The sequence below is a fragment of the Sorghum bicolor genome, chromosome 4 (assembly GCF_000003195.3).
Source record: "Sorghum bicolor cultivar BTx623 chromosome 4, Sorghum_bicolor_NCBIv3, whole genome shotgun sequence".
Taxonomy (NCBI): Eukaryota; Viridiplantae; Streptophyta; class Magnoliopsida; order Poales; family Poaceae; genus Sorghum; species Sorghum bicolor.
Genome location: NC_012873.2, coordinates 3,885,142 through 4,163,413, shown reverse-complemented (window position 1 = coordinate 4,163,413; position 278,272 = coordinate 3,885,142). Strand labels below are relative to the sequence as shown.

General features: G+C 43.4%; 33 protein-coding genes and 2 long non-coding RNA genes across 44 annotated transcripts in view; 15 read left to right on the top strand and 20 right to left on the bottom strand.

Moving 5' to 3' along the window:
* LOC8074684 overlaps positions 1–445 on the bottom strand; it is a 2,822-nt gene extending 2,377 nt beyond the window's left edge. Inside the window, exon 1 of the long non-coding RNA XR_002452094.1 lies at positions 1–445. This exon is cut by the window's left edge and continues 528 nt beyond it. This is a non-coding gene — a long non-coding RNA (uncharacterized LOC8074684).
* Positions 725–2,339, bottom strand: LOC110434572 (pentatricopeptide repeat-containing protein At4g21065-like). Its single transcript, XM_021458851.1, has one exon. It carries the CDS (start codon positions 2,308–2,310, stop codon positions 856–858), a length of 1,455 nt encoding a protein of 484 aa, XP_021314526.1. The 5' UTR covers positions 2,311–2,339; the 3' UTR covers positions 725–855.
* On the bottom strand, positions 4,792–5,441 carry LOC110435014. The gene has a single exon (XM_021460280.1). It carries the CDS (start codon positions 5,316–5,318, stop codon positions 4,998–5,000), a length of 321 nt encoding a protein of 106 aa, XP_021315955.1. The 5' UTR covers positions 5,319–5,441; the 3' UTR covers positions 4,792–4,997.
* On the bottom strand, positions 6,069–9,684 carry LOC8076104 (probable beta-1,3-galactosyltransferase 2). Its single transcript, XM_002451549.2, has 11 exons — positions 9,305–9,684; positions 8,616–8,712; positions 8,353–8,414; positions 8,037–8,248; positions 7,879–7,942; positions 7,694–7,766; positions 7,459–7,579; positions 7,168–7,255; positions 6,955–7,080; positions 6,757–6,866; positions 6,069–6,574 (listed from the first exon to the last, which is right to left on the bottom strand). Exons 1-11 carry the CDS (start codon positions 9,409–9,411, stop codon positions 6,426–6,428), a joined length of 1,209 nt encoding a protein of 402 aa, XP_002451594.1. The 5' UTR covers positions 9,412–9,684; the 3' UTR covers positions 6,069–6,425.
* Positions 15,351–40,900, top strand: LOC8076103 (BEACH domain-containing protein B). Of its 3 annotated transcripts, XM_021459303.1 has the most exons (40): positions 15,355–15,754; positions 16,406–16,469; positions 16,957–17,161; positions 17,782–17,955; positions 18,157–18,474; positions 20,061–20,280; positions 21,488–21,541; positions 22,144–22,584; positions 23,084–23,381; positions 23,495–23,941; positions 24,026–24,184; positions 24,311–24,460; positions 25,321–25,476; positions 25,611–25,652; positions 25,747–26,091; positions 26,242–26,415; positions 28,194–28,354; positions 28,807–29,122; positions 29,208–29,613; positions 29,697–30,018; positions 30,217–30,405; positions 30,762–31,026; positions 31,117–31,305; positions 31,375–31,596; positions 31,681–31,857; positions 31,945–32,042; positions 33,496–33,951; positions 34,031–34,241; positions 34,479–34,700; positions 34,795–35,265; positions 35,355–35,657; positions 35,758–36,210; positions 36,292–36,338; positions 36,445–36,538; positions 36,741–36,947; positions 37,636–37,761; positions 37,864–38,232; positions 38,315–38,546; positions 39,085–39,836; positions 40,393–40,900. In XM_021459303.1, the coding sequence occupies exons 1-39, from the start codon at positions 15,594–15,596 to the stop codon at positions 39,780–39,782; spliced, it is 9,642 nt and encodes a 3,213-aa protein (XP_021314978.1). In that variant the 5' UTR covers positions 15,355–15,593; the 3' UTR covers positions 39,783–39,836; positions 40,393–40,900. The 3 variants fall into 3 exon arrangements, with proteins under 3 accessions (XP_021314979.1, XP_021314978.1, XP_021314980.1); XM_021459304.1 differs by lacking the exon at positions 36,445–36,538 and having other exon boundaries at positions 15,351–15,754; XM_021459305.1 differs by lacking the exons at positions 15,355–15,754; positions 16,406–16,469; positions 16,957–17,161; ... (5 more) ...; positions 23,084–23,381; positions 23,495–23,941 and having other exon boundaries at positions 24,100–24,224.
* On the top strand, positions 45,092–48,067 carry LOC110434556. 3 transcript variants are annotated; one of them, XM_021458812.1, is made up of 2 exons: positions 45,092–45,528; positions 45,664–48,067. In XM_021458812.1, the coding sequence occupies exon 2, from the start codon at positions 47,163–47,165 to the stop codon at positions 47,589–47,591; it is 429 nt and encodes a 142-aa protein (XP_021314487.1). In that variant the 5' UTR covers positions 45,092–45,528; positions 45,664–47,162; the 3' UTR covers positions 47,592–48,067. The 3 variants fall into 3 exon arrangements, with proteins under 3 accessions (XP_021314487.1, XP_021314486.1, XP_021314488.1); XM_021458811.1 differs by having other exon boundaries at positions 45,093–45,497; XM_021458813.1 differs by having other exon boundaries at positions 45,114–45,497; positions 45,664–46,792.
* Positions 54,171–54,907, bottom strand: LOC8076102. Its single transcript, XM_002451548.2, has one exon. The coding sequence runs from the start codon at positions 54,800–54,802 to the stop codon at positions 54,455–54,457; it is 348 nt and encodes a 115-aa protein (XP_002451593.1). The 5' UTR covers positions 54,803–54,907; the 3' UTR covers positions 54,171–54,454.
* On the top strand, positions 64,729–65,954 carry LOC8076101 (mavicyanin). Its single transcript, XM_002453307.2, has 2 exons — positions 64,729–65,213; positions 65,351–65,954. Exons 1-2 carry the CDS (start codon positions 65,036–65,038, stop codon positions 65,809–65,811), a joined length of 639 nt encoding a protein of 212 aa, XP_002453352.1. The 5' UTR covers positions 64,729–65,035; the 3' UTR covers positions 65,812–65,954.
* Positions 71,025–73,375, top strand: LOC8076100. Its single transcript, XM_021460433.1, has 3 exons — positions 71,025–72,292; positions 72,383–72,553; positions 72,926–73,375. The coding sequence occupies exons 1-3, from the start codon at positions 71,177–71,179 to the stop codon at positions 73,220–73,222; spliced, it is 1,584 nt and encodes a 527-aa protein (XP_021316108.1). The 5' UTR covers positions 71,025–71,176; the 3' UTR covers positions 73,223–73,375.
* LOC8074680 lies at positions 76,072–78,771 on the top strand. The gene is made up of 3 exons (XM_021458929.1): positions 76,072–78,170; positions 78,262–78,358; positions 78,469–78,771. The coding sequence occupies exons 1-2, from the start codon at positions 76,161–76,163 to the stop codon at positions 78,355–78,357; spliced, it is 2,106 nt and encodes a 701-aa protein (XP_021314604.1). The 5' UTR covers positions 76,072–76,160; the 3' UTR covers position 78,358; positions 78,469–78,771.
* On the bottom strand, positions 87,116–88,755 carry LOC8074678 (early nodulin-like protein 2). The gene is made up of 2 exons (XM_002451546.2): positions 88,027–88,755; positions 87,116–87,941 (listed from the first exon to the last, which is right to left on the bottom strand). Exons 1-2 carry the CDS (start codon positions 88,202–88,204, stop codon positions 87,283–87,285), a joined length of 837 nt encoding a protein of 278 aa, XP_002451591.1. The 5' UTR covers positions 88,205–88,755; the 3' UTR covers positions 87,116–87,282.
* LOC8074677 (CRIB domain-containing protein RIC10) lies at positions 89,359–91,120 on the bottom strand. The gene is made up of 5 exons (XM_002451545.2): positions 90,958–91,120; positions 90,622–90,711; positions 90,358–90,452; positions 90,164–90,251; positions 89,359–89,760 (listed from the first exon to the last, which is right to left on the bottom strand). Exons 2-5 carry the CDS (start codon positions 90,677–90,679, stop codon positions 89,531–89,533), a joined length of 471 nt encoding a protein of 156 aa, XP_002451590.1. The 5' UTR covers positions 90,680–90,711; positions 90,958–91,120; the 3' UTR covers positions 89,359–89,530.
* LOC8076098 lies at positions 100,637–103,244 on the bottom strand. 2 transcript variants are annotated; one of them, XM_021460578.1, is made up of 4 exons: positions 103,088–103,244; positions 102,413–102,464; positions 101,154–101,293; positions 100,637–101,066 (listed from the first exon to the last, which is right to left on the bottom strand). In XM_021460578.1, coding segments are annotated over exons 1-4 (402 nt in total). In that variant the 5' UTR covers positions 103,090–103,244; the 3' UTR covers positions 100,637–100,858. The 2 variants fall into 2 exon arrangements, with proteins under 2 accessions (XP_021316253.1, XP_021316254.1); XM_021460579.1 differs by having other exon boundaries at positions 101,154–101,290.
* Positions 103,357–108,866, top strand: LOC8074674 (pyridine nucleotide-disulfide oxidoreductase domain-containing protein 2). The gene is made up of 16 exons (XM_002453303.2): positions 103,357–103,755; positions 103,960–104,121; positions 104,248–104,430; positions 104,518–104,575; positions 104,729–104,779; positions 104,859–104,941; positions 105,217–105,304; positions 105,528–105,569; positions 105,639–105,713; positions 105,821–105,889; positions 106,384–106,499; positions 107,042–107,154; positions 107,384–107,463; positions 107,639–107,759; positions 107,874–107,940; positions 108,056–108,866. The coding sequence occupies exons 1-16, from the start codon at positions 103,436–103,438 to the stop codon at positions 108,186–108,188; spliced, it is 1,761 nt and encodes a 586-aa protein (XP_002453348.1). The 5' UTR covers positions 103,357–103,435; the 3' UTR covers positions 108,189–108,866.
* Positions 110,203–111,750, bottom strand: LOC8076097 (dihydroflavonol 4-reductase). The gene has a single exon (XM_002451541.2). It carries the CDS (start codon positions 111,566–111,568, stop codon positions 110,480–110,482), a length of 1,089 nt encoding a protein of 362 aa, XP_002451586.1. The 5' UTR covers positions 111,569–111,750; the 3' UTR covers positions 110,203–110,479.
* LOC8076096 (polyubiquitin) lies at positions 117,630–133,141 on the top strand. 2 transcript variants are annotated; one of them, XM_021459912.1, is made up of 4 exons: positions 117,630–117,786; positions 118,825–120,012; positions 125,930–126,841; positions 131,803–133,141. In XM_021459912.1, exons 2-4 carry the CDS (start codon positions 118,825–118,827, stop codon positions 132,898–132,900), a joined length of 3,198 nt encoding a protein of 1,065 aa, XP_021315587.1. In that variant the 5' UTR covers positions 117,630–117,786; the 3' UTR covers positions 132,901–133,141. The 2 variants fall into 2 exon arrangements, with proteins under 2 accessions (XP_021315587.1, XP_021315586.1); XM_021459911.1 differs by lacking the exons at positions 117,630–117,786; positions 118,825–120,012; positions 125,930–126,841 and adding an exon at positions 130,439–130,686 and having other exon boundaries at positions 131,755–133,141.
* Positions 133,281–138,748, top strand: LOC8074673 (peroxidase 39). The gene is made up of 4 exons (XM_002453300.2): positions 133,281–136,479; positions 136,608–136,799; positions 136,910–137,072; positions 138,057–138,748. Exons 1-4 carry the CDS (start codon positions 136,216–136,218, stop codon positions 138,494–138,496), a joined length of 1,059 nt encoding a protein of 352 aa, XP_002453345.1. The 5' UTR covers positions 133,281–136,215; the 3' UTR covers positions 138,497–138,748.
* On the bottom strand, positions 141,699–147,705 carry LOC8074672 (zinc finger CCCH domain-containing protein 13). Of its 4 annotated transcripts, none has more exons than XM_021459357.1 (12): positions 147,394–147,501; positions 146,104–146,682; positions 145,716–145,853; positions 145,573–145,606; positions 144,550–144,685; positions 144,407–144,463; positions 143,601–143,698; positions 143,429–143,500; positions 143,102–143,289; positions 142,812–143,002; positions 142,237–142,434; positions 141,699–142,054 (listed from the first exon to the last, which is right to left on the bottom strand). In XM_021459357.1, exons 2-12 carry the CDS (start codon positions 146,105–146,107, stop codon positions 142,019–142,021), a joined length of 1,152 nt encoding a protein of 383 aa, XP_021315032.1. In that variant the 5' UTR covers positions 146,108–146,682; positions 147,394–147,501; the 3' UTR covers positions 141,699–142,018. The 4 variants fall into 4 exon arrangements, with proteins under 4 accessions (XP_021315032.1, XP_021315033.1, XP_002451585.2 ...); XM_021459358.1 differs by having other exon boundaries at positions 146,104–146,645; positions 147,394–147,461; XM_002451540.2 differs by lacking the exon at positions 146,104–146,682 and having other exon boundaries at positions 147,394–147,705.
* LOC8076094 (formin-like protein 10) lies at positions 149,662–154,219 on the bottom strand. The gene is made up of 6 exons (XM_002451538.2): positions 153,748–154,219; positions 152,681–153,365; positions 152,135–152,594; positions 151,858–152,057; positions 150,654–150,889; positions 149,662–150,568 (listed from the first exon to the last, which is right to left on the bottom strand). Exons 1-6 carry the CDS (start codon positions 153,904–153,906, stop codon positions 149,744–149,746), a joined length of 2,565 nt encoding a protein of 854 aa, XP_002451583.1. The 5' UTR covers positions 153,907–154,219; the 3' UTR covers positions 149,662–149,743.
* Positions 155,098–156,081, bottom strand: LOC110434952. Its single transcript, XM_021460036.1, has 2 exons — positions 155,570–156,081; positions 155,098–155,230 (listed from the first exon to the last, which is right to left on the bottom strand). The coding sequence occupies exons 1-2, from the start codon at positions 156,048–156,050 to the stop codon at positions 155,118–155,120; spliced, it is 594 nt and encodes a 197-aa protein (XP_021315711.1). The 5' UTR covers positions 156,051–156,081; the 3' UTR covers positions 155,098–155,117.
* On the top strand, positions 156,064–159,050 carry LOC8076093 (CBL-interacting protein kinase 26). The gene is made up of 2 exons (XM_002453299.2): positions 156,064–156,287; positions 156,871–159,050. The coding sequence occupies exon 2, from the start codon at positions 157,195–157,197 to the stop codon at positions 158,578–158,580; it is 1,386 nt and encodes a 461-aa protein (XP_002453344.1). The 5' UTR covers positions 156,064–156,287; positions 156,871–157,194; the 3' UTR covers positions 158,581–159,050.
* Positions 164,013–164,952, bottom strand: LOC110434417. Its single transcript, XM_021458414.1, has one exon. It carries the CDS (start codon positions 164,744–164,746, stop codon positions 164,489–164,491), a length of 258 nt encoding a protein of 85 aa, XP_021314089.1. The 5' UTR covers positions 164,747–164,952; the 3' UTR covers positions 164,013–164,488.
* On the top strand, positions 175,542–176,294 carry LOC8074670. Its single transcript, XM_002453298.2, has one exon. The coding sequence runs from the start codon at positions 175,710–175,712 to the stop codon at positions 175,980–175,982; it is 273 nt and encodes a 90-aa protein (XP_002453343.1). The 5' UTR covers positions 175,542–175,709; the 3' UTR covers positions 175,983–176,294.
* Positions 180,593–183,657, bottom strand: LOC8074669 (sugar carrier protein C). The gene is made up of 4 exons (XM_002451537.2): positions 182,730–183,657; positions 182,257–182,579; positions 181,544–182,176; positions 180,593–181,453 (listed from the first exon to the last, which is right to left on the bottom strand). Exons 1-4 carry the CDS (start codon positions 182,863–182,865, stop codon positions 180,980–180,982), a joined length of 1,566 nt encoding a protein of 521 aa, XP_002451582.1. The 5' UTR covers positions 182,866–183,657; the 3' UTR covers positions 180,593–180,979.
* Positions 183,924–194,751, bottom strand: LOC8074668 (DNA polymerase delta catalytic subunit). The gene is made up of 30 exons (XM_002451536.2): positions 194,387–194,751; positions 193,210–193,320; positions 193,008–193,114; positions 192,749–192,908; positions 192,325–192,520; positions 192,105–192,240; positions 191,866–192,003; positions 191,414–191,491; positions 191,232–191,323; positions 190,421–190,487; positions 190,250–190,321; positions 189,809–189,895; positions 189,219–189,338; positions 189,046–189,144; positions 188,497–188,604; positions 188,278–188,373; positions 188,133–188,198; positions 187,769–187,825; positions 187,586–187,673; positions 187,412–187,491; positions 186,769–186,882; positions 185,985–186,099; positions 185,677–185,849; positions 185,530–185,601; positions 185,356–185,430; positions 185,181–185,270; positions 184,930–185,090; positions 184,765–184,838; positions 184,579–184,666; positions 183,924–184,484 (listed from the first exon to the last, which is right to left on the bottom strand). Exons 1-30 carry the CDS (start codon positions 194,682–194,684, stop codon positions 184,397–184,399), a joined length of 3,306 nt encoding a protein of 1,101 aa, XP_002451581.1. The 5' UTR covers positions 194,685–194,751; the 3' UTR covers positions 183,924–184,396.
* On the bottom strand, positions 203,604–205,877 carry LOC8074667 (putative F-box/FBD/LRR-repeat protein At2g05300). Its single transcript, XM_002451535.2, has 3 exons — positions 204,543–205,877; positions 204,296–204,454; positions 203,604–204,189 (listed from the first exon to the last, which is right to left on the bottom strand). The coding sequence occupies exons 1-3, from the start codon at positions 205,521–205,523 to the stop codon at positions 203,824–203,826; spliced, it is 1,506 nt and encodes a 501-aa protein (XP_002451580.1). The 5' UTR covers positions 205,524–205,877; the 3' UTR covers positions 203,604–203,823.
* LOC8074666 (putative calcium-binding protein CML23) lies at positions 210,908–211,228 on the bottom strand. The gene has a single exon (XM_021458984.1). The coding sequence runs from the start codon at positions 211,226–211,228 to the stop codon at positions 210,908–210,910; it is 321 nt and encodes a 106-aa protein (XP_021314659.1).
* On the bottom strand, positions 211,511–212,951 carry LOC8076092 (myosin-2). The gene is made up of 3 exons (XM_021460590.1): positions 212,385–212,951; positions 212,033–212,254; positions 211,511–211,936 (listed from the first exon to the last, which is right to left on the bottom strand). Exons 1-3 carry the CDS (start codon positions 212,685–212,687, stop codon positions 211,556–211,558), a joined length of 906 nt encoding a protein of 301 aa, XP_021316265.1. The 5' UTR covers positions 212,688–212,951; the 3' UTR covers positions 211,511–211,555.
* Positions 215,780–228,384, top strand: LOC8076091 (DExH-box ATP-dependent RNA helicase DExH11). Its single transcript, XM_021458954.1, has 22 exons — positions 215,780–215,963; positions 216,060–216,593; positions 216,686–216,766; positions 216,862–216,979; positions 217,159–217,361; positions 217,532–217,639; positions 218,186–218,287; positions 218,907–219,107; positions 219,225–219,335; positions 220,198–220,265; positions 221,102–221,468; positions 221,725–221,880; positions 221,984–222,094; positions 222,483–222,536; positions 222,962–223,219; positions 224,297–224,406; positions 225,131–225,284; positions 225,965–226,424; positions 226,733–226,947; positions 227,436–227,674; positions 227,804–227,930; positions 228,019–228,384. Exons 1-22 carry the CDS (start codon positions 215,838–215,840, stop codon positions 228,229–228,231), a joined length of 4,116 nt encoding a protein of 1,371 aa, XP_021314629.1. The 5' UTR covers positions 215,780–215,837; the 3' UTR covers positions 228,232–228,384.
* LOC8074665 (protein SCO1 homolog 1, mitochondrial) lies at positions 229,292–233,467 on the top strand. Its single transcript, XM_002453296.2, has 6 exons — positions 229,292–230,193; positions 230,393–230,483; positions 231,833–232,045; positions 232,251–232,340; positions 232,475–232,607; positions 233,074–233,467. The coding sequence occupies exons 1-6, from the start codon at positions 229,843–229,845 to the stop codon at positions 233,183–233,185; spliced, it is 990 nt and encodes a 329-aa protein (XP_002453341.1). The 5' UTR covers positions 229,292–229,842; the 3' UTR covers positions 233,186–233,467.
* On the top strand, positions 239,741–240,468 carry LOC110434512. Its single transcript, XM_021458656.1, has 3 exons — positions 239,741–239,824; positions 239,973–240,056; positions 240,188–240,468. Exons 1-3 carry the CDS (start codon positions 239,755–239,757, stop codon positions 240,379–240,381), a joined length of 348 nt encoding a protein of 115 aa, XP_021314331.1. The 5' UTR covers positions 239,741–239,754; the 3' UTR covers positions 240,382–240,468.
* Positions 243,443–244,064, top strand: LOC110434390. The gene is made up of 2 exons (XR_002451882.1): positions 243,443–243,554; positions 243,688–244,064. It is a non-coding gene; the product is annotated as an uncharacterized LOC110434390 (long non-coding RNA).
* Positions 252,114–253,792, top strand: LOC8074664 (opioid growth factor receptor). Its single transcript, XM_002453295.2, has 7 exons — positions 252,114–252,252; positions 252,356–252,466; positions 252,595–252,702; positions 252,831–252,941; positions 253,071–253,181; positions 253,311–253,421; positions 253,545–253,792. Exons 1-7 carry the CDS (start codon positions 252,189–252,191, stop codon positions 253,709–253,711), a joined length of 783 nt encoding a protein of 260 aa, XP_002453340.2. The 5' UTR covers positions 252,114–252,188; the 3' UTR covers positions 253,712–253,792.
* Positions 256,681–259,115, bottom strand: LOC8074663 (probable leucine-rich repeat receptor-like protein kinase At1g35710). Its single transcript, XM_002451531.2, has one exon. It carries the CDS (start codon positions 259,113–259,115, stop codon positions 256,758–256,760), a length of 2,358 nt encoding a protein of 785 aa, XP_002451576.1. The 3' UTR covers positions 256,681–256,757.
* On the bottom strand, positions 273,343–277,553 carry LOC8074661. The gene is made up of 6 exons (XM_002451529.2): positions 277,238–277,553; positions 276,624–276,756; positions 276,318–276,421; positions 275,556–275,700; positions 275,334–275,474; positions 273,343–275,217 (listed from the first exon to the last, which is right to left on the bottom strand). Exons 1-6 carry the CDS (start codon positions 277,276–277,278, stop codon positions 273,730–273,732), a joined length of 2,052 nt encoding a protein of 683 aa, XP_002451574.1. The 5' UTR covers positions 277,279–277,553; the 3' UTR covers positions 273,343–273,729.

Here is a 278,272-nt window from a genome sequence, read left to right as displayed (position 1 = left end):
TCCCGACCCTGTTGAAGCCTGTTCATCTTGTCCTTGAGGGATGGCTGCTTTTGTGAAGGGTTACCGAGCCCTGTAGGAGTCATGAGGGTCGGATCGCCGGTACTGCTGATCATCCCGTCAATAGTGGGAAAAGACCTCAAATAGTGGTGCTGATTAACCTCCCCCATTCCCTTTCTACTGTGAGGCAGTACGCCACAGTGAAAGAAGTAAGGGCACACAGTGAAAGAGGTGAGGCTGCAGTGCCCAGGGTGGTTGGAACAGTTGCCACCCTGCCCTGCTGCGGTATGGGGGTCATCGCGCTTGTCACGTCGTGGGTACGGGCGCCGTGTGGTCAAAGTCTTGCTGTCCTGGTGGATAGGAATCCGGCGCCCGAGCCCAGAAGGATCGGGCGAGACAGAACTTGCGTCCGAGGCCCTGAGGGATCGGGCGAGACGGAACTTGCGTCCGAGGCCCTGAGGGATCGGGCGAGACGGAACTTGCGTCCGAGGCCCTGACGGGTCGGGCGAGTCGGAACTTGCGTCCGAGGCCCTGAGGGGCAGATGGGCTGGGGCTCGTGCCCTGGTGATTATGGTTAACATGCTCTGTTTTTTGCGTTTTTTGTTGCTCTGATTTGGGTATCCTTTTTTATGGTACCCAACAAAGAGCTTGAGAGATTGAGGGGGTATTTTGGGATAACTAGGCCTTATGCTTTGCCAAGAGCTTGAGAGATTGAGGGAGACTAGAATTATTTCTTCATAATTTATTGCTTGATTATATCAATAGAGTCTACAAATATTTATGTCCCTTCTACTTCACCTCTTTTGCTAAATAACCTATTTAGGACTAAATAAATTGCAAATACAAAGATAACTAAACTTATAAAGATAACTGGGCCGAACTATCAGCCCGTCGGCCCAGGCAGCCCGTTGGCTGCCCATGACACAAACTGTGACCAGGTGGCTTCCTGACAATTGCTTCAGTCCTTATCTTCCTTCTAAGGGTATCCACTTCATGCCACAGATTTTGGTTAGCATATATATTTGACAGAAGCACACTAGCACCTCCTCTGTAGGAGCAGATGGACTCAATCTTATTGAGCACGAGCTCCCCAATCTCCAGTTCATTATTGATACTGCATGCACTCAGCAGTGCCCCAAGAATCTCCAAGTTCGGTTCAAAAGGCATCATGCTAATGAATTCATAAGCACGGTGAACAAGCCCTGCTCTGCTGAAAAGATCCACCATGCAACCATAGTGCTTGATGTCCCTGGGGACATTGTGCTCACTCTCCATGAAATTGAAGATACGTATCCCCTCTTCTACCAGTCCAGCATGGCTACAGGCAGAAAGAACCACAATGAAAGTAGTTGAATCTGGTAATACTCCTTCCTCCCGCATGCTGAAGAACAATTCAACTGCTTCTTCACCATGTCCATGACAAGAGAGCCCTGAAATCATTGCTGTCCATGAATGCAAGTCCTTCTCACGCATCAAACAAAACAATCTTCGTGCAGATTCAATGCTACCACACTTCCCATACATGTCAACCAATGCATTCCTGACAATTAACTCGCCCTCTAATCCAGTCTTCTCCACATATGAATGCAGACCCTTTGCATGCTCCATCGAGCCCAGACCGGCACAGGCAGAGGCAAGCGACACCACCGTGGCCTCATTAGGCCACACAAGATCATCAGCACCTCTCATCTCGTTAAACACCTCAACAGCTTCCAAGTACATCCTGGAGTCTACATAACCAGACACCATGCTGGTCCACGCAACCACGTCCTTCACCGGCATTTCCTCGAACACCCTGCGAGCAGTGACCACCGACCCGCACGCGAGGTAAGCATTCATCAGCGCCGTCTGGGTGAAGAGGTGGCAGTTGTAGCCAAGACGGAAGCCCTGCCCATGCAGAGACTGGCACAGTGTAGGACTGCTGCGGGAACAGGCGCTGATCAAGAGCGGCAAGGTGTAGGGGTCCGTGGGGACGCCTCGGCTGCGCATTTGGTCAAACAGGCGGACCGCGAGGCGCGGCGGGGATGCGCGGATGAGCGAGTTGAAGGAGAACGGAGAGAGCGAGGAGGCCGGGAGATAGGCGAGGAGGGCGAGGGAGAAAGGGAGGGAGAGGCTGGAGGATGCGAGGAGCAGGCGGGACGCCACGAAGGGGTTGCGGGCAAGGCCCGAGACGAGGCAGTGGGACAGAACGGGGAGGTGGTCGCGGAGGGAGGTGGCGGGGAGGAGGAGTGGACGCAGGCAGCGGTGGCGGCGGAAGAGGGAGTTGGCCGCCGCCCACGCCGGGATGGGAGGGGAAGGCCGTGGCGGTGACATGCAGATCAGATCACAATGGCATCTGTGTCTTCGTCGTTTCAAATTTGGGTTTCCAAAAATATGCAAACTGAACGTGCTAGGCATTTCAAATTTAGGGTTTGGTCGTTTCAAACTTTGTAATCAACAATCAAGATAAATTCAGCATAACTCATCAATCAAAGCATGCTCTTAAGTCCATTATTATCTGAACCAAGATATGCTTCTCGTTCATTCATTATTGTAATATGTATATACAAATTTGAATTTAACCCCAACTTAAACTCATTGATCATGTCGACCTAAGGCATAACGACATTATTATTCACCATTAAGTGAACACGTAAAAAAAGTACTAGTGGTAATTACGCAAAGCTACCCAAAGAAGTTGCACGTTGCCGTTGGCCCGAAGTAGCATCCTTCCGTTTCATAAGCAGCGCCGCCCTGGCCGCCGCCATCTCCAAGGTCGTAGGCATAGCCTTCATAGCCTGTGACATGGTTGTGGTCAGTACCGTAGTTGAAACTCAGCGGCACCCGCGCTGCTGCCGCCGGCGGCTGGAGATCAGGAGGAGGCAGCATCATCATCGTCGGAGCGTGAGCGGCGGCATGGGTGACGACGTTGCCGCCCATCAGAAGAGCCATCGTCTGCGCGTCCATGGCCGCCTGCTGATGATGATGGCTGCCGCTGCTGGCGCCACCATATTCATCAGCCGTGAACGTGCCATCGCTGCCGAGGTCGTAGTAGCAGACGTCGCAGGCGCCAGCAGCCGCCGCCGCGCACTGATGCTGCCTCATGGCATGGTCGGCGTCGTCCTTGACGCGCTCGAGCGCGGCGAGCATGGCGACGAGCTCGGGCATCTCGGCTTGGCGCACGACGTCGTCGGTCCACACCCCGGCCGCGCGCGCCGCCGCGTCGAGCGCGTCCTTCCGCCGCGCCTCCGCCGCGATGGCCTCGCACAGCCGGTCGCGCTGCCCGTCGAACTCGTACATCGTCGTCGTCGGCGCCTCGGAGACGTCGTTGGCGGCGGAGCCGGGTAGGTCGGGGTCGAGGTACCGATCGACGACGGCGCTGACGGAAGGGTGGCCGAACGAGTAAGGCTTCCCCGCGGGGGAGAACACGATGAGCGCCACCTTGGCGCCGGTCAGCGCGCAGAGCTCGCTGGCCTTCTTGTAGAGCCCGTCGCGGCGCTTGGAGAAGCACACGTGCCTCGCCTCCATGCACTTGATGGGCTTGATCTCGATCTTCCGCCGCCCCAGCGTCTTCTTCCTCTTGCGCTCCCCGCCGCCGCCGCCGCCGGCCTCGCCAAGTACCATCTCCGCCTCCGAAGCCATCGACGCCGACGCCGACGACGCCGCCACCTGCATCTCGTCGCCCTCTCGCGGGATGATCTCGGAATGGCGAGAGCTGGCTAGCGTGCGCGACGACGAGGAGAGAGGTTCTCTGGACGTGCCACGTCGGGAGGTGGGTATATAAGGGAGGAGAAGAGATGCATGCAAGGAAACCGAGGGCCCCCATATCGGACAGATTTCGTGACTGTCGATTGATTGATTGAGAATTTCGTTACGGCAGGGTTTCCATGTTTGAGAATTGAAGAAGACGCGAAATCGAACTCTGTTCCAACGTTCGAATGGGGGGGGGTCTCTCTTGCTAGGTCACCGTCGTCGACGCGGCGCGAGACAGCCCAGTAATTCGTGCTGTACACCGTAGATCGTAGAATGGTATGTGTGCACAGAAATTGTTGACACCATGCATGGTGCATTGGTGTCGACACATACACGATACACGTACTGTACTTGTTTTATGCATTATGCATATGATGATCAGATTTTACCGATGTATAAAGTCCGGATCCATCTTCATGGCCCAGCTTTATTTGTGCATTGGTGAGCAGTTGCTCGATCAAAGCATTCAAGCGGTAGGAGGCCTGTGACTATGAGCCATGACAATCAGACAACGCCCATCCGATTTTTTTTTTAATGAAATACACCCATCCGATTGGCTCAGGGTTTTGCCCCCACTTCATGGCCCAATGCCCCAATTGCAAGCAGAATTGCAGAAATAAGGGTGAAAGCGGCGCAGAAAATTCTATACAGACCGATACCGTTTTTGTTTTTACCGAAACATAAATTTGTCATTTTGTGATTTCAGCACATCCCTTTGTTTTTAGTTATTTTTCGATATAAAAAAGAGGTGCCGATCGCGGGAGGAGGCACGCCTTCAGATTAGCTGCAAAATGCGCCTTCGGATTTTGTTCCTAATAATCAGATCAAGTACAAACAAGCTTTCTGAATTCAGGACAAACTACAAGGTGTGCCTGTGCATCCAGTTCTGCGTCAAAGCAGCGCCACCATCTAAACATGAAAAACGTCCAAATCCATCTTCCTGTTGCACTTCCCTATGAAATCCAACCAAAACGGATAACGCAATCTCGTCTCACATGGTCATATGTCAGCAATTGCATCCGAATCGCAGCTTGCAAGCGAGGTCAAGATTACTCAGTCGAATCATGAACAAAATTCCGGAGTGATTATTCCTTCTCAAATCCAAATTTTTTTAAGTAGACCAAGAAACTGCAAAACATCTGCACAGTTGATACTGAACTAAACACAAATCTAGAGTTCTAGACACAACTTCTCAACTAATCGCGGCGCCAAGAAACGAGATCCGGCGCCGGCGCATGCTCCGCCGACAACAACGCCTCCGTGTGAGGCTACGGCGACGGCGGAGGCAAGAACGACACGCCCCTGGCGGCGACGACCCTCCTGCGGAGCGGGTACCGCCCATAGCCGCTCGTCGTCCCCAGGAAGCGCGGCGCAGCGGGCTGCTCGTCCCCGGCGAGGACCGGCGGCCTCGCGGGGGACGGAGAGGCGGACCGCGGGGGGAGCAGGAGGCACGCCGACGAACGGACGGAGCGGGCCACGATCCTCGAGTCCCGGAGCCGCGCGAGCGCGCCGGGCCGGAGGAACCGCTGATGCTGGTAGTGGTGGTGGCGCTCGGAGGCGCGCGGCAGGGCTCGGAGGCGGCGGTCCATGGCAGGCGGTTGGGCGAAGGATGGATGGCGGCGGCGCAGCCGAGGCGAGCAGCTGAGATGTGTGGATTGCGTGGGGTGATTGGCGGGGGACGAGTAGGAGATTTTAAGGAGGCGGGCCGGGGGAGGGAGGAGTGAGCAGTGGAGGGAAACGATGGCGGGAACGGAAAGCGTGCGCGGGCAAATTGCCAAAGGAGGGGAGAGACGATGACGAAGTCTATTTACTGGCACTGGTCCAGCGCGTTGGTATACGCGGATGGGCACCATGTCACTGACCTGTGGACCTCGTTTGCCAGATTTGGCGCGTGCATCTGAAGGGTACCAAGTTTCAGACGTGTACTAGCTCACAATTGGCACATGATAGTGGTTGCTTCAGAGTGAATCTACTAGTAAAGCTAAGTTAGGCCTTGTTTACTTCCGAGAAAATTTTGCAAAATTTTTCACATTCCCCGTCACATCGAATCTTTAGACGCATATATGGAGTATTAAATATAGACGAAAATAAAAACCAATTGCACAGTTTGGTCGAAATTGACGAGACGAATCTTTTAAGCCTAGTTAATGCATAATTGGACAATATTTGTCAAATACAAACGAAAATGCTACAGTGCCTGTTTTGCAAAAAATTTTGAAACTAAACAAGGCCTTACTTCTTTTATGGCATAAAGTGGATACTAATTAATAAATTTACTACTACTTTTATGGCATAAAGTCTAGTTTCAACAGATTTTTATAAGAAACATTTGAAAATCATTGAGATAAGGCGCCAGGCAGGCATGAAAGTTTTATTGTTTTTGGTCTCACATATCGGCAGCCATACATACGGTACAGGAGATCGGTACAAAATGACCACCTTAGACATTTTACCGCACAAAAAAATGCATCACCACTCACATCATATCCTTCATCTTCTTCTTCACTGACACCGGCTGACAGACGCTACCTAAAATTGTGGTCCGCTTTCGTCGGTGTTAGCTCGCTTGTTACAAAATCACAGCTACCTACAACGAATTACATACACACAAAACCGTGGGGCAATGTACAAACAACAGTCAAAATGGTTTGATCTATTATATAGCAGCTTCTGTTGCTGTTCCTTTTTTTTCTGTGCTAGAAAGTGGCGTTCCACAGCGCCTTCTCGCCTTCGGCGCACTTGTTGTGGACTTCCCAGATCCTCCCCTCGGAGTTGCATATGCCGCTGCATCTCCAATCGAATGACGCGGCGCAAATGTTCCCCGCCTGAGCTTTCCATTCGCAATCTGTGATTAATTGGGGTATGAGAACGAGACTCCATGACAATATTTCACTTTTTTTTTCAGTCTATGTAATAGTTCCAAACTTCTAAAAGTTATGTTTCCGAAGAGCAATTCAAATGATCAGGCCTCATGAATGATGAACAAACAAGCTTAAGTTTGTCAGACACGAAGTAACAAAAACTCACCAGGCGGAGTACCACAACAAAGTCTCCGATCATCAATATGCTCAACATCTAACCCAATGAACCAAGATCCTAATGAAACATCCTCATTTATATACTTGTGCAGGATATGCCTGCATAGTTGGATTAATAGCAACTAAGTCAGTGAAAGGTTCTAACATGAACTGTATTTTGAGAAAATTCAAGCACATGTTAACTCACTTGTTTATAGATATGTAGGTTGCCAAATCTTTTGAAATAGCATATAATTGACCAGTAGCATGCCGAAAATACTTGTTTCCTGATTCCCCAAATTTCCAGTGCTCAGGTTCATAATATCTCACGCCCCTGGAGGAAAGCACAAACATGTCTCAATATCTTTCAGTAAATTGCTATCCTCAAGACAATTGGATTCTGTCCATAAGATATTCTTACTTTTCAGATAGGACAGGTCCAGATTTCATGCATCCAATATATACCCTCGGCTTCAATGCTTGTTTTGACAAAATCTGTCCAAGTGTTGCTGCAAGTGCAAAACTTCGGCATTAGATGCTATGCCAGAGCTTATCATATGCTATTTTTGAAACATATTTACACACCAGCTAGTGCATCTAGTTTTAAGTGTACAAAAAAGGAAATGGCTGATGATTTTTGAAAAGTAAACAGGAGTTCCTAAATCCTAACTGAAGATCAACAAAGAGCGTAAAGTTGTCACAAGGAGATTACCTATGTTCACATGCACATCATCGTCAACCTTAACATAAAAGTCAGCATCCCATAGTGAAACAGCTGTAGCAAAGTAGGTCTTGGTTTTGCCTGACAATGCAAGATATCCTTCAACATGATCCTGAATAAAATTGTAACCACAGTGAATATGGAGGAAAACCAGCAATCCGAGCAAAACTCAGAATAAAATTCACGTGTATCGCTCCCGTGCGAAAATAATGGGGAATTAACTTACTATCCTCATGAAATCCCCATGTTTCCTGTCCTCTGCTTCAATTGCTCTATCAACAATTCCACCTGATATAGCACTGCAAGGCAAGTGCAGCTTAAGAAAAGTTACTTTCACGGTTGAAATAAGTAAACCCAGAACTTCTTGTAAACGTCAACTACAGATAGCCACAAAGTCTGTTTCCATCACACCTGTGGCCAATGACGAACCGAATAATGATCCCCTTCTCTTCTTCAAGCTTTTTCCTCTTTTCACCTAATTTTAAGTACTATATTATTAGTTATTCAGAAAATCGTAACGAGAAACATTCCAAACCAATGACATGTACATTATATTTTAATATTAGAACCTTGGGGCATCCAGGTGTAACGTATGGAATCTCTCCTCTTGCGACTGCTAAACGCGGTATTGATCCCTATCACCATAAGATACTTTCGCCTCCCAATTGATTCGGAAACTTTAAACTCTTCAGCAACAGGGGAGCCGTTCAGCAGGGATTCTTGCAGTGATCTTGCAGCTGAGAGCTCTGTCTCTAAGCTTGCTATCGTCTTATCTAGTGTTCTACATCCAAGTATACGTAAACACCGATCAGAAATCCAATAATAAAATCTATAATCTCAAACATGGGACAGACATTAGGTCAAGAAAGAAAGGTCAATACATACTGTACATCATGATGGCTATCTTGGACTTGTAAAATATCTCTGTAATCTTGCTTTTCTTGGACCTGGTACCAAATGATAACAAAATAAAGCAACATCAATGATTCCAATCGTGGCATTGTATTAACCGTAAAGTACTGAATTTTATAACGAGACTTGTTGTGTCAGCTGTTCTAATAACAATAGAAAGGCATGAATAAAACTGCGAGTCTCTGCTTTTGTAATTCTTGGACGAATTAGAGGGGTGGAAAGAAGCAGCCACATACCTTTTTAGAACCACACTCCCCAGCAACTGGCACGTTGCCTTCCTCTACATTTGCATTTGGCCTAGCAATCTCACTTGCCTCAGGCAGTGTCCACATTCTGAAACAGAGGATCATGTCAATGTAAGGAAGGATAGATCATTGGGTCTCGCATAGCACCAGCACCACATGATGCTTGTTGAAATTGATCAAAGGGAACCCCAGACATCCGTACATTCGTTGTACTGTTACAGTGTTACAATCGGAAGCCAACAGAGAGTACAAAGCTACAAGTGCATTCTGGATTCTGAGTAGGACGGTCCATAAAAGGACCACCCCAATTGGCAAAGGGAAATGGCCCCGTGTTGCAATTGCAATCCACTGAATCCGCGCCTCATGGTCTCAAAGAACTTCAAAATCCCAGCTCAATAGCAATTGCAGAGAAAACCAGCAACACGGCCATAGAATTGAATCCAGAAACATGTAAGGGAAACAAAACAGCACCCCCCAAAATCCAGCGAACGCGAATTCACGGCGACACAGGAACCCATCCCCCGATGCGGCAGCGCCCAGATGCAGACTGCAGAGCGATAATCAGACGCCAGGATCTCGAGCGGGGCCAGCTCGAAGAAGCGAGCAGCTCTAACAAGCTAGGATTCTCGAAATTGGAGGCGCGGGAAGGAATCTGGAGCCGGAGCAGCGGCCGGGTCTACCTGTTGGTGAAGAGCAGGCCGAGGCAGAAGCTGCCGACGCAGAGCAGGACGGCCCACCTCCTCGACACCCCTCCTCCATCACCTCCTCCGCCTCGTCTCCAGCTCATGCCTGCCGCCACCGCCGCCGCTGCCGCTGCCGCTACGCGCTATGAGCTATCCCTCCCCCAAGCAGCTCGTCCTCCCGTCCCGGCCTCAGCTCCTCGCCTCCCAGATCGAATCCATGGGAGAGGGACGGAGCTTGACGTCGAGGAAAGGAAGGAGCGCTTGGCTCGTTGGGCTTTCTCAGTCTGCCCCGTCGCAGCAGCTGCAGCTCACCTCCTCCTCGCTTTCCATGTGGGTGAGGGGTCGGTAGATGCGACGCGAAGCCGAGCAACCGACGGTCGGTCGGTCATGCCAGTGCCAGTCCACCGGCACACGCCACTTGCCCCCGCCCCGCCGCAATTAAACTTAACCACTGCACCAACCCCTCAGTTTACCGCCAACCAGCAGCAGTAATAACTGCGCAGCAATGGCCGCCGTAGACGAGAGACGACGAGCGCGGGCAATCCGAATCACCGCGGCAGGCGGCGGCTCGGGAGGGGAGTCCCCGTCCATCCAGACCCGCACGCTGAACAGTGAACAACAGCTACTCCTCCGCTGTTTTTTAATGGCTTCGGCTCGTCCGTTTCCGCGCTCGTCCTGGCGCGCCTCACATGGGCGGCCCCAGGCTCTGCGATCGCTCGCACGCACGCACGTGGTTCCACCCGCTCCCGCCGCGCGTCGACGCGACCCGACCGGACCCGACCCCAACCGCCGCTGGCCGACGCGCAAGTGCGATGCTGGTGCGGCGTCGCTTTCGTCCGGCGTGGTCCTCGGCCCCCCGGCGCCTGCGGGGTCGTCGGTGCTTGCGGGCGGTGGCACTGGCTAGCCAGTGGACACGGCAGGTAGAGAGGGGCACGGGGCGGGTGCCGTGGGCGCTGCCTGAGCGGATAACGTCGCGAACTCGCTCTTGTCAAAAAAAAAAAAAAAAAAAAACGTCGCGTACTCGCGTCTGGTCGTGAGCTACCACGCAGGTTGCAGCTGCCGCCGCATGCGGGTGATTATGACTTTATGAGAGAGATCACCCGATCTGTATCTGGGTTATTAGTGTGGTAATGGCAGTGTCTGGCGTGAGCAGGGAAGGTTCGTGTCATCGTGTGTTTGATGATGTGACAGGCAAACTGCTTGGGTAACCTCCGTTTCCAAATACCACAGAACGTGCTTGACACCGAACTTTTAATAATACGTCTTAAGTTAGACTCTCTCTTATCGTTGGTCGCTGGTCTAACTCGTATAAAAGAAATGTTACAAAAAAAACTCGTATAAAAAATTGAAAATGATCAGAAGTAGCACCATGACGAGGAAACTTACGTTCTAATATTAGCGAAATGAAAGTGAAAAAATAGGTCTTTGGTAAGTTCTCCTTGATTATTCTCGGGCTCGTTTGGTAGGTCTACAAAAATAGGCTTTTGGAGGCGGTTGTCTTAAGGCGTCCGTCTCCGTAAATCTATTTTACAAGGCAGGCAAATGTATCTGCTTCAGTAAATAAAAATGACAATGTGTGTTAATAGGCCAGCATTTTAGGAGGCGGTCCAACTGATTCGTGATTAAAAAAACACTCTAGCTACCCCGACCGAGGAGCCAAAGTTACTTCAAACAAGCATCACTAGTTTATAATTAAGGCACTTATTAATTAATTGGCTTTTTCATGATTAAATCTAGAACATAAATCATGGTAATCACACATACTAATATGCATAGGCCTAACATACATACTAGTTGTACAGAACAATATGAACATGATTAAAGCAAATGACAACATGTTTTGTTTGTAGACTGAGATGTTGTGGTTGGTGGTGGTACAAAATCATCTTCCAGCGGTGGAGAAGGAGCTCGAAGCAGTTGGAGCCCTAACATGACTTACCGTGGAGGTTGGAAGCAGTCGTGTGAAAAGCGCTTCTCAAAAACCATATTCGTCTTCATGATCATAAAGTGGATTTCGAATCGAAACATCATTTCATGCAAGTGTTGTGTGCCCCATGACACAAGTAAACGTCAACGTGTGGGTTTCATGCTTCCTCTCTTCCACACTGCACAGATCAAAGCTTACATGTAAAATTTGCATGATAGAAACTTAGAAAGGAAGCACTCATATTTGTTCTCTGTTTGAAGGTGTATTTGCGTCAATGACTCAATTGTATTAGTCATTTTTATGTTTGATCATTAGATACTCAAATGTATTGTATTGTTTGATGATATGGCACAACTTATCAACATGGTGTAGCCAATCTGCCCAGAAACAATACCTGAGGGCAGCTCCATTAAAAGGGTGAGAACAATATTTTGTTAAGGAGTTATCAACATGGTGTAATATATTTTTTTTGCCTTATCTTGTGTTTTGGTGTTGTCAATAAAAAATGAATGAGACGGAGGAACAAGTGCCTACTTTCGGATCATTTGCGCCAAATAAACCAAGAATATCATATTGTAACATGGTTCCTTCTATGTAATTTCCTCCTTGATTTAATAAAATTAGATATAGTTATGTATTGTGCTACTCTAAAAGGGGAGATGCCATAGTTGCCTCTTCATATTTAGGTCATCAAAGCACATTCAGATTTCATCTTGGCTTCCTTCCCATCACTCTTCGACCTTATACAAACCCTATCTTGTCTCGTTGCTCACTCCTACTCCGTGGGTCATCTTGGTGGTGAACTCTTTACTGCATCCAAACTTCATATAAGAGTTACTTGCAGGGACGAAGGCATAAACAAATTTAGGAGGGGCTGAATAAAAAGTGCTACATCAACTTTAATCTACTATAACCTCTCCTAATAGAAAAAATAAAAAAAATTGAGGTATTCTTATATTGAAAATATCGATCAACGATAAAATTCATAAAATACATCTAAAAATAAATGTCTCAGCCCACCCTACCATATAAATATATGTCTACAATTAGAAAGAGAGTACCAAGCGCTCTACTGACCCACCAATGGTAGGGGGGCTGGAGCCCCCTAGCCCTATCGCTTGCTTCGTCCCTAGTTACTTCCTTGTGTTGTAGATATTATTCATTATCTTAGACCCACACATAAAGAATGAACTTAAAAAGTTTTTCTGTTTGAGAAAGACCAAAATAAAGTAAATTCTTTACCATATAAACATCATATGTTCATTGGGATGGGTTGCATTTCATCTTAGGCCTTGTTTAGTTCCAAAAAAAATTTGCAAAAAATTCACATTCTCCATTACATCGAATCTTGTGGCATATGTGTGGAGTATTAAATATAGATAAAAGAAATAACTAATTACACAGTTTAATTGTAATTTGCGAGACGAATCTTTTGACCCTACTTAGTCTATAATTAAATAATATTTGTTAAATACAAATGAAAGTGCTATAACACCTATTTTATAATTTTTTTGGACCTAAACAAGACCTACTGATATCCTGTTGGAGGCAGGCGAATTTCCTTTTGTAAGTCAGGCACGCAGCCATCTTAAACGCTCTTACCGCTCTTATCTCTATCTGTCATACTCTATAACGATCTATTGTATTCCCATTGATATCAGTAAAAAGGGGGGTCGTCTTCGCTTAAAAATAAACAAACAAAAACATTATATATCTATCTCTATTACTAAATTGTGAAAAATTCAGTCTGCCAATTTTTTTTCTGCCGCTCGGTCCCCAAGTCGGCCTCGACCCGCTGCTCGTCTTCATAGACATCTACGATGATGCACCCGCAAAGGTACGGAATCATCCAGTCCACCAGAGGATGCTGCGACACGGGCCTTCTCGAGGCCGGTGTCTGTCCTCCGCCGTTTGTCAGGACGTCGGCGACTACCTCTTCTGGGACAACTACCACCCCACGGAGAAGGTGTACAAGGTCCTGGCCGACTTCATCTTCGACAACTATGTCAAGCTCATCCTCGTCTAGCTCATCATCAGCATCGTTCATTTGATTATTTGATTGATGAATCTAGATCTCCGGCCTCTGGATCGGATATACTTTGCATTAATTGCATGTTTACTGCTAGCTGCTGTATTTAATTACATTTGCTTTCTTCTTCTTCTAGACTGGATCTCTCTATATTTATTTACAATTTATTGTTACTCTCGATCGATTGTCATACTTCGTAAAAGAAAAACAATTTCTAGAGTTATTCTAAGTCAAACTTTTTAAACTTTGACCAAATTTTTAGAAAAAAAATGCTAAGATTTATGGTATCAAATTAATGTCATTAAATTCATCATAGAATATATTTTTATATGATGCACATTTTATGTCATAGATGTTGTTTTAAAAATTTGACTATACAGATTCTAAGAATTGATTCTTTCGTGGACAGAGGAAGATCTTGTTCAGTTAGCAAAATTTTGGGATTTCGGGTACTATAGCACTTTGTTTTGTATTTGACAAATATTGTCCAATTTATAAAAAGCCAAAATTTGAGTCTACCCTATATTTTCTTCCGTCTGCTCCTGTTCACGTTCGATTTGCCTAATCCGTCGCCTCCTTCGTCCAACGTTTGTAGAAGGGCAAAAACAAAATAAAAAACATTCTAGGTTCCCACTTTTCCGATAGCCTCTGCTATCTGTCGGCGCAGACAGCCCATCCGGAATCGGTAGAAAGAGAGAAAAAAAATAAACATTTTTCTAGGGTTCCCAAAATCTTCAATTTACTTTTTTTTTATTTTTTAAATCGGCTGAAAATTGATAAATGCATATTAATTCATAGAAAAATCTAAAAATTATAAAACAAATTTTGTTCAGCTCTACATACGTAGATCTATGCAGTAAATAAAAAATATCATAAATTTTAGTACACTTTTTTTTGTTGGAAATGCTTGCCTATGCTTTTTAGTGTAAAATTAAAATTGTAGTTATCTTGCTCCAAATTCATAGAAAAATCTAAAAATTATAAAACAAATTTTTTTCAGCTCCACATATGTAGATCCATGCAGTAAACAAAAAATATCACAAATTTTAGTACACTTTTTTTGTTGGAAATGCTTGCCTATGCTTTTTAGTGTAAAATTAAAATTGTAGTTATCTTGCTCCAATTATTATAAAAATTTTATGGTAGCCTATTTAATGTGATGCTTGATTCATATTTCATAGCAATCCTATTCTAAATAAAAAATAATGCTAGCATCAAACTTCTCATGTTTTAATATAATACTGAGGTATATTAAGAGGTAATATTAGAGTGAGATAAGGTTTAACTATTTTCTATTTTTATTATTAAATAAATATGTCTTCAAGCTATATATATATTATAAATATTAACTATCTAATACCATAGATGTTATGGTTATCAATAAAATAAATTATGGACTTTAAATTTTATAAAAATGATAAATATAAATAGATATGTAACATTATGTCATCACTTTCTAAGGTCATTTGATGTTTTTCTTCCGTTGCAAAGCACGGGTATATTTGCTAGTATATATATATAACTAAAAACAGAGGATCAACAATTCATCGGAAATAAATATATATACACATGGATTTAACACGTGGGCCATTTGGCAAGGTGAAAAGATGAAAATGGGTCATCCATAGGCTCACGTTTGGGCGAAAGGGGACCCCAACTTTAAGTTGGGATGTTTGGTTTCCCTGATTAAGTTTTAACTAGCTAAATTTTAATTATTTTAGTAGTTAAAATTTTAACTATATTAAAAAAACTAAAATAGTTTAGTTTTATTAATTATTTATATAAAAGTAACTAAAATAATTTTAGCCGGTTAAAATTTAGAAGACAAACCAAAGAGCACCACAGTTGATCAGTGACACCCGCCCGCAACGGCCGGGTCAACTCTCATTCCGACAAAGAAATTATTGGGAGGTTTTCAGCACCAAAGAGCAAAGAGGAAAAGAAGTCTGCCGGCCCAGCCCATCGTAACGGGATTTTGTCACAAAAGCCCCTATAAACAGTATAGTTATTTTGCAATTTTCTCCCTAAACTTCTCTCCAGATCCCTCCTCTCCCCTCGCACTCCTCGATCTGACTGTTAATTAAAAAAAAAAACCTCGCTCGCTGGAAGAAGAAAACCGACCGGAACATTTTATCCTGTTGCAATTCCCCTCACGCGATCTCGCCGTCTCCACTTCTGTCACTACCTGGGGATCGGGCTGGGCTGGATTGGATTCGAACCGAATCCTGCGGGCTGTCGCGTCGCCGTCGCCGTCGCCGTCGTCTTCGCCGCGGCGGTGATGCGCTGTTGCCACTGCCGCCGCCGCTGCTGCTAGCGCCGGATCGGGGGCGATGAACATCGTCAAGGGCGTCGCCGATCTCCTCCGCAAGTCGGCGCCCGCCTCGCCGGGGGCCGGCGCCGGCGGGGGCGGCGGAGGCGGAGACCGAGGAGGCGTCGGGTCCCCCTCCCCGGACAGGGTCGCCGCCCCGCCGTCCCCAAGGGTCCGCTTCAGGTAACCCACGCGTGCCTCGTTTGCCGTGAGCAATGCGACTTGCTTGCTTGTTTCAAACCCTGGTGTTGCGGGCCGCCATTTGTTAGCGCGTGAACCAGTGAGTTCGAGACTTCGAGCTTGCTGTTGCATTTTGTACTTCGCTTCTGTGCTTGGCACCACCTTTTAGCTGACGTTGGTGATTGGTGAAGCATCGTGATGTTAACTCGTGCTGATGGATAGCTGCAATGGTCGATGAATACGTTGAACGTTAACTGGTTAAGCTGTAGCTAGATAATGTAGTGAGACAATGTTGTTGTGTTGTCTAGTTAACTTGTCACACTTTACTATGCCAGTGTGCATGACAGTTAAATGGATGATGAAGGGTAAAAATATCCTTTCTAGCATGTTATGGAGGGTGCTGAATCAGGCGATCCTATGGCCGATTGAGTTACTCTGGCTGGCTATGCCTATGCACACCAATTACAAGCTTCTATTATGGAGATTTTAGATTAGATACAAATAACTAAGTTCTGTCGATACATTTTGTGTCCATGTTTCCCCCCCTAAGGTTGCATCATGGTGAACTGCACTTTCAGTGCTCCTTGTATTGTTATGACGCAATCTAATATGCTTATGTCCCTTCTCTCTTAATCATGTATTTTGTGATTCCAGTGACAGTGGTGAGGAAGGAGTCCTTAATGCACTTTGGCAGAAGTATGAGAGTGGCATTGACAAGGTACCTGGCTGACAATGTTGGTTCGCCTTCGCAGACCTTTCCTTGGATTATATCAGATGTAATCGAAGAATCGTTTGACTAACCAGTAGTACTTATTGCATCGCATGCATCCTAGTAGCATTAAAACTTTCAGAAGACATGTCCTGATTTAAGTGTAACACTTATTATGACAATCAGTCAATGTATTCTGTCCTATCTTTCAACAATTCCCATAACATAACTTGGTTGAGTGAGTAATTTGACTAGCTTCCTCGCTTGGTATCCTGTATGAGGACAGGAGGAAAAAGAACCCAAGACCATGAATGGTATTAATTTGTATTTTAGACCATATAGCTTAGTTTAAGGATGGAACTATAAGCATTTTTCACTTTTAGCATAAACATAGATACACTTGCAGTTACTAAGCTTCTGTGGCATTTTTATGGGAAGTACTTCTTTTGAAAGTGAGCTCATGTTTTCTCATTTCATTGTTAACAATTTCATATAGGCTGAAAAGAAGAAGTACCTGCAAACATTTGTCATGCATTTTATAAAAGCATTTAAAGATTGGGAGCCAGGCCATATTGAGCAATCAGTCGATCATGAATCATTATCAGATGATACAGTTTTAGGATGCTTTACTGGTCATCCTTCTGAGGTCATCCTTATTCTCATTCAAGAGATTTCTCAAATAACTTCATCTATCACTGAAAGTAAGTGGATGTATCGAACAAAAAGCAACATTTCTTATATCATATCATACAACTTTTGAGGTCTGTACTTGACACTACAGCTGTACCTTTTCAAGCTGCCATTCATAAGTCTGTCAGGATCTCTTTTCATATTGTTCTAAGAAAGGCGCATAACATTTCCCCCCAAACTTTAGATATCATTAATTTAGGCAGCAATTTTATCCAGTAACTACATCAGTGTTATATACTCATACATTTAGAAATTAGATGTGTGCTTTTGGTGATGTTTGTGAATTCCCTCAAGCTCGCAGAACTTATATGAAGGGCTCTGTAAATCAGATAAATTCTGGCTTGTTTTTGCCGAATATAGCACAGCCCTGTAATTTTCTGGAACCTTGGTTTTTGTATGTCTAATTACCATCCTGGCTGTTGATGTAGTCTAAATTTCTAAAGGCACTAACATGCCAGTAAATAAACTTATCAAACTCAGGACTTTTTTTTTGGTTGTTGTTGTTGTTGATGATGATGAATCTGTTCGCAATACACGATTGTAATATGTGACAATTGTTTATTATTCAGTGGTTTATTAGGCTTGGCAACTAAAATGATAAATTTGGATCTTGTTTTTCCTGCATTGTTAGGCAGCAGCTGTCCAGAATCCTCCGCTAACATTTCAGAGTTATTGGGTGACCTGGGATTAAACACAGAAGGTTTGACAATTTTGGAGTGCTTGACAATTCTTACGCGCTCAGTGCATAACTGTAAAGTATTTAGTTATTATGGAGGCGTGCAGAAGGTCACTGCTCTTTTGAAAGGTACACTCTCTTTACATGGCTATAAGTATTACTACTTCTAGATTTATTTCATTTCCTAATACTTCTAGATTCATTTCATTTCCTTTTTATTTTCTTTCTTTGATAACAATTTCACTTTGTAGCAGAAGACTATGGTAACTGATATATGTTTACTTTTTGCTGTGGATACTGTCCTAATTGATTTCTCTCTCGTATATTCAGCCGCAGTTGTAAAGCTGAAGACCTTGACCAGCTTGCTTGCCGCAGATGAAGAACTGTCAAATAAAACTGTAGAGAACATGAGAACGATGCAAAAGGTTCTTGTGTACATTGTTACAATAATTTCAAACTTCATGGATCTGGAACCAAGTACAACAAGGATTTCACAGTTTATACTAAACAGCTCCAGGCATACCCTGTCAAGCAACTATTTGGCCACAGTTGCTCCAAATACTTCCAAAAACATGGTTTCTGATAGAAATTGGCAGAAAAAGGCCATTGTTTCAGTTATGGAAGCTGGTGGTGTCAATTGGTTAGTAGGTAAAGTTATCTTCTCAGTGTTGGTATATGATACTATCATTGTAACACTTACTCGTTATTGTTGAGTAACTCTTAAAGCATGGTATGAGTCTAGTTTGCTCAGTTGTCTGGTGATAGCTTCAAGTGCATTACATAATTTCTAGAAACATACTCCCTCCGGTTCTTTTATTAGGTGTATTAGGATTTGTAGGTCATTAAAGGTGTACTTTGACTACAAATTTCTTCAATAATAATGTATTATCAACTGCTAAAAAAACAATCTCGTTTGTCATGTTGCAATATCATTGTCACGTACTCACATCTGTGGGGGAGTAACCTGATGGGGTAGCTGTGGGAGGTCGCAGGCCGTTCTGCCGCTGGTTTCCTACCTGTGGTGGTTGGTGTCAAGGTAAGCAGCAGGGAGATGAGGAAACAGAGAATGGAGATGACAATGGGAATTGGCTGTAATTGCTTGTTTATTCCTTGATCACCACTTATTATTAAGGATTTACAAGCATAATCCTCTCCTAAATTCTTGTTTGCCTGAATTACGCCTTCCTGATTGATCCCTGGGACCACCTAATTAGCCGTTGTTACGGCGCCTCTAACTATTCCTGACCATAAGAATCATGTTGATGCAATTTTTGTATGGTACCCATGCATACAATTTGATTAACCGTTAGTCAAATTCGGTGAAGTTTAACTTCTCCAAATTCAGTATGCCCTATAAAAAGAAACAGGAGTTTTAGGAATGAAATATCATAGGAAAGATGATGATTACATGTAGTTCCACTATGAAGCTAAGAGCGTCATAGAAAGTACTACACGGGATGCATGGTGCCAAGACTCTTGAATATAAACTGGGATCAAATAGTCTTAATGAGCCACTTGAGTGCCAACCCTGAATGTCGATGACTAATCTGAAAAAACTAGGACCCTTTCTACAATATATTTATTTTCTGCGCAGGAGGGTGAATCTGAATCACCTCTGTTTCATTTCCCAATCGGCTCAAAACCTGTACTCCATCATTTGTGTTCCTTTTACATTTGCCTAGCTACTAAAAGTTGGTTTGTTAATAAAACTTGTCAGGAGTAGATTTGTTTGTTCAGAGGTATTTCCCTCTATTTTTGCATCATATATTTTTTTAGGTCAGATAGAGTAAAATGAGGAGAGAGTAAGATGTACATTGCCATCACCAGCAGCACTGGGTCTTCTCTTTGTTTATTTAATCTTATGCATTTATAGATATCTAAGTTGTATTGAAGACGTTGGTATATGTAATAAAAGCAATACTGTTTCTGATAACAAACACAATATATCTGTGAAACCGCTAATAAACGTGTGAGTATGTCTTATCGAACTTCTTAATTCTTAATGAAACGACACACAGCTCCCTGCGTAGTTCAGAATAAAAACCTCTTAATTAAATGTTGTAGTAAATAGATTCAGAGTAGTTTTCCATACTAAGGTATAGCATGTTTTTTCTATATGCTTCAGTTGGCAGAGCATTCAAGGAAATTGTTCCAATGAATTGTCCTCTTGTTATATCATTTAACCACATTTTTACATCATCATTATCTTACACATCTGTTTTTTCTTCTTGCAGAACTCCTAAGGGTTATTCGAAGATTGAATTTGAAAGAGCAGTGGACTGACTTGTCACTCCACTTTATAACTTTGTACTCTCTGAGATCAACTATATCTGAAAATACTCGTGCACAAAATCATTTCAGAAGTATAGGGGGACTGGAGGTTCTATTAGATGGACTGGGACTGCCGTCAAGCAAAATTTCAGTCTCGAAACAGTCTTTTGTTCCCAATGAAAGGTATGTGTTTCATTAGTGGCAAAACCAGACCTTTGATGTAGTAGGTCCTGAAGTTTGGAACAGAGAGCTGTAATTACATCTGAAGAAAAAAACTAAATAAGATATACTTCTCTAAATGAATGTATCTATCTCAAGGATTATAATGTCATCCCTCAAGTTGGTGGAAGATTGCCTCCTTAGGAGAAAGGTTTTAGGAACTTTTATGATCTAGTTTAGTTTGTCCTAAAGCTTAAGGGTTTGGATCCCAAATTCCCCTTTCTAAACAGTGCCCTAGGAGGTATTTTAGTTCTGTCCCTTTGTTCACTGCATTCACATTGTTCTGGTTACAGTTTCATTCTTCCATTTTCATTCATTTTGCTGTTCTGCCAGACATCATGATTAATTCTCTATGATTGATACATAATTACACATTCCATCGCGCCTCTAGAACAGCTACTGCTGTCATTGACTGCTACTTCATCAATCAGGACTGAGGACAGGATGACATTTTGTAATCTACGAGATTGCCAAAATGCACTTTGACCACTAACTTAGTTTACCATGTGTATATACTTAGCAGTCCCTCCATTCCAAGTTATAAGATGTTTTGGCTTTTCTAGATACATTGCTTTATGTATCTAGACCAGTGGCGGAGCTAGAACAAATTCAAGGGGGGTGCACTTACCTTGTGGGTGCAAGACTTCATAATTTATGGGTGAAAATATGGTGAGAATTTGACATTTATCACTGTTTTTTATTTTTTCCATGGGTGCGGCTGCACCCACTGGTACATGTAGCTCCGCCCATGATCTAGACATAGTGTATATCTAAGTGCATAGCAAAATCTATGTATCTAGAAAAGCCAAAGCATCTTATAATTTGGAATGGAGGGAGTACTTATTTGGGAAAATATGCAGATATCATTTCACATATCCAATCTGAATATCAATAAGAAAAACAGCACTATTGAGTATTGACCACACATTCCATATTATTACTTGTTTTTATTGAAGGGAGTATCTTAGAGTAAAACACCTCCATTTCTTCTTTGATTGAATGACTATAACTTGACAATGATAATGATGAGTTGATGACAGTGTCTGGCAAGCTAACTGTTGCAGGTGTTCAATAGGAGAGCACTGTAAAAAGATTCTGTCATAACCAGCTAAATATACCAGATCCTATCTGTTTTGATCTTTGATCATATATAGCATCGTTTTGCTTGCAGGAGTGGCATTCTCCAGCTCCAGATACTATCTTTGGAAATTCTGAGGGAAGCAGTGTATCCTTTTCTATCATTTTTAAGTGCTGAAATGAGTGCAGTTGGTTATAGTAGTTTGTTATTTTTTTATTCTGGCATTTTGGAGCTATGATAGATGATCTACTCTGACATCCTGCATGACAAAAGAGCTTCATTGGATCATGGGTTAGAGAGTTTTTCTCTTGTAAAAAAGTTGGTTGCATTGGCTGATTAGTCATCGACAAGTAGGTAAACAGTCACGTGTGAGGTAGCGCCTTGAAATATTACACTACATGACGGTTAATCATCTGTGTTACTACTATTAGGCAGCATCCTTCTGATTAATCTTCTGTCTTGTCTGGTTTACACTTTAATATAATAGTCTATAATGCTGCTGAATGAACGCTCATATGCACTTTTTGTTTCATATAGAAACTATATAATGAAAGGTTTGATTGATGATGAATTTTATATCTTTCTACAATAGTGATTAGTAAGTGTTCATGACTATATGATCGTGTAACTTTCAATTAAATATGATTAGTTGGCCACATAACAATTAAATATTTGCCAATACCATCCTGTCTGATATGTGTATACTGTTTCATGATTTGTCTTTCTTGTGTCCTTGACTGTTGATTCAGCTTTGGTAATGTCAATAATCTGCAATTCTTGTGTGAAAACGGGCGGATACATAAATTTGCAAACAGCATCTGTTGGCCTGCATTTATGCTTCAGGAGTTTCATCAGCAAAAATTTCTTAATGCTCAGGCCAGCCTGAAAGCTGATAAAGAAAGCACTGGCCCTTCACCAACATTGGAATCTTTCTCAAATCCTGTAGATATTCTTGATACATCAGAATGGAATGAGTATTCTGTAAAATTAAGCACAGCACTTTGTTCATTTCTTCTTCCTCCCAAGGAGATCAAATACTGCCCTGCTCCAACCGATGTTACCCAAATTTCACTCTCCATCTCATTGGCATACTGGGAACAATGTGCAAGGTGGATTATAAAGGTTCTTTCAACAGTTTTCCCGTGCATCAAAGCTTGTGCTAGTGAAACTGAATTGCCTAACCATATAAGGTCAATTCTTTCTCCTTTTGCTTGATATGTCACTTTGTTGACTTGATGCATCTCTAACGTACCCTAACAACTTGCTTTATTGATAAGCTATCGTTCTTTACACTCATTATGTCTAATCTATCAAGATGGTGTTTATTGGGTTTAATATAAGATATTTTCCAAGCTTATATGCATTGGTCAAACATCAAATCAAGGAAAATGTTCGAATGCTCAACGAGTGTCAATTTAGTATTCTTCTAGATAATTTCCACCATTTGAGCTATCTTTCAAATAGTTTCTGGTTTTTTATTATCTGCTTTCTAATCCTTTTCACGTTTCCTACTTGTTCACTGTTCTGGCTATCATGTTCTTTTTTTTGGGACAAGGTAACATCAGTCTCTATATGAAATATTCTTTTTAGGTCTTTGCAACGCAAGCTGAACATGTAGTATTTTAATGGGACCATTTTGTTACTAAATTTCTTTCGCTTATATTTTCTTTTTGTTGACTAATGCTCCAGGATTTTAGCAAATACCATGCAGCATTACATGCTTTGCACGTTTAGGAAGGTTCTCATTTCAGCACCAGCTCTACTTAAATCATTTCGAGAGGAGGGTCTATGGGATCTGATATTTTCAGAGAAATTTTTCTACTTTGGATCATCTTTGGACTACATTCAACAGAATGATCAACTTATTGATGCTCCCAAATCAATCGATTCCAGAAGCTTCAGTGAAACTGATGTCAACGTTCTTCAAGCAGAAGCTATTTCCTTCTTGGAGTTTGCTGCAACACTCAATGAAAACTCAAATAACTTGGTATCCCAATTTTCCCAGCTTTAGCTAAGATATTACTCCTACTATGATAATTTGACCAGTGCCATTCTTTTTGTTTGCACCTTCTCTCTAAAATTGACTTGTTTTATTTGTAGCCAGAATGCTTAGCATTGGTAGGTGCACTTGAACATTGTACCTATGATCCTGGATTGGCCGGTGCTATTGTTAAGAGCTTTCATGTGATCCTACAACTTGCAACCGAACAAACTCTAGCTTCTTTCAAGTCAATCGATGTGCTCACTAGAGTCCTGAAGGTTGCATGCCTTCAAGCACAAGAAATAAGGAAGCTGTCCCAAGATGACTTAAATCAAAATGGTCTCCAATCCAGAAATGCTCAGATGACTTATTCAGATGAGAGAATTAAGAACACTTGTACATTTGTGAAACTGGCTTTCAACCTTTTCAAGGAATATGCCACAATATCTGACATCGGAAGGATAGCAATTTTACACAATGCTAATTGCATCGAGTGTTTATTTGATTTGTTCCAAGAAGAATACCTCAGGAAACACATATTGGAGCAAGTACTTGCCTTATTTAGGGTAAGTGGTATTCACCCTCTTTCCTATATTGTTCTTTATACTAATGTCTGGGTCTTAAACCTATCCTTTCTTTCTTACAATCAGTTACCTTCGTCATCAGCAAAAGACCACGCAGCAAAGATGCAACTATGCTCCAAATATCTCGAGACTTTCGCTCGCGCAAAAGAAAAGGAAAAGGGGTTTGCAGAACTGTCGATTGATCTATTAGTCAATATGAGAGAGGTCATAATGATAGATCGTGTGGTATGTTTTTTGTTCGCTTGTAAAGATGGATTTGCACATGGTACTTACATATTTTGGTATTTCTCTTCTCATCATAATTTACATTGTCCCTAACAGTTTTTTTTTTCACTATTATACTTTTGGCAGTATTATCAAAATCTGTTTCGCAATGGTGAGTGCTTCTTGCATATAGTCTCTTTGCTGAATGGAACTTTTGATGAAGCTGTTGGGGAGCAATTGGTCCTTAATGTCCTTCAGACACTGACTGCTTTACTTGCTGAAAATAATGAGTTAAAGGTAACAAAATATTTGGCTATAGTTCATGCACGTGTTACATAAACTGTACTAAGCAAGTGCTTTGAAGGCTGCTGCTACCATTTTGGTTGTTCCTGGATAAGCATCTGTATCTTGTTTTTGGATGCCCTCCTTGGGTTACCATTGGCAATTTAATCCCTTCAGTGTTGCATACCAGCAGCATTAGGTGCTGCACCACTGCACCAGCACCGTTCGCACATTGGTGCTATTCACTTGGTACTTAAGCTGGCACGGACACTTGGTAAAGTTCATAGGCCTACACACGGCACAACACTAGGTGGAAATTGGACTATTGGATAGGTCTAGTTATGGTCTTATGGGTGTGCACACAGCCCACCCAACCCACCTGTTCCATCCAACCAAAATCATGAAACAAACTGATGCATGGATTGGATCAAAAAGGGTTGGAAACTAATTAAACCCATGGGCCACCTCACTGCGCTGCCATCCATGCATTTGTTGGCCTCTGTGATGCTTCTCTTCTTTCCTCCTTGCGACACAGTTCGCAGCTCCTATTCCCAGTGGGCAGATGCGTACATAGGAAGGATGGCTGAAACTGAACTGGGTCAGTGTTCACTCCTTGACAACCAAGGAACACTGCTGTAGCTGTAGCTGTGGCTGCTGCTGCAGCAGCACAAGGAACACTGCTGTGCAGGTGTTTATTTACAGCCGCAGCGGTAAGTAGTAGAAGCGAACAGGCCAGCACAACATACAAGCGAGCACCCCCCTGAGCTGGATTTTTTTACAAGGGGGTAGTTAATCTAAATATTGGTCTCTCCAGCTCTTTACTCGTGCTGTTATTTGCTTGATGTGATTTTAAAATTCTGGTTTGCCTTATCCAGGCTGCCTTCAGATTGCTGGTCGGCGCAGGTTATCAAACACTGCAAAGCTTGCTATTGGACTTTTGTAAGTGGATTCCTAGTCCTAAACTCCTGGATGCCCTACTTGACATGCTGGTTGATGGGACATTTGACATAAATGAAAAAACTACAATAAAGGTGAGGAATGCCATGTTTTTGGAAGCAACGGCATCCTTGTATATATACTTGATTTGCTTCACTAAATTGTACTCCCTTCTATTACATTCTGCTACCTGATATTTGTTACCTGATTCTGCTATCCTTTTCATCAGAATGAAGATGTGATTATGCTATTACTAAATGTTCTGCAAAAGGTCTGTCTGCCCCTCCCTCTGTGTTTGCGTCCGCGCATGCACTGTGTTGATACTTTTATGTGTACATGTAACATTAGTGATTTTCAATTGGCAGAGCAGCACTTCACTCCAGCATTATGGGCTTATGGTCTTGCAACAGTTGCTCAAGGGGTCCATTACAAATAGAACTTCTTGTTTCAGAGCAGGGTTGCTTAGTTTTCTTCTTGATTGGTTTAAAGTTGAGGAAGAGGATGATATTGTAATAAAAATCGCAGAAATAATTCAGATAATTGGTGGACACAGTATTTGTGGAAAGGATATTCGAAAATTTTTTGCCCTCCTTCGTGACGAGGAGATTATTGCAAAGCAGAAGCACAGTTCATTGCTTTTGACAAGTGTTAGTCACATGCTCAAGGAAAAGGGACCTGAGGCTTTCTTTGAGTTTAGTGGTCATGACTCTGTGAGTATGTTGATCTTAATGTACTATAAGCCGTTTTGGTAGTATTTTCTTTCTGCTAATTTTAGAAGGATCATTTTTTCATCATATCCTTGTGTCTTATTTTGCTTTCCTTTGTATGATTCCTGAATCCTGATACTTTATCCCTAACAGGGCATTGAAATTAAGTCACCAGTTCAATGGCCTTACAATAAAGGTTTATCTTTCTGTTGCTGGCTAAGGGTGGAAAGTTTCCCTGAGAAGGGTCTGATGGGCCTTTTCTCTTTCTTCACTGAAAATGGAAAAGGATGTTTAGCTATGCTTGGGAAAAATACTCTAATCTATGAGGTAACTCCTGCTTACGTTCACTTTTTATTACATTTTGCCAGTGCTCCTTTTCTTTCATCAACTAAACTTATCCTCATATAAAAAGTTCCTTGGTAAGTGAAACAAATTTTGATGCAAGCAGCTAGAGGATTAATTTGATAGCCAGCTGGCAAGTGGCAATGAAATTCAGTGAAATTAAACACAATGCCTCGCTTATATTCTCATGACAGTCCTGTAAAAATGTATGCTGGTTGCACCTGAGATTAATAAATTTCTGACACAAACATGACTATGTTAGTGCTTCTGTTAGATGCTATGCTGCCTATTGAGTAATCCTAGTTATTTAGCTGTGTTACCAATATGAGCTTCAGATTTTCAGCTCACAAGGACCTTTCTTTACCATGGTTGCCATAGTTATCTAGGCTGACGGAGAGGTCGCCCTGGACGAAGGTACGGAAGCTCGCGTTGAGCCGCGGAGCCTGGGCTTCTGCGTTGCCTAGGAGTTGGCCCTCGAGCGCCAGCCAGGCTCCGCGAGCGCTCGGAGTGTTGCGGATGAGGTTGTGGAGGTCTAGGGAGTTCGTCCCCAGAATCCAGGAGAGAACGATGCTGTTGAGGCGCAGCCACGAGGGGGTCGGGACCGCGCCCGCGGTGTCGAGGAGGACGTGGTCGTCGAGGGCGTAGCGGCGGAGGGTGAGGACCAGGTCCCGCCAGCGGGCGTAGGTAGGTTCTGGACACCACCGGGACGAGGAGGCGGATGTTCTGGACACCCCCGGCCTGGTAGTGGAGCTGCGCCACGAGTGGATCGGCCGGATCGTGCCAAGTGACCGCTATGTGAGTCACGCTGGGACCGGCCGATCCCGAGGACGTGGCCCCGACGTCGAGCGAGGCAGGGAGGCTGAGGAACTGCTCCGCTTTGGCGATCTGGCGGGCCAGGGCATCGGCCGCATCTCGCTCGTGCTCCCAAGCGAGGGCGGCCTCACGCACGCGGGCTCGGCCCTCCGCAGCCGCAGCACGAGCAGTGACGAGAGCGGCGACGAGGGCGGAGTCAGGACGATGAGACGCGGGCGGCGGAGGCGGGGCGGGGAAGGGGGCCGCAGCCGGGAGCCTGAGCAGCCGCACCCGTGCATGCGGCCAGACCTGGGGCCGGCCCCCTGGGCAGAGCCCTCGCGCCCGCGGCCAGCGCCCCTGGCAAGGCAGCCGCGTCCAGAGGCATGCCGAGGCCAGCCGCGACGGCGGCGGTAGCACCCCTGGCGTAGGTGGCGGCAGCGGCGGAATCGGGTGCGCCCAGGACGTCCTCTGCTCCCGCACCGAGTACAGCCGCCGGCGCATCCGCGTCCGCACCCGCGACCCGATCGTGCACGTGCCGCAACCTCGGCAGCGCCCGCCGGTCTCGCGCGCGCGTCCAGAACGGCAGCGGCGCCGGCAGCCAGGGCGGCAGCAGCGCCGGTAGAGCTTGAGGTGGCGACGGCGGGTCTGGGCTGCGGAGTACGCGCGATTTGCGCCCAAGTTGAGGTGGGGAGGGAAGGGAAAGAGTTGAAATGGGAGGGAGGAGGAGGCCGGCCGGCCATGGCTGCGGTGGCAGCGCGCCAGCCAGTGGTGGCGGCGGCTGGGTTAGGCAGGGAAGAAACCCTAGGCTCTTGATACCATGTTATCTTCTGATTCTCATTACTTAGCTAACCCTAAGTGGGTAGCAATATAATATGGCATACATGGGCCTCATGGGCCTAGCCTCATGGGCCAATACTCACTCATATACTCCAACATTAACATATGTCAAATTACCTCCACATGCTTTGCAGTCTGTCAGTCCAAAGCATCAGTGTGTTTCGTTATCTCTAAGCCTCCCTACAAAGCAGTGGAAATTCCTTTGTGTTACTCATACAATTGGGAGAACCTTCTCTGGAGGGAGTCAACTGAGATGCTATGTAGACGGCGATCTAGTATCAAGTGAAAAGTGCAGGTATGTCAAATCCTCACTTCTTTGCTGCATGATTTTCATTTTGTGAGTCAATTTTATTCAATCATCAGATCTAAGTACTTACAATAACCTTCAAATACTTTCTTATTCACTAATCACAATAGCTGTTGTGTTTCTTAGTACATGGGGGTGTTTGGTATCTCTTGGAGGAAGATTAGACATTAACAACTTGGACTAATAACAGTAATTTGCTCAAAACACCACATTTGAGATAGTATTCTGCCACTAGCAGTGTCAAGATTGTAATCTCTATTAGGTCTTGCATGGTCGTACAAGAATGGTATTACTGCTAAGTTGCTCAAACATTCAACGAAAAGACTAAAAAGTGCAGGCTTAATTGCATAAAAATTACCTGTTGCCTATCTTATATACTCATTTGGCTTTTATGACATCTATTTTTCAATAGTATCTTATCTTTCTCTTGCTACTTGCAGGTATGCAAAAGTAAATGAAATAATGACTCGCTGTAGTGTTGGTACAGAATTGATGCCCATCGGTGAAGAACCTTCTTCTCTTGGTTTTGAGAGCACTTTTGCTTTTACTGGTCAAATGGGCCCTGTTTACGCATTTTCCGATGCGCTCTCCCCTGACCAAATAAGGGGCATTTATAACCTAGGACCAAGTTACATGTACTCTTTCCTTGGTGATCAGAATTTGCTTACAAATGATGACTATGACTCACGGTACAAGGGGATACTTGATGCAAAGGATGGCATTTCATCGAAAATGATTTTTGGCTTAAATGCACAGGTTTGAGCCAGCCTACAAGCATGATATTCTATCTTTTTTCAAGACAATGCTGGAATTATATAATTGAATACTTATCCTTTTCCAGGCTAGTAACAATCGGACTTTGTTTAATGTATCATCTGCACTGGATGGTCTTGACAAGAGTAAGTTTGAGGCAACCACCATGGGTGGAACAAAGTTATGCTCCCGGCGCCTGCTGCAAGAAATAATCTATTGTGTTGGTGGCGTATCTGTATTTTTCCCTCTTTTGATCCACTTTGATGATGCTGTGGTTCAGAATGGAGAGTCTGCCGCCAGAGATCAATTGGCTGGTCAAGTTATTGAGCTTGTTGCATCTGTTCTAGACGAAAATATAGCAAATCAGCAACAGATGCATCTTCTTTCTGGATTCTCTATTTTAGGGTTCCTGTTCCAATCTGTTTCATCGCAGCTGCTAAATTCCAAGACTCTTTCAGCATCGAAATACATGTTTACTGTTTTGAAGACCTCTAGTGAGCTTTCTCTCTCCCTCTCCCTCTCTCATCTTCCTACTTGTTTGGAAGAGGTTATATCAGTAGCTTATCTGTTTTTTCAGGCATGTCAGAGATTCTATTGAGAGATGCTCTTTCACAGTTTTACTTGAATCCACATATCTGGGCATATGCAACCTATCAAGTACAGAGAGAACTTTATTTGTTTCTGATACAATATTTTGAAGCTGATGGGAGATTTTTACCAGTATTATGTGCACTCCCTAGGATCATTGATGTTGTAAGACAGTTCTACTCAGAAAAGCCAGATCCAAGGTCTTCTAAGCCTTTGCTGGTAAGCAAAAAGGTGTCTGGGGAGAGACCCAGCATGGAAGAAATTCGCAAGATCCGACTTCTCCTGTTGAGTCTGGCAGAAATGAGCTTAAAGTAAATTACTTGCAACTGTTCGTCAAAGATTATCTTATGTGTTTTCTCTCCATAAGCAGTCCCAAATTTCTGTCCTTTTCATTTTCGTTGTTGCCCTGTTTGTCAAAAATTCTGAATCTTTTTTCCTTGATTTGCATATGCTAATATTTTCATTCATATTATTTTGGACTTAATTGGTGATGTAATTATCTGTTTCAGGCTAAAGGTTTCTCAACATGATATCAGAGCTCTTGTTTCCTTTCTTGAAAGAAGTCAAGACGTTGCATGTATTGAGGATATACTTCATATGATTATCCGTGCCCTTTCACACAACTCACTTCTACCATCTTTCTTGGAGCAAGTAAATTCACTTGGTGGTTGTTACATTTTCATAAATCTTCTTAAGAGGTAATTTTCTTTGATTTACTTACAGATTACTATTAGATAAAAACAAGCAAAGCTTTCGCACTGTATAATGTGAAATTAATCTACATTAATTCTCATGTTGACAGGGAGCTTTTGCTATCGTCATTACTCATTAGGATTTATTAAATTGCAGCTCTCCTGGACTTCTTTTTTTATATATATATATAAAATAAAACTGAACAGTCTCCAACTGGTCAACAATATTTTTCCTTTACTTCATGTCACACCATTCATGGCAATAGATGCAAATGCAGTTTTTTTTATGTCTGTTTTCTTTCTGTATCGTACTTTTCAGTTTATATATGAAGATGCGAATATTTACATCATTTGTTTGCCAGGGAATTTGAGCCAATCCGCCTATTGGGTCTTCAGCTTCTTGGAAAGCTTTTGGTTGGAGTTCCATCTGAGAAAAGAGGACCAAAAATTTTTGGCCTCCCTGTAGGACGACCTAGATCCATTGCTGAAGATACAAGGAAAGGGACAACCGCAGCATCTCAACTGTTTTTCTTCTCAATATCTGATAGACTTTTCAAATTTCCACTTTCAGATCATTTATGTGCTAGTCTTTTTGATGTTCTTCTTGGTGGAGCCAGTCCTAAGCAGGTAATCATCAAATTTCATATTAAGTGTAATACTATGATATTTATCCTCTTATCTCTGACTAAGCAACTAATGCTTATATTTTCTGTCTAGGTTTTACAGAAACGTTTACAATCTGATGCTTTAAAAGATAGGAGCTTGGCTCCTTTCTTTGTCCCTCAGATTCTGGTTTGCATTTTTAAATATATTCAATCTTGTCAAGATGCTTCAGCACGTACAAAGATTTTAAGTGATCTTCTTGATTTGCTGGATTCAAACCCTGCGAATGTTGAATCCCTTATGGTACTTCTCTAATACTATTTCAGTGATTAGAAATCAGTTTTATATTGCTCATAAAAATGATCCTATCAGGAGTATGGTTGGAGCTCTTGGCTTGAAACATCTGTGAAGCTTGATGTACTTAGGAACTACAAATCGAATTCTGTAGCCAAGGCTGATGGTTTGGAGACCAATGAGCTGATTCTTGTGAGGAACATGTATTCATTGGTCCTCTCCTATTGCATATTCTCTGTGAAAGGTGGCTGGCATCAGCTGGAAGATACAACAAATTTCCTTCTACTGAAAATTGAGCAGGTTGAGATTCTGTCATTGCAATTTCGTAACTTTTTCAATTTATTGACACTTCAGATTGCTTAATTGATAATGCCTAATTAACAGGGTCAGTTGCCGAATTCCTCCCTGCTACGAGACATTTTTGAAGATCTCATTGGAAGCCTTCTTGAGACATCTTCTGAAGAAAGTGTTTTCAATTCTCAGCCATGCCGTGATAATATCTTGTATCTTTTGAATCTTAGTCATGAACTCTTTGTTGACCAAATTGGAATTAAACTCTTGGTATGTCTGAGTGATACTTTGTGCCAAACTGATTTTTTTTTTCCAGCTGTGGTCCTCATTCACTCATCCTACCCTTCTCTTTTGCAGTTTCCTTCACCTGACATGTCTGCACAATTGTCATCTGATGACATCAACTCGGCAGTTCTAGAAATTATGAATACTGAGGGCAATGGCCTACTTACAAGGTAATATAACGGTTCTGTAACCACACACAGATTGCTACTTCTGATCAAAACATCTAGGTTTTCCCTAAGTCAACCTTTTTTGAACTTTGACCACTAGTATCTAAAATTTTATATGGATTGTATTTTTTTCTTGAACATGCAAGAGAGCTTCGGATCTTTATGAATTAGAGAGAAAAAAAAGGGTGAGACTCCCATACAAAGCAATCTCTCCACCTCACTTAGGAGATAAGAGCAGGTTGCAAGATGAAACAAAAGAGGGATCACCCTAAAAACAAATAAGAAATGACCAAAAGATGGATTAACATACTTTTTTTTCTCAAACTACACAGGATGGCTGCGCGTCATTTCATTAAGGTAGAAAAAAGAGTACACGAGTCCATAAGGACCCAAACCCGAGTACAGGAACAGCACACACATCAACACCCCAGGAATTAGATTACAGACGCCCCACAGGCGAAAAGAAAAACGACCAGCGATCTCAGTTAGTCTTGAACATATTTCTAACAGTTATTGTCTGTATGCTTGAATTCTTCTAACAAAGGCATTAAAATATCAAATTGCTTGAATTCATGTGCCAAAAACATGTACTAGTTGTCCACATTATTGCTTTTTACTTTTTGAGAAAATCCTGTTTGTGCCCCTGAATGACTCCCACTTATCTGCTACTGCATTGTTCGTGTGCTATGCCATCAATTTGCATAATGAATCCCTTTCATACCTTCAGAGTCAGTTTAACCATCAAGTAGAGGTTTGAAAGGCCATTTTGCTCCTCTTCATGTTCCCAGGAATAAGATATTGAAATATCGCTGTGGTGGGGCCTTGATTTATCTTTAGTATAATTAGTAGAAGGTTAGTTGGAAGGCAACCAATAAGTGGAGATCATGGAATTTCTCAGATAAAAATTATGAATGTTTGGCATGAACACATGATGGCCATTTTACACTACAATTTTTAAATTGATGGGATGGCATGGAGTGAATTGGTTTGGTAAAACGACTCGTTAGAGCAAGTTCTGCAGTGGCATTGAGAAACAAAATCCTTTTTTTTTGCGGTCGGTTGCATCATGTATTAAACATTGCAGTAAACGACTTGGTTGCATCATGTACGTAGCATAGTGATTTCTGCTGCAATACCTGTAAAATTGTCTTCCTACTGGATTCAGAGTAGTTCAGTGTAGATGAATGACACCAAACTTCTTGCACTTTCTGAAGTTAACCCACTGATTTTCTTTTTATTTGAGGTTAGCTGTGTTAGTTTAATTAGTTTGATATTACCTTGCTGGCCTGTTAACTCATTGTTATATTGTTTTGATTAGTTTGATATTACCTTGCTGGCCTGTTAACTCATTGTTATATTGTTTTCACTGACTTGGTTTGTGGGCCATATATAGTAGTACTTATGAGCATTTTGTATTTATACCAGTAGTGAATATTCTAATTTGCATTTTTTGCAGTCTTCCTTGGAGTAATGCATTATTTAATGATGGAGAAAAGTTGAGCGATGATTGGTGGAGCTTTTTTGACAAGATATGGACGCTTCTGTGCTATTTGAATGGCAAAGGACAAACCAGATTAACACCAAAGGGTTCAAATACAGCTGGCCCATCTATCGGGCAAAGGGCCCGCGGATTGGTAGAATCTCTTAATATTCCGGCTGCAGAAATGGCTGCTGTAGTTGTAACGGGAGGCATCAGTAGCGCATTAGGTGGAAAGACTAACAAAATTGCTGACAAAGCTATGATGCTAAGAGGGGAGAGATTTCCAAGAATTATCTTCCACCTCATCATTATGTATCTCTGCAAAGCTGGCTTAGAAAACTCATCCAAGTGTGTTCAGCAATTTATATCACTGCTCCCTAATCTTATCTCTGAAGATGATCTGTGCAAAAACAGACTACATTTTTTGATTTGGTAGGATTTATACTCTTAGTTATATATAATCATTCACTTGATGATGGTTAATTGACAGTTTAGTAACTTATTGCTGCAGGTCCTTACTAAGGGTAAGATCCCAGTATGGGCAACTTGATGATGGTGCGCGTTTCCATGTTATGTCCCACTTGATTCTTGAAACTGTGATATATGGAAAGTCTATGCTTGCAACTAGTATGGTAGGCAGAGATGATTCTACTGAAGCAAACAGCAACAAGGAGGCTGGGTTCATTCTTAATCTTGTACAGAAGGACCGGGTTCTCGCTGCGGTTTGTCCCTGTCTTCACATTTAGTTCTATGCAGAAACTATTTTGGGTTTCTCAGAAATTTCTGAAGCATCTAACATATTTAATAGCATGCATTGTTGCTTTGCTCTCAGCTGTGCTGTGTTTTTTTAGCTGGAGGGAGAATTTTCAGTGGGCCCCTGAAGTCTACTTTTTCTGTTCAGTTTGCAGTTGATTCTTAAACAAAGCTTGTTCTGACATGATCACTTTTCTGCTACACAGGCTACTGATGAGATAAAGTACATGAAGGATGCAATGGTTGATCGCATGAAGCTGCTCCAGGAACTCCATTCTAAACTTGATGAACACTCAATTCAAGACGTTGAACAACTGCAGAGTTTTGAGGATGATATACAGTTTGCCAAGACTGCTGCTATAGCTGCGGACGACAGTAGAAAAGCAGCTTTCCAGTTAGCATTTGACGAGGATCAGCAAATTGTTGCAGTAAGTCGTGACTAGCCTCACTTTTATGGTTTTACCAAATATAATGTTTAGTAATTTAATATTCCATATATAAACTGATTTATGTTTCATACAGGACAAGTGGATTCATATTCTCCGTGCTCTGAGTGATGAGAGGGGGCCATGGTCTGCTGCTCCTTTTCCAAATAATATTATGACATACTGGAAACTTGACAAAACCGAAGATAAATGGCGGCGCCGACTGAAGCTCAAGCGGAACTATAAGTTTGATGAGTGCCTTTGTCAGCCACCATCCATCAAATCTAGTAACGAGAATGCTGCCCCAACTGTTGACCCATCTGCTAATGCCAAGATAACAGAAAAAATGAAGCACTTACTTTTGAAAGGAGTGCGCGGAATTACAGGGGACATAGGTTCTGAATCATGTGAGGATAGCAGCGACATGAGTGATCCTCCCCAGAATGTCCCGCCCGAGAACCACCCTGTTAGTGATACTACTGATTCAGCAGATTCCTCAGATTATCCTGCTATTGTTCAAAATAGAAAAGAAAGTTCATCAACCAGTAGTGATAATGATTATAACGAGGTAAGCAGGTTCATTGTGTAGTTGCAGAATGTCTGGGTGGGTATTTGTCTTTCTTCCCTCAATTTCTTTATTTCTTTCTCATTTCCCAGGTGCTATCATCAGTTCACTGTGTTCTTGTAACCCCCAAAAGAAAATTAGCTGGGCAATTGACTATCACACGAAATGCCCTTCATTTTTCTTTTGAATTTCTAGTTGAAGGGACTGGAGGATCATCTGTTTTTGACAGATTTCAAGATAAAAAAGATTCAGACTCCAAGAATGAGATGGGAGGTTTGGAAAAACTGAAGGGCAATCTCGATGGAGGACGAGGCAATGCTGCCGAATCTTGTGACACTCAAATTAAAAAACAATCTGGTAAAATCAAACACCACAGAAGGTGGAAAATAACTAGGGTATGTCTGCTTTTTCTATCTCAGAGTTTGTGCGATCTTGTGTTGATTGTATGTGCTAGTCACAAATTTGAGTATTTGACTATTTTGTCCTTGTTGACAGATAAAGGCAGTTCATTGGACACGTTACCTGCTACAATATACTGCCACAGAGATATTCTTTGATGATGCAAATGCACCAGTATTTCTTAATTTTTCCTCCCAAAATGATGCTAAAAGTGTTGGGTCTCTCTTAGTTTCCCTGAGGAATGATGCTTTGTTCCCCAAAGGAGCAACCAGAGACAAGAATAGTTTAATTTCCTTTGTTGACAGAAAGGTTGCCCTTGAAATGGCTGAGAGTGCTAGGGAAAGTTGGAGAAGAAGAGAAATGAGCAACTTTGAGTATCTTATGATTCTCAACACTCTTGCTGGACGATCTTACAACGATTTAACTCAATATCCTATATTTCCTTGGATATTGGCTGACTACTCTTCAGAAAAGCTTGATTTCAACAAATCATCTACATTCAGGGACCTGTCAAAACCAGTAGGTGCCTTGGATGCAAAGCGCTTTAAGGTAGGATCAATTCTTATGGAGCTCTCACTTCTGGTTAATCCGCTTTCTGACAATTTTGAATAAACTATATGTAATATGCAGGCTTTTGAAGATAGATATCTTAATTTTGTTGATCCGGATATACCAAGGTTTGATCTTTCTTTCGTTGTATTCCTTCAAACATTTCTCATGTGCACCATCTTACCCTAGATACCCATTAAGCAATTCTTTCTGTTTTTCCTTTTTTTCTGGCAGTTTTTACTATGGATCCCACTACTCTAGCATGGGAATTGTTCTTTATTACCTTCTAAGGCTTGAACCTTTTACTGCTCTGCACCGCAATCTTCAGGTTCTTTCATTATTCATGTCTCCCTGTCCTGTCTTCATGTGTTCTTTTTGCTGTTGTTCTTAAAGCTTTGCTAGCTTATTTTTTTCTTATAAAACTGAAAGTTTGACATTTGTTTTTTTTACTACGATGGCATGTTTTTTATCATCAGAGTTCCGAAAACACCAACTAATAACTAATATGTTGTTTTACATGTTGCTTACAGGGTGGTAAGTTTGACCATGCAGATCGTTTATTTCAGAGCATTGAAAGCACATACAGGAACTGCCTATCAAATACAAGTGACGTCAAAGAGCTTATACCCGAATTCTTTTACATGCCTGAGTTTCTTGAGAATTCAAATTCCTATCACCTTGGCATAAAGCAGGATGGTGAACCATTAGGTGATGTTGGTCTCCCTCCATGGGCAAAGGTAATCCATTATTTTGTTTTTGTTAGTATTAATATTTTGCTGAATAATACTGATAATATTCAATTAGCTCTAATTCATGGAACAATCCAGTACTGAACAGTGTTATAGCTTTATTCATATTCTGCTAATGCAAAAATTATTCAGTTTTTTTTTTGTTCCTGATAGTTCTTTAGTGATGGTCTTCATATAGCTACATCACCACATTCAGCTGTAAGAACTCTATTTCAAAAAGAATTTTAAGTAACGAACTTTTCTTAGCGTGCAATGATTTTGCATGATATTTCAGGTGGAATATGAATGTAGAAAATCTTATTCTGCATCAAATCAGATAGCATTATGCATGTGTTACTGTCCTTCATTTTAGCAAAATGTTAAATAATGATCGATAGTAACATTGCATCTTATGCCTTCTATCTTATCCATTTAATAAATTTTTGTAATGTTTGCATTGGATACGTTAAACTTAAACGTGGTGCAATCTCGGTATTCAATAACCACCAGGGTGCTAATATTTTATCACAATATTATATAATTGTAAAAGTTGTAGAAATACATGATTGGGAAATTATTCAAGATGCTATCATCGAAGATACAAAAGTTTGGCCTTGCACTTACCATGGCCAGCAGCCCATCTATCATCTGAAGGAAACATGTCTAATTGTTTATTTTTTATGTGCGACACATTTAGGGTTCCCCAGAAGAATTTATTCATATCAGCCGAGAAGCCCTTGAAAGTGAATATGTAAGCTCTAATTTACATCATTGGATTGATCTCATATTTGGTTACAAGCAGCGTGGCAAGCCTGCAGTTGAGGTACGTATATCTTATTTTGTTAAAAACTCATCACCCATGGGTCGATGGTTTCTCAGTGCTCAAACTTAACCTTGCTAAATCTGTATCTATTATTTGGAGCAGGCAGCAAACATATTTTATTATTTGACATATGAGGGTGCAGTTGATTTGGAGAACATGGATGATATGTTACAAAAGTCCGCTATTGAGGACCAAATTGCAAATTTTGGACAGACACCAATTCAAATTTTTCGGAAGAAACACCCAAGGAGAGGTCCTCCTATACCAATTGTGCATCCACTATATTTTGCACCACAATCAATAACAATGACTTCTGTTGTTGCGACCACAATCACCCCTTCATCTGTATTATTCATTGGTTTGTTGGACTCAAACATTGTTTTGATGAATGAGGGGCTCATCCTCTCCGTAAAGCTTTGGCTAACAACACAGTTGCAGTCTGGTGGAAACTTCACATTTTCTGGATCACTGGTATCTTTCTAATTACAAATATCTCTAAGGTACATTGTTTTGTTTCATTTACTTCCTTTCACTTTTTATTCTTTTCTTGCAGGAACCTTTCTTCGGAATTGGTTCTGATGTTATTTCTCCGAGGAAAATTGGCACTTCTTTGGCTGAAAATGTTGAGTTTGGAAGACAATGCTTAGCAACTGTTCAAATTCATGGTGACAATTACTTAATTTTGTGCGGTAATTGGGAGAATAGTTTCCAAATCATTTCTCTAAGTGATGGAAAAATTGTGCAGAGCATCCGGCAGCATAAAGATGTAGTTAGTTGTGTGGCAGGTAACATTTCTTCATTAAACCCCTAGTCCTAGAAGCTCCAGATTTAAGCAGTTGTTAACATAGTACTATTTTGTGCTAAGAGTTAGCAATGTTTCAATGGGAGTATTATGTAGGGATGCAAGTGTTTCTAATTACTTTGGGTTGATGAGTCGACCCAAAACTTTCTCAAATGAACTAGAATGGCACTTCACGTAATTTGAGTGAGGGCAGAAATGAACTAGAATGGCATTTGACCATAATTAGTTAGCTGACCCCAAAAAAACACCATTGGGTACCCACTTGCATCCTTAGTAGTATGGGGATACATTACAAATATGGCTTGCAAACCTGTTGATTTATCTTATTCAATGTTTCTCACTTTTTTCACTGTTAGGAAACCAAGTATATTGAACATAACTTCTAAACTTGTGAAATAAATCATACTTGCATCTAGCACTAGAGTGCTCTACAATCACTATAGCCTCTTAGCCAATATTGCTTAGATATTATAATGTTGCTTAGTCAATATTACTATATCTGGCAACATAATTTTGTGCAGTTTCGTCTGATGGAAGTGTGATTGCAACTGGAAGCTATGACACAACTGTTATGATCTGGTATGCATTCCGAGGGAGATCAAATGACAAAAGATCTAGAAATGCAAATTATGACCTATCAACTAAGGATCATGTCATCATCGAAAGCCCTTCCCATATCTTATGTGGCCATGATGATATTATCACATGCTTATTTGTCAGCACAGAATTAGACATTGTTATCAGTGGGTCAAAGGACGGGACTTGTATGTTCCATACACTGCGTGAGGGGACATATGTTCGATCCATTCGACATCCGTCAGGTGCTGGTTTGTCAAAACTGGTAACATCACAGCATGGTAGGTTAGTGATATACTCTGATAGTGACCTTTCCTTGCATATGTATTCCATAAATGGAAAGCATATTGCTTCTTCGGAATCCAATAGCCGTCTCAATTGCATGGAGCTAAGTTGCTGTGGACAGTTTATGGTATGTGCTGGTGATCATGGACAAATTGTTCTGCGCTCTATGCATTCTCTTGATGTTGTTTGGAGGTATGAGGGAGCTGGGAAAACAATAACTTCCTTAGTTGTAACTCCTGAGGAGTGCTTCTTGGCGGGAACAAAGGATGGTAGCTTGATTGTTTTTTCAATAGAAAACCCTTTGCTTCGTAAAAACGCCATGCAACGGCACAAGGCAAAACCTTCCATTGGTGGTTAGTGGTATATAGATGAAAACAGTACCAGAACTGCTTGCTGCATGTTTCAAATAGAGGTGAGTCATGTTCTCATCTATGTACCTTTTACTACGATCGCTTTGTTTCCTCCATTTGTTTTGTAGCTCTCCGATTTTGTATAGTGTTCATCGCGCATTTTTAGTTCTTCAAGAACCCTAAGGTATCCATCTTTTCTGGACATTAACTTGAATGCTTGGTTGTCTATATGTTTGGTTTTTGTGCTTATGAGTACTTGTAGTAAGACTATGCTTAGCTAGTTGAAACTAGTACAGTTTTTATTGGAGAGATACAATTACTGTAGGTGAGTCATCATTTTCCCTAAATGTAGGTATCATATATAAACAATGCACTGTTCTGACCTTTGACTATATTCAAATCCAGTGACTTGTGAAATGCTTAACTACCAGATATGACATACAAGTTTGGTTTCTGCAATGTTTACCAATTTCGCTATGTGTATTGCTATCATACCATCTAATGCATTGATGTTTGTGACCAAGAGATTTGTTGTGGTGTGCATCGATGTCTGTGACTGGTTCAACTCTTTTTTTTTTTTGGCTAGGAATATTGATGAATCTTTATAAAATTCTGCAGGTTATCTATCGGCAATAATTGTAAAAGAGAAGATTCTATAACTCATGTATAAATGTACATATGGCATCAGATTGAGTTTAGCATTCTGAAGAAGGCATGTGCCGATCACAATCAAGAGGATAAATCTTCTAACTGCAAAACACATATACTATGGAAATTAAAGTAGATTTATGTTTCATGTTCAAGACGGAGCAAGGGGATAGGACCTTCATATGATACTCGAGATTTGTAGGGTGGTAGCTAGTTGGTAACGGGGGCGCATTTGGGTGTAATATAACCTTTTTTTGTGGGGGCATTCTTGCTAGATAAGAGCGAGGCACAGTTTTCCCAGATAGAATTTTTAGGTACATAGGTTGTCGCTGACGTGTAACTAATAATCTGAACATTGTAAATGGAACTGATGGGGTTTATAATAGGAGGCGTGCAGCTTTGGAAAAGATATAATCGTAAATCTTATGGACCGTCTGAATTTGTCACTGAAAAGCTACTATTGTGTTGTATAACTGCACAACTTGATGTTGATTTATCGTTCAAACATGGTAGGGTCAATTTCACAAGCGTGCCAATATTTTGAAAGAACAGTTACAAACCTTTTTTTTTGCAACTTTCCCAATCTTTGAATCTATTTTTTTAACAAATTTATTTGGAGATATAAATGTTATATGTATTTTCTACAAAGTTAAATTTCCGACATAAAAAATCTAAAACAACAATTATTTTAGGACGAAAGGAGTAGGCATGATGACTAGTCAGGCTAACATGCCAAATTTGAAATTTGATTAATTTTCACTGGCACGTGGGTCTGGATTGTACTGAAGGTGTAATAGCCAAGTACTCCCGCGTTCCAAAAAAAAAACAATTACCCGTTTAAGATTAGTTAAACTTTTCTAAGTTTGACCGTGTTCATGGAAACAATTATTAACATTTATATCTCTAATTAAGTTTAATATAAAAATATAATCCATAATTAATCTGTTGATACTTCTGTTCCTGTTCTTTTATATAGTTTTGAGTAAACATAAAATTGGTTGGCTCCTTGAAAAGTAAGGGTTATAATTTTTTAAAACTGGAATTACATATATATATTTTTTTGGAAAAAAGGGAAATAGTCGTTTTATGAGAAGGTGGCTTAAAATAGTGGTGAATTGTTAATTGAGCACAAAGTATGTAGGCTTGTGAAGTTGTGACGATTATTGGTCTAAAATACTGGCATGTCTGTGAAATTTACTCACCATGGTATTGTTTATCACCAGATTCCCATGGATTACAATAAAAACGGTTTACCGATTAGTGGATTGATCGTTTCACTCTTACGTGTTAGCTGGAGTTTTGCATTCTCCTTTTGGACCGATTAGTGGAACGATCAAGGATGTGCCGAGGACGCTCCGCCACTGCATATAACGATCTAGATTTCCGTCCTTACGTTTCCTACCGACTTGACCACAAGGTCGGTCACGCCGCGTGCATCCGAGACTGGAACTGCTGCTGTATCTTTGGCGTGCCTGACCTGTGATGGGGGCACATGGGCGTGAGTCGTGGCACATGCATGCCTTCGCCCGCCTGCCTTTGCCTAACGCCTTGTTTAATTCTAAATTTTGTAAAATTTTTTAGATTCTTCGTCACATCAAATCTTACGGCACATGTATAGAGTATCAAATATAGATAAAAAAATAACTAATTATACAGTTTGTCTATAATTTACGAGACGAATCTTTTAAGCCTAATTAGTCTATGATTAGACAATACTTATTAAATACAAACGAAAGTACTACCGTGTCCATTAAAAAAAATTGTAACTAAACAAAGCCTAAATATATAGCGAGATATATACTCAGATAAGACGCTGCTGCATGCATTGATGATGCATTATATTGGATTGAATGTACAGTATAGCATTAGCATGGCAACCCTACGTTTGGAATCTTCGATGGTTGGCCCGACGGCGGACGCTATAGGAGTGTTTGGTTGATATCATGGCCTTGTTTAGTTCCCAAAAAAATTTACAAAATTTTTCAGATTTCTCGTCACATCGAATCTTTAGACGCATGCATAGAGTATTAAATATAGATGAAAATAAAACTAATTGCACAGTTTGGTCGAAATTGACGAGACGAATCTTTTGAGCCTAGTTAGTCCATGGTTGGATAATTTTTGTCAAATACAAACGAAAGTGCTACATTGTCGATTTTGGAAAATATTTTGGAACTAAACAAGGCCTATAAGCCTGGCTAGTAAAATCAAGATAGGTCAACTTTAGCCAGTTTTAGTCAATGCAAGCAGCACATGTTTGGTTACCTGTATTAGCTAAGTCTAGCTACGAATCAGTGTATTAGCTAAGTCTAGCTACGAATCAGTGTGTTTGGTTGTCTGTTCTAGTTTGCATACAATTACCTCTTCCTTTAAGTGGTAAGTTTACCCCTTTGAGGACCTTGATCGAACAGATGGTGGGCATGCTCGGCGAGTGGTTGGAACCTGGACCGATGCTGAGCTCGAAGATGACGATAACGGTGAGGATTGCACGGTGGAGCTCCCATGGCCGCCCATGGTTGTGCTGCTCCTAGCCTTTGACATGGTCGTGACTGCAGCACCTCCGGCCACGAACACAGACGGTGGATCCAGAGAGGGGGAGATGGAGCCAGGGCCAGGGGACTTGGGCAAGTTGTGTGGCCTTCAAGCCAGATGAGGCCCTGATGGCGTGGGGGAGCGGCGTGCCCTCCTGGCAGCGTTGCCCACCCCAGCATAGGGATGTCAACGGGGAATTCCCCGTCGGAGGTTACTGCCCCAAACCCGTCCCCGCGGGGGCAAATTCTCCCCCATCCCCGTCCCCGTGAAGGGTCACGGGGAGAACTTCTGCCCCATCCCCGTCCCCGCTCGGGGATTAAATCCCCGCGGGGATCCCTGTCTCCGCGTCAATTATATAAACAACAACAAATCACTTACATAAACAGCAGCAAATATCCAATAATTCACATGCAAATAACAGCCATTTGTCCATAATTGCCTACTGCATAGTTCATAACAACACAGAAACAATCACATTGTTCATACATTCACCACAAGTGATTCATCAATTAGAAATAGCAACTAAGAATCCAAACATCGAGCATATGTTTATTATTATCGGGTCTCCATGGGGAACGGGGACGGGGGGAGGCACACCAGACCCACCCCCGCGAAACTCGACGGGGATAGATTTTGCCCCATTTAGCTCCCCGTGGGGAGAGATTTTGCCCCAAACCCATCACCAAATAGGGGAATTCCCCGCGGGGAATCGGGGATCGGTTCCCCATTGACATTTTGACCCCAGCAGCAGCGGGGAGCGGTAGCAACGTGAGCTCGCCCCGGCGATAGCCGGGAGGGTGAGGCCTGGGAGCTCCTGGAGCTCCACCCGTAGTTGAGGAAGTAGGGCCACACACCTCCTAGGAGCTCCTCGCCGTCGAGGAAGATGCGCCGGGAGGAGGAGGTGAGAGGCCCACGGAGAGGGACCGGAAGAACGTCCTCGGGCACGGCGGCGCAGACGCGGACGAGGCCTCGTGCTGGCGTGCGGAGGTGGTGGATGGGGTGCGGCCGTTGCCCGGGATGACGCATGTGAAGACGACTCCGATCTTGGCGAGGGAGAAGTACCATAACGTGGCCGACAGCGGCGGTAATCCCCCCAGCGAGCGCGTTCCTCGCGAGGTCGACGTGGAACAGCCCGGAGCTCGCGAACCCGTCGGAAATCTCCCCGGAGATCCCGCCGTTGTTGGCAAGGATGAGCACCTTGAGGCTAGGCGAGTCGGGTAGGAGCAGCCTAGGCGGTACGTTGCCGTCGAGGCGGTTACCCCGAGGTCGAGCGTGTGGAGGTTGGGTAGCCCCGCGAGGGAGGGCGGCACAGCGCCCGTCAGCTGGTTCTCCGCCAACGAGGAGGCGGAGGAGATCCGCGCCGAGGCCTGATGGGATGGGACCCAGCACGCGGCCTGGGTATAGGACCAGGTACGTCAGCACGGCGAGCGTGGAGAGAGCGGCGGGATGCGGGTGGCTCCGACGAGCTTGGGCGACGGGATGGAGACGTTGAGCTCGAGCGGCGGGATGCGATGGAGGCGTGGTGGCCGGTGGGGTACGGAGAAGGTGAGAGAACTCATCCACATCGCGAGCATAAGCCAGGCTTCGAGAGAATGGTCGAATCGGCCGTTTTCAGGATGCCACCCAAATCCCCCCAATCTGGCTTGCAGTAGCGTGGCTAACAGGCCAAGCAGATATCCAAACAAGCCCAACTTATATTATATAAGTCTGGGCGTCTGGCTAGGTCTAGTATAGGAACCAAACACACTCTATAACTACCAAAGATCACGTGCGTGGGGAAAGCCGGCCGATAATCGAGCTGTGTGCAGGCCTTCTTCATCACGCACACGCACACGCACACGCGGTCACACGGACGGATCATGCACGCATGCATCCGAGAAAAAACAGCACATGTAAAATGGGAGCTACTAGCTGATGACAGGCGCGCGGCGCGGCGCGACTCCGGCGGCCGGCCAACTCATCTCCACACGTAGGATATATGGCTGCTAATACATGAGTTCCTCGTGCCTCTGGCCCACACACCTCGGACTCGATCGAAGAGGTTATTATTAATCTCTCAATCAAATCACCCAGCCAAATAAAAGTCCTTGTACCGTGTTAATCGAGCAATTTTGCCAGGTGTCACGGCGTGTGGTGTGTGGTGTGTGTGGGGGCGTGAAACCGTGTGCAACCAACTGGACACCCGTCCGGCCCCAAAAAAGCGCACACGTACAGGACAGGATCCACCGCTGCGTGCGTGCGATGCGTGGCCCCCCACACACGCCGATGACCTCCGCCGGCCGGCGCTATATATTCAGCGGCGGGCTTTCTCCATCATATCATCGACATCATCCATCTCCGGCCGGCCGCTAGCTCTGCGTCCAACCTCCTCCAGCTAGAGCTTGGGATAGCGACAGGCCTAGTCGTTGCCTTGTCGAGTGTCGACCATGCCGCGCTCCGACACGGAGCTGAGCCTCGGACGCCCCGCGCCGCCGCCACCCCGGTGGTGCCGCGCGACGGGCGAGCTGAAGCAGGGTGGCACCGCCACGGAACTCCAGCTCCAGGTGCGTAACTGCGTACGTACCCCAATTTTCGGTACGCACCCTCGCCATGGTTGGTGTGTTTGCTTAATTGCTTTGCCGACCGTCGTGTGATCAGTACGTAGTTCAATCAAGCACTTGTGTCATCAGTTTACCTGACCACAAGTTATTATATATATAATGTCCGCAGGGGATGGCGATCCTGCGCGTGGCGAGGCGAGCGACGGCGGAGGAGGAGGACGAGGGGGCGTCCGGCGACGGCGCGGCGGCGGGCCTGTCGATGAGGAGGTCGATGGAGTGGTTCCTGCAGCGGCGGCGGCGGCGGCGGGAGGGGAGGCGCCAGCGCGGGGTCGTCGCCGCCGTCTCGCCTTCGTCGTCATCCTTGTCCTGCTTGACTGACAGTGATAGTAGCCGAATCTAGCTAGCAAATTCGATTCCGTTTTCATCAGCATGCAGCGTAGTGGTTCAATATAACGTAGCGTTCGTTCGTTTTTAGAAGAAGCAGCCAAAACCATTTTTCGGAAGAACATGAACTGAACAGCTAGCTCATATGTGCGTCGACGGTGGAGCGAACGCGCGCTAAACCAAACCTGTGGCCTGGCGATGACTGTAAAATTTGGGGGTTTGCCCTTGCCAGCGCCCGCGCGCTACCAAGGGCCATGGCCGCCCTGATATATCAAACTAATCTTATCGATGCTGTACTGGGCGTGTTTGTCTCCTTACTAAATTTTAGCCAACTAAACTTTAGTTATTTTAGAAGCTAAAGTTCCAAACACATTGGCTAAAAAGAGCTACAATAGTTTAGTCCTACTAGTCACTCAAGAGTAGCTAAAATAATTTTAGCTGGCTACAATTTAGCAAGAGGAACCAAACAGGACCTTAGTGTAGCCGCAGAATACACTTGTTTTTTCCCCCAAAAATTGATAGATAGATACATAGAGGAGAGAAAAGAGGCAAAGTTCAAGCAGAGCGTAAAAACAATAAAGGCCGAGCAAAAGAGGCAAATGGCCAGCCTAAACCAAAGGCAAAATTTCTGTTAGTCACTTGGCTCCCGTACTACAACATAGTCTTAGCCTCTTCGTTGATCTTTGCAATCAACGTCGCCGATGATTTATATGTTGATGCTCGAAAATCTGTGTATTCCGCTCTCTCCAAAGCTCCTAAGTGATAATAAGCATCAACGATCTTACTGCTTTACATGGAACACACCGTGTGCCACCATTTTAGCACCGAGTCTATGTCGTGCATGTCTTCAGCGTATTGCTTCTCATCTCTGTTTTGTATATCTACAGCAGGCGAAAAGATGGATGATTGATTCACCTGTGGCTCCACAAAGGGGGACAATATTGTTTGTTAGGCCAAACGCGAGCTGCTAGTCGATCAACCGTCCAAAGTCAATTTCGTATCGCTAGCCATGCAAAGAACTAGCAAGTTGGAAGTGTCCAACTTCTCTAAATTAACTTGTCAAAATCTGAGTACGGCACCTATAAATTGTGTCAGGTATGCCGAGCAAGCTGTGTACCATAAGATGGCCAGCCGGGCCGCACTGTACGGCACTGGCACGGGCACGGCCAAGCACGGTACGACGGGGCACAGCGGCACTGCCGTGCCGTGCTTGATAGTGCCGCCGTGCCAAGACCTCGGCCTAGGCACGGCCCTATGGCCGGTTAGGCGTGCCGTGCCGTGCCGATGAGCACGGCAGCCCACCGTGCCATCCCGTGCTCGCTGGCCGCGCGCCTCGCCGTCGAACAGCAGTCGCACGCCGTCGGCGCGTGCAACAGAGCACCGGCGGGGAGCAGTAGAACGCGCCGCCACAACGCGCAGTGGAGCACCACCGTCGTGCACCGTTGCAGCGCCGCCGTGGAGGAGCTGCAGCACGCCGCCGAGGAGGAGCTGCAACGTGCCGCCATCGTGGAGCAACAGCAGTCGTGGAGCAGCAGCACGAGAGGACTGGGCGAGCTAGGAGGAGGCGATGGCGGCCTGCCCCGGCGACTAGACCTTCAGCGGGGAAGAGAGGGGCGGCGGCCTGCTGAGGGAAGCGACATGAGGCTGCTGGCTGCCTTACGGGAGGGAGCAGGGGAGGAAGAAAGAGTCTCGCGGCTGGGAGAGGGAAAATGAGAGGGACTTGCTTTTATAGCTATGTTATAGGTGATGCAAGCCAATCCAATGGTCAGAAATAATACAAATTGATCCAACGATTCAGAATAATCGGGCCACTATCATGCCAGCCCATTAACCGTGCTGGCACTACGGGCCGAACATGCGGCCCAGGCACGGCCCGGGATCGTGCCCGTGGCGGCACTGACACTATAAGTCCCGTGCCCGTGTCGTGCCAGTGCCGTGCTTTTTCGGGCCAGGCCCGTGCCGGCCCATCGTGTTAGTGCCAAATGGAAAACCATACTGTGTATACTCCCCAGATGCAGTGAGCTTCTATGTAATTTTGTCCTTGAGTTTCTGGACTTAATTCCACCTCATGTAGTCCTTGCCAAAGCCGAGTAAATTGAGTGAAGTGGTGTATGGTATCAAGTGTTAAGAGATTAATGTCCCTCACCCAATTATTTCCAAATAAAGCTTGTTGCACGGTTTTGTTCTTCCTCTTGCTGATTTCAAAAATCAAGGGTGCCATGTCATTTTGGCATTCACCATTCAATCAGGCCGGCGGCCAAAAGGATGCTTTTGCTCCATTGCCAATTGTAATCTTTGTGGCATCATTAAAAAGGCGATGATCTAACTTTGTACATGGTACCTCCATCGTCCCAGACCAAGGTTTGTTGTTAGAAGTCTAATCTAACCAGCCATCTAATTCTGAGTTCTCTAGAAAAACATTCAAGGTCTAGTATTCCTAGCTCACCAAGCTTGGTGGGGCGATGAGCTCGCTTCCATGAAACTACTTGTATGAAAAACCATTGTTGTTGTTCGCTGATTTGTTGTTAGAGAAAAACACGGTTGAATAACTGTTAGATTTGGCAGATAAGCTCAAACAAGCATATGTTAGTTTTGTATTTTCCTCCTTGTGATGCATGTGATTCCCGTACATAAGAAATACACTCTACGAGAGTCTAGCTCAGTGATGATGCCTTTAGATGGCATGAGCGAACTGAGAAAATAAATTGGTTACAAAGAAAGAATCGATTTAATGAGAGTGTTTCGCCCAATTTAGGTGAGCATCCACCGCCAATATGCAAGGCTAGAAATAACTTCCACTGTCAATTTTCCTAAATCGAACTATGGTGAGTGGCAAGCCGAGATATCCGAAGGTGAAGCCGTGAAGGTCTCGCTAGAGTTACCGGAAGCCTGCCAAGTGCCAACACCTGTTGTAATCACGATCGTGACCCTAGCCAACTGCGCATGCATGCAAATAGTACAGGACCCATGAGAGCAACTCCGAGGACCTCTATTTGAGCTTCATAGTTAAATATAGGTGTTCAGTCTAAAAACAATACTCCAGCAGGACCCCTACTAACCCCCAATTTGAGGTGGGCACCCAAATCTTCCCAGCAGACTCTATTTCTATTGGCCCAACAGCCCAACCCCGATTCTTTATGGTGTGACCATTACATCCTCACACAGCGCCGATCTCCATTACCGCGCTCCCTCCCTCCACCCCCGACCTCCACGCTGGGCAGATTTCCCGGTGCGCAACTCCGGCGCGGCGCGGCCTCTTCCCTGCCACGCAGGCGCTGCCTTGATGCGCCGAGAGCTCTCATCCCCTTTGTGTCCTGGTCTTTGTGTGGAGGATGTGAAGAAGAAAGATTTGACCCAATGACGTGTGGGTCCTATATGTCATTGTTTGCCAATTTGGATTTGGGAACCTTCATTTAGGGGTGCTGTTGGAGTGAAATCAAAAATTTTGAACATCCAAAAATAGAGGGAGCAACCAAATAAAAAATAGAAGCCCCTGTTTTTAGGACTACTGCTGGCCCTTTCCCGTATAAGTTAATAAGTTTAAATTAAGTACAAATTTATGTGGACATGATTTCCTATATTATAATAAATATTTCTGTAATTGTTATTTTCATAAGTTATGGGAATTAAATGCTAAATTTTCCATAGATAGATATACAGATTTGACTGAAAATGTTCATGAAAACTTTTTTGGTGCATCTTTCAAATATAGGACATCGGGTCCTATATTAATTACCCCCATGGCCCCATACCATAGCCTTTTCTTATCATATTTATTATTGAAAACTAATAAACAAATAAATTCGTTCAAAATTAAAGTATATTAGTCATGATAGTTCTAGCATACTCAGCTCCCGACATCCGCAATGGTGACTTATAAGCTAGCTCTAAGTTTTTTTTTATTTTAATAAAAGAGAGAAAAGTTAGCTAGTCTTATACACACATTTCAAAATCATGTAAGAGCGTTACGTGAGAGTCATCCATAGTATGAGCTACTTCCTCGGTTACATATTATAAGTTTGATTTTTTTATTCATCTATTTTGCTATGTATATATAATATACGACTTATAGTTTGGAACGGTATATATTAAAAGTTAGCAATATTGAGAAGTCGGTTTTTAAGCTAGTAACTAGTAGCTTATACGCTATAAGATCAGTCTCAGTGGAGAGTTTTATAGCATTGTTTTCAAGGTTGCCATGTCATGTGAAATGAAATAAAGCTTGGATGAAACACCCACTCTTAATGGAGAGTTTTATTTCATGGTTTCATAGGCATTTAATTTTAAAACTTATAGAGAGTTGGTAATCGTGCCCAGAGAATTTCATCTAGATGAAACTCATTTCTTTTCTCTTCTTAAATACATTGTCATGTCATCTAAAATACCTATGTGACAGCCTATTTAATATGAATGAAACTCAAATAAAACTCTCACTGAAACTAGCTTAAGGTCTTAATATTTTTGTATATGTAAGGGTAGATAATAGCTTCGTGGTCGACTGACACTTGTCTCTAAGCGTCGTGATTAATATTATTCCACAGGTGCTTTTACCCCAAAATTATATCGATCCACGGAATGCTATATTTAGAGCGAAGCACTCAAAAAGTTTAAGCGTACACACCATCCACGAAAAGAAAACCGCATATCTAAAATGGTAGGCCGGCACACAAACACTGAACGCACGCTAGGACGTACCATTCCGAGTTCCGACGGCCAACTTCGGTAGCATCACGCCACACACGCCGCCGGCACACGTGTTCGGTGTTCCATTCCATTTTCTCACGCGCGGCCCCGCCCAAACTTGTGTTGGTTTCATTTCACCCTAACCACCACGCACGATGAGTTGCCAGGATTAGCCAGTGGTGTCTCCTGGTCGGCCCAAGGTAACGGCGACATGCATGCATGCAGCACACGGCGGCGCACGCGCACCTGGAAAACGCAACGGAACGTCCGGCCGGCCCAGCGGAACGTCCGTGCTCTGCTCCGGCCAAAAGAGCACACGGAAAATACTTTCCGCGCGCGCGCCGCCTATGGGGCACAGCACCGTATATAAACGCGAGCAAAGATGATTTCTCTCCGCCATCTCCTCTTCCTCCTGTAGTTTTCAAGCCCAGCCGCCGGCCGTCAGAACCGATCAAGATTCAGATTCACGCGCGTGTTCTTCATCAGGAGCTCTCTGAGTCAGTCCATCCATCCATGGAGACGATGATGGCGCCATCGTCGTCCAAGAACAAGAGGCGGTGCTGCGACACGGAGCTGCGCCTCGGCGGCGGCTGCGCTGACGACGTGGCGCCGGCTCTGTGCGCGAGAGGGGAGAAGAAGAAGGCAGCGACGACGACGACGACCGGCGGTGCGCACTGCTACGCGTACGACGGCGATCGACTGCTGACGTTGGCACAGCAACTGGTGGTGGTGCCTGTCGCCGCCGCCGCCGCCGGCAGCGGCGGCGACGACGACGTGATGATGGGCACCGAGGTCCAGGCGAGCGCCATCATTCGCATGGCGAGGGCGGCGGCGGGAGCGCAGGACTCGGACCGTGGCGCGTCGAGGAGGCGGAGGTCGCTGGGCAGGTTCTTGCAGCGGCGGCGGGAGGTCAGGAGGGTGCGCACCGGCGGCGGAGCCTCCAATAATCCTCACCTCCGTGTCTCCGTGCACCAAACTCACACCGAAATCTAGAAATGCAGCTACCTGCTGTGGCACATAGAATCGATTTCATTTTTGTGTCTCGTGTCAGGGGCCACAGGCCACCGTATTAGTAGTGAAATAATGTATGTTGATGTATTTCAGTATATACGAATGTCTGATCTTCTCACTGAAGTGTACATACATATATATAGTACAACATATTTTTAGATAAGGGATCCCTTTAGATAATGCATAAAATTTGGCTTCACACCTCTTTAAAGAAGAGGGATACGTCGACTCTACAGCTCTTTGTCCGCATGTCTCGAACCACCTACTCATCGTCGCCTCTACCAATCAAGGCACCTCTACCAAGATCGCCACTATATAGGTCACCCTCGGCATTGCCCTCATGTCTCATCTCACTCTTGGCTCTAGCTATTGGTCTCATCTCTCTACTACGAGTCCTCGACCCAATGCAGCACCAAGTCCACCCTTGACATCACCATCATCATCTCTGACCTCGCACGCAATCAGTCTAATCCACTGAGAGCGCACAACCAACTTCGCCTCATTGGGCAATTGGTGTGATCAACCGTTTATGTACATGTGCCTTCGTAGCGTCCTGTGAAGTTTGTCCTCAACTATTGCCCATCTCCTCTTCAATCAGTTGAGTTGTTGCATTGTATTGTTATGTCGTAGCATAATCTCGTGTGGTATTCTCCAATGTTGCATCTTCAATACCGCAGACTATATATGTTCTCTACTTCGATCGCACCCGACACACATAGTCTTTGTGGCTCATTGGTCTTGTTTAGATAATCTAGACTTCTGTTCCTCCTTGCTTCGTCTAGCACAACCTCATCGTTAACATTGATGTCTCTTTCTCTCCTACTTAGTCTGCTCCGACAATCACGCGTTACATCAACACCTATTACTCCTGTCATTATGCACTAGAATTGGCATCAGTGCCCTCTTTGTTGATCATGATCCTTTATACACTAACAAAATAGTTGGGGCCCTCTACCTAGTACGTCTAGTATTTGCAACACTAGTACATGCCTTCATCTTCGAAGCATTCTCGGGCTTGGCAACCCTAATGCACATTTTGTCCATAACAGACTGACTACGTCCTTGACATCGACCTTCTCCCTCAACGACTAGCCTTGACACACAATCATCTTCATCTATGGGTCTTCTCCTATGTGCCACCATCCTTATGGCACCTCCTCATGTGCCCATGGCTTCGTGTGTGGCTAGTGGCTACATCCACTTCCACGACAACGAAAGCTATCAACCCATGCACAACATCCTTAATTATAGCTACTTGATCTTGCTTGGATACCTCAACAACAACACAAAAGGGCTATGGGCTTGCTTGAGCAATCTTGTTGGCTTCTACTCCAATCACAAAATTTGTGACACATGGACTCCTATATAATTGAATCAGTGGCTCAACGCTATATCGACTATTCCACCAATTATAGTCTCATATACCAACGCTGGTGTAATATAATATCTCTCGGATGCCATCCATGTATTCTAATCTTGTGCTGGTCCTTATGCAGCACTGCAGCCCTTGGTCATTGGGCCTCCCCATGCTGCACACGCACGCAATGATTTACACCAAAGCTTGCATTCAAATAATAAAGAAATTTTCCTCTATATAGTTGGCCTTAGCGCTGGGCATGCAAGACGAGAAAAAAAATCGGCAGGGACGTTCCCATGGAGAGTAACCATGGTATCCATTCGCGATATATATATGTCCATCCATGTGCATGTAAGAGTTATAACTTTTTTTTTCTTTTCTAACTAATTCTTTCTAAATTTAAGCAACAAATTCATACATTTGATGCATGCATATGGATACGTGTCGTGAATCTACTTTGAGTATCCATGATTGCTCTAAAGGGACCATCCCCACGGAATTTCTGACACACCAAGCCATGGCACAAGTCAACAAATCTATCACCCATGAGCATGCGCCCGACTAGGCCTTCCCACCCAAAATTTTTTCATCCATCCCATCGAATCTTTGGACACATGTATAGAATATTAAATGTACATAAAAAAATAAACTAATTACACAATTTGGTTGAAAATCGCGAGACGAATCTTTTAAGCCTAGTTACTCCATGATTAGCCTTAAGTGCTACAGTAACCCACATGTGCTAATGATAGATTAATTATGCTTAATAGATTTGTCTTGTAGTTTCCTGACGAGCTATGTAATTTGTTTTTTATTAGTTTTTAAAAAACCCTCCCAACATCCTTACGACATATCCGATGTAACACCCAAAAATTTTTGGGCTTAATAGGATTGATGGACCCATTAGTAGGAATGGGACCGTGAGGGACTAAATCAAACACGTTGAAAAATGGTTTCAGCTTATTCAAATTATAAGTTCATTTAGCTGGGTTCTCGAAGGCTCCGGCTCCGTTGCTCAGTTGTTGCGACTTGCTTCACCGTATTGGGAGTTTGGCTCCTCTTCAATAGCATCTAACAGGGAGCCGTCGAAGCCAACAATTTGCGCTCCACTGGTCCCTCCATAATACCGCTACAGTTATGAGGAGCTGGACGAAGCCCCTCCAAACAAGGTCGAACAAGCAGATTGTTGTATCTTTCCAAACATTTTTCTTCATAGCTAACTTTGCCAGATGGCTCCCATAAAATTTTAAAGTTGTATTTACCTTTATTTTACCTAGAGTTTATTTTTAAACACAATACACAAACACAAATTCTTACATATGCACGGATGCACAGCCAACCATGCATATCAATATGTGCATCACTAGTACATGAATAATAAGGAGGTGCATAGAGAATCGTTGAGGTGCGCACTTTGCTAAATTATCGTGCATGAACGCACGTGTGGAAGTGGTATAAACTAAAAATATACTTCTCCCAAACAAGCTTGGCTCATTATATTGCTACTATGCTCCCCCTCTTGTCTTCAAGCTCCGACCTTGTGCAACTCCTGCGCATGCACGTCTCGCCGGCGGCTGACCAGCTGCTGGCTGCCATGGGCGTCGGAGAAGTACTTGCCCACAAACCCGGCCGCGCGCTCCCGCGGCTGCGCATGCGCATGCGGTGGTGGCATCCTCTTGAGCGACCACGCCGCCGCGAAGCCGTAGTCCGTCGACGATGGTGACCCGCACGCCACCAGCTGCTCGGCGATGGTGTCCTCGGCGATGGTGTCCAGGCACCACGGCGCCTGCTTCCTCCGCCGCATGACCGACACCACCGGCGGCGGCGCCACCTCCGTCATGAACCTCGCCGCCGCCACCTGCGCCTTCGCCATGACCGTCGTCGTCGAGATGACAGCAAACACACACAACAACAAGCCGGTACTATCTCTACTCGCTCCAGTGTTCGTTGTCTTTGTGTGTGTACGTCTTGTGTGAATTGCACGATGTGTTTGTGAGCAGCTTGGCTATTTATAGTGAGCACCACAGCAGCTAGCACTCAGCACCCTGCAAACGCTACGGCGCGCGACGCCATGGGGCCATACGGTGGCGAGACGTGGACAGCGCCGTCGCCTCTCGGAGGCGCATCGCACAGCTGTGCGAACCCAGTTTGCTTGCACGTCAAGGACGCACACGCTAGCTCTGCCTGCCCTGCAAATCCCAAGCGAGCGAACGCCATACTGGCCCGTCGTCGCCGGCCGGCCGCCGTGCGCGCGCGGGCAAGGATCTATATCTGGCGGCACGCATGCGGCATGCCTGTGCCTCGATCGCTCTCGGCGTTCGGAGGCAAGCGTGCCTCCATGCGCAACGCGGCGCGCGGTGACTGCGAGAGCGGCGTCTAATTGGGCGGGTGTCGCGGCGCGGGCGCGTCGGCGTCCGTCGCTGCCGCCGGGGCGAATGGCGCCTTTTCGGCTTAACGAGCGACGCCGACGGCCGCGGCGCGACGTGGCGGGGGGCGCCGTGTGGTGCGGGGCTCCCGTGCGGTCCGCGTGTGGCCATGGTCGTCCGCGCAGCGCAGGGGACGCTTGGCCTATCGACGGTTGGCGATCTCGGAGAGCGCACCGCGGGCGCCGCCGCCGAGCGGGTCGTTCTCCGTTCATGCGGGCCATGTGGGCGCGCGCACGGCCGGCGTTATCCGCGTGCGGAAGCGTGTGACATGTGCATGGCACACTGCGATGCCGTGCACTGTAGGGCACGCGAACCGGGACGCAACAATTTTTTTTCCTGGACAGTGGCACCGGACCACGGTGATGGTGACCATCGAATGAGAGATTATATCACTGAGAGTAGAAGGTTGCCGTGCCGCAATTACGAACCGTCATGCCTAGCGGGCCATGCTTTTTACGGGCTTCGTGTCTGGCCTTCGGCCCAAGGCACAACCCACGGGCCGGTTTTCGTGTCGTGCCGGTCCACGGCCCATCAAGCCAACAACAACTTGTTTTCATCAATATTTTCACCAAATCCGAAACATTTCATCGTTTTTACCAATAATTCATCATTTTCACTAGTATAATAATTAACAACACATATATACAAGTCACAACTACACTAATAATTAATTTTATTGGGCTGCTACTGGGTTGACGGTTGGAACGGGCCGTGCCCGTGCCGTGCCGCGTGCCTAGGTGGTGGCCCAAGCACGGCCTGGTCCCTCGGGGCGAGCCATGCTCGGGCCGGACCAAAGCGTTGGGCCATGAGCCGGGCCACGGGGCTGCATCGCCATGTATAGTTGTAAGGAGGACATTGTGTACTAAAGGGTCTGTTTGGATCGCATGACTAAAATTAGACAACCTTGTGAAAACATGATGTAATTATGGGTTAATAAGGACCAATGGACTCTAAACACAAATATAATTAGTCCTCATTAGCTCTTATTATCTTAGAGTTAGCTATTTAGGGTGGTATCCAAAAATATAGGCTTATATTAACTCTCTATTCCAAACATCCTCTAAATGTACCAGATACAATGACACAAATGAATAAGGTAGAGAAAATGGTTAATGATTTTATTGTTGTACAAGCTCAGTGTGCGAAACCACACACACTCATAACTTCGTGAGAAGCCTCATAGAATACAATCCTTTAGAATGATTTATGTCTTAGAATGCTCTGTTGGTGTGAAGTAGCCTCGGTAACCTAGGATTACCGTGGGCGCCCTTGGTTGAAACAAAACTTTTTTCTAGCATAATTGTGAAAAAAAAAAAGAAGAAAGACTTTCACAAATGGTCGTTTCCAACTTACAAAGCACATGAAGCCCACCAATGATCTGCATACCTCATATTTCATTGAGACATCTAGATATTCTTACCCTCCAATTAATCCAACGATGTTAGATACGTGCATGCATAATTGATCCCTAATTTTATTAGGCTGTTTCTCCTACCTTTACTGCATACAACTGATAACGGCTTCGCTAAAATAAAGAGAGATGTCAGCTAGGACAGAACGTGTGGATTCGATTGCGCTCTCATCCTGGCACGCTAGCAGTGCTCAGTGCTCTCTCGTCCTAGCGGAATGAGATCATCTAACTTCACTCCAAACCGACTGCAGGACGCACTCGCGAAATCTGTGCCATTGTTGAGGATCGGACGCATGTGCACGTTGGCCACTGTGGGGGCCTATATCCTCATGGGCCTATATGGGCCGCACCATCAGAGGTGGCTCGGCCCACAAGATGAAGACGTGCGGCGCACGACTGGTCGGCGTGCACCGCAAGGCTACAAGATTTTGTACCAAATAGGATACTTTGCTTGTAACTCTGTCCCTTCAGGATATATAAGGAGGGGCAGGGGTCCCCTAGAGGACACATCACATCATATTCTCCCAACACAAATCAATACAACCAGACGCAGGACGTAGGTATTACGCCAACTCGGCGGCCGAACCTGGATAAAAAGCTTGTCCGTGTCTTGCGTCACCATCGAGTTCGTAGTTTGCGCACCGTCTACCGATAAACTACTACCGTGGGTATACCCCAAGGTAGACTGCCGACTAGCTTTCGTCGACAGCGGCGCGCCAGGTAGGGGGTGTGCGTACAGCTCTCCCGACGAACAAGATGGCCATCATCCCCGACTTCGCGGCCATGGCGGGCGACTTCACGTTCACCGTCAGCTTCAACAACTTCACCGCCATGACCACGGAGGAGGTGTAGATCCGATCTGCGCCAACCACTTCTTCATCGACGTCGGCGGCGGCTTCAACCACGCTGGCTACGACTCCGACTACTCCAGCAACGTCTCCGACCACGCAGACAACGCGTCACCCGCTTCCCTGCTACAAAGAGAGGCAGATCGACAACACCGACCTGCTCGGACCATCGACCAAATTGTTTAGCCTACTTGCTCTGACCACCAGTCGCAATAATAATCGCCGCGAAGAACGACGCTCCGACAACAGCGACCACCGTCATGACAAGTCGAAAAGCTCGAGGGCCGGACAATTTTGTCGTCACCGACTAGACTTTCATCCAAAGATAAGTACACTTCTAATATCTTATTTATTTTTTGCATAATATTTTTTATTATCCTTCAAAACAACTTTTTGGTTAGCCGACTAGTTTTTTCTCCTACACGAGTTTTCCAGAGCCGGTACTGTCTCCGACTCCTCTCTACACGTGCACGAGATCCGCCCTCTGCGTTCCGGGTGGTCGGCAGTAGCTCCCTGGCGAGGCTGGCAATCCCACGCGTGTCTAGGTTCCGCACCTCATGCTGATTGTTGGCTAGACCAGAGCTGGTACAAGCTCTAGGATGAATTAACTACTTGTGCTAATTTTATAACAAAAAATCTAAAACTTATCTCAGTACTGATTTTTATCTAAAGTTTATTTATACATCATGTACTACCTATTCTTTATATTTATTTTTCAGGGGTTTGGCTCAGTCGACAAGCTACGCTCGGGGACTCGTCGACTATTCCCTACGCTGTGCCCAGGGACTGCTCCGACCACCGAGCACGTTTACGTTCCCAACCACGCTCGGGGACTTGTCGACTACTCTCTATGCTGTGCTCGAAGACTGTGCCGACCACCGAGCACGTTTACGTTCCCAACCACGCTCGGGGACTTGTCCACCGGTCCCTACGCCGTGCTCGGGGACTGTGCCGACCACCGAGCACTATACGCTCGGGGACTGGTCGACCAGCTCACCAATTTAAGAACTTGGGGACTGCACCGACCACCGAGCACTATACGCTCGGGGACTGGTCGACCAGCCCACCAATTTGAGAATTCGGGGACTGTACCGACCACCGAGCGTTATATGCTCGGAGACTGGTCGATTAGTCTATTCAATTGCAGACGAGCATGATATGCTCGGGGACTGGTAAATTCAATTTTTTAGACCTTGCTACAAGGCTCATACTTCGCCTCCCAGCAAGCTCGGGGACTACATCGGTACGATGCATCTGGCGATGCATCTCAGTTTCAGAATTTCTTTGAGGACTTTTCTTTTGACCCTGGCACCACGTGCCTACGTCACCTACTACCAGGCTCGGGGACTAAGTGGGCACACTTCACCTTGCGGTGAATATGCTTGCTTTTTTGAGGTCTATACTTTTTAGAAAAGTAAAGTGGGCACACCTCACCAGGAAAAAATCTTTTTTAGAGCACCATGCATTCTTCGAACAACTCGCTTCTTCGATGTCGATGTTGATCAACTGTCTTTCGAGTTGGTCAAAGAACCGTTGCAACTGTTTGGGCGGTTTTTCCACTTATTGAAGACGTCAAGCCTCACTGATCGAAGAAGCTCAAGACGGCGTGTTACATCATAATACATGGTGCTCGGGGACTAGCTGTGGGGGTATAAACCCCTATACCCTCATGGGCCTATATGGGCCGCACCATCAGAGGTGGCTCGGCCCACAAGATGAAGACGTGCGGCGCACGACTGGTCGGCGTGCACCGCAAGGCTACAAGATTTTGTACCAAATAGGATACTTTGCTTGTAACTCTGTCCCTTCAGGATATATAAGGAGGGGCAGGGGTCCCCTAGAGGACACATCACATCATATTCTCCCAACACAAATCAATACAACCAGACGCAGGACGTAGGTATTACGCCAACTCGGCGGCCGAACCTGGATAAAAAGCTTGTCCGTGTCTTGCGTCACCATCGAGTTCGTAGTTTGCGCACCGTCTACCGATAAACTACTACCGTGGGTATACCCCAAGGTAGACTGCCGACTAGCTTTCGTCGACAGCGGCGCGCCAGGTAGGGGGTGTGCGTACAGCTCTCCCGACGAACAAGATGGCCATCATCCCCGACTTCGCGGCCATGGCGGGCGACTTCACGTTCACCGTCAGCTTCAACAACTTCACCGCCATGACCACGGAGGAGGTGTAGATCCGATCTGCGCCAACCACTTCTTCATCGACGTCGGCGGCGGCTTCAACCACGCTGGCTACGACTCCGACTACTCCAGCAACGTCTCCGACCACGCAGACAACGCGTCACCCGCTTCCCTGCTACAAAGAGAGGCAGATCGACAACACCGACCTGCTCGGACCATCGACCAAATTGTTTAGCCTACTTGCTCTGACCACCAGTCGCAATAATAATCGCCGCGAAGAACGACGCTCCGACAACAGCGACCACCGTCATGACAAGTCGAAAAGCTCGAGGGCCGGACAATTTTGTCGTCACCGACTAGACTTTCATCCAAAGATAAGTACACTTCTAATATCTTATTTATTTTTTGCATAATATTTTTTATTATCCTTCAAAACAACTTTTTGGTTAGCCGACTAGTTTTTTCTCCTACACGAGTTTTCCAGAGCCGGTACTGTCTCCGACTCCTCTCTACACGTGCACGAGATCCGCCCTCTGCGTTCCGGGTGGTCGGCAGTAGCTCCCTGGCGAGGCTGGCAATCCCACGCGTGTCTAGGTTCCGCACCTCATGCTGATTGTTGGCTAGACCAGAGCTGGTACAAGCTCTAGGATGAATTAACTACTTGTGCTAATTTTATAACAAAAAATCTAAAACTTATCTCAGTACTGATTTTTATCTAAAGTTTATTTATACATCATGTACTACCTATTCTTTATATTTATTTTTCAGGGGTTTGGCTCAGTCGACAAGCTACGCTCGGGGACTCGTCGACTATTCCCTACGCTGTGCCCGGGGACTGCTCCGACCACCGAGCACGTTTACGTTCCCAACCACGCTCGGGGACTTGTCGACTACTCTCTATGCTGTGCTCGAAGACTGTGCCGACCACCGAGCACGTTTACGTTCCCAACCACGCTCGGGGACTTGTCCACCGGTCCCTACGCCGTGCTCGGGGACTGTGCCGACCACCGAGCACTATACGCTCGGGGACTGGTCGACCAGCTCACCAATTTAAGAACTTGGGGACTGCACCGACCACCGAGCACTATACGCTCGGGGACTGGTCGACCAGCCCACCAATTTGAGAATTCGGGGACTGTACCGACCACCGAGCGTTATATGCTCGGAGACTGGTCGATTAGTCTATTCAATTGCAGACGAGCATGATATGCTCGGGGACTGGTAAATTCAATTTTTTAGACCTTGCTACAAGGCTCATACTTCGCCTCCCAGCAAGCTCGGGGACTACATCGGTACGATGCATCTGGCGATGCATCTCAGTTTCAGAATTTCTTTGAGGACTTTTCTTTTGACCCTGGCACCACGTGCCTACGTCACCTACTACCAGGCTCGGGGACTAAGTGGGCACACTTCACCTTGCGGTGAATATGCTTGCTTTTTTGAGGTCTATACTTTTTAGAAAAGTAAAGTGGGCACACCTCACCAGGAAAAAATCTTTTTTAGAGCACCATGCATTCTTCGAACAACTCGCTTCTTCGATGTCGATGTTGATCAACTGTCTTTCGAGTTGGTCAAAGAACCGTTGCAACTGTTTGGGCGGTTTTTCCACTTATTGAAGACGTCAAGCCTCACTGATCGAAGAAGCTCAAGACGGCGTGTTACATCATAATACATGGTGCTCGGGGACTAGCTGTGGGGGTATAAACCCCTATACCCTCATGGGCCTATATGGGCCGCACCATCAGAGGTGGCTCGGCCCACAAGATGAAGACGTGCGGCGCACGACTGGTCGGCGTGCACCGCAAGGCTACAAGATTTTGTACCAAATAGGATACTTTGCTTGTAACTCTGTCCCTTCAGGATATATAAGGAGGGACAGGGGTCCCCTAGAGGACACATCACATCATATTCTCCCAACACAAATCAATACAACCAGACGCAGGACGTAGGTATTACGCCAACTCGGCGGCCGAACCTGGATAAAAAGCTTGTCCGTGTCTTGCGTCACCATCGAGTTCGTAGTTTGCGCACCGTCTACCGATAAACTACTACCGTGGGTATACCCCAAGGTAGACTGCCGACTAGCTTTCGTCGACAGCCACCGGTCTAGCTGCCACGCTCGTTTGCTATCCCAAAACCAACTCTGTCGCTCCCTGTTGTGGCATCAATGTTACTAGGCGGCGACGGTAAAGCACCGACGATCGGCCCATGCTTGCTTGTGTTGGTCGCCAGGCCCAGGAACTCGCAGGTCTTCACTCCGTCTCTTCATGTGTGTTTAGATTGTAGCCAGACCAGAAAGTGGGCGAGGTGGAAACGCTGCCGGTCGGGCGACGGCTCGGTGCACGGCAAGGATATATGGCCGCTCGGTGAGGACGGCAACGGACTGGTGCTCAGCGATGACGGTGTCGCCTCGGCGAGGACGGCGATGGCGCAGCAGTTGATGCACTGACGGAAGACGGTGGCGGCGATTTATCTATCCACGGTAGCTCTCGGCATCGGCAGGACCTGTATGTATGGGCTACATGGGCCTTGCCATTTGTGTAGCCTATTCCCACTTTGGTGTAGTCATCGTCGGATTAGCAGCTTACGGCACAGATTTCGCGACTGTGATGTGCACTCGTTTGATGTGAAGTTAAGAGGATCTCGTTCTGTCCTAGCACGCTAGCACTGTAGATAGATGTAATAAAACTTTGTTTTCTATATGCACAAAAGAAAATAAATAAAACTTTATTTCTAATTCTATGCGATGCCGCCATTGCCCGACACGCGTCCCGCTCAGCCCACGTCGTTCGTCGTTCCGTGGCGGCTCCCGCGTTCGAGTCCAAGCCGTCCGCTCCGGCTCCAGTACGAGTCGGCTCCATGTCATGTATATATGTTTGTCGAAGCCGTGGACTCTGTGGGCTGCCTGTGAGGCAAAGGAACAGTTTATTAGTTTGCTGGGCAGATTGACAATCGTTTGGTCACTTTTCGTTTTTGTTTTGTCGGTTGAAAACGAAGACGACAGAGCCTAAGGGCCTGGGCTTGTTTACTTCCACCCAATAACCCAAAATTTGTCAAGATTCTCCGTTACATTGAATCTTTAGACGCATGTATAGAGTATTAAACATAGACGAAAATAAAAAAACCAATTGCACAGTTTGGTCGAAATTTACGAGACGAATCTTTTGAGCCTAGTTAGTCCATAGTTGGATAATAATTACCATAAACAAACAAAAGTACTATAGTGTTGCGAATTTTTTTTTCTTCGCGAACTAAACACGACCTAAGGAGACTGTCACTCTTGAACACACTTAGAGCAAGTACAACAGATTATAGCCAAGCTAGTCAGTATTTTTGCTGATGTAGAGTAGAGATAAAATAGCTTGGCTCTTATTCTAGCACCAAACTGGACACGGAAGTATAGACATTTTGTGTTCAAATAATAGTGTACGTAAGGAGAAGCAGGAAAGAGAAATTTAAGACATGGTATCATATAATAATAAAAACTTATTTATAGACAAATAGGACAACCATTGTATGACGTGGCTCTTGTAACTTGTCTTGTAAGAGTAACTCTAGCAGAGCCCTTACTTAAGCCCCAATAGTTAAATATGGTGCTCAGGGGGGGTCAAAAATTCAACTCCAGCAAGGCTTCTACGATGGACCGTAAATTTGTTGGACCAATAAAATTCTCCCACCAGCCCCAATTCCTGTTGGTCGCCCCCCGGGCCTCATCCTACTCGCGCGTACGGAAGTTTGGTCCTCCCATGCTTGCGACGCGCCCTTCTCCTCCGACAAGCGTAGCCACCTCCTCCTACACAAGCACGAGCACGGCTGCCCGAATCCACCTCCAGCGCGCTCTCTCTATCCCTTTGCCCGAATCCTGGTGGCTCGATCTCCTCCCTGGCGGCTCGATCTGTAGCACAACTGCTCGATCTCCTCCTTGTTCGCTTGATCCACTCCTCCGACCATGCTCGGTGCACTTCCTCCACGCCACCCCCGCCAGAGCAGCCTCGACATGCTCACCGTTGTCGTTGGGAGGAGCGGCCCCGAGCTGCTCACCGCCGCTACCAGGAGGAGTGTTCTCGTCCTACTCTGGCCACCGGGAGAAGCGGCCCAACCAGTTCGCCGCCGTGAGGAGCATTCCCAGCCTGCTCTAGCCACTGGGAGGAGCGAGCCCTGCCTGCTCGTCGCCGCTACCAGGAGGAGCGTTCTCGTCCTGCTCTGGCCATCGGGAGAAGCGGTCCAACCAGCTCGCCGCCGGGAGGAGCATCCCCAGCCTGCTCTAGCCACTGGGAGGAGTGAGCCTGGCCTCCTCGTCGTCAAAGGAGCAGCCATGGCCTTCTCTGACCGATCCGCTCATCCCCTGCCCTATGTGTAGAGATTGGATGAGGGGAAGAAGGGTTGAGTAAATGATGTATGGGTCCCCTTGTTATTGTCTGTTGATATAGACTTTGGGGGCTCTATTTGGGAGCTGCCGTTGGAGTAAAAGAAATTTGTTGACGTAATAAAAATAGGGATGCGCACTCAAATCCAAATAAGGAGTCTGATTTGGATGCCCCTGCTGGAGTTGCTCTTAACCAAGACCTTGTTTAGATCTATTTTTTTTATTTTGACACTGTAGCACTTTCGTTTTTATTTGACAAACATTGTCCAATCATGGAGTAACTAGGTTTAAAAGATTCGTCTCGCGATTTACAGGCTGTGCAATTAGTTTTTATTTTCAATTATATTTAATGCTTTATGTATGTGCCGCAAGATTCGATGTGACAGAGAATTTTAAAAAGTTTTTGGTTTTTGAGGTGAACTAAACAAGGCCCAACTAATTTAGCAAGGGTAACACAGTCCTATGACAAACGGGCTGCCGAAACAAGCCACCTCCATGGCCGTTTGTGGGGATGGAATGGGATGGGATGGGATGGGCGGGATGGGACGGGAAGCATCAATTCCTCGTCGTCCCAAAGGCAAAGGCAACGCCAACGCCAACTTGCAATACTCCATGGGTTACCACACGATGACACACGCACGCACGCAGCAAAAGGTGAAGCTGCAGCACGTGCTCTGCAGCCCTCGAGGTGGCGACCTGACCGACCACCCAAAGCAAGGTACGGGTACCCCACAGCCTGCAAAGCCTCGATCTTGGGGCAGGTCAGAGAGCGCGGTTTGCCTACAAATATCCGTTGCGTTCATCCTCTTGCCCCAAGACTTGGCATCACATATCCGTTGCAGTTGCAGGCATAGATAGGGACAGCAGTACAGCACAACCGTTAGCGCTTATTGATCTGTGGTTTGCCGCTGTAGCCATGGCGAGCTCATCATCTTGCGGTCTGGGGCTGGCCTGCTTCGTGCTCCTGGCGGCATCCGTCGGCGCCACGCAGTACAAGGTCGGCGGCGACAATGGCTGGGCCGTGCCGGACGCCACCGCCGAGTCCTTCAACACCTGGGCGGAGAAGACCAGCTTCCAGATCGGCGACAGCCTCTGTGAGTCACCTTTGCATCACACACATGTGCTTTACATACACACTGCGCACCGTCTCACTCTTCCCCAGAGTTTCAAGCTCCCAGTTCCGTCCTGACATTCTTTGCGTTGTTCTTGCCCTTGCGATTGCGACCTGCAGTGTTCGTGTACCCCAAGGACAAGGACTCGGTGCTGCTGGTGGAGCCGGCGGACTACAACACCTGCAACACCTCCTCCTACGACAAGCAGTTCACCGACGGCAGCACGTCCGTCACGCTCGACCGCGCCGGCGCCTTCTTCTTCATCAGCGGCGTCGAGGCCAACTGCCGCGCCAGCGAGAAGCTCATCGTCATGGTCGGCAGCGGCGGCGCCAGCGCGCCAGCCCCGGCCGCCCAGCAGGGCTCCGGCTCTCCCTCGCCGTCGACGTCCGCGCCTGCTCCCTCCAACGGCGCTCCGGTGCCGCCGGCCTCGCCCAAGGCCCCCGCCGCCAAGAACTCCACGGCCAAGGGCGCCCCTCCGGCCGCCGGCAGCAATAGCAACGGCGCTGGTGCTGGGCTCGCCGTGGCAGGCTTCGTCGCCTCGGTTGCAGGCTGCGTTGCCTACGCCACGCTTGCCTTCTGAGTTCTGAAACTGAAAACCACTGGACGCAGGCAGTGTGTTCTTCCTTTCCTCGTCGTGTAACAAACTGAAACTGTGTGTGATTGTGAACAAAGTGTATCTTTCGTGTTCCTTGCGATTCAGAAGAAAACACAAATTTAATTAAATGCTGGACTGAGATCGGCTGATCATGGTGCTAACAGCATTGGATTGCCAGAATATTTGGTTAAAACGATTTGGTTTGAGGAACCGCCACGTTCTTGCTGATACTGATCTGATCAGAATGGGTTGCTGCAACCTGCAAACTGGCAATGCAACAATGGAGCATTCAGCATTGCATAACTGAGGAAAATGCAATGAAATTTTCAGTCAAAATGTCCAGAATTACTTCTATAAATGTGGGTTGTGACCATACCTTAACCAAAATTGATTGCTGAATTGGCAGATATACCTAGTCTGTAACTAAGAGCAGTGGGAAACCCAGAAATTCCTCAGAACATTTTAAATCTATAAGTAAGACTATATAAACTCATCTCTTAACCAAAGATTCTTGGTGACATGACATCAGGAGAATGGTGAAAAGAAGACAATTTTACAGCCTCCTTCCTCTCCTACCACCCGGCCTGCGAGTGCTGTCAGCTGGAACAGGAGTCACACATCCTCTGTTGAAAAAAAGGGGACATCAAATTGCTGCAAGGCCTATATGATTATTCATTAATGTAAATACTGCTGCCATGATATGTAGAGCAAATTTGTTGGTGTTGCTAGACAGAACCATGCACTACCGGAATCCGGCTCTTTGCCGAGTGTTTAATGGTTTGCCGAGTGTTTTTTTCGGGCACTCGGCAAAGAGCTTCTTTACCGAGTGCAAAAGAAAAAACGCTCGGCAAAAACAAAACACTTGGCAAAGAGGGTTCTTTGCCGAGTGTTAAAAAAAGAAACACTCGGCAAAGAAAATTTCAAATCAAAATTTGAAGGCCTAAACAAATTCAAATCAAAAAGTTTTGAACTACAAAGTTGTATAATTTTTCAAGATCTATAATCTTTATTTTAGCCATTTCTTCATTTGGCATAGTGAAAATAAGTTTGTTCATAAATTTTATATCTCTCTTATAGTTCCTAGAACTACAAGATAGATATATAAGATTTGTAAAAAAATATTAGAATTACCGTGTCAGATGAGCAAATGATCAAACAACCGAAATAATCTTTATAGATTTTGACAAGTTATGAAATTTTATAGTTGACAATTTTTTCATTTGAGTTTACCTTATCATTTAAAACTGTATTTTTATTTGAAAATTTTTAATTTTGATTTTCTGAAATTACCTCGGATGAAAAGACTGACTAAATAAACTTTGTAGGTCTCGAAAAGTTATGAAACTTTATAGTTGATAACTTTTTGATTTGAAATATTGTTGTCATGCAAAAACTATGTTTAAATTTCTCAAATTTGAAATTCAAATTTTGTAAACGACCTCGGATGGAGAAACTTTCTAAATGAAAATTATAGATCTCAAAAAGTTATGAAACTTTGTAGTTGACAACTTTTTGATTTGAAATCGTTTAGAGGCTTAAATAATCAATTTACATGTGACTTAGTATGATATATGAAGAACCAAAACGTAATGTAATCACATGTGATGGTGTAGTGCAGTTGTGAAGAAGAGAGCTTGCTTGTGGCGTATTCGCTGATTTTGTAGAAAAAAGCTGAAAAAAAGGTGGAGGAGGGTGCGCTAGCTGATGGCAGCCCTTCAAAAAAAAACAAATTTTTTCTTTTTTTTTGGCTTTTTTTATTTTTTCTCCTCCATAAAAAACACTCGGCAAAGACCCTTTTGCCGGTCAGAATTTTTTCGTGTGCTCTTTGTTGAGTGTGGCACTCGCCAAAGGCTTTGTCGAGTGTATTTGGGCATTCGCCGAGTGTTTTTGACACACGGCGTCTGTCTCCCGTAGTGATGCAAATAATAATAGTATATAGAAAAAACAAACTTCTGAGTTTTTATATGCAGTTGGGCAAGAGATTTTGGCCATGTTTAGTTGCAAAAAAATTTGCAAAATGAACACTGTAGCACTTTCGTTTGTATTTGATAAATATTATCCAATCGTGAACTAACTAAGCTCTGAAGATTCATCTCGCAAATTACAGATAAACTGTACAGTTAGTTATATTTAATACTCCATGCATATGCCGCAAGATTTGATTGATGGGAATCTGAAAAACTAGGATGATTCCTCGCGTGTTGCTGCGGGTATAAAGGAGGAATATAAATATATAACTCTTTTATTAGCACAATTATGGAAATTGTATCCATAGTGGTGTGTCTCGCTGGTGTAGATGTCATAATTCTTGTGCCAGTAAACTTTTTAATGCAAATGACAGTAGATTGCTGAGGTGGACACCTTGCATGTCAAGAGAAATTGATAGTGACAAATGATAGCGGACTGCTGAGGTGGACGCTTTGCATTTTAAGAGAAATAGATAGTTGAGTTAATAGTGGACTGCCGAGGTGGACGTATTGCATATCAAGAGAAATATATAGTGGGATTTTGCTTTATAAGAATTCTAGATTATAGATTTTGAAAAAAAATTTTGGAACTAAACAAGGTCTTTACTAATCCGTTCGATTTTTTTCATGTTAGATGATCAAGCTAGGCCTTGTTTAGTTTCGAAAACTTTTTTGGTTTTGGGTAATATAACACTTTTGTTTTTATTTGACAATTATTGTCCAATTATGGACTAATTAGGCTCAAAAGATTCATCTCACAATTTACAAGCAAACTGTGCAATTAGTTTTTGTTTTTGTCTATATTTAATACTTTATGCATGTGCCGTAAGATTCGATGTGACAGAGAATCTTGAAAAGTTTTTTTATTTTTGAAGTGAACTAAACAAGAACTAAGTACCCTGATAGCAGACTGAGCACCGGGTCCAGTACTTTTTTGTTGGTACTTCCTATTTTTCCACCATTAGATCTGATCCAATGGATGGTCAACATGTTTTCCAACTACCCTAAAACTTGTAAAATTTTATAGGAATCATATGGGAATTTCACAGACCAGTTTATTTTTATATAAAAATGAGAAAAGAAATCCCGTATTAGGGATCTTAATGCGCAGACATGAACAAATGGAGTATATTCAGAGAACATAAACTGCCCAGTCAGACAATAATGTGCATCATCACTGTGAAGCATCCTGAGAACTGAGAAGCATAAGGCGATGGTTCATCACGATCAGGTTTGACCTTCATGCCTGAGATTAGGAAAACTTTGATTTTGTTTCAAGCACCGTATGATGTTATTATACACAATAACAAATACTAGAAGATAGGATCATTCCACTGACACGACCGAGTGTCTCCATCCCAGACAAATCAGTGAGACAGTGACAATGTTGCATATATAAAGAGTATGGGAAGAGTATATATAAAAGTGTCTAACTGTTGTCAGAGACTTGCAGCTCACATGAGTGCATACCGTAAGGGTATTGCTAAAAGGTACTCCTTCCATTTTAAACTATAAGTCATTCCATGAATATTAGAGAGTTAAAACATTTTCAAGTTTGACTAAAATTATAAAGAGAAATACTAAGATTTGTAACATAAAGTGAGTATACTATGAAAATATAATTAAAAAGGAATCTAATGATACTTAGTTAGTATCATAATAATTATTATTTTATTATATAAATTTAGTCAAATTTAGAATAGTTTAGCTCTCCAAAATTCTTAAAATGATTTACAATTTAGGATGGAGGGAGTACTTAGTTAAGTGATGGATTATTACTTTTGCCCTTTATTATCCACCACTGACAAAAAGGACAATCTGCTTCGTCAAATCTCTCAGAATATCTGGTTCTCCTTCACCATGGAAAGGCCTCCACCTGCGAGCTGCTGCATCAGTGCCGTCTACCATGAAATTGATAGCTTCCTCTGTCAAGGCCGCCTCGCTATTTCTCTTGAGGTGAGCTCCTGGGCACCGCAGATATGCCAATTACAATGGATAAGCATATATGTTGGTCAGCGGTTCCAAGATAAGGTTACATTGGGCTGCTTACTTCAGAAGTTCATGCCTTTATGTCGGTTGCCTTCACAATTTTGGTCAAAATTTTTCCCTATAGAACTGAGGCATCAACAATCTTACATTGGAGGTACTTTCTTAAGGCCTTGTTTAGTTCTTGAAAAAAATTGTAAAATTTTTTAGATTTTCCGTCACATCGAATTTTTCGGCACATACATGGAGTATTAAGTATACATTAAAAATAACCAATTGCACAGTTTGTCTGTAATTTACGAAATAAATTATTTGAGCCTAGCTAGTCCATGTTTGGACAATATTTGTCAAATACAGTTTGCAACTTAGATGGTTATAATGTTAGAAATAACTTTACTATGCATTCTTATATGCAAAACTATTTTCAAATTATATATAGACTCAAATACAATTGTATAAAAAATAGACTATGCAAAAACAATTTTGTGGTTTTAAGAGACATTCTCAAGATAAAACCATAGCGTTAGTACGGGTATTATACTAGTACTCCCTCCATCCCAAACTGTAAGTCATTCCAAGAATCTTGGAGAGTCAAACTTTTCTAAGTTTGACCAAATTTATATGATAAAATAATTATAGATTCTTTCTTAATTATATTTTCATAGTATACTCACTTTACGTTACAAATCTTAGTATTTCTCTCTATAATTTTGGTCAAACGTGAAAATGCTCTGACTCTCCAAGATTCTTAGAATGACTTACAATTTGGAATGGAGGGAGTACATACAAGATATCCCACAACTTAGATGGTGAGAAATTATTTATGTTAATTAAATTTACAAGGGAATCAGATATAATGGTTGTGGGCTGTGCCAAAATTGTTATACTTCATCAAGTTCTTTTTTATATGTAATTCGGTGTATTAATTTTAATGTCATGTAAAATATAAACATTTTCTTAGTGATGCCATCATTCTTAAGTCGTATACATACAAGATATCCCACAAAAAAGCTCGGGGGATCCATCTAGTTAGTATATAATAATAATAATAATAATAATAATAATAATAATAATAATAATAATAATAATAATAATAATAATAATAATAATAATAATAATAATAATAATAATAATAATAATAACAATAACAATAATAATAAGAATAATAATAATAAGAATAAGATATAAAAAAATATACAGTAGATACAATGTAATAATAAATTCAAAATACAGGAAGGTGTTCAGATTAGAAAACTTGCTGATTTAGGGCATGAGGCCCATGTCGACAATAAGTGGGCCCATTAACCACCCGAATCGGTAACGGATCCATCGGCGCTCACGAGTCACGATCCATAATAAGAACCGCAGCCAGGGACAGATCCTGACTGTGACCGATCATGGGGAGGAACCCGACGAATCGAAGACCCCCGATCATGGGGACAGATCCCGGAGCCGGAGCCGGAGCCGGAGACGAGGCGGCAGATCCTGACCGCATCAGCGGCCTCCCCGACCACCTCCTCCACGACATCCTGATCCGCCTCCCGGGCACCGCCGACGCGGCGCGCACGAGCACCCTCTCCCGCCGCTGGCGCCGCGTCTGGACTCACACCCCCGTGATCTCCCTCGACTACAGGTGCGAGTTCGAGCCGGCGTCCCCGGGCGGCCGCGTGCCCGACCGTGTCGACGCCGCCCTGGCCGCGCACGCCGCCGGGACCGGGACGGGGGTCGTCAGCCTCAGCCTCAGCCGCCTCGAGATCACCCTGCGGTTCGAAAGCTTGAACCACCTGCGCACGGACCGCATCGCTGCGTGGCTGCACGTCGCCGCGCAGCACCTTGCGGGGGAGCTCCGGATCACGCTGCCGTTCTGCTACCACAGCGCCATTGCCGACGGCGAAGGCCTCGGCGAGGTCCTTCTTCCCGTGTGCGAGAGGGCCACGTCCATCAGCCTCGACCTGAGCTATCGCACCCTGCGGTTCGCGCTGCCCCCCGCCGGAGCCGGAGCCGGAGCAGGCGGCGTGTTCTTCAAGGCGCTGGCCACGCTGACGATACGGTTGGCCTGCCTCCACGCCCGCGACCTGGAAGCCGCCGTGTCGTCGTCTCGCTGCCCGTGCCTCAAGAAACTCGTGATCGAGTGGATCAGGCTGCAGCAGGACGACGACGACGGCGGCGACGGCGACGGAGCTTGTGACCTATCCATACGCTCCGACTCACTGGAGTGGCTCGAGATCTCCTACGCCGTGCGACACTACGGCCGGCTCCATGTCCACGCCCCAAATCTCGAGACGTTTCATGCGTGCATCACTTGTGACTTGTGCGTGCTTGCCCCGAATAAGCTCTCGGAGGTGCGCTGGTGGAACAGCGACGACCATGCCTATGACTCGAGCCGCCATCATCTTGCACGCGCCGGACACCAACTCCGGCGCCTAGGGGTAGGAGCCGATTCGTCTGGCCTCGCTTTGATGCGGCAGTTCAACACGGTTGACGAGCTGGACCTCACTGTAAACCTTAAGCGGGTATGGCATTACACATTTTTTTTCTTCTAATTATTGTATTACTACTAGTATATATGAAATTCACATTTTATTTTGGTGTCTTCTTTGCAGGGTGTAGAAGAATACGAGAGATTTCTAAAGTACACGGATACACTTGCCAGGTGTAATGTTTTGCTGGTAAGATTTAGGATGATAGAACATGGCTTTCAGCCAGCTATGCTACACCTTCTCCGGAAATGTGCTGGTGTACCAAGGCTCGTGGTGCAGCTGAGCGACAGACTGGTACGTACGTGCAACCTGTTCCTTTCTGATTATAAGATGTTTTTATTTTAATTAGATACATTGCTTTTGTTATATATCTAGATCTAGTGTGTGTGTCTATATATATATATATATATATATATATATATATATATATATATATATACACACACACACACACACACTTCTACTAAGTGCATAGCAAAAACTATGTATTTGCAAAAGCCAAAATATCTTATAATTTAGAACAGAGAGAGTACAAAATAGCTAGCTACCAATGTTTGCTTCATCAAGTTGATATATATAGCCCTTGAAAATTAAATGATGCAAGCATATATATCTTAATAGTCTTTTAAAAGTTATAAAAATACATGTTTTTATTCCTTTTCTCAGGATGGATACCCCTACCCATGCAAGGTGTCATCAGGATGTCCATGTAGCCGACTAGAGAACTGCAAGACACAGAATGTTGTATTGGATTCACTTGAAGAAATTGTAATAAACGACCATGGATGCGTTGACCATAAAGCCGAACTTGTGAGGCTATTGTGTCGATGCAGCACAAGATTTCATAAAAAGGTGGCCATTACCGTCTCGCACAGTGGACGAACAGATGATCTCCGTAATAAGATTCTTAGTATTTGTCCTCCAAACAACAAAACTGAAATCACTATACAGCAGTGCACGTGAACTAGGACTTTAGGTCTCTACCATACTCTGGTTTGTAATAAATCTGATTTTTAAGCCTGCTTTTAGCACACTCGCGGCGGTTTCATGTTCTATGGTTGTGGCGCTATTTATGCACTGTAGTGTCGTTATTCACTTGAGGGTTTGTTTGGATGTATATATATATATATATATCTCTCTCTCAATCCATATATGTTGAAGTGGATTTAAACTAAGTTCTACTCCGACATTGTGGTTGATGTAGATACATGTGCACTTAGGCCTGAGCAGTTTTTCTTTCACCTCCTTTGAAAACAACTAGAACCAAGTGGTTTCATCGGCTTGTGGAAGCTGGTGCTACATTGTTGAAAGTTAAAAAGTTGAAGCTGGTACAAACTCTACCGAAGAGAGGACCTTACTTGCCTAATTAGACTGAAGCAATATAGAACACAAGTGTGTTTTTTGTCCCATAAGTTTTGCACCCTTGTTCTAACTTATAATAGCATGGCAACTATAGAAATGTAAATTACAAAAATATAAATGTGTAATGTAAAGACGGGTTAGGAACATATCGATGTTTTGGTAAGACAGGTTCTCCTCCAAGTTAAATAATGAAAATACCTTTTCTTTCTTTTTTCCCCTTCTTTTCTGGTTTGCTTCCGGCTTACCTTAACTGTTTCACTGAAAAAGTAACCAAGGCTTTGTTTAGTTCCGAAATTTTTTTTGGATTTCGATACTGTAACATTTTCATTTTATTTGATAAATATTATTCAATCATGGACTAACTAGGATTAAAAGATTCATCTCGTAATTTACAGGCAAACTATGTAATTAGTTTTTGTTTTCGTCTATATTTAATACTCTATGCATGTGCCGCAAGATTCAATGTGTATGAAAATAAATACATAATCAACAATTATGCACGTACTTCAGGGCAACTGCATCAAGGGTTGTCTGGCAACGACAAAATTCGAGGACCTATGTGGCGGTATCTCTATGTTATCAAGACGGCCATGCCAAAAATGGAGACAACGCTGCTAGCCAGTATAGAGCGAGGAACCGAAAAGTTAATCACGCTGTCGTCCACGTGCCTCGCCAACGTGGTGACCAGCCCACGGTTCCCCGTGTGTACGATGCATCCTACTGCGGATTCGGCCGCCCCGTGTGTGCGGAGCTCGTTTCCATGAACCACGGCAGGGAGATGGTGCTCATCGGTAGGGATGACAGCAGCGAGGTGTGCAACTGTCTGTGTCGCTAGACCCGTGCGCATGGAGTTGGCGCACGTCTTCGCCTTGCCAGTGTCGTCGGTGGCTAATTGATCTATTTGAACGTAGAAGGAAAAATAAGTCAATCTAAGAATTTTATGGGCTCTGCCGCATGCGACTATGAAAGCATGGATTTGCTAGTTTCTTCTCATATTTATTTGGGTTTTGCTGGATCTATGTTGTATCTCTATTCTTTTTTTATGTGTTTATTTTTGTCTTGGTCGAATCGCTTCAACTCTTATTCTGTTTATGTCTTGAACTCTTGGTCTCACGTTTTCAAGTCAAACAACGGCTCAGGCTTGAGTCGTCTCTAATCAGAAGCATGGATTTGCTAGTTTATTTCTTCTCATATTTATTTGGGTTTTGCTGAATCTATGTTGTATCTCTATTCTTTTTTTATGTGTTTGTTTTTGTCTTGGTCTAATCGCTTCAACTCCTATTCTATTTATGTCTTGAACTCTTGGTCTCACATTTCCAAGTCAAACAACGGCTCAGGCTTGAGTCTCTAATCGGAACATGGTGGATTAAATTTGGAAAAAGAAACCTTAGCAGCTTAAGGTTAGCACATAGCAGAGACAACATGGCAGACGTAAAGCCGTCAAGGATAAAGTAGGTCGGCGGGAAGTGTCAAGTGCACGTGGTGCCCCTCCCACCCCCAAAATTCTCAAAATAAACACATGTTTGTCTTTCTAAAGAGTTAATTATTTTAATTTTTTTCTAAATATGTATTAAAAAATGTACTGAAATTTATGGTGTGCAATAAGTATCATTATATTGAGTATGAAATATTTATTTTATAAGAAATAAACTTATTTGGAGATATAAATAATTTCTATATTTTCTATATATTATGAAATATTATTTTTTCTTTCTATATTTCTAGAAAAACGAGATATGCTTTTATTTTGGGACGGAAGAGTGAGGTCAAAGACATTTATCTAGGCCTTGTTTAGTTAAGGAGCAAAAAGTTTTTGGGTATTATAGCACTTTTGTTTTTATTTGGTAATAATTGTCCAACCATAGACCAATTAGGCTCAAAAGATCCGTCTTGTCAATTACAGACAAACTATGCAATTCGTTTTTTATTTATATTTAATGTTCCATATATGTGTCGTAAGATTCAATTTGACGTAAAAAGTTTTTAAGTTTTTGGGCAGAACTAAACAAGGTCTAGTAGGGTTCAAATTCTAGGTGCGGCACTTTATTCTGGATTTATTCCAGGATTTTTCGGCGCTATGCATTAAGTGATAGGGGACGTGTCCGTCGACAGCGAGACGCCTGTGGTGACTTCGTGAACTTCAAGATTGGCCGGCTCAGTCATTCAAAGGTGCTCATATAGGTAGAGTTTGCGTACGTTTATTATAGGGGTGAGTGTGCGTACATGTTGAGTATCTGTGTTGTACTGTGTAATCTAAAAAAAAAAGCCGATACGGAAGGGATCTCCATTCTACTCAGAATTTCGAATTCCGTAGGGGGCTGAGAAAGAGGGGAGAGCCCCCCACGCCCACGGCCCACCACACGGGGGGTTCGCAACGGCCAACTCGCTTTATATGTTGAACTACGGCTATACGGCGACGGTTATTAGTCAGCAACAACAGCAAGGGGAAATAAATCCCCAACCCTTTCTTGTTTCGGCAAATCCGTTGCCCCTTACCCCCACCCCCCTGTGATTCTTCCAATTTACCCTAACCACAACCATGGCGGACGACGATCTCGCCACCGAGAGCGCGAATTCGCCGGGAGGTGGCGCGAGCGGGAGGGTTCGCACGGGTCGACTCCCCGCCGAGCAAGGCGAGAGGATCGCCGCGCTCGTCCGGGAACTGCGCGGCGGCCGCAACCACGTCGCCGTGGAGACCTCCACCGCGAGCTACGCGGGCCTGGACAGCGGCAGCGCGGCTCACGACGCCGCCGCGCTCGTCCGGGAACTGCGCGGCGGCCGCAACGACGTCGCCGTCGAGTCCTACGCCGCGAGCTACGCGGGTCTGGACAGCGGGACCGCGGCTCACGACGCCACCGCGCTCGTCCGGGAACTGCGCAGCGGCCGCAACGACGTCGCCGTCGAGGCCTCCGCCGCGAGCTACGCGGGTCTGGACAGCAGCACCGCGGCTCACGACGCCGTGGTCGGAACCCCCGTGGCAATCGTCTCCGCTGCGACACCTAGCGTCGCGAACTGTGACGTTCCCGTCGGCGGCCAGAAGGACGCCGAGCAGGCTCAGGGAGCTGGCGCGAGCGGGAGGATGTGCACCCTCCCCGACCTACCGGACAGCGGGCTCCGTCGCGTGGCGGATCGACTTCCCGCCGAGGAAGGCGAGAGGTTCGCCGCGCTCGTCCGCGAATTGCGCGGCGGCCCCAACCACGTCGCCGTGGAGTTCTCCGCCGCCACCTACGCGTGGCTGTACAACAGAACCGCGGCTCACGACGCCGTGGTCGGGATCCCCACCGAGCACTACTCTGCTTCGCCCCCTGGCGTTTCCCGCTCCGCGGGGAAGGTCGCGCAAGACGTCCCCGGCAGCAATTCGAAGGAGGACGAGGGGGACGGGATAGATCGGCTCAGCGATCTCCCTAACGACATCATCTCCGACATCGTTGCACGCCTCCCGCTCAAGGAGGCTGTTCGTACCCACGTTCTGTCAAGGCGCTGGCTCTCACTTCCGGCCTTGCCACCGCGCCGGTCGCTCGCCGATGTCCTGTTTGCTGACATGGAGCTCACCGACAGCGACGGCGACGAGGACGCCATCACAATCGGCGTTACTCTTGACCAGGCGGATCGATTCACTGAACTTCCCGATCATATCATCTGCTCGATACTATGCCGTGTGCCTCTGGTGGATGCTATCCGGACATGTGTGCTTGGGAGGCGATGGCGCGAGGTATGGACATGCTTACCTTGTCTCACTTTGGATGACATGGCCGTGGGAGATGCGGGCGTGATGAGGTTCCTCGATTTTGTCGACGGAGTGCTGGCGAGATCCACGGACATGAAGATACAGCGACTCATCCTGAACGTAACCGACCCCGACAACGTCGACGGCGCCCGGCTCGCGGCATGGAGTGCCCAAGCCGCGGAGAGCGTTAGAGGTCCGGTCTTCTTCAAGCTTGATATCAGCGCCGACTTCTTGCAAGGCGAGACAGTGTTTGAGATGCCCAATCAGGCACTAGCAGACTCTATCACTGTCTTCATATCACATCCGGAGGAGATCGCTTTCAGGGTACGCCTCACCGCTAATGGTCAGTTTGCTTCATTGACTCGCCTGGTTCTCGTTGGGACAAGATTCAAGGCTGATGATAATGGGAGGTCGATTAGTGACATTGTGTCCAAGGACTGCCCAGTGCTCAACAGCCTTCGATTGGAGGACGTCAGAGGTGTTTTCTTGCTTCACCTCGACTCAGCTTCCCTGATAGACCTAAGAGCAGTGTTGGTGAGTGATCTTACCGGAGTGGAGCTTACAACCCAAAGCCTCAACAGAATCCATTTTGCTTACTGCTTTGTTGGCAAAGAAGCCACAACACTAACGGTCTCTAAGCATAACCTTAAGGAAGTGGTCTGGAATGACACTTGGCCTGTTCACAGTCACTTTGGCGCAGTAGAGATGCTGGAAAAGCTCATGGTCTATCGCCAGAACAACCCACAAAACCTGAAGAGGGTCATTTCCCAGTTCAGTTTGACAAGTGTCAAGACACTTTGTGTTAGTGTTTCCACAGATGAGGTAATTGCATCTGAGAAGGTTGATCACTAGTCGTTTAATTGTGCGTGTTTGTTTTGTGGGAGCTGACACATGTTCGTGGGCTTATTCGCAGGATATGCAGGAAGTGAAGACCGAGGTTCAGTCTATGAGGATACCGCGATACTGTGTGCTTGTGATTCAGCTGTCGGAGAATGAAGAGGGCCAGTGAGGTAATTACATCTGAATATGTAGGCTTACTATTTTAGCTCTTTAATTTGTGCTTTGTGTGTTCTGTGGGAGCTGACATAGCTCTTTATGTCTGCTTGTGATCTTTCTGCAGGGTAGATTCAACTGTCCGAGAATTACAACTGACATGCTAAGAGGGTCTGTCTTGAGATGTTTGTACCCGGCGAACAAAACCCTGTCAGGGTTTCTGTAGATATGTTTCAGCACACTGTTTTCATAGCAACAATAGGAAATGCATTTGTTGGTAGGAAATAACTGTTTTCGGGGAAGACATGAATTCATTGCGTCTGTACCTCAAAGTGGTTCAGATATACACAACTGTTCTGTATTTTGTTGGAATCATACTGTGATGCAAAACCAATGAAGCAGATTGGAATGAAACCAGATTTTGCTGCTCTGTGTGTAATGCAACTGTGTATTAGGGGCACTATATTGCTCACCACGAAGAAATCTTGAAAAGAAGAAATCCATGGACTACCGGAAGCCAAGGTCCCAGGCTCCCAGTAGTAATTCAGAGTATTTTTTTCACACATAGACACATAGTAATTCACTGCACATACTGATCCATGGAACAGATAATCTCCACAGGTCATATGCCGCCAATTCTGTTCGTTGTTCCATCTTTGGTCACCTATCCAGTGCGGGGATCATTGCCGTCTTGCCGTCTGGTTCAAATGAATCATTCCAATGCTGTATCAGAAGCATTCCGATGCAACCCAGTCTCGAGCCATCAGGCATCGCACTGGTTACCTTGCCACTCGAGTGCTCGATCTGAAGCTCCCAGCCTTGTCTGGCTGTGAATCTCCGCGCACGCCCAACAACCTGTTGAAGTCCAGTCTCAGCTTAGTCAAAGAATCAAACACCTCCGGCGGACGCTGGAGCTTGATGGAATCCATCTTGGCATCAGCAACTCCAGTCCACGGCCAATCCTCAAGAATTCAAGAACCCGCCACGGCTTGTGCCGCCACCTCTGCAGCTCTAAAAAAAAAATGTCGCCCCAACAACTCGGGAGCAGGCCCCATTGTGCCTGTTGAAGCCTACACGTTGCTCGGCAACTGGGAGCGCGGTCACCACGGGCGCCCACGCTCCCACGTCGTGCGCGGACGCGCGGTAGAGGCAGTTCAGGCGCCCTGCGTGGTCAGCCAATCTTGTAATTGTGTATAAACGTTCATGAGCTCAATAGAGTGCAGCTGTTGGCTCCCATTTTCTACGGTGCCAATGCCTGCGCATCCGGACTTCATAGAGCGCGAAGACTGGCATCCATACAGCAGTCTTGCTGCCTGCAGTTGGCCACGAGGCGATCCAAGAATCAGGCTCAGCTTCTGGACGACGACGGCAGCCGGCAGGTACGTGGGACGGCGCGGCCGCGCGGGGCTGCGGCATCGCGAGCGGCGAGGAGGATGCAGAACTCATATATCGAGGGTGGCAGCCGCCAGGAGCCCGCCGGCTGAGGGTGTCTTGATGAGCTCGTCGAGCGTGACCCCGAGGTCGGTGAGCAAGCTCGGGTCGGCCAAGTCGCGGTCGCGGAACAATGTCGCCGAGGAACCAGTGCGCCTCCTGGAGCTGGGCCAGGATGGCGTGGTTCCCCGTCGCCGGTCGAGGCCGTGCACGGCGTCGAACACCTTGAGCGGACGGAGATCCACATCCACCGTCCAAGAAAGATCGAACAAGTGCCCTGCGCGCCGCCATCCCGAGGCCGGCCTGCGTTGCCGCGACTTCTCGCAGCCGCCGGAATGGCCGCGCGTCGATGACAACCGCGAGGCCATGAAACTGTAGTCGAGCAAGCTGCCCGTTACCCAAGTAGCGCTCGCGCTGCGTGGATGACGGCAACAAGATGCTGCGGTTCCATGGTTCTTGTGCGCTTGCCAGTGACTCCGGCTGCTCCGTCCGTAACGAATGGCACCAACTGTCTGTCAGCGGCACATCATCGTGACCAACCGCGCTCGCCCGGTCCAGCGCCTCTTCGCGCCACTGTCGCCAACCCGTGTCTCCCCACCCTGCCCGCGCGCGTCTCCCACTGGGCTGTCTCGCTTGCACACCCTAGGGCCGCCCACGACAAGGTGACGGGACGATGGACGGAGCCAAGCTGGCAACGTCGGCCACGGGAGGGACCGGATGACCACACCCCGCGTGCATCGATACAAGCTGCCACGCAGCGGTCTTGCCTGCTCTTGGCCACGAGGCCATCAAGATTCAAGAATGAGGGTGAGCCTGTGGACGGCACAGCGCACGGCGGCGGATCTCGGCCTCGATAATACCGAGGGCGGCGGCCAGGAGGTCGCTGTCGATGTCGCCAGCGGGGGGGCGGGGCGGCGTCGAGCGTGACCCCGAGGTCGGCAAGGTCACGGTCGCCGAGGTACTGGACAATGTCGGCGAGCCACTGCGCGGCGAGCCCGCAGTTGTCGGCGAGGAACATATGCGCCTCCTCGTGCTGGGCTCGGACAGCGTGGTAGCCGCCAGCGCTGGAGCTTGCGGCGCCGGGCGCCAGTTGCAGCGGCTCGAGGCCGTGCACGGCGTCGAACACCTTGAGCACGGCAGTATGCGGGGCCCGGCGCCGGCGCGCGGACCGGGCGCAACCTGGCCTCCAGCGCCAGCAGAGCAGAGTCGCCTGGATCTCCTCGGGCCAGCACACGGCCCAACGGCCCAGCGCGCGGGACTGCTCCTGCTCCACTCCGGAGTCTGGACTGTAAATTATTTCGATCCGAGAACGTGAACATAGAAGTAGGGTTAATTTTATGTAAAATTACCATCTGTAGCGGTGCGATGGTAAATAGAGCAGCTAAAGGGTAATCCCCTTTTCTTGCATCCTTAGTTCCAAAACTGCTAGGAGCCACTTAAAATTAACTTGTTTTCGCAGTGGATGCACATATATTTAGTTGCTGGTCAGTTAATGAATGATACTCACATTTGGTTTTATAAGGCTGGTGTTATAGTTCCGCATGATTTTTCCTAAGTTTTACTCAGGGCTGGATAATAAAGCAAACATTCAGTCGCTTACTGTTTTACTCGGTAAGTCTTATGATCTCTGCATCGTTGAATCATAAAAAAAAAAGTATTTCAAAAGGGCTTATATATAGAGAAGAAAAGATCTGATTGATAATATCAGTTCCCTTTTATCTTTGTTTGCCTTTCTTACCTTATAGCCTTATACCACGGGCCATGGACCGATGGACATCAAGTTCACTCGATTAGCATAATGGATCAGACTTTCACATTATTTACATGGCAACCGGTTGTGAAACGTTTTTCCCGCTGCAGGACTCAGAATGTTAGCTTCACACAAGGTGCAACACAGTTTGTCTGTGATGTTATGCATTCCAAGTTCAAGGATGGGAAGGTGCGGTTTCCACGTTGACATGCTCTAATTTTGGAGGTTGGCATAAAAAAATTTAACCACTGAAGGTACACATCATCTCCTAATGCTATATAAAACTTGACAATGCACAGGGACCATGGTAGCGTAGGAAGCCCTCTGTAGGGATCATCTACTATTCTAGAGTCACTGAAAAATGTTCAAGTTACAAAAAACTAGAAAAAGATGCCTCTTGCTCAGGGCCGTCTTAGGGGCATGGGCAGCCGGTGCGACGGCCACGGGCCCATGCCATGAGGGGGTCTATAAGTTTATGTATGTATATAATACTTATATAGTAATATATTTGACCAACAAAATGAAATTTTAAAGACCCATACACTTATCATAAGTAATTAATCAGAAATTAGCTTGCATCACTTCCTATTATGATATTCAGCTACTCCCAATCACTTCCAATATATGCTATAAGTTATTTTTTATTACTACTAGTACTGTATACTTTAATTATCATATTAAGGTCTTATTTGAAATTACACATCTTTTGGAGCACTTGGTAGAAGCCATAGATTATTAGCCTGTCATTCAGTTTCAAAAACGGCTCTAGCTCCTCTAGTCCAGAAAATAAATCATTCTCCTAAAGTGATTGGTAAGGATCCCATGGCTCAGAGCTGATGCCGGAGCTATGCCAATTACTCCTTCCATCCCAAATTATAAATCATTCCAAGAATCTTAGAGAATCAAACTATCCTAATTTTGACCAAATTTATATGATAAAATAATAATTATTATGACAACAATTAAGTAGCATTAGACTCTTCTTTATTTATATTTTCATTATGTTTTAAATCTTAGTATTTTTCTCTATAATTTTGGTCAAACTTAAAAATGCTTTGACTCTCCAATATTCTCGGAATGACTTATAATTTAGAATGGAGGAAGTTGATCGTAAAAGATTAGTTTGCTAGGCCCTTGTTGCTCGCTTGCCCAAGGGCCCTTGGAATTCTTGAGACGGCCCTGCTCTTGCTTGACTGCACTGTCTATCCCTTCTCCTATATACAATATCAAGTTCTGAAATCTGAATTGCATTGAAAATTTGCTTGCCTGCCTATAACTACTTGTGTTCTAGAAAGGGTGAGTAGCTTTTGTTGTATTTTCAAGATCTGTGACTTCTTAAGTACGATGGTGCCATTGCAGTATGCTAGAATTATAGTCTATTCATTACAAATCATTTGTATTGAACTAATGAATTGCCTACATCTCATTGAGTTACTCATTGTAGATACTAATAGTAAACTGGATCGTCAATTCAATACTAGAGGCATAAGGTGGCCTTGGTATATCAGTCCTGTATGAAGCAAACCGGTAAATCAAAGAGACAATTAGATCTAAAAGGTTCAGGAATCAATTAATCTTGTTATGGGTGATATGAATTTCATGCGCGTATGGCGTATGCACAGATGTACAATACTATAAATTCATATCTTGATGATTGCAATACATCAATGAGCATTTTAGCCATGTACAAAAATCAATTTGTAATATTGACATTCCGACATATGTGCATTATCATTTTTTTAATAATACAACACACAATGCTCAAATTATCAGGGCATTATTTGTTCGGGCCCGTTGAAACACACGAAAAGATCTATACAGTAGAGTTGGTGAGTCTACGACGCCACGCGCTTCGTGATCGTCATAATTTTACATAATTTGCCTTTTGGATTAAATGTCGCTTTAACATTGGTATTAATTTTATAATATTGTTATCCTATTGTGTGATCTATGTATTTTTACTATAAAAATTTAGTTATCATATAGCAACGCACAGACACACTACCTAGTTTTTTTTAAGAAAATACTAAAATTTATAAAAATAGGATTTTTGAAATGTTATCTAAACATTTTTACACAAATTTATCCACTTAAAAAATCCAAAATTTTGGTTTAATCAACCTTATAAATATTATATAAAATTATCTTGATGGATTCCTTTTGGCGCTTATTTGTTCGTCGAAGCTCTCATAAATCAGCTAGCCGAACAAGTAATTTGACTATGTAGAAGCACCATGTTGTCTAGGCATGCAGCCACAAAGGCTAACACTATACTCCGTCCGTCCTATTGAAAATAACGTTCGGACTTTGTGCCACCTTGTTTAATTGTTAATTTTATTCAAATTTTTTATATAAATATTATCTATTTTGTTATAATTTATTTTATAATTTATAAAAAAATAAATAAGACGAATAGTCAAATACGGTACTCAAAAATTAAATATGTCACTTTTAATAGGACAAAGGGAGTACTTTGGAAATTTATCGAGGGCTACAGGGCAAAGAACCAACACCTAGTGTGCATGTAGCCACAAAGGATATGGGCGTATTTGGTTGGAGGTGTTAAATTTTAACAAGTATTGTAGTATTTTCGTTTTATTCGACGATTAATGGTTAATCATGGACTAATTAGGCTCAAAAGATTCGTCTCGCAAATTATTCTCTAGTTGTATTTTTAGTTTCGTAAATAGTCTATATTTAGTACTTTCTGCATATGTTCACACATTCGATATGATGGGAGCTCAACCAAACAGGGCCTAAGATAACTTAGGCATTGCTCAGTTTCCAAATTTTTTTGTTTTCAGGTACTGTAGCACTTTTATTTTTATTTGACAAATATTATCCAATCATAAACTAACTAAGCTCAAAAGATTCATCTCGCAATTTACAGGTAATCTGTGCAATTAGTTTTTATTTTTATCTATATTTAATGCTCTATGTATGTGTCATAAGATTTGATGTGATAAGAAATCTTGAAAAGTTTTTAGTTTTTGGGAGAACTAAACACGGCCTTATTTAAAAATTTAGACGCAGCACATCGACTAATTCTATACATAATAAGAGCTTCTACTAGTAGCAAATTAACACAGGAATGAGTTTATTAGATTTCAAATAACTTCAAGCTAGGCACCACAAGATAGAGAATGATTTTAGAAAACAAAATCTATACCTTGTTTAAGATTTTTTTGAGGTAAAACAAAATGTCTATGATTTTTCTAGTATTATTTTTTAGGATTTTTAGTTGCTTTATTTTCTAGCTAAAATATTAAAAAAAAAACTTATTAAGTTTTATATTTATATTTTAAAATATTTCTAATCTGATTTATCTCCCTAAACTTTTTAACTTATTTTGATTGACCTCGTTCTGAAATGGTGTCACATCATGAAAATCATCATCAAAACCATCTAAGGTGCAAGAACAAGAACTAATGATTTTAAAAGAGAGGTTACTTGGTTTTGTAGTTTAGATATAAAAACCAGACAATCTTTTTTGGTCTCACCAAAAAGGAAATCAATTGATTTTTTGGTTGATATTGTATTTCCGTAATAACATCGATAATGACGGAGGTGCTTATAGGGGTAGGGTGTGTGTACGTGTGTTCATAGGGGTGAGCGTACGCTCGTGTGTGTGGGCGTCTTTGTCTGTAAGTGGGCCTCACAAAAAAGAAAATCAATTGATTTTTTGGTTGGCATTGTATTTCCATAATAAGTTAATAACATCGATAATTGTCATGACAAGATCACCGTTGCAAAGAAGAGGTGTGATTTTGGGCACCCTCAATGAAGACAACTACTCCGGGCCATCAATCTCACCGTTGTTGGTCGCTAAGAGAAGGTTTAAAGGTGATGAATATACATCATATACTGCTCTCGAGACTGCATCTACTGAAATCTTTTCATCGATTCAGATGCGTTTTAGACTATTTTCGAAGAGTTGGAAAGGGGCCAAAAGAGGCGAGTATGCAGTGGTGTGTGTTGGGGTGTGAGGAGGAAGAGGGGCTTGAGTGGGATTTTTGTAGTTTTTATTTTAAGAATAGCCCCATTTATTGGTCACGCTAGTACGTCTGACACGATAAAATAACGCTATCACACCATATGTGTTGGTCCGATAAGATGCACCAAAATACAATTTTGTTATACCACTCCTATTAGCATGACAAAACAATACTATATCGCGCCAATAAAAATGGTGTGACAAGGTTTTTCACGTGAAAATCACTATCTAACATGGTATACCTTGTTGCACTCATGCAGGATGGCGCAACAACATTATTTTATGGCACCAGGCGTGTTGGCGTGACCAAGAAGGTTAAAAATAAAAATAAAAGAATAAATGGGGTACCTTAAAAATGAAAATAAAAAATATTTAAAACAAAAAAAATCCATGAAGTTTCTTCCGTATTCCTCATGTTTCCTCATGCTTCTATGTGGGTCATCTATTCTATAGGTCAAAGATAATATTGTCCATGACTTGACTTAGCCAGCTTTGATCTTAATTGCTCCATTTGCTCCCGGCCACTAATACTACTGGGATATAAGGGTGCGTTTGATTTCTTGTACCTGGGGGCCTGGCCAGCCGGCCTGGCTGTGTGGCAAGCCAGAGCCATGGCCAAATGGGACAAGCGTCATGTTTGATTGTCATGTTCCTGCACAACTGAGTTTAGGTGAGAACGTGTTTGATTGCATGTATAAAAGAGTAGGATAACCCCTAAACTTAGAACATGGTAAGGTTACCTTATACATTGGCATTGCCATTTCATAGAACATGTGCAAGAATGTGCCATGGCGATGGAAGCAAGTAGAGGAAGACAAAGGTGGGCTGGAAGGTGAGCTCATCCCGGGGTTGCCCGACGACGTGGCCATGGTGCCTGGCGCGGGTGCCGAGCCGGTCGCACCGAGGCGTCTTCCTCGTCTAGATCGCGCCCGCGCGATAACGGAGAAGGGGTTGACGCCGGAATGCGCGCTGGCGACGGCGAACCTGACCACCAGGGAGTGGCGGCGCATTGGCCTCCGTCTCCGAGCGGTTTGAGGCGCCAGCGCGTTCCCTTGCGATGGCAGCAATCTCCCGCAGGCAGAGGCGGACATGATGGTGCTCGGCCTTGGGCGGAGCTGAAAAGCAGAGTAGTGTGAGTGTGACTTCCACGGCAGGGCTTGGACGGGGCATGGTGCTGCAGCGCTTGGCCTCGATCGACAGCGACGGCTTTGGCGCCGAGGGACACCGATGGTGCGACCAGAGCGGTAAAGGTGGCACGACAATGAAGAAGAAAGCTAGCGGTGAGAGAGACAAATCGGAAGGTGAGTACAACTCAAGCTTCATCGCCGGAGCGAGCCTGGCCGCCAAAAAACGGACTTCTTCGTTTCCTAGGAGCCAAGAGAGAGTGTATTTTTTTGCACCAGGTCGGCCTGGCTCGCAACTGGGACTTGGAAATCAAACATGATATCTTGCAGCTGGGGGCTTGGCCAGACGTTTTTGATCTATATCAAACACACCCATAGTCTCTGTATCTACCTAGTATTAAAAAAATTGGTCCGAGTCTTTTGTTTTCGAGAGATAGCGGGATGTTTCCTTCATCCAAAAGAACTATCCAAATTCTAGGCAGAAGAATCATTGATTTCTTATTCATCCGGCGGAAAACGAATGCAATATTTAGCAACGACATGCGCAAATCGCATGTCTTAATTAATGATGAATTGTATGTAATCACATATTTACTGGGGTCTCCGGTTCGTTGTACCGTGTCTACTTCACTTCACTTCACTTCAGAGAGCAAGCATGGCGTAGCCAAGGATGCAGGCCCCGAAGGAGCTGGCCAAGCCTGTGGCCACCGTGAGGGCGGCGCCGTTCTTGTCCTTGGAGGCGCCGGCGGGAGGCGACGATGGCGTGCCCGTCGAGTTAGCCGTCGCCCCATGCGCGCTCGGAGCCGGGGAGCTCGCCGAGGGCGGCGGTGGGGTTGACGTTGACGACGCCGGAGCAGGCGACGACGCGCTCGGAGCAGGGGGCGACGACGATGCGGGCGGCGGCGTGCTCGGTGTCTTGGTGGGAGCAGAGCCGGCGGGCGGCAGCAGCGCCGGTGGCGACGCGGTGGTCGGGGCCTTAGTAGGCGGAGCGGGCGACGACGACGGGGGCGGGGTGGTGGAGCTGACAGGAGGGGGCGACGCCGGTGACGCCGGCGGCGGCGCCGTGCTCGGAGCCGGCGCGGTGCCGTTGCTACGGGTGGCGAGGACCATGACGATGAGCTTCTCGTTGGCGCGGCAGTTGGCCTCGACGCCGCTGATGAAGAAGAGCGGGCCGGAGCGGGCGAGCGTGACCACGGTGTCGCCGTCGTCGAACTTCTTCACGTACGACGACGTGTTGCAGGCGTTGTAGTCCGCCGGCTCCACCAGCAGCACCGAGTCCTGGTCCTTGGGGTACACGAACACTACCGGGCACAAGCAAAGACCGTCAATGGCGTCGTGCACGTACGGCGTATGCAATGGACATGCATGCAAACCAATGTCAATTACCTAGGGAGTCTCCGATCTGAAACCTCGTCCGCGTCGCCCAAGTATTGAAGGGCTCCGCGCCGGCGGTGCGCACGCTCCAGCCATTGGCGCCGCCGACCATGAACTGCGTTCCGCCGGCGACTGCAGTGGCAATGGCAAAGCAAGCAAGCCAAAGGCCGTAGCTACTTGACTTCGCCATGGGTGACAAGCAAGAGAAGCTACGGCAGATCACTCAGGTAGCTAATTTAGGCTTTTGCAAGCGATCTTGTGCTGGCTGGAGGTTGAAGAACCATGGGGTTGCATTACTGCGTATTTGTAGGTGTCAATGGCTGGGGCTTTTACAAGCTGTAGGGTTCTTTGCTTTCCATGGCCACATTGAGCTGTGTTTCCAAAGCATATGGCACCTCGCCTCTCCATCTTGTATAGCTCGGCTGTCTTCTCTGCATCTCTGCCTGCCTCCTGGATCCATAGCTTGGCCGAGGCATTGCCAATTGCATGCCTCTGGAATATCCGTCGCTTGTGCACTGGTCCATGCATCAATGCATGGTTCATGGACAATTGTCACTCTCCAAACAATTCATGGTTTGTCAATGCCATTAGCACACGTGGCATATGTCGTAATATGCCTTGGTCAAGCAGAGCAATGTGCTAACTGGTAACTGCTAATGGCCTAGTTAAGTGGATCAATGAATCCTTCCTAGAGACCCTGATTTTTTTAATGATAACTACTGAAGGTTAAAAAAAGTAGTTTCAGAAAGTTTCACCTTTTTTGTTCATGCAAGGCTCCTCTGCCATTGTTTGTGATATCTGCACTGCAGGCTGTATGGCATGGCATAGGGTTCTTGACCTTGGTGCTGAGGTTATGCTTCCCCCATTTGCAGGGAAAACAGCAGAAGCGCAGCTGCAGCATCACAGAGAAGCATTTTTCTGATGATTTTTGTTGCCAACTCTTCAGCCAGCGCAGCTTTCTTTTTTCCCTCACAATACTTAAACAAAGTGCACTTTTTTTTTGGGGGGGGGGGGATACTTAAACAAAGTGCTTAAGATCGACATGATGCAAGCAACACGGCATCATGTTTGTCGATGGCACGTCTGTCATGGCGTGGAAACACCGCTTTGTAGGGCCTGGTTGGCCAGCCTCTCATACATCAGTCCTTATGTTCATGGCATAATCGATGTCGGTACTCAGAACATAGCCATGCCGACTAGTCCTGACAGTTGTATGTTTGTATTTGTAACAACAAGTTGTCTGTGCGTCGCTGTAAACTTTTTTTAAAAAAAATTGTGATTCTGTACTAGTACGAGTCTACGACTAATAAGAAATTTAAAATATGAGACAAGACAAGCGCATGTTCAGCATTAACTTTGAGTCAATTTCCCTTTCCATTTCCAACTACACCTTACTGCAAAGAAAAACAAAGAATCAAACAACTGCAAACCAAGCTGTCTACCTAAACCGAAATCATTTACAGTTACAGGCATGGCGATCGATCTGCATTCACGCACGCATGGTGGTTTGTTCCATTCAGGCGACCCGGAACCCTCTCTGGGACTCGCTGAAGGCATCGTACGCCGTCGCAAATGAGGCTCTGGACCTCGAGGAAGATGACCTTGCTGACGAAGCAGGCGACGACGCCCTGTTCTTCTTCTTCCTCTTCGCCTTCCTCTGCCCCCTTGCCATGTCTGGGTTCTCTTGCCCGGGCCTGCTGTCCTGGAACATCTCAATGGGCAGCATGCTTCTTGGCTGCTCGAAGTCTGCAACGAATTTAAATTTAGAAATTTGAGATCGAAAAGGATCTGTGAGATCCTCTCTACACTGATTTTTGTTCATTACAAGTTGCATACATGCAAGCGACCAAGAGGTAGAGTCCTTGGTGTAGACGTGTAGTGGTGTGCCACTAATGTCATTATGAAATAGGACAAGAAGATTCAGGCGCCTAATCATAAGCACAAATGATCACTCGTGCTGTCTGTATGATTATGAGGCACATATTTGTTTAAGGGCGTGGCTGGAATGTCGTATGGGACATCAACTTTGTTTATTTATCTTTCTGGAAGTATTGACTGATCATGACATTTAGTTACTCTGTTTTCCTTTTTTGTCTTGACTGAATATTTTTGAAGGGCAAACAAATGTCAGAGCAGAGGTGAGAATCACCTGCAGAGGCCCAAGAAGTCTGCCTTGACTGCGCGGCTGTGCTCACAGAGCCTGCTGATAAATCATCTGTCCCCTTGAATTCAGCCATCTAAAAGTAAAACAAAAAAGTACATTACCATCAGTTAAAAGAACTATTTGAATAATGTAAACTCATGCAGCATAGTTAATGCTGCTTATTGTTATGATATTCTTACCCAGCTTGGAGATGTGTCACTGGTGCCCAGACCTATGTGGGCCACATGCTTTACATCTGTAGGGTACCCAATCTCCATCTCATGTTCCTTATGCACTGCAAAAGAGCAGATGTCTAGTCAGGTACTTGTGCTTTCACCGTATGCTTTTAAGTTGGTACTGCTTTTAGAATATGGATGTAAAAACCAATTCACAGAAACTCAAGTCAAGTAATGCAAAAATGCAGAAATAAAATAAAAATATAGAAGGATGGATGGGATTATTACCAAACATTTGAGAAAATATCTTCAGTCCTTTGAAGATCCCCTTCATCTTTATCGCCATTGGTGAAACCCTTTGACAAAAGAGAAAGAGCTCTGCAAGAATGTAGAGTAAGATCAAATGTTCTTGGAGTTCGAAGAAAAGATTTTAGCTTTCATGCTACAAAAGATACACTAAAACATGGCAAGGGTAAAAGAGACAACAAGGGTACAATTTGCATGAATGCCAAGGATGCACATATCTCCTGAATGTTGATATTGAAGAAAAGATTTCCAGAGGCCTATGCATACAGTAGAATGGATCGCAAACAGGAAAAACAAAGCCTACAGCCGCCATCTTACCTCTGGAATTATTCTCTCAGTTGTACAACTCCGACTAGCAGCTTTCGCTTCTGAATCGTTTAGACCAAAGTTCACTCTGAAGATGAAGAGCACAGTAGAAGCAGATGAGAACAAGCAGTTTGGTTTAGAGGGGCAGGAAGCAGAGGGAGCTAAATCTTCCAAGAAGGTAGCATAGAACCTCCTTAAATATGGTGACAAGTTAGTTGGGAACAACTCTTCTTGTTGTTGTTCTTTTATTTTATTCTGTATAAGTGCAACCAGGCTTTTCTGAAAATTTTCTAGCTTGCAAGGTAGCTGTACTTGGATTTCGTTTATGTGGTGATCATTTCTTTAGATGTCAATAGGAACTCATTGGCGCTATCATATACTCAGTTAGTAGTTGAACTTTTTATTTTGCTATATAGTTTTCTGGAGAGACTGGGCACGACTTCTTTTTTTTTTCTGAAGAAAGCTGGATTGTTCCCTCTGAAATTTTAACTGTCAACCGTCAAGTTCTTTCAACATTTTTCTGATTCGCCATACAAACGAAACTAACATCAACGGCTCAATTACACAAAGCCTTAAAGGTTCCAGCCCCAATGTCTGCTCAAATCTGTTAGCGAATCTCACATGTGCCTCATGGTCCTTGCACTTCCAACTAACATTGCATACTAACTGTTTAATTACTGGTAGCAGCAAAGCCCAGACCCAGGACCAGTAAGCTTTGTTGAAATCTCATCTCGGAATATCACGAAACTTATTCTTTTGTTCCTGAATAATAAATGGCATAAAGCTTACATCTAACATGAGCAGATGGAATTCATGCTGATCTTGGAGAGTAGCACAACATCAAGTAGACACTACAGTTATGAGATTTGATTCTATCTTAGAAGTCACACGTTTGAATGTCTGACCTACCTATTTGATGAATGGTGACCTGTCCCATTCCACCAGATCAACAAAGCTTTGTATCATGAACAGTTCTATGTATTCCCTTTGGTTAGTTTATATATGTGAAATTTTCCAAGCTGATAGGCACAACATAGTAGTTTAAAGTCGAGTTGCTATGTAAGTTGTTGTAAATATTTTCTGTTTTTCTTTTTCCTCGTCTAATAAAAATACGGCAAAGCTCTTGCCGCCTTTCTAAAAAAAAAAAAAATAGGCACAACATCAGCAGCCAATCCCTAGAGGTTGCTTGCCTTATCCTGTTATATTAAAATTTCTAATTAAATGGCTGAAAATGTGACAGATGATGCCATCAACCTCAGACCAATTAAACACAGCACAAAGAAAAGAAAAGTAAAGAAAAGAAAAGAAAAAGGCAATCTCTATCTTCCTGCAAATCAGAATTCACCTGGTGTCCATCTGACCATCTCCAGACATTCTTTTCTAGAAAAAAAATTTGCAGGAGCCCATTTCTATGGTGCAGAAATAGTAGGTGACATCCATCTGTCCTATGCTTTGTAACCTGAGCAATTTCTGAATTGCTTGGTGATGGCGTGATACAATGTCCAAAATAAACCCTTAGATTATCGTAACATAGAAAACCTTGTTCTCTGAGCTTTAGGGTAAAGGCCTGCATGATGGATTCTTTTTATGCATGATATGAAACAATATGTATTCCACAAATAAGAGTTTGCTGGTGCAAACTCATGACCAGAGAAATGAGCGCAGCTAGCTAAGCCTGAATTACGCTTTTCTGAACTTGCTGAGTGTTGCATGCCTGTAATCTAAGCTGTCTCCGACTGGATTAAGAAGGGAGATTTGAGATGTGCATTTCATATGAAAGAGGAGAGAATAGCAGATCACTTTGCATGGTTGGCTCAGATTTGTCAGGTGATGGGCGTCCACGCGACAAGATCTGGTCATGCCTCGCATCTCGCCCACCAATACCGTTGCAAGTCGTGGCAAGATCATCAAGTAGCATCTTTTTTTAAAAAAAAAACTACATTTACCGGAACCAAGTTCTACTCTCTCTCTCTCTCTCTCTCTCTCTCTCTCTCTCTCTCTCTCTCTGTGTCTGTGTGTGTGTGTGTGTGTGTGTGTGTGTGTGTGTGTGTGTGTGTGTGTGTGTGTGTGTGTGTGTGTGTGTGTGTGTGTGTGTGTGTGTGTGTGTGTGTGTGTGTGTGTGTGTGTGTTGTATTCGTGTTTTCTTTTCATGGCCAGGTCACACAGAGTCACAGCCTCTGCTGAGTTGAAATCCAAATTGGTGAAAATAGTGTTTTTACCGTAGCAAAAGGGTAGTTGAAATACAACATAAATCCATTTACTTCTTTCAAAAAACATAAATCCATTTATCACCCGTAGAACGGAGTATACTTCTTTGTCTTAAAAAAAAATGATGGATTCTGCAAACACAAGAACAGATCCACAAAATTTAAGTTAACAGCACAAATTCCCTTCACCCAAAAGCAAATGCAGATCGACAAAATCCAATTTGCCATCAAAATGTTTGCCGCGAATGGTGTCATTGGGACCAATTAAGACCTTGTTCGGTTCATGGGAATCCAATCCCCAAGCTATTTTTTCCCACCCTGGGAATGAGTAGATCCCTGGCTGTCACTCCAATCCCTATTGGGGATCATTACCTCTTAGCCTTAATCCCTGTTCTCTGTTTGTTTTTTTTTTTGAGCATTCAACGGGGGGCATTGCCCACCTGACTTTATTGAAGGTGACCCATGGTCACAAAATGGTTACAAAAGGGAAGGGTGTTAAAAAAAAATAAAGACTTTACAAGGAATGTACAGACGGGACTAGTGATTCTGTTTAGTATTGATTGGAGATAAGAACACCAGGCAGTGTTGATCTCCTTTTCCTTTTTCTTGAACCGAGGGCGCCAGGCAGGCAGGCAGCTGCATCCAGGGCACAGGCATGCAACACTTGGCGAAGGGGAGGGTTTTCATTGCGGAAGATGAGAGCATTGCGCCGCTTCAGTGCACACGTGTTCAGTTAGGCCAGGGATCCATAGAATTCAGTGCACACGTGTCCATAGCCATTTCCATCGATCTGGTTGCACTCATAATAAAATAAAACGTGATCTGAGACAGTATGCTTATCATAATTTTTTTTGACTGTCAACGGGGGATTCGGTCCCCACCTGCATTATATTAAATAGCCCCAACCGGCTGAAGTTTAGAATACATGTGCACACTTTTGAGATAGATGATCACAACATCGTGATCAGTACAGCATTAGAAGGTAGAAAGAGGTAAGGTAATCTATCCCTGTCCTTGCCTCGCCATCAGGAAGACGGAGCACCAGGAGTCGGCGATTGGCTTCTTCAAGCGTGGGAACCTGTGTTTCCACTGAAGGGCAGCATGCATGCAAAGGGTAAGGACTTGATCCAGTGTTTGAATCTCAGAGTTGAAAGTTTTTGCATTTCTTACTTTCCAAATCTGCCAGCAAACCAGCGCAATGAAAGCTGGGAACAGGTCCAGAGGCACACCGGTTGGTGGAGAGACGGAGTATAGTGCCGATACATCAGAGTCTTGAGGGAAGACAATCCCAAGCCTACTCCAAACCTGCTTTCCAAGATTGCAGCCCCACATGGTGTGTTCAGGTGACAAATCTCACAGGAGGGGTTGTCGACGATGTGTTTTTTGAACAAGACTGTCCGGCACTGAATTCTTCTTTGAAGTAGAAGCCAAATGAACAATTGCACCCTTGGAGGTGCTGGGTTTTTCCAAATAAAATCAGCCCGCAGCATAGTTCTCATCGGAGCGCGCTCCGTCACCTCTCTGCCCGCTTCCCAACCCCCGTCGCGACGCTCCGGCCGCCGTCGCCGCCCTCCTGGTGGCGGCGGCGGCCCGCCCGCCCGCGCCTGCTCCTCCCTCCCCCACCCTCCTCCTCCCCCACGCTCCTCTCCCCGCCTCCACTTCTTCCCCCTCTCCCGTTGGCCTAGGGGCCGGCGGCGGCGCCGTGTCTTCTTCGGGGCGGGCGCCGGTGGCCAGGGCCGGTGGTCTGCCGGATCTGGGCCCCTGGCCCCCCTGCCCTCCGGCGGCCTTGGTGTCCGCATCCGGCGGCCGTGGGGACTGCGGCGGTGGCCGTCTCCGCGGCGCGCGTCGCCGAGGGGCTCCGCTCGTTTCCTGCCGCAGGCGACGCCCCAGCTGGACTACACGGCCGACGGCGGTGACGGCGGCCCGTGTTTCAACCGTCCTTCGGCGACGTCAGGCTCCTCCTGGTGGTGGGCGCCGGCGGCCTGGGCCGGGGGACGGCCGGATCTGGGCCCCCGGCCCCCTTTTTCTGCTGCTGCTGCCAACCCCACCGTTCTCCGTCGGCCGGCCTACCCGTCCTGTCCCCGGCGTCGGCGGCTTGTGGGACGGCCGGATCTGGGCCTCCGGCCTCCGATCTGGCGCGACTCCCCCCCGTTCCCTCCGTTGGCCGGCCTGCCTGGCGTCCGTCTGGGCTCCGGCGTGGTCGGGGTGGGGTGCAGGACGGTTGGGCTCGTTCGGGGCGGCTGCTAAGGCTTCGGCATTCCCTCCACGGCTGCGGTGGTCATCTGCTTGGCGGCGGACGGCTACGGCGGCCGGCTCGCCTCGTGCGCTCCCTGCATCGTGGTGATGTGGGCAGCTGTTCGGGCGGTTCGCCTTCGGCGTCATGGCGGCGTGGTCGGCGTTTTGGAGCGGTCTGTGCATGAGTGGGTGGCGCTAGGCGAAAGCCGTGCCTTCTGGCCGACTATGGCGACGCCTTCGGGGCGTCGTTTTCCTCGTTGGAGGCATATGTCGTTGCGTACCCCTCCTCGGCCGACGGCGCTCGTCCCTTCTGGGGTTGATGGTTGCAAGGATCTAGGGCGCCTCGCCCGTTTGGGCCGGCAACGGCGGCGCTCTCTGCGTCGCTTTCCTTCTTGAAGGCGTTGCCGCCGAAGTTCTTTCTGCGCGTGGCCTGCAGCCCGCATGGTCCCTCGGGCGTCGTGCCGAGCCTTTTCGTGCTTCATGCTGCTCTCCACTCAGGTTTGCTGGCTAGTGTTTGTTGAAGCTGCAGTTGTGCTCTTTCCGGTGGATGCTTTGCCACCGAGGTGTTTCCGGCGGATGCTTTGCCGCCGAGGTGCGTTGCTTTGCCACCAAGGATGCATCTCCGGCAGGTGGGTCGTTGAGGTTGCTGAGGTGGGGACGAATGCTTGGCCGTCGGATGGTTGCTTTGCCACTGAGGACGCGTCTCCGGCTGAGTTGGTCGTCGAGGTTGCTGAAGTGGAGACGGATGCTTGGCCGTCGGTTGGTTCGCTTTGCCACTGAGGACGCGTCTCCGGCTGGGTTGGTCGTTGAGGTTGAAGAGGTGGGGCCGGATGCATGACCGTCAGTTGTCCTTTATGTTGCGGCTCCGAACACTGCTGCCTACCTAGGTGTTGAGTTGTTCTTCTTGTTTTTGGCTTAGCTGTTGGGGTTGTTAGGTGGAGGATCCCCCCTCGTGTTTCTTGCTTTGTTCGTGTTCTGGGTTTCAATGGTAATCCTTGGATTACTTGCGAACTCTTTGTATCGGTTACTTGCCGTTTCTTTCGGCTCTTCTTCTTAATGAAAAACACGTGAAGTCGTGATCTCGAAAAAAATAAATAAAATCAGCCCTGGCATCGCAGGCTTGTCCACGGGCCTTAAGCATCCTGTAGATTGCCCCACTGTCCAAGTTGTGCTCCCCTCTGCTGAACAAGGAAGCTCTCGAGTCAGGGTCTTGACTTAGGGTAAGGTTGGAGATCTTTCCTTGGATGGAGAGTAGGTCATTTGCAGCCTGAGCTGACAGTCTTGAGACCAGAGTGTTCTAAACTCCAATGGACACCATTTCACTGACGGAGGCCTGCTTGAATGTGCAGTGGCTGTGCAGCGCTGGGTATATTTCATCAAAGGCATCGTCGCCAGCCCACACATCATACCAGAAGGAGGTGGATTTTCCATCCCCGATGTTCACAGTGGTGATTGCACGGTACAGCGGTAGGATTGAGCGCATTGTGTTCCAGTGATCACCGTGAATGTCACCAGTAAGGGTGACTACCGAAGCTCGCTCCTTAACCCACTACGCCCAAGCAGAAGAAGTGGGGCAATGCAGTTTGTGAACCAGCTTCAGGAGAAGGCAAATGTTCTGAACTCCCAAATCCTTAATTCCCAAGCCGCCCTGCTCCTTTGGTTTGCATACATTGAGCCAGGCCACTAGACACGCAGAGGCAGAAGAGTGCCCGGTGACATCTCCTGACCAAAGGAAGGCTCGCCTCTTTTTGTCCATCTGGTGAATCACAGCCGGTGGCAGCTGCACTGAGCTCATGAAGTAAACAAGTAAGGCGTCGAGCACGGCATTGACAAGAACTGTTCTTCCCATAATGTTGAGTAGGCTAGCCTGCCAAGACCCGAGGTATTTGTCTGCTTTATGAATGTAAGGGCCGAAAGCCAATACTGGAAGTTTGTTCATTGAGAGAGGCAGTCCCAAATATTGCTGCGGGAAGCTTTCTTTTCGGCAGCCCAGGATGTTGACACAAGAGTTCAGCACCTGAACGTCAACGTGGATAGGGACCAAAGTGCTCTTGGAGAAGTTGATATGCAAGCCAGTGATGCCGGCGAAGCTGTCAAGAATTTCCCGGAGGCAGGTTGCAGCCGCTTGTGTCGCTCTGAAGACTATGAGCGTGTCGTCAGCGTACTGCAGTACAGCACAAGGCAAGGCATCATCAGTTGGATGAGAGATTGCAGTGCAGTTCGTGACCATCCTCTGCAAGGTTTCCGCTACCAGCAAAAAGAGATAAGGGGAGATAGGGTCTCCCTGACGCAAACCTCTTTTGCAAGTGATCCACGGGCCCGGGCAGCCGTTCACCAGGATAGAGGTTTTGGAGGAGCTCAGAATGTGAGACATCCAGTTTACCCATTTTTGGCAGAAACCTCTAGCGTTCAGGACGTTGGACAAACCATCCCAGTTGACTGTATCGAAGGCTTTTGCAAAGTCGAGTTTCAGTACAATTGCTGGCCTCTTCCGCTTGTGACAGACTTGAACTAACTCAAGGGCATAAATGAAAGTGTCTGTTATTGATCTTCCCTTTATAAAACCGGTCTGATGGATGTCAATTAGGCGTGGAATCTCTTTCTGAAGTCTTGCAGTAAGGACCTTGGATAGTATTTTCAAGCTGCAATTCTGCAGGCAGATTGGCTTGAAAGCTTCAACTTCAACAGCCGCAACCTTTTTTGGTAAGAGCACTATGTGAGATCTGTTGATGCGTTCAAGTTGAGCTTGACCCCTGTGGAAAGCACGCAAGAACTCCATGATCTTGGATTTGACATGAGGCCAGGTGGACTTGTAGAAGGCTGGACCAAACCCATCAGGCCCAGGTGCACTGTTAGTGTTCATCGCCAGAATAGCAGCTTTGGTTTCTTCTTCCGTGAACTCACTGACCAGAGCATTGCTTGGTTGGGCACTTGTTGAGTAAAGGCCAGTAAGATCCTCGACCGAGGAGACGCCAGATACCCCGATGATTGACTTGAAGTATGTGGTGAGGGCTTCAGTTTTGGCTGAGTGGCTTGTAACATCTTGCTGATCAACCCGAAGCATTCTAATATAATTGCGTCTTAGTCGCTGAGTTGCATTGGCATGGTGATAGGCAGTGTTGGCGTCACTTTCCTTTATTGCTTTTTGTAGGCCGCTTTCTCTTTGAGGAGTTCCTGCAGTCTTTCCTGCGCTGTGTATCGTGCCTGGAACTCTGCTGGTGTTAGTGGTCGTGATTCTTCAAAGTAGTCGAACAAAAGCACAAGAAACTGGCAATCATGAATTAGAGTCGGTGGTGCCCTGTTACACCGCGACCAAACCTTTGCCGACGCACGCGCTGCCTTGATACAAGCGACCAGCTGCCCAGCCGCATCCGAGGTTGTCGGTGCCTGATCCCAACTCGCTAGTACAGACTGGAGGAAAGTTGGTTGCTTAAGCCAATGGTTTTCAAGCCTGAAAGAGCAAGGTTTGGGCAAATTGGTGGAGAGGGAGAGCACTAGCGGGTAGTGGTCGGAGGTAGGTTTGGGAAGAGAGGATAAACTGGTTAGGGGGAAGGCCAAGTTGAGGTCGTTGTTGGTGAAAGCACGGTCTAGCCTGGCCAAGATTGGGTGGACTTGCCGGTCAGACCAAGTATAGAGCCGGTCAGAAAGGTTGACCTCACAGACAGCAAGGTTAATTAAGGTGTCATTGAAAGAGTTGGCGAGAGAGGCATTGAACTGCCTGTTGCTTTTATCCTCAGCACATCTGACAAGGTTGAAGTCACCGATTAATGCCCATGAGCCTGAGACAGTGTCGCAAAGGTGTTGGAGGAAGGAGGGGGAGTTGGAGTGGTCAGATGGGCCGTAAACGTTGGTTAGAGTGAAGTCGAGATTAGTAGCAGTGCAAGAGAAGGAGGTGGTTGGAGTGGTGTGGCTGACACACAGGTTGCTCAGAGCGAACAGGGAGGGGTCCCAGGCAGTGATGATCCCCCCTCTTGAGCCATCAACCGGGGAGTAAGCGAAGGAGGAGGAGAAAGTAGCAGGCCGGAAGGTTTTGGCCTTGAACACTGAAATTGTGGAAAGCTTGGATTCTTGAAGACAAACAACAGAAGGTTTCGCATTAAAAATGACATTGCGCACAGTTACACATTTATCCGGGTCGCCCAAGCCACGCACATTCCACGTAAGAATATTAAAACAGCGAGAGTTCGACGTCATGAGAACAAGTTACAACACCTTGCCGGGACAAAACGCCGGCCGAATACAACATAAGAAAGACTTGAAGAGGAAGCAAAGTGAAGGAAGGCAGAGAAGGAAAGGATAACCGCACTACCACAAGGCACAGCCCAACAACCGTTGGGATAGTAGTGCAAGCCGCCTAGAAGCATAATGGCACCCCTGGTGGTCATTCCGCCAGGTCAGTCACCACGTCGGCCCCGTCGACGGCTTTGCAGCTGAGCTTAGCCGCAGCCAACAACTTGCGTAGATCAGCCCCTCCCATGGGCAGACGGTTGCGTGACAGAATGTTGCGCTTGGCGATATGTTTCTGAAGAGTCTTGGAGCAGCCGGAGAGGGAATTCAGCAGCGCCTTGCGCTGCACGGCCTGTGTGGTCATGTCCACAAAGGTGGCCGAAGCCTTAGCCGCGAGTCTGGAGCTAGCCCTCTGCGGACGGAGCTGACTGTTGTGTAGCAGGTGGGCGTGCCACAGGTCGCACGCGCCGCCGGCGGTAGGTGATGAGCTTGGGGCTCAGTGAGCGGCGAGGCGAGGTGACTGGCAACGGCGGCGAGGAAGTGGGCGGTGAGGTGGGTGCAGCAGACAAAGCACTTGTAGCCTCAGCAGGGCCAACGAGTGTGCGCGCGAGAGTAAGGGCCAAGTACAATACTTAACTAATCAGATGTCTCTCATAGTAAGTCTAGCACTGTTTCATCATCATATGGGGCCATTATACATACCAATCACTTATAGTACAGTAGAGGCGTCTCTCAAAGCCGCAACAAGCACAAATGAATTTGAGCTCTGACAATCCTTGCAAAAAAACAGTTCAAATCTAAAGGCTAAAAGCCTATTCTCTTGTTTGAAAAGTTATGGCTGAAAGTACTGTTCGCTAATTTGTTGTGAGAGAAAAATACTGCTGAATGGCTAACAGATTCGGCTGATAACACCTTAGAAGCTGCCATGAATCAGTGTTGAATTTGAGCAGTTGTTGTTGCCAGGCTTTATACAACAGTTGCACTAGGCTTCAGAAACAGTCTCCAGGTATAATAAATTGTTGTGCTCAGAAATCGTCACATTGATTTCTTTTCTTCATATATATTAACTGTTGATGGCACTGATTCAGCAAACATCAGCCAAAAGACCGCCCAAAGAGGAAAAGAAAAATTACTACCTCTACTGGTACCCAAAGTATGCCAAACATTGATATGAAACTCTGATGAGCTCCCTCTCATGGAACAGGGTTGCCTCTGGAACAAGTTACTACTGAACGAATGTTCAATCAGATATCCATTGCTTGAGAGCTTGATGATGCGCCCTTCTTCCCCCTCCTTTTCTCTTTCTTGGAGTCCTTCCCCTGCCTCATGGCATCGCCCTTTGCAGCTGCAGGTGGCTGTGTTGCTAGCAGATGCTGATGGATCACAGCAAATGGGTCAAGCTGGAACTGCAGGTTGTCCAGTACAGCCTTGAGATGAGCAGCCTCCTGTAGCCTGGACAAGAAAAATCGGGTTTAGAATCCAAAACTACAGTTGAAAAACGTGACGACCTGAAGCAAGGAGGTGTGAAGAGAGGATTACACTAATGTCTGTCTTGACTTGCAGTTCAGCTTTGCTTCAGTCTTCTGCTCTAGTGCAGCTGGTTCTGGGAGGAACTCTGACAGTGCCGAGAGATCATATGCTTTCAGTTTCTTCTGACGCCGACTCTGTGTATTTTTCTGCTGAACAAAATAATTGTTAACAGATAGTGAAACACTGGCATCATAGTAAAAAGTGAAAGGAAATGCAAACTATACAAATATGATGACAAGTGCATGCGAATTTACATATTGGATCCATATCAATAGTGTATGATGCACACTGCAATAGCAATACAAAAGAAAATAAATATGCCAAGCTGCAGGAGTCTACTTTGGAATGGAGTAGACCTCTGAAAACATCCAAGAACATATAACTAGCTAGGTGAACGCGACAAAAGGATTTCAAGTTAGTTTTAAGTTCCCATCAATTGGCAAATCATGACTGTAAAAATCTGTCTATGCTGACATGGTGATTTGCTTTTATGGTGCACGTATATGCATGAACATGTGAATGACATTGGAATATTGCCCTTCTGCAGCATTTGTTCACTACTACATCAGGAACACACAGAATGATGTTGGGGCATACAGGAAACTGGCGCTACACCATAATACTGACCAAATACACATCAATAAGGACTTATTACAACAGAGACAATACGCTAGTGTCGCTGAGACTTTGAAATTTGAACCATTTATTGATGTTATAAACTGCGCGACAAAAAAAACCCACATCTTCCGTCAGAAATGGAAATTTTCCTGTGTATCCACCTTGGCAATTTTCCTAATCCCTGACTTGAGGACAGGCTAGCATTGCTTACGCGTGGATGACCCTGACGCAATAAAATTTTTTTCACTTTTTTATCATAAAAGGACATATATTTCGTATTAATTCTCAAATGATGCTGATGTGACATGCTACTTGTATGTCAACAAGTTTGGGGACATAGATGACACCGCCATACAAGTTTTGGGACTCAAATATCAAAACTAGATGGTTGGGGACCTAAGTAACGCCACAGTACAAGTTCAAGGACTCAAATATTAAAAATCAAGAGTTAGGGATCCAGATTACACCACCGTACAAGTTTAAGGGACGCTTGTGATTTTTACTCTAAGATTTACTTTATAGGGGTAGAAAACTAATGCTTAAACAGTCTTTAATTACTCAAATAAAATCAAATCTGCAGAGTTTAACAGAATTGAAATTCTAGGAAAAATCAATTATATATGCTAATGAAGGAGAGGAGTTTGAAATACCTTACTGATAGTCTTCTTAGATTTGAGCTCATGCTTCTTAGATGACCCAGTCCTGCAAGCATTTTTCAACAAGGAGGAACTTTCAGAAACGCAGTGGCCATGCCCAGAGAACAAAAATAGTATTTTTCGCACGGTCTACTTCAGACATGTCTAATTGTTTAGTTCACCTCAAAAACCAAAAACTTTTAAAGATTTCCCGTCACTTCGAATCTTGCGGCACATGCATGGAGCATTAAATATAGATAAAAACAAAAACTAATTGCTCAATTTGTCTCTAAATCACGAGACGAATCTTTTAAGCCTACTTACGACAGTATTTGTCAAATAAAAACAAAAGTGCTACAGTGTCAAAATCCAAAAACTTTGTGGATCTAAGGCCTACAATGGCAGTATTGCAATCAAGCGCTACCTGAGCAGAGCAATAACTTCCTTAGCCTTCAACTACAAACAATCGAAGTGACAAATGGCCTTAATATCATTTCCAAAATCCTAATTCATCAAACACCTTCATTTACAAACAATCGAATTGACAAATGGCCTTACATTATCTCCAACATCCTAGTTCATCAAATACCTAAGCGTTGGTCGATGAGCGCCAACATAGCACTACATCCAGGCAAACAGGAATCAAACGGACCGCGAAAGAAAAAAAAAAAGAAGATGAGAAAGAGAGACATGTCGTCGCGCCGCGGTGGCGGAGCAGAGGAAGAGGATTGCGATACAGAGAACACAACCCCGATGCCGGCGGCAACTGGGCTAAGACAAAGCAAGCGGGCGAGGAGACAGCGTCCGGCTGCCGGCGGCTGTGATGATGAGGTCGGCGGCGGCGTCTCGATTGTTTATGACCCGTGACTTTTTTATATACTAACTAAAACGTACTTTTAGAATCCGTCTTCTCTGCAGCGGTCGCGGAATCTACAGCGCACACACAAGTCACCATTTCTCACAAGTAGAAAGATTCCGCCCATCGTCCACTGCGCACTCGGCACGGGTGGCAGGTGAAGAACCCAAGCAGAACCCACGATGTCACCGGCGGCGAGGCGCCTCCTGCTCGCCGGAGCCGCCCGTCGCCGCCGCTTCTCCACGGACGCAGCGGCGTCGGACCCGTCCCGGCCGTCGCAGCAGCTGCCCAAGGATAAGCGGTGGGACGCGGTGGTGATCGGCGGCGGCCACAACGGCCTCGTCGCGGCCGCCTACCTCGCCCGCGCGGGCCGCTCCGTCGCCGTGCTGGAGCGCCGGGGCATCCTGGGTGGCGCTGCGGTCTCAGAGTCGGACCTTGTCCCCGGATTTCGCTTCTCCCGCTGCAGTTACCTCCTCAGCCTCCTCCGCCCCGCCATCCTCCGGTGAGTAACCTACCCCAAGGCGACTACCACACCTCGTTTCCTGTTAAATTCATGCGCCGCGGCCTTGTACTTAGAGGCTTTCTATAAATGTCGATTAGTCTCCTCTGTACATAACTCTGAACTGCATACCGATGTTTTGATTTGTATCTGGTGATAATGACACACTACTGCTGTTGTTGCGGGTCCTTGCATATATACTGTAAGTGACCTGGAGCTGGAGAGGCACGGACTGAAGCTGCTGCCACGGAGCCCTTCGTCGTTCACGCCATGCCTTGACGGCAGATACCTGCTTCTTGGTCCGGATGCGGAGCTAAACTTCTCAGAGATCAGCAAGTTCTCTAGGAAGGATGCAGAGGCATACCCAAGGTGCAGTTTATCTTGGAATGATCTTAGATTAAATAAGTGTTTAAGTTCCTGATTCCTGTTGTATCTATGTACATTGTAGCTCTTTATTACAATGATGATCTTGGTAGGATCTGTTTGTGAATGCAGATACGAGGAGAAGCTGGAGAAGTTCTGCAAGCTCATGGACTTTGTCATAGACTCGGCTCCACCCGAGCTGAGGCAGGAGGTCCACTTCTCTATGGTTGACAGGATGAAGCATAGGGTCGAGAAGTCAGCATTCTGGGGCCACCTTTTTCGGCATGTGATGCAGCAGGGGCAGACGAACATGGTGTGAGTACTAAGTACTGACCCTTCTTTTAATGATTTGATCGGCGTCATTTATGCAACCCTTTCTAAAAATCAAATTGTTGTCGGCAGGGAATTCTTTGACCTCCTTCTTTCTCCGGCATCGAAAATCTTGAACACCTGGTTTGAGGTCAGCATTAGTCCTATCTTAAACGCTTCTGCTCACATTGGTCATACCAAGCAACTGTGTGGTTGCTTTATTTCAATTGACAGCCTGCACTGCACCTAATCTTCTTTAACCTGTGAACAAAAAAGGCTTCTCATTGACTGCTGTCTACTGCAGAGTGAGGTTTTGAAGGCGACTCTTGCAACTGACGCCGTGATAGGAGCTATGGTAAGGGTGCTTTGAATGAACTAAGCAAAATATTTTGCCTAGTATATTGGCATTTGACTGATGGATGTCTCTTTTATAGGCTGGTGTGCACACTCCAGGTTCTGGATATGTTCTCCTACACCATGTCATGGGGGAGACTGGTGGTCAACGTGGTGTTTGGGCGTATGCTTCTAACTTTGACTCTCTAAGATGCTTCTTATTTTTGTTATTTTCAGTAGGGACTTTGATCCCAAATGTTTCCTCAACTGGTGTGTATATCCACTGGCTGGGAAAGCAAGTTTTCAAGGATTAGTGTTATAGAAAACGGCATCATACAATGTAGTCAAATCTGCTTGTTAGTATGTTGGGTCCATTATTAGTTCTTTCGTCAGTTTATCTTTGTTTCGGTTTTCAGAATACTTTTTGTTTAAGTAAAGAAGATAATACACTTGCTACAGGTATGTCGAAGGTGGTATGGGTTCAGTGTCATCGGCTATAAGCAAAGCAGCTCTTGAAGCAGGAGTGCAGATTGTAACAAATGCCGAGGTGCCTTTACAATTCTTATAGCATGTAGGGCTGCTCTTTGGCAGAGTAATTTTTCCAAATTGAAACAGAAAAAAACTGATCAATTATTCAAAGTTGTTAACTGGAGTTCTCAAAGGAAAAGGATAATTTGTTTTATGTAATGCCGTAGTGGCAATTTTTCATAATTGTGGTTTACATTCCATATTAGGCATCTTGCTTGACTTGATCCTTTGTTCTTGTTTAGGTTTCCCAAGTAATGGTTAATAATAGTGGAAGGGTAAAAGGGGTAAGTACTTTGATTAACCTGTAAGTGCCTTTCATTCCTTTCAACCTCTTGAAAGATTGGGATTTGTAGGTAGCTTTGGCTGATGGAACAGTGGTGCACTCGCCAGTTGTTCTCTCAAATGCCACTCCATACAAAACATTTGTGGTAAGGAAAACTCAGAAATATGTAATATTGCAAAGATGTACCAGCTCTAGTTTTGCTAGCATAACTAAGCAAATATTTCTTATACTGATATGTGGTTTCTCTTGCAGGACCTAGTACCTTCTACTGTTCTTCCAAAGGACTTCCTCTGTGCAATTAAGGCAGCAGATTACAGCTCTGTAAGAACTTGTGTACAAACATATTTCAGTACAATAATAATGGTGTTTTTTTTCAACCAAAGAAATTGCACCTAACAAATAGTCACTGAGTTGAAAAAGCACCGTTATAACTCATTTACACCAACATGCCTGTCTGTGATATCTGTGAATGGGAAAACATTTTTTTTAAATGGAATGGGAAAACATTATATAACTTGAAACTTAGAGAAAGTCAACATGCATGTCAGCATGTTGTTGATTATGATGTTGCACATATTATTTGTTTCTTCTGCTTCTTTCATTCTTCACTACATGATGTTGATTGTTACCATTCCCAAGATGTGACTTGACCATGACTTTTTAAAAAATTCTATATTGGTAGAGTAGATATTTATATTTTATGGAATTACTTTTAAGATGAATAGTTTGAACATTCCGATAATCAACAGTGACTCCAACTGAAATACTCTAATCGATAATTATTAATGATATAACATGACTTTTTTGGGGGGCAGGCAACAACAAAGATTAATGTAGCTGTCGACAAGCTGCCACAGTTCCAGTGTTGCAAAGACATCAACCCTGAAGGTGGTCCAGAGCACATGGGCACCATACACATTGGGTCCGAAAGGTATATAACTAAAGTGACATATTTTTCATATTCAGTTGTCTTTGATCTTTATTTGCATTTACAGGATAAACAAATAAGGTGTCAGATACTATTTGTATCACATTTATCATTTTTGTTAATGTATTGTGCATCTTCCCCCAGAGCCAACTTTTTTTAATGTATTGCACAGCCTGTGCTTATCAACACGAGTAGGACAAGGGAAATAATCTCTTAACTCACTAATGTTATTACTCGATAATAAGTTGTCTTGTTCTGAAAGAGTGCCCTGCACTAGTTATCCTGACTTTATTTACAAAGTTTGTTACCTACATGTATAAATTGATGTAGTTATGTTCTTGACATTTGTATCCTAGGATAATAAAGAGAACAATCATGCTAACCACACTCATGTTATATGAGACCAGCCTATAGTTAGATATCCACTCCTCATTCTTTTATCATAAGGAAAGCTAGATGATCTGGCCTCTCATGTGATTGTGTGAAAAACTATTTATTTGAGAAGAAAAATAGTCTCTAATATGGAAATTCTGCTTTCTTTCCAGCATGGAGGAAATTGACCTTGCATACAGGGAAGCAGCAGGCGGCATCTCATCCAAAAGACCTGTTATAGAAATGACAATTCCTTCTGTCTTGGATAAGACCATCTCTCCACCAGGTATGCATGTTTCTTGTTCCCTTATCATTGCAGTGGCATAAGGCAAAACATATAGTGCAAAATATCTACTAAGACATATCTCACTATCCCAAAATCCCAATAGAGCAAGAAATTATATGGGGCATGCATCGTTAAACTGTCATAGGATCCTACCACTACTCTTTGTGTGCAAGGCAATTTCGTTCCTACTCTGACATAATTTCCATCTTTTGCTTTATCCTTTCGATAGGTCAGCATGTTATTAATCTTTTTGTTCAGTACACACCCTACAAACTTTCAGAAGGCAGTTGGCAGGATTCTAATGTCAGAGTATGTTGATCTTACTCACACTTTGATCTCGCTATACATTCTGTGTTCAACGTTTGCACATGCGGATGGCGCACAAATACTGTTAAGCATTGCTGCTAACACCATCTGTGGATAGACTCTTTTGCTGGATTTACCACAGCCATCAGTAACCATTTTGATGGAAACTAATTTTCAGAAAGCCTTTGTTGAGCGATGCTTTTCTTTGATTGATGAATATGCACCGGGCTTTAGCTCATCGGTGGTAGGCTATGATATGCTGACTCCACCTGATCTTGAAAGAGAGTTTGGTCTAACAGGTAAGCTCTTTCCAATAGTATACATAACCTTTGCATACTTGATCCTTTCGATGTTTTACTTTACTGTACCTATTGGAGGCTTAGCTTTAAGAAAACATGATTCACATTTCACAGGGGGCAACATTTTCCACGGTGCAATGGGCTTAGATTCTCTTTTCCTCATGAGGCCCGCCAAGGGATGGTAATAGTTGTCTATTGCATTGATCCTTTTTCTCCTTGCCAATCTTTGAAGCTTCACTGTCAGAATCTGTGGCTTTGGGATCATGACTAGCCTGTTTGCACTTTGGAGCATACAGGTCAGATTACAGAACTCCTGTGAAGGGGCTGTACCTCTGCGGGAGTGGCGCACACCCAGGTGGTGGGGTGATGGGTGCGCCAGGACGCAACGCTGCCACCATTGTTTTGGAGGACCTGATGAAGGGGAAATAGATGTAGCTCGCTGGAAACGGAGATGGCATTTTCATCATCAGGAGGAGAAAAAGAAAAGCCTGCAAAAACACATCATTCATTTCTTATGGTGCAATTTTAGTGCCATTCATTCATCTAAAGAGTTTTGGGGTTGCGCAAGTTCCTTTTTGTGGAGAATTATTGTCGCAATCCATAGTCGGACCCGGCGCTGGATCCAAACTCTCAGCGAGACTGATGGAGAACTTATCATGTGAAACAAATGGGCACTAACATTTTGGTCCGTATCTGGCGTGAAATTAGGCCCATCTCTTTGGATGAACAACCAATCATGGCCATCCTAAGACAAATGAACATGCTGAGGTATTGTCATCATCATAGTGACAAGGTGCAAGGGTGGGGGGGGGGGGGGGGGGGGGCGCATGCCGTGGATTTCAGAATGTTCACATATCTAGAAGAAAAAATGACGCTGAAACGAAACTGTATCCAGCTAAGTGAGAGGGTGTGACACGTTGTCCATTGGTCTTATCCGAAACGCATCACGCCTCATGATACAGAGTTGAAAGATCTCTTGACCTTGAACAGCACAATCAGGCTTTGTTTGGGCTCGAGATTTTTTCCTGTTCCTGTCTGTGGAGTACTGGAGTTGAACTGATTCTTATAACATTTCTATACATACCTGTGCAATTCTTGTGTTCTGAACATACCCTCATCTTGTGCTGGTATGTAATGGTTTACTTCTAAGAACAGTGAATGGGGGACCCTCGTGATTTCTTTTGTGATTATTAGTCGGTGATGGTACAAGAAAATGTGATTAGAAATTGCAAATAGTGTCCTTTGCATTCGTTACAGTGTTATACAATGACTGGCTAATAAACATTTTCATACAAGTGTTCAACCACTCAAGAATCAAGGAATCCAAGATCTTCTAGACCAACAGGCGTCTAAATACCACAGCAGATGCTTGGCGAAACAAGCTATTTCAGACCCAGCCTCTCAGAACATAAATTTTGAGTCTTCCTGAGTTCCCGCTCTTTTACAAGCTCTACGATCTGTAGGCTTGAACAATGTAACTATTCTATCAGCACGTTGCTGTGATATAAAATTGTTTGTTGTCAAAAAAAAATGCCACATGCTTTCGTGATCATGGACTAACTATTGATTGCTGTTGGCACTAGTTATGGTGATTGGCTAACTATTTTTTTTAGGACGGGTGGATAACGCATGCACGGCCGTGTATTAGGCCGCGTGCAAGCACACATGAGCAGCTTCTTAGTCGAAACAAAAGCACTGCAGCTTCTTCCTCCTCGACTCCGATGCGGTGGCGAAGCTTAATAATTAGGGGGTGCAAATGCATCCCCAAAATTTATAAAAACAATGATTAGGTTCAAAATTTCACCATATATGCACCCCATACGGAAGATGTCTATGCACCCACAAGCTACGTGCACCCCCCTCCAATTTACTCTAGCTTCGTCACTGCTCCGATGCCTTCGCTCCTGCCGCAGCAACCACCTCCCTTCCCACCGCCCCCGTCGCTGCCGCCATGGACATCGTCACCGCCTTGGTCATGGCATCCTACGACTCCTACCCTGACTTGCCTTGGCCGCCTCCATTATCACTAGGGCTGCTAAACCACCAACAAGCATCCCTAACGCCTGACCGGCCTTCTCTCCTCCCTTCCCCCCTCCCAAAACATTTCCATGTGAGGCCGCTGGAGTTAGGGAAGATAAGAGGAGAGCTCACTGACAACATGAGAAGGAGAGGAGGCCTACCCCGCTAGTGCCATTGCTGCCACGGGGGAGGGGGAGAGAAAGAAGACCCCATGCGGAGGAGGTGGGGCACGGGCGTAGGCTCGCCAAAGGAGGTCGCCGTTGGGGAGAGAGCGCAACAGGGAAGAGCTCGCCGGGCGCCGCGGGTGAGAGAGAGAGAGAGAGAGAGGTGTGGCCGTGCAAGTAGGGTGTGCGCGGCCGAGCGTAACAAAGTCTTTACCTTTTTTAATAGTAATGATAGGTTTCAAAAGTTGAGTCATAATAACTGCCAAATAACCCAAAACAATACCATGCATACAGAGCTTGGATCTCTACACTGCAGTAAAATGCTGAGAAACATTTATTTCGGTATAAAACAGCACGTAATAATGCAGGAAAGAAATGGAATTGATCGAAACATCAAACTGGTCTACACCGAATTTATTTACTCCGTACGTGTAGGGCATATTGGTTTGGAACTTGTAAATTCCCACATTGCCAGCGGTGCTCGAAGGGATATATATAGCTGATAGCATCATCGACGGCGGGAGCTGTAAATTTTTCTCAAACAATCGTCACATCCGTCTCGCCAGGTGCGCGCACTGAGGCAGAGTCGTCCCCTCCGCCTCCGGCAGTGGCGAGGGGGATGAGGCCCTTCTCCCGGCACGTCCGGATGGCTGCGTCGAACATGTCCTCCATTGCCGTGTACTTGAAAGTGAACCCATGGTCTAGGAGCTTCTTGGACGAGAAGCGCACTGGCTGGAGGTCGTCCTCGATCCCAGGGAACCTCTGCGGGATGTCGTACTCGGGGTACCTATCCCTGAGCATGGCGGCGAGGCCGTGGATGGTGGCATCGTGCGAGGAGCAGACGTAGCGTCCGGCGGCGGCGGCCGGGTGCTCGAAGAGGAAGATCTCGGCGTCGCAGAGGTCGTCGAGGTGGACGAACTGCACCTGCTTCAGGATCGAGTAGTGTGCCTCGTTCCCCGTGACGAGCGCCAGCGCGGTGACGAGGCTGGGCGGCATGCCGGAGCTGACGAAAGGGCCGACGACGAGCGTCGGGATGATGCTGACGAGGTCCACGCCGTGCTCCGCCGCGTACGCCAGCGCCGCCTTCTCCGCCAGGGTCTTGGACACGAAGTACATCCACCCGGTCATCTTGGCGCGACGGCAGAAATCGACGTCGCTCCAGTCGTCGTCGCCGTAGACGGGCCTCTGCCGCTCCTCGACGCTGCACGTCCCGGCGGAGGAAGTGAAGACGACGCGGCGCACGGTGCCGCCGCCGGCGGCGGCGGCCTCCTTGCAGGCTCGCAAGATGCTGATCACCCCTTCCACCGCCGGCTTGATCACCTCGTTCTCGGGGTCTTGGGACTCGAAGTCCAAGGGCGTGGCGACGTGGAAGACGCCGGTGCAGCCCCTGATGGCGTCGTCGAAGCTGCCTTCCTCCGCCAGGTCGGCTTTCCATATGGACAGGCGCTCCGTTGCTCCGGGAAGGTCCAGCAATGGCTTCGTCTTGGCAGCGTTCGCGGGATCGCGCACGGTCGCCCGGACGGTGTAGCCGGCCTGGAGGAGCTTCATGACGAGCCAGGAGCCGACGAAGCCCGACGCCCCCGTCACCACCACCGGCCCTTTCGCCGCGCTCCCGCCTCCCTCCATCGCCTCCCGCGCGCGTTTTTTTACCTCTCTCTCTGATGAGCTCTTGCTCTTGCAGGACTGTTGCGTGCTTCTTTAATTAGCTCTGCATCCGGAACAGATCCTCATGCATATATGTAACGGTTTACGGAGTACTTAGAAGAAAAGTAAAATCTTTTGTGGTTATTAGTTGGTGATGGTACGAGGAAATGTGATTAGAAAATTCCAACTAGCATAGTGTCCTCTGCATTTGTTATAGTGTAGTTATGCACAAGTACAATGCCACACGCTTTTGTGACCATGGACTAATCAGCCACAGTATTGGATCGATTTGCCTTGAAGATGTGAAATAAGAAAATTTCTAGAATTTCTTCTTTGTGGTAATAATGTCAAAAAATCTCAAGTTGACTCACTATCAATTACTATTGGCACTAGTAGCGGTGGTTGACTAATTGTGCTATATGGCGCGAAACTGCTGGCGCGGCCCCTTTCCTGTGGATATTTCTTCAACGCTTATCTCTCCTTATTATCTCTTCACTGTTGGCGGGGAAAGAATACCGTGCCCGCCGCCGCCGCTCCTTGGCCTGGCGCGGAGATTCTGCCTCCGGCGTCGCTTGTCACACCATCTAGCTTGCATCTGCACAACTCCCAACTGGAAAGTTTTCCTCGCGGAGGCTTGTGCGCGGCTGTGTGCTACTGCTCGTCTGCTACTAGATGGGAAAAAGTTTGGCTTATGCATGCTGATACTTTGATTTGCAAAATGGAGCCAACAGTACTTGCTTGCTAATTGCTATCACACAGCCAGCAGGTTAGCGCAGCGGGTGTTCAGTGTTCACTAAAATGTACGGATCATTATTTGTGGCTTGTTTTGCTTAAAAAAAGTGCATTTCTGTTGAGTCCATACGAAAAACATATGACAGTCAAAATGTTTTTTTTCTTGACGAGTTGTTGGTAGAGATCATCTAGCAAAAGTGGCTAATATTTGTCTAAATTATTTTTTCTCCAATCCGATATATGTGTTTACATTTTTATTTTTTGGGGAATATTTGCTAACCAGACGGATCGAAGGATGAGTCAGTTCATATATTATTACTTCAGTTACTACTGCCAGTACTACATTTGTAGGAGAAGGTTGGTAGCTGCTATTGCTTTGTGTCTACCTAGTTACACTAATCTGCTAAACATGTGAAAGCGAGACAGAGAAGGTGTGACATATGGACACTAATCTGCTAAACATGTGAAACCCGTTTATATTAAGGCCTTGTTTACTTCCACCCAAAAACGCAAAATTTTTCAAGATTCTCCGTCACATCGAATCTTTAGACGCATGCATGGAGTATTAAATATAGACGAAAATAAAAACTAATTGCACAGTTTGGTCAAAATTTATGAGACAAATCTTTTAAGCCTAGTTAGTATTACCACAAACAAACGAAAGTGCTACAATGTCGCGAAATTTTTTTGTTCGCGAACTAAACACGGCCTAAGTCGTTCGTATAATGGTACGGAGGCCCATTGTATTTCTGAACTGTGCATGGGAAAGAATATATTTGTATGCTCTGTCAAAGTCTCAGATCACATGGTCTTGTGATGGACACATTGAATGTGACAATGGAAGAACAAGTTGTAATGTTTATGCATGCATTGGGTCATAACTAGTCTAATAGAGCTATTGGTTTTGAGTTCATCCGATCAGGTGAGACTGTTAGTAGGTACTTTAATGAGATTTTTTTTAACGCAGAAGAGCTGCATTTCACTGTATTATAGAGATGAAAAATAGATGGGTCCCAATAGGATCCTCACTCATACGGGGACCAGATATGAGTGAGGCGATTATATATACACCAGGGTTAAACACATAGAGAACAAACACAACTCGACCTTAACTAAAAGAACCTAGTCTGTGAGTGCCAAATTAAGTCCTTGAAGCATCTTTCCCCCAGCCATACACTAGAGGTTGTGCTCATTCTTCAACTCACTCTAGATCATGCTAATCGAAGGAGAAGCCCCCTCAAAAACACATGTATTTCTATGTCTCCAAATAACCTAGGCCCCTAAAATAATTAAAGAGTTCACTCCTTAATGAGGTTTTAGATGCGTGTGTAATACTTGTCGGAGGACTCAAATACAGGACCACTGAAACACACCCAAAGATCACAAGTAAGCCAGGAAGGTTCCACCCTTACTTAGTTACTTTGAGGTATAGTCATGAAACACCTTCAGCTAGGATACTGAAACATAAAGCAGAGGCAAGCTAATTAGTCTAACAAAACATCATTTGTCTCTTCGTTTGCTTCTAAAGGGTGTTTTGGTGAACTTCTTTAGCACATGGAACTATGGAAGTGCTCATCATCTAAGCATAATGATCATTGATGCTTCTATAAATTATGTGCTGATGCTTTTGGATAGGGTAGACTCAAATGGTCCTCTGCAGCTGATGTCAGAGTAGTTGATGGTTTTGTATGACTGTATATAACCCAAATCTGAAGACAGCTGTTGCTGCTTTTGTACAGAACAGACTGGTCCTCTGCAACTCATCATGCTTGTGTATATTAGTAATATAGCTAGGGACTATTATTGCCCAATATGTTTACTGGTGCTAATTACTTGCATTCTTTTCCACCGTGCTGAAGTGAAAGTGTCGAAATGCTGGTGTCGTGACTTCAAGTGGTAAGCTCACCTTTTTATTTGCCAAACTTGTGGCAGCTCATATGACTAAAAACCAAACAGTTGCCGGAGCTAAATGATAGTGCACTAAACACCTTATTTTTGCCACAAAAATGGGCATGCCACTACCCTGGCATATGCCTAACCTTTTGTGGCACTGGCTATGAATGGCGTCCATAAGTTGCCACACCCTAAGTTTGGCACGCCGCATTTACTTAGGCAACCGTTTGGTTTCTGGATGTTCAGCTGTTTCTTAGGCTGTTTGCGAAATTTTTTAGCTTTGACTACTATAGTATTTTTATTTGGAGGGGCTTTGGCCCCTACAAGAATTTTATTTGAAAAGGAAGTGCGGCCATATGGTTTACAGAAAGGCCCTAAGACAACTAGGGAACGAGGAAGGAAAAAAAAAGAAAAAAAAAAGAAGTAGGAGCAGAACACTAATTAGTCTTCTCCTCTTCTTGGCATAAGGCACTGATCCATGAGATGGAGCTAGATTGCATACTTTCCTTTATTTGACAATTATTGTCTAATTATAGACTAACTAGGCTTAAAAGATTCGTCTCGTAAATTATAGGCAAACTATATAATTAGTTTTTGTTTTCATCTATATTTAATGCTCCATACATTACGTCTGAAGATTCGATGTGACACATAATTTTAAAATTTGTTTAGAACTATAAACCAGGCCTTAGTTTATTTCGTTGCTGTATCTTGCCAAAACTCTGCCGCCAAAAAATAGAGTTCAGGCGCCGCCAGAGTCTCGTTGTGGCTTGTGGAAGCAAAGCAAACAGGCCGTAATATCATTTCAGCTAACCTGCAAAGAAATGCATTGCAACAAGGTATACCTATATCAACCGATTAATGTAATCTCTATCTCTACAGTGTACTCACCATTTTTTTAAGAACCGATTGCTTACTGTATTAGGCCCCGTTCGTTTTAGCAATAAAAACTCCAGGAACAATTTCAGTTCAGGATTGCTATTCAATTTTATGTAAGATTATGTTAGCAGGAATGATTTTGGGCCAGAATTTTCCTAACGACCTAACCGAACACGGCCTTAAAAAGAAGCAGGGCCCAGTATCTGCACAAGCTGAGTTTACTTCCTTTAAAAAGGTAGTGATGGTTTGTTTATCCAATGAGTTGACAATACACCTCGTTGCTCTGTTTTCACTCCATGATTCCTTCGTCACATCATTTCTACTTTCTTGAGCCTTCTCAACCAAGGCAACGATCAGCGATTCATTCTTTTTTAGGAAAAAGGGTTTGAGCCTCTACGGAAATTTAAATTTAAATTTAAATGAGCCCGTACAAGTTAAAATAAGAGAATGCAAAAAACCCTTCATATTTGTTCGTCTCTCCCTGCCGTCCATTTGTAAAACACAAAACCGCTCGTCCATGTACTCCATTGTTAGTAAAGACGTTAAGTATTATGGAGCTTGACTGGGCCTTATTTAGTTTATGAAAAGAAAATTTTTAGGTACTGTAGTATATTTGTGTCTAATCATGGACTAATTATGTCTAAAATATTTGTCTGACAAATACGTAATTAGTTATTTTTTAATATATATTTAATGTGTCATATGTCTAAACATTTAATGTGGTTGAGCGAAAAGTTTTTGTAAGAGAACTAAATAGGAGCTGAATATATATAGAAATATACTAGTATTTTTTTAACGTAATGGTGACAAGATCTCTGTCTTCAATTAAGATATATTAGTATTTATTATGTGTATAATAACTACTGTAAATTGAGCAAAAATTATATTTTTAGAATAAATATATTTGAAATTATGAATATAGATATTTATTTCATAAATTAATTAAACTTGAATTCTTTTACTCATCCGAAGGGAATTGAGATTTACGTTTTTTCTTTACGAAGGGAGTAACATCCCGATGAGAAAAAGATAAATGGATATCGGGTAAGAGTTTCCGAGAAACACCGCATAAGCGTTTGGCTGGCATTATTTTATAGAAGAGGGATCAAACTTATTTTTAGGGTGTTTGGAACTGCATGCTTTAAAACTTTACTTCATAAACTTCACTATAGATATACTATTATTTTTACGGTGTTTGGAACTGCATGCTTTAAAACAAAATTAGTTTAAAGCACCTCTACAATTTTACTCTTTTTCTCAAACAAAGTACGTTAAAATCCTTTTGCTCAAAAATATAGAAGGGAACTAATTCCAAACACCTTAATTCTATTTCTATACTCGTATATTAGAAAAAAAAAATTCTTCCAAGCGGCAGGCCACATCCATCAGCGTCATTGAGCATAGAGATATTTGGCGTCGCGTCGACCGATCAACTACCGCCATCCAACAGAAAGAGAAAAAAACGATTCTAAGGCCTTGTTTAGTTCGCAAAATTTTTTATTTTTGGCTACTGTAGCATTTCGTTTTATTTGACAAACATTGTCCAATCACGGAGTAACTAGGCTCAAAAGATTCATCTCACAAATTACAAGTAAACTGTGCAATTAGTTTTTATTTTCATCTATATTTAATGCTCCATGCATACGACCAAAGATTCGATGTGACGGAGAATCTTGAAATTTTTTACGAACTAAACAAGGCCTAAGGAATAAAAAAAAAGGAAAAATTGTGCAAACTCTTCGTCAGTGCTGATGACAGAAGCAGCTGCCCTTACTCTAGCAACCACGGTGCTAGAAGCTATGTACATGATTGATTCCACTATTTTAACAGATAATCAATAGTTAGTACTCTTTCTAAACGGGTCTTAGTTTGATCATCATCCTGATGGAGAATTAAATCCTACATTCAAATTACCAGCTCCAAGATTCATGGTACAACTATAGCGATTCGCAAGATTACCAGAATCATATGGCTGATCAACTAGCTAGATAGGCTCTGAGTGAATTAGTTTGCAATCAAATCTCTCTTAATAGTGCTTGTTGTCATTCTGCTCATGAGCAAAAGTGTCCTTTACTTTCGACACTCTCAAATATAACTATTAACTCTATAATGGTCCTAACCGTAACACGCTGTTAATCATATAGGCCTTGTTCAGTTGGCAAAAATTTTGGGTTTTAACACTGTAGCATTTTTGTTTTTATTTGATAAACATTGTCAGATGAACTGTGTAATTAGTTTTTATTTTTATGTATATTTAATGCACCATACATCTGCCGTAAAATTTGATGGGATGGAAAATCTTGAAAATTTTTGAAACTAAACAAGGCCATAGTTTCATTGTAAAAAAAAAAACAGCTAAGCAAGATGGCCGAGAGAGCCGTTGACGCAGAGCATTGAACGGCATCTCTCTCGGCTGCTCTCGAATGCGCTGCCTGCCGGCATCCCGGAAATTGCGTGGCGGAGCGGAGCCGAGGCGGGCTGGTCTCACACGGCACGAAACCGTCCCGGCACACGGCACCACGATTTTTCCTTCCCCTCCCCCTGCCCTTCTTTTTCCTCATAAATAGCCACCCCCTCCTCGCCTCTTTCCCCCCAACTCGTCTTCGTCCCTCGTGTTGTTCGGCGTCCACGGACACAGCCCGATCCCAATCCCTCTTCTCCGAGCCTCGTCGATCGCCCCCTTCCCTCGCTTCAAGGTACGGCGATCGTCCTCCCGCTTTCGCTTCTCCCCTCCCCTCCTCTCGATTATGGGTTATTGGGGCTGCGAGTCATCTTTCTGGCGATTTATTATGGTCTCGATCTGGTGGTAACTGTGGCGATTTATTATGGGAGCCCTCGATCTAGAAGTCGAGTACTCTCTCTGGTAACTGTAGCGATTTGTTATGGGGGCTCTCGATCTAGAAGCCGAGTACTCTCTGGTAACTGTGGGACCCTTGTAGGGTTGGGTTGTTATGATTATTTGGGCTTGTGATTAGGTTGTATCTGATGCAGAATGATGTATTGATCGTCCTATTAGATTAGATGGAAACAAGTAGGGTGACTCTGATTTATTTATCCTTGATCTCGTTTGATGTCCCTAGCTAGGCCTGTGCGTCTGGTTCGTCATACTAGTTTTGTTGTTTTTGGTGCTGGTTCTGATGCCCGTCCAGATCAAGTCATATGAACCAGCTGCTGTCTTATTAAATTTGGATCTGCCTGTTTTAACATATATGTTCATATAGAATTGATATGAGCTAGTATGAACTAGCTGCTTGTCTTATTAAATTTGGATCTGCATGTGTTATATGATGGATGAAATATGTGCTTAAGATATATGCTGCGGTTTTCTGCCGAGGCTGTAGCTTTTGTCTGATTAAAGTGCATCATGCTTATTCGTTGAACTCTGTGGCTGTCTTAATAAGAATTCATGTTTGCCTGATGTTGGAGAAAACATACATAAGAATTCATGTTTGCCTGATGTTCGAGAAAATATGCATCGACCTACTTAGCTATTACTTGATGCGCATGCTTTGTCCTGTTTTGTTTGATATGCATGCTTAGAAAGATTAAAATATATGTGGCTGCTGTTTGATTCGATAATTCTTTAGCATCTACCTGATGAGCATGCATGCTCTTGTTATTCACTGCTACTGTTCCTTGATTCTGTGCCACCTACATGTTACATGTTTATGGTTGCTTCTTTTTCTACTTGGTGTACTACTATATGCTTACCCTTTTGTTTGGTTTCTCTGCAGATGCAGATCTTTGTGAAGACCCTCACCGGCAAGACTATCACCCTTGAGGTGGAGTCTTCTGACACCATAGACAACGTCAAGGCCAAGATCCAGGACAAGGAGGGCATCCCTCCTGACCAGCAGCGGCTTATCTTCGCTGGCAAGCAGCTTGAGGACGGCCGCACGCTTGCCGACTACAACATTCAGAAGGAGTCAACCCTCCACTTGGTGCTGCGCCTCAGGGGAGGCATGCAGATCTTTGTCAAGACCTTGACTGGCAAGACAATCACCCTTGAGGTGGAGTCTTCTGACACCATTGACAACGTCAAGGCCAAGATCCAGGACAAGGAAGGCATCCCCCCAGACCAGCAGCGGCTCATCTTTGCCGGCAAGCAACTCGAGGACGGGCGCACGCTTGCCGACTACAACATCCAGAAGGAGAGCACTCTCCACCTTGTGCTCCGCCTCAGGGGAGGCATGCAGATCTTTGTGAAGACCCTGACCGGCAAGACTATCACCCTTGAGGTGGAGTCCTCGGACACCATCGACAATGTCAAGGCCAAGATCCAGGACAAGGAGGGCATCCCCCCTGACCAGCAGCGGCTCATCTTCGCCGGCAAGCAGCTGGAGGACGGGCGCACTCTCGCTGATTACAACATTCAGAAGGAGAGCACCCTCCACTTGGTGCTGCGCCTTAGGGGAGGCATGCAGATCTTCGTGAAGACCCTTACTGGCAAGACGATCACCCTTGAGGTGGAGTCCTCGGACACCATCGACAATGTCAAGGCCAAGATCCAGGACAAGGAGGGCATCCCACCGGACCAGCAGCGTCTGATCTTCGCTGGCAAGCAGCTGGAGGATGGCCGCACCCTTGCGGATTACAACATCCAGAAAGAGAGCACCCTCCACCTGGTGCTCCGCCTCAGGGGAGGAATGCAGATCTTCGTGAAGACATTGACGGGCAAGACCATCACCTTGGAGGTTGAGAGCTCTGACACCATCGACAATGTGAAGGCCAAGATCCAGGACAAGGAGGGCATTCCCCCGGATCAGCAGCGTCTGATCTTTGCTGGCAAGCAGCTGGAGGATGGCCGTACTCTTGCGGACTACAACATCCAGAAGGAGAGCACCCTCCACTTGGTGCTCCGCCTGAGGGGTGGTATGCAGATCTTTGTGAAGACTTTGACTGGCAAGACCATAACCCTGGAGGTTGAGAGCTCTGACACCATCGACAATGTGAAGGCTAAGATCCAGGATAAGGAGGGTATCCCCCCAGACCAGCAGCGTCTGATCTTCGCTGGCAAGCAGCTGGAGGATGGTCGCACCCTTGCAGACTACAACATCCAGAAGGAGAGCACCCTCCACCTGGTGCTCCGTCTTCGCGGTGGTCAGTAAGCCATCAGTCGTTGAAGCTGCTGCCGCACCTGGGTTGTCTAGTGCCTCTTGTTTCGGCCATGTCCAGTCTTTGAAGTATCTGTATGGTCCGTCATTGAAGCGTTGGTCAGTCTGAAGTATTTGTATGGAAGCATTTGTATGGTCTGTGTCGTGTCTGAGTTCGTTTCATGGACCGGTTGTGTTCCTCTGTGTTCTACCCTAAACTATAGTGCGGCAGCATATGGCTTAATTCTAAATAAATGTGATGTTGGAATTTAAAATATGTGTTGAATATTGTTTTTTGCTATGTCAGTTAATTTTACTAAATTGGTTGGCTATCAATTTTTTTTACTGGTGTTTGTCGCACCTAAATCTTTTGACTGAATGTTCACTTCAGGTTCTGGCATTTTTCAATTTTTGAGACTGGTTAAAACCTACTACCTAAAAAGAATGCAGTTCTTGATTTTCATTAGAAGTTTGATTAGAGCTACTGATACTGGACCGTCCATCAGGTTAAATGTGCATAGAATCATAATATTAATCATATTTTTTTTTATGAAAGCTTGGCTTAATCCAAACCTTTTTCCTTTTTGGATCATATTATGGATCATATTATTGATATATACATGTTTGTCTGATTACATGTTTGATTTGATTATTTGGTCCGTGACTATTACTATTTTATTCTTTGGATCATATTGTTGATATATACATGTTTGATTGTCTGATTACATGTTTGATTATTTGGCCATTGCAAAATAAAACTTGTGTAATCTCTTGTTATAATGTTATTACGTGTCTACCTATGGGCCAAATTAGTATTACTGGATGCGGCTAGAAGTATAGACCCTTGATTAAAGAAATTTCACGGTTAAACTGATGGATGGATGTTATTGGCCTGGAAACAGCTCCTTGCTGATTGATCAGCTCAGTTTGATTTGGTAAATATCAGTGTATCACAATGTGTTCAGAGAAATCAAGCTCTTCATTCATATCCTTGGCTTTTGAGTTTTGTTATAGGCTAGTGTTCGTCTAACCTGCAGTTTCCGGCTGTTTCCAGTTTCTTGTTGGATGTTCACTCTGTATTGACTAGTAAATGTTAGCTAGAGTATTCAGATTCCAACTGTCGGATTAGTCCTAAAAAAAAATTGTCGGAACAATTATAAATGTCTCGATGCGGGCACATCACACCGTTTGTTGTAGATTAACATATTTGGCTAGATTCAGATCTTTTTGAATCAAGGAGATGAAGGCCATGTACTCATGTAGTCATGTTGGCTTGTGCAGAACCTTGTTCCCGATTTACGAGTTAATGTATTCCTGTGTATGTTATCACTCTTGAGGCCAATTAAACACAGCACAACAAAAAAAAAGAAAAATAAAACAAGGGAATCTCTTCTGCAAATCAGAGTTCACCTCATGTCCATCTTCAGACATATTTTTCTAATTTTTTTAGAAAAAAAAAAATCAAGAACCCGTTTCTATGGTGTCGAAATAGTAGGTGACCGGCACCTGTCGTGTCCTCTGTGACCTGTCAGAATTTTCTCAATTTCTTGGTGAATGGTGATGGCCTTATGCACTGTCAGAATAAACCCTCCAAGACCAATCACAACATAGAAAATCCTTTTGTTTTTGAACTTTGGGATATGAAAGCCTGAGTTATGAATTTCTTATGCATACGAACTTACGAAGCATTTTATATTTTACTCGTAATAGATAGAGAAATGAGAACAGCAATTCTGCATTTGTGAACTTGTAGGAGTGTCGCAGCTGTTGCCAACTGAATCAAGAACCGAGATTTGGCAAGTGATGAAGACCCACGCGACAAGCTGGGGTCATAGTGCTCGCCTACCCTATCAATACTATTGCAAATCGTGGCAAGATCATCAAGTTTTGCACTAGGGGATAGCATGGCATGTGATTCAGTTTTGATCTCCAATTCCGTACTTTTCTCTCCAACAGTCCAACTTTCATACTTGTTCTGCACACTGCAGGTGGGACACATTGCACTGAACCAATACATCTGTCTCTTCAAATTTCTCTTTTGGGCCACAAAGACTATTGGACTTGCTTTGTTTACACCACTCGTTGGACATGGGCCTCTAAGGAAGCAGGTGTACTCTATATTTAATTTTATTAAAATCTGTCAAGCAACTAAAAGAGCAAGCCTGCTTGAACAATCCACCATGAAGAGCACATTACTGTCTAACATGGCTTATTTCAAGATGATTACTGTCTACCGTAATGATGAAGTCCAACTATGCATATATAATTATATAAATGATAAAGAAATAAAATGTAGGGGGAAAATCAATGGCACTCGCACTCAGAGTTGGAAAAATGAATCAGTCAGCTTCAGCGCAGAAAGAGAGCTGACGCTGAAACGCATCCGTATCCATAAAACTGCTTCATCCAGCTAATAAGTGAGAGGGACATTGTCCATAGGTTTTATCCAAAACGCATCTTTCTCTGTCTAATGAATCAAAGCTGAAAGCTCTGCTAACCCTGACCATTCACAATAATACTGTCGTGTATTTGTTTATCAGAAGGAACGGTGAGTGGGAAACCTGTGATTTCTTTTGTGATCAGTTGGTGATGGTACCAAGACCAAGAAGATGTGGTTAGAAATTTCAGCTAGTGTCCTTTGCATTTTGTTTGTATACAACACCACACACTTTGTGACCACTGACCAGTGGCCAACTTTTGTTTAGTTCAACGGTTCAGGCCGGCCTTCCGGCGGGCACCTAATACACTAATTAATACTACTATTGTAGCTAACCTCAAAAGAAATGCATGCATTTGCAGTTGTCTGTCCTAATCAACTACTAGCAGAGACTCACATTATTGATGGATGGAGGAAATTAAGTTCAGCCTTTGACGTGGATGCAACAACTGCACAAGATACCGTCTTAGCCGTTGTGTCAAAGTTTGCTTTGCTAACGTTTTGATAAGAAAACCAGCTTTGACTAACACGAGAGGATGAGCGCCTTACGTTTGGCATAATGTATTGTAGTCCGGCACGGCAAGTTAGACTCTGTAGTGTTAGCCGCCCGGCCTCTTTACGTTTGGCACAATTTAGGGCACGTTCGTTTCCAATAGAAATAAAAATAGCCCAGGAATTAATTCAATTCGTGAAGTTTATATAATTTTAACTAGCATTCCTGGATTTTTTTTTCCAGGTGCTTATTCCTAGCGTAACGAACGAGCCCTTAATTGAAATTTGGCATGGCAAGTTAGACTCCGTGTGAGCCGGTCACCGCAAGTTATGACGAAGACATAATCCTTGAGGCACTTTTTACGCAACCTCATGTTGTCAATGTTTCTTCCGGTACATTACACTATAATTTTATTTTTCTCTAGTATGTGCGACTATGTGAGTAATAAATTTAGATCTTAGAAAGGGAGAAAAATAATATTGCTACCTACTAGTTTGAAGATTATACATCTTCTTTCTCTAAACGTTTTGGTCTGCTACTTAAGCCATCTTTAAGGCTAATTGCTCAAGATTCAACAATTGGGACGTCTCAAATGATCAAATCCTATAAGGTTGCTAAGGTCTTATTGTTCCAATTCCAGCTTTTTGGATGAAAATTTACCAGTGTCTTAAGAAGTAGTAATTCACGAGAGAAGCAAGTTCAAAAAAAAAAATCACGAGAGAAGCTTTAAAGAGTGACAGGAGGCGCCCGTTTAACGGCGTCGACAAGTCTAACGGACACCAACCAGCGAACCACCAGCCACCTAAGCATGAAAACGGAACGGAAATCCCGAACCGCTTTCTATATTTGATCCGATCGAATTCGTATTTTTTTATCCGACTTTATCGTTTTCGTATTTTAGATGTTTCGTATTTTAAATGTAAAAGTAGAAAACAGTTTTGATATTTTTCGACCGTTTTCTACTTTTCTACTTTTAATTTGAAATATTTTGAATTTAAAATTTGGTTTAAACCAAATTTAGTCAACTATAGTGTTACACAGCTCAATTACAGACTACTCACCATGCATCTGCGTTCTTTCTACCGGTGGCTAGTTGCGTTCCTGCTAGCTATTAATTGCTTATTCTAGACTTGTATTTATGTGTGGGCTATTTTATTAAATACCTAAGACCAAGGATCATGCACTTTTTAATTATTATATGTACTTGAACTTGATCCTATATATACTTAGTCATGCACTTGGTACTATATATCGGTATTTCGTATTAAGTTTTTGTATATCGACCGTGTTCGACATAAATCCGATCGAATTGGTTCGTTTTCGAAATTCTCGATATTTCGTAAGTTCGTGTTCCTTTTCGTGTCCGACTTTATCGTTTTCGTTTTCGTATTTTAAATGTAAAAGTAGAAAACAATTTTAGATTTTTTCGACCGCTTCCACCACCGCACCAGCGCCGAGATAGCCCAGCGAAGCAAACGGCCGAGACGGTACCCCCCTCTCGAGAGTTCCGCTCCACCTCCACCACGGGGGATTCCTTCCCCACCGCTCCTTCCCTTTCCCTTCCTCGTCCGCCGTTATAAATAGCCAGCCCCGTCCCCGGCTTCTTTCCCCAACCTCTCGTCTTGCTCGGACTTCGGAGCACACGCACAACCCGATCCCCAATCCCCCTCGTCTCTCCTCACCGGCTTCGCGGATCTCCGCTTCAAGGTACGGCGATCGATCATCCTCCCTCCCTCTCTCTCTCTCTACCTAATCTTCTTTAGATAGACTAGATCGGCGATCCATAGTTAGGGCCTTCTAGTTCCGTTCCTGTTTTTCCATGGCTACGTGGTGCAATAGATCTGATGGAGTTATGAGGGTTAACTTGTCATGCTCTTGCGATTTATATATAGTCTCTTTAGGAGATCAATTTAATCTCGGATGGTTCGAGATCGGTGGTCCATGGTTAGTACTCTAGGCTGTGGAGTCGGGGGTTAGATCCGCGCTGTTAGGGTTCGTAGATGTAGGCGATCTGTTCTGATTGATAACTTGTTAGTACCTGGGAATCCTGGGATGGTTCTAGCTGGTTCGCAGCTGAGATCGATTTCATGATCTGCTATATCTTGTTTCGTTGCCTATCCCTTTTTATCTGTCCGTTGTATGATGTTAGCCTTTGATATATTTCGTCTTGTGCAGCACTTAATTGTTAAGTGATAATTTTTAGCATGCCTTTTTTTTTATTTGGTTTTGTTTGATTGTGCTGCTGTTCTAGATCAGAGTAGAAGACTGTTTCAAACTGCCTGCTGGATTTATTAAATTTGGATCTGTATGTGTGTCACATATATATCTTAATAATAAAGATGGATGGAACTTTTATATATTTTGCTGTTGGTTTTGCTGGTACTTTCTTAGATATACTCTTTTTGGATATGGATAGGTAAATGCTTAGATACATGAAGCAACGTACAGTTTAATAATTCTTGTTCATCTAATAAACACAAATAAGGACGGGCGTAAATGTTGCTGTGGGTTTTACTGGTACTTTCTTAGATATATACATGCTTAGATACATGACGTAACATGCTGCTACAGTTTAATAAATATTGTTTATATAATAAACAAACATGATGTTTATTATCTTGGTATGCTTGGGTGATGTTATATGCAGCAGCTGTGTGGATTTTTAAATACCCTGATGATCATGCATGACCTTGCCTTAGTTTGCTGTTTATTTGCTTGAGACTGCTTCTTTCGCTTATACTCACCCATTATTTTGGTGACTTCTGCAGATGCAGATCTTTGTGAAGACCCTCACCGGCAAGACTATCACCCTTGAGGTGGAGTCTTCTGACACCATCGACAACGTCAAGGCCAAGATCCAGGACAAGGAGGGTATCCCCCCGGACCAGCAGCGCCTCATCTTTGCTGGCAAGCAGCTCGAGGACGGGCGCACTCTTGCTGATTACAACATCCAGAAGGAGAGCACCCTCCACTTGGTGCTGCGTCTCAGGGGAGGCATGCAGATCTTCGTGAAGACCCTTACTGGCAAGACGATCACCCTTGAGGTGGAGTCCTCGGACACCATCGACAACGTCAAGGCCAAGATCCAGGACAAGGAGGGCATCCCACCAGACCAGCAGCGCCTGATCTTCGCTGGCAAGCAGCTGGAGGATGGCCGCACCCTTGCGGATTACAACATCCAGAAGGAGAGCACCCTCCACCTGGTGCTCCGCCTCAGGGGTGGCATGCAGATATTTGTGAAGACCCTTACTGGCAAGACGATCACCCTTGAGGTGGAGTCCTCGGACACCATCGACAACGTCAAGGCCAAGATCCAGGACAAGGAGGGCATCCCACCGGACCAGCAGCGTCTGATCTTCGCTGGAAAGCAGCTGGAGGATGGCCGCACCCTTGCGGATTACAACATCCAGAAGGAGAGCACCCTCCACCTGGTGCTCCGCCTCAGGGGTGGCATGCAGATCTTTGTGAAGACATTGACTGGCAAGACCATCACCTTGGAGGTTGAGAGCTCTGACACCATTGATAATGTCAAGGCCAAGATTCAGGACAAGGAGGGCATTCCCCCAGACCAGCAGCGTCTGATCTTCGCTGGCAAACAGCTGGAGGATGGCCGCACCCTCGCTGACTACAACATTCAGAAGGAGAGCACCCTCCATCTTGTGCTCCGCCTGAGGGGTGGTATGCAGATCTTTGTGAAGACCTTGACTGGCAAGACCATTACCCTGGAGGTTGAGAGCTCTGACACCATTGATAACGTGAAGGCCAAGATCCAGGACAAGGAGGGCATCCCCCCGGACCAGCAGCGTCTGATCTTCGCTGGCAAGCAGCTGGAGGATGGCCGCACCCTTGCAGACTACAACATTCAGAAGGAGAGCACCCTCCATCTGGTGCTCCGTCTCCGTGGTGGTCAGTAAGCCATAGGTCGTTTAAGCTGCTGCTGTACCTGCGTTTGTCTGGTGCCCTCTTGTGTACCTGCATATGGAGGTTGTCGTCTATTAAGTATCTGTGGTTTGTTTTAGTCGTGACTGAGTTGGTTTGAAGGACCTGTTGTGTCTTGTGTCCCGTGTGTCTACCCAAAACTATTATGCCGCAGTATGGCTTCATCATGAATAAGTTGATGTTTGAACTTATATAAGTTTGTGCTCAGTATGTTTTATTTTAGGTTATATCTCCTTGAAAACTGGCGCGGCCTTGCCGTGCCCCATCTCAATAGGCCAGTTCCATCGTTGTAGAACTTAATATAAATAGTGATACTAACAAAATAAAGAACTGTGCTGCTTAGAATACATAGACTATTTGAAATCATGCATGGATACATAATAGCATATACAACAAAAGAGAAGCAAGATCATGCATTGTGCTATACACCAAACAACTATTGCTAGATTACTCTTTTTCTCTTACTGTTATGTATTTGATTTCGACATTGCAGCTACTGCTATGTATCCCGTTGACAACCTATTCATTTCTTGTTTCTAGCAAGTGGCAGTGGGCAGCAGTCGATGCAGCTGCAGATTGACCGGAGCGATCTCCCATATTGATTGTATCCATCACCATTAAGGCCTTGTTTAGTTCCATTTTCAGATTTCTCGTAATATTGCTTCATATGCATGAAGCATTAAATATAAATAAAAAATAATTAATTATATAATTAATTTGTAATTTATGAGACGAATTTTTTTAAACCTAGTTACTATATGATTAGACAATATTTGTCAAATATAAATGAAAGTGCTGTCTATTTTGCAATTTTTTTTGAACTAAACAAAGCCTAAAATTGACTGGAGCTACCTTCACCCAGACTGATTGGAATCCATCTCCTGAAAACGTGTACCGGAAAACTTCAGCAAACTCCATTAGGGCCTGTTCGTTTCACAAGGAATGGACGCCGGGATTGATTCCAACTTGAAATCTTATGATAATTTGTATTAGATTTGATCTCCAGGAATGAATCCAGAAGGAAGGAGGGCAAAACGAACGTGGTCTTAGGCATGAAGCATCATCGAGGAGGCGACTATACGCATGAGAAACATGGAAAATACAGAGAGGATGAGCTCAGCCTAACGGATTGAAGCGAATGGGGTCTCTCCTCGTCACATTTGACTGAGGCTCACCCTGTGTCATTGCCACAGCAGCCTCGGCGTGCTGGTCCTCATTATCTTCGATTGAAGCTCGCCTGCGCCATTGCCACCAGCTCGTCATGCATTTTGGGTGTATACAACACCACATACACTTTGTGACCATGACCAACACTTTTGTTTAGTTCAACGGTCCGGCCTTCCGGGCACCTAATAATACACTAATTAATCTATTGCAGCTAAGCTCAAAGGAAATGCATTTGCAGCTGTCTGTCCCAATCAATCCACTAGCAGACTCATATTATTGATGGAGGAAATTAAATTCAGTCTTTGACGTAGATGCAACAACTGCACATGATACGTTTTGAGAAAATTAAACCAGCTTTGACCAACACGAAATGAGCGCCTTACGTTTGGCACGTACTCCGGCACGGCAAGTTAGACTCTGTATGTAGTGGTAGAGCCGGCCTCCTTACGTTGGGCACAGTTTTAGTTGAGCCCGGCATGGCAGGTTAGACCAGAGTGTGAGCCGGCCACCACAAGTTATTATTTATAACATATATATAGGAGCAAGTGCACATAACAAAATAATTAGCATGTTCGCTTGAGCTTATCAGCCGAATCTGTCAATCATTTAGCAGTGTTTTTCTTTTTTAAAAAATCAGCCAACAATACTTCTGTCATGGCTTCCAAACAAACAAGCGAATGTGAGCAAACTATATGAATTGTCACGTCATATTTATGTTGAGATGAAGAAGAGAAATAAATGGCATGTAAAATTATAGCCAGTGATAGACGAGCACAAGGCCTTCTATTCTTAAATCAGACTTTGAAAGAAAAAAAAAGGACTTGAATGGGAGACACGAGTAAGGCCATTTTTTTTGTAAGAATGGGTTCTTAAAAAAATTTTAAAAATTTTCAAGATTTTCAGTCACATAGAATTTTTGGACATATTCATAGAGCACTAATATAGATAAAAAAATAACTAATTACACAGTTTGTCTGTAATTTGCGAGATAAATCTTTTGAGCCTAGTAAGTCCATGATCACACAAAAATTATCAAATACAAATGAAAGTGCTACAGTAGCTAAACCTAATTTTTTTTGACCGACTAAACAAGGCCCAAAATTGTTAAATTTACTCAGGTGACACGGCATTAACGATAGTAGGTAGCTAAATTAATAGTCATACTCTAACAGCTATAGCCGAGAAGGCTAAACAACTATAACCGTCTGGCTAGCTAATGGTCGAGTGAGGCCCGTATAGATGTAGTTAAATAGCTAAAATTTTTGGAGAAATAAGCATTTTTTTGGAAGAATATATTTAAACATGGGCTTGTAAAACTTGGCTGTAAAGATTTGGAATTTAGGATCTTGGAGCCCCAAAACTGTATAAACTTGCTTAGGGACCCGTGTCTTGTGTGTTGCAGACCAAAAAATTTAGAAAGCATCTAAACACCTATTTGAATGTAAAGTTTACAGCCAAAAGTTTTAGGATGTAAAGATTTGGGATCTAAAAGTAGTCATTAGGAAATAACACGTTAGAGAGAGAGAGTAGATCTTCTTATTGGTTTCTCATGCACTAATCGAACCAATCACTGGACCACTTGAACCAAACTTTATCACATTGAACTTTGTCAGTTCAGTTCGAACGCAGGACTGGAGCTGCCCTTAAGGCCAATTGCTCAAGATTCATTCAACAATTGAAACATCTCCCATGATTAAATCAGTATAAGGTTGCTATGGTCTTGCTTGACAAAGTTTTTTTTTTGAGGGAATTTCAACTAAATTTTTGAGTGAAACTATCAAATACTGATTTTAAAAATTTTTTATAAAAGGAAGCGCAGAGATAAAAGGCCATCTATGCTACAAAAGTACCCAAAAATGTAATCCTAAAGTATGAATTGCATTTTTTTTGTTTGGACGAAAGGAAAGGAGTATTACCACAAGAATGATATCATCTTCATATTTAGATCTTTTTTGGGTAAAGCTTGAGATTCTCTAAATATAGAGAAATCAGAAGAAAAAAAAACCGTGTTTTGGTGGTTTTGATTTCTAGCCTCCACAATAACTTTGACGGCGTCGACAAGTCTAACGGACACCAAGCAGCGAACCACCAGCGCCGAGCCAAGCGAAGCAGACGGCCGAGACGTTGACACCTTCGGCGCGGCATCTCTCGAGAGTTCCGCTCCGGCGCTCCACCTCCACCGCTGGCGGTTTCTTATTCCGTTCCGTTCCGCCTCCTGCTCTGCTCCTCTCCACACCACACGGCACGAAACCGTTACGGCACCGGCAGCACCCAGCACGGGAGAGGGGATTCCTTTCCCACCGTTCCTTCCCTTTCCGCCCCGCCGCTATAAATAGCCAGCCCCATCCCCAGCTTTTTTCCCCAATCTCATCTCCTCTCTCCTGTTGTTCGGAGCACACGCACAATCCGATCGATCCCCAAATCCCCTTCGTCTCTCCTCGCGAGCCTCGTGGATCCCAGCTTCAAGGTACGGCGATCGATCATCCCCCCTCCTTCTCTCTACCTTCTTTTCTCTAGACTACATCGGATGGCGATCCATGGTTAGGGCCTGCTAGTTTCCCTTCCTGTTTTGTCGATGGCTGCGAGGCACAATAGATCTGATGGCGTTATGACGGCTAACTTGTCATGTTGTTGCGATTTATAGTCCCTTTAGGAGATCAGTTTAATTTCTCGGATGGTTCGAGATCGGTGGTCCATGGTTAGTACCCTAAGATCCGCGCTGTTAGGGTTCGTAGATGGAGGCGACCTGTTCTGATTGTTAACTTGTCAGTACCTGGGAAATCCTGGGATGGTTCTAGCTCGTCCGCAGATGAGATCGATTTCATGATCCTCTGTATCTTGTTTCGTTGCCTAGGTTCCGTCTAATCTATCCGTGGTATGATGTAGATGTTTTGATCGTGCTAACTACGTCTTGTAAAGTTAATTGTCAGGTCATAATTTTTAGCATGCCTTTTTTTTTGTTTGGTTTTGTCTAATTGGGCTGTCGTTCTAGATCAGAGTAGAAGACTGTTCCAAACTACCTGCTGGATTTATTGAACTTGGATCTGTATGTGTGTCACATATCTTCATAAATTCATGATTAAGATGGATTGAAATATCTTTTATCTTTTTGGTATGGATAGTTCTATATGTTGGTGTGGCTTTGTTAGATGTATACATGCTTAGATACATGAAGCAACGTGCTGCTACTGTTTAGTAATTGCTGTTCATTTGTCTAATAAACAGATAAGGATAGGTATTTATGTTGCTGTTGGTTTTGCTGGTACTTTGTTGGATACAAATGCTTCAATACAGAAAACAGCATGCTGCTACGATTTACCATTTATCTAATCTTATCATATGTCTAATCTAATAAACAAACATGCTTTTAAATTATCTTCATATGCTTGGATGATGGCATACACAGCGGCTATGTGTGGTTTTTTAAATACCCAGCATCATGGGCATGCATGACACTGCTTTAATATGCTTTTTATTTGCTTGAGACTGTTTCTTTTGTTTATACTGACCCTTTAGTTCGGTGACTCTTCTGCAGATGCAGATCTTTGTGAAGACCCTCACTGGCAAGACTATCACCCTCGAGGTGGAGTCTTCTGACACCATCGACAACGTCAAGGCCAAGATCCAGGACAAGGAAGGCATCCCCCCGGACCAGCAGCGGCTCATCTTTGCCGGCAAGCAGCTTGAGGATGGGCGCACGCTTGCTGACTACAACATCCAGAAGGAGAGCACCCTCCACCTTGTGCTCCGCCTCAGGGGAGGCATGCAGATCTTCGTGAAGACCCTAACTGGCAAGACGATCACCCTTGAGGTGGAGTCCTCAGACACCATCGACAATGTCAAGGCAAAGATCCAGGACAAGGAGGGCATCCCACCAGACCAGCAGCGTCTGATCTTTGCCGGCAAACAGCTGGAGGATGGCCGCACCCTTGCGGATTACAACATCCAGAAGGAGAGCACCCTCCACTTGGTGCTGCGTCTCAGGGGAGGCATGCAAATCTTCGTGAAGACCCTTACTGGCAAGACGATCACCCTTGAGGTGGAGTCCTCGGACACCATCGACAACGTCAAGGCCAAGATCCAGGACAAGGAGGGCATCCCACCGGACCAGCAGCGTCTGATCTTTGCTGGCAAGCAGCTGGAGGATGGCCGCACCCTTGCGGATTACAACATCCAGAAAGAGAGTACCCTCCACCTGGTGCTCCGCCTGAGGGGTGGCATGCAGATCTTTGTGAAGACATTGACTGGCAAGACCATCACGTTGGAGGTTGAGAGCTCTGACACTATTGACAATGTGAAGGCCAAGATCCAGGACAAGGAGGGCATTCCCCCAGACCAGCAGCGTCTGATCTTTGCCGGCAAGCAGCTGGAGGATGGCCGTACCCTCGCTGACTACAACATCCAGAAGGAGAGCACCCTCCACCTGGTGCTCCGCCTGAGGGGTGGTATGCAGATCTTTGTGAAGACCTTGACTGGCAAGACCATTACCTTGGAGGTTGAGAGCTCTGACACCATCGACAATGTGAAAGCTAAGATCCAGGACAAGGAGGGGATCCCCCCGGACCAGCAGCGTCTGATCTTCGCCGGCAAGCAGCTGGAGGATGGCCGCACCCTTGCAGACTACAATATCCAGAAGGAGAGCACCCTCCATCTGGTGCTCCGTCTCCGCGGTGGTCAGTAAGCCGTGGGTCGTTTAAGCTGCCGCTGTACCTGTGTCGTCTGGTGCCTTCTGGTGTACCTGGGAGGTTGTCGTCTATCAAGTATCTGTGGTTGGTGTCATGAGTCAGTGAGTCCCAATACTGTTCGTGTCCTGTGTGCATTATACCCAAAACTGTTATGGGCAAATCATGAATAAGCTTGATGTTCGAACTTAAAAGTCTCTGCTCAATATGGTATTATGGTTGTTTTTGTTCGTCTCCTAATATTTGCCTGGGATCAAATTTTATTGGCTGGTGTTCATTTGACCTCCATGTTCTTGCTAGGCTCCATTTTTTACTCTACAGCCATAATATGTTTGATTGTTTGGTTTGTTCTTTGTTGTACACCTGGTTCTGTCGAGCTTAGTTTTCGACACTGGCTTACAGCTTAACATGTTGCTATTTTATTGGGTTCTGATTGCTATTTTATTGGGTTCTGATTGCTAGTTTTTGCTGAATCCAAAAACCATGTTATTTATTTAAGCGATCCAGGTTATTATTATGATGGTGGCTAAGTTTTTTTTTTTCCAAGGGTAAATTTTCTGGATTCTCCAGTGTTTCTGTGGCCAAAATTCTTCTGAAAGCTTTATGTTTTCTGGAGACAGTGGCATACAATGTTAGACGACAACTAGATCACATCAACTGAAGTAGACAAAAAGGTTCTTTCTGTCTCACCAAAACATTGGCAAATACACCATCGTAGATGTACGTGCTTGCCAGTCAGTTTTAGAAATTTAAGCACAAAATCTCAAAGCTGTCTTCACTCTTAACTCAGTCATGAGTCGTGACTGAGTTTGGTTTAATGGACCTGTTTCCTATTGTGTTCTACTCATACTCAAAACTGTTGTGATGGCTTAAATCGTGAATAAGTTAATGTTTGAACTTAAGTCTGTTTAATTTAATAGGGTTGTTTTCGGTTATTTTCTATTAATAAATAAATTTGTTGTCCTAGTGTGAGGAATAATTTGTTTGGCTGGTGTTCATCAGACATCCAGGCTCCTAGGTAGAGACATCCAGGACACCTAGCTGTCTACCGAGGACAATCCAGGTTCCTAGGTGATGACTTTAGCGAAATGTTAAACAGATTTTTTAGCTTACTATAAATAAAAGTGTTTCTTGCTTCATGAGGGAAAAAATGCCCCACCTTAATAAAATTGAAAATAATGTTTAATTTGCTCCAATAATTTAAACTAATGTTATCTATTGAGACTTGTGAAGGAGGCTGTCGGTTTCCAGGGGAAGCTTGTGTGGGACTCCAGCAAAGCAGACGGCATAACCAGGAAGGCAAGAAGATCATGGATAGCTGGGTTGCCGTAATGTGTCAAATACTGCATAACTGCTAGATAGCTGCGTAACCGTTGATATTGAACACTCCTGCATACAGAGTCTTACGATCAAAACTGACGGATCATGAATGGATGTTCTTGGCCTATAAACAATTGCTTCCTGATTGAGCAAGCTCAGTTTGATTTTTTTAAAAATACATTGTGTTGAGGAGAAAAAAAAAATCAGTGCTTCATTTTATACTCTACCGGTCACCATTGAAGAGCCTTTGATCAAAGGGCACTAAATTGGCTGGGCAAGCTCTGGTTTGCATTTCTTCTGGGTTTTTGTTTACGTCATTTAATATTGCCTAAAAATTAATTTTGCCGTCTTTTGAGTTTCGTTCGGCTGGTGTTCGTCGGACCTGTAGGCTGCAGGTTCTGGCTGTTTCCAGTTTATTTTCTTACTGGTGTACACTCCATGTTCTGTTTTGACTGAATGTTAGCAAAGATTTTTCAGGTTCGAATGTTGGATGAATGGCCACATTGATCACATAGGCAGTAAGTATTTTATCTAACAAAAAAAAAATTCAGAACGATTCTGGAAATTGTGCGGTACCAACACCATCGTATGCAAGGTTTGCTGAAGCTGGACACGCCACTGCAGAATTCCATTTGCTGCTCATCAGAATACACACAGCGGCTACCAACAGCAACAGACACATGCACTGGTTACTACAATAGTTGATGCATTCACGCACATGGCTGCCAGTCTCAGAAAAGTTTTATTCGAGAAATCTAACCATATGATCTCACATCACATTGCATGGAACGAACCTACAGCTTTGTTACACTCTTCTTCTCCACCCAGCAAGTCATTCGGGGAGCTGCTTTTTCCTCGGTAAAAAGAGCTACATACAGTGTGGCCCTCAAAACTGAAAGGATACTTGAAGGAAATCTTTGCTTTTTGATCGGTTCACTCTTTCTCTACTACTAAGCTTTTGATCGATCAATCTTATCTTATGCCACAAGATCCACAAAGGAGTGATGATGTGCAGCGCCAGAAAACTTTTTGCAAATTGCAATACTTAACGCAGTGCAGAGGAATCAAATGCCTACACGATCAAATTATCCCCTCTTAATAACTTGCTGTAAAAAACTGGTTCTACTCGCTTTGCTAATTAACCCAACGACTGTAGCCAAATGCTTAACAAACTTGTGTGATGAAGAACACAAGACCAGCAAAGTGTCGGATTAGCGGGTTTGTCGGTGACGCTGCACGGAAGCAATGTAGTAAACAATTAGTAAGATGATCTGAAAGAGGTGATGATGAGCCACTGAAAGCTGGGCAAAACAAGGATATAGGGCCTTTGAGGCCATTGCAGGAAAGGATCCTGTTCTTTTCTTGCTCCATCTTTCTTCCATCCACAAACGTCGATGCCTCCACCGCAACCGCAGCCACCATGATGAGGATTGCAAAAGAGACCACACCGTGTCGTCTTGGCTTGCTTGCTCGTTGTGCCGCTGCATGTGGGGCTACTCGTCTCTTTCCCAGCTTCAGAATCACATTCCTGATGGGCACACACGCACACGTGCTGGCTGTGGCTCTGAGAGAGGGAGAGTGCGAGTGGACCATGCATATGAAAGCGCTGCGAAACTTAACCGGGATGCAGCTTGCGACCTCTACCATAGCTTGATTCTCTTAGACCGGTCTCGAATGCTTCTGCAAGAAATCCTATCGAATATTTATCATTGCCATGTATGTCTGCAAGAAAACCTGTCTTTTTTATCTGAATAATTCAGTATTAGCTCTGCATATGTCAGTGTTAATGAAGTAAGCTCTGTGGAGTCTAGACCAACACAAAACAAAGAAAACATTCCATGTATTTATAGACCCTCCCAGTTCAGAGACTTGTGTAGGTAGACTTGCTGTACTCTGCGCCACACACGGCTGCTAGCTAGTGTACACAGAGTCACAGACAGACCAGTAGGCCAAGTGATCGAGTGAACATTTGTGTCGGCTACGTAGGCGCAGCAATGGCGGTGAGCACCAGGAGGCGGCACAGCAGCAGCAGGATGGTGGCCGTGCCGGCGCCGGTGGTTCTTGGAGTGGCCATGGTCGTCGTCGTCCTGGCCAGCAGCGCGACCGGCGCGAGCGGGCAGCTGAGGATGGGGTTCTACGCCGAGAGCTGCCCCGGCGTGGAGCGAATGGTGGGCGACTTCGTCCGGCAGCACGTCCGCCGCGTGCCCACCGTCGCCGCCGCGCTGCTCCGGCTGCACTTCCACGACTGCTTCGTCAGGGTACGTGACTACGCGCGTTGTTGTGTCCATTGCACGGCGGCGTGCCGGTGCCAGCTGACTGCCAGTGCGCGCACTGACCGTGTGGGTGTGCATGATGTGCATGTGTTCCACTGTCGTCGTCCCGCCAGGGCTGCGACGCCTCCGTCCTGCTCAACTCCACCGCCGGCAGCGTGGCCGAGAAGGACGCGCCGCCGAACCTGACGCTGCGCGGCTTCGACTTCGTCGACCGCGTCAAGACGCTCGTCGAGGAGGCCTGCCCAGGCGTCGTCTCCTGCGCCGACGTCCTCGCGCTCGCCGCCCGGGACGCGGTCGTCGCCATTGTGCGTGAGCTCACCATTCCACCACTAGTTTCTCTGGTGCCTGGACGATGGATCATCGACCATGCATGAGCTGACAATCCAAGTGCTCGATCGATCGGACTTGTTGGCAGGGTGGGCCGTCGTGGCGCGTGCCGACGGGGAGGAGGGACGGCACGGTGTCGACCATGCAGGAGGCGCTCAACGACATCCCCAAGCACACCATGACCTTCCAGCAGCTGGCCAACCTGTTCGCCAGCAAAGGCCTCGGCGTCCGTGACCTCGTCTGGCTCTCAGGTGCCCACCTCGATCTACATGACTAATCTCCTCTTCACATGCATGGCAGTAACAAATAAACGAAACATTTGTCACTACTACATTTGTATTTTTTACTCCTTAAGTACATATCAGTAAAAAAGATTAGGGGGATTATTCCTGTAACTAGATCAAACGTGAATTTCACAAAAGTTCGATTGTCACAGAAAGCAGACTGGTGTGGTTCAGACTTCAGATAGGCGTAGTAGGCCGGACACTGAGCTGAGATAGCCTGGTTCTGATTGCCCATTCCTTACATGTTGATTGGGCAACAACAGTACATGCAAAAGCAGCACGAATAATGGTTTGCTTTCGCTGCCCTTCTTAAACCGGATCGCCAGATTCCTTGAGCGAAATGTTCCAAATTTTACTTTCAGCTCCGATCCACTCATGCCTGCTAGCTTCGTTCCTGTCCTCTCGATACGTCCGCATCAGATGCTCCTTTCACTATATATTTCATAATATAGCTGAGCACTCACCATTCCTGATTCCTCTCAAATGAAATTCCTGAACTAAAGCTGTTTTTTTTTTTTGTGAGGAAGCCGGGAGGGAGGCCCCTACCTAAATTGTATTAAAAATGCAAACTGTACAAATGTAGGTGCAAAGCCACATAAGGCTCAGAGAGAAAAAAAAGAAGATAAAATACAAAAGGGAAGAATAAGAACAGAAAAGCAGCTGAACTAAAGCTGTTCTTGAATTTAGTTTTTTTTCTTACATAGAAAACAGTGCAGCCCGCCAAAATTGTGACTGTGCATAGGTCACTACATTAACTTGTCCATTTTTACTGTTTTTTCCTCCAAGAAATCAAACTGTTCATCAGCATTTCAGCAACATGAAAATCAGCTGTAAAAATGAATAGAGACAAGTGCTCAAATCTTGCATGCAGTTCAGGCTGTTTTGTAGTCGTTGTACTCTCCGTCGTCCACCATTTGTTTTCTGACATGTGGAATGCGACTGATCGAGCAGGCGCGCACACGATCGGCATCGCGCACTGCTCCTCCTTCGCCGACCGCCTCTACGGCTACCCCGGCGCCGGCGCCGGCAACGACACGACGGACCCGTCCCTGGACGCGACCTACGCCGCCAACCTCCGCCGGCGCAAGTGCCGGGCGGCGAGCGGCGGGTACGCCGAGGACGCCGTGGTGGAGATGGACCCGGGCAGCCACCTGACGTTCGACCTGGGCTACTACCGCGCGCTGCTCAAGCACAGGGGCCTGCTCCGCTCCGACGCCGCGCTGCTCACCGACGCGGCGGCGCGCGCCGACGTCGAGAGCGTCGTGGGCGGCGCCGAGGAGGTCTACTTCCAGGTGTTCGCGCGGTCCATGGCCAGGCTCGCGACGGTGCAGGTCAAGACCGGAGCTGAGGGGGAGATCAGGAGGAACTGCGCCGTCGTGAACGGCGGCTAGCTGTGATTTTGCTCTTACATTTGGGTGGGTGATTTATACTTGGTACAATTATTATGTTAAAAAATTTTGTTACCCTTGCTCGTTGTTAGAGTATTATCATTACTTGTGATGTTGATGGTTTTGTATGGCAACGTACTAGAAAGTTGGAGGCACTTCAACAAGATTTTCTAACATGTTTAATAGACACAATAAGCTATGTCATGATTTACACCTTGTTTAGATTCAAAAAAAATTTAGATTTTGATATTATAACACTTTCGTTTTTATGCTTTTTCTCGTTTAATAAGACTAATGGTAAAGCTTTTATCGTCCTTTCTAAAAAAAGTTTATTGGTTTCTTCATATTTTTTATATTTCATTTTTATCTAGTTCTCCACTATCTCAGTCTCATTCATGATCAAATACGAAAACTGAAAATGGTGAATAAGCGATTTTGCATTGCACCCGCTTCTGACAAGATCCCGTTTCAGACCATTTTCATCCCAGTTGTTCCCCGACGCCCTGTTCTCCCTGCCCAACTGCGCCGCCGCCGGTCGAGCACCGTCTGCTCGGCCGCCGCTGCCCCGCCCTGATGGCCGGATCCAGCGTCTCCGCCTCCTTTCCGACCCAACCCACCCACAGTCCAGCATCCTCCCCGCCTCTCTCGCGCACACCGGCACCGAAAGGCCACGACACGAGGCGCTTCTTCCCTGGCGCCTCATTCTCCGTCCCGGCCACCTCTCTGGCACACCGCCCGGATCCGGCGTCCCTCCCACTCTGGCGCACCCCTCAACGGCCGGGACCGGCCCCTCTGGGGATACGCAACCGGCACGGGGCGACCATGACATTATGCAGTGCGTGTTCGGGTCTAGAGGTCCAAGGATAGATGATCATCAGTCAGCAGTCGTACCATGCGAATTTTTTTTTATTTTTAGTCCATTTTTAAAACAAATTTCAAATTTAGACCGCTTCTTAAAAAAATTTCAAATCTAGGCCGTTTGGCCCCGCCACCATGCATGGCGGGGCAAAAACACTGCACCCCGCCATGCATGGTGGCGGGGTAGACCCTGCCACGTGGCGCTGCATGGCCGAGGTGGCTGACCTGGACCCCGTCATGATCGCTGGCGGGTTAGGGCTACCCCGCCATGGATCATGGCGGGGTACGTACCAAGCAATGCAATGCACACGAGGCAGAGAGCTGGACTTGTTTAGTTCCAAAAATTTTTGGAAAAGTCGATACTGTAGTACTTTCGTTTGTATTTGAAAAATATTATCCAATTATGGACTAACTAGGGTCAAAAGATTCGTCTCGTTAATTTCGACTAAACTGTATAATTAGTTTTTATTTTTATCTATATTTAATACTTGATATATACGTCTAAGATTCGATGTGACGGGAAATCTGAAAAATTTTGCAAATTTTTTTGGAAATTAAACAAGGGGACATGTTTGTCCTGCCGTACGAATTGAGCACATCATAGAGTCTAGTCTAGGGTCTTGTTTAAGTTGCGAAATTTTTTTGGTTTTGGTACTGTAACATTTTCGTTTTTATTTGACAAACATTGTCCAATCATAGAGTAACTAGACTCAAAAGATTCATCTCGCAATTTACTGGCAAACTGTGTAATTAGTTTTTGTTTTTATCTATATTTAATATTCCATATATGTGCCGCAAGATTTAATGTTATAAAAAAACTTGAAAAGTTTTTGAGTTTTAAGGTCATCATGTCGCTTTGGACAAAGCCTAGCTCTAGCAGCAGCCGTAGTCATCATCATGTCCATAAAGCTGCGCCTATAGTTCAGGCATTGTTTAATTCCCAAAACTTTTTAGATTTCCCGTCACATTGAGTATAGTGGCATATGCATAATACATTAAATATAGACAAAAATAAAAACTAATTATACAGTTTATCTGTAAATCGCGAGATGAATCTTTTGATACTAGTTAGTTCATAATTAGATAATATTTGTCAAATAAAAACGAAAGTGCTACAGTAGCAAAATCCGAAATTTTTTTCATAACTAAACAAGGCCTGAGTGGTCAGTTCGGCCACTTTTCCCGAGTCGGTCGTGCATGTTCACGTGACCACACCACCAAGTCTTGTCAGACTTGTTTAGTTCCAAAAAATTTTGTAAAATTTTTTAGATTTTCCGTCACATCGAATCTTTAGACATATGTATAAAGTATTAAATATAAACAAAAATAAAAACTAATTGTACAGTTTGATCGAAATTGACGAGACAAATCTTTTGACCCTAGTTAGTCCATAATTGGACAATATTTGTCAAATACAAACGAAAGTGCTACAGTACCGATTTTCCAAATTTTTTTAAACTAAACAAGATGCGGGCGCAGGTAGGGTAGGACAGAGGGAGAGAAAGAGCTTTTGGTGGTCCTGGGCGTGCCCCGCCATGATGCACGGCGGGGTGCGCAAACCCGCCATCAGTCACGGCGGGGTACACGTCAGCGTACTCTACCAGCCATGCGCCACGTCACCAGTGCACCCCGCCGCCATGCATGGCGGGGTCATGTGTATTTGCCCCGCCATGCATGGTGGCGGGGCCAAACGGCCTAGTTTTGAAATTTTTTTCCTAAACGGCCTAAATTTGAAATTTGTTTTAAAAATGGGCTAAAAATAAAAAAATATTCTACCATGCAGAGACCTTGTGTAACTTTAAGGCCTAATAATAACTGTAGTTCTTAGGCCCTGTTTATATTGCTGATGAAATTTTTTTGATGTCACATCAGATGTGTCGGAAGGATGTCGGAAAGTTTTTTTAGAAACTAATAAAAAAACAAATTACATAGCTCGTCAGGAAACTGCAAGACAAATCCATTAAGCATAATTAATCTGTCATTAGCACATGTGGGTTACTGTAGCACTTAAGGCTAATCATAGAGTAACTAGGTTTAAAAGATTCGTCTCACGATTTTCAACCAAATTGTGTAATTAGTTTATTTTTTTATATAAATTTAATGTTTCATACATGTGTCCAAAGATTCGATGGGATGGATGAAAAAATTTTGGGTAGCAAACTAAACAGGGCCTTAGACCACCGAATAAAATTTTGTAAACAACCTCCTTCGTCCTCTACTACACACTACAAAAAGGTAGCAAGGGCCACGTGTGACAGTCTGATAGATGATGCGTCATCAAGTGTGATAAGACTGAGTGCACAATGTCACCTGACGTGGCGCCAATGCCATCACGCAGCCGAGATCATCGACAAAGATCAACTGCTACCATTCAAATAATATACTCCCACGAAACATCAGTGTTCAAGTGTCACGAACAGCACAGCACCACTCAAAAGAACCAGGGCACTGACAAAAGACTAGCCACCACGGGGTATATTAGGTACAGTACAGGTAACAGGGCATGTTGCCTTCAGGAAAGCAAGAAAAAAGTTGACTGCTTAAACCGCATCCACCAAGGATCACTAATGAATGCTTTTTTATGCAAGGTAAATTCCAGCATCAAATACATAGGGCTTTACACATGCCAGAGCTATAGATCATTCCAGTACCATCTCGACATTCTACTTAGTCCACGTCGACTTCCTCATCATCAGCCTCATACTAGGAAACAAACAAAACAAATTGTGAGCATATTGTTTAGCAGATCTACAGAAGAAAACGAGGAACTAGTTTTGAATGTGTAGTCAGTCTGATGGCACGTGCAAGGTCTGTCATTTTCAACAGGATGCAAATTCATTTCTTTTATCTATTCTTCGAAGGACGTAGGATGCAAGGTTAGTCACCTGCTCGTAAGAATTAACCACTGGTGGTGGTTGTGGGGGCATAACAGGCGACCTAGTTTCGTCATCAGCATCATTTTCTATTGATGCGTTTATTGGATCATGTCTATCCTCCAGTTCAACAGCTTCAAACAGATCATCCACTGCATGAGCAGCCATACCAGTGGAGGGCAAAACATGTTTGACTGGAGATTCTTTGACCTGTAAGTTTAAAAATATCTACTCAATAGAAGTTTGAACTCATACTACGCAGTCCGAATCATGTCAGCGGTCATGATGAGCTAACAGGACCGATGACAAAGGAAGGCTATACAACTTGATACATACGTACATTGCTACCATTTGTTAAGATGTTTTAGTGGGTAAGATATTGCTACCACTTGTTAAGATGTTTTAATGGGTAAGCAAGAGTAAACAGGGCAATGAGGATCAACCTTAAACTTCACTAGTTCGAGTTATGGCTTAGAATGTAAATAAGAGCATATAAATAGGATGATGTCCATGTTATACCAGCTAGCTGCAAGAACATGATATGCATAATATCATAAAATTGAGTTAGCACATGAGAAATATTGCACCTTGTCAGTGTTGGCTGAGGAAACAAAATTGCCTATCTTATCCTTTTCATCTTCCCACAGTTTCTTCTTCAAATATAAAGATTTTGTTGGCTCAGTTCCCTTGATTGGTTTTTCAAATTCTGCAATAGTAGCTTCTGACCTATATTTATCTGGCCTAGTTGTGTCAGAGTCTCGTTCTCTTCTTTTCTTCACTGAAAAGGACAAGATTACACATGAGTACATACTTGATACGAAGACATATCTTTAAACACAGAGCTTTAAGCAGGTGAGACAGACTAAGCTATACCCACCAGCTTTCGCTTCTTCACTTGTTGAGTATAGTATTGATCTCTTCTTAGCTGTAGCAGCATTTGGGCTCCTTTCATAAGGACCATTTGGATCTTCATCAACATTGATACTGGAAACTTCTTCATTAGCACCGCGCTTCAGAATATCTGAAGCAAGCAAATCACCAAGTCTCTCAAAACGAGCTTGTGACCTGCACAATTCCATTTAGTTAATAACAATCATTATTTCAATCATGAATCATGTGAACATAGACATGAACTGGTGCAGCAAGTCAGGACAAAAATGTTTACCAAATTGTTAAGCTGAAAAGTGATGAAAGCACAATGTACCTTTTCAATTCTTCCTGTGCTTTCAAAAAGCGAGTATGGGCTTTGATGAACTTTTTCATTTTTGATGTCATCCTACATTGGAAATTTTTTTAAAAAAAACATGACAACTATATACTTTGAAGACACCATGGGGCTATTGTATAAACAAAAGAGGCACCCTATTGTGTAGTACCTGTGGCATTCCTCTTTCTCCTTCCTTAGCTGCAGATCAAGATCATTTACTCTGCTAGAAATCTTGCGCACTTCAGCATTCTTCTGATCCAAAATTATCTGCGGAAGGAACAGTTAATATGATCATCGAGTTTGGGTTTACAAATGATAAGTGTTCAATTGTGAAGATTCAGAGTTAAAAGAGTAAATGACCAATGAAACTAAAAGAAACATTATCAGCATATAGAGCATGTAAATAAAGACACTAAAAAGAAATGCTAATGCTCTGACATAGTACTCAATCAAAATGTTTAAACCATTATGGACATTGCAAAGCAAGGAACACACAGAAACTTCTACATATTACTGCTCCATCAAAATGTTTACCATTATGGACATTGAGTATAAGTCTAAACCATCAGGACACCAAATACTCTTCATTAGTCATCAGTAAACTAAGATAGAAAGCAATAACAGAATATTGCAATCAGCATTGATAGTGAAGCACAAAAATGAAATCATCAAATTAAGTAATTAAAGCATGATTGTATGAATGGCCACTTACCAATTGCAATTACAAAGTCCTATAAGCACCAATCTTTTAGCCAGTACACTAGTAGTGCAGAAAGAAAAGTAACATAACACCTAAATCTGACCAAAGGAATAGATTGTTCCAGTGCATGAAATCCAGACCCCCCCCCCCCCCAACCCCAAAAACACACCCACACCCTACAACCATCAATGACCCATAGAAACATCAGCTAAAAACTGACATGGTTTACCAGCATGCACTATATGATAGTACAAGTAGAGACTGTCAAAACTAACCTCCAAGTGAGATTTATCATCGCGCAAAAGCTCCATATCCTGTCTTATTTGTTTCAGCTGCAGAATAATCTTACTTTTAATTATACAGTGGCAGGGTGTGCTAAAAGGTGACATGAAGCTATACATTGTATAATGTATCAGACCTGTATTTCATGATCCTCTTTATCATCACCACTTAAGAGTGTCTCCTTTTTTCTATCATCGTTATTGTCAGAGACACTCAAACTCCTAGATGAATTAGTTTCTCCATCATCAGGCTTCTTCTCATGCCTCCTTTCACTGAGAGGAGGGTTATAAAGTGGAAAGGTAAGCTACAATATCAACATGTATGTTCCATATTTCACATATTCAATGCAGGCCGGGAACCCAAAACATCAGTAAGGCCTTGTTTAGATAAAAAAAAATTAGATTTTTGCTACTATAGCACTTTCGTTTGTATTTGGCAAATATTGTCCAATCATCATGGACTAACTAGGCTCAAAAGATTGTCTCGCAAATTACAGACAAACTGTATAATTAGTTACTTTTTTTTATCTATATTAATGCTTCATGCATGTGCCGCAAGATTCGATGTGATGGGGAATCTTGAAAAGTTTTTAGATTTTGGGTGGAAATAAACAAGGCCTAAGATTTCAGAGGTACGTAGGTAACATATTCTGTTCAGGACATTTTACCAGGAGAAGCAATTATATTTGTAACAAGCAGATTTGATCTTTTTTTAAGAAGTGCATTAAGAACTGGACACATTAGATATCAGATACGACACATCATGATTTTAGTAATCGTTTACATAAAATAAAGCATACAACGTGCTTGCATGTTCTCTAGGGGCAGTCTTACATGCTTATGCCAATACAATGAATAAATACAATATGGTGAATAAATGCCACAACTGTGAGTTTACAAGAATATTAAAATAATGGTTTCAGAGAGGATGCTTTAACATAGTATCGAATGATAAAGGTTTTTAGTTATTTGAGCTCCAGATTAATAGTTAGCAGTAATGAAGAAATTACATCACCCAAACAAGGCAGATAACAAAGAGATAATGGATAATAATAATAAATAAACAATTGATAGTTTGAGCAGCAGACACAGATGTGTTACATGTGTAAAAGCATATTTACAAATGAATGACTTAATCATATATTAAATGAATTGCATACCTCTTCCTACTGGGAGACCGTGAATAGCTAGATTCTGCAAGTAAAATTTCAATTTTAGTAACCTATACGCAACAGACATGGAATTCAATTCGAATGTAATAAAATTGACAGGTCCGGATTTAAAATAAGAAGGCCATAATTACCCCTTTCTTGGGAATTTGGTCTTCGGTCATGAAGGGAACGATGCCCCCTGGAATCTCTGTCAGGGGAGTGCCTCCTATGAGGCGAGCGCCTCCTATCAAACCTATCTCTGAAGTCACCACCTCTATAATCTCTTCTCCCTGTTAGTCAGGATAGAGAAAATTTTATACAAGAAAGGATATATGAAGCTGAACAAAAAATGTAATATGAACTTATGGAGATAGGTCACCCATAAGCCTGTAACCTTACCACAGCCTTTGAGCTACAAGATAATTCAATGCACAATAAGTAGAAGGGTCTCCAGGACAATACCACTAGCCACAACAAAGTAGGGCTGAAAATTAACGCCAAGGATAGATACCAAAGTATGGTATGAAACCACTGACGTACCCATTAAGATGATACCAAACTCATAATGTTGATTGTTGGAAATCAAAATTGATGAAGCACCATGAACAACATCACATAACAATTATGACAAGTTGAGGTCTTCTATAATCCCAATATCATCACAATATAAATCTATTATCATTTGTCCAGATATCTTCCGCGGCGACTTGCAAGAATTACAATAACTTGCAATTACCAGTGAGAATAACACTTCCCAAAGAACTAACTGATGCACAATATTCAAGGGTGTGTGGCTCAATTAACCATTAAAGCTGCTAAGCACATGGCCATTGCACATCAAATGTATTATGGACATCATTCAGTGGAGTCATCATCCAATATACTGATATGCCCACCTTCTTGATATAGGGACAAGCATTACAGTCACAATAAATCGTCGAAATGCCAACTGAAGAATCTATATAAAGGTCATCTTATCCTCTGGCAGCAGTTGAATCTAATAAATCTGCTCAGGAGTCTGCTAATTTGAATGGTAGTTAAATCAAAAGGCAACCAGTAAGAATGCCGCTTAATTCTGCAGACTGCAACAAGCTTCCACTTGTTAGAATTATTTTCTATCTGCAGCAATTGAGGTTGAATTCAAGCACAAATTTAATAAAACACACAAGCACTTAATGCAAAACATAGAGAACATGCTATTACAAAATCATGGAGCAAAAGTAAAGTTCCATTTGAACACAACGTCCCACAAAAATCTGCTAAAACAGACACCTGCACCTAAATGAGACACTGATACCCAGACCCGTGTGGGCCATGTCCATGTAACCCCTTAAAGCTCCAAAGATGGTCATCCATAAATGATCCAACTATATGTACTCATTCCTTGGCCAGTCGTTATCCTGGCTAAATTAACCTAATTCATCCCTTCTGAAATAATAGATATAGATATCCATGCATGTATCACTTTCCTTTTTCGTGGCATAGCACAGCAATGAATCGTGCCATCCAACATGACATTTTTTCTCCATCTCATAAAACGAATGGGCCCATACTGTTGTTCTTCCAAAACGGATAGATCACATGGATTTACATGGGCAACCATCCACGGTAGGGTGCAGAATTCGTGACATCAAACAACCAACCTACCAATAAAACAATACATACGAGGAACAGAATTTGCAAGAAAAATTCATACAACCAGACCTCCCGATTAACCACGAACGCTACACCACCAGGGGATCCCGATCTCAGAGGTGTAACATTGAACTGAAGAGGTAAAAAAAAAGCGTACGAGAGGGTAATGGGGGCACGAGAAAAGGCTGTGTATACCGGCGCGGGGCGGGAACGAGGTGCGGGAGCCGGGGAACCGGCGCAGCTCGGCGTGGCCGTGCGCGAAGCTGCAGGTGTCGCGGGAACAGCCGCCGCGCTGCCACAGCGCGCACAGCTTCGTCTTGTACGCCGGCCCGCGGCGCGGCGGGCCCAGCATCCCGGGCGGCGGCCGATCCCCGCGCTCGCGGCTCGGGAGTTCGCGCTCAACCGATCGATCGCGCATGGCGTGGGTAGGGTTTCGAGGGGAGGAGGAGCAAAGCCCTAGGCTAGAAGGACACTGGGGGAGGCCAGGAAGGGGAAGACGCGAGTCTACGGTCTAGGTAATGCCGCCCGCAAGCAAGGGCAGGGCCGTGTTTAGCAACCGAAAAATTTCGTAACAATTATGTTATAAGATTAAAAGATTTGTCTCGTAAATTTTAATCAAATTATATAATTAGTTTTTATTTTCGTTTATATTTAATATTTTATACATGCGTCTAAAAATTCGATGTGATAGGAAATTTTAAAAAATTTATATTTTGACGTGGAAATAAACAATGCCAGAGGACACAGCGGATGATAACGAGATTTGCCCCTGACCCTGAGCCCTGCCTGTGCACCCACCAAAAAAGAAAAAAAAAGTTGCATGGTAGATCTCGCAACAGTTACAATGTTACTTTAGTAGTTAACATTAACATTCATTTTGTTTAACTCAACTTTTATATTTACTTTAACATTTTACTTTGATTCACAAATTCTCTCATTCTTTTTAACTTATTTTTCATATTTTTCTCTTTGACTCATTTACTATTTCTGGCATTGCTGTATTGTACCTAGGCTTAGGCCTTGTTTAGTTTTTGAAGAAAAAAAATTCGTGATACTGTAGCACTTTTGTTTGTTTGTGTTAATTATTGTCTAACTATAGACTAACTAGACTTAGAAGATTCATCTCGCTAATTTCGACCAAACTGTGCAATTACTTTTTATTTCCGTCTATATTTAACACTTCATGCATGCGTCTAAAGATTCGATGTGATGGAGAATCTTGAAAAATTTTGGGTTTTTGGGTGGAAGTAAACAAGGCCTTATCCACACCCTTAGATCGATGTACGATGAAGTTTTGTAAGGCCCTGTTTAGTTCCACATCTAAAAAATTTTCATCCATCCCATCGAATCTTTGAACACATGCATGAAATATTAAATGTAGATAAAAAAAACTAATTACACAGTTTGGTCGAAAATCACGAGGCGAATCTTTTAAGCCTAGTTAGTCTATGATTAGCCTTAAGTGCTACAGTAATCTACATGTGCTAATGACAGATTAATTATGCTTAATAGATTTGTCTTGCAGTTTCCCGACGAGCTATGTAATTTGTTTTTTTTATTAGTTTCTAAAATTCCCTTCCGACATCCTTCCGACACATCTGTGACACTCAAAAATTTTTCATCTCCAATCTAAACAGGGCCTAACATTATATGGATTTGCATAGGTTTGACAAAAAAAATTTCATCTCCAATCTAAACGACCTAACATTACATGGATTTGCATAGGTTCGAGGCAATCTCTGCGAGGATGTACGATGAATGAAAAATTATTGACATATTTAAGCAGATACAAGTAGATTTTTAAGTTGCCCTTATTTTGTCCTCTACTAAGCTTTTGCATGCCCTTATCGTAATATATCGTTGGTCTTATTAATGGGAATCGCATTATGACACAAAAATGGATTTCAGTTTTCGGGATAAAGTGCGCGGAAGGCTCGTTTGGTGCATCCCCAACCCCAACAATGTAAGATTTAGAGTTTTAGAGTTTACAGAATAAAATAAACTGTTTAAACGTCACTGCTTTATACAAAAGAATAACCAAATTTCTCATTCTCATATCTTTGATGTGCCTATAGCTCCAAATGTAAGACTTCTTTGAGCTAAGGATGGCAAACCTTCGAAATGTTTACTGCCAGAGCTGTATTCCCTTCAATTCCATAATTCTTGGCTTTGATAGCGATGTGAACTCCAATGTGTAATCAAAATTTAAAGTTTAAGCTCAAGCTTGTCCAAAGCAATTCGCAAAAAAAAAAACAAAAAACAAAAAACAAAAAACAAAAAACAAAAAACAAAAAAACAAAAAAAAAAACTCAAGGGAGCATTGATTTAGAGGTATTTCAAGAACCACTAATTTAGAGGTATGACGGAACCATATCATAAACCTATGGATATCAATATGTAAATCTACATGTATGCTATTCTAAAAAAACAAAAAATAACAACAACAACAACAACAACACAACAAAAAGAAACCTTACATGTATGCTAACATAGTTCCTCTTCGAAATGGATTTCTCTTTACAACAAAAAGGTCAGTATCTCATCGTTAATCGTTAGAACGTGAACTATCTGAATGGCCATCAATAACAGCAGGGAACTGTTGCTCCTGTAGGAGTGACGGGAACGTAGGGTTGCCATTGCCACTGCTCCGTGATTTATTTGTACCCTTCTTCTGTGATGCCCCAACTTCCTTGCATGCCTTATCAAGCATCACCAAGAAATCTCTTACAATCACAAACAACCGAAAACTGTCATCTTTAGAGTCATTTCCATGGAAATATCGGATTGTTTTCTTCACTAATGATCTCAACCGCTTCTCTTCTTTCATAAAAAAATTTGTCTCGTTATCTGCATGTTCCACAAAACATTCCAATGAGCGTCGGAATCCACTCGTCTCTTCTATTGTTGCAATTTCATTCAGGAACTCCTTTGATTTCAGTAACTCTTGTCTGAGGGTTACCACAGTGGCAAACAAAGGTTCAGCATCTAGTGCAGCTACCCTCTTGACATTGTCCATCTCACTACTAAGTCCTGACACAATGCTAAGGCCACGGTTACAGTAGTAATCGCCATCCTCTTCAATAGATCTGTTGGAATTGTCGTCTGGAGTACTATGAGTTAGACTTCTTCCACTTTCCATGGCTAACCTTGCTTCACGGACACCTTCAGACCGAATAATCTCTTGAATAACAAAGTGTAGCAATGTGGTCTTTCCATCAGCACCCTTGACATCTGATAACTTCAGAAGAGTGTCAAGCTTGAATGCATTAGCACCACCACGGAAGGTCCCATCATTCAAACGGTTTCCGGTTTTGAGAACAGCTTCTAGTAATTTCAGAAAAAGGCGGTGCTTTAGTTCCCCACAAGCAGCCTAAAAACAAATAGATAAAGTATAACCATTAGTACTTGTTTTTCCCTTTTTGCAGATTTGACACAACTGTTGTAAGGTAGATTACCTCCAACTGGTGGAATGAATCCCTAAGACTTGAAGCATCTTCTTGCAAGGAGGACATGAAAAGCAACGTGCCAACCCTCTTGAAAGCAAAAGGAGTGTCAATTAGTGCCTTCATCACTTGTTCTGCAAGGCCTAGCTGCGAGAAATCCCCATTATAAAGCCTGAGCTTCTGCTCCTCCTCGTCAGTTGGCTTCATTCTCAAGATTGTCTCAAGAAGCACCCTAGGAAGTTCATTCCCTAGTGAACAGGATGAGGTAAAAATAATGTCAGAAAATTTGATGGCACTGTAGGAGCACCAGAATACAAGTCTATTAAGATTAAATGAGAAGTATACAAAAAGGATCCTCATCTGGGAGGCTGGTGAATTGACATGAGCGAGCCAAAAAAGCCTCAAGAAGAAGCAGAACAACTCCCAAATACAAACAAGATACAACATCAGAAAATCATAATATTGAATTGAGGTCTCTACAGTGAACTATCCAGATAAAATGTATTTTTATAAGGCTAGCCTGTTCGCTTGAGCTTATCAGCCGAATCTGTCACCCATTCAGCAGTGTTTTTCTCTCACAACAAATGAGCCAACAGTACTTTCCGCCTTTTCAGATTGATGTTGATGTCAGTAAATAAACAGAAGTAGCAGCATAACATATTTTTTGAAGCAAAAAATTTTCTTGAGTTCTCCATAAGTGAAAACTAAAATAGAATGTGCAACATGAAGTAGATTGAAAAACCTGCCTCCTACATAGTCAGACAAAGTTCATGTTGTACACAATGGTTAGCTTAAAAAAGGGTAGAGTGACCATATGCGATCATCAGCAGAGTTTCTAAAAATACGTTTATAAGTTCATTGTCGTCTAAGTAAGCTATACAGATTCTAGAGATATATTGAAGGGGCTTTTATTCTCAACACAATTAAGCAAGCTACAAGGGAAAATTGATAACACCTTCTTCTGAATAAACTTTAAAAAAATTAGTGGCCACTGTACAGTTCATCAGCATGTTTTCTAAAAAAAGGGGGTAAAACCCTCATTTTTAAGTGTATAAAAAAAGTTAGCAGCCACTGTACAATTCATCAGCAAAGTTGTCTAAAAAAACTCATTTTTAAGTGCATACAGTGATCTAAGTCTGTGCAAATGGCTTGGCTTATAATTAAGAGATATACTTAAGGGCAAATCGATATTAGCTTCTTGCGAATAAACAGCTACCTTCAATAAGAGCGTCATGAATGTCTTGTACCCTGATATTCATTGCCTTAAAAACAACTGCCAGGTTGCATGATTTCTTAACATTGAGCAGAGAAATGTGCTGAGATGCAGGATCCGCAGAGGGGAGTTCCTTATCCTTGAGGTTGTTTCCGTTGCCACCACTATAACCAAACAATTCCTCTATCATATCCTCATTCACACTGCAAAATCAAATTGTGAAAACAAGCACTCTGCAGACATAGTGTATTGAGAGTTTATTGCTAACAGTAACACTTACTGAAAAGAACCAAATTTGATATCATGCCATGCCATTGACTGATCAGGATTAGCAAGAACTTTGTCCCAATAGAAAGGTCGAAGCTTGGCTCTTGGAGCATTAACTTCTGCTTCAGATGATTCGCTGGTCTGCTCGCCGGCAGATGATCCTTCAGAACGACTTGACTCAACAGGTGACAGCTGAGCAAGTCTTGCTTTAGAACCTTTGGGAGGTCCAGGTGGGGGAGGAGGAGTCTTTTTGATCGGAGGTGGCAAAGGTGGAGGAGGTGGAGGTGGCATCGGTTTAGGAGCATCACTTGTGACATTATTCTCTGGTGTTCCTCCAATCGCTTCTGAAGGTAGTGTGGCATCAATTGATCTTTTAAAACAGCATGAAAAGCACTGACTTATGCTGACTCCAGAATAACTTTGATTATCCTTGTGAAGTGGATTCGCAGGAACACGGACATCGGGTGATGAACCTGAGAACAGAATGTTGCATGTTATAGTATTATACTAAAGACGTAAGAACAATCCATCACAGGTTGACAAAGGGATACTGTCTCACCAGGCATATTAGCCAACTGCATGTGAAGAAGAGGATGATCATCTCGTTGCTCACTGACAGAGACCTTGTTCTTGTTGCATCCACAGCAGTAGAAAATTAGAAATGCAACAATGAATGAGAACGCCGCTGTTGGAAGAACCACGATCAAGACTAATCTAACATAGTCCTTATGCTTCTCCAGAAGTGAAATTGGAGGCACTCCCTGATGCTTCTGTGCAGGTTTACTGTGATGAGGTTGGTTGGTATTTTCATTGTTGTGAGAGCTGGAAGGCGCATATGGTGTTTCTGTAACAGATTGAGGAAACTTCACTTCATCGCCAGAGGACATGGACGGCGCAAATTCTGGAGCCATGGAAGGAGCATCTCCAATTGAGTTGTCAGCCAAATGCCGCCTTGCATAAAAGTTCGGACCAAGCAACAACTGATGGCTCTCAATGTAGGTTGCCAGTGAAACACTGAATTCTTGTGGAATGCCCAAACTGAAGTAGTTTGCATGGATACAATCATAGGTAATGGATAATTTTTCAGGGGAAAGAAGAGATAGAAACTCCAGAAACAGCATTGCCTTCAAAGCATTCTCTGATGACTGACTCAATAGTTCATCTGAAGCAAATTGCAGTAAATTTCCCAATATTTCCTCTGCACCAACCATGTCTGGTAAGCAAATTGACCATATTCTATCCACCTGCATCCATCCAAGAACCATCCTACATCAGTCTACATTTGCTAATGCCCCATTTTCTTGGATCTTGCAGAAGAACAAAGTTCAATAGCAAATACTGCAACCAAAAATACCTAGAATACAGGGTTAAACAAACTGACAATTGTTTGAAAAGCTCTGTCCCTGCATTAATTTGGTAAGTGAAGTACTTTGTGAATTTTGAATTTTTATTTTTTTATTTTAAGTATCAGGTCAGCAGCTTATTTCAAAGAAACAATTTTCAAGAACTCAAAAGGAACTCATATTGCAAATTTCTGGCAGACCCGGGGCCCAAAGGAAGCATGGATTCCATGAATCAATTGCTACTGTCACATGCTACGAAGAATAAAGTCTCTGGATGGCTTACCAGATCCCCATTCAGAAGTGGCGCTGGAAGAGAAGTATGCTGCCTCCACTGCAACAAGAAACGCTCCCAGCCCTCCTCCTCCTCTGCCCCTACTACTACTGATGGCTTGATCAATGTTGCCGTCGCCACCAACAGCAACACGAATCCTAAACTCCTCATCACTTGTTGCCTCCTATGAGCTCATTCTTCCTCTTCCTTTCGTCCACCAAGAAAAAAGAAAAAGATGGCACTTTTTCGGGTCTTTGTGGAGTGTAACAGACGAAGATTCCTTTGGCTGCCAAACTAGCTAGATTTGTCCTTAGAGACGGCCTGGGGTTTGTGTGGAAGTTTGCTAGTGTGAAGTGTCTAGAAGAGTCAAACCCCAACGCATTGATTAGCAACAAAGAATAGTGAGCTGAAATCAAGGTCACAGATGCTTTTGCTTTGAGCATCACAAGAGTTAGGGCAGTCCCAATGGTAATTAATGAGCAGTTTCTATTTCTATTAATTTTATTGCCAACTCACTGTTTTGCTGATGTGGCAGTAGAATTAATGAAGGGAGAGAGTGTAAACTGAAGAAATCGTTTCTACCCTGAGAAACCAGGTCTACGCTCGCAACGAGGCCGATGGAAACGCCAAAAACACCGCTGGGGAGAAATCATCGGTTTCTATCGGCATTGATGGGATCGAGTGCGCCTGTGGCGGCAGGCCGCTTCTCCTGCGAGCGCGTGGCTTCTCCCGCACCCGCGCTAGAAACTTCTCGCGCGGCCTTCGTTTATCCTGTGTGCACTCCACTCCTTTTTCCCTTTCACGTGATGGCTTCTGCAGTGATGTGATGGCTTCAGTACAGAGGAGACCTGGCATCTAGAGACCTGCGGCTTGGCTTCAGTTCACGTGATTTGTAGTGCATGCAACAGTTCTGGAAAGTGTGTTTGCGGATTGATTCAGTACGATGATTCATCTGGAACATTATATATGTGTTTTGCATCGTGTTGTTGCTGGCTGGCAGCTATTGGAAATCTATCTGTTTTTGGTATGTTGTCGACATATGTTAGTTGTAAAAATAGTTGCCACAGTTGATCTATCTGTTTTTGGTACTGCATTTAAGTTATCATTTATGTTAATGAAGTTGTAGAAATTATGGATTGGAAAGGAGCAGTTTCTTGGTGCGGCATCCTATGTCATAGAAACTACATAGTTTCTTCCATTGGGACTGCCCTTAGGCAAGTCTCAATGGGGTTTCATTAGAGTTTCATACACATTAAATATGCTGATGTGACGCTATATTAATGAAGAGAGAGATGATAAAAGTTTTATGGGAGTAGAGAGAGTTTCATCTCCATGAAACTCCTATGCACTGTTTCCAAAATATTTATGTATTGGAAACTGTGTCATGAAACTTCCATTGAGTTCCATTGAGGATGGCCGGATGGCACAAGGAGGGAGTCGGCCAATGGTAGAAGTAGAAGGAAATGTTGACTTGAGCACGCGCACTTGCATCTGCCTGCACCCAAGAAATAAAAAAAGAACATAAATTTTTTTATATGCTGTGGTCAGAATCTCCAGTGTTGTGGACAATTGGACGGTACAGATTCAGATTCAAAATGCATTCTGTGCGTCATGATTCGAGGCTTCGAGCTCTAGCTTAGCTTCCTTTCTTGAAATCTTGCCAAACATTGTAAAAAGCTTTGACGTGTTGCTGGGTCTACTACTCTACTCCAGTGGAAGCCATGGCCGCTCCCCCCAAGAGAAAATAAAAAATGCAGTAGTAGCAGCAGCAGCAAGCAGCAGCAGCAGCAGCAGCACCTTGCAAGCGGGAAAGCCAAGAAGGCGTGTCTCGCACCTGTCTCTGACCAAGACGCGCGCAGGGAAGAGAAAGCGTCGGAAGGCAGTTGAGATGCGTGGGCGGGCGGGCGGCCAGTCATCCACACGTCTGACGCCTCCCCTCGGTCGGCGCCTTGGCGGGGCAACCCACGCGTGCGCGAGGCCGGCCTCCCTGGACCTACCATCCTCGCCACCGGCAATGGCCGCCCCGCCGCATCCATCTCGCCGCGGCGCCAAGCAAACACTAGTACACAAGAACGAAAAGGGCAACCAAAAAAAAAGAAAAAGGGAAGGAAAGAACGAGCGGCGTGGGCCGTTGGCCCATCGGGCCGTCGGAGAAAATTAGGCAAGTGGGGCCCAGTGACATGGCCGATGCGGCTGGCCCTGTCCATGGGCGATTGGCCGGTCGGCCGAGCTGGGCTGAGCTGCCGTGCCGTGCGGAGCTGGTGCTGGAGTGGACTGTGCAGGCAGCAGACATGAGCGCATCCATCTCGCGGCATCTCCGCATGTGGAAGCTGTGAAGAGGAGGAGACGCGGAGGGGAGATGCAGCAACAGAAGCCGAACGAAACCAAAAAGAAAAGAGGACGGCTCCGCCCAAGGGTCAAAGGGAGGAGTCGCCGCGCCGCCGCCGCCCGCCGGTTCGATCCTTTACGCGAGATCGAGCTTCCCCGGGTTGGGGTTGAGGCTGCCGTGGCGATATCTGGGATCCGTCGTCTCTCCTCGTGTTCTTGAGCAGGTGACGATTTACTCTTGTTGCGTGTGTATGTGTGTTGGGTGGGGGGAGGTGGGGGTGTTGGTCTGCTTGGCTGTTTAAGGGCGTAATCGTACTGTTCTGTGGTTAGTTTAGGACCTCCGAGGTCGTAGCTTACTGTTGCGGCGAACTAGGATTCGGGATGCTCTGTGATTTGTCCTTCAGCTAGTGGTAGGACAGTAGGAGGATTCTGTGATAGTTGCTGATGGGATTTAGCTCTGGTTTTGGATTTTGAGGAGTTAATTTTGGTGGCCTCTGCTGAAGTGCTCTCGTTCGAGCAAACGGAAATCCTAGCGCTTTGCAGTGCTGCGTGGTACGCCTAATTTTAGACTATTAGCTGATGGGGTAAACAATATGTATGTCTTAATAATGCTAGATAGACGGTTGAAATCGCAATGAAATAGGGAGATGATTCCTGAGAGAACTAACGTAGTACTCTTGCAGTTCGAGCCCAACTTGAAATTTGTACCAACCACTGATCTCCATTTGAGTTAGTGAGTTATTACTAAGTTGTTGATTCCACTTTAATTACATGTTTGCCCTAATTAGATATCCCCCTTCCATGCAGTTTTACACTTGCCCTGGCAGAGAACATTTGACTTGGAAGAGCAAATTGGGTAACTGGACACACAGGAAGCTTTGTGGTTTGTCCTAACTGATCCTATCAAGTTCTCATAGGCTGCATACGGGTACAACATTTTTCCTGAGTTTTGGGCTGCAGAAGAGGGGGAGTCAAGGATTTTCTATCTTGTAAGACAGTAAACCACGACCTTGGTGGTCAAGGTCTGTGCCCACTTACCATAGTCTATAAGGTGGACATTGTAAAGGCAGGGTGCATCTTGCTTTGTATAGCCTATCTGTTTCTCTCTCACTGTATATAGAGATCCATATAATGGACGAGAGGAGGACTATTTTGATGGACCGTTATGAAATCGGGAGGCAATTAGGACAAGGAAACTTTGCTAAGGTATATTTTGCTCGAAACCTGACTGATGGGCAGTCTGTTGCAATAAAGATGATTGATAAGGACAAGATCACGAGGGTTGGGCTAATAGTGCAGATAAAGAGGGAGATCTCTATAATGAGACTGGTAAAGCATCCGAATGTTCTGCAACTGTTTGAGGTAATGGCTAGCAAGAGCAAGATTTACTTTGTATTGGAGTATGCTAAAGGTGGTGAGCTGTTCAACAAAATATCAAAGGGAAAGTTCAGTGAGGATGTTGCAAGGAGGTATTTCCACCAACTGATTAGTGCCGTGGACTACTGCCACAGCCGAGGTGTTTACCATCGCGACTTGAAGCCGGAAAACCTACTTCTTGATGAGAATGAGAACCTTAAAGTCTCGGATTTTGGTCTAAGTGCCCTAGCTGAATCCAAAAGGCACGATGGCCTCCTACATACCACCTGTGGAACTCCTGCCTATGTTGCTCCTGAAGTGCTTAGTAGGAGAGGCTACGATGGCACAAAGGCGGATATATGGTCTTGTGGAGTAATTCTTTTTGTGCTAGTGGCTGGTTACCTACCTTTCCATGACCCAAATCTTATTGAGATGTACAGGAAGATCTCCAAAGCTGAATACAGATGTCCTCGATCCTTTTCCGGTGAATTGAAGGACCTGCTTTTTAGAATGCTTGATCCAGATCCAAGTACTAGAATATCAATTTCAAGGATAAAGAGAAGCACTTGGTACAGAAAACCTATTGAGGTAAATTCAGCAAAGATCAAGCATGACACAACAAGAGACAAGGTGTGCAACGGTGAAGCCACAACCTCTAACTCAATAGAATGCAGTAATTCAGAGGAAACTCGAGGGTCATCGAGCCTCCCTAACCTGAATGCATTTGACATCATTTCTCTTTCAACTGGATTTGACCTATCAAATTTGTTTGAAGAAAAATATGGCCGGAGGGAAGAGAGGTTCACCACTAGGCAGCCAGCAGGAACAGTATTTGCTAAGCTAAATGAACTGGCTGAGCGGTTAAAGCTCAAAATTAAGAAGAAAGAAAACGGGGTCTTGAAACTGGCTTCACCAAAGGAAGGAATAAAGGGATTTCTCGAGCTTGATGCAGAGATTTTTGAGCTTGCTCCTTCTTTCCTTCTAGTCGAGTTGAAGAAGACCAATGGTGACACCATAGAGTATCAAAGGCTCGTGAAAGAAGAAATAAGGCCTGCACTGAAGGATATGGTCTGGGCATGGCAGAGCGACCGGCACCAGCAGCGCAAGCAGTCTGTGCAAGGAGAGCAGCAGCTGTCATCACCTTTGCCACCACAGCAGTAGTCACTGTTGTTGTTGCGGCAGCCACATGACTGATTGCCAACATACTTGATAGCACAGTGGCCAGAGCAGAGGACAAGCCCCAGCTACCGCTGCACTGCCAAGGTGACCGTGCCCTCCAACAATTGTTGGAGCCACATGATTCCCACAACCAGTTGCAACTGCCATTATCAAATCACATCATTGCAACTGCATCAGGCCTGCATGACTAACTCCCACAGCCTGACAGCCAGACTCATGATCCATCATGCATATGTGATTGCGAAATTGGGATGTTCAGGTTACCCTGTGGTAGGATCTAAAGCACCTACCATTTGGTGTTTTCTATACTGTACATTAGATATACTTGACTTTTCAATTTTTGATTGAAACATGTGTTTTCGATATGATTTTGTAACATTTAATCCATGGATGATTGATGTATGTACATTTTTTTTTTGAAATGAATGTATGTACAATGTTTAGGAAATAGATGATGAGTGATGAAGAACCTGGACCTCTTCTTATGGTGCAAGAAAAGATCTGCTTGATGTACTGGGATGCATCTTGCAGTACAGTCTGTACTATCTCTGCATGCTCAACATACCGGCCAGGATCCAGAGTTCAAACCCAGCAGCGACCACATATCAATGACATGGCAGAAAGTACTATTGTCTGATTTGTTATAAGAAAAAAATACTGCTGAATGACTGGCAGATTCGGCTGATAAGCTCAAAAAAAAAATCAGCTAGAAAAAAATAAGCTAGACAATGACATGGACGACGCCAGCGCTGGATGGAGGTTGGAGCCCAGTGGATAGTGGTACACCTGCAGGGATCGACCATGATCGTAGTACAACGTTTGGCGGTAGTACAGATTGGGAGCGCAGATTTGCACGCAAACTGAAATGAGGAATCGGCAAACGCCTGCAGTACACCCATTCCGGTGCTCCGAAGACGTTGTTATAATGATCGGTAGCGTGAGGTGAGCAGAGCAGCCATGGAGAGATGGGCATCATCAGATCCAAGAGAAGAGAAGCAAAGGCATCATTGAGTGCAGCGTTGATGAGCCAGCTGGCCGGCCAGCCGTGCGTCCGCCGCCGGCGCCGGCCACGGCTCACCGGCGCTGCACTCAATTACGCCTTTGCTTTCTCCGGCTGGCCGGCCGGCCGACGAGTCGCGCCACGTCTTTCCCGTTGCCCGCGTGTGCAGGGCAGGCGTTCGTCATCAGGTTTGCTTTACGCACTCGTTAAAGGCATGTTGTAGATCTGCTTTCCAGCGTGCCGGTGAAGGGCGCAGGATCTGAATTTGAAGGCGAGAGGAAATGATACTGCCAGCCTAGTGCAGCAAAGGGCGCAGGATCTGAATTTGAAGATGGGTGTTGCCTTCTTCATCTGCACTCCTGTGTCCTGCATGTATCTGTGTGTCGACCTTTGCATTCCACTTAAACCGACGGCCGACGCTCGTAGTGACAATACATCAGAGAGAGCAGAATGCACAAGGCCATCCAAGCCAGCTCCCAAACTACTGTACGAGTACCGTTTGGATGGCAGAATCAGTTTCCAATCTCACTGGAATTGGAAGAAATGGCAGCATAATTCTGACAGGAACCGGAAGAAATGGCACCAAACTCCAGCCAAAAAAAAAACCCCTCTTGACTTGACTTGAGCTGGTCTGTTGAATATATCAGTCATTGTTTTTCTCGCTCTTTTTAAATCAGCGAACAGCAGACGGCCTAGGACTTGTTTTGCTAGATTTTTTTCCTACTAGTCTCTCCCACTCCCATGCACCAGCGGCCGTATTGCTTCTAGTTATTGTTTTTTTAAGGCGATCTAAAAAGTTTTTAGATTTTAACATTATAGCACTTTCATTTTTATTTAACAAACATTGTCTAATTATAGAGTAATTAGGCTTAAAAGATTAGTCTCGTGATTTGCAGGCAAAATATACAATTAGTTTTTATTTTTATCTATATTTAATGCTCCATGCATGTGCCGCAAGATTCGATGTGACGAGAAATCTTGAAAAGTTTTTGATTTTTGAGTGGAACTAAACAAGGCCTAAGTGTCATAGCCCACAAGTTTTATGTATCTAAGGCCTTGTTTAGTTCCGATTTTTTTTTGGATTTCGGTACCGTAGCATTTTCGTTTTTATTTGACAAACATTATCCAATTATGTTCTAACTAGGCTCATAAGATTCATCTCGTGATTTACAAGCAATTAGTTTTTGTTTTTGTCTATATTTAATACTCCATGCATATGCCGCAAGATTCGATGTGACAGAGAATTTTGAAAAGTTTATGTTTTTCGAGATGAACTAAACAAGGCCTAAGTGCATATTCGCTAGTAGTTGTACTTTTTCTAGCCAACAATGTTTTTTCTTACGATAAATCAGCGAACAGTATTTTCAGCCATGACTTTTTAGACCAGCGAAATAAACCAATGAAATGACACCATTGCCAGTCAACGACCAATATTTTTTATGAGACCCAGTTACAGACATAGACGCTCACATACACGAGCGTATATTCACCTCTATAAATGCACGCACACATATTTTACCCCTATGATCCTAATAACTATGGCCGACTAAGGTCTTGTTTAGTTCAAAAAAATTTCAAGATTCCCTGTCATATCGAATCTTACGGCACATGCATAAAGTATTAAATATAGATAAAAAATATAATTAATTGCACAATTTACCTGTAATTTATGAGACGAATCTTTTAAGCCCAGTTAGCCTATAATTAAATAATAATTATCAAATAAAGCCAAAAGTGCTACAATAGTGAAATTCAAAATTTTTCACCAACTAAACAAGGCCTAATAGCCAGATGGGGTACAAAATTGTGAGAGCGATAGTATGGCAGCTAGTTGTGTTCAGTATATGAACAAACCAATAAAAGCGACCAGGGACCAGCATGTAAAATCGAAATTCTTTTGAACTATTTTGCGATCCGTGCGTGTCATTCTTGCGTGGTACATGCTAATCTTTTCTGTATTGTTTCAATTTTATTGGATGTTTTCGAAGAGACAACCAAGTGCCGCCTGCAGCTCAGCTTATGGTGTTTGCTTCGTTCGCTAGCAGGTTTAGTACTAATCTCGGAGTCAGTCGCTCTCTTTCTTCCTCGCAGGCTGCAACGACGCCATGCTGGTGTGGTCTGGATCCTTTGGTGCGGCCTAGCTATCATATGAAATGGAGAAGTGGGCTTTATGTTTTCCTTGGCAAGATTGGAGACCTATAGTAATAAATTATATTTCCACATAAATTTCAACAAGTATGGTAATCACAATGCTCTATTCCTCTATGGGAACGTGTATAGATCTTCATCTAAGTTTTTTCTGGCTCGGATGAAAAATCACATTTCCATTTTTCCTTATTTCATTGTTTAGAAATTTAGATGTGGACTATTTAGTTTAGTCGAAGTTGTGTTTTTTGAGGAAACAGGAGAGGCACAAGGCCTCTACTGAAATTTATTTAATTAAGAAAAGATAAAAGGTTACAAAAGGATTACAAGAGGAATGTAGGGAAGAAGAGCTAACCAGAACAGCTTCAAGAGACGTGAAAGGAGACAAAGAAAATGAAAGAAATTACACAGCTTGCTCTAGCCATAATTCAATTTCAGGGAAATAATTTTTCTTGACTCTCCATAGAAGGCGCCTAAAGGTGTGCTTGAAGATCTCTAATCCCCGAAGACTGGAGGCTTCAATTCATCTGAAAATAACATCATTTCTCACAGTCCGCCAGATACTTCAGCACATAATAATAATAACTTCCATGAAGAATTTGACTCTGAGCTGCAACTTGAGGCTCTGAAAACGTCTGAAAGGGTCAGGTTCACTAATGATCGTTAGGCCAATTAGACTCCAACAGGCTTTTGCCAGAAGTCTAAGTTGTGTTCTTCTCTAAATATAGTTATATGTGGGCACACTTCAACGGATGCCAAGATCCGAGGCTAGATATTTAGAATCCCTTCTCCTCTTTCACTCGTTTTCTAAATAATATCTAGTGTCCTATGTTCACTTTCCCTTTTCTCCCCTTTTTCTAAATATTTCAAACTCTTTCTTCCGCTTTCTATTTTTGATTCCCCCACCCCACATAACTAGGACAACAACCTTGAAGAAACCAAGCCATCAAACTATTTTTCTTAAAGAATGAAGGTGGGTTGAAACTATAAAGTGAAGAACATCTCATCTTTGATAGACGGTTAATAAGACTGAGGTCAGGGACGGAGCATATAATTTTCAACACGTATGTCAATCACAATGCTGTATTCCTCTAGAGAAACGTGTATAGGTTTTATCTGTCTCGAATGAAAAATCACATTTCCATTTCTACTTATTTCATTGTTTAGAAATTAAGGTGTGTACTATTTAGTTTAATCCCACTCGTGTTCCTTTTCTAAGGCCTTGTTTAATTCACCCAAAAACCAAAATTTTTTCAAAATTCCCCGTCACATCGAATCTTACGGCACATGCATGGAACATTAAATATAGATAAAAACAAAAACTAATTGCACAATTTGCCTGTAAATCACGAGATGAATCTTTTAAATCTAATTATTCTATGATTAGACAATGTTTACCAAATAAAAACGAAAGTGCTACAGTATCAAAATCCAAAAAAAATTAAATCTAAACAAGACCTAAATAAATATGGTTATATGTGGACACACTTCGACGGATGCAAAGATCCGAGGCTAGATATTTACAATGTCCTCCTCTTGCACTCAACTTTTTTTTAAAAAAAAAGTATTTAATGTCCTTTGTTCACTTTTCCTTTTCTCCCCTTCTCTAAATATTCAGAATCTCTTTCTTCTACTTTCTCTTGTTGATTCCCCCCTCCCAAATAACTAGGACAACCGTAAAGAAACTAAGCGACCAAACTATTTTTAAGGCCTTGTTTAGATGCAATTTTTTTTAAAAAAAATTGACACTGTAACACTTTCGTTTGTATTTGATAAACATTGTTCAATCATAGACTAACTAGGCTTCAAAGATTCGTCTCGCGATTTATAGGTAAACTTTACGATTAGTTATTTTTTATCTATATTTAATGATCCATGCATTTACCGTAAAATTCGATGTGATGAAGAATCTTGTAAATTTTTGAGTTTTTGAGTGCATCTAAACATGCCCTAAGATGAAGGTGGGTTTTGAAACTATAAAGTAAGAACAAAGATTCAATCTTTCTTCTTTTCTAGATATATATATAGATTATTAATAAGGTGAAGGGTAGGAAAAAAACAAATTTCAGGTAAAAGGGCACATTTCCAATAATCTTAACTTAGAACGACCAACTCTTCCCCTAAAATCTGAAAGGTCTTATTTAGTTGCGCTCTAATCTAAATCAATCTGCATAATTTTTCTCCAATCCAATACATGTATATTAGATGGATTGAAGTGCAGCTAAATAAGGCCAAAGGGAAATTAGACATGTTTGGATGGAGTCAGTGATTGACGACACACACAAAAACTGTGTTGGTAATAAGTTGAATTTCACACGCAGCAGCACTCTTCTTACATTACATTACATTACAGATGGAGAGGGTAATAATAATCTGCTGCTCCAGAGTCCAAACCAGTGAACCACACCCAGTAACACAGTACTGTAACACCACACTACAGCTTATTAGCTAGAGAGCTTACAGTTGAAAACCAAACTGACCGATGCGACGAGCAGTCGATCGAGCAAACAGCAAAGTGGTGCAAGAAGAAGAAGCAGCAGCAGTTTTACTACTAGTACAATAATACTGTACACTGCTAGTATGGTACAGCAGTCGTAGTATAGGTACAATCCCAATCCGTACGTGCGGCCAGCGGCCGGGATCGCCAGAAACACCGGCGCGGCAGAGATCGAAGACCGACCTCGGTGAGGAACGTACTGAGGACTGGATCGGAGGAGGACATGCCCGGCCGGCCTCACTTCACCTTCACTTGGGTCCCCAGAGCAGCAGGTGCATCACCTTGGCCGTCTTGCCGTGGCCGTGGACGTGGTCCTCCCGGTCTCGCCCGCCGCGCCACCCCGCCGGCTGCCGCTTCGACGGCTCCCTCCCGCCCGCCGCACCCGCCGACGCCGACATGCCGACGCGCGGCAGCTGCAGCTGCTCCGCGGCGTCGCGCGCCAGCGCCCGCAGGGTCGCCAGCTCGGGCCACCTGCTGCTGGTGGTGCTCTCGCGCCCGGTGCTCATGGCTGCCGCTGCTGCTGCTGCGCCGTACGCCGTAGCACTAGCACACACACACGCACGCACGCACGCCTCTAACGACTCGCTCGGGTACCTCTTGTGCTGCTGTTGCCGAACCACATGCCGTTAGCGCTGCTAGACACGGAGCCGGCCGGCCTGGTTATATAAGCGCGGCCTGTACAGTAGGTGAGAATCGACGGCCGGGGGTCCAGTGGACAGCAGCAAAGGTGAGGTGAGGTGAGTGAAGATAAGAAGCGACGATGGATAAATAAATATCGTGTACGTGGCGTCATTGACGAGAGGGATCATCGAGTGGCCCGGAATCTCTGGTTGACGTGCGCGGTCGTGCGCGCCCGCGATCTTTTCCCGCGGCCCGGTTGGTTCGTCCAGCCGCGCCGGCCTCGGCGTCACGGCGCGGACGACGACGACGCCGTCTCGAAAGCTCCGCGTGCGGTGTCGTCTGCTCGGAGGTCACCGCACGTCCGGATCAGGCGAGCCATCGCGGGCGCGGGCGCGGGCGCGGCGTTTTTCCACGAGCCACCACCGGTCGAATGGTCGATCGGTCGGGCGGCCACTGAGCATCTATCCAAGTGGGGGAGTGCCGGCCCAGGGCTGTGGCGCGCGGCGGGTGGTCGCGATCCGAGACAGGGAGGTGTTGGAAATTCATTCAAGTGCGTGGGGCTCGCTGGCGAAAGAGAGGGTTCCAGACTGCTCCGGGGTTTGGAATTTTTGGGTTGGAGTGGTGGCTGGGAGCCATCCCTGCGTACTTGTCGCCGTGATTCAGAAAAATCTGGCAAGCCGTGGTCCAGAAAAAGAAGACGACCTCAATGCAGCTGGTAAAAAAAAAGAAAAACAAACTTAAGCCCCGAGTTTTGCCGACGGTACGTAATTCTAGCATGTATAGTACCAAGATTCGCTATTTGCTGCTCGCTCGCTCGCTGTGGCCAAAAATGCTCCTTCCATGCTCACTAGACAAGCCGTTTTAGATAAAATTTAAGACAGACTTTGAAAATATAAATTATAAATAATTTTTAAGTTTTTTAGTTTGGAAATGTGAAAATCATATAAATAAATTTGTCTTAAAAATATACTTCATAAATATATATATATATATATATATATGTACCATTTTTAAATAAATATTTTTATAAAAATAAGGAGTTAAAGTCACACTTTGGAGATCCATGAGATTGGAGCGAGTAGGAAAAAAAAACAAGAAATCAAGAAATAACGAATTTCTTTCTAAGTATGGAGAGAGTAGAAAAAAAAACTAAGAAAGATTGATGTTTTTTTTTTTTTTGCAAATTTCAAGATTGCTTTGCGCGAAGTTTAGCGCCGCGTCGCGAATGGTTTTCGTCTCGGATCTGGATTGAGGTGAGGAGGACCTGGACCATTGCTAAAGCTCAACTTTATGGCTAGGCTGAGCTGACTGAGCTCGGCAAACATGTGGCCAGGTAAGCTTCAAGTGCTATGGCTAAAATTAAAAGCTATGTTTTCTTTCTTTTTAACTACTTTTCCACGTCATGTTATGTGTTTAGCTTCTCTTTTTCTTTTTTTGCTAAGGCATCTCCAGAGTATAAATCAGTTCATTTGCCACGTAGTAAAGTTTCTTCAGCAGAATCTTCACCGTTTAGCTAGCATGGGGCCGGGGGCACCACTTTAAATAATAAAAGAAAATCCCTTGAATCCATCTCAGCCTTGTAACCTGAATCTAAGAGTGAACTCAAACGCATATGTGTATTTCTCTCTCTACCCATGCTCGAGTGTTCTCTGGTCTGTTCGCTTGGCTGATAAAGTATGACTAAAAGTACTAATTGATAATTTGTTGTAAGAGAAAAACACTACTAAACCACTGACAAATTCAATAAATAAGCTCAAACAAACAAGATATTCGGTTTGAGTTTCACCATGTCAGCCTATCTATCTATGCATCGATGGTCTCGTACCAACCAATTCGGTCGCAAAAGTCTATGCTAGATTTACTCCTACTGTGCTGTGACCCAAGGCGTTCTATACACCACACGTATGTATACCTACTCATATTTCCTCCCTCACGTTACTAACAAAGGATTTATTATAGCCTGTGTGTGATGGATCCGACAAGAGATAGCGTTGCCGATCCAAGATTATTCAAAAAGATGGTACGCGGTGTAGTTCCTGTCATCCATAATCATGGATATTAGAGCTGTACAGCTAATGATTTTTCTAGACATTGTTACACATCAGCTAGTCATGTTATGGATAAGGATAAATTTTCTCTAGCGTGTAAACTAATGGTCTGAACTATGATATTGGCCTAAGCTATAAAAAGCTTTCCAATTTTACCTCAGCTCATAATAAGAATAAGAATAGAGTAGATGGGTGTAAAAAATGTTTTATTTGTAGTATCCATGTGCAAAAACAAGCATATGGGCTAATTAAGGTGGTGCTTCCCGGCACCATATGCTCCAGCATCCAACGCTTAGGCCTTGTTTGGTTGTTTATGAAATTGAAGTGATTCAAGGGAACATAAGGAGTTGAGGGATATTTTGACTTGTAGGAGATTTAATCTCCCTTATTCCCTCTTAACCCCCCTAGTTCTGGATCAAACGAACATGTCCTTATGGAATCTTTTGATGGCACCCTCTAGAGCCCATATTATGTCTACTCTCAAATTAAACCTCACAATTATTCAATTATTAATAGTACTCTCATTGGTTGGCCCAATTGATGAAGCGCCGGTCATATAAGTATACTCTCATTGTTTGGCTCAATTGATGATGAAGCACCTGTCTAATAAGTATATGGCAACTAATTTGGTTGAATTGTGTGCATTGCATCCTTCCTCTCCTCCTGGTGTGTTTAGAGACTTGTTGGTGGAAAATACCCATTCTTAGCTTCCCTGATTAATGAAGTGCCGGTCTTGTTAGTATAATAAGGCTTGTGATGAGGAAAATCTATCATGGTGTCGCACTGAAGGGTGTGAGAGCGTAGTTCGCTTATTCAAATGATCACGCTAAATTATTCAGATTTCTCGTCCTATCAAATCTTGCAGCACATAAATCATTAAATATAAATTTAAAAAATAATTAATTGTACAATTTATCTGTAATTTGCGAGACGAATCTTTTGAGCCTAATTTGTCTATAATTAAATAATATTTATCAAATACAAACGAAAGTCTACGGTATTCATTTTGTAAAATTTTTTTGCAACTAAACAAAGCCAAAATCGAACAGTGAGCTACGCTAAACGAACCATTGATATGGGGGCGTCAAAACGGAGAAGCCAAAATCAGACTTTGCACACCAAGGTGTTTGATTGAGGTTGTTAAAGTTTAACAAGTATTGTAATATTTTTTATTTTTATTTAATAATTAGTGTCTAATTATAGACTAATTAGACTTAAAAGATTTGTCTTGTAAATTACTCTATAGCTGTATTTGACGGGCGATAAATTTTAACAGGCGCAACCAAACGCGGTTGCACTGTCCATGCAAAGCAACCTAGCGCATGCTCCCTCTGGCCGGTCTTGTTAAGTTCATGAAAAAAATTTAAAATTTTTCAGGAGCTAAACAAGGCTAGAGGAGCATGCGAAAATTTTTCGGATTTCTCATCATATTGAATCTTGCGGCACTTACATAAAGCGTTAAATATAGATTAAAAAATAGCTAATTTCATATTTTGCCGTAATTTGCGAGATGAATCTTTTAAACCTAATTAATCTATGTCAAATACAAACAAATACAGTGTCTATGTTGCAAAAAAATTAGCAACCAAACAAGGCCTCTATGTCTGCTCCTCAAAAAAATTTCTTTATTGTAATATATGAGCTCCACAAATCTATGTACATACCTACGACTGTCAAATTTAAAATTCTGTCTGCTTGGTGGATAGCATGGTTCACCTTTTACACTGGAGCTGTTCTTAGAGCAGGTACAATAATGGGCTTACAGTCAAGCTAATGCTGATGTGGAGGAGAGAAGAGAGGAGAGAGATAATAGTTTCTCTTTCCTATTTCTTCTCACAACACTTACTATTTAGGCCTACCACTACCTATGCATCTGTGCCCAGCTTGGTGCTTACATAAGAGCCAAGCTATCATCTCTCTCTTCTCTTCTCTCCTCCACAACAGCATTAGCTTGGCTATAAGACCATTATTGTATATTTTCTTCGACCAAGATGTTTTTAGGCCAAAAATCCATGCACATTAAATGCACATTAATACTCCATGAGCATACTCGGACCTGCATAGATAGCCATAACCTATTAGTTTTTTTTATAATAAAAAATACTCCCTCCATCCCAAATTGTAAGTCATTCCAAGAATCTTGAAGAGTCAAATTTTTCATAGTTTGACCAAATTTATATGATAAAATAATTATTATTATTATGATACCAACTAAACATCATTAGATTCTTCCTTAATTATATTTTTTATAGTATACTCACTTTACGTTACAAATCTTAGTATTTCACTCTATAATTTTGGTCAAATGTGAAAATACTTTGACTCTTCAAAATTTTTGGAATGACTTATAATTTAGGATGAAGGGAGTAGTTAAAATAGTGTTCTAACTTCTAACCAGGCCGGTTTCTCCTACTGTGCTTCTCGCTGTCCAGGCCGGCCCTAGTTGAAGAGATTTGAGAAATTGGATAATAGTTTCAAAATTTTTTGGGAAATCGACATTGTAGTACTTTCGTTTGTATTTAACAAATATTGTCTAATTATGGAATAACTAGGCTTAATAGATTCGTCTCGTCAATTCCGACCAAATTATGCAATTACTTTTTATTTTCGTCTATATTTAATACTCCATGTATGCGTGTAAAGATTCGATGTGACGGAAAATCTGAACAATTTAAAAAAAAAAATTGAACTAAACAAAGCATCCCAATTTTTAACTCTGTCCGCGATCGTGAACAGTAGGTCCCACCTGTCAGCCTGACATTCCCCCGTGAGGGCGTGCTGCAAGCCTGCAACCGGTAATCTTCCGGTCCGAACGTTCGGACCGAGGCGCCGTCCGATGATTCCGGCGTATGATTCCCGCGCACGCGTGAGTGCGTGACGGGTTGCCAGGTAAGTACTCGTTTTCTTTTTATTTCATTCTTTTTCATTTTTTCTTTCCTTTTCTTTTCTTCTTTTTTTTTCTAATTATGTTTCTTTTCTTTTTCCCTCCCGATCGTTGCTGTTAGTTTTCTCTTCTTCTTTTTTGTTTTTTATCTTTATCTTTTTCTTGCTATATTTTCTTTTCTTTAATTTCTTTTCTTTTTTTATTTTTTTCATTTTATGTTCTGTTCTTTTTTTCTATCCTTTTTTGTGCTTTATTTTTATTTTCCTTTTTTGTTTTATATTATTCTCTGTTTTGTATCTTTATCTTTTTTGTTATTCTTATTATTTTTTTGTTTTGATTTTGTTTTTCCTTTTATTTTTTAATTATGTTTTCTTTTATTCATGTTTTATTTCTCAATCTTTCTTTGTTTCTTTTCTTTAATTTTTTTCTTTTTTCTTTATTTTTTTCATTTTATATTCCATTTGGTTCTTTTTCTATTTTTGTGCTTTTATTTTTATTTTTCTTTTTTGTTTTATATTATTCTTTATTTTGTATATTTTATCTTTTTTTTATTTTTATTATTTTCTTTGATGTTCACGTGCTGATGTTCTATTATTTTATTTTTACTTTTGATTTTGTTTTTTCTTTTATTTTTTTTAATTATGTTTTCTTTTATTCATGTTTTATTTCTTAATCATTATTTGTTATTAATCTTTTCTTTTTTTTATCATTTATTTTTTGTGTTATGTGTCTAATTATGTTTTCTTTCATTCACGTTTTTACTTTTTAATATTTCCTTATTTTTCTATTTTTATTGTCGTGCATCATTCGTTTTTTTTTCTATTTTATGTTTTATTATTATTTTCATTATTTTAGTTATTTTTATATATTTTTACCTTTTTTATTTATTTTTCTTTTCTTTTTATTTTTTATGATGTTTTATATTGTTTTATTATGTTCAAATAATATAGTAGACAAGTTCACATGCTATATATGTGATATTTTTTGATTTTTTTTATGTTCTCATGGTATAGATATGATGTTCTATAGTGTTTTTATGATGTTCGCGTAATATACGTGTTATGTTTTATAATGTATTTCGTGATGTTGATATAATATATATGCGATTGTTTTTTAATGTATTTACTAATGTTCAATAGTGAATTTAGTGACGTTCATTCAGTATACATGTGATGTTTTTGTGATATATTTAGTGATGTTCACGTAATATATATATGATGTTCTATAATGTATTTAGTAATGTTCTATGGTGTATTTAGTGATGTTCACTTAGTATACATATGGTGTTCTATGATGTACTGAGTGATGTTCATGTAATGTATTTGTGATGTTCTATAATATATTTAGTGATGTTTCGTAATGTATTTAGTTATGTTCACTTAATATACATGTGATGTTTGCCTTTTAATTTTTCCATATTCCATTGTATATGGTATACACATGATGAATGAGATACTGTATGATTATCTTTAAGTATTTTCACAACATATTATGTAGTATTCATACAACATGTTATGTAGTATTTATACAACATGTTATGTAGTATTTTCCTATGTTCCATTAGTTATATTATACACATGATGTTCTATTTGTGTAATGTTAGTTATTATATAATTTTATATTTTTATTTTATTTATTTATCGGTATTATAATACCAATCATTTGAGTGTGTAAGTTTTCATATGCAGTATTGTTTTTTCTAAATTTAAAATATTTTTCTATGAAGACGGAATATTGTCTATTACGTGTTTTTTTTGTAAAGTGATTTTTTAGTGATGTTCACTTATTATACTTGTGTTGTTCTATTATGTTTTGTGTGATGTTCTATGGTGTATTTAGTGATGTTCATTTAGTATTCATGTGATGTTTGTAGTATATTTTACCCATATGATATTTTTTAATTTTTCTTTATTACATGTTTATTATTTATTTCCTTTTCTTTTTTCTTATTTTATTTTCTTTTTCTTTACCTTTTCATTTTCCTTCCGTTGTTGTATAGTTTTCTTTTTTTGTTTCCTATTTGTTTTTTCTTGGTATTTTTTCTTTTCTTTATTTTGTTTTTTCTTTTTCTTTTTCCCTAATTCATATTTATAGATTCAATTTTTTTTATTTTTCTTTTATGTTATTTTATATTTTTATCTTTCTTTTATTTTTTCCTCTTTATTTTTTATTCCTTTTTGTGCTTCATTTTTTTCCTTTTTTTCATTTTTTATTTCATTCATCTTTTTATTTTTTTTTTGTTTCTTTTGGCAACACATTAATTTAGTGTTGGTTATAAAGGTGTTTATTAGATTATTTTTTGTGGAATACATGCATGCATGTGATTGAAACGCTACAAACGTCTTGATATTGATCCTATGGTGGTTGTTTAATTTTTTAGTGGACTAATATCATAGGAAGCGAGTGATATTATTTTTTGTTTCTGTTTCATTCAATTTTCCATATTATTTTTAATTTTATTTTTTATTTACTATCATTAATTAGTTTTATTTATTCTTATTTATTTCTTTTTTGTCTTTATGTTTTTATAGATTTTTTATTTTTCTACTTTATCTTACTTAATTATTTTTTATATTTACTTTTTTCTTTTCTATATTTCATGAGATGTGATGTAAAATGATGTTTTTTGCAACGTTCATGTGGTATACAATGCCATGTTCTTTGATGTTTTTTATGATGTTTATGTAGTATATGTAATGTTCTATGATTTTTTATGATGTTCATGTGTTATACATGTAATGTTCTATGATATTGTTTTTATGTTCGTGTGGTATTTTTGTGATGTTCTACGATTTTTTTTGATGTTCGTGTAATATATATCTGATAATGCAATATTCTATATTGTATTTGGCGATGTTCTATATTGCATTTGGTGATGTTCGATGGTTCATTTAGTGATGTTCACTTAGTATATATGATGATGTACATAGTGATATTCACGTAATATATATGTGATGTTCTATAGTGCATTTAATGATGTTCTATATTGTATTTAGTGATGTTCTATGATGTATTTAGTGATGTTCATGTTAATGTTCGATAGTGAATTTAGTGACGTTCATTTAGTATACATGTGATGTTTTTTTGATATATTTAGTGATGTTCAGGTAATATATATATATATATATATATATATATATATATATATATATATATGTATATATATATATGATGTTCTATAATGTATTTAGTAATGTTCTATGGTGTTCTGTGATGTACTGAGTGATGTTCATGTAATGTATTTGTGATGTTCTATAATATATTTAGTGATGTTCCGTAATGTAGTTAGTTATGTTCACTTAACATACATGTGATGTTTGCCTTTTATTTTTTTTCCATATTCCATTGTATATGGTATACACATGATGAATGAGATACTGTATGATTATCTTTAAGTATTTTCACAACATATTATGTAGTATTCATACAACATGTTATGTAGTATTTATATAACATGTTATGTAGTATTTTCCTATGTTCCATTTGTTATATTATACACATGATGTTCTACTTGTGTAATGTTATTTATTATATAATTCTATATTTTTATTTTATTTATTTATCGGTATTATAATACCAATCATTTAAGTGTGTTTTCATATGGAATATTGTTTTTTCTAAATTTAAAACATTTTTCTGTGAAGGCGGAATATTGTTTTATGAATCTAGAACACCACCTTTATTCAATAATAAAAGAAAATATTCTATCTTTATGAAATACATATTCGCTAATAAAACTTTATCTGAATATATTCATGTTGAGATCTTATTTTGAAGCATTTAGTATAAGGAATCCAATAGTACAATCTGAATTTAATTTGGATACTTGATTTGCTAACTATAACGAAGATGGAACATCGTCTCTTATGAAGATGGAACATTATTTTTTAACGAAGATGGAACATCGTCGCCATGTTTATAATACCAATACGGTTCTTAGAATATTTTATTATGAAGATGGAACATTATTTTTTAAACCTTAAACATCGTCTCAGCTCAATAAAAAATGTTCTATCTTTATATGATAATTATTCATTATTAAAATTTTATCTAAATATATCCATGTGAGATCTTGTTTTGAAGGATTTATTACAAGATATCAAATGGTGTAATCGAAATTTAATTAGGATATTTTGTTTAGGAGTTATGACTTTTTTTCATTAAAAGCCATTATGTGTATGTGTCGTAGCTAACATGGATATGTTGCTGCACTATCTCCTCACACCAGCTGCGCATGGTAAAGCCACGAGCCAAAATTAATTAGTATGGGTGAGAATAAATATGTACCAGCACCGGCCATAGAAAAAGTACGTTAAAGGTCTAATTTGGAAACAGTCTCAGAACGACGTGCGCTGTAGAGGTAAATGTAATTTTCAGCACTAAAACCATTATCAACTAATTCATTCAATAGCAGTCATTTAGAAAATGTATAGCTCGCTTTCAAAAGAAACAGTTCAAAAAAACATTTATTATATAATTATATTTATTATATAATTATATTTTTTTCTTTTTTTTATATTATAATACCAATCATTTAAATCTATAATTTTTTCTCTTAGATATGGAATACTGTTTTTTTTCTAAATTAAAAACATTTTTCTTGTGAAGGCAGAATATTGTTTTTTTAATCTAGAATATCACCTTTATTTAATAATAAAAGTAAATGTCATATGTTTATGAAATAAATGTTCGTTAAAAAAACTTTACTTAAATATATTCATGTGAGATCTTATTTTGAAGCATTTAGTATAAGAAATATAATGGTGCAATTGGAATTTAATTTGGATACTTGATTTGCTAATTATAACATTTTAAAGGTTACGGAACCATTGATTATATGATGATGTCAGCAATTTTGTTTGTTGGTGCAGCCTCGGCTGTCAGTCCGAATTCTGTGCGCGTGCTGCTGTGGGCATTCAATAGCCTTGTTTAGTTCTAAAATTTTTTTGGATTTCGATACTATAACAATTTCGTTTTTATTTGACAAATATTATCTAATCATTGATTAAGTAGGTTCAAAAGATTTATCTCGTGATTTACAGACAAACTGTGCAATTAGTTTTTATTTTTATTTATATTTAATACTCCATACATGTATGGTAAGATTCGATTTGACAGAGAATCTTGAAACTTTTTTGGTTTTTAGGGTGAACTAAACAAAGCTTAGCCCGCTCTTAAAGAAACAGTCAAAAAAACAGTCAAAAAAATAGTCCAACAAACGGTCAACAAGGCCCATTAAACATACAGCCCACAGTGGCATTCGATATTCCACGCAGAACATAACGAAGCATCGTGCGTCAGTCACCGAAAATTACTAATAACGCGGGAAAATTTGGGCGGAGTCTGCTACCCGAGGAGCGAATCTGTCGGAACGGCCGGACCCCAAGAGGCCCCGCCTGCAACGGCTTTGGCAAAGGCGCATGAGGGCACTCCCAATACAAGACTCTATCACAGAGTCCAAGACAATTAATTACATATTATTTATGATATTTTGCTGATGTGGCATCGTATTTATTGAAGAAAGAGATAGAAAAAATAAGACTCCAAGTCTTATTTAGACTCCAAGTCCACATTGTTCGAGGTAATAAATAAATTTAGACTCTATAATAGAATCTGCATTGTGAGTGTCCTGGTGCACCATGCCATGACTGGCCCACCGCCCTGGTTCCTTGGAAACAGAGTGAGCCTCCCCGTCGGGTCCAAAACCGGCGACGCGCTCCCTGTTTTCCACTCCACCCGCCTCCGGTTCTCCGCCGGTTTCCGCGTATAAAAACGGCCAACCTCCCTGCCACTCCCTCCTCGCCTCGATCGCTCTCGTCGCTTGTCCAGTCCAGTCCCCCACGGAGATCACGATTCACGACACGAACCGAACAAGAACCGGTCGAGCAGAGCAGAGCCCAGCAGCGGCAATCGGGGATGGCGGCGGTGAGCGGGAAGGCGCCGTCGCTGGTGGTGGCGGCGAGCATGGGCGCGGTGGAGGCGCTCAAGGACCAGGCGGGCCTGTGCCGCTGGGACTACGCGCTGCGCTCGCTCTACCACGGCGCCGCCGCGCCACGGATCCACGCGCTGGCCGCCGCGCTCTCGGACTCCGTGTCCACGCCCCCGGCGTCGCGGCCGCCGTCGGCGGCGGCGGCGGACGCGGCAAGGATGCGCAAGGCCTACCACCTCGTGTGCTGGGGACCCAACTGATGATCGATCAATGATGCTTCTCTCGTGTATTGCGCATGCTACATCCATGATCCATCCATCGATTCCATCCGTGTCCGTCGGCAGATGAGATGAGATGAGATGAGAGGGCGGCCGATGTGAGTGCTCTTTTGGTCGTTTGGGTTCCGGAGCTGTGTAGGATTCCATAAAAATATATTACTAGTAGTTTTACTTTTATTGCCGAATCTAAAAGTTTAGATCCCGTTTGAGCATTTGGCAAGGATCCAGATTCAGAAATGTTCAGGTCCAGATTGTTTCAAGAATTATTTTATGGAACTATTTGTCTCGTAGAAAGACTTAAATTCTCTCCAGAAAAGTTTTAGGTGATAAATCAGAATCAATTTACAAGTTGAATCAAGGTTTTAAAAGTTTTTATTAAAAAAACATATAAATAGGGATATATCAAAAAAATTATAAGATCTATACACGTTCCTATGGATGCTTTGTTTAGTTCCAAAAATTTTTGCAAAATAGGAATAATACCACTTTTGTTTGTATTTAATAAATATTATCCAATCTTAGACTAACTAGACTCAAAAGATTCGTCTTGTCAATTTCGATCAAATTGTACAATTAGTTTTATTTTCGTTTATATTTAATACTTTATGTATGTGTCTAAATGTGATAAAGAATCTGAAAAATTTTGCAAATTTGTTTTTTTAACTAAACAAGGCCCGCCGCACCAAAGCATACAGACCACACCAGCATGGCGTCGTTGAAGCCTGCGAGGAAGGGCTTGTTTAGTTCACCCAAAAAGAAAAAAGTTTTCAAGATTTCCCGTCACATCGAATCTTGCGGCACATGCATGAAACATTAAATATAGACAAAAGTAAAAACTAATTACACAGTTTAACTGGAAATCGCGAGACGAATCTTTTGATCCTAGTTAGTCTATAATTGGATAATATTTATCACAAACAAAAGAATCCGAAGCCGAAGTGAGAGCGACTGACTCCGCGATTAGTACTAAACCTGCTAGCGAACGAAGCAAACACCAGCAAGCAAACACCAGCTTATAAGCTGAGCTGCAGCCACTTGGCTGTTTCTTCGAAGACATCCAATAAAATTGGAACAAAAGATTAACATGGTCCTACGCACGAATGACATGCACAAATCACGAAATATTTCAAAAAAAAAAATCGTACGTGCTGGTCCCTGGTCGCTTTTATATACTGAACACAACTAGCCGTCGTACTATCGCTCTCACAATTTTGTACCCCATCTGGTTATTAGTCGGCCATAGTTAATAGGATCATAAGAGTAAGGTGTGCGTGCGTGTGTTTATAGGGATAAGTACGTGCTCGTGTATATGAGCGTCTACGTCTATAACTAGGTCTGACAAAAAAATATACTGATCATTGACGGGCAACGGTGTCATTTCATTGGTTCATTTGTTTACTGTTATGTTAAGAACTAGTTGGACCGCTGGTACAATAGTCTTAAGAGTGATTAAATTAAACCAAGCGCAAACACTTCATTGTAAATTATAAAACATTTTGGCTTTTCTAGATACGTAATTTTTGTTATGCACTTAGATACACACTATGTCTAAATACATAGTAAAAGTAATGTATTTTTGAAAATTCAAAACATTTTATAATTTGAAATAGAGCAAGTACTTTACAAACCAATCACAAATACTTAAAACCGGTACATATGTGATTCATGATCAACAATATATAGTTGAGCACCGGTCACAAATACTTAGAACCATGCTTGTAATTATATTACCACATAGGTGAACACAATTCATAGTTTTATACTCCGCAGATTCTCAAATCTCAACCTTTTACTTGTCAAAAAAAATCTCAACCTTTTCTAGTTCACAAGTGCAAGTGCCAAATCACAAGTGCACAACCTGACGGACCTCACAACCAAACAGCTACAAGTTGAAGGCAAGGCAGTTTTTTTTTTCCAAAGCACTCCGCCACAGGTGTTTACTAGTTACAGAGTTTATGGTTACATATGGGAATGCCACAAGAACTGGATATTCTTGTACATGTTGAGGGTTAGTACAAACCCCTGAGAAATTAATATGATTGGCATGGAAAACAGAAAGAGCATGTCTAGCCAATAAATCTGTCATTTGATTCTGGGATCTTCTAATCTTGCGAATAGAAGAGCTTGTTTGCTAAGAGAGAACTTATCCTTTGAGTGTAAGGTTTTATTCTCCAATCAGGAGGGTTGGAGAGGTCGGCTCCATTTAAGAAATGGACCAACTGTTGATTATCAAATAATAAAGTTGCATCCTGGAGTTCCAAACTTTTTAGTAACACGGTTGCTAGCATCATCATAGCTGATGATTTCGCCTTTAGGACGGACGTGGAATCTTGCATAGCCGCCTTGATGAAAATGCTTAATGGGGGACACTGATGTGTTCGCTAGTTATTGTTGGAGAGAAAGGAGAGAGGAGGAAGACATGGGGAGACGGCACCGGTAAAAGAGGAAGGAGAAAGGAGGGTAAAAGAGACATTTTATGCCCCTTCTCTCTCTCCTGATGTTTGCTAAATGGATTTTTTAATGGTTATTAAGTCCACCAATAAAGATGTATATTTCATAGTGGTACTGCACAAATTTAAGAATTGGTGGTGTGAATCAGCTTATTACACGTAAAAACGGTATCTTTTAGCAAAATTTTCCTAGTATTTGTTTTGTGTGTATATTTGATCAAACTTCAAAAGGTTTAGTTTCTTAAAAATGAGATGTTTAGTTATTTTAGGACGGATGAAGCACACACTTGTTTGGTACTAAAGCTATGTGACCTTGGTTGTTCCAGATCTTGCCCGTTGTGATCTGAGATTGAATTCGGTGTCAACACATTTATTTTGGCGGCTCCACTGGGGATAGAAGATTAATGTGAGTTTAGATGTGAGAAGATCATGACAATGACGGAAAGGGTGACCATGAGTGGAAGGTGAACACGGGTGGCAGTGTGCTCTTGCTCTCCCGTGAATGTCTATGTGTGTGTGTGGCTTGTTGTTTCTCTTCTCGAATGGGACCCTGCCTCCTCCATTTATAGCTCACAAGGGGACGCACTAGATACATGTGTACGTGGTACAATGTTATAGCTTTATCCGAGGTTGGGACGGGGTAGGGTGTCGTACAATGGTGGAGTGGCTCTCCATCTCTTGCACTGTAGTTGGTTGTAGTCGTCGTATGGGCGTGCATGCTCCTGTGACCTCCGTGTCGAGCCATACCAACCCTGTGGACGAGATGTTTGTACCTGTAGCAGCTGTGCCGACCTGGCTGGACTCCTGAGGCCTCCACTCCCACGGTCCATGCCCTGGAGTCTGACAGGTGCGTGGCTACAGGAGCCTGTATTGACGTTGAGCGTCGTTTCAGGGCTCGATCGTACGCACAGTGATGGGAGCAGGTAGTATAGTGGTAGTGGATAGCATAGTGCTCGTCATGCCTTGCTCTGCGTGGCGTGGGCATGGGGATTTGACTTGTGTCCCATCTTGCCGTACCGCGGTCCTGTAGTAGGTGACGTCATGGGAGGTCTCGAGCGCACCAATGAGAAAAGTGCCCGAGCCCTGGGGTCGGGCGAGGCAGAGATCATTTGGTCATCTTCCGAGGCTCCTGTATCGGTTCTTAGGTGAGGCGATGAATAACTGTTTAGCCCATCCAACCCACTATAACAAAGGGGAGAATGGGATCCTAGCTCTTTGCTTTGGGTACCCTGAGTGATGATACCCGACAACCCGAGCCTATGGAGGACACTGGGTTAGTCCTGCAGAGGCTTTCTTGTTTTTTAGGGTATTTCTTCTAGTGCCAAGGCTCATTTCGGCTTATGTATTTCTTTCGGTGGGTGCACGCGAGCACACCCGCTGAATGTAGCCCCCGAGGTCTTGGAGGGGTGGGTCACACCTTCAAGGGCTTTTTGGTTTTGTATGAGGGGTACCTACGGCGAGGAATCACGTTCTGTACGCGAGTCTTTGGCCTCGGCCTTGGCGCGCGGATAGCCCCCGAGCCCCCACGCATGGCTAGGGGTTGATCAGGGACTTCCTCGTCTTTTTCCAACGTCTGTCACACGTCCTTTCGCAAAGAGATGGGGTGGGTGACGTTGTGCTACCCTCGATGGGCGAGCTATAATGTTCCCGGTGAGTTGTTAACGGGTGAGTCCAAGTGGAGGCCTGAGCCCCACCGCTAAAGGGAAAAAATAGGTGAGCCAAACAATGTCAATACCAAGGATCACAACACAAATCGAACGGTTTTCATGTTGGTGACCTAGTCTATGAACAAGTTCTTATTGTCGAGGTTATGACCAAATCATGAAAATATATTGATTTTTCAAATACTACAAGCAGTTGAGCAATGGATTTGCCAATGCACTTATGTGAGAAGCTTGCAGGAATGTCGTTCGACTTTTCCTCTGTGAGATGATTTTGGCGATGTTTGGGGGGGGAGGCTACTATGGATCCGCAAGAGAAGGTACAAGATGATCCAAATTCAAATTTACAAGGGGATCAAGGATCTAGATAATTTGTAGGAGAGTTGAACAATGGTTAGGAAAGAAGGTTACCTTCATTGGCGGAAATTGCACAACCATGAGATAGGAGTGGGAAAAAAATAAGAGTAGAGGGAGACAATAATAGTTTCAAGCAAAGAATTTGCTTAATGATAATATATGGAGGAGGGAACAATTACTTCAAACACATAAGCAAAACTATCTGCACTACTCGATCAAGAAAAACCTCAAATGTTAGAATGGAAAAAAAAAATCTAGATATCCTTACAATTTGCGCGGATCATCTTGCTAGTTACAAGACATGCTAGGATTATGATCAACCTACAACAAACATTCATATATGTTCTGCATCCTAGCTATTGAGGGTGTGTAATTAATTGACTTGGGTTTAGTTTACTTGGCGCTTGTGTTGTGTATGCATGGAATGTAATTTCCTTGACCTGCCTGCCTAAGAAAAGAAAAGAAGTGCATGTGCAATGAATGGAGAATGCATGAACATGGATGGTGACGATCAGCTCATCTCTAGTGCTATCCTCTTCCTCATCTCGGCGCTGCGGGCGTCATTGCTGGTGTCGATGACGAACTTGCGCCAGAACCAGTGCTTCTTCCAGACGTGGGCCATCTCCTCGATGGGCACGTTCTTGGTCTCCGGGAGCAGCATGGCGATGAAGAGCGTCATGAGCAGCACCCAGGCGCCGAAGAAGTAGAAGAGGCCGAAGCGGAGGTGGCAGAGCAGCGTGAGGAAGATCTGCCCGATGAAGGCCGTGAAGAACATGTTGACGGCCACCGTGATGCTCATCGCCGCGTTCCGGACGGCCAGCGGGTAGATCTCGCTGGGGATCAGCCACCCCATGGGACCCCACGACCACGCGAAGCCGGCCACGTACACGCACACGAACAGCACGATGCACATGGCGTACTGCTCCGAGATGTCCCCCGTCCCGCTCATGCCGAACTGCAGCCCGATGAACGTCCCCACAAGGATCTGCCGTGCCGCCAAGAAGAAGAAGATCATATCGATCGACACTCATGCTCGATGGATCAGTAACAATGGCGGCCATGAACGTACATGTACCTGTGAGATGATCATCTGGGTGCCGCCTTGGAGGAAGAGCGCGCGGCGGCCGACCTTGTCGGCGGTGACGGTGGAGACGAAGGTGGAGAAGACGTTGACGAGGCCGGTGATGACGGAGGACACGAGGGTGGCGTTCTGCTTGAACCCGACGGTCTTGAAGAGCACCGGCGCGTAGAACATGATGACGTTGATGCCGGTGAGCTGCTGGAAGAAAGGGATGAGCAGCGCGAACGTCAGCTGCGGCTTGTACTTGCCGCCGAAGAAGAGCTCCCGCCACGGGCACTCCACGGCCTTGGCGTCCTCGCTCGCCGTCGACAGGTCGTCGAACTCCTCGCGGACGTCGCCGACGCCGCGGATCTGGAGCAGCGTCTTGCGCGCCGTCGCCGTGTCGCCGCGCTCGATCAGCGACGTCGGGGTGTCCGGGATCGCCAGCGCGCCCAGCGCGATCACGGCGGCCGGGATGGCGCCGAACGCCACGGCGATGCGCCAGCCCCAGCCGCCCGGGACCTTGGACCCCAGGTAGTTGGTCATGTTCGCCGTCAGGATCCCAATCGTGATCATCAGCTGGAACAGGATGTTGAGCATCCCGCGCTGCTGCGCCGGCGCCATCTCCGAGATGTACAGCGGAGCCGCCTGCCAACACGCGCGACCATCAGCGGCAGCGGCAGCGGCAGCCGGCAGCCGGCAGCTAGCTCATGAACAAGCAGGTTTACTTGAATGGAGATGCCGACGCCGGCGCCGACGAGAATCCGGCCGGTGAGCAGCATGGGGAAGTTCACGGACACGCCGCCGATGCAAGCGCCGGCCACGTACGCGGACGCGGCGGAGAACAGGGTCCACTTGCGTCCGAAGGAACGGGTCATTGGGCCGGCGAAGAAGGCGCACACCGTCGCGGAGAGGAAGAGGGAGGAGCAGAACAGCGTCAGCATCTGGCTGTCGAACTTGCAGTACTGGTTGACGACCACCTGCTTCTTCATCTCCTCGTAGATGGACGGGAAGAACTTGACCATGTATGGCTCCGACGACGTCAACCCGGCTTCACGACCACCACGGCGGCGATGGCGGCGGCGGCGGCAGTGACAACAACAACAACAACAACCGTACAACGTCAGATCAGTCAGAGCAACAGCTACTAAGCCCCTGCTAGCTAGCTGGAGAAGAGATTATTCTACGGTGGCTGACTCACAGGTGAGGCCGATGTCATAGCCGAAGATGCATCCGGCGAAGGAGGCGATGAGGCAGGAGAAGAAGACGATGCCGGTGACCTCGCCGGGGTACGTCTTGTACCTCGTGTGGTGGTGCACGATCACGGCTCCCGCCATTATTGTGCCCGGTCACGGCTCCGGCGGCGACGCAACCAGTCGCTGACCGTCACGGACCAGTCCGAGTGATATCTTGAACGGCGCTCTCAGCTCGACGGCGAGAGAGAGAGAGAGAGAGAGAGAGAGAGAGAGAGAGAGAGAGAGAGAGAGGGGAGGTGCGGCGAGCAAGCCCCCTCCGGTTGGTCCTTGGCGCGGCCAAAGAAGAATGCGTCAAGGCCGGAGCAGCTATCACTTAAACTGGGGAATCGAAGGTCCGGGCTCGGCGGCAATGGTGGTGGTGGTGCGCGATTGGGAAGATGCCGTCCTGTCCTAAATCGACGGACGCATGCTGGTCGCCATGCGCGCGCTCTCTCCGGTGCGAGTCTGAGTCGTGTCGTGCTCGTGTCGCCCCCAAGAATGTCTCCGTGGTTTCAAGGTCAACCACGATTTTGCAGCTCCTAATCCTGGAGATCCTCTCCTTTCCCATTTTAGCATGTCGCGTGCATGCAGATGCAGCCTGCCCGGAGAGTTGATACAAGAGACTTTGTGTTATGCTTATTGTGAGTTTGTCGTTCGCGCTCCAAGTTCTAAAGTAGGCTTGTCGAATCACTCTCCACATTTTTATTTGGTTTATGGAATGGAACAGGTTGATTCATCATCGTTAAAGTCCTCATAAGCTAATAATTAGTATATACACGACAAATAGGTTGATTTTACTAAAATTCATGGGATGAATTCACAATGGATCACCTTAAGAAACATGGAGTGACTTCATAAACCATACGCTATACGTCAACAATTCCAGCGTGTGCCTGCTCGTGGACTTCAGCAGCCCCACAAGGCATCAACATCATCAGTTTAGTACTAGTCAATTGAGTACTAAGTGGTGGATTAGGTGTTCATGTGATTAGGCTAATAAGTTCTTGGGTGTTTCTTTTTCTCTAATACATTAAAGATTTGTGGATCATCCTATTAAGATAGGAGTTTTAGTTTACAAATTACAACAACGTGCGTTGGGTGACCAAGCGCCCTAGGAGGTTTTGGGAGTAAACAAAACCGCGTGAGCCACCCAAGGATTGAACCTGGTTCAAGCTTGCTAATTGCTCGGGATTAAACAACCTCATGCTCACACAGTCACACCTGTCACATGATGGAGAATTCATGTGGCCTTCAAAGTGTCTCATCTTACTCGGTTACATCTTATAAGGTGAACTGCTCCAGAATTCTTCTGCCTAGTACGTCAGCATCACCTCACTTGAGGAGCAAGCATTCTTTCTCGGCACTAGCCACATGAAGGAGACACAAACCTCCTACCATCTACCAACTCACACCTAAACTACAACTAAGAACATATAAACAGCAAACATGCCAGTGAATCGTACTGGCTAAGTGGCGAGCCAGCCTAGGTGACCCGAACTCAAGTGTACCTGGATGCTTGCAAAAGTCCAGTCTCATCTTGGCATGCATCATGCTGCGGTCGACGGTAGCTTCCTGCCCTCTGCAGCAATATATCCACAGCAGATGCAGGCAGCCAGTGTGAGAATTTACAAGCTCAGAAGTCCCACCGGTCAAGCTGCAGCCTAGCTTCCGCCATATCCTTCTGTGCCTTCCTTCGCCGATAGAAAATCGGACAATCCCGACTGCGATCATTCAATTGTACAGGAAGAGGTTTTAAGCTTGTGACTGGAACGAAGTAATCAGCAAGTGTCGAATCGAGTGGAAAAAAAAGCAAACCTTGTGCAGAGAACGTCCTGGTGCAGAGATCCTTGGCACTCCTGGCATTGCGTCCATAGCCTCCCAAAGAGCATCTCCAGGTCAGAAACTGCAGATGTTGAAATTTGATCTGTTAGTGGTGACCTCAGGGGCATAGTGCTTCCAAAAAAATAGATGCATTTCAAAGTGTATAAGTATAACCCATACCATTTGCTACTGTTTTGCAGTATAACTCTGCTTCTCTTCCCTTGCAATGTGAGCAAAGTGTCTGACTGGCACCACTGCAGGATGAAAATGCAGGACAAAATGGTTAGGTGTTTATAGACACCGGTTGCTTAGGTTTTTGCATCCGCAATGTAGTGCATGCGTCACCTGATAACAGCTTTGCACCCAAGGCAAGTTAATTGTTTCTTTGCAAATTTCATTATCCCGCTATTTGAAGGAGTTGAGATTGAAACAGATCTGGTGTGGCTTCCATGAAGCAACTCTTTGCTGGCATTCTTCAGAATTGGCTCAAAGATCCTCAAAAGTGGCTGCCGATTGACAAGTGGTCAGTTAAAACTCCTTTTGGGAAAGCAGAAGGGGAGAGGCTCTGAATACTAGGTGAAGCATCGGACACAAACCTTGCTGATTTGGTTCTCAAGGTAGTATTGAGGATCAATGGGTATATTATTGTCCAAAACATAAATAGGATCTTCTGATTTCTCATATGCCTGCATGCAGAAAGACAAATGTATCAAACATACTACCACTGTATGACAGAATACTGCAGCACATGATGCAGATTTTTTTTTTTACCTTTGCCCCTTTTGCTGCTTTAATTATAACATAAGGAACACGGTCACCAACAGTAGGTGCAGTAGCTGGATCTCTCTGCTCAAGAAAACCATGATTTTTCAGCAGCACTAAGACACCATATCATTAAGAATGGTTTGAATATCAAGATATGGTAATAGCATCTAGGGTTCATACCTTTCGCATCCTCTCAGCCAGCTCCACATGAGCAGCTTTTACCGCGTAATCTTCTCCCGTTTTTGTCAAACCCTGTGCATCTTAAACAGTCAAAAGAGTTGCAACACAGAATACAAAATTCATCTTAGAACAGCTGAATTTGCCCACCTTTGTTATGACAAGAAGAGACAAGTCGACACGATTCATTAATAGATCAGATATGGTGTTCTTGACATATTGGACTGCACCAGGAACATCACGGTCCACCAGTATTTTATGAAGACACTCAGTAACCAGGTTCTTTACCAGTAAACAGTTGTCCCTTCTCACAGTTTCAATACCTGCACGCAGCAATACAAGACATTTGAAAGGAAGAATAACTAACATCTTTGTGTTCAAAAAGAATAACTAACATCTGTGCTCCACATCCAATGAAAATAGTTTATGTTTTACACAGCTAAAACAAAAAGGAATACCTTTTGCATCCATTTTGTCAAATTTCTCAGGATTTGTCCAGTACAAACCAGCATATCTCTTCTTGCTGATTAGAAGGTAAGGAAAATAGACCTTCTCAAACTCCAGTTTGATGGGCTGTGAGAAAGATGTCATAAGCAACGTGTGAGTTGGAACTTAAATGAAAATGAAATCTTAGGTTACTTTTTAACAAATGTTACAGACCATTTCAGAAAAATTGTCATCCAGGTCAGTTGACTAAAGTTAACAAAATACCACAGGAATATAACGATGAAAAGATCAGGTAACTCCTAGTGCCCATTTATAAGATAAGTCAAAGAAACTACCTAAGGCATCACAAAAATTACAGTTAGAAAAGGTAGTTGCTTTGTGACACAATAAAAGTTATGGATGGATAGTGTTTTGCCCTTCTAAAAGGAGTGTGGACAAATTTTTCACTCTATTTTGGTCACACTGTTTCAAATTTCCTATATTTGGCCAGATGGGAAGAGAAGTAGAGACAGATAAATTAGAACAGACAGCTGACCAGATAAGAATTGGAGCTGATAAAGCTAGAAACTACTGTGAGAGGCAGTAACCTTGCAGTTAGATGTTCAAGGGTTCAGATTTTTTTTCTTAAAAAAGAGCATTCTCATAACTGGTTTCACTGTTCCAAATCGCAAAAAGGTCATGGATGGTATCAAGTATGACAGTTCTACAATGAGGACAGACAAGCCAATGTTCTACTCAAATGCTGCTGTATGACTCATTCCAAAGCCTCATGTTTGTAAGTGTTTCTCTGTTCACCTTGGTAAAGGTTCCACTAATATAATCTGCAGCTTCTCTTCCTAACTTCATTGCATCTTCAACCGTAGAAACACCGAACTGTACCATCACAGAATCAGTGTCCCCGTAAATTACCTGCGAAGTAACCAAATTTGATGTATCAGTTATATCAGCAAATGAGTGAAAGGCACCTTCGAACCCAAAAAAAAAAAGCAGACAGGGAAGCTTGCTGGAAAAAAAAAACTGGCTACAGTGCTAATACCTAGACTTCCAAGAAATTGACCATAAGGGAGGGCAAGATATCATGAGAACAAAGTCTTGAGCAATGTTCGTGGTTCTTGAGTGCACAGTGAACCTCTAATTCAGTATCACTATGCTGATATCTAGCTAAAACTAGTTGAATCAAATTTACATGTGCCCAATGCATAGTGTCAGTTTTAGATAGTGGTTTGCATGGCTTGAACCTTTTTTATATATATTGGGTTGCTTTTCAGTTGATGTCCCTAGACCATAGGGCTGCAATACTCATAGATCAATCATGAAGATACAGGGTATAACATAGTACAAGGGCAAAAGCTGAAGGCTTGAACTTTGTGAGATCAAGCAGAAAAAATTAACAGGGAATCTAATAGATTTTTATAAGAACAACGCAACACTACTTTACCTCTGCATTATGCTCATAACCTCCTACTGTTGTGAATTTATCTTCAACAAGCTTTTTTGTATGTTCAATCATCTGTCGTCCTGTGACCAAAATGCTTCAATGCAAGAAACTTGACATCAAAATAGCTAGCAAACCATACAATGAATTTCTTAATTATGTTAAACTAAGGCTTACCATAGCTGGTCACGCTTGAAGAAATCTCTAAGCAAGGTAACTGACCAACAGTTGCTCCAGTGAAACCATAAACTGAATTTGCACTTATCTGAAACATAAGCAATTCAACAATGCCATTATTCAAGCAGTTCAAATTTGAACCAATGTATTGATGGAATGAAGGGAGAAAAGATATGGAAGTACTTTCAGTGCAAGCTGACGACCATCAAGAACAGCCCTTTCGAGTGGGTCCTTCGCTTCCTGAACAAATAATTGGCAAGTTTAACATGGGACAGAGACTTAGCATTGCATGAAGATCTAGCTTTTTGCAAATTGCAAGTGTGGAAGATCTTTAATACTGTCTCCGTTCTAAATTGTAGGGCGTTTTGGATTTTCTAGGTACATAGCTAGCTATGCACCTAGATATACACTATGTCCAGACACATAGTAAAAGACTATGTATCTAGAAAAACCAAAAAGATGTACAAGTTGTCTAGAAAAGCCAAAACAACTTACAATTTAGAATGGAGTGAGTACAGTTTTCTTACAGATGCATTGAGAAAAATACCTTTAAATCTGCTTTTGCCCTTTTCCGAGCTGCTAATAATTCTTCAAGGATCTCAGGAAGTATACCCTGATATTGCGTTCATAAGCTTTGTTAGAGAACACATCTTCTGTACAGAACACCTATCATCAAGACAGGATGCAAATACCTTCTGTAGTTCTGGTTTCACAAATATTTCACCAGATGGGGTTTTATTGATGCTTTCTGGAGGTAAGTTGAGTTTACGAGCGTCCTCAGGGGGCACCTCCAAAATTAAATAATAACTAGTAAATTGTCATCCATTGTAGAGAGTAGAGACCAAAAAAAATGTAGAGCATGCAGCAATAATTATAACTATATAAGCATCAGAAATCCACAGAAAAATTACCAAAGTACAGTAGCAGAGGTTATATGCCATCATGATGGATGGATACAAAGAAGCGAAGTCCAAAGTTGCAATGGGCTTCTCATAAAATCCAGCCCTTGCCTCCAAAACCTAAAAATTGAAAGGGGCATATATTACAGCAAATCCTTATAGTACAAAGAAACAAAACTAAATTGTTCATTGCACGATCAATTTAGGTGGGTAAACTGATGAAAACTTCTTGCCTCATAGATGGAAGGATTGTTAGCATACACAAAAGCGTGTTTCTAGAGTGGAAAAACCCTGCATATGTATTTCACTTCCACATGCATCAAGAACAAATTTTGAAGTGTGGACAGCTTAATTAGTCATCTACATTTTCTTTAGCTTGTGATGAAAAATATCTATACGGCTATACCCTCAGTTCAAGGCAAGCAATGCAAAGATAGTTTCAGTGTACAGAGCAAACTAAAAAAGTTTGTAATAGACAAATACAAATATCCTAATAACTGCAATAGCTGTGGGCAGGAAATGACAAATGGGCTACAAATGTGCAGATAATGTCCAACTTACAGTTGCACCCTCAAAGGTATCTTGCCCGGACCCTTGACCCTTTATATTTGGTATAACAAGGTTTTTCTGTTTTGCTTTCCTGAGTAGTTGTGAGAGGACCTGTGGTACAAATGAAACTATTCTTAGGGTACTAGAGTGTGGAATTTCCAATAGCATGATTGGCTCATTCTCACCTTAATACTTTGTCCCCTTGAAAGTAAAAATGAAATGGGAACACCAGTGACCCTCGCCATTTCCACATAATTGTAGATATACAACAATTTGTCCAACAGTCTTTGAGGAAGATAAGCATCCTGTTTTACGAAGGCAGAAGTCAAAACTGGTTTGATGTAGGCTCCAAAAAAAAATGCTACATATCAGCTTACACATTTTTCTCAAACACGTATGAGAGAAATCAGCTGATACAGTGAAATCAATAATAGCACTGTTTCATGCTATTGGCAGACCTACTGGCCAGTAGGAAATTGAAAACAAAACACACAAATATACTGTAACAATTTTCCAAAGCCCTAGTGTTGCTGAGAAATTTCCAAAATGCAAAATTGGTGCTCGAACATTGACATTGTACTTGTTAATGTTCAAAGCGACGAGTAGAGCAATATGTAAGTATTTATTTATTTGGACAAATTGGTCCAAATGCTTCTGGGGCGCCACTTAAAAGCTCCAACAGTAATAATAACAAAGTGGCCACAACTTACCAACATAGTCTGTAAAACATCACCAGTTTAGTAACAACTAAAACAAAAAGGTATATTTAGTTGACCTTCAAGCAATAGACTGCCAGCCGCCTTCGTGTCTCTGGGTTTCCATTTTGAAGATCAGATATAATTGAATGATGAACATCTTCTTTCTGCTCAAAAATTCAATCATTAGGAAAGAAAAGGTAAGGGGTTCTCAAGAGAAGGAAAGAATATTAGAATCAATCAATGTTAGTAAATAGTATAGAAATGATATGGACACAAATAAATCCATCTACATAGGTAATTTTGCAAAAGAACATCAATTTTCTAGAAGACTGAAGACATGCCATGCGATCAGAAATATAGAGTCCACACCACCAACAGCAACAAGAAGAACCACAGCAAAGCCTTCTATCCGAAGCCAAAACTAGCACTGATAAAACACGCACAAAAAAAATAGTTCAAACAGAAGTGCAGCACAATGACTGAAAGCAACATAGAGCACTTGAAATGTTTGAACTTACTTGTTCCCCAAGGAAGTGTGCCGATACAGAGTTTAATGAATAAGAACTCAGCTTGTAATCCCGTTGCATAGCCTGCATCATATCTGGTTAGTGAAGATAAAGAAGCATATGAAATAATCTCATGAAAACAACAAGAACTGATTTAACTGTCAAGCAAAAGTAGATCACTACCTGCAGGAGATCAAATTGCACTCTTCCTTCAATAGTAACATCCTTACTTTCACGCACACCATATTGTCTGGATAAGTACAGCGACCTCATCATTATTTTCATTTTACGTGAAAAAAAAACTTGATAAATCTTTCATTTTCATTTCTATTACATGAGGGCTTTCATTTCCAGTTGCAACTTGCAAAGTTGCAAGTCAAGAAAGTCCAAAGCATTAACATTTAGTAAGTGACAAAAAATGGGAAGAATTGTGACACATAAACTGCAAAGAGTTGGGAACTAAAGATTGTGAAAACCCTGGACATGATGTAGATCCAGGAGCCTAAAGCTCTCTATGGATCACAAATTTCAACCATGTTTGTGCTAAAAGACAGAAATACAGTGGATATCATGATGCAGAAAATATGACTAACCATAGAAACTGTGAATGCAATGTATGAAATATGAACACACTACAGCTCATTATAGGGTACCATAACATCTAAAAAATAAGCTACTTTTCTTCTTAAGACAAATGAGCAAGATTTGTAAGCCAGCTCATTCAGAATCAGAAAATAGATGTATCTCTAGAATCAAATAAAGCACAAAAATGAAAACATGAGATACACATGCAAGCAGGCAATAAAACTAAGCAACATAGTGCTTCGATGATATGCTAGCACCCCCCACCCCTGCTCACCCAAAAAATGTATAAATATGTGACTATAAAGGGACTGCAGAATATATAACAAATATATTATTGACTAAGACAATTATATGATAGAGACAAAGTAATAAATATTAAATGCATAGAGGAGAGAGGTAAAGAAGCGACCTCGAGGAAAAGGTCGTATCACGGACACGAACACGACTATTTCTGATTCGGCCAAGTATTGGAAACTCCGCTATCTTGAGAACCTCAGCCCTCTGCAAATGTGTGTAATCAAATTGTACTAAATATGGATGATTGTCAAGTTGGACTAAAAGAATCTGAATACTCTACGGACATTATTGTACCTCAATAAGATAGGGCATGTCAAATTTGCAAATATTGTATCCAATTATGATATCAGGATCCACTTCACGTATGAAATTCTGCAAATTATTTCCAAATAAGAATCAGATATTTTCGGTCAAGGCTTTTGTCTACAATAAGAAACTGTATTTAACTTCTCTCCTTTTGAGGGATAAGTGTGTTTGTTTTACTTTTTCTTTTCTTTTGAGGAATAATGATATTTAGTTTTAGCAAAAAAAAAAAACAAATGTTAACTGCATATAGCTAGTAAAAAGGTAAACAAATACAAAATGTAGATACAAAAGGTAAAGAGAACGAAACCAATACTGGGAAATGAAGAAAATACCATGGATAAAAGGCGCTATAAATTCATTTTTCAAAGAAGATAAAGGCAATATACAAACATACATTATGTTCAACTGAATTTGACAACTCCAAACACAGCATCACATACCCTCCATGCAAGTAGAATATCTCTCTCTGCATCAAATGACATAACATCGACTCCCACAATGGGAGAGCATGATTTAAGAGTCATGACATTCTGTACAAAAGGTTGACCTTCTCCTTGATGTGTAACCAAGTTAGCTATCTATTTAAATTCAAAGGAGCAAGTCAATAAATTATAACCATAAAGACCTGTATTGAAACTAAATGGTAACAAGTATCAGATACATGAATAATGAGCTCAACCTGAATAACAGGATCATGAGTTGGTTCTGGGAAATGACCTTTGCGACCAGCACATTCAATATCAAAACTTAATATGCGAAACGGGGCCATCTTAGAATATTCTCCTTCAGCAGCATGACTTACCAGATCTGAGTATCTGTTAGTTGTGTTAAGAATAGACATACCTGAACACCGCGGTTTAGTAAATAAATGAAGCATTCAATTAAGTACAGAAGGATACAGGCAATCTAGCTCTAGCTGACAATAGGACATCACACGGGCTGCTTTCCTGTATTTCCCAGCAGGAAGTTCAATCCAGTTGCCACCAACAATATTGCAATCAATCATGAAACGAAGGGCAAAAAGAATGTTGCTTTCATATGTCAGGAAACTCTTTGAGCCAAGGCCTTCAATCATTATTCCCCTTTCCAGGATACCTATAATGTGCAAACAATTTAAGATAGCAAAGAGGGAAAAAAAAGTGACTAGTAACTTGGATGATCAGAGAAATAAAGCAAAAAATCATAAATTCACATGATAATACATTGACATGGAACCAAAAATAAAATTGCTTCGTAGGTTCCATTAAATAAATAAAAGATAGTGGGGTCAATCTACAAGACTTAGCAATAATAGCTGTATTGTGTCTCAAGAGTGCCACTAACCACGACAGCTAGCAACCATGGTAGGCAAAGCGACTACTATCTTGAGGAAAGGCTGAGATTGCTGCGTTTGGTAATGCATAATTGTCTGCTTCTGCACAAGTTCAACTCTCTTCACGAACCTTGGAACATTGCTGCTTCTATTTGACTCCTTCATCCTCCCCTGTAGTACAGTTTGAAGCAACCATAAGGAAACCGTGTACTGCCAAAGTACTATGTTTCCTTAGAAGCTCAATTCAAGGTAATGATTGTAAGTACAAACCTCTAGTGTTTGGTGAAAGTGTGATATATCATCAGGACCCATCCCTGAAGGACAGCCAATATAGAAATATGGCTCAAATCCATGCACCTGACAGCATATGCTGTGACCTACAAATGTTACAGGGGTAACATCAGAGGTCAGCAAAAACCATATGACAATGATAATTCTTTACTGAAAGATAATAGGGTACTCAAGATATTACCTTCTCTGGTAACACCAAAAATCCTGAGTATGGCTGCTGAACCAGATGAGTTGGGGAGCAATTCTTTGTGGCTCTCATCAATAACATAATCTATTTCCAACTGCTGAAAAGCTAGAATATCCAATACAAACAGAAGAGTAACAACTGTAAGATGAAGCCAAATATCCTAAATATATGTTCACCAAGTTCAAATTAAAACAAAATTAGGTGACTATCTGTTTAAGTAGCAAGAAACATTGAATCTGAATGAGCATTGAGCATGTACAAGTGGACTGTTAAGCAAGTCCTGAGTTTAAACTTTTAAGGCTCATAACTCATAAGTGAATCAAAAGTTTATAAACATATATATGAATATAAACGTAAGTTTGATAGAAAATATGTTCAATTCATAAATTAATTCAGAAGTACCAACATTAGGAAAACTGAAGTGATCTTATGGTCTTCTCTATCATGATTAACTATAATATCCATCTCAAATTGGCAGGTGACACAATCAGAGTTTTGAGCTAGTACTATGAAATTGTACAAGACAAAAAAAAATAGAGGTCTATGAGATACTTCTGGAAAGGCAGGAGTCGTACTCATCTTTCAAAATTAAAACTCTTAGCCCTTAAGTTGAACTTTACATCTATGACTCAACTATTGCAGCTAGTTGCATCACTCATAATTAGAAAAAACAGTCAGAGTTTTGAAGTGCACCAAACACTGAAAAGGTGCCTTTCTTCCTGTCCCAACTACTCTGGGATACAAAAATGGCAAACAATAAACTTACTTCACTAACCAACCTGATATACAAACGCACATATTAGTGCAAAAGAATAATTCCTCGTTTTTTTGCCCAAAGTTGCACCAAAGCACCACGATCCAAAGTTACTGAACACTACAAATCCCAAGAGAAACCACATATCTGCACAAAATTTTGCCGAGCTCCAGATCGATCTAAGGCAACTTAACTAACACAGTACTACCAAAAATATGAGAACCCAAACCAAATGACAGTAAATCATTCTCAAATCTCAATCCGCCAAAGTAGTACTGAATCCAAACCCCAACGCACTCCCCAGTAGTCCCCACGCAGCCTGCCAACCCCCAACCAACCCATCTCGGGACACTGAACCCATTAAGACCCGGATCAGGAGGGCGAGCGCCGGGAGAGAAAAGGGAGACCGGGTCGTACCGACGGTGCGGGAGCACCCGGCGGCGAGGTCGGCGGGGAGTGCGGGGCGCTTCCACCGCGCGAGGCGGGACGCGAGGGCCTCGTCACGCTGGAGCATCAGCAGCGCCGCCTCGTCCTCCGCCAGGATGGACTCATCCAGGAACACGTCTTCGTCCATCATGTCCTCCTCCGCCGCCGCCGCCGCGGGAGGAGGAGGCTGCGGCATGCCGGGGCTGGGGTTAGCCCTCTTCACCGCCGCCCCGGAGGGAGCGGGGGGCGGGGGGCCCCGCCGCTTGCCGCCGCGCCCGCCTGAGCTCATCGCCGGATTGGGGGACAGGGGTGGGACCGGGAGTGGGAGGCGCGTGTCAGGTCCACTGACTATCTGAAGAAGAAGGCACGGCTGAGGACTTCCACTTCTGAAAAACACCTGATGGCGGGAAGGAGAGCGCCATCGGCTTCTGCTGAACGGGCCACGAGAATGGAAGGCCCAAGAGCCGATGCCAGGCCCAAACGCATGAAGAAGCCTAACCCAAAATACTTCGGGCCCAGTTGGAAAGCAGCGTGAGAAGGGGTAAGAACAGAGAAGAGAGTAGTTGACCAGCTGTGCCGGAGGAGTTGGCGTTGGCGGCAGGAGTTTGTTGCCCCCGATTTTGTATCTCGAGTCGTTAATCTCTGCTCTAAACGTTTCAATTACATTTTCACTATAATCTACACACTTTGTTCGCTTGAGCTTATCAGGCGAATCAACAGTGTTTTTCTCTCACAGTAAATCAACCAACAATACTTTGTCATGACTTATCAGCCAAACAAATAAGGTTATATATCGAGTAAAATTTTAAGTTGGATTGTGACAGGGAGGGAGTTGATAACTAGTAACTACTGCCATCGTCTAAAAATCGTTAGATAAATTTTTGAAAGTTGAACTGTTGAACTTTCAATTTGATTCGATTATTACTCCCTCTCACAGGACGTCACATCAGCAAACCACCATCAAAACCGCTCAATGTGCGAAAATGAATGTTTTTAAAAAGTTGAGGGGGTTAAAAGATGGATTTTTGTAGATTATCAACGAAAATTGGATGACCACGATAGCTGGGATGGGTAAATTAGACCTTTTCTTATGAGGAAGCCTTAAAAAAGATATGATGAAGATGGAATCCCTTTGTTTTAAATGTAAATTTAGTTATCAAAGATCTACTAGATATATGCCTTTGCGGTGCAATGGGGGGTCACGTTTTTGGATTGAATTTCAATAATCAAACACGGATGCGTGACCTCAAGAATTTCGTATCGGACGTGAACATGTAAGTCTAGTCTTCGAAATCGAAATCGGCTAGGACGTGGACACGCGAGCTTTAGGTGGAAGATGATTCGTTTCGGACAAGAACACATGAGTAGAGATCAATGGTTGGTATCACCGAGTACATTATGACATTAGAATCTTTTTAGATATAGATAGAGATAAGATTTGGTCCATCAGCTCTAAAAGTATTCTTGGATTTATAAAGAATTTCAATAAGTTTAGCGTAGGTCAATACTGGTCTATGTACATCTAGTGAACGTACTCTATACCCTCGTCTCTCTGCATCTTTCCCACGTATTTCATCGAGCGGGTAAAGTTTATGACTTGTTTAGTTGTTGAAAAATTTTGAGTTCGAATATTGTAACATTTTCGTTTGCATTTGATAATTACTATTTAATCATAGACTAACTAGACTTAAAAAATTGTCTCGTAAATTATAGGTAAGGTTTGTTTAGATGTAAAAACTTTTTGGATTTCGCTATTGTAGCATTTTCGTTTGTTTGTGGCAAATATTGTTCAATCATAGACTAACTAGGATTAAAAAATTTGTCTCGCGATTTACAGGTAAATTGTGTAATTAATTTTTGTTTTCGTCTATATTTAATGCTTCATGTATGTGCCGCAAGATTCGATGTGACGGGAAATTTTGAAAACTTTTTGGTTTTTTGGGTAAACTAAACAAGGCCTAAACTATTAAATTAGTTATTTTTTTAATCTATATTTAATATTTTATATATGTGTGTCTAAAAATTTGATGTGATGAAAAATCTTAAAAAATTTTGAAAAAAATTGGAAACTAAACAGGCCTTAGAGGAGTACTACCACAGCCTTGGCGGCCTCGCACGCGGCACGCCGCCCTCGGCCGGTCGGCCCCGGGCTCGCTGGCCGCATGACGCCCACAGCCTTGACTGAGTAATTATTCAGGAATTAAACAATTGCTCAGTCACTTGCTGGAACATCGCACACTGTAAAATAATAAAAAAAGCTAGACGATCTACAGTTAAAATAGATAAGAGGCGATAGATTTGGTCTTGTTTAGTTCCAAAAAATTTTAAGATTCTTCATCATATCGAATCTTTAAACGCATGCGTATCGATATTAAATATAGAAAAAACTACGTATATTTTGACTGTAATTTGTGAGATAAATTTTTTGAGCCTAGTTAGTCCATAGTTGGACAATAATTATCAAATACAAACAAAAATGTTACAATAGTCGAATCTAAAAAAAATTTCGAACAGTCATTGGAGTGAGAAAAGACAGCCGGTGAATCCACCTTTCTTGCTGTTGATGTTATACAGACAACAGATCCTACTCTGCCCTCTCCCTGTTGCTCATAGAACTTCACCAGCTCTCTGAACCTATAACTCTTCTTCCTATCATCAACATGACAACACATCTTGCCTATCATCAACATGACGAACACATCTTCCACCTCACCGCGCTGCTCAAGTGGCCAGAGATTCTTTGTGCTCTACTCCAGCTCCCTCGTTGCCTGAACTGTCCATAGCAACTGAGCCCGATTTTCTGACTGTTCTTGAGGGGTGTTTGGATCCACGCACTTAGTTTAGTCTGTGTCACATTGGCCGGATGCTAATTAGGAGGACTAAACATGAGTAATTACACAGGAGTAGACTAATTAGCCTGATGAATCTATTAAACCTAATTAGCCTATGATTAACACATATTTACTGTAGCACCTCATTGTCAAATCATAAATTAATTAGGATTAAAAATTGTCTCACATATTAGCCTCCATCTGTGTAATAATTTTTAATTAGCCTATCTTTAATACTCTTTATTAGCATCTAAATATCCAATATGACGAGCCTCGAGTTTAGTCAGGTTGATACGCCGCAACTGGCACTGATGGCAACCCACTCTTCGCGTGAAGTCTTTTCAGGTACCATCTGAACAAACTGAAGAGGCACCATAGTTCATATACACTTGGAGTTGCTGCCACTCACGTTTAGGCTAGGCAAGAGTCGTTGAAGCTTGTCCTCCTCCAAGTCCTCTATGTGGATGACACTATGACAGTGACTTCAAAATTCGCAGTAGTATCTTGCAGGGACGACATTGTGGCGTGCTACCTCCATCGTCGCCCTCACGTAGCCAATACAGTCTACAATTCTACATATGTATTTTGGTGGTTCTTGTGGCTGGGAGGCGTGGAGGTGGATACATAACACAGAGCTGGTAGATTTTTGTGTTGCTGTTCATCTTGTAGCCTGCAAAATATATCCAAAATGAATGGACCAACTGGCGAAACCAAACTGCTTGATCTGCCATTCGGTTGCAACTCTGCGTCTCTGCCCTGCTTTGCCCCCCATTGCCAGCCACAAGCTCGTGGAACCTGCTGCTCTGCAGCGACAGTGAGATGGGTGGATGCAGACGTGCAGTGTGTGTGGGTGTGTGGGTGGGGGGGTGGGGGGGGGGGGGGTCGGGAAATGTTACAGTTTTTTTTTTACAACAATTCATACAAATCCACATGTGTTGAGGTGGATTGGAGTGGAATTTGAACTAAATTCCACCCCAATCCACACCAACACATATGGATTGAAGTGAATACGACAACATCCAAACAAGGCCTGATTGTTAAATACTCCAGAGTACTTGCCTCATCGTTACGACTTGTGATACGTGCCACCATTATCCGTGCTGTAAGTGCCTTTTACAGAATAAAATAATAATATAATATGATAAAAGTTGGGTGCACATTTACCTTTTCTCATTTGTCTATTGCATCATGTGGAGGAAAGCTGCCCTGCCACCAAAAGTAAGGTATAAATTGCAGTAGACATGCTTGCAGTGAAAGAAACTGTAGCGTGCGTGACAGTGTCATCTATGTGATTTACTGAACTATGGGTCTAAATATGAGTGTCATCAATCATATCAATGAACACCTCAACAATCTTAATAAAATGGTAAAAAAATGATGGGATTTACTGAACTCTTATCCATCTCATAAAACCGAGGATGGATGATGCCCCAGTGCACGAAATGCAAAGTGCGGACCCACGAATTATTCAGGCTCCAAAGAGGCTAAATACATTAAATGAGACAAGTTATTTGCATGATAAATTTTAGCACGAGGTGCACGTGATGAAAAACCGGTACCGGTTGGTGAGCACGGAGCACGGGAGCAGGTATGGAGTGTGGACCATTGGCTAGTTGACACAGTACTGCCGGTCCACCACTGCTCCGTTACTGTTAGTACCACTCGTCCACTCTCCACGTGATTGACCAGTGCGCCTTCGTTAGCGCACAATGTACGGGCCGTACTTTTTAGAACACAGAAATAAAAATTTTGAGAACAGAACAGAATAGAGGTGCAATGTACCGAATGTGAAGGAAGTCATTCCACCCAAATGTAAAAGCATATTTAAAACTGGACTAGAAAGAACCCAAGTGACATAAGGCAAGAAGTGAGCAAGATCTGAATTGTAATATCTCTGGATAATAAGCCATCAATCGAAGGCACACAAACCCCGCCTACACTTGAACGAAGTTGCTGGATGAATAATCCATCTGAATATGCAAGCTAAGCTGCAGCGTTCTTTGTACCAAAATGTGCCAAACGACTTGCGGCCCTTGCACGGACGGTTTACAAATATCATTGAAAACAGAGAATATTTTACCAATCACTAACATTTACTTTAGAGTATATTTATCTGTCTCCTATAGGAAAAAAAGGCATTGTTTAATCAATATTTTGTTTTCAAACTGTTCAAATTTATTTCGAATTTGGTCTGATATATTGTACGTATATATCCTGTTTATTGGTAACCTCCAATATAACTTTTAGTTTACAGCTATGGCAGAAGGGAACAAATGAACAATGCAAGCCTAAGCAAATAGCGTAAAAATGGCTGTAGTAAGAGAAGTAAAACAATATCGATGGGATTCCATAATTTTTAGTTAGCTTCCTATTTATAGCCTGTTTGTTGGTAGCCATACCTTCCCATGCCAGTGCGCCATACCTTTGGTTCATGCCATAACTACAGCTTGCAAAACACTTTGTAGGCCCTTGCTCTACATGCCATTGACACATTTTTGTCCCAAACTTGCCACAACCTTTTTTTTGGCAGCCACACTTCATGGCTAATAAGTTAGGCATCAACCAACAAGCTACATGCTATAGCAACTGTGGATCGGTTAGGACTATTTGCTAATTCAGTAATTATAATAGATTGATCATGCACTCCATGCTATGCTCTAGCAACTTTGCGGATGGGGTAGGACTATTTGTTAAATCAGTAATTATAATAAATTGGCCATGTACTCCACCAAGACTGTAGCACATAGGCCAAGGACTAGACAATGAAGAACACAAATAAATGCAGCCTTAATTCTGAACACAGACCCCCCACTAGTACTCTACAGACCAAAAAGTCTGATTGGCCACACAAATACTGTTACAGTGCAGTGGAATGGAAGGACCGGCGAAAAGCATGTACTAGAAAGGACAAAAGGAAATTTAAGATAAGTTCGGAATGCATTAGTGCATACTAAAAATATGTAACTGATCATGATTTCACCATAGATGCTCTTAGAAAGTTTGGAAGTAGAAGCCACCTGAGCCATTGCAGTAGACAACCACGTTGTATCACCATGCTAAATAACCCTGTCTAGTAGTTGAATAAAGTCTAAAATAAGGGAAACCAAAGAGCAACAGCCTAAACATCCATGATCCATGTCATATGCACAGCCATTTCATCATCTGAGATATGATTAATTCTCACTACACTCAGACTCTCTAAAACGTTAGAACTTCTCTTCAATAAGAATGGAACATTCATTTACCAAACATTTAAAATAGAGTGCAGGACCATATAAGCATTCATCTGATCACCAAACGTTAGAAATATGAGTGCAGGATCATAAACACATTCTGCAGAAATGACAGGAAGGACAAGATATAACTTGAAGACGGACGACACACCTGAATTCTAGATAGTGAAGACGCCTATTGCCAAACTTTACAGACACCTGAATATATCTCAAGTTTTTCAATTCTTCATAAAACTGCTATACAAAAGCTAAATCAGTATGTCCATGTCAAAGATTCAATGTTTAGGTGTAATAATAAGTGTATGTTGATTTACCAAACTGGACGTCTAATTGTGAAAAGATTCTTCATAAAAATTGGGTTACAGATCTTCTAAAATTTAGAGTTATTCTAGACTCTAGGACTCTAGGTAGACCAGTTATTCACAGACACCATTACCCCTGTTAGTTAATTACTTAAGCATAGGGGCCCCTTCAATAGAAAATCATTTATCAAGTTGCAAGAAAGTTACTCAAAAGAGCTAAGGGCAGTGTTGCAGACAAGAGTTGTCTCCGCCCTTAACATATACAACATATCCTTCAGTTGTAACGTATCTTAACAAAGTTTGGAGTGTGGATATACATCTAGTCATCTACAAGGGTTCAATAATAAAATCATGCCCCTCCACTGCAAGGTCAATCCCAGTAGCCCCACCACTAATTTACAGAAAGTAGGATATACCTTCTTTTCCTCACCGGCACAAGCAATCTTTTCTGAAGCAGCATATCACTCTCTTTTAAGATATTGTAAGCATCCTCTTATTCCTGTGTTTTACAAGTTGACAATATAAATAGAGAAAATAGATAGGTAAAGTACTTTTTTCAACAAATATGTTCTATAATGATTGCAGACTACACAATAGCAAATATTAATGGAAAAAATTGGCATTAGTGAAGAAACCAGACCAGTGGGTTCCAGTGTCAGTATTTAAAATGTAGTAAAAATGCTTAGTGGTTACTGAACACAGCTTGCTCCAAAGGTATACTTCAAGTGTGCATTTCTATTGATATTAAAACAAGTCCAAAAGAGTATGGTGACTTAAATTTCCTTATCTGAAGCAGTACAGATAGATATATTGAGTTAAAAAGCAACATTATATTGCATGTTAATAGTCAAGTGGTCAACATGTTGCTTACAACAGAACCACATATTTTATGTCATTTGTAATACATCTTCAAACACTAAAAAATCCATTTCCACAACTTCACATCAAGTATGATTCCTTGTACCTGGACATCATTAGGCAGCCTAAAGTTTCAAACATAATTGACCAAATTCAAAATATGAACAATATGCATGAATATCACTGCTTCAAACATACAAGTGCATAAGAATGCTCAAAGATACTGGACACCTTTACCAACATTATCCATATCATTTCACTATGCTGTGTGGCTCTATAGCTCTGCATGGTTTGAAGGATAAGGCAAAAGTGCAAAGCACTAAGGTGATATGGCTTTCACTTCACAAAAGGAGCACCATAGAATTTCCACAAAGATGGTTTCACCGCCAACTAGCCAAGGTACACCCCCAGGAAGTACCTCAGTGGCTCCATCCTGCAAAGCTAGCTAAGAACACCACAGTATTTCATCTCGTCTAGCTCCACCACTAAAACTCAATGACCTAAACATTGAACAAAAAACAACTACACCTCCTAACCAGTACCGCGTATAGCATTTTAAGAAAGTAAACCAATACTATCAACAACAGACTGTCAACTATACATTCTTTTTTTAAGAAAAAAAAAGCAGGAGCGCTGCCATTCAGTTAAGTAGAAACAGAGGTGTCCAGGTGTTGCGGGCAAGCGTCAAGCACAAAGGTTGCCCCAAGCTGCCCACCAAACAGGAGAAGAAAAATACACACAGCTACCAAAAAAAACAGCACTAGGCACAAGGAAATTGACCAAGAAGCAAGATAGTATTACTAATTGAAATAATGCAGAACTTCTGGCACCAAACCAAACTGGAAGGTAACTCTAAGACAATCAGACACACATGTGCACACACTCACACAAAGGAGGTGGGTCGTGCCATATACACACACACCATTCATCTCGAAGACATTTGTGTAAAAAGATTAAATGGAAAAGGAAATAAAAAACAGAATCATCCAATTATCCCAGAATTATCCAGTAACAGCAGCATGCAATTTCCATATAGAGTATAAATTCATAACAGATGACATCGGCAGACAAGTCTGTGTTTTTTGGCATGATGGTAAAACAATCAACATATTACAGTTTTCTTTTTAATATAATGATACACAACTCTCCTGTGTGTCCGAGAGAAAAAATTAACATATCGCAGTGATATTTTCAAGCTATTCGTGGGCACTGAACCATGTTCACCTTTATGAGCGTCACCTACAAGAAAAAGAATCATATATGGTTCCAAATATTACATTCATTTTCTTACAAGACTCAAAGGGAACTTCAGTGTTCATAACAAGATGCTAGATAACAATACAGAGAAAGAAAGACACACAAGACAAAACCAGAATGCAAGGACCACAAATGATAGTTCCCTTAGAGATGTGCAGTATCATGGATACAATATGAAAGAAAGCTTTAGTGTACAGAAGTCCAAGTCCATATGAATATATCAATTTAAAACACATGCCCCGTGCTGCCACTGCTAACTAAGCAACCATAATTTTATCCATACAGCAAACAGAGAAGGCAGATGTAGAGTCCATATATACTAAGTTTTACAAGATTCTATCCGCCCAAAAGACAGTTTTACAAGATTCCTCTGATGCATGTTTTTACATGAATAACTCAAGACAGATGACAAGTTATATGAAACTTAGCTTAGAAACTATAGCTATTTAGAAAAAACTGGAAAGAATAATATTATGCAATTCCCAGATTAAGCAAGAGATATACACATGCTCCATCTATCTAGAACTACATAGTTAGCCTACCAATTCAATTGTACAACAAAATTAATCCACCTCACTGAATTAGAAGTAGTTCCACACATATTGTAAGGTGCCAGATAAAATGAAGGTGGTTGTGTTCCAATAGATGGTTGGTTATGTACAAAAGCAACTTATTATAAGCCAACTCCAAAGAGATCATGAACACAAACAGGGAGCGAAGAGAGGGATGAGAAGAAGAAAATGTGGCAGATCAGAACAGCTCGCATTTCAACCACTATGCATGAGTGACTTCCTTAGTAATAATGTAATATGAATTGCAAAAAGAAAACATATATCAAACTGTGTATGCCTTGCAGACACTTTTTCCCCATGTCTGTTATCTAACAGCTAGAAATCTAAAACTATAGGAGCAGAAACTGGACTACTACAACATTTGCTCATTTCAAGCTAAAACCTGACAAAGACCTCCGAATGCAATGGCTGGGTCTGAGCATCAGGCTCACTGAAAAATATCTGGGTATTTGCTGAAGCTCTTTCCAGATGCAATATTTCTTTTTTTAGAAGATCAGGCAGCATATCTGACTGAATCTTGCGGAGTCCTTGAGGGTGATCCTCCTTAGGAGCAATCAGAAATAGTTTCTTCAGACTACTAGACTTTCTAAGCAGAAATCCTACTAGTTGCATCTCATTACGGTGCCCCTTGAAATTTGTCATCTTGGCTAAGCAAAGGTTTTCTAATCCACCTTTTGGTGGGTCCTCCTCCGCCACCTTCAAGAAATTCTCCGTGAATGCATCACCGGTATTTGTCGGGAGCTGCATGTCCAGTGGAGCACGTTGAGAAACAGATCAGATATCCATAAACAAACTAAGCAATCCAATGCAGTTTTTCATGAAAAATAAGAGGAAAAAAAATAGAGACCTGCACAAAGAGGCGCTCCAACTGAGGACACGGGCAGGTCTTGAGGAAGCTATAGATGTCAGCAAGGTTGGAGTTGGCCATCCCGAACATGAGCAAATGGAGCTCCCTCAGACTATGCAGGTTGCTCTCCGTTACAGCCTTGGCTGTGGAAGAAACATACTACAAGGCAAGGCGACCGAGTATAAGCAATTAAGCATAGAGGCAGTGAAATGTGCTGAAAGGAAATGGCACAGACGCCTGAGCAAACCTGGAGGGCAATGCTGCAGAGGGTGAGGACAGTGAGGTTCGATAGGCGAGGAACTGCGTACAGCAAGTTGGTTGTGGGAAGGCCGGTCTCTGGCCCGCCAGAGCAGAGGTAGAGATGCTCAAGAGAGCCCTTGGCGCCAGAGAGGATGTTGCTGGAGAGGAAGGCGCCGCTGAAGCGGAAGGACCGGAGGCGGAGCGCGACCGGGACCCGCAGCTCGGTGGTGCGGGAGCAGTCGACGACGGTGAAGCTCCTGAGGTTGGGCACCCCGACGTTGCTGAAGTCGACGCGGCGCAGGCGGCGGCAGTAACGGAGGTCGAGCTCCCGGAGGCGGGGGCAGGCGGCGACCATCCGGCGCAGCGCGGCGTCGGTGAGGAAGACGGAGTGGAGGTGGATCACCTCGAGCGTGACGACCATGGCGTTGTTGACGGCCGTGAGGTTGAGCCCGCGCACCGACAGGCGCGCGAGCAGCGGGCTCCCCACGGGGAACTGCACGGAGAGCATCCCGGGGCGGCGCGTGCCACCGCGGGAGCCCCGGCCGGCGCCCGCGCCGCCGTCGACGCGGAGGTGCAGGTCCTCGGCCTCGCACGCCGCGGCGTAGTGGACGCAGCGGTTGAGGTCCGCCTGCGTGAGCTGCCCGCCATGGAAGGAGAGGGAGAAGCCGTCGACGCGGCGGCGCCCGCGGCGGTCGATCCCCGCGAGCGCCTCCGCGCGCGCCGCCGCAGCCGCCACCGCCCCCGCCCCCGCCGCGCCGCCGCCGGGCGGGAGGCGGATGGTAACCGAGGACGGCTCCGGCCAGCGGTACGCCCAGAGGCGGCGCCACCGCGAGGAGAGCGCGCCGGTGCGGATGGCCGATTTGAGCGGCAGCAGGCTGAGAATCTGCAGGCGCAGTACGTCGGGAAGGTCCGAGATGCGGTCCTCCTCCTCCGGCTCCTCCTCGTGGGCCCCTCCCGTCCGGCGCCGCTTCTCGCCGTGCCCCGCCATTCCCGCTCCTCCACCGGTCCCTATCGGCGCCGCATCGGGGGGAGGATTCCTCCACGGGGGGTAGGGGGTTCGGTCGGGCGCAGCTACAGAGGTGTGAGCAGGGACGGGAAGGAAACGGAAGGGGAAGGGAAGGAGGGGGAGAGACGTGTGGAGGTGTCTCGCTCGCCGCCTGGCCGCTGCGGTGGCCTCTTGTGCTCGCTTCGCTTCGGGCTTCCCCCCTCTCTCTCTCTCTCTCCGGCCCTGTGCTGTGCGTGCCGTGTTGCGTTCTGGCTGTAGCTGGCTGGCTGGCTACTTGTTGCTTGTTGGTGGTGGACTGGTGGTGCCCTGGTCGTCCGGCTCGCGCTGCTCCGCCCGCTCGCGTCGGAGGTCCGGACCCCGCCCGGCAGCGCCTCTTTGCGTTGCGCAGCGCTTGCGGTGGGGTGGCGACGTTGCTTTACCATCCCGGCTTTTCGCCGGGTCGCCGGCTGCGACCTTTTCACACACACCACAAGCCCACGCCGGCCACACCATTCCCGCGGGCCTGCGCGCCTCGCCTCCATTTTTCTCTCGCCTGCTGCCGTTCACACCGCCCTTCCTCATTTCTCACCCAGCTTTGTTCTGCTCAGGTTCACCAAAAATTAAAAACTTTTTAAGATTTTCTGTTACATCAAACCATATGGCATATGTATGGAGCATTAAATATAGATAAAAACAAAAAATAATTACACAATTCGCATGTAAATCACGAGATGAATCTTTTAAGTCTAGTTATTTCATTATTGGACAATATTTGTTAAATAAAAACGAAAATACTATAGTGTCAAAATCCTAAAAAAAATAGATCTAAACAAGGCCTTACCTTTCTGTACACTTATCAATGCCTGCTAGTTTTGAGCCAACAAATATAAAATGTCTGCTAATTTTGAGCCTTCAAATAAAATGCCTCCTACTTATGCGAGGGGAATAAATACTTCTTCCTCAATGCCTGCTAGTTTTGAGCCGTGACAAACAAAATGCCTGCTAGTTTTGAGCCTTCAAATAAAATGCCTTTCTACTTCTGCGATAGCAAGAAATACTTCTTCCCTTTGTTTAGTGCTCCTGCTTGTTTTGGGAGAGGATCTTCCATGTGTTTTCTATGATACCTTTTAGCTAAAATCTACTATATCTATATGAACTTTCGTAGCTCTTTATGACTTATGTATAACTCATCTACATCTCCAAGAGCCTTTCTAAATCTCACTCTCTAAATTATCATTTAGAGATCCATTTGCATAAAATTCGTTTTCTATATTTTTTTAAACTTTCCAATAGTTTTGCTAAATCTCATGCGCACTCTAGAGTGTCATTCTCGTCTTCTATATTTGGCTAGCGGAAAACCCAGAATAGACAATGACTATATTTGGACGACCATTTAGAGAAGTTGTTGGAGGGTACTTTTTACCAAAATTGTTATTCCTAGCATTTAGGAAGAATATACAAAGTCTCTTGGAGATGCTCAAGAAATAGACGGACCAAAGATTTGCTGAAGGATGTTTAGGGTCTAAATTTTACAGAAAAACTTAAAAAAATGATTTACTTTCTCATGAAAAAACAAGAAATGGAAAAAAATCCACGTTCCAAAGGGACCTAATTTTAGAGTTTTATAAAATTTATTGGACGCAAAACTTATAAGCAAGGTAGGACCGGTTATGGGTAATGGGTGGTACTACATCATGTGGAGAAGTTGACTAGGTTAGAGTGGAAGAGTCATTGTCGAGAGCGATAACAAAGGGCTATGATAAGGAGTCACGTCAAGCAGTCAGCGGCGTGACAAGGTTGTAGCATCGATGATAACAAGCAGAGGTGGGATAATTAGAGGGGGAGGGTGAAAGGTGGTGCCATTACTAGGATAGCTTTTGAGGCTAAATTGGAGGGGATGTCGAAGAGGAAGAAGACAATGTCTAGAGAAAGAAGATGATATTGAGTACGTGACATACGTGTGGTGGATAAAAAGGTTGCAACCAATATCCTCGTATTTAAAGAAAAAGTTGCTTTTAGTTGTGATTGTATTCTAATATTGCATTAAAACGATCATTAGCTGACCCTATGTAGCATCATCACTAAAAATAAAGTTATTGTACCATTTTCCCCTCCATAAATCACGAGAGAGATATTCAGTTCACCGTAAGATTAGGAGTCGTAGGATCTTTTATATGTCTCTTTTGCTAATAAATGACAAAATATAGATTTTTCCTAAAGGAAAAGCTTTTCAACACGAGCTCCAGCACTCTCATGTAATGGTTTCTCTTTTTTTGTCCTTGCATCCCTCATGTAATGCCTCCTAATTCAACTCCAGGATAGATATTTATCTTCTCCCTTTTTCATGCCTGCTTTAGAGGGGATCTTTCATGATATTTACTAGATGATAATAATTTTCATAAAATCTCCATGTACTTTATGACTTATGTTGGGTAACTTGATTACACCAAGAAGACGATCAAGGATGCTTGTCAGAGGCAATAAGGTTTAGTGTTTTGAAGTTTTTTTGACCTATAAGTTATGAGGAAGGCCAATTTAGTAGTGGATGACACTGCAACGAGGATTATAGATTGCGACGAAGGCATCATGTGGAGTGCATGGAAGAACAGTAGCGGGTAGTCCTGTTGGGCATCATGTGGAAGACATGAAGAAGACGGGGAGTTGTTTGAGCAAAATACCAATCCGTATATGACCAAGACCCTAGGTGCGAACCGATTCGTATAAACTCAATGGTTACCGTTGCAAAAAAATCAATTGTTCCGATTTAGTTGATTGTGATTCTGTATCGTACTAAGAATGAGCATCCTATATATGATGTTTGATCTAATGTCTGAAATGCAACTCTCAGCTTTACTAATAGACCAAATAAAAAAAAGGTCCTTTTTTTGCTGGGAGTCCAAGCTTTTCATGTAACCATCATTTCTCTTTTCCACTCTCCCATAACTTTATTCCTTGCCAAATTTCTCAAAACACCTATACAAGTCCACCTATTTTCTCAATCCAACAAGGCAACCACGTCTCACTGTCGTTTATATTCCCCACTACCAATATGCCAAGTAAATACTCGCAGGACAAATGCTGTTTATGCTGATGACGGCAGTGTTTTCCATCGCTTTCATTACACCAGAAAAATTTCACAGTCGAGCAAAGAGAATCTACGTGTGCCATTCAAATCCAATAGCCATGCCGGTGCCTGCTTTCTCTCCTCTTTGATCTCAATTCAAGCAACTACAGCAGTAGCCCTCAAAACAGGGTCCCTACTTTTTATTTGGGTGCTCCTTCTACTTTTGGGTGTCTAAAATTTTTGCTTCCACTCCAACAGTACCACCTAAATAAAGGCCTCCAAATCCAAACTGGCAGACAATGACATGTGGGACCCACTCGTCATTGGGTCAAACATTTTACTACCGCATGACCACAAGAAGGGGAGGCTCGACGCTCGCGATAACCATGGCTAGGGCTGCTCCCGCTCATCGAGGAGAGGCCACTCTCACCGGAAGGGATGGCGGCGAGGCCCAACGGTGGAGGTCGGAGGTGGAGGGAGGGAGCGCGGTAGTGAAAATTAACGCCGGAGGGAGATGGGCGAAGCTGCGTTTGTTCGGTGTGAGGAGGTAATTGCCACACCACGCAGGATGGGGGCTGGGCTGTTGGGCCAACAGGAATGGGGTCTGCAGAGAAGATTTGGGTGCCCACCCCAAATTGGGGGCTCTGGTAGAGACCCTACTAGAGTGCTGTTTTTTACCTGAACACCCATATTTAGCTATAGAGGCTCAAGTAGAGGCCCTGCTGAAATTGCTCTCAAGAACAAACAAGATCTCGGGGCGTCATGACTTTCAAATATTCTCCACAGTAACACACATTGCGAAAATGTCCGGGACGAACCTTCCGCCCGGTCTCCTTCGTTCCCTCCTCTCGCCGTCTTGGATATTTCCCTGACGTGACACCAATAGCTGTGCCATTAACGATGCGGAGAAAATGGCCGCGTCTTTCGTTGCTCACTGTTGAATTCCATCGGCCACACCGTCACAGGTGGTACAGGGCCGGAAGGCGCCATCAGCCTGTATTAGGCATTGTTTAGTTTACTAAAATTTTTAGTTTTAGTTACCGTAGTATTTTTATTTGTATTTAATAATTATTATCTAATTATATACTAATTAGGTTTAAAAGATTTATTTCGTAAATTGTAGACAAATTGTAATAATTAGGCTTAAAAGATTTGTTTCGTAAATTACAGGCAAATTGTGTAATTAGTTTTTGTTTTTATCTATATTTAATGTTTCATACATGTGTCCAAAATTCGATATGTAAAATTTTTTGAAATTAAATCAGGCCCCCAGCCGTCAAATCCTGCAGTAGCTTTCATCAAACAAGCAGGTACAGTAAACAGACCCGTAAAATTCCTCACCTGAAATCTGAGCCTAACTCATCATCATGCGCTGGAGTTTAGCTGCTGGTTGCTACTCCAGTGGTTGAACAACTAATTAAACTGTGAAAGCAACTGCTCGGTCTGCGTTCTTGTATGTCATTCTGAAAATGTTTTCTTTTATGAAATTCGTTCATGGGAGCACTGAAAGAATTTTAAAAAACCCGAACAAGAACTGCACATGTGCGAGACGAGATGATTTTTTTTTTACACTAGCAAAACATGTCCGTGCGTTGTAACGGGAGAAAAATAAAACTTTGAAACCTTAATAGAACGGGACCATGGTAATGATATAATTCTATTTATAAATTATCCTTTATATAAAATTTGAAATTTGAAATTTATTTTTACGAAATGTTTAACTATAGTTTGCAAAGAGTTATTTGCCGACGTCCCAAGAATTAGTTTGTGCGATGATGATTATGATGAGAGACCTCTCTTGATTTTTTTACATGACAGTCATCATCGATGATTCCAGAAATAAAATTATTTAGACTGGATTAGACAACAAACTACAACAAACTGATCAAGATTTAGTTCATGTACTATTGATTGATTTAGATTTTAACAAAAACATTTTTTGTAATTAATACTGCATTAAGAGGGTGCCTGCCGATGATGATGTTTGAGTTTTTGCCCATGCTGAATTCGTATCGCAACTTGATGTTCACCAGGTTCGCGTTGACAGGTTTGCGTTGACAAACAAAAATACTGGGTTTGTTTGGTTCTCTTAGTAAATTTTAGCTAACTAAAATTATTTTAGCTATTCTTGGGTGACTAAGGGAACTAAACTATTTTAGTTTTTTTAGTCAATGTGAAAAGTGACTAAAAACCAAACAGAGCCTAAATAAATGACATGTTTGGATCACGGCCTCCTAGACAGCTTCTGGACCAAGCAGCCCATCCTGGCCCCATTGGCCCATCGTGCTTGTGGCAACGCTGGCCCGTCATCACGAGTAATGAGCTAGGCCGTCATCATGGTCCTGAACTCGTTGAAGCTGACCACGCCGTCGCTATCCATGTCGAAACGGCAGATGATGGCCTGGCACTCGGCGATGTTCCGGCGCGCGCCGAGCCTAGCCAGCACCAGCTTCAGGCTCAGCGGCGTGATGCACCCGGTGCCCTCCATCTCATACATCCCGAACGTCTCCCGCAGCCACGTGCGCTCGTCGTCGTCCTCCTCCTCTCCGGCGGCTTCCGCCTGCTCCCCCGCCAGCTCATCCTCCTCGTCCAGCGGCCCGCCGTCGCCGCCAGTGTTCGCCGCTGATGTCACGAGTGCACCCATGTCCTCGTTCGACGTGTCCGCATGCAGAGGCAGAGCCCCCACAGCTTAGACGCCGCCGAGACCTCGCCGTCGCCGTCGCGGATGAACGAAGCCAGCATTGTTTCTATTTGGTTGGGCTCTTGACCAGTTTGATCGGCAAATCAATCGCACTTAGTGACTGACTGAGAGATCATATGCATCAGGATTTATAGTCTTGTCGGAGTCGGATGGGCTTAACCACGAGCCTAAGTCGTATTTTTCTTCTCTATCAGCGTGACCGTCGCTGTCGGTTAGGAAAGGACAGACGAAAAAAACTCCAGTCTTTATTATTAGGGATAGATGAATCGTTCAAATCCAGCAGCTGCCCCTACGGCGTCTGTCCTTGTCGATCTCGGCCTGGGCCCTGCGCAGCCGGGCCTTGTAGTCCTTGGCCCACGCGCGGAACTGCGCCTTGAGCTTCTTGAGATCATCGGCGGAGATGGCGGCCGGCTGCCCCGGCCCCGGCATCGGCTCGACGGCGCGATCCAGCGTACGGCTCTGCCGCCGGAACTCGGAGCCGAGGCGGTTCACCGCGCTCCGCCTGGCGCCCACGGACGACAGACGGTCCCGGCCGTGCCACAGCCTCACCACCGGCTCCGCCTCGGCTGCCGTCGTCTCCGTGTAGGGTTCCGAGGGTCCGCGGCGGTCGTACGCTGTCTCTTCCGCCATTCGTGCAGCGTCCTGAGCCATCTGCATGATGAGCACGCACGCGTTCAGAGTTTCAGCAGATGCATACAGCTTTTTTTGGCAGAGCGCTCGATCGAGATCGAGACGACTCCGGCGAACCTGCAGAGCGGCCATCTGTTCATGGAAGGCTTCCTCCAGGGACTTGGTCCTGATCTCGTACTCCAGCCACCGGATGTGGTAGCTCTCGATCCGCCGCTTCAGAGCCGCGTTCTCCTCCTCCTTCTCCCGCAGCCGCGCCTCGACCTCCGCCGCCTTCCTCTCCAGCTCCTCCACCACCGAGGACGAAACGTCCTCCGTCGCCATCCTCGCGTCTTCCGGTTCCTGCATGCGCCATTGATCACAAGGCATTGTAACCTCGAACAGTCACGTGCATTCCTCAAAATAACCAATGATGGCCGAGCCGATGCTGACAATGTCGATCGATGAGGGGAAGTGAATTGAAGAACGGAACCTCAATAGGGGACGGCGACGGCGACGACGGAGGAGGGGACGGCGACGACGGAGGCTCCGACGATGGTCCCACGGCGGCTTGGACCCGGACTCTGCGCCGCGGTAGAGAAGGGTGCCGGCCTAGCGGAGTCGGCCGCGCGGGAAGTGGCGGCGGCGGCGAGGCGAGGGTGTCGTCGATGGGCGTGTCGTCGTCGTCGCCGCCCCCCGCTCCTCCTCCTCCTGATCCTGATCCTCGCATCAGAGAGTGGAGCATCGCCTCCAGGGAGCTCAGGGCGGACGTTGGCAGCGCCGACGACATCGCCATGGCCGCCGGCGTTCTAGACAGCAGCAGAAATGCACACGCGGCAAGGACACGGCGGCGCGCGGGCGTAGTCTCGCGACTCGCGAGTCGATTCTTATATCCTCGTCAGATGAGATCGCATCAAGATTTCGTAGTGCCAGCGCGCGACGAGTTTCGGAAAGCCGAATTCGCAACAGCATCGGAATAGGAAGCCGTTTATTGATCGACTCGACGAGCGAGGAGGTGCATGCGCGCATGGATGCATGGAGATGTTTTGGGGAAGGTCGGGCGCCGAGAAGCGATGGGATTGAAGAGTGGAGAGGAGAACGTCCGGGAATATAGGATCTCTTTGAAAACAACCACAGTGCACAGTCCATATCCATAGACATCGGTGTAGGCCTCTTCTCAGTCTTCACACTCTCGGCCAAAATCAAACATGTTTATCATCTATCCAGTCGTCACACTTTCTCGGCTTAGGCCTTATTTAGTTGGCCCCAAAAACCAAAAAGTTTTCAAGATTTTCCGTCACATCGAATCTTGAAGTATCAAATATAGATGAAAACAAAAACTAGATACACAGTTTGACTGTAAATCGCGAGACGAATCTTTTTTTGAATTTTGCTACTGTAGATGGTTTCAATGTAGAGTTTCATGTCCCAGTTTCCAACGCATCTGATTTTGAAAACAGTGCAAAAGAGTTTCAGGGGATGAAACTCTCTCTTTTCCCATTAAACTCTTATCATCTCTCACTTCATTAATATGGTGTCACATCAACATTAATGCTCATAAAACTCAGATGAAATCATATTGGGACTGGCCTTAAAAAGGTTAAGGCCTTGTTTAGTTGATGATTTTTTTTTTGCAAAATGCTACTGCAGCATTTTCGTTTGTATTTGACAATTGTTGTTTAATCATAGACTAACTACACTCAAAAGATTCATCTCGTAAATTACAGGTAAATTGTGTAATTAGTTATTTTTTATTTATATTTAATACTCCATATATATGCCACAAGATTCGATGTAACAGGGAATGTTGACTATTTTGCAAAATAGCTTAGGGACTTGTTTAGTTCCTTGCTGAAATTTTTTCGCGACACTGTAGCATTTTCGTTTGTTTGTGATAATTATTGTCCAATCATGGACTAACTAGACTTAAAAGATTCGTCTCGTAAATTTCGACCAAACTATGCAATTAGTTTTAATTTTTGTTTATATTTAATACGTCATGCATGTGTTTAAAGATTCGATGTGACGGTAAACTTGAAAAGTTTTTGGATTTTGGGTGGAAGTAAACAAGGCCTATGAAGTAAACACAGCCTAATATGTTGTGCCAAAACCTATGAAGCCAGGTGGTCCCACAACTTAATTGTAGATCCATCAGGGCACTCACAATGCAGACTCTATCATAAAGTCTAAAGTTATTTATTACCTCGAACAATATGGACTTAGAGTCTAAATAAGACTTAGAGTCTTATTTTTTCTATCTCTTTCTTCAATAAATATACTGTCACATCAGCAAAATACCATCAATAGTATGTAATTAATTGTCTTGGACTCTGTGATAGAGTCTTGCATTGTGAGTGCTCTTCGACCACCACTGCCCTATAGGTAGCTAGAGTGATATTCTTTTTGGGATCGATGGTGGTAGTAAAGTCAGTTTTAATGAAGTTTTATTGAAGTTTTATAGACATTAAATATGCTGATGTGGATGAGAGAAATAATAAAAGTTTTACGAGAGTAGAAAGAGTTTCGTGAGGATAAATCTTTTTATACTGTTTTCAAAATATAAATGCGCTGAAAACTGAGTTATGAAATATGAGGATGGCCTAAGCCATTGGAGGTGCTGAAAGGAGCGAGAGAGGGATAGTTTTTTTGTGAGACTAACATGTGTGGTTCACACATGATAAAAGGTTGAATTTTTCTTAATTCGCTAAAGAACGTCTCTCTTGAAATTTTGAAACTTTTTTTGCGATTATACAGTACAATGCAGACACTTGCAACACATGTACAGTCATATCTATAAATATATACACGCAAACCCTATTGCATTTTTGAAGATTAACGGATGAAAGGCCAAAGCGACGCGGACTCCCAGCGGTGTGGTTGCAGTCCAGGCATCTTTGTCAGAGAAGCCACATAATTTGAGGCATGCAAATGGTGTCCCAGATCATGGCACTTTCCTGGCAACCGAAGAAGACATGGTGCCTGCTTTGAGATTGGGCCGAACAGCGCTCGCAAAGCTTAGTACCTTTCGTCCTCTTAACCATCTTATGGTGTACTTGGGAAGATCGCAATGGGCATGGTTTTCGTAATGAAACTTTCTGTGTTCGGGTTGTACTGACATGGGTCAGTGATGATCTTGTAACGTGGCGTAAGCGCCTTCCCCCAAACCTTCTAGACGACTTATTAGACTGGAATTTGAACATCTACAGCTGTGTTTCAAACTTTTCGCCACACTCCGGTGCCCCGGGGAGTGTGCTTTTGGAATGAGAAGGTGGGGAAGCTCTCCCCCGTTTATGTTTTAAAAAAAGATTAACGGATAAATTCTTGAGATTAAATCTTGTTTTCTCAACTCCCTCTAACTAAATAAAGTAAATTTGGCACGTACCTTCACTCTATAGTCTATTGGATAGGATAAGGATAAAGGTAACACTGTTTACAAAACGCAAAAAGCTTTTTTTGTATGAGCTCGGCTCAAAACATTATTTTTATTTATTATTTTTACATTGAAAACTCATCATGGGTGGTCTATATCAACTAGAAATGTTAGGTCTGAATCTGCCATTGCACATGGACCCACACGCAAATTCTAGGTTCAAAACCTTTTTTATTTTTCTTTTTAATTTTTGCAGATTTGGTCCAACTTTTCTTCAATTTAGAAGATCTCTGTCCCGTTTGGTTTAACTCTGCTTCACTCGTAAAGCAAATTTCAGCCTAACAAGGAATTTTACTGGTGAAAGGTAAGACTATTTTGAAAAACAACTTTTCGCAGGAGTAGTTGACAAAAACTTTTATACAGTATTTTCAGCCTGACCAGGTTTTCAGAAACTCTAACGGAGAGTTAAGACACTTTTCCTTTTTATCCGCTTGGTAGAAAAACTGGGCGAACTTGGCTGCTGCTGAACCAGTTCCGACGAAACGGTAACGGGCCGGCTCATCGCGGGTGTCTCTCATGGACGGCCCTGCCACCTCGCCGGCGAGCGAGGTGCCGTTCCGCATCAGCTTCTCCGGCCACGGCGGCCACCTCCGCCTCGACCCTACCCCGCACACGCACAGCCTCATTCCGGATTTCGTCCTGGTACGCTCGCGATCCCCGCTCCCGCACTAAATCACTCATGGCGTTCAATGCAATCTGTAAACCCTAAACCCACCGTTGTGGCGATGACGACCGCAGCCGCCGGCTTACCCGGCCGAGAGCCCGAGCAGCGTGAAGGAGTACCTCGAGAGGAACTACCTCAACCCTGAGCTGCACCTCCCCACCGCGGCCGATAGCGGGAGGGTGTGGGATGTCGATTGGTTCGCCCTGGCCAGGCCGCCGCTGGAGCCCTCCGCCCCCCGCACCACGCTCGCGCCCGCCTGGGTGCCGCCTTTCCGGCGCGGCCGGCAGAAGCTGCAATCCGCGTCGGAGTCTCAAGTGTGGGATCCTGAGTCCGTGCAAATGGAGATGGTCGACGTGTTTGGTTCGGGGACCGGGGGGATAGCGCCTCGGATGCCTGGTCCGGCGAAGGACTTTGTCAGGGGGAGCATCAACAACAGACCTTTTCGTCCGGGCGGTCTGCAGGATGACACGGCTGAGGCGGCTGCGCTGGAGAAGGCGTTCCCTGAGGGTGCACGCAATGGTGATTGGGTGCGTGAGCTCATGAGTGGTGGCCCAGCGCAGGTTGCTCCTCCAGGGTTCCGTAAGGGATTGGAGCTGGGTCAGTTGAAGGTTTGCTCCTTACTTGTGTCTCTTCAGCTGTGTAACCAGAACCACTGATTTGGATGCGCCAAACTGTGTGGTGGATGGTACTTTTCTTGTAGGAGTATAAAAGCCACTGGAAATGTTTCCGGGATGGAGAACTTGTAGAGGAGCAACCTGCATCATCATCGAATGACACAATGGTAATCAGAGCACATATTTTGCACTTGAACATTCCACATTTGTGCTTACTTTGCCATTATAGAGTTGTAGTCTTGATTATCCCATTGTTCTGCAGGAAAAGTACTCTGTGCAGTTTGATGATCTTTTCAAGATAGCGTGGGAGGAAGATGCTGCCAACAAATTGTTGCAGGAGGGTGTTGTTCAACAATCTGCTGAAAGTGAAGGAATCAATGGTACTTTATATTATTCTCATACATCATATGTTCAAGTTACATGAGTACACTGTCTTGGTAAATTGTAATAGCTAAAAGATAATGGGACATTATAACCACTGTTGGTACTAGGACATCAGTATTTCAGTTCATTTACCAAAGCCTGGTTTCTTGTTAAGCTTTTCATTTTCCATTGGCAGAAATTGGCAAACAGAAAGTTGCATTGCAGGATGCTTCTGAGACTATAATAACACTAGATGCTAAGAAACAGGAAGCTGATGTCATAAGGGATGTTCCTGAAACTCAAACAGACTTGGATCAAATGTTATCTTCCGAAGTACAGGCTGCTGCAGGCAGAGAACCAGGTGTATCAGGTGATGAGAAGCCAACGCAGGATGGCATGGTAAGCACTCTGTATGCTTTTTCTTCCATCTCACTTCCTATGCTGTGCTTCTTGTTCCTTAAGCTTCAGTGGTGGATAGTGTTGCAGAAATGATAAGTGGTCTGGTCTAAAAGTTCTCTGTATATCATGGATGAACCAATAATGCCAATTTATCTCTATTTCACCTATAGGTTTGGGCACTTGTTGGTGGGGACGAAGACATAGTGACTAACTTCTACAAACTCGTTCCAGATATGGCAATCGAGTTTCCATTTGAATTGGATAAGTTCCAGAAGGAGGTAAGGTACTCATATGCGTCCTTTTCTGTTTCAATGTATTCTCCATATACTACATCATCCAAGTGCATACACTGCTTTTTTTACTTGGACTTTGATAGGCAAATTCACCCTACAATACATGCTTATAATTGTAATACTAAGTCTATGTTTGGCAGCCTTAGCCTGCAATTTTACTTTGACGGTATACACTCGGTCGCAGCTTGATTTGTATTAGGACATACTGACATAGATACTTTCATAGTATACATTCAGCCTGTGATCATCTAAACGATTATACTTCTATTGCGTTGCAATACCACATTAGATATATTTCCTTAAAAGAACACAAGTTTGCATCTCTGTGAGAACACAAGTTACCAAGGAATTTTAAATCAAAAGAAACATCTAGTGAACCTATATACCCTTTCCTCTACTTCCTCTGTGAACTATTTGTTACAAGGTGTCTTAGTTGGTATCACTACCTATCTGTTTTTGAACCCATAAAATTATGTTTTTAAATGCTTGGTATAGTTGCTAATCTATATTTCTTTTGTCTACCAAGCGCAGGCTATATATTATCTTGAGAAGGGTGAATCAGTCTTTGTTGCAGCCCATACTTCAGCCGGAAAGACAGTTGTTGCTGAGTATGCATTCGCATTAGCAACAAAAGTATGGTTTCATTTGCTCTTTCTTACTTTTTGGGTAATTTTGCTCATTTTAAACTGCCTAGCATCTTCCACACTTGGGTCCTGTTTGGATGCAAAGTAATTTTGAAGTTTTGGAGAAATACTATGGATTTACAAAATACTTTGGTTTTTGAAAGCTACTGGGTGCTTGGATGCAACGAATCTTGTAGTCTCTAAAACCATGGTTTTGTCAAAACTGTAGTCTTTTTAGAGTTTTAGAAACTCCACTCATGACCTCTTTTTTCTAAACCACGGTTTTCTCTTTGGCTTATAAAACTACGGTTTTGTCATACTACAGTTTTTGAAAACCGCATCTCCCAAACAGGCCCTTAATAGCTTCGAAACCCTTGCATTGAGCCCCCAGCTTATGTTAGGAGGAAAATATTTAACTTAGCATTACTTTTTTTTAGTTTCTTTGAGAAGTGTTCAGTTCTTAATTTCTGATAAGATTCATTTTTGCTTTTCTCAGTAGATTGATCTTTACATTACATGCTCCAGTGCACTCTCTCTAGTTCCTCACTGTAATAGTTGATTTAAACCCACACCGTAATAAAAAAAATTGTTAGCATTGATCTTATGATGACAGATAATTTTGTTTGCAGCATTGCACTAGGGCTGTCTATACTGCTCCTATTAAAACTATCAGCAACCAGAAATACAGAGATTTTTCTGGGAAGTTTGATGTGGGACTTCTGACAGGAGATGTTAGCATCAGGCCAGAGGCAACTTGCTTAATTATGACTACTGAAATATTGCGTTCAATGCTCTACAGAGGTGCGGACATTATACGTGATATTGAATGGGTAGGTCATCACTTATGATTTGTTCACTGTGTTTTACTCTGCGCCTTCAAATTTTTTCACTTTTATAATCTTGTAAACAGATCGTGAGTGCTGATGTGTGTTTAATTGTATACTCAGGTAATCTTCGATGAAGTGCATTATGTAAATGATGCTGAAAGAGGTGTAGTCTGGGAGGAGGTTATTATAATGCTCCCGAAGCACATTAACATTGTTCTTCTTTCGGCAACGGTACAGATTTAGCGTAAACAGCACTTTTACTCACTATGTTCACTATCAAGTATCAACCAAACATTCTGTGTACTGGTTGTTGAAGCAGTTGCTCAATAATAGCTAGGCACAGTATGAAATACTAAGGGCACCCACAAGGCCACAACAGTATAGTAAGCTGCCCTCTATAATAGCAGTCCACCTCATCTACAGACAGGATAAAAGAACACTTGTCCAATAATCTATCTATTGGCACAAACTGCAAGAAATAATAATGCCCACAAGTAAGAATGATGGTTTGTAGAGTGGCATGGCATGGAAACTAGTTAGTGGTGTCTGGGTTAGGGTTGTCCTATTGCCATTTGCAGTTTCTTTTGATCTTTTGAAATAGTTGGCGCATAACTCTGATCTTAGGTGAATTTTGGTAGCAAGTGCGATTGTCCAAGTTTTATAGCATGCAATTATAGTCTTATATTGCTATTACCCTGTTTCTTGATATACATGCAATAAAGTGACATGTCCGCTGATTTTAATTGTGCAGCTTTTGGCTGGCAGTATCCAACCACAAACAGTACTGCATGAAAACAATATAATTGAAAATTGATCCTCTAAATATGGCCTTATATGATAGTTTGATATCAAATTACCATTTGAATGCATTGCAGATAATCATTTTTTTTTGTATATTTTTTTTATCTAACCCTCAAGAGAATTGTATATCTTTTCATTAAGAGACAAAGGGAGGGCACCCCCCGCCCCCCATCAGTTCAAAGAACAGAATGACATCTGGCCTTTTTCTACGAACATCTAAAGTTCAAAAACTTTGTATTGTTTCACTTGTTCAAATTTACTTTGCAGTTTAACCCTATTTGTTTCTTCTCAGGTTCCAAATACTGTTGAATTTGCTGATTGGATTGGTCGGACAAAGCAGAAGAAAATTCGTGTCACGTCGTAAGTGCACCTAGTATAAATTTTAAGTTAGTCAATTACACTCCAGGCCCTTTGAACTATATTGTCAGTTTGTTTAGTCACTAGGCTGGTTAGAGTCATCCAATTAGCTCTTTTGTTCATGCTAGTGAGCAGTACATGGAATAAGCCAAAGCCTGGAGATTTTTAGAACTTGACTATCAATGCCTTTTAAAAAATTTCTTTGAAGGCACTGAGGTAGCAATAGATGTGTAGATTAGTTTTTAAAAGTACATTAATGAAATTTTATATTTAATGATTTTTTATAAATATTTAAAATCATAATCGAAGCTATGTCTGGAGACTGTGCTGCTGTTCAAAATGACAAGGATTATGGAAGTAGATGTTTTTTTTTGGGGTGGGGTGGGGGTGGCGGGTGTTAGTCAGTGTAGGGATTTTACATCAATTTGCATCTTGTTGGTAGTTATCCTAAAAAGGCTAGTGTTCGAACTACATATTAGTTAGGCAGAATTTTGAATTTAAGATGCCAATCTTGATTGATTCAACACAGTGTCCACACCACTTCGAATATTAGTTAAAAATTTGGACAAAATTGAATGGAGCAACTGAAAGGGCTGTACTTTAATAAAACAAACTCAGTCGAGGGGCAAAAATTAGCACACTTAGTTTAAAGGGACTTGCTTATACATATTTGGATAATATATGCGGTCAGATCAGCAAAACTAGAATTTAGGGGGTTTGGTTGCAGGCTGACCATTTAAGTCAATAATATTTTTGTTTTTCCTTTTGTACACTTTTGAATATACTTGGATACTTGGACTATAATTTTGATCACAGTTTGGTCATCATGTGTTCACCAGGACCAACAAAAGGCCTGTTCCGCTTGAGCATTGCTTGTTCTACTCTGGAGAAGTGTACAAAATATGTGAGAGGGACATGTTTCTTACTCAAGGATTTAAAGAAGCAAAAGATGCTTTCAAAAAGAAAAATTCGAATAAGTTTGGAGTGAAACCTGGTCCAAGGTCAGGAACCCCTGCAGTACGTGCTGGAACTCAAGGCAAAAATCCAGATACATCCAACAAGGGGAGAGATCAGAAGTACCCAAAGCACCACAATTCCAATTCAGGAGCAGCCACAGTTCAACAAAGCTCCTCAGGGCCAAAGAGATTTGAAACCTTATTTTGGATGCCACTTGTGAATAACCTTCTGAAGAAATCCCTTGTGCCTGTATGTGAGATAATAGCTTTTGTGATATCTCTATCATGCAATTATAAATTTTGTTGGACCTTTTTTCTTTTCCATCGTTTACACTGATTTCATTTGATCCTTAATTTGAAATCTGAAGCCAGTCTCAATATGTTATAAAAAGACAAGTAGTCTCAACCTTTTGGGAATGGACTTCTCTTTTTATCATAAATTCATAACCATGTCATTTCACATTTGACAAATTCCTTTCTGATCATTTTAGATGGTCCTTTAACAGGTGGTGATTTTTTGTTTCTCAAAGAACCGCTGTGATAAATCGGCAGATAGTATGTTTGGCGCTGATCTCACCAGTAGTTCGGAGAAAAGTGAAATACGTGTCTTCTGTGACAAGGCGTTTTCACGTCTTAAAGGATCTGATAGGAACCTTCCACAGGTGATCTAGTGACATATGCAAATTTGAGTCCTGTACACCTCACCATGTAAACCTATGCTTCTGTTAATCAGTTCAATGCTTCAAACTTTGACCTCCTTGATAGGTTGTTGGAATACAAAGCCTTCTGCGAAGAGGAATTGGAGTACACCATGCTGGACTTCTCCCTATTGTGAAGGAAGTTGTTGAGATGCTATTCTGTCGTGGTGTAATCAAGGTTATGCTTTGAACATCTGGTATATGTATGGTATTTAATTACATGATAGATGCTGCTGTACCTAGTACTAACCTCTGGAAGAATTGTTTTGTTGTTTGTCTTAGATTGTAAATGCTGACCAGTGACCACTGGCTTAGTCCATCCTGTCCAAAGTTATTGCAGTCATGCAGACTCAAACTTTTGCAGCCTATACCATACGCAGTTGTTCTTTAACTTGAATGGACAGTCCAACAGAAAAATGTACTACGATAGTCCTAATAACATCACAGAGCTCCTGAAAAGTTATTTTTCTTTTCCCAGCACTCCAGCGACAAATATAGCATGTTCTGGTACATTTGTCTTGTAATTAACAAAATAGTGAACTTCTGACTTCTTGAACTCATTGTAGGTACTGTTTTCCACTGAGACATTTGCAATGGGTGTTAATGCACCAGCAAGAACGGTGAGATTCTATTTATTTTTTATATTTAAGGTTTCAATGCTTTGGCATCTTGAACAAATCACTCTAGTATATAATTCTAGGTTATGTGGTACCTCTTGCATTCTACTGTCTACATATTAATTTTACTTGTGTTCCTTCAACCATGGGAATAGAATTCCTTTACTTATCTTGTCTCTTTTTCCGCATATTCTGTTGTTTGCTGTTCACACTTGATGCATTGCCCAGTGTTTCTTTGTTGGAAAGAGAGCTCAATTAACATAGACGCTTGAGACGCACAGATGCATGCCTTAATTTCCTTGTTTCTTTCTGCACATTTGGACTGAGCTAACTGTAACTGTGCATAGGTCGCACTTGCTTTTCCCATGCCCTTTTAAACTCATGATCATGAAGCTAGCTCTGAGCCTATCTCAGTTTTGACCCAACAGGTTGTGTTTGATTCTTTAAGAAAGTTTGATGGAAAAGAACACCGAAAATTGCTTCCAGGGGAGTATATTCAAATGGCTGGGCGAGCTGGTCGGAGAGGACTTGATAACATTGGTACTGTGATCATTATGTGTCGTGATGAAATTCCTGAAGAAAGCGATTTGAAAAATCTGATCGTTGGAAAACCAACCCGCTTGGAATCTCAATTTCGATTAACATACACTATGATACTACATCTTCTGCGTGTGGAGGAACTGAAGGTATATCATTATGCTTCCCTGGTTAAATATGTTTCTATTTTCAATTCTCAACTTCATATTTTAATGTGGATCTGTACCTGGGCCTGCCTACACATTTGAAACTTTGAAGAATGAAAACAAAATTAGTCAAGGCATTTATGTTGCTCCTGCAGCAGTGCTCATGTTCTTGAAAATACTTTGTCTGTGCATGTGCATTTCTGCAATAAAGGCATCCCCTACATATTCGGCATGAATTGTAGTTGTGTAATAGTATTTGCGGCAATACTATTACTGTCCTTGTACAGTTTAGCTCTATGATAACCCATTAGGCTCATGGAATGCTACATGGCAGCGGAGCACCAGGTGAAGCCTTATCAGACTACTGCACCACTACCCTCAAGGCCTTTATGTAATTTAGTTCCAAGGCTGTCGTTGATTGCTCAATACTGTATATTCCGCTGGTCTTTTGATGTTTACTGTGACAACTGGCACTGATCTTTTATGGGCAAAGGAGAAAAACACAATAGATTGTGCTATAGCAATTTTACTTTCAATTGAAATGTACTCAATACACAACGTTGTTAATTAAATTTAGATCTAAATAAGAACTCGTTAAGTTTCTCCCTTTTGTAGACTATAATACAATCTGACTATTCTAGGTGGATATAGTTGCACTTTTTTTATGTGATATAAGTAAGTTTTATGAGCATATGCACTCCAATAGTCAGCTTTTGGAGATCAGGTTTTTAAATCCACAATCTTGAATCAGCATTTTCAAAGCCACAAATTGGAATAAGCTTTTCCAAAATCTGAAGCTCAAACAAAACAGGTTAGTCATGCTCATGCATAATTGCTTTCATCTCAAGTGCACAATCTGTAGGTTGTAACTAGATACTTCACCTAAACTCCCAGTGTTTTTATTTCTGAAAAACACTTTTTTTCCCTTTTTCCACAACAGACAAACCAAATTTCATTACTTATAAGCAACGAAATTACAGGAGTTCAACTTTCTGAAAAACACTTGAAGGGTACATTGTTGACACCCTTAGTCATGCGTAGGGAAAGTAATATACTGTAACAATATTTTTTTTCTCATAGGTCGAGGACATGCTCAAGAGAAGTTTTGCTGAATTCCATGCTCAAAAGAATTTGCCTGAGAAGGAAAAGCTACTTCTGCAAATGCTCCGTCAACCTACAAGGACAATAGAGTGAGACACTGAGACATTAACTGATTTTTACCTGATTGATACAATGGATACCAACACTTGCAGAAATCACAAATTCTGCTTAGAATATAAAACTCAAAGAAGTAAAGTTTCATGTAACTAAACTACCAGTCTACCACTGCTGTAGCACAATGAGGTAACAGGCAAAAATCAAAATTTTGATAATGGAAAACACCATTTCTTTCTAGGGTCTAGCCTTTGTAAAAATTAACACAAGGAGTAAACTATCTAGTAATCTCTTAGTATTATTTTATAGTGCAGTTTAGGAGTTGTCATGATTATTTGGTTACAAGATTGCAGAAATGTGGATACTGAACCTGGATAGGCTTAGAAGTTAGAACTGCACATTCATTGTACATGTGAAGACTATTTTCTTTGTTATATGTTTGTCAATGTTTTAGGGCCTGTTTGGATGCACAGGACTAATTGCTAGCGAGCTAATTTTTAGCCTTAGCCCATCCAAACAGGGGGCTAATAGGTGGGCTAATTTTTTAGCCAAGCCTCCAACTAATTGTTAGCCAACTAGCTGGCCAACCCTAACTAATTTGCGCTAATTTTTAGCCCTAGCTAATCCAAACAGGCCCTTATAAGCATTCATTGTACATTTGAAGTACTGACAAAGTTTAGTATCCAATATCTTTATATGCACTAATCTTAGCTTTTTCTTAATCTCTTTACCTTGTATTATATATTCTTCGATTATCAGGTGCATAAAAGGAGAGCCTTCTATTGAGGAATACTATGAGGTGGCTCTAGAAGCTGAGAAACATAGGGAATCTATAACACAAGCAATTATGCAGCTGCCTAATTCTCAACAGTTTCTTACGCCTGGGAGATTGGTGGTTGTTAAATCTGATTGTGTATGTATTCATCATATTTTGTTCTCTTTACACACATTTGCAGTTCTTTTTTGCAATTATTTTTATTTATGTAGTTCTATTACTTTATGAAGTATTAACCACCATTCAACTGCTATAAAACTCACTAAAAACTACCTTCCACTTTGGGTACTTTATTAGGTCTTCTGTATGTATTTTGCAAGCATACAGAAGTAGTGCATACATAATATGGGAAATTAGAAAGAAACAAAAGCAATTTAAGTTGGAAAAAAACCTGTTAATAAACAAGCACCAAATATCTGAGACCAAGCTCCAAGAGAATTACTAAAAATCATGTGAGTTTAGCATACAACATGATATTAGCTTGATGAATAATCATTCTTGAGCTTTAAATCAGCTTGATTTTATCATATCCCTGGTTCAAGCCGAACTAATTCCATAAGATCTCAACTTGTGCTTACTGCCTTAGAGCTTCTTTCGATAACTACAACTGACCAGGGAATTTAAGTAAGCCACTTTAGAAGGTTCTATTACCTTGTTTCGCAGGCCACCATTATATTAGTGGCACCATAACCATATGTACAAAAGCCTGATTATTTTGAACATTATGATGCTCTACTGCTCTCTAAAGGTTACTGTTAATGTGCAGTAGTTGCACCTTTTCCACATTTAAACCCTGTGCTATTTGAACATATTGGCAGGATGATGATCACTTGCTTGGTGTTATACTGAAAAATCCATCACCAATGCTAAAGAAATATGTTGTTCTGGTATTGACCGGTGATTGCAGTTCATCTGTACTAGCCCCTGAGTTCAATAAAAATGAAAAGGGACCTGGGGATTTTCAAGGAGGTCAATTTATTGCCCTGAAAGGAAAACGTGGCATGGACGATGAATATTACTCTTCTGTTATTTCACGAAAAGGTTCAGGTGTAATAACTATCAAGCTACCATACAAGGGGGATGCATCTGGAATGGGCTTTGAAGTAAGAGCAATTGAGAATAAAGAAATCATGATTATATGCACCAGCAAAATAAAGGTTGATCAAGTCAGACTCCTTGAGGATCCTAACAAAATTACATACTCTAGAACTGTCCAACAGCTTATGAAGGAGCAACCAGATGGAACTAAGTTTCCTCCTGCTTTAGATGCAATAAAAGGTACAAATTTTCTGCATGGTTAGACAATCCGTCTTGTGCTATTGTGTTCTGTTTGTCTAGGAAATGCTTTCCTTAGTATATACTATATAGCCACAAGTTACTAACCTGCTGACAAAGTATATACTACCCTAGTGAGAGGGAAGGATGGAGGGGCTCTTTAGTAATATAAGCATATATGTTTTATTTACTTTTTTTTTGGGAATCTGATCATTGTTGTGCACTGGTGTCGTTTACGCTCTACTCTTGACTTCCTCTAGTTGATTGATATACTTTATAGCAGTTTAATGTGTCCACCCAATGCAATACAGATCTAAAAATGAAAGACATGGATCTTGTTGAAAGCTACCATGCATACCACAGACTACTGCAAAAAATGTCTGAAAACAAGTGCCATGGTTGTATAAAACTAAAGGAGCATATATCGTTGATGAAGGAGGAAAAGATGTACAAGGATGAGTTGAGTAAATTGAAATTCCAAATGTCAGATGAGGCACTTAAACAGATGCCGGAGTTTCAAGGCAGAGTAAGATTTCTTCATGCACATTTTTCCTCGTCTTTTGTCCTATTGTGTGCCTGAAGAGGAAAAAAGGCTAAGGGATTATGGCCATTGTCTCTGCAACATGGAAAAACAATAACAAAAATTGTCATTTCTTTAATTTCTTTGGGTTGAGTATACATGGGAGATCTTTCTGGTTCCAGCTCTATTGCTGTACTGTACCAGGAGAACAATTTGGAATGGATTCTGAATGCTGGGCTTAATATGTTGAGACATGGATTCTGAATGCTGGGCTTAATATGTTGAGTTGTATCCATCCAATCCATAAAGGATCAGGAAGCTGCACATTTGTATTTTTGTTGCTAACCCATTTTCTTAATTTGTTTAACATGGAATATTGGAATGGTTGTAGGGCTATTATCAGCATTTTCAAGAATGGAATTTTATTCCGTGAACCACATCTGACTTCATTCTTGTACTTTGAAGTACTTTGCTAACACCTTAGTTTTTTGCAGATTGAGTTGCTAAAGATAATCGAGTACATTGATTCTGATCTAGTTGTGCAACTTAAGGGTCGAGTAGCATGTGAAATGAACTCTGGTGAGGAGTTAATATCAACAGAATGTCTGTTTGAAAATCAATTGGATGACCTAGAACCTGAAGAAGCTGTGGCTATTATGTCTGCATTCGTCTTCCAACAGCGGAATGCTTCAGAGCCATCTCTTACTCCAAAACTGGCTGAAGCCAAAAAGAGGTTAGACATTTTTTTTTGCTCCCCTATTTATTGGTTCCTGCTATGGTTCTCTTGATAACCTCGATTGTATTTTCTGAGAAGACATGTTTCAAGCACCTTTTGCTCTTGTGTTTTTCTATGTATTATTAGGCTTTATGATACAGCAATCGAATTAGGAAAGCTCCAAGCAGACTTACAGGTGCCCGTGGACCCTGAGGAGTATGCACGTGATAATCTCAAGTTTGGCCTTGTTGAGGTTGTCTACGAGTGGGCAAAGGTATACTAAAGTCTTCATGAGAACCCTTCTCCAAGATGTATGCAGCCTGCAGGATTATAACGCTGCCCCACTTGTTACATCAATGCAGGGGACACCTTTCTCAGACATATGTGAGCTGACTGATGTATCCGAAGGGATCATTGTAAGAACAATCGTCCGTCTAGATGAAACATGCAGGGAATTCAGGAATGCAGCTTCCATCATGGGGAACTCTGCGCTGTTCAAGAAGATGGAGATCGCGTCTAATGCTATTAAGCGCGACATTGTGTTTGCGGCAAGCTTGTATGTCACAGGAATCTGATACCTCGTAGTCTTTTTTGCTTTTGTTAGAGAAAAATCCTTGTGGCGGTGGAATGCTACTAACCTAACCTTAGCCAGCACTAATGCTGTGGTTATTTTTTCAATTCCGGATTCTCGCTTTTGTTAGTTCAATCAAAGTTTTCCGAAGCAGCGATCAGAAGAGTAAAGAAATAATCTGAAAACAGGTGGGATTCTCGTTTTTTTCATCGAGAATACGACTATAGTCTATATAAGCGGAAACACACCGTGCTCGTAGTCGTATAGTACGAGCTCGATGCCTAAAGCAACAATGCTTAACTAGACTGGGAAATACTGAGATGCATGCCTAATAAAGCAATAAGGCTTATTGCTTGGGAAATGCTGAGATGCTGATGTAATAAACCTATATAAAGTTTTAAAAGTCAGTCAAGTAACTCAAGCTTATAGGAACCGTAGTTAAGGGGGTGTATAGTTCACCTTTTTTTCCAAAAAAATTTGGATTTTGGTTCATCATTTTGCAAAATGGAACTAAACACCATGCAAATTTTTTGGCAAAAAGGTGGTTATTCTTCATTTTAGATTTTAGCCTCAAGAGGCAAAAAAAAAAAAAAAACTAAAATGATCCTCAAGAGGATAAATTCTGCATTTTGGATGAAACTAAACATGACCCTGAAAATTTTGGCATTTTGCATTTTACCATTCTAAAATAGTTGGCATTTTGCATTTTATATTTTTTTAACTAAACACCCCCTTAGTCAAGTAACTCGAGCTTAGTTACGATCGTCGCTTCCTCGGTTCATGATTATTCTCTCTCAATGAACGTCATCGGAGCGGAGTCAGCCAGCGTCCTAGTGCAGAAGGCGACCTGCCGGGCTGTCCGACCAGCGTGGGCTGCAACCTTCGTAATGGGCCGCCGCGAGAAAACATCCAACTCTAGAACGGCTGAGGCACAGCGCTGCGCTCCGCAGCTCCGCTCCCTCTTCCGGTTCCCCGAAGATAGTACCACCTCGCAAGCTGAAGGCGGGTGAGGCGGTCGAAGGAGCTATAAAAGAAGGCGCAGGGCTCCGTCCCAACTCATACCTTTCTCGGCCTTTTGGCTAAGATCAAGTGTAGTATCTGTTCTTATCAGTTTAATATCTGATATGTGGGCCATGTGCCCACTTCGATATTAAATTTATTTTTTGTGGGGGAGGGGTCACCACAGTGGCTTGCCACTGGGCCCCTCGAGCGTCGCCCAGCCGTTGCACTGCTGGCAGGGCCTGGCGCACCCCAACCAATACCAAATTAAACTTCATTTGCTCTGCTGGAAGCAGTAAATAGTTTCTGATCTTAGCTTAAAGCAACAATATACTCTTTATAATAATTTACACAAATTTGTGGACCTAACATCTGCGTCATACTGATCTCCTCGTTGGACGCCTTTAAACCTTGTGCTTCCTGCGATTATCGAAACGTTCTTCTTGCATCGGAAGCAAAGCAGATCAGCAAAACCACCTGCTAGAAAAGCCCCCCCTCAAAACCCACGGCGCCGCCGCAGGCGCGGTCACGAGCTTGCGAAGACGAGCACCTCCTTTCCGCCGCAGAGGCAATTCCCGATCCGGCGACGAGGCGCGAGTGAGGAAGCGAGGAGGCGATGAGAGGCCGCGCGTCCCATCTCCGCACGCTCCTCTCACGAGCGCTCTCTCCCAGCCTTCCTCCGCCTGGTCGCGCTCTGCCTCAGGTACTCGGCGGCTCTCCCCCGTCCTTGGCGTCCGTCGACCGATGGATCTCCGCTCGCCCTTGTGGGAGTGGCGCTGAGATGTTCGGAGGAGCTGGGTTCCTGGGGCGCGCGCGCTTCTTCTCCAGCGACGCCTCGGCTGCGACGCAGGGCGTGTCGAAGCCCCCTGTGCCGGCGGCGGCGGGCACTGCGGGCGGCGAGGGAGGAGGTGATGGTCAGTCTGGGAAATCTGAGCAAGCGGACGCCGGGAAAGCCGTCCGCGGAGGGGTGAGTCATGGATTGCACTACCAAATGCTATTGGATCCTCCTTATTCAGGACAAATAGAAGTGATTGCTCTGAAATGGTTCATATGACACGAACTAGTAGTGATCTAGAGCCCAGTGAAACAGGATATTCCTTGTTTTTAGACTGTTAGGTCATTTATCTATGCGTGTTAATTCAGAAGCACTTGCTACTTCCTTGCAGCCGGTGTCTTGGCTCAGTTTTTTACTCCTGCTCGTGACTGGAGGAGGGATAATTGTGTACTATGACAAAGAAAAGAAGCGTCACATTGAAGGTAGATTACTATGGTGAGTTGTTATTGTTTTGCTGTCATGCTAGGACTGCATTTAGAGGTGCATAAGATTTTTCAATGTTCGTGTTGTACCAAGGCATATTCGATGGAGTAAACACCAATATCAGTTAGCCAAACCAAAAGGTTTATGTTTAGGTAATCAGGAAACAAATCTTGAGATGTTTTGGGTGGATAGTTCATAGTTTACATGGGTTCAGTCCAGGAACTAAGTGTTTTCAAAGTTATGTTCAAGTGGTAGTTCAACATAGTGTATATCTCCATTATACCATATCTGCAGTTTCATATAAATATCAAACTGTCTAATCCTGAATTTGTATGCTTGAGTCCACTCAAAATTTCTAGCTACCCTTTTAAAATGTTAAGCCATGGCAATTGGGATGTTGCTCTGGGAAAAAGGTTTTTGTGGGTGTGGTTTGGACATGCATCCTAGTGTTTTGAATGTCTTTCTGGTGGTCAATTGATTGGTATAAAATGAACTTAAATTAAATTGTAGTAGATGTGTAGTTTATCAGCTTCTGTGTCTTACTGATTCCCATTGTTAATAGCTTGTGATTTTCCAGCATGAGTGTTGCACCTTGCTACATACCTACTTACTAAAATGTGATGCTTCTGGAATGCATTGTTCACACTATCAATACATTGCCTCATGTTCATTGCTATCCCCAGTGCCGAACTATGAGTTTTAGAGCTTATAGCTTATTCTTCAAGAACCCACTTTTCATGTCCAGCATTGTCTATTTCAGCGTTTTCATATAAGTTCCATAAAACCTCTGTTAACCATCTACATCTCTTAGCTTGAAAATTTTCTTTTATTTTTGTGGAAAAGAGATGGTAACTATCAATGAGATCATCATTAAGGCACGAGACACCTTACTAAATTTGTGACTGCCATGGTTGAGCAAGCTAAGAAGGACCAATTTATTGTTCCATACATTCCTTGTCACTTTGTCAGTTTTAACATGTTACATTACACTGAAGCATCAGAAAATCATAACTCTCTTCAATTCTTTCTTCATTGCTGTATGCAAAACGGAGAGCCATAACTCAGCTGGTTGCCTAAGCTTGCCCTGCCTTACATACTGGTTTGCCTTTCACAACAATTTGGCCCCAGTCACCAATGGTCTGTGGAACTATTGTCAGAACACTTTGTGCAAATTGTATATGATATTATAACTTGTATTTTTGTTTTGACAACATTAAACCACAAAATGAGTACAAATGGATACATGTGTCTTTTGGAAGTATTTATCTGAAGCACGGAGGTATTAGCTCCTTGAATTCTGATAGCTGTTTAATTTGTCATAATTTTTTTTCTGTTCCATCTTACCCAGAATTGAAGAGTAGAACAAGTGCTGTGAAGCCTGGACAATCAGTAGGCACTGCAGCCGTTGGCGGTCCATTCAAGCTTCTGAATCATGATGGGAAACCTGTTACTGAAAAGGATTTCATGGGCAAATGGACTCTGCTTTATTTCGGATTTACACACTGTCCTGACATTTGTCCAGATGAACTACAGAAAATGGCTGCAGCAATTGACAAAATTAGTAAGTTAATTCGATTCTTTTGTTCCTTGGGTACAAATAACTTCGTATATCCTGTTGTGTCTGCTTATTGTTTATCAATAATTCAATATATCTTCTTGTATTCATCTAACACTGTTGTCTTGCATTCCATTTAAGCGCCAGTGGAGCTAGTAGACAGTTTAAGTTAGCATATTTTCCAGTCATTATAATATGTTATTATATGCAGAGGAAAAGGCAAAACTGGATGTTGTGCCAGTTTTCATCACAGTTGATCCTGAAAGAGATACTGTTGAGCAGGTCCGGGACTATGTTAAAGGTGTGTCTGTGCAATTGTCCCTTAGTTCATAATGCTTGTCATCACTTAAAATTGTAGCTCTTTGACCTCTTGTTAGTTTGCAGTATCTTATTCTTTTGATTGCTCATTGATGATGAATTATTTGTGATTCACAGAGTTCCATCCAGATCTGATAGGACTCACAGGCACGACAGATGAAGTAAGACAAGTTGCACGTGCTTACAGAGTTTACTATATGAAGACAGAGGAGGAGGGTTCTGACTATCTTGTTGATCACTCAATTGTCATGTATGCTATTTTTAATCTCTTCCATCTTGCACAATGGCTTTGGGCATTTAGCTAATTTTGATTTTGATAATGTTCTGCAATTGGGATGGTCTAGTTCAAGTTATTTTATTATTTTACCCTATGGCATAAGCATGCAAACCAAAATGAAGAAACCCGCTAATTTGGCTATTGTTTTTTTTAACCAATTCTGAATATTATTTTGCGAGGCTCCAGTGCATATCTAAAAGGAAAATTTTATGATATTGGACACTGTAAAGACTCTGAATGTGAAATACAGGGAATGTCACAATACTGGAATTACATGCTGGCTGGCAGTTGTACTCTCCTTGAACAGTTGAACTCATTGTAGCTATAGGAAGCTCGCTGATTTCTTTCTGCTACTGCTATGTGCTACCATTGTGAGAGTGATAAAATACCTATGCTTTCTGTCAAAACACTGACTGACTGGTTGTTGATCTACTTTCAGGTACCTGATGAACCCAGAGATGAAGTTTGTCAAGTTTTATGGCAAGAACTATGATACAGATTCCCTTGCTGACGGTATCATTAAAGAAATTAAAGAGCACAAGAAACAGTAGTTGGACTGCCACTCTGCAATGTCAGCCTTGTTTCTGAATTTGTCCGAGAGTTTTATCAAAGCAAGCAAAGACCAAATGACAGTGGCAATAAACAGCTGCTTGTTCATTTCTGATGACATTTGAATCTCGTGGCAGCTTATTTCAGCAGATTCCGGTGCACGTCTTGCGGTTTTGTGCACGTTTTTGTCATGGCAAACTTCTGCGTTCATTGCTGAATGTAATTTTATTTGAATAGTTTCATATACCAGCTTAATATGACAACGAGGCCATTGATTCTGAAAACCCTTTCTTTCTTCCTGCTCCGTCGCCGTTTATAATGCAGGACAGGAATTTCACAGATCGAGTGATCAGAATTTCAGTTCAGAACCATGATACGGCTGCTCCCCTCTCTGCTCTATGGGCCGTTTTGCGACCCAATAGCATCTGTTGGGCTTTTGCCTGAACGGTCTTAGTCATTTTCTTCCCGCCAATCTTGGCTTCCGACCAATGGAAGCCAAGTGCCCCTGCATTCCTCCAACCACCCCTATTCGCTCCATGCAAGTTTGATTGTGTCCAGTTCATCTTATGAAAAGTGTTTCAGCTGCTAATAGGACGCTAACTAAACGATTGAAATCTGAAGCCGCCTTTTGCTTTAATTAGTTTCCTGCTTTTCTAAACAGGAGGAAATAGAGAGATGTTTTACAACTGTTTCAATGAAGATAAAGAGAATGGGTGACTTATAATTGTTTCAATCAAATAGCTCATAGTTTTTTTAAAGCACATAGTCTAAAACTACTCTTTCACGGCTTACATTTCACATAAGCTTTTTCATAGATCCAAAACGAAATGTTCCCAGCCTAGAATTTGCGACCAAACATCACGAGCAAAAGGACAAAGGAGGCGCAGGTGCATCCCGGTTTCGTGGGGTAGGGGTCAAAGCCAAGGTCACAGTAATAAGTTTGATGTGGCCAGCTTTGCAGTAGGTTGCCAGCCGTTAAGATCTTATTTTGTATGAAATTTTTCTTATTTTCCAATTCCCTCCTCTCAAAACCTACCTAAAGATATGCTCTTACTTGAGGTTTGGGACATTGAGTTAAGATTTGAACTTCGGAGTAGGAAAGAAGATCTCCCCTTCCAGCCACATGCACTAGCCAACTAGCTAGATTTCAAACCCATGGCTATACCGTTTCACCTCCACTAGATCAAACCATCTTATAATAACCCAAAAATGGAAACTCATAACCAACGTACAACAAACTCTTTTAATTAACTTGATTGAGTTGAAACTTTGGGTTTGGTTAGCCGGTCAATGCATAGGACCACGTAGATGCCCATAATATGCACGCACGCTCACTTTATGAACACATGTATATAAACTCTACATCTATGAGCATTTTTAAAAGAATAAACTGACAAATTTGAAGATTGTCGAAGTCACCATATATACTTCATACTTGTGCTAAGTCGAGGAGTTAAACCTATAGGTGGGTTGATTTTCACTATAAGAAACCCAATCAACACCTTTTTTTTATTTATACTCCTTATTAAGCTCCACTTTCATTGTTTTCCTGCATTAATAAGTTTTTATATATATTTACTAATACATGATGGCCTGTCATATAGCTCATTATTAATTATAAATGGACTTGCTTGTTAGATTTAAATTCTAAAAACATTTTTTTATTCCATTCATATATAGAATCTTGGTCTCTCTTGTCTGTATTTCTAGAATTAGTTGTTTCGACAATCCTCAGAGGCTCAGATTAGTATGGAGCTCTCTTAGCATTACCGGATCAATCGTTCCTAGCTTCATAATAAAAAGCACAGGAACCGAACCAAACTGAAGAAAAATTTCAGCATCAGGACAGAGACAGTTGGTAATTGCAGTCCTTTTCTCCTGTTGTAATTTTCTTCAGGGATTGTTGTTTGTCCCGTCTAGATCTTCTTGTTTATTAATATAATACAATATATAATCGCCAGCTCTGTTCGTTTGAAAAGAAGAAGACAGATTTCAAGTCACAAATTCACAATGCAACACTAGTTGATCGACCAACTAAACTGCTGCCGCTGCAGAAAAAATAAAAATCACCGAAGTGAATTAGCAAGCTAGCTAGCTAGCTAAGTCATTTCTTGCCGCTGCTCTTCTTGAGGCCAGCGCCTCCGAGCGGGCCCTTCTGCGCCGCCTTTGCCCTCAGCTCCTTGAGGGCCTTCTCCTCCTCCTTCTTCTTCCTCTGGTTCTCCAGATCAGTCTGCACACGCGTCCAGAAATACTATATATGTTAGTTACGCTTCAATTTGCGTTGCAAGCTGCTGAAATTCAAGGTGAAGGCATATAGTACCTCGTCGTACGTACTCCTTCTTGGGTGCCTTGGGGGCCTTGAGGGGCTTCTGCTTGCCGCCCTGCTTCCCGCCGCCTGACATGGCCGCCGCCGCCGCTGCTGATCGATGGAGTAGATGCTCCCAGCCGGCCGGTACGGTGTCTAGGTGTGCTACGAGCGTCGACGACGACGAAGAGCTTGCGTGATCTGGCTAATTAAGGTGGCGTAGCTACTAGTAGCTAGGAACACGTATACGAGGAAGATGAGGGCAACTTGTTTGCTACGTATGTATATATGTATATGTATATATTTATATAGAGAGAAGAGGAATCCGGAGCCGTGTATACGTAGGCGATTAAAACCTTAGGTCCCTAGCACCGTAGGTAGGAATCGTATCGGACTAGAAAACTTTGGGCGCGGCGTTGCCGCTTGTGAACTTTTTGTAATGCCACTGTGAATGTAGTATACATTCCAACGATGCAAATCGTTAAATGGCACTTATCCAATGGCAATATGAAGTAGTAGACCAATCATCAATAAGATAAAGTAAATTCTATGTAAATTATAATACATTAAAACTAACAGAGCATTCAGGTGTTTCATTTATGGCAACTTGGCAAGGATGGTGATGACCATATATATTATGGTTTCGATAAGTACATGTGTTTAATTGAACAAAAAAAAATCAAATTATGGAGTCAAAACCACTTTAAAGTTGATTTCCTCAGGGTGAGAGTAGCTACCGGTGAAAAAAGAAAAGATAATGCAATTTGGAAGTATTGGCATTGCATTGATGCGTTATATTTATCAATTAGCTAAAGGAACAAATTTGACTATATAAGCTTGCTGCACACAAAGCTAATTATGCCATGTTTGTTTATATTTTTTTGTATTTGTATAGGGGATTAAACATAATTATGAGTATTTCTGTATATTTATCAATTAGATAAAGGAACAAATTTGATTATATAAGCTTGCTGCACACAAAGCTAATTATGCCATGTTTGTTTATATTTTTTTTGTATTTGTACAGCTGTATGAACGGGATTAAACATAATTATGATTATGAGTATTTGTATAGCTGCGATCGATGAGGCAGGGGCAAAGAAGTCCAACGGAGGGGCTCCGGTGCTACAACGACGTTTTTTTCGCAATTCCGTTCCGAGCCAGGATGACGTTTTTTTTACGGAAATGATTGGACACGGGCGTTCGTTCGTCCGGACGGACCGCTCCGCACAGCCCCGTATTAACCCAAATAGCAAGTCAGAACATATAGCTCGGTGACCCGCTCCGCTCTTGCCCGCGCTGGTTTTTTAATATAAAAAAGTGGGTCTGGTTATATTTTGGTTCATAGACATAACTTTGCCAACGTAGCATAAGCACGTGTATGTACTACACACTATATACATACTACAAAAGGACATAATCAACATGCATGGAGAGATATAATGTGCTGAAGACCAGCTAGAGCAATGTATGACGACCGTCTATACTTATATGTATGTGCACAAAAATGCTTTTGGTCTAAAAATAATTATAAACCACAAATATAGTGTCTAATCATATTGAGCCAACTTAGCATGGTCAATATAAATAACAATCATTTTCGTATGGGTCTCTATATGTTATTTGTACGGTAATGATTCTATTAGGATATCCGTCGTCAACTCGTACGCCACTCCACTCGCGCTCTTCCTCTTGCCCATGACCCCTCTCCTCCATGCACCCACTCTGCCCACACTCTCCTCCACGCCCACTTGTTGCTGCACTGCAATACCATTCTCAAGGCCTACTTGTGCCCCCGGGACAAACATCGCGCCCGCGTGCCAGCTCGCTGTTATCCCGTCCAACCATGCTCCTTCCCTCCTTCCCCTCACCGAAGACAAGGACGACCGTAATAAGGTATATCGATCCTTCTCTAGATTTGAGCTCTCGTCTCCTCCTTCTCATCTGGATCTGAGTGCTTCTCCTCCTCTAGATCTGAGGAATGCGGTCGTAGGATTCTAACAAGCTTTGTGATCCTATTCCCTCCTCCCTACAACGAGCTCAAAGGTGATGGGCCAAGGGTTGTTTTATATGCTTTTTTTATTGCCGGTGTTGCAATGGGTGTTTTAGAATATTGCAACAGATGATTTTGGAACGTTGTAATATTTTTTTTACAATATTGCAGTAGTACTATTTGAGATGTTGGAGTACATAATTTTTTATGTTGCAGCATATAACTTTCGATGTTGTAGTACATATTTTTTCAATGTTGCAGTATATGTTTTTTTATGTTGCACTACATATTTTTGTGACGTTGCAGTACATAAATTTCAATATTGCATCACAATTTTTTTGATATCGCAATATATGTTTTTTCGATGTTGCACTACATATTTTTGTGATGTTGCAGTATATAATTTTCGATATTGCATCACAATTGCAGTATATGTTTTTCGATTTTGCATTATATGTTTTCTCGATGTTGCACTACTTATTTTTGTGATGTTGCAGTATATAATTTTTGATATTGCAGTACAAATTTTTTTGTTGTTGTAGTACATGTTTTTCGATGTTGTACTATATATTATTGTGATGTTGCATTACATAATTTTCTATGTTGCAGTATTTATTTTTTCGTTGTTGCAGTACATGTTTTTTTTTATGTTGCACTATATATTTTTACGGTGTTGTAGTATTTATATTCTGATGTTGCACTACATAGTTTTTTGTGTTCCATTTGGTTTAGACGTATGTTTGAGCAAATACTTCATGTTACAAGTGTTAGTAGATCATTAGAAGTGGACACAGTTTCGTACAGGCATAGAGCCCTCCGTGTGCGTGGAAAACGAAGTGGACGCGGCAACAGGAATATGCATACCATAGCGGCAAGCGAGACCGGCCAGTGGGCGCGGCAGCAACAGGAGCAGCAATGCGTGGGCAAGTGTGACAACAACGACATGCGAGCAGGTGCGGTAGCAGCTCTCGGCTAGGCGCAGCAGCGCGTGGCCAGGTGGGCAGGAGCTATATGCAATCGTGTATGTAAATAAAGTGATTGAAAATTCAAAAAAAAAGAAGTGATCGAGCAAAAGAACACCATGCATGCGAGCATGCGAGTGAGTCTGGCAGCTCACTGCCCATATACTGTATAAAACAATATCAGAAGTTGTGGGGACCAGCGATTAACGAATATAGTAATTAAATACGGGTGCGGATAACAGGCGCCGGCGTCCGGACGCGTCTCAAGCGCCGGACGTCCGGACGCGAGTAAAGCCGTTTTTTTTATGTACGGAGGGAGTATCTTTATATATGTTAAACAAATGAGAGGTTCAGCCCACACCATTCCTTTTTTGGGCCCTTTTGGTGTATGCATTATAATGATAATGGCCAATGAAAAGCCCAGAGCAGCCTTGAGATGCAGGAGATATAGATCTTATATGTTAGGCTCTATTTGGATCCCTATATATAGATAATAGTTATCTACTGATAGGTATCTCTTTTGGATCTAAATAATACAATTACTAAAGTAACTAATTGTTAGTTGGACTTCTAGATAATAATTATCTCACTAATTGGGCCAAATGAGATAAAATTAACTAATAATGATTATCTTAGTAGCATTTTTCATTAAGTGCATCCAAACATATCCTTCAGCTAATAGCTAGGTAGCTAATAGTTAGCTAGCTAATATTAGATATGCTAGCTAACAATTAGTTAGCATATATAATATTAGATATGTTAACTATTAGTAGATAATAAATCCAATCAGGGCCTTATTATATACTATCAACTAGAAGTTTGAAATATAGAGGAGTATCTAAAGTCTACCAAAAGTTGCGCTTAAGAATTAGAATTAGAAAATTAAAATATATAGAGATTCACTACCTGATTAACTTTTGGTATCATGAAATGAGCAAAATCAAGTGACGCCTACTATATATATTAATTAACATACTGTACAGGGCCAGACATTAATTTCCTACTAAAGATGCAACATACCAAACTAGGTGCAATTTGCGTGGCTAGACTCAGTGTCATGCCAAGGATGCATCCATATATATAAGGTGTAACAGTGATATATGGTCGGCATTAGTTTGCTGCCAACAATGTTGCAATGCATAGTAGAGACTAGTATAGCACGAATTAATGTCCTGCCAATGATGCACCCTGTTGTAGTGCTAATGTTTATCTTATCTCATAGACAATGCAACTAGTGTTAACTGCATGCCTTTATAAATAGACGCACATAATGAGTGACTCCAATATACATCAGCTCTCTTCCTCTTCATCATGATGATCAATCGGTCTGCAGCCATGGCTCTGCTTCTCCCTCTCTTGCTCGTGCTATTCTTGGCCACCAGTAAGCCTACGAATTATGCATTTGACAATTTAATTAGTAACACTATTACTAGTTAAATTAGATCTGTCGTTACTGTAACAGATCTGATTACTAGACCATACTCCAGACACTCCATTTCACTTGCTTATATCATGCCACATGTATATAGGTGGTCAAGCCAACGCCGATGAACCGTCAACATCACATAGCAAGAGCTATGAAACCTCGATGGGGCCATCGGCAGCAACTGGCGGTAATAAGAACATGGCCTATATTACACAATTTTTAGATAATAAAGCCATTGCACATATATATGCATCTGAAATATATAATGCATGTAGAGGGTTCTTGGTGGATTCCTTTCTAACTTGTTCATCCCTAAAGGTCACCGTCACCGGGAGATCAAGATTGGTCCATGCTTCCCAAGCAGAGACAGCAATGCTCTCTCCGACAAAGGCAATGCTCCCTCCTGCATCAAGCGATGCACGAGCAAAGGCTATGCTGGTGGGCGCTGTGACACTGTGTCTGGCGGCCTCCCCGGCGACTGCTTCTGCGTCACGCTTGATGGCCGTGCATAGGCCACCCAGTGGTATCACTGTCTCGGTTCTGCAAGAGGTTGGAGCTAGCAATCATGGCAGGAAGAATAACTAGGGTTTATTTTGGTAGTTTCATCACTAGGGGGCAGATAGATCCGTCTCCATAGAAAAATGTAGTAGTCATTAAGGATGAAAACAGAACGGAAATATCCCGAACCGAACCGAACCGCTTTCTATATTGGATCCGATCGAATTCGTATTTTCTTGTCCGACTTTACCGTTTTCGTTTTCGTATTTTAGATGTTTCGTATTTCAAATGTAAAAGTAGAAAACGGTTTAGACATTTTTCGACCGTTTTCTACTTTTCTATTTTTAATTTGAAATATTTCGAATTCACAATTTGGTTTAAACCGAATTTAGTCAACTGCACGGTCACACAGTCCAATTACAGAGTACTCACCATGCATCTGTGTTCTTTCTACTAGTGGCTAGCTATGTTCCTGCTAGCTATTAATTACTTGTTCTTATTTATGTGTGAGCTATTGTATTAAATACCTAAGACCAAGAATCATGTACTTTTAAATTATTATATGCACTTAAACTTGATCGTGTATATACTTAGTTATGCACTTAGTACTACATATCGGTATTTCGTATTGAGTTTTCGTATATCGACCGTGTTCGACATAAATCCGCTCGAATTGGTTTGTTTTCGAAATTCTTGATATTTCGTAAGTTCGCGTTCGTTTTCGTGTCTGACTTTACCGTTTTCGTTTTCGTTTTCGTATTTCAAATGTAAAAATAGAAAACAATTTAGAAGTTTTTCGACCGTTTTCATCCTTAGTAGTCATTGTGTTTGCCTCACTAGTGTGAAACTGTGAATCAAGTTCCAACGTTTACCTATTAAATACTTACTAGAAACCCATGCGTGAATCATGGTGATGCACTTCATGATAGAATGGTTTTTTGAGGTCCGCCAGCTTTTATATGTGTCTCTAGAAGATTTCTATATAGGTATGTAACTATCTAGAGATCGATTCTAGAAGCGAACCAAAATGCAAATTTTTCACGTGCATGCCTGACTTAATATGGGGGATTGAACAAATAAAGAACCTCAAACCTCGTGTGTTTCTTCTTACCATTAACACCCTAAGCCACTACGAAATCAGTGACCAGTGGTACTTTTTTATTCACTTTAACGAATGTCGTATTGAATATTTAAAATCCTAAATAAAATCAATTGAAGAAGTTTGAAAATCACTAGTCGCCCCAAGCGTGTGCTCTAGCCTCTGGGTCTGCCCTAAGGGATGAGGCCACCATGTCATGGGCCGCCCCAAGCGCAAGCGAGCAAGCCCTCCACTCTAGCTCCACTTGAGGCCACGTCATCGCCTCACCGACCGCCGCAAGCAGGCAGTGCTCCACTCCATCTCTGTTGTTCGGTTTTTTTCACTTGGAACCAAAACTGAAAGAACCAAAAACTGAATTGGCCGGTTCAGCTTTTTTAGAACCAATTGGTTGCGATTTCTCAGGAAGACAGGAACCAAATTTCTTTGGTAACTGAGGAACTTAATCGAAGAACTGAATGCCCAGGCTGATATATATAAGTATCTAAAATCTACCTAAAAGTTGCTCCTAAAATTAGAAATAAAAAAAATATTTTGTTATTCACTGCCTCACCTTTAGTGTCCAATGAAATGTGCAAAATCAAGCGACGCCTACTAGATATTAACATGTACAATGTCAAAATTAATTTTCCTACTAAAAATGCAAACATTCTAGCTGTAATTTGCATATACAGATGTCCAACGGGCTGTGCTCGGCCGGCCCAACGTCGTGCTGTGCCGTATCGTGCTGCAGATCGCCGGACCGCTACGGGCCGTGCATGTCTCTACGGGCTTCGTGCCTGGTCTTTGGTCCAAGGCACGGCCCGTGGGCCGGTTTTCGTGCCGTGCCAGCCCGTCAAACTCGTCGTGCCGTGCTGACCCATGGCTCATCAAACCAATAATAACTCATTTTCATCAATATTTTACCAAATGTTAAAATATTTCATCATTTTCATCAATTATTTTTACTACTATAACAACTACCAACATATATATACAAATTATAATTACACCAACATTTCATGCTCACCTACCGGGCCGACCATTGAAACGGGCTGTGCTCGTGCTGCGTGCCTGAGTGGTGGCCCAAGCACGGCCTGGTCCCTCGGGCCGGGCCGGGCCCGGTGCCCACGGTGTCGTGCCATGCTCAGGCCAGGCCAAATCAATGGGCCGTGGACCACATGGCCATGTATATTTGCATGGCAATGCTCCATGTTTAGGTTCGCGGCCTGGCAGGCATCGATACTGGTCGCCGGACAACCAAAATCAACGGCCTGAAATACTTGCCTGCTGACAGTTCTCCATGTTTAAGTTCGCGGCCTGACAGCCTTGTTCGTTTGGGTTTATCAGCCGAATCTGCCACATGTCAACAATGCAGCAATGCATAGTACAATATTGTAGTATAGCAGGGATTAATTTCCTGCCAATATATGCACCCTGGTGTTCTAGTACATACTAATGTCTCCTTATATTATTCAATATCTTTTGCTATTTATCTATTGACATATTTTTTATTACTAAATTTATCAGATTTCTATATATTTAATTGTGATTTAGGATTTATGCTATAGCTAATTACTAGGTCCCATTTATAAAAAAATCTGATAGATTTGATCATATAAAATCCTTATTCAATAAATAACAATACACCTCGTGTTGACCAAATGACCATTGACTGATCTGAGGGCTGCCTATTATACTTGTAGCTATAACAGCTGTTAGCTGCAGTGCAGCCACAGCATAGCCGAAAAAATGGCAGCCCATCAGGCATTATAAATAGACGCTCATAGTAACACCAATGGACATCAGCTCTCTTCTTGATGAATCGGTCCGCAGTGATGGCTCCATTCCTCCCTCTCTTACTCGTGCTACTCTTGGCCTCTGGTAAGCCTACAAATTATGCATTTGACAATTTAACTAGTACCTCAGTAACATATATGATTACTGAACCATACTATAGAAACTCTATTTCACTTGCTTGTTTATGCTGCACGGATGTAGGTTGTCAAGCCAACACCAATGAGCTATCAACATCGCGCCATGCTGTTCTTGGGCCGTCGCTGCCGGAGGGTTACAAACCCTCTGAGGGGCCATCGGCAACAACAACTGGCGGTAAGAACATGGTCATATTGCATTTTTTTATTTGGATAAAGTTGTTGCGCATATATATATGCATCTAAATATATAGTGCATGTAGCTGGTTCTTGGTTGATTCCTTTTTAACTGAAATTTGTTTACCCCAAAGGTCAAGGGATGATCAAGATTGGTCCATGCTTCCCCAACAATGGCAATAATGGCAATGCCCTCTCCTGCCTCAAGCTGTGCACGAGCAAAGGCTATGCTGGCGGGCACTGTGACCCTCTGCCTGGTGGCCTCCGCGGCGACTGTTACTGCTTCACTTTTTGACAGCTGTGCATATATATGCCATAGGCTACCCAATGTAATTCTATATCACCGTCTCGGTTCCACAAGCTTGGACGTAGCAATCATGGCAGAAAAAATAATTAGGGTTTATTTTGATAGTTTCATTAGGGCAAACAGATTCGTCCGCGTCGAATGTTGAAGTCATCGTGTTTGCCTGACTAGAGTGAATCAAATGCCAATGTTCGTTACTCTCCCTAACCGTTTTGCATAGTTCGTTTGTCAAATAAGGGAGTTTACCAAGTCCTAAATAAATATAGCAAAAGTGAAAAGAGACAATCTCCAATGATTTGGCATTAATCACTTGTTAAAAAATAAAATCCGACGACGGGAAGAGTGAATAGTCGCGCGACCACACGCGAGGGCGACGGATTTCACGCGAGGGACGCGATGCCAAGCGCGGAGGGGCTTGGCATATATGAGAGTCCTTTCCCTTTATTTGCCAAGTTAACAAAATTGTAAAGTCCAATTGCCAAACCATTGGATAGATATTTTTTAGATTTTTTTCAAATATATGAATGCAAAGTCTATTTATCAAATGGTTGGAAATGCTCTAGTAGCCTTTGCATGACTCATGGTTGTGATGGACTATAAAAAAGAGAGATCGTCCCGGAGCCATATATGTAGGCGAGTAAAACCATAGGTCCCTAGCACCGTAGGAATCGTATCGGATTAGGCCTCCCGACGGGGAAAAGCTAAATCTCTCTAAAAAACTAGTCCAATAGGAAAAGGATGGCTCTCTCTTTTAAGGTGGTTATCTCCTTCCAAACTTAGCAAGGTGAGATTATTCAGAGCCTCACACGGTTGCCGGCCGACTACAACGGCCTTTTTGTTGCGTCTTTGCCAGCGCTTAATAGTGTAGGATATCCTCATCATATGGTATCTATGATATATAGGTTATTTTTATTAGATTTTTAAAGCAAAAAATTAAAGTTTTTTTAAAAAGAGAAACCTCTGCTTTTTAGAAAGCAACATGTTTGGATACACACTGGGGATACCAGTATCTCAGACAAGCAAAACAAGAAGGCAAAGAAACCGTCTCAACTAACAATTAGCCTAACATTCAAATCTCAAAAACATCTGTAGCCATCACCATGCTTGCTTTAAAGCCTCTCAGCCATTGTAGCATCCTTTCCTTCACCTGGGACACCTTCCATTTATCAGCTTCTTTTAGAAGTAGCAACCATCTCTGCATTAAAGACAAGACATTGTATAAAATGTCAGTGGGCGTCTTAGGGTATTGTCTCTCAATAGCCATCTTGTTTCGGGTAATCCAAAGAGTCCAGGCAAAGCCAGCAAAAAGAAACATGAGAATTCGGATTGGAAGAGGCCCCTTGCCACTTAACCAAACCTCTGAAAACTCTTGCAAGGAATGGGGAATACCTCCCAAACTAAAAACTTCTTTTATGAAAGCCAAAGTCATTCTAGCCAGAACACAATCAAAATTAAAGTTCAATAGATGTGTCATCTAGTTTGCTAAAATAGCAAGTTTGACATTCTTAAACGTTCGCTTGCCATAGATAGCACGTTGTCTTCACTGACTATTCTATACAAAGTTTATTGTGGAACTCTAAATTTTAGATGGTTTTTTATTTTATATAATGGCTAAATCTATAGTTTAGAATATGATTTTATTCTCTTAGAAATGCTCCTGGATCCCATGCATGATCATTTTGTCGAGTCGGACGTGGGACTGACTACACATCTCATGGAAGATTTTTGTGTTTGTTGTCTTCCACTTTTGAGTAGAAGAATTTTGTGTTTGTTTTCTTCCACTTTTTTTATATAAGATTTTTGTATAAGTTGTCTTCCAGTTTTACAAAAAGGGTAAAAAACTGTACGCCAAAAAAAACTGAAAAGAATATTGTGGTGGTGACGTGGCCAATTCTCAGCCAAGAGGGGTCTTGTTTAGATGCGAAAAGATTTTGGATTTCGCTACTGTAGCACTTTCGTTTGTTTGTGGCAAATATTTTCCAATCATGGACTAACTAGGATCAAAAGATTTATCTCGCGATTTACAGTTAAACTGTTTAATTAGTTTTTATTTTTGTTTATATTTAATGCTTTATGCATGTGCCGAAAGATTCGATGTGACAGGAAATTTTAAAAACTTTTTTGGTTTTTGGGTGAACTAAACAACGCCCATACTTAGCGAACAAGAAGAAAGAAAATCCAAACACAAAGATCCAAAGAAAGATGACACCCTAGATGGCTGCGGCCGCGGCGGCGTAGCAACAGAGGCGGCGGCAAAGTAGCAGAAAAGAATAAAAGACGGACTGAGAATAGTATTACTATAAAAGCATCGCCAGATCACATCAAAATCTTGCCAAATTCCAACTACACACAGATCATCCATCGTTTATAAGTTCCAACTTGCAACTACTATTGCTACCACTAATAATACGAGACAGACTGAGAATAATACATGATAAGAGCATCAGGTACTTCACATTCAGAAAATACAATAAAAGAATTGAAATTTAAATTTTAAATAAACTAAATAAGCACTACATATATATATGCCAATAATCTAAGTCCAATGCAGCTAGTAATTAACCCACACCACACAGGGGTTGTTTGGCAGACCACAGGTTTTCTAATGGTACCAGTATGCAATAGATCAACCGAGGCTGAATGAACAGACTCATATATATACTTTGTATAAGCAGTAGAGTAGAGTAGTTTCACACACACACATAAACTAAAATAAGCACTACAATTGAAATTAATGAACGCAAATTGAAATTTAAACTTAAAAAAAATAAAATAAGCACAAGGATTGCTCTGCGTCCAAACCAAAAGTTTCAAACAAAACTGAAATAGACTATTCAAGGACGAGATAAGACACAATTCTGAAATATTAGAACACTGAAAAACATGTTATTTTTTTAAGAAAAGACGACAAGAGATTCGCCTGGTTTTAATTATACAAGAGAAAAAAAGAAACAATCCAAATTACAAAAACAAGGCTGCAGATAACACTCCCTGCAACCCGACTATGAGCCCCTGTGAGCGCCCAACTCCACAAGATTTATGTGCTACTAACCTGCTTTATCTGCACAGAACAAAAATCAAAGTGAGCTGGCAGCCCCTTCTTCTTGAAAATTGATGAAAAGAACATGCAGTTGGGCAGTGTCTACTATCAGGTTGCTGCTGCACTGAGCATTAGAGGAAAACATGCCAACATACTGAAAACGATAACACTGAAATAAACATTAAACCTTGAAAGAGATAACTGAAACACTCAAACTCAACCTTTAAACTAAAAAAACTGAATCTGAATCACCGAACATTCAAGACATAATTGAATGAACTTAAACTAAAAATGGATCCTACTAAAATATAACTGAAATTGAACTGAACCTAAAGTATAGCTAACTTGAACTTAAACTGAATATATGTTGTACTAAACTAAATCTGAAATTAAACTGAACCTAAAGTGTAACTGAAAATAAATTCTAAAAGAAGCTCAAACAAGGAACCTAGCAAAACTGAAACTAAACTGAAACTCAAAAACAACCAAAAAACACACACACACAGGCAGACACAAATAGACACACACATAGAAGAAAAAACATGTAGACATAAAAAATGACAAATAAAACAGAAAATGATATAGCTTAACTAAACATAGGTCATAAACACTTATCATCAGCTATAAACAGAGCAGAAGTATTTTCAGATCATCCTTTCATACTGAAATGAATACCCTTTGTTATTCAGATTATGAATAAAATTATGGAGAGACCTAGCTAGTACTAGTAGCTACTGCAAAATCAGCATGACTAAACCAAAAAGCTAATTACTCAGTTTTGAATGGATCAAAATAAAAAAGGCAATGATATTAACATCCTTTTGGCAAAAAAGCAAACAATAACCAATAGTCCTAGCTCATAACAGACAGACCAGTAACAGATTTTAGACCTGAATGATATATCCTTTTGCTCTTAGTGAAAACTACCTTCCCTGATTCTTTTAACTCTTTAGACCGGTTTAGTAACACAACATACATGATATTCACTAACTCTAAATTTTGGAAACTGAGAATAAAAAATCCCACAACTCACAAATACACATCCAGATCTAAAAGTACTATGACAGCAGGAAGAAGTGGGATTGGGGGAGACAAATGCAATAGAAGAAGAGGAGGGAGGGAGAGAAGAACACTCTGAAAGCCCTAGTTTGGTTTTGGATAATTGATGAAACCCTAGTACTAACCTCTATGCTAAGTGTGTGTAGACTTAATGAGGTTGGTACATGCCAAGTAATGGAGCAAGAGATGATCATGGTGATGATGGTGATGACCACAAGATGATCAAGTGCTCAACTTGGAAAAGAAGAAAGAGAAAAACAAAAACCCTATGGAGATCAAGGCAAAGGTATTGCTTAGGGTTTTGGTTTTGGTGATCAAGACACCATAGAGGGTGTGATCACATTTAGGATAGATAGCCGTACTATAAAGAGGGGAATTCTTTGGCTAAGCGGTTATCAAGTGCCACTAGGTGTCATTGTTCATGTGCATGCATTTAGAACCTAGTGAGTTGACTTAACTTCTTCAAAGAAAAAGATTGTGAAAATGCTAACACACATGCACTTGTTGGTACACACGTTGTGGTGTTGGCACACTTTGAGAAGGAGGTGGAGTTTGAAAGGTAGAGAGAGGATGGGTTCCTCTCTCCCTCCCGCCGAGCTTGCGAAGCGGGATTCGGCGCTTTTCGAGAAAATGAAGTGCATATTTTCTATTGCGCCGGTGGGAAATTTGGAGAAGTCGCGAGAGTGTTTCTCGCTGAGGAACACTCACCGGACGCTGGCTCAGAGGCACCGGACGCTGTGTCTGAGCGTCCGGTGTACAGGCTGCCTGGCTCAGCTAGGGTTAGGCACCGGACGCTAGGCACCGGACGCAAGCTGGAGAGTCCGGTGATCTGAGTCCGGTGTCCGCGCGTTTTGCAAACCTCTCTGGGTGTGAGTCCGGTGAGCACCGGACGCTCAGGGTGCGTCCGGTGGCTTGCGTCCGGTGACCCTGCAAGTTTGCGGAGCTCTCTGCGCATGAGTCCGGTGTGCACCGGACGTGTCCGGTGCTAACTTGCTCAGCGTCCGGTGCACTGCAGGTGACCGTTAGATTCTGACACACGGCTGACGTTGGAGCACCGGACGCAGGTGTTGAGCGTCCGGTGCCCCTTTAAGAGCGTCCGGTGACCCCGTGTTTTGCCCAGTGAAAGAGCCAACGGCTCTATTTGCTTGAGGGGCTATAAATACGTGTTTGGCCGGCTTGGGGCTCACACTCTTGGCATTCTAACATACTTGACATCCTTGTGAGCCTAAGCAAACACCTCCCACTCATCTCCTTCATAGATAAAACATCTTTGTGAGATTGGGAGTGATTCCAAGTGCATTTGCTTGAGTGATTGCATCTAGTGGCACTTGGGGATCGTTCTAGCTGCGGTTTTCTTGTTACTCTTGGTGGTTGCCGCCACCTAGACGGCTTGGAGCTGCGGAGGAGCTTTGGCACGAGTTGGTGATTGTTCGTGGCCATCTCCCGGTGATTGTGAGAGGTTTGTGCCTACCTCGGCGGAGTGCCAAAGGCAACATTAGTGGATTGCTCGTGTCATTGAGCTACCTCACTTGTGGGTAGGTTCTTGTGGTGTCCTAGTGAGGACGAGGTTCGTGCTACACCTCTTAGCCACCGAACCACCAAGTGTTGGTCGACACAACGGGGACGTAGCGTGCCGGCAAGCTCGTGAACCTCGGGAGAAAAATCGGTGTCTCAATTGTGATTGATTGGCATTCTCCCTGTGCTTGATTGTTGATATTTTTGGTGATTGGTTCATCTCCTACACTGCGGTATAAATATCTTTTCCTCTCCTTTCACTTACCGCAAAGTAGTGTAACTAGTTTTAGTTGCTAGTTTTGTCTTGTGTAGTTAAACTCACTAGTGTAACTTGTAGAAGACCTAGAGCTTGTGTGCTTGGTGATCATAGTAACTAGAATTGTTGGATAGGTGGCTTGCAAACACCCTCTTTTAGAGCTAGAGCAAAAAGCTACGCTTTGTTTTTTACTAACCTCTTGCTCTAGTGAGTTTGTAGATTTTTTTAAATAGGCTATTCACCCCCCTCTAGCCATATTAGGACCTTTCACACTCACCTGTGGGTGGCGGGCGAGGACGCACGAGCGAGGAGATCACGAGACGCGAAGGCACATAGTGAAGGACGAAGACAACGGCGGATGAGTACAGAGCACGAGCAAAAACTCCTGCACGTTAGGAAGAGGACGAGAGCGGACGGGATTGGCACAGCGAAGCAGCGACGAGCACCCGAGATATGGAGAGGACGCGGCCGCGCGAACGCCACCAGCGCCGGCGCCGGCAAGGAGACGCTTGCCTAACCTGTCCACGACTCAGATACAGAAATGAACAACCAGCAGGATAGTATTTGAAAAATAACAATGGACATCCGCTTCGAAAAAAAAGGCACACAAAAAACCAGAAAAGAGAGCACGAATTTTGAAACCATCAACACCGTACACAAGTGGAAGAAAACAGAAATAAAAATCTACGGGAAGATAAATAGAAATTCCGGTTTTTTTATGAGAAACTCAAGTCGGACGCGTAAGCGAACATGTGAAAAAAAAGAAGGCTCTAGCTAGATAGCTGTTAGAGATGCGCGGGCTAGCCCACATCATGTACTGCGCAACAGCAGAAATTAATGCATGCATTTCTACCCAAATTTCATCGTACAATCAAGGAAATAAAATACACAAGCTACAACATGTGTACATAAGGAAACAAATAAAAAAATGGATTACATGCTTACGATGGGTAAAAGATATATGCCCGTGCATCGCACCCAGGGTTCAAAATTTCGGCAAATATCGGTGATTTCAATAATTTCTATGGTGAGTGAAAACAATCCAAAAATTTGTAATACACTAATACATATGCTACATAACTCTACTCATATTTTCCATTGCTTATGTTGCATATTCTTCTACTCAATAGATGTGTAATCAGAAATCAATGCTAATATTTGTTTAGATCTATTTTTTTAGAAAATACATACTTCACGTGCAAATCTCTAAAACATTTCGGTCGAATTTCAAAATTTTAGAGGTCGAACATTTCTTACACATTTATAATCTATCATTATTTGACCCTTTCTTTGGCCCAATCTGTTATCGACTGACATATTCCCAAGTCTAAGCTTATCACATATTCACATTGCGATGGCTCCTATGCCTCTACGTATTTTAATTTGATGAATTTTTAAGGCAGCAAGTCCAACCTATACTGCATAGTACAAGCAATGGAAGATTGGACGTGCAGCGGACGGCCGATCGAGAGCAACACATTGTGGCGCTTCGTGGATATCCCTGGTTTGGGAGGGAGGCACGTGATGGAATCTGATTACCGGAGGGGCCAGGCGGAGAAGCGCTATCCTGTGGGTCCACCAGGACGCGTTCAATCGAGCGAGGCGATGGGAGTATGGGACAGGACAACGAGTGGTCAAGCCAACCCTGATAGCTGCTATTAAAAAAAAAAAAAACTGATAGGTGAATATAAGATAAGATAGGTGTACGAGCAGGAAAGAGAGCATAGAAACAACGAGTGGTTCGGCCCATGCCATTTCTTTTGGGTCCTTGTTAGTCCAGAGCAGCCCAGAAATGCAGAAGTAAGATCTTGTATGTTGTCAACAATTAGAAGCTGGTCTAAGGCATTGGATTTAAGAAGATAATAGTTAGCTGCTAATAATTAGTTTTTTATCTAAACATAGGGTTAGCTAATAACCAAACTAACAACTATTTCACTAATTGAATAAAACTAGCTAATAGCAGCTAATGTTAGTGCTGGTCTATTAGCTAGTACCTAACTATTAGCAGCTAAAGGAAATCACTCTCAAACTGAAATTAGAAATGATTAATTCACTAATCTCAACGTTTGGTATGAATTGAATGTGCAAAATCAAGTGACCCATGCTAGCTAGATATATTAACCTGTAGAGGGTTAGACATTATTTCCTACTAAAGATGCAACATACCAGGTGCATTTTGCCTGGCAAGAGACTTAGTGCCATGCCAATTATGCATCCATATATAAGGTGTGGAATGGCAAACATTAATTTCCTGCCAACAATATTGCAATGCACAATAGACTATTGTAGTATAACACAGATTAATTTCTTCCCAATGATGTACCCACGTAGGCAGGTATAGTATCAATTAATGTTTTCTTATTCAATAAACAATGTAGCAAGAGTTACCATATACCGTCGAGGCCTCCCTATAAATGGACGCACATAGTGACACCAATGGACATCTGCTCTCTTCCACCTCATGATCAACCGATCTGCAACCATGGCTCTCTTCGTCCCTCTACTCGTGCTACTCTTGGCCACCGGTAAGCGTATGAATTATGCATTTGACAATTCAACTAGTACCTCACTAACAGACCTACTACATACACTATATTTCACTTGCTCAGTTATGCTGCATATATGTAGGTGGTCAAGCCAACCCTGGTGAGCTACTAGCATCGCGTCGCGCTATTCCAGGGCCATCGCCGCCAAAGGGTTACGACGAACCGCCTGAGGAGCCACCTGCATCAACTGGCGGTAAGAACATGGTCATATTGTTTAGATAGCATTCGACAATTCAACTATTACCTCACTAACAGATCTAATTATTGGACCATACTACGAACACTATATTTCACTTGCTCGGTTATGCTGCATATATGTAGGTGGTCAAGCCAACACCGATGAGCTATCGATATCGCACCGTGCTGTTCCGGGGCCATCGCCGCCGAAGAGTAACGAACCTCCGGAGGAGCCCCCTGCATCAACTGGCGGTAATCACATTTTCCTATTATTTTAGATAGCATTCGACAATTCAACTACTACCTCACTAACAGATCTAATTATTGGACCATACTTATACACTTTCACTTACTCGGTTATGCTACATATATATATGTAGGTGGTCAAGCCAACTTTGGTGAGCTATCAACATCACGTCACGCTATTCCAGGACCATCTCCGCCGAAGGGTTATGACGACCCCCCCGAGGGGCCACCGGCATCAACTGGCAGTAAGAACATGGTTATATTGTTTTAGATAGCATTCGATAATTCAACTAGTACCTCACTAATAGATCTAGTTATTAGATCATACTACTGACGCTATACTTCACTTGCTCGGTTATGCTGCATATATGTAGGTGGTCAAGCCAACCCTGATGAGCTATCAACATCACGTCGTGCAATTCCGGGGCCATCGCCACCGAAGGGTTACGACGACCCCCCCGAGGAGCCACCTGCATCAACCGGAGGTAATGACATGGTCATATTGTTTTAGATAGCATTCGACAATTCAACTAGTACCTCACTAACAGATCTAATTATTGGACCATACTACAGACACTATATTTCACTTGCTCGGTTATGTTGCATATATGTAGGTGGTCAAGCCAACCCTGATGAGCTATCAACATCGCATCGTGCTATTCCGGGCCCATCGCCGCCAAAGGGTTACGACGACCCCCCCGAGGAGCCACCTGCATCAACTAGTGGTAAGAACATGGTCATATTGTTTTAGATAAAGTCGTTGCACATGCACTTAAATAATGCATGTAGCTGGTTCTTTGTCAATTCCTTTTGAACTAAAATTCTTTGAATAAATGCCAACCTCAAAGGTCACCGGATGATCAAGATTGGCGCATGTTTCCCCAACAAAAGCAATGCCCTATCCTGCCTCAAGCAGTGCATGAACAAAGGTTATGCTGGTGGGCGCTGCGATATCTTGCCCGATGGCCTCCCCAGCGACTGCTTCTGCCTCAAGTCTTTTGACAGCTATGCATAAGCCACCCAATGTAATTCTATATCACTGTCTTGGTTGCGCAATGTAATCATAGTGAAAGAATAACTAGTATTTATTTTGGCACTTTAATAAGCAGACATATTCATCTTCATGGAAATTTAAGGCCATCGTGTTTGCCTGGACCAATGTGAATCGAGTGCCAAAGTTCAGTTACTTATTAAATATAACCTATATGCATGAATCATTGTGCTGCACTATACAAAAAGCTATTTTTAGAGTCTGCTCCACCCATGGCTAGAATGTTTTTTCAGGGTTGTTCTATCCAACTCTATGAACTCAAAACCTCAAACCTCGCGTTTTCATTCCTTAGCACTCCCCCCACCCCAATAGAGCCACATCATGAGCATAAGCATCTTTTAAATATCATGTTTTTTCAAAAACTTTCATACAAAATTCTTTATTTTTTGGGCTGTGTAGTGTATGCTCAGATGGTCTGGGAATCAATATGACGATTCAGCAGTACATAGGTTCAAACTTATTTAGTCTGAACCTGTACGGTTCTATCAGACAACACGACATGTTCCACCGAATGGTGTGCCAAAATATCCCATGCACAGAGTTGGCATGTCCAGTTCTGCTCGCCCCTAGACCCACATGTCATAACACCTATTCACCTCTCCACGAGATGGAGACGTCAGAGCACTCCTCTTCACTCTCACACCCTCTCTTTCAAACACACACACACACACACCACATTCTCTCTCGTTCATCTCCCCCCCCCCCTCTTCTAGAGCACCACACCAAGCAAAAGAAGAGGATTTGGAGGGGAGGAGCAGCAAGATGGTGGCCATGAAGACCCATCCCCAAGAGCTTGCTTGTTGGAGATTGGGGATAGAATCCCCTCTCTCTAGCAAGAAAAGGAGTAGGAGCACGAGTTGAGCCTCACTCACACCAAAAGGAAGCTTGTGCTAGATCTTCTTCACTTCCCTTGTAAGTACATCTCGAGCACAATCACAGAGAAACCATAGAAATCTAGATCTAGCTAGTTTTCACCTAGAAACTCTCCCAATAGGTGTTTTGATATCGCTGTAATATAGCTCAATGCACCTAGCTAGATGTGACCTAGAGGACCTTAGGAACATGTTTACAAATTGACATCAACATGCTAGAACCCTAGGTATGAATTCCAGATTTGAACTTCTAAGAAACCTGCACAGCAACAGCATTCTTATGAACAGTTCGACCATCACTTCCGGACGATCCTAAATTTTAGCCACATGAGGAACACCCAGATCTGATGGTATTTAAGAGTGATCCAACCCGTTAATGTTCAAGTCCAGATATATCCCTCCCCATTGTCGGAAGTTCAGAACCAAACAGATCAAGTAAATAGCGATTCCGTTTCAGATACTGCTATGACTCATTCCCTTTGCACATCCACTAACGGTGCTTCAACCAAACAACACCTATATAAGTAGGTAAGTTTAAATTTGAATTAAACTACAAAAAAAAATAGTAGCTTCACTTTAACATGTTGAAAAAACTTCGAAATAAAAAGTTCATGTATTTCTACACTATAAGTAATGTTTTTTTTTAAAGTAACGTTTTCACTTACTGTCTCTGCACACGATCAAGAAAAAAAATAAAACATATGGATGAAGCCGCGGCTAAATGGATTGAATAGCAAATATCAACGTACCTTAGATGTTCAAATCTAGATTCTAGACAAGGAACCAATGAGATGACCTGAGCAACCCCAATTAAAACTGAATGTTCAAAAGGGATTATGTCTATGTCATCTTAATCAGCTACAGCATACTAGAGATCCAATTACAATTGAAGTCGGGTGGATTGTAATGTTTCCCTTTTTCTTCCTAGCAAGAACACAAACAAATGTGTATGCAACGAATGGTTAAAACAAAATATACGCTGCGAAACAGTGATAAATAGATAATTGCAGGATGAAAATGGCGCATCACTTGTAACTGCAACAAGGGTGGTAATTACCTCTATTTCTGCAAGTTGGAGTACTGGAACTAGTTCATGATATATTCACAGTACTGTTATATCATATCATGGCACGATGTTTGACTCATCTCAACAACCAGCCCTTCCATCTGCAGTTCAGGGAAACAAGCAATAGCAACCAGTAACATATCGTTACAGTAACCCTCATATGGTCCTGCATTTCATCACAAATTTCAACTGCAAGGATACTTTGCACCTCAACAACCCAGGCTGTGTATCAACAGGCAACACCCTCGCCTTCTGTCCATGCTGCTCCACCAATCCCAACAAATACAGAGAAGAAAACAAAGACAGCATGGAGATGGTCATATGACTGAAACAATGAAAAAACATGGTAAGTGTGGCATTGCGGACAAATTTCATACCTATGTCATTGAGTGAAGATCCCTCCCTAATAAGTAGAGAGACCAACCTGCGTGTCCTGTTTCACATCATTCTTAAACAATCTGCAAAAGAAGCAAGATTTCTTCCTCTTCCACTGGACAGTCTGCAGCTATATGGCCTTTCTCGCCACAATTAAAGCATGCCTCTAGCAAACTTTCCCAAAGGTCAACATATACAGGTGTAAGTTGATCGTAAACAAAAGCAACATGTCATCAGTCAGCATATGTCAGGGAGAAAACATAAGAAATTCACTCGGAACTTAAAGGAAGCTTGCTGCAAAACTATATTAGCAAATACAGGGATATCTCTCCATCATGAGCGAGCACTGATTATCGGATATCAGTTCATTCCTCTGCCTCCTGGGTGCCACCAACCTGAAGCGGATGCTTCAACAGCTTCAGTTCTAATGCAGGAAAAAAAGTTCCACATGGCCACCTACCTCCAGAAATGCTCCATCCAATACCAGCATCTATTATTGTAAATTATAATTTTCTCTGGTGAAATGCTTGAGTTTCGTGGGTAATGAAGTCCCAGTTTATTCGTTTAAAAAAAGATTCAACAACAGATTCCAGTAATAAACCTCAAAATGCAATAAACCCTTTAACCTCAAAATCGATAATCAGGTGATTCCCTTGTTATAAGTAACTTAACCCTATGGCCTTATTTATATATGGCTTTACAGGTAATCAGGTGGTTTCTGTCCAGCTTCTTCCAGTTTTGCAGGTGCTTTCTCCTTGCAATAACTTATCCAGTAATACACAAGACAACCAACAAGGACTGCAAACAAGACTACCTCAAATCCTAAGAAACCTGCTGCAATAAGTTCTCTTTTTTTCTTGTGGTGCCATGAAGAGGGCCTGCTGGAACTTTGATTGCAAGGCGGTATGATTTGCTTGAGAGCCTTTCCAGAAGATATTTGACAATCCAGCTGGTTGTAAGAATAGTCAAAGGTGTCCAGACTCCAAAGGTGAAACAAGCCCGATGGAATCGAACCAACAAGCTTGTTGTGTGACAGATTGAGCTTTTGCAGACTGGTGAGCTTGCTAAAAGTTGCCGGGATGTCTCCCGCTAGCGAGTTGCAGCTAAGATCAAGGAGGATTTGAAGGTGCACAAGATTCCCAATATCAGCTGTTATTGGACCAGAAAGATAGTTTTTGCTAAGATCCAGCAACATTAGTGATATGAGCTGCCCAATTCCCTCTGGCACTGTCCCCGTGAACCTGTTACTGGACAGATCAAGTTTTTCCATATTGGAGTTGTTGCCCACAGGAATTGGCCCCGAAAATGAATTGCCACTCAAATTGAGGCTGAATAAGTTCAAATGACTCAATTCCGTTGGAATTGTTCCGGTCAGTCTATTCCCAGCCAAGCTAAGGTCCTTGAGGTCCTGCATCTTCCCGAACGAAGCCGGGATGCTGCCCGATAAATTATTTCCGTCGATGCGCAATTGTTCCATAGAAGTGCAAAGGCCCCAATCATCTGTCAACTGGCCGGTGAAATGGTTACCGGACAGGTCAAGGTATTTCAAGCTGGTATGGACCCCAAACACCTCCGAGATGTCTCCGTTGAAGTGGTTCCCCTCTAGTTGCACCCGGCACAGCTTGGTGCAGTTCTTCAGGCAAGGCGGCAGCTTTCCAGTGAAATTGTTATGTTCTGCAGTGAGGTTATGCAGCGCGAATCCATCGCAGAGGCTCCGGGGCAGCTCGCCAGAAAAACTGTTGTTGGCGAAGATGGCTACGACCAAGTGCAACCCTGCACCAAGGTCCGGCGGGAGAGTGCCATTCAACTTGTTGTTGAACAGTTTGAGGTACTGCAGGTTCCTCAGGGAGCATATGCTGGCTGGCAGCTCGCCTTCAAGTTGGTTTGTATTCACGTCGAAGGTCCGCAGCGCGGACATGTTTCCGATCTCTGGCGGGATCATACCAGTGAGTGTGTTGGCGGGGAGCATCAGGCTTGTTAGTTTCTTTAGTTGGCCAAATGAACTGGGGATCGGCCCCGTGAGTGAGTTCTCCGATAGATCCAATTCTCGCAGCTGCTCCAACTCGCCAAATTCCTGTGGGATAAACCCGCTGAAATTATTGCCAAATAGGTAAGCAATCTTCAGGTCCTTTGCCTTTCCGACCTCAGGTGGGATGTTGCCGGTGAACAAATTGTATTGGACTTGGAATGAGATCAGATCGGGCCAGCTCGCAAACAGAAGCCCCGGGATATCACCAGTGAGCATGTTTGATGAAATACCGAACTCCTGCATCTTCTTCATTCCGGCAAGCGACGGTGATAAGGCCCCGGAAAGCTTGTTCCCGGAAAGATCCAGTAACCTGAGCAGCCTAAGATTGCCAAGCTCCCGTGGTACAGTGCCCACGAGCCCAGCACTCTTGATATCAAGGTGCTGCAGCATGCAGAGCCTGCCGAGAGCAGAGGGGAGCCACCCTCCAAGGGGGTTCGAGCCAAGCACCAGCGACTTGAGCTGCAACATCGAGCCCAAGAACTCGGGGACGCCGCCGCTGATGTTGTTGAAGCCTATATGCAGATCCTGGAGTGCCATCCTCGCCAGTGACACCGGTATGGGCCCCGTGAACGCGTTGCCGGTCAGGTTGAGGTGCTTCAGACTCTTTGGCAACGCATCTGGTATCGGCCCTGTGAACGCATTGCCAGAGAGGTCGAGGTAGCTGATGCCACTTCTCCCACGCACGAACTCCGGCGGTATGGCGCCACCAAGGTTGTTCCCGTGAAGGTCAACAGCCGCCAGTGCCGGGAAGGCTGCGAGGTCGAGCGCTAGGCCGCCATTGAGGCCGACATTCCCAAGTCGAATTGACGTGACGTGGCCGGCCGCGTCGCAGGTGACGCCACGCCATGCGTCGCACGCCCTGGAGGTCTCTGTCCAGGTGGAGAGTGCTACAGGGTCGCCGAGACTCCTCTTCCACGCTAGCAGCGCGGCTGACTGCGAGGCTTGGTAGTGGTGCACGGTCTCGCCAGCGGCACTGAGGGCCAAGACGAGGAGGAGGCGCGTGGCAGCGCCTAAGAGCGAGGGCATTGTGTTCGCCGAGTCTTCGTCTTCAACGCCGCGGGCGACGCGCTGCTAGGGCTCGAAGCCGCCGCCGCCTCCGATGTTAGGGTATTGGGCCTATGGGCCGTGTACGGTTTTCGTCTATGCTGGGCTGAGTATGTGAGTGGCGTTGTAAGGCGGACAGCGTATATAAGCTGTGCTTGCCGGGTTGTAGAGATATCGAAGAACAGAAACCTTTCCCCCTGTAACAAACTCGTAACCGTCGTGGTCGAGTTCCAACCCACGGAGTCCCGCCGTGTTCCTTCTGTTCTTCCTCAATTCGTGCTTATCCCAGTCTCAATTCCTCTTCAGCTATCTTAGAGCATAACATTTGGTAATCGGAGCCGATTGATTTGGGGAATTTTTTTTTTCCCAAATCGATTCCCTGGCGCCGAAGAAGCGTAATCCCCCGAAGTACCAGGTCGAGATGGCGGCTTCGGTCGATGACCTGAAGACGACGATGCAAGAGATGGCGAAGCAGTTCGCCGGCTTTCAAGAGATGATGTCCACCTCCCTGGACAAGTTGAGTTCGCTGGAAGCCTGGCGCACCACCGCGCAAGAGTCCATGGAGACGCTGCTCAAGAGGACCACGGACTCCACGGCACGGATCGACGACACGGCGGCGCGGATCCAGCGATTGGAGTTCCGACCTCCTCCGCCTCCGCCTCCGCCTCCACCGCCACCAGTGCAGTGGCAAGCTCGTGAACCGCCTCCACCGCTTCATCCTCTACCGATCGCGGGGATCGACCTCAATACCGCGCCAGGCGCCTCGTCAAGTATGGCGCCACCGCGGGTTGATTCGCCCATGGGGCACGGCGTGGGCGGAAGCCTCCTCGGAGCGCTTCCGCCTCGTAACGGCAATGGTACGCCCATGAGTTTCGCCTTACCACACCATTGTTCTGCTGAATCTTCGCATCACTCTCCACCTTTTCCTAAGATGGACTTTCCAAAATTCGATGGATCTGACCCGCGTCTTTGGCGTGAACAATGTGAGCTCTATTTCGAGGTCTATGCCGTCCACGAGACGATGAAGACGAGGTTCGCAGCGCTCAATTTCAAGGGCGCGGCGGCTGTGTGGCTGCAGACGGTGCAGCGTCGAGGACGAATTGCAGATTGGGGCAAGTTGGTAGAGATGGTGCTCACGAAGTTCGACAAGGATCGCTATCAGGTGTTGCTGCGACAACTGGATGCCCTGAAGCAAACCTCCTCTGTGCTGGAGTATCAGACTGAGTTCGAGAAATTGGCACATGGAATCCTGCTGTACAATCCAGAAATTGATGATACTGTGTTTGTCACACGATTCATCAGTGGTCTTCGGGAGGATATCAGGTCTGCAATCTTACTTCATCGACCGAGGGATGTGGATACAGCAAGTGCCCTGGCTTTGATCCAGGAGCAGGAGATTGGATTCGCTAAAGGCAAGTCCTCTGGGCGGGATTTCACCAGAGGGGTTCCTCGTCCAAAGATGGATACCTCAAAAACAAGCAGTGGGGAACAAGATTCTAGAGTTGATGACAAACTGGCCAGTCTCAAATCCTTCAGAAGGAGAAATGGATTGTGTTTCAAGTGTGGTGAGAAGTGGAGCCCGGCCCATAAGTGTCCTGCTCATATTTCTCTGCATGTTCTTGAAGAGATACTGGATGCATTAGATATAGTGGATCCCCAAGAAGACGAAGATACCGATGAAGAGATATCTGAATCAGCTCAAGAAGTGTTAGCAGTTCAGTCTATTCCTACAACTCAACGTGCAAATCGGCAAACTCTGAAGCTATTGGCACAAATTGGCAAACATCATCTCTTGGTCCTTGTTGATTCAGGCAGTGTGGGCACGTTTGTCAGTGAAACTCTAGTTAACCATCTTCGGTTACCTACTGTACAATGTGATGCTACTACCTTTAGAGCTGCTGATGGGGGATTGATGAAGTGTGATCAAAAGGTGCCACAATTGAAATGGTTTGTGCAGGGTCATACTTTTGTATCTGATGCTAGAGTGCTTCCACTCAAGTGCTACGATCTCATCCTTGGAGAGGACTGGCTGGAGGACTACAGTCCATTATTGATTGACTACAAGCTGAAAACAATGCAATTTTCTGTGGATGGCAAAACAGTCAAACTACAAGGTGTGATTGACAACATCAAGGAATGCAAACCTGTCAGTGCTGCAAAACTCAAAGGGTTACTGAAACAGGGAGCTGTGTCACATTGTATTCAGATGATTCCACCTACTGTACATGTTGTAGACTCTATTGAACCAAGACCTGAGTCCCAGGAACAAATGGCTAACATGCCTAACAGTGTGACAGAATTGTTATCTGAATATGATGCCTTGTTTGCTGAACCAGCAGGTTTGCCACCACAACGAATTGTTGATCATAGAATTCCATTGATACCTGGAGCTCAACCTATCAAAGTTAGACCATACAGATACTCTCCTATACAGAAGACTGAGATTGAAAGGCAACTGAAGCAGATGCTTTCTCAAGGTGTAATTAGGCCTAGTACAAGCTCTTTTGCTTCACCTGTACTCCTAGTGAGAAAAAAGGATGGAACATGGAGGTTTTGCATAGACTACAGACATTTGAATGCAATCACTGTCAAGCATAAACACCCAATGCTAGTAGTAGATGAGTTATTAGATGAGTTGGCTGGATCTAGATGGTTTACAAAACTAGATTTCAGGTCTGGGTATCACCAAATCTGCATGGCTGCTGGTGAAGAATATAAAACTGCATTCAGGACACATAATGGACTATTTGAATTTTTGGTGATGCCTTTTGGACTCACAAATGCACCAGCAACCTTCCAAAGTTTTATGAATGTCATATTTGCTGACCTATTGAGAAAGGGAGTCCTGGTATTTATGGATGATATTCTCATTTATGCAAAGACACTGGATGAACATGTGGCATTGCTTAAGAAGGTGTTTCAGATACTGAAACATCATCAGTTCTTGATAAAAAAGTCCAAGTGCTCATTTGCAACAAATACTGTGGAATATTTAGGCCATGTCATTTCTGCTCAAGGTGTGGCCACAGATCAATCTAAGATACAAGCAGTGAGCATCTGGCCCACACCAAAAACAGTGAAGCAACTGAGGGGATTTCTGGGTCTCACTGGTTATTACAGAAAGTTCATTAGAAACTATGGGTTAATAAGCAGACCACTCACTGATCTTTTAAAGAAGAATGTTCAGTTCATATGGACATCAACAGCTGATGAAGCTTTCAGAACACTGAAACATCAGTTAGTCACAGCTCCTGTTCTGGCTATACCAGATTTTGCAAAACAGTTTACAGTGGAAACTGATGCAAGTGACTGTGGCATTGGAGCTGTACTCATGCAGGACCAGCACCCAGTAGCATATTTTAGCAAAGCTTTGGGACCAAGAAATCAAGCCTTGTCAGTATATGAGAAGGAATGTATGGCCATATTACATGCAGTAGAAAGATGGAGATCCTATCTACAGCATCAGCCATTCATCATAAGAACTGATCATAGGAGTCTACAGCATCTGACAGGACAAAGACTAGCAACTAAACTCCAACGGAAGGCAATGATTAAGTTGATGGACCTACAGTACACCATTCAGTACAAGAAAGGAACAACCAATGCTGCGGCTGATGCTCTATCTAGAGTGGAACATGATCAAGAGGTCCAGGCTATTTCTGAATGCATTCCTACTTGGGTGCAAAAGCTTAAGGAAGGCTATGAGGAAGATGATCAAGCTAAGCAGTTGATCGCGGAATTAGCTATTGCTCCTGACAGTCACCCAGACTATACACTACACAATGGAGTGCTAAGGTTCAGAGGACGAATCTGGGTGGGGAACAATCGCACTGCTCAACATCATATACTGATTGCCCTTCATGACAGTGGTGTGGGTGGCCACTCTGGGATCAGTGCTACCTATGCAAGAGTGAGACAAATCTTTGCTTGGCCAAATCTCAAAAGTACAGTTCAAGACTTTGTGAAGCAGTGTCAAACTTGCCAGCAAGCAAAAACTGAAAGAATCAAAACACCAGGACTACTACAGCCACTTCCAGTACCTCAGCAGGCATGGGAAATTGTCAGTCTTGACTTTGTCGAAGGTTTACCAGCATCTGATCAGTACAACGCTTTGCTTGTGGTCATCGACAAGTTTACAAAGTATGGACACTTCATACCCATTAAGCATCCCTACACAGCCTTACAAATTGCTCAGTTATTCATGAACAATGTCTACAAACTTCATGGATTACCAAAGACAATTATCTCTGATAGAGACCCAGTATTCACGAGTGCAGTTTGGCAGCAGTTGTTCAAATTTTGAGACACTAAACTGATGATGAGTTCCTCTTACCATCCGCAAACGGATGGTCAAACTGAGCGCTTAAATCAATGTGTTGAGGGATTCCTACGATGTAGAGTACACTCTTGTCCACGCCAATGGAATAAGTGGATTTCTGTGGCAGAATTCTGGTACAATACCTCAGTTCATTCAGCCCTAGGTAAATCACCCTTTGAAGTGCTTTATGGATATACTCCTCGGCAGCTGGGAGTAGCAAATCTTCAGTTATGTACTGTGCCTGATCTGGAACAATGGCTCACTGATCGAGAACATCTTTCTCAATTGATTAAACAACAACTACTCAGAGCACAGCAGAGAATGAAATCACAGGCAGACAAACATAGATCAGAACGACAGTTCAAAGTTGGAGATTCAGTGTTCTTAAAGCTTCAACCTTTTGTTCAGTCAACAGTGGCCAGCAAATCGAATCACAAGCTATCCTTTCGGTTCTATGGTCCATTCAAGATACTTCAGCGCGTCGGACAAGTTGCTTATAAGCTTGACTTGCCAGCAGGAGCAAAGATTCACCCGGTGGTACATGTGTCACAGCTTAAGATGCATATCCCTCCGACTACCTCTGTAAGTACAGATTTAGCTTCAGTATGCTATGAAGTAACGCAGGAAGCAAATCAGCAGAAGGTGTTGGCTCGTCGTTCTATCCTGCGTGGTGCCAAGTTGGTTGACCAAATGCTCATTCAGTGGGATGGATTTCCATCAGAACTAGCAACCTGGGAAGATGTTTCCCTTATCTCTGATGCTCTGCAACTACATAACGAGTGAGTTGCTGATAAAGCTTGAGGACAAGCTTTCGTTTAAGCACGGGAGTATGTTAGGGTATTGGGCCTATGGGCCGTGTACGGTTTTCGTCTATGCTGGGCTGAGTATGTGAGTGGCGTTGTAAGGCGGACAGCGTATATAAGCTGTGCTTGCCGGGTTGTAGAGATATCGAAGAACAGAAACCTTTCCCTTCCCCCTGTAACAAACTCGTAACCGTCGTGGTCGAGTTCCAACCCACGGAGTCCCGCCGTGTTCCTTCTGTTTCTTCCTCAATACATGCTTATCCCAGTCTCAATTCCTCTTCAGCTATCTTAGAGCATAACATCCGGCGAGTCACCAGTGACCGCGCTGCTCGTCTACCCCACCGCTGCGCGCTGCTAGTAGGGCTCGAGGCCGCCGCCTCCTCCGGTGAGTCCCCAATCACCGCGCGCTTCTCGTCTACCCCGCCGCCGCGCGCTCCCATAGCACACCGCCGCATGCTCCCATGCCGCCCCACCGCCGCGCGCAGCAATGCCAACGGCGCGGGGAGGGGAACGGCCGGCAGCGGCGTGGAGTTAGAGCGCGGGGAGGAGAACGGCGTCGGCGCGGAAGAACGCGAGGAGAAAGAGCAGAGCGCGGGGAGGAGGCCGGCGACGGCGCGGAGGAGGAGCTGGGCGTCGAGGAGGAGTGTAGCACGGAGAGGAAGAATCGAGACAGTGACGGGAGGAGTAGCTGAGCGTGATGACTGATGATGAGGAAAAGCTGGAGACGGACCGTAATGGGAGAGGTCCCTTTCATTTACGGCCTTGTTTGGCCTTGTTTAGATAAGGCCTTGTTTAGTTCACCCCGAAATCTAAAAAGTTTTCAAAATTCTTCATCACATCGAATCTTGCGGTAAATGCATAAAGCATTAAATATAGACGAAAACAAAAACTAATTACATAATTTATCTGTAAATCGCGAGACGAATCTTTTGATCTTAGTTAGTTCATGATTAGATAATATTTGTCAAATAAAAACGAAAGTGCTACAGTAGTAAAATCCAAAAATTTTTCGGAACTAAACAAGTCCTAAAAAAATTGAATTTTAATATTATATCACTTTCGTTTTTATTTTAACAGTATTATAGCACGCTCGTGTTTATAAATATTCACGCAGATGAATAACAATCTACTGATACGCTGAATAGGGGCTTTGTTGTTGCATTGGAACATTCAGGGCTTCAATGTTTTCATAGATCATAAAATATTTTCAAGTAATATTATTATATATTTTCTTGGTAGATAAAAAAAATTATTAGCGTACAGAAGTTTTACGTAGTTTGATACTCCTATGCATGTCAATTTCTATAAACGAGCCCAAAGCTTAAATAGCACCAGGTGATAGAATCAGATTACTGCCACTACCCTGATTAGATCCCTATGCACAATTGCACACGTTATTATTAGCTATTATCAGTGTGTAGTGCGAATGTGAGATACTGCTACTGCAAATAAACTTGACGTATCATGCTATCCAAAATCCACAATCTCAAAAATGTAATCATGGCAACGCCACCAGACTGTCAATTCATACATACATGAAAAGGCTCTAGGCAAGTATCCAAGAGCAACTGATAAAGAATATTGGCGTCCAATGTACCCTTTACTTTAAATCTGAGAATGAATTTTGGCTTTATTTTTGACAGTATAAGAATGCCAGCTACTATGTGACTCAGGTGAGATAATTCAACTTACCAAAAAAGCAAGAGAGCAAACCAACCTGATATGCTAATGGCATCCATGTCAGGGAAGTCATCCTGAAGAAAATTCAGCACATCATGCATGTCCTTTGAGACCATATTCATTTTCATGGCGTCCCATGTGCTGCATCTGAATCTCATGTCCCCATCTCGCATTGCAACCCTTGCAGGCTGACGAACCTGCTCGACCTGCTCATGTTTCATAGTTTCCAAACAGTTCAGCCACCATGTCAAGCTAAATAATCCCACACAACCTTTGTAGTTTTGGAATTCACCTGTTGAAGACCATGGGTAGAGTGTCAAAATTAGCAGGGTCCTCCAGGAATTCCTTGAGCTCAGCTGCGCGGCATGCAGTCTGGAGGCAGGTGACAGGGACAGCGCCGCGGATGTCCATCCCACAGCACAATGCTGGTTGTGTGGCCCAACTTGGTGATTTCCTTGCAGCACAGGACAGTAAGCCTGCGATGTGACCCTTCAACTGATTCCAGCTAAGATCCCTGAAAAACAAATTAAGCAAAGATGAGCACAAGAGAAAACTTGCTCAATTCTCCTAAGCCATTCTTAAATTACAGCAGACCAATGATTCTAGGTAACTTACAGCAGTCCAGATAGTTCCTAAGCTGAAGATATTGGTAATAAGAGTGCCAAGTGCACCTTGCCTTTCTGTTTCTAAAACTTCTACTTCCTCAGGGAGCAATGTGAAACAATGTACCTGACATAATTCACCATCCCACAATAACTTGCACTTATCATGCAGAACAGTCATTGAGTGAATCAGGCATTGAACCTTCATATTCAACATTGTTCAGAGTAACATTATTCAAAGTTATGGCTATGACCTTGTCAAATTTCCAATTCACTAAAACTTATACTCTAGTCTCAGCAACAGATATGGCACCATTAGGAAATTCCAGAAATTCCATGAATTTTAAACCCACTATTCTTCTCTGCAACTTCCAGTCAGCATCAACAAAGCAAACAGTGACACAAAGATAAATATCATCATTATAGTTATCACCAGTTTCTTTATACCTCCGCTTATCAACAGCAAAACTCAACCCCCCCCCTCCCCCCCCCCCCCCCCCCCGATGTTTCAGATATGAGTACAGAGTACCCTTTTCCCTTCCAATAAAGAGTCATGACATCTCGGTCTAAAGTTGAGCAGCTTATAGGTTAGCGAATTAAGACGAACAAAACGCTGAGCCTGAAAACCACTTCGTTCAACAAGTGAAAGCAATTTTTTGTTTTTTCTTGTGTTTTGCTGTAAGTTGGAACACTATACAGCTCGTTTGCTAGCCTACGGGCTGAATTCTGTAATAATTGGCCTGATTCTATCGGACGATAGATGAAGCCGGATATAAATTATCCTTTATCTAAAAAAAAGTAGTAGTTATTCACATGGTCAAGGCTCTAGCACCATTGAGATCAGGACCAGCATTGCTCTCAGCATCTGAATGAAAAGACTCCAAGAGATAAGTGCATCTGTTACCAGAGTCGGCACTGCCACCATCTCATTTCAGTATCCAGAAGCCTTCCCAAATGTTAGACTCATCAAGACTCCTTTCTCCTCATCCTTGTCAAGAAACACCTGATGTCCATCATCGCTTCTATTACCTACAGTCGTACACAAACATAAATCTCAACAATGTCTGCTGCACCTTTTGTAAATTTCAAAACCAAAAAAACATAATAGAACCTAAAGCAGCAATGGCATTGTTGTAGAATATTTTACAATATTAACTGTGCCACTAAATCTACACAAATGTACAGATTTCAGTACGAACAATTCACAACACACATAAAACAATCCATAAAAAATAATGAAAGTACACATGTATGCAAACTTTAAAATGAAAAGCAGAAATTAGCCACCACCAGCAAGCCATAAAACGACGAGCCTCTTTGTTCTTGCTGCAGATAGGTTTAACATTTTCTGGCATCAGGTACGTACGTATTTTTACCGTCTTTGTCATGATCTTTTTTTTTTTGCAAAAATACACCCTTGCTTCGTCAACGAGAGCGCATGCTCCAAGGTCCAATAGTCGGCTAGATATCGGACTATCTATTCTGCAATATGAAGATGATATCATTCTTTTCATGGAAAAATAATCTTGAACAAGCTAAGAATATGGAGTTGTTTCATAAGAGTAAGGTTTTTTGTTTTTTAGTAGAGATAGCAAAATCTTAATATAGATATTTTACTTATTTTGCATAGGCTTTGTTAAGTGGAATTAGAGACTAAGTTTAGAATAGAAGTTTCTAGAAGCCTAAAGATTTCCAAATAGGCCGACTGAAACGGGCTGGCACGGGCCCGGTGCGAAAAAGCCCGGCCCTAATCCGGCCCTAGCCCGCCCCAGCCGTGCCCGGGCCTGGCCTGGCCCGATACCGTGCCCGTGCCCGGGCCGAGGAAGCGGCCCGTAGTGCCGGCCCGGCACAGCCCGCTTAAACAGCCGGCACGGCTTGTAGCCGTTGGATCGGGGGGCGTTGAAGGAGAGCCCTTCGATCCAGGGCGTCGGCCGGTCGGCGTATATAAGCCGACGTGCGGCCGTCCTCCACCCCAAACCCTAACCCTAGGTCATTTCGCCCTCTGCCCCTCTCGCCGCACGCTGACACGCCGCTCTCTGCTCTCGACTCGCTCGCTGCCTCGCTCGTCTTCCTCGCGCCGCTCTCGTCTCCAACTCCATCCTCCCTCTCGCCGCCGGGCACCGGCCCGCCGTCTCAGTCGTTGGCCTGCTCGTTTGGAAATCTTTCCCCTGCTCCGCCGTGACCATGGTGTTCTCCGGCGGGTAAGGGCCGGTGGCATCCGTCTTCCATCTCCTTGTCCCCCTCTCTGTCTTCAATCTTAATCTTCTCCATCAGCATCAGATCTGCCGGTTCAAGCCGTGATCCTCCATCTGCTCCCTTCCCCGTCGCATCTCCGTCTTCTATCTATCGTTCACATCGCCGGCAGCGGCCACCTCCGGGGCTCCGGACTCCGTTGAGGTACCGGAGGTGTGCCTCCGGTCCATCTCGTCCTCGTTTCCGGTGCTCCGGCGTTCGAGGTAAGCAAAACCCTAACCCCAAATCCCTAACTCTAATCCCGTACCCTAGCCTAACCCTAATTTGTGTTCTTTGATGCAGCCGTCGAGGAACCGGAGACGGCAGAGATGGCTCCGGGCATAGCCGATGCCGATGAAGGGGAGTTTGACCACACCCAGAACGACGAGCTGCGGATGTGCGGGTTAACCGGGGATGACGAGGATGACAATGTCGCCGATGACATGAACGAGCTATTTGGCCGGTCTGCTGCTGATCCCCTTCCCGGTGACCAAACTGGGGTCCCGATCGAGGTGGATGGTGCCGCCGATCCTGATGCCGACGGTGGCGACAGTGAGGTAGCAGGCTCCAATCGGCCTTCTACCTCTGCTGTCTGGGAGGATTTTGAGAAGCTTTTCAAGAAGGTGCCAGGTAAAAAAAACCCCGTCAGGTATGCTTCTATTTGCAAACACTGCAAGAGACGATACTCTGCTTATTCTGCTAATGGAACTGGGCATCTTACTCGACATATTAAGGTATGTGTTCGGCGTCGTGAGAAGTGTCGCATGTCTCAAACTCATATAGGTTTTAATCCTGATGGAACTGTTAGAAGCTGGAGTTACAATCCTGACCTTGCTCGTGTTGAGCTTGTTCGTATGCTTGCTAGGCTAGATTTGCCCTTAATGATTGGTGAAACAGACGCGTTTAAAGAATTCATTAAAAAGGCTCATAATCCTGCTTTTAATCCTGTGTCTAAGCAAACAACTGGTAGAGATCTGTTTAAGTACTTTAATGCCCAACGTGAAAAGTTGATTGCTTGTTTGCAAGATAATGCTGTGTCATCTGTTGCTGTTACCTCTGACATTTGGTCTGGAAAGGCCAAAGAAGATTATCTGTCTGTTGTGACTCATTTCATTAATGTTGATTGGCAATTAGAGAAAAGAGTGCTTGGTTTAAGGTTGATTGATGTCTCACATAATGCTGATAACATTGCTGAGCGTGTTAAAACTGTCCTTGCTGAGTATGGTATACTCAACAAGGTTTTCTCTGTGACTTTGGATAATGCATCTGCCAATAAAAATGCAATGGATAAATTGAAACCTATACTGAAAGAGTATTTAGGTGCTGATCTGTTTTTGCATCAAAGATGTGCTTGTCATATTATTAACCTGATTGTTAAAGAAGCATTGGTTGCTGTTACTCCTCTCATTGACAACTTTAGAACTGCAATCTCTTTTTTGAACTCATCTAATCAAAGAATTGCTGCATACAAGAGTTATTGCATTGCTTCATCTGTTAGACCTAGGAAGTTCTCACTAGACATGGATGTGAGGTGGAACTCCACCTACCTTATGCTGAAAACATTGTTACCTCATAGGAGTACTTTTAGTACTTTTATTGAGGCTAATTATCCTAGAGCACCTGGTGGTCCTTTCCTGTTGACTGATGATCACTAGGAAATGGCTGAGAAGATGTTACAATTTCTGGAACTGTTTTATGACTCTACTGTTGCATTATCTGGTGTGTACTATCCTACTTCTCCACTTATGATCCATCATATTGTCAAAATTACTATTCATCTGCATAAATATCAGCATGATGAGCATCTGAGATCTGTTGTGCAGTCCATGATTGACAAGTATCACAAATACTGGAAGAACATACCTGATCTTTACTCCATTGCATTCATACTGGATCCAAGAGCTAAGATTAAGGGCTTTAACAAAGTCCTAAGAAAGTTTAATTCTCTTTTTAATGTTGGTTACACTAACACGCTGTTGGACACTAGAGCTCTTCTTTTCAGGATGTACAACAGGTATGATGCAATGTATGGCTCTGTTAGGCTCAAAAGGGTTGTACCTACATCCCTTTCTGGTAAGAAAAGAACAGCTTGGGCTGACATTTATGATGATGATGAGCTTGACATTGGAGCTGGTTGTTCTTCCCTCCCTTCTAATCTTGATGAGTCCAGGGGTGTTTCTGCCACCTCTTTACTACATGCAGCTTCTGCTTCTAACTCTAGTGAGCTTGCATCCTACTTGGACTCTGACACAGTCAGCCAGTTAGATGATGAATTTGACCTCATGCAGTGGTGGCATGAGCACAAGCTTACTTATCCTGTGCTTTCTGTTCTTGCAAAAGATATCTTTACTGTGCCTGTGTCAACCATTTCTTCAGAATCTACCTTTAGCACTACTGGCAGGATCATCGAGGAGCGTCGCCGGAGGCTGAACCCTGAGACTGTGGAGGCACTTACCTGCATCAAGGACTGGGAGAATGCTGAAGCAAGACTGCAGCACATGGTGGAGGACAAGTACCTTGAGGAGGCCTTTGAAGCTCTTTATCTTGATGTTGATTAAGTTCTCCATTTTTGTAACAGTTATGTAATAGCTTGGGACTTGGAACATTTTGGTGGCTGGATGCCTGGATGGATGTAATGAACTTATAAACTATATTAGGAGCTGGTTGTACTCTTTTTTTGTTAGGGTTTCTCACAAGGGTGAGTTTTACCTAACAAGTTTTTAATGAGGCAGCCATTGCACAGCTCCTACTTTAATTAGTTTTAGTTTCAAATTTGTCTGTGTATTCTTTGCTTTTCTGTGCAATTTCTGTTCTTTTCTGGTAGTTTACAAATACTATAAATTTGCACTGTGAAATTTCAAGTTGAATGAATATATAAAGACTTGTGAAGTTTTAGTGCCAGGGCCGGCACGGGGCACGCTGGCCCGACGTGCTGGCACGGCACGTTTGGCACGGTCCTAGGATTTTAGGGCCGTGCTAGTGGCTGCTTCCCGGCACGGTGGCACGGCACGCTTCTTTTACCGTGCCAGCCGTGCCGTGCCCAGACGGGCCATGCCTAGCCGTGCTAGGGCCGTGTAGTGCCGTGCCGGCACGTTTGGAAATCTTTATAGAAGCCCAATTCAATCCTCTCTGACCGGCCTTTCTTGTTGCCAGAGCCTTGCATTGCTTTTTTTCATGATCGGGTTGAACCTGTATTTCATTAAGAGGTGAAGAAATAAGGTACAACCGTACAAGGACCCAAAGTAGGCGGCGAGGGCTACCAAACCAAGATCGACGAACCCCTAAACAATGTACCTCGGTCGCTGTCAACTGTCAGCGTCGTGGCGTGCGACCCCGACGAGGAAAAACGCAGCGCCACTCACGCGAAGAGTAAGAGGAAGAGTCCAAAACCGAGAGCTGGAGAAGCAGCACAGCGACGAGACAAACAAGCAACTGACGGTACGGTACGGTGCCCAACGCGACAATGGGCGCCCGTCGTTGCCACCGCCTCCCGTTTGCAGCCTCCGCCTCCCAGTAGATGGTTCCGATGCATGCTACCTACTACTTGTATGTATATATATAAAAACTAACACCAGCGAAGGCTTCAGGTCTCACATGCATCGCCGTCGTCGTCGTCGAACGCAGCCGACCGGCGACGATCTCGCATGGTGAGCACGTGGTTTCGTTCTCACTGCATTTTGTGCTACCTAATACCTATATCAGTTTGCTAACGCGCGCGTCGGCGTTGTTGCGTGCGCGCACGGTGCACGGTGCACGGCACAAGCAGGGCCTCCTGCCGCTGTTCCTCCGGGCGGTCGCGAGGCTGGCGGCGTGCGTGGCGACCCGGCCGGTGTCCGAGACGGCGGCGACCGTGCTGTACCACGCCGGGGCGCTGCCGAGGGACCCCGCGCTGGAGCGCCTGGTCTGCGACGACATGCTCGACGCCGCCGGCGGCGACGACGACTGCATCCTGCATTTCGTCGTCGGCGTCATGAGGTCCTTGGGCTAGCCACACCTGCACCTGCACGGCCGGAGTTCAAGACATGCGCTGCTGACTTTGCTTCCCCTTCCTTTTTTTCCCCCCTTTTCCCTCTCTATTGATTGACAAACTAGTATGACCTAGCTAGCAGTTTGGCCTCAGCGTCAATGGTCTCTGAAAGTTCTGAACCCATCAAAATTATAGAGGAGGAAAAAAGGTATTTCCACGATTTCTTTTACTTTTCTATCTATAAATAAAACTGAAACAAGACCAGCGGTTGCTTTGGTTGAAAATTTAGTAGTACAGCAGTAAGATTGGTTCGAAGATCCCAATTGTTTTTTTCCTGTATTAATAAATATAAAAGACTGGTTGGAATATTCAAGAAAGAAGAATATAGTTGGCAGCCATTGATCGCGAATCCACGACGCAAGAACGTGCCCAGAATGATTTCGCAGTTCTGCTCAGCAGCAGCTGTCGGCGTCGGCACCGCAAGATGCGGCAACCGTCACATGCCCTTCCTCTGATCCTCTCCTAGGAGAAATTAAAATAAGAAACCAGACAATGCCGCCAGGCTGCCTAATTGTTGCTCAAGAAAATGGCATCCGCTCTAGCCTCATCAACAAATGGAGGGAAAACTATATAAAAAGAAGAAAATCTTTTATCATCATAGCCGCATCTATACACCAACAATCTTTGTTCTATGAGTACAACAAGAAACAACCACATCCAAATCGTTGTAGCTGGCTACTGGTATAGTATATGGTATCCCTATGAATTGCCGCATTTAACTCTTCCTGATGACAATACCCTACCAAGACACACTCAGAGCAAGACAAACAAGTATACCACCAAGATAAAATGCTGCAAGAGCAGGCCAATTACATCTAGAGTGTCCGTCCCCTTATTCCCGTGACTCGCAGGCACCATCAGATTTCAGATTCCAATGGTACAAGTTCCTGAAAGAACAGAAGCATTGCAGAAGACAGTACACTACTGTGGCAGCTCATGCGTTCCTCAGAGCACTGATCCGCGCAGCCAGTTCGTCGAAATCTGGCATGCTTGGATGCACATTCCCTCTTGACATTTCTGGCTGCATGGACAAGGACCGAACAGGGGCTTTCGGCTTTGGCTTCGCCTTCGGGCTTGCGGATTCTGAAGGTAGAGATACAGCTCTTTCAGGACGATGTGCAGATGCCACTTCTTTGTTATTAGACAGTTCTCCAGCTCCATCATCAGCACGTTGATCAGCTCGAGGCCGTGGGATCCGGGATTTGACTCTTTCTTTGTGTTCCTCCCTATCCAGCCCTTTCTTGCTGTAGTGCATCAGAAGCTTATCCATCATCTTTTCCTCCTCATCACGGCCTCCCTTGCGAGGATCAGCACTCCGACTCCTGTGTTTCCTATGTGAACTAGGGGCCCGGGGCAGAAGATTGCCAAAATCAATTGCTGTATTTGCATCATCGCCATCTGACTCGTGGTCTTCACTAGCCCCATTGTAGTCACTGCCACTTGTTGATCCGTTCCGCCTGCTTCTGTGCTTTCTTCGCTCACTAGGAATTCGGTGAAAAGGCCTTGCGTTGTTGATATCATCATCGACCCCCATGCCTTCTAAGGGTAGCACATGACCACCTTTATGATCATAATTGTCATAGGCACCATTCCTCTTGCTTGAATGTCTTCTTCGGCCATCAGTTGCTTGGTTTGCCATCTTTTCCTCATTAGCCATTCCAGCATAATCATCAACATGTGCAGGTGGTTTTGGAATCCTACTTCTGACCGAAACTGGGTCATAAATAGGTTCACGTTTCTGGTGGCCTATTTCTTCAGTGCCACTAAGCTTGTAACCATTTGCACCTTGATTTGCATGCTTTTCAAAATTTGGCTTAACATAAGGAGGACGCATATTGGCTGCCTTCTCTGGCACAGGCTGCCTATCTTCAGCAACCTTCTCACCCATTGATGCCCTGTAGGGCTTAGAATAAGGAGGAGCCCTGTTCACTGTTTTACCATTCAAGGTGCAAGTTGAATCAATTTCTTGCTTTTCTAGGCCCAGAGTTTTAAGCCCCAAGTCAGCATGTCCCCAACTACGATCAGGTCCACCAGAAAGTTTCACTACACCAACATCCTGTTTTTTTAAGCCATTGAGGTCCAACACCTCCGCATCCATCAGTTCCCTCCGATGGTGACTATCTTTTTTGTCATATTTCTTCATTTCTTTCTGACCATTCTTTTCTTTCATGTCCAAAGGAGGCAAAGGATTATCCATGTGCTTTTTCTCACTAGGTTTATCTGAGTACTTCTTTCTGCTTTTTTCGCCTAGCTGACCAATGCCATCAGGAACAACATGGATATCTTTGGGCTTTACGTTTATTTCCTGCTTCTGTTCATAGCCTTCAGGCATAGCTTTAGTTTTTCTTTCATGAACTCTTCCTTGGATTTCTCGTGCTGATGCCTCCATCTCCTGTTTAAGTGAACTCTTCTTTGGAAGATCCTGATGGCAAAAGAATGTGAAGATTAGGATTGAGTGGCCCCTATATGCTTACCAAATGATTATTTGATAAGTCATTGCATATATTAGATAATGCAAAAAGTTTACTAAAACCTTACATGCTTATTTTGAGAGCCACAAGTTATCTTCCATTCCAATGCCCTGCTATCAAATGGAACTGAGAATTCTTCAGCAACACGTTTCATTACTCGCAACTTCTCTTCATTAGTAAATGATTTACTCTGGAGGTTCTGAACAAACTGTTTAACAGAAAAGTTAAGTTAATCCATAACATAGTGGAGATCAGCTCAAATATAAGAAAAGTAAAAGCATTTCAGCACCTCAGAATTAACAAAAGGCTCGACAGAACTCCCATATTTCTCTGTAAATATATGTCTGAGGTCACACAGTTCAGGCAAATCAGGAAATCTAGCAGCAGCAAATATTAGAGTAGACACAGCTTCCAAGGCTTCCTGAGGGCATTCACTGTTAAGGAACATCACAGATTCAGTTTGTAATATTAATTGAATTGATACAACTAGAAAGTAGAAACAACCAAAGTAAGAAATATCTATCATCGGCATATCCCTAAATGTGAATAGTGGCATTTTTGGGCTGAGAGAACAATGGCAGTACACATGACTATAGTAAGCAAAATGCAAAAGGAGGATCTGGTGTATGTAGGAATAACCAAATCTTGTACAATCTTGGGATACTATGCAAATTGCTAAACCACAAAAAAAATCAAAAGTCAGTGATTAGCTACCTTGACTGAAAGAATTTTCAATCTTAAATGGGACATATGCATGACAACAAGAGTATGGCATGCCTTGAGCACAAATAAACAAGAAAATCAAGTTATATCTATCAAGCTATGCACTGAAGCAATTATCTCCAAATAAGAAAATCAAATTATATATATCAAGCTACAGCATACTAGAAATCAGAGCTACTGCAACTAAAATTGGATGGATTATGATGTTTCCCTTTTTCTTCCTAGCAAGAACACAAACACATGCAGAGCACATGTGTAAGCAGCACTAAGACAGATATTCACACGATGAAAACAGTGCATCACTTGAAGGGTGACAACTGACATTTACCTCTCTTTCTGCATGTGGTTGAGCTGCTTCACAATATATTCGCAGTACTGCTCTATCATATCATAGCACGATGCTTGGTTCATCTCAACTATCAGCCCTTCCATCTGCAGTTCAGGGGAAACAAATAAGTAACAGCAATCAGGAACAACATATCACTACAAACACCATCACATGGCCCTGCATTTCGTCATAAAGATGCAATTCAACTTCGAAGAATGCTTCCATTTCGTCAAATTCGCAGCAAGGTAAATCCGTCCGATACCACTAAACAATTCAGGTTCAAGCCTTGAGAAGTGAAGACAGTACCCGTGCGAAGGCGTGCGATTCAAGGCCGCTGGTGAGGAGGTCGCCGACGTCCTTCTTGAGGAACTTGACCATGGCTTGCTTCTTCCGCCGCAGCAGATCCAGCCGAGTCCGGGTGCACTTGATTGCGTGCTTGCTGCACCAAACAACAACAAATTCAGCGGTTAGGAGGGGGAATAGCAGCAATCAAACAAACACAGGCCAAATCGAGAATGTAGGAATCTGGACAGACAGCAGGAAAGCTGAACACAGATCAAGAACAGGACCAGATTCCCTGCTACAAAAACGAAGGGGGGGAAGGGCTCGCAAGTCCGGGAAGCAGTTCCTTGAATTCGCAGATGAAGAAGATGAGAAGTGGAGCTAAACAATTCGGAATCCGAGGAACGGAAGAACCGAGGGACGCAGCTATCCAACTAAGCGACCGAATGCGGCTAAACATCCGCCCCCCTTTTCTCCGTGCAAATCGAAAGGCTGAACGAATCATCGGCGAAATAAAACTCAAAACAACCGATTTCGAACTCGGCTGTCCAGAAAAACAGGCAACGAACTTCGAGAACAGCCGGGCCCGAAGCTCCCAATCACGCACCAAACCGAAACAACGGGGAAGATTCCTATACCATTTGTTGTAGAACTTGGAGTTGAGCAAACTGTCAAACATCTTGCCCGCAGCCGCTCCCTCGGTCCCCCTCTCCTGCGCTTCTCTGTTGCCTTCTTCGGTTCTCCTCCTGCAGCTCCTCCCTCTGCTTTAACCAGTGGCAGAGGAGGAGGAGGAGGTGGTGGTAGTGGTGGGAGGCAGACAACAGAGGCGGCCAAAGCTGCGAGCTGTGGCGTCAAAGCATCAGAAAGAGAAGAGAAAAAGGAAGGAGAGAGAGAGGTGGTGGAGGTGGTGGGGTGGGGAAGATGGCTGGGCTGGGTGGAGGTAGTGGAGAAGAAAGAAAAATATGAGCTGTTTCTGAGGAGAAGCCAGGTGGCCATGACTCATGAGGGATATCATTCTGTTGCATGGCATGCACCAGAAATGGTGAAGAAATTTTGGCAGTCAAGATGGGTAAAAATAAGCTATTTTTTACTGTAGTGGTCAGATTCCAGATTTTATAAAGGGTGAAGAAGCAACAGCCAACAGGGGTTACTGTTGCCGGAAATTTAAGTTCTTTAACTGCAGTTTGTGATGCAATTACCACGTGAGTAAGGGGTGTGGTGTAAGTAAATCTGTATAACTGGCCGTGGAAAGTGCAGAAAAAAGGGGAAAGAGAATCCAAGGATCCTTTTGTTCAGTTAAGTTCCTTTTGGTCCCCTTTGAACAAAGGATTAATTGAAGAAATTTGTAGGGTTTTTTCTCATAAAAGATTTACGTAAATTTTATATTAAGATGGAGAAAAAGTGAAAATTATAACGACGCCTCACAAATAGCACACTAGAGGGGATAATGACGGCTTTGTCCTCCTTAGCAAAGGAGATCAAACACTATTACTCGCTAATCAAGCTACCTAGGCATGAGGCTTCGAATCCTATAGGAAATTTTCCTACGTGGCCTTTAGAACAAAAGATTGGTCATTCTAAAATTCTACAAAATTTTGAAGGAAATCTAACATGAGGCCTAAACCTTGAAAACTTTCCTTTGTGTCTATCTCTTACTTTCCTTTATGTCTATC

Excerpts from the sequence above, each read along its gene's own strand:
- LOC8074663 (XM_002451531.2), bottom strand. The coding sequence starts at position 259,115 with ATGCCCTCGCTCTTAGGCGCTGCCACGCGCCTCCTCCTCGTCTTGGCC.
- LOC8076094 (XM_002451538.2), bottom strand. The coding sequence starts at position 153,906 with ATGAGGAGTTTAGGATTCGTGTTGCTGTTGGTGGCGACGGCAACATTG. Across the intron at positions 152,595-152,680 it reads GCAGTTGGCTAATATGCCTG|GTTCATCACCCGATGTCCGT; the intron begins GTGAGACAGTAT and ends TTCTGTTCTCAG. Across the intron at positions 150,569-150,653 it reads ATTCATTCCACCAGTTGGAG|GCTGCTTGTGGGGAACTAAA; the intron begins GTAATCTACCTT and ends ATTTGTTTTTAG.
- LOC8076097 (XM_002451541.2), bottom strand. The coding sequence starts at position 111,568 with ATGGAGGGAGGCGGGAGCGCGGCGAAAGGGCCGGTGGTGGTGACGGGG.
- LOC8074674 (XM_002453303.2), top strand. The coding sequence starts at position 103,436 with ATGTCACCGGCGGCGAGGCGCCTCCTGCTCGCCGGAGCCGCCCGTCGC. Across the intron at positions 104,576-104,728 it reads TCTTGAACACCTGGTTTGAG|AGTGAGGTTTTGAAGGCGAC; the intron begins GTCAGCATTAGT and ends TGTCTACTGCAG. Across the intron at positions 107,155-107,383 it reads TAAGACCATCTCTCCACCAG|GTCAGCATGTTATTAATCTT; the intron begins GTATGCATGTTT and ends TCCTTTCGATAG.
- LOC110434512 (XM_021458656.1), top strand. The coding sequence starts at position 239,755 with ATGATGATCAATCGGTCTGCAGCCATGGCTCTGCTTCTCCCTCTCTTG. Across the intron at positions 239,825-239,972 it reads CGTGCTATTCTTGGCCACCA|GTGGTCAAGCCAACGCCGAT; the intron begins GTAAGCCTACGA and ends ACATGTATATAG. Across the intron at positions 240,057-240,187 it reads GCCATCGGCAGCAACTGGCG|GTCACCGTCACCGGGAGATC; the intron begins GTAATAAGAACA and ends TCATCCCTAAAG.
- LOC8074670 (XM_002453298.2), top strand. The coding sequence starts at position 175,710 with ATGGCGGCGGTGAGCGGGAAGGCGCCGTCGCTGGTGGTGGCGGCGAGC.
- LOC8074668 (XM_002451536.2), bottom strand. The coding sequence starts at position 194,684 with ATGAGCTCAGGCGGGCGCGGCGGCAAGCGGCGGGGCCCCCCGCCCCCC. Across the intron at positions 189,896-190,249 it reads CACACTTCCTTGGGGAACAA|AAAGAAGATGTTCATCATTC; the intron begins GTAAGTTCAAAC and ends ATTTTTGAGCAG. Across the intron at positions 189,145-189,218 it reads CAAGGGGACAAAGTATTAAG|GTCCTCTCACAACTACTCAG; the intron begins GTGAGAATGAGC and ends TTTGTACCACAG.
- LOC8074678 (XM_002451546.2), bottom strand. The coding sequence starts at position 88,204 with ATGGCGAAGTCAAGTAGCTACGGCCTTTGGCTTGCTTGCTTTGCCATT. Across the intron at positions 87,942-88,026 it reads TCAGATCGGAGACTCCCTAG|TGTTCGTGTACCCCAAGGAC; the intron begins GTAATTGACATT and ends TGTGCCCGGTAG.
- LOC8074677 (XM_002451545.2), bottom strand. The coding sequence starts at position 90,679 with ATGGCGATAAAGATGAAGGGGATCTTCAAAGGACTGAAGATATTTTCT. Across the intron at positions 90,252-90,357 it reads GTGACACATCTCCAAGCTGG|ATGGCTGAATTCAAGGGGAC; the intron begins GTAAGAATATCA and ends TTTTACTTTTAG. Across the intron at positions 89,761-90,163 it reads GACTTCTTGGGCCTCTGCAG|ACTTCGAGCAGCCAAGAAGC; the intron begins GTGATTCTCACC and ends AATTCGTTGCAG.
- LOC8076098 (XM_021460578.1), bottom strand. Across the intron at positions 101,294-102,412 it reads CTAAGAAGACTATCAGTAAG|CAGAAAAATACACAGAGTCG; the intron begins GTATTTCAAACT and ends TATTTTGTTCAG. Across the intron at positions 101,067-101,153 it reads AAGTCAAGACAGACATTAGT|GCTACAGGAGGCTGCTCATC; the intron begins GTAATCCTCTCT and ends TTTCTTGTCCAG.
- LOC8076100 (XM_021460433.1), top strand. The coding sequence starts at position 71,177 with ATGGGGAGGAACCCGACGAATCGAAGACCCCCGATCATGGGGACAGAT. Across the intron at positions 72,293-72,382 it reads TCACTGTAAACCTTAAGCGG|GGTGTAGAAGAATACGAGAG; the intron begins GTATGGCATTAC and ends TCTTCTTTGCAG. Across the intron at positions 72,554-72,925 it reads TGCAGCTGAGCGACAGACTG|GATGGATACCCCTACCCATG; the intron begins GTACGTACGTGC and ends TCCTTTTCTCAG.
- LOC8074661 (XM_002451529.2), bottom strand. The coding sequence starts at position 277,278 with ATGTTTGACAGTTTGCTCAACTCCAAGTTCTACAACAAATG. Across the intron at positions 275,701-276,317 it reads AACCACATGCAGAAAGAGAG|TGAATGCCCTCAGGAAGCCT; the intron begins GTAAATGTCAGT and ends GTTCCTTAACAG. Across the intron at positions 275,218-275,333 it reads GTGGCTCTCAAAATAAGCAT|GATCTTCCAAAGAAGAGTTC; the intron begins GTAAGGTTTTAG and ends TTTTGCCATCAG.
- LOC8074664 (XM_002453295.2), top strand. The coding sequence starts at position 252,189 with ATGATCAACCGATCTGCAACCATGGCTCTCTTCGTCCCTCTACTCGTG. Across the intron at positions 252,467-252,594 it reads GCCACCTGCATCAACTGGCG|GTGGTCAAGCCAACACCGAT; the intron begins GTAAGAACATGG and ends GCATATATGTAG. Across the intron at positions 253,422-253,544 it reads GCCACCTGCATCAACTAGTG|GTCACCGGATGATCAAGATT; the intron begins GTAAGAACATGG and ends CCAACCTCAAAG.
- LOC8074672 (XM_002451540.2), bottom strand. The coding sequence starts at position 147,616 with ATGCGCGATCGATCGGTTGAGCGCGAACTCCCGAGCCGCGAGCGCGGG. Across the intron at positions 143,003-143,101 it reads AAGTGAAGAAGCGAAAGCTG|TGAAGAAAAGAAGAGAACGA; the intron begins GTGGGTATAGCT and ends TGTCCTTTTCAG. Across the intron at positions 142,435-142,811 it reads CCTCAGCCAACACTGACAAG|GTCAAAGAATCTCCAGTCAA; the intron begins GTGCAATATTTC and ends TTAAACTTACAG.
- LOC8074680 (XM_021458929.1), top strand. The coding sequence starts at position 76,161 with ATGGCGGACGACGATCTCGCCACCGAGAGCGCGAATTCGCCGGGAGGT. Across the intron at positions 78,171-78,261 it reads TTAGTGTTTCCACAGATGAG|GATATGCAGGAAGTGAAGAC; the intron begins GTAATTGCATCT and ends GCTTATTCGCAG.
- LOC8076091 (XM_021458954.1), top strand. The coding sequence starts at position 215,838 with ATGGACGGCCCTGCCACCTCGCCGGCGAGCGAGGTGCCGTTCCGCATC. Across the intron at positions 217,640-218,185 it reads TGGATAAGTTCCAGAAGGAG|GCTATATATTATCTTGAGAA; the intron begins GTAAGGTACTCA and ends TACCAAGCGCAG. Across the intron at positions 221,469-221,724 it reads TGAAGAAATCCCTTGTGCCT|GTGGTGATTTTTTGTTTCTC; the intron begins GTATGTGAGATA and ends GTCCTTTAACAG.
- LOC8076093 (XM_002453299.2), top strand. The coding sequence starts at position 157,195 with ATGGACGAGAGGAGGACTATTTTGATGGACCGTTATGAAATCGGGAGG.
- LOC8076101 (XM_002453307.2), top strand. The coding sequence starts at position 65,036 with ATGGCGAGCTCATCATCTTGCGGTCTGGGGCTGGCCTGCTTCGTGCTC. Across the intron at positions 65,214-65,350 it reads CCAGATCGGCGACAGCCTCT|TGTTCGTGTACCCCAAGGAC; the intron begins GTGAGTCACCTT and ends TGCGACCTGCAG.
- LOC8076102 (XM_002451548.2), bottom strand. The coding sequence starts at position 54,802 with ATGGCGAAGGCGCAGGTGGCGGCGGCGAGGTTCATGACGGAGGTGGCG.
- LOC8074667 (XM_002451535.2), bottom strand. The coding sequence starts at position 205,523 with ATGGCGGGGCACGGCGAGAAGCGGCGCCGGACGGGAGGGGCCCACGAG. Across the intron at positions 204,455-204,542 it reads TCTGCAGCATTGCCCTCCAG|TATGTTTCTTCCACAGCCAA; the intron begins GTTTGCTCAGGC and ends CTTGCCTTGTAG. Across the intron at positions 204,190-204,295 it reads TGGAGCGCCTCTTTGTGCAG|CTCCCGACAAATACCGGTGA; the intron begins GTCTCTATTTTT and ends CTGGACATGCAG.
- LOC110434417 (XM_021458414.1), bottom strand. The coding sequence starts at position 164,746 with ATGAGCACCGGGCGCGAGAGCACCACCAGCAGCAGGTGGCCCGAGCTG.
- LOC8076104 (XM_002451549.2), bottom strand. The coding sequence starts at position 9,411 with ATGAGCTGGAGACGAGGCGGAGGAGGTGATGGAGGAGGGGTGTCGAGG. Across the intron at positions 7,943-8,036 it reads TTACACCTGGATGCCCCAAG|GTGAAAAGAGGAAAAAGCTT; the intron begins GTTCTAATATTA and ends ACTTAAAATTAG. Across the intron at positions 7,580-7,693 it reads ATGGGGATTTCATGAGGATA|GATCATGTTGAAGGATATCT; the intron begins GTAAGTTAATTC and ends AATTTTATTCAG.
- LOC8076092 (XM_021460590.1), bottom strand. The coding sequence starts at position 212,687 with ATGGCGATGTCGTCGGCGCTGCCAACGTCCGCCCTGAGCTCCCTGGAG. Across the intron at positions 212,255-212,384 it reads CGTCGCCGTCCCCTATTGAG|GAACCGGAAGACGCGAGGAT; the intron begins GTTCCGTTCTTC and ends TGGCGCATGCAG. Across the intron at positions 211,937-212,032 it reads AACAGATGGCCGCTCTGCAG|ATGGCTCAGGACGCTGCACG; the intron begins GTTCGCCGGAGT and ends CTCATCATGCAG.
- LOC8076096 (XM_021459912.1), top strand. The coding sequence starts at position 118,825 with ATGCAGATCTTTGTGAAGACCCTCACCGGCAAGACTATCACCCTTGAG. Across the intron at positions 120,013-125,929 it reads GCAAGACCATAACCCTGGAG|GTGGAGTCTTCTGACACCAT; the intron begins GTTGAGAGCTCT and ends ATCACCCTTGAG. Across the intron at positions 126,842-131,802 it reads GCAAGACCATTACCCTGGAG|GTGGAGTCTTCTGACACCAT; the intron begins GTTGAGAGCTCT and ends ATCACCCTCGAG.
- LOC110434952 (XM_021460036.1), bottom strand. The coding sequence starts at position 156,050 with ATGCCGCGAGATGGATGCGCTCATGTCTGCTGCCTGCACAGTCCACTC. Across the intron at positions 155,231-155,569 it reads CGCGTCTTGGTCAGAGACAG|GCAGATGCAAGTGCGCGTGC; the intron begins GTGCGAGACACG and ends TCTTGGGTGCAG.
- LOC110435014 (XM_021460280.1), bottom strand. The coding sequence starts at position 5,318 with ATGGACCGCCGCCTCCGAGCCCTGCCGCGCGCCTCCGAGCGCCACCAC.
- LOC8074669 (XM_002451537.2), bottom strand. The coding sequence starts at position 182,865 with ATGGCGGGAGCCGTGATCGTGCACCACCACACGAGGTACAAGACGTAC. Across the intron at positions 182,580-182,729 it reads CTATGACATCGGCCTCACCT|CCGGGTTGACGTCGTCGGAG; the intron begins GTGAGTCAGCCA and ends GTGGTCGTGAAG. Across the intron at positions 182,177-182,256 it reads GCGTCGGCATCTCCATTCAA|GCGGCTCCGCTGTACATCTC; the intron begins GTAAACCTGCTT and ends GCGTGTTGGCAG.
- LOC110434556 (XM_021458812.1), top strand. The coding sequence starts at position 47,163 with ATGAGCACGGCAGCCCACCGTGCCATCCCGTGCTCGCTGGCCGCGCGC.
- LOC8074665 (XM_002453296.2), top strand. The coding sequence starts at position 229,843 with ATGAGAGGCCGCGCGTCCCATCTCCGCACGCTCCTCTCACGAGCGCTC. Across the intron at positions 230,484-231,832 it reads AAAGAAGCGTCACATTGAAG|AATTGAAGAGTAGAACAAGT; the intron begins GTAGATTACTAT and ends CATCTTACCCAG. Across the intron at positions 232,341-232,474 it reads GGTCCGGGACTATGTTAAAG|AGTTCCATCCAGATCTGATA; the intron begins GTGTGTCTGTGC and ends TGTGATTCACAG.
- LOC8076103 (XM_021459303.1), top strand. The coding sequence starts at position 15,594 with ATGAACATCGTCAAGGGCGTCGCCGATCTCCTCCGCAAGTCGGCGCCC. Across the intron at positions 24,185-24,310 it reads TCATAATGATAGATCGTGTG|TATTATCAAAATCTGTTTCG; the intron begins GTATGTTTTTTG and ends TACTTTTGGCAG. Across the intron at positions 37,762-37,863 it reads GTGGCAAGCCTGCAGTTGAG|GCAGCAAACATATTTTATTA; the intron begins GTACGTATATCT and ends TATTTGGAGCAG.
- LOC8074666 (XM_021458984.1), bottom strand. The coding sequence starts at position 211,228 with ATGGGTGCACTCGTGACATCAGCGGCGAACACTGGCGGCGACGGCGGG.
- LOC8074673 (XM_002453300.2), top strand. The coding sequence starts at position 136,216 with ATGGCGGTGAGCACCAGGAGGCGGCACAGCAGCAGCAGGATGGTGGCC. Across the intron at positions 136,480-136,607 it reads TCCACGACTGCTTCGTCAGG|GGCTGCGACGCCTCCGTCCT; the intron begins GTACGTGACTAC and ends TCGTCCCGCCAG. Across the intron at positions 136,800-136,909 it reads GGGACGCGGTCGTCGCCATT|GGTGGGCCGTCGTGGCGCGT; the intron begins GTGCGTGAGCTC and ends ACTTGTTGGCAG.
- LOC110434572 (XM_021458851.1), bottom strand. The coding sequence starts at position 2,310 with ATGTCACCGCCACGGCCTTCCCCTCCCATCCCGGCGTGGGCGGCGGCC.